Source organism: Polypterus senegalus, chromosome 15, assembly GCF_016835505.1.
Source record: "Polypterus senegalus isolate Bchr_013 chromosome 15, ASM1683550v1, whole genome shotgun sequence".
Classification (NCBI taxonomy): domain Eukaryota; kingdom Metazoa; phylum Chordata; class Cladistia; order Polypteriformes; family Polypteridae; genus Polypterus; species Polypterus senegalus.
Window position 1 is genome coordinate 123,196,367 of NC_053168.1, and position 288,358 is coordinate 123,484,724.

The 288,358-nt window shown below is 40.9% G+C and overlaps 3 protein-coding genes and 1 long non-coding RNA gene across 4 annotated transcripts; 1 reads left to right on the forward strand and 3 right to left on the reverse strand.

Moving 5' to 3' along the window:
* Positions 1-26,323: 26,323 nt before the first annotated feature.
* On the reverse strand, positions 26,324-169,439 carry cap2 (cyclase associated actin cytoskeleton regulatory protein 2). Its single transcript, XM_039736722.1, has 13 exons — positions 169,071-169,439; positions 149,977-150,110; positions 144,975-145,075; positions 100,259-100,336; positions 65,059-65,202; positions 64,894-64,979; positions 54,590-54,695; positions 41,725-41,899; positions 39,131-39,306; positions 36,979-37,102; positions 34,431-34,513; positions 33,307-33,447; positions 26,324-26,560 (listed from the first exon to the last, which is right to left on the reverse strand). The coding sequence occupies exons 2-13, from the start codon at positions 150,098-150,100 to the stop codon at positions 26,477-26,479; spliced, it is 1,422 nt and encodes a 473-aa protein (XP_039592656.1). The 5' UTR covers positions 150,101-150,110; positions 169,071-169,439; the 3' UTR covers positions 26,324-26,476.
* A 31,329-nt stretch (positions 169,440-200,768) lies between these two features.
* Positions 200,769-210,895, reverse strand: rbm24a (RNA binding motif protein 24a). Its single transcript, XM_039736701.1, has 4 exons — positions 210,524-210,895; positions 209,785-209,908; positions 207,740-207,794; positions 200,769-203,173 (listed from the first exon to the last, which is right to left on the reverse strand). The coding sequence occupies exons 1-4, from the start codon at positions 210,689-210,691 to the stop codon at positions 202,825-202,827; spliced, it is 696 nt and encodes a 231-aa protein (XP_039592635.1). The 5' UTR covers positions 210,692-210,895; the 3' UTR covers positions 200,769-202,824.
* Positions 210,041-214,676, forward strand: LOC120515591. The gene is made up of 3 exons (XR_005630670.1): positions 210,041-210,160; positions 211,538-211,588; positions 214,151-214,676. It is a non-coding gene; the product is annotated as an uncharacterized LOC120515591 (long non-coding RNA).
* A 54,037-nt stretch (positions 214,677-268,713) lies between these two features.
* stmnd1 (stathmin domain containing 1) lies at positions 268,714-285,567 on the reverse strand. Its single transcript, XM_039737361.1, has 5 exons — positions 285,449-285,567; positions 276,157-276,295; positions 275,867-276,003; positions 274,305-274,439; positions 268,714-270,259 (listed from the first exon to the last, which is right to left on the reverse strand). The coding sequence occupies exons 1-5, from the start codon at positions 285,530-285,532 to the stop codon at positions 269,969-269,971; spliced, it is 786 nt and encodes a 261-aa protein (XP_039593295.1). The 5' UTR covers positions 285,533-285,567; the 3' UTR covers positions 268,714-269,968.
* Positions 285,568-288,358: the final 2,791 nt, after the last annotated feature.

Consider the following 288,358-nt stretch of genomic DNA (forward strand, 5'->3'; position numbering starts at 1 on the left):
GCGTGAATTGTACTATTTGCCCTGGCATGGGGTGGCGTTCTGTCTAGGATTAGGTGTTACTACTGCTTGAAGTGGATCGTGTGGGCAACACTTCCAGCTTCCAAAGCTTCTACTTAGCAGATATTGTGCCGAATTCATCCCCCATACTAAATCATAAGGGAGATGATTTGATGGGTAGTATGAATTCAGAACAAGGAGGTGTCAAGCAGCAAGAGGCATGCTGAGAGTCACCTTTAAATATGGGAAGTATAGAAGAAAAGCACTCAACAGAGTCAACGGCAATCAAGAGAGGTTCAGACATACGAGGATTCCGAGGAAAGGCACTTAAGGCACATGTCATGCAAGACAGAATATTTTTATATGTATTCTAATACCCATCTTCTGGCAATGTGGCTAACGTTATAATATTTATGACAGCTGTGTGGTTTAGTGGAATATAAAGGAGAGCTATATGTGAGGTCGCTTTTACCCTCAGCCATCAGACTCTATAATGAAGCACCCCTCAGCCGAGGTGGTCTTCTTCCCATTGATGTGAAGTGAGGGTATTGAGCTGGTCTAGCAGGCATCTTAACAGACATAATACTATGTGCAGCATACTCTGCCAATGACTGACATCCTGTACTGTATAATTAAGACTTAGAGGTATGTGCAATTCTAATAACTTTACTCTTAGTAAATACTTACACTTTGTTAATGTACTTACAGAAACTTCTTGTTATGTGTACTTTTATACCTTGTTAACATATTTAAGATTATGATAATTCTTGTGGGTGGTGCAGTGGTAGCACTGCTGCCTCACAGTTAGGAGACCTGGGATCGCTTCCCGGGTCCTCCCAGCATGGAGTTTGTATGTTCTTCCCGGGTACTCTGGTTTCCTCCCACAGTCCCAAGACATGCAGGTTAGGTGCATTGGCACTTCTGAATTGTCCCTGGTGTGTGTGCCCAGTGGTGGGCTGGCGCCCTGCCCAGGGGTTTGTTTCCTGCCTTGTGCCCTGTGTTGGCTGAGATTGGCTCCGGCAGACCCTCGTGATCCTGTAGTTAGGATAGAAGCGGGTCGGATAATGGATGGATAATTCTTGTTATATGTACAGTAAGTATGTGCCTTTCTCTGCTTACCCTGCAATTTAGATTAGATTTTATAAAATGTATTAATCTCATGAGGAAATTCAGATACACAGCAGCAGAACCATCAAAAACAAGGATACATTCTCACAGGACAATTAATACAGCCAATCAATCAATGTATATTGTGCAGATATTTCAAATTTAACTTAAAGACTATTTTGGGAGGAACCATTGAATTGCCTGATGGCAGTGGGCAGAAAAGATCCCCAAAGGCGCTTCCTAGCACACTCTGGTAGAATGAGCCAATGACTGAAGGTGATCCAAGAGAGCCACTTTCTGGAGGGATTGGAGGGGACTTTTCATGATGGCATCCAATTATGCCACCACCTTCTTTTCCAACAGCTTTACGTGTGTCCAGAGTTCAGGCTTTCCTGCTAAGTTTGTTCAGACATTTTACATCTTTTGAGCTCAAGCTGGTTTCCAAGGAGACTCCAGCAAAGAACACCACACTGGTTACTGCAGACTGGTAGAACATTTCCAGCAAAAGACCTGAGTCTTCTTAGCAAGTTCAGTCTGCTCTGGCCCTTCTTGTCCAGCACCACTGTGTTGTCAGACCAGTTCAGTTTGTTGCTTATATGTTATACTTATAGTTCTGCACCACTTCTTCCTTCTCGTCCTGAACGGTGACTGGTCTTAGAGGCTCCTTAGCATGCCGGAAGTCTACCACCAGCTTTTTTTGCCTTGCTGATGCTGAATTGCAGGTTGTTGTCACTGCACCACAACACAAGGTCCTCCACAACCTTCCTGTACTCTGACACCTACTTCTGTAGGTGGTAATCACTGGTATTGTACTGTCACACCCTAAATCCAAAGAGGACTGTTTCATTTATGTGAGGTAGAATGCCCAGAGGGGACTTGTTTTCTTTTCTTACTGTGTCTTTTATTTTTCTATTCTTCATTATGTAAAGCACTTTGAGCTACTGTTTGTATGAAAATGTGCTATATAAATAAATGTTGTTGTTGTCATTTTTCTTCAGGATTAATACAATATCTATCTATCTATCTATCTATCTATCTATCTATCTATCTATCTATCTATCTATCTATCTATCTATCTATCTATCTATCATATAGTGCCTATCTATTCTATCTATCTATCTATCTATCTATCTATCTATCTATCTATCTATCTATCATATAGTGCCTTTCATCTATCTATCTATCTATCTATCTATCTATCTATCTATCTATCTATCATATAGTGCCTTTCATATATCTATCTATCTATCTATCTATCATATAGTGCCTTTATCTATCTATCTATCTATCTATCTATCTATCTATCTATCTATCTATCTAGATTAAATTAGACTAGATTAGATTAGATAAACTTCATTAATCCCAAAGTGAAATGTAGATGCATAAAGCAGCAGAAACCTAAAAAAAGCAAAGAACTTAAGGAGTGTAAGTATTTAGTTTGGCCCATTAGTGTACTTATACAACCGTACATTTTAACTTTATTAGCATACTTAGGATTATGATAATTCTTGTTAATATATATATAATGTCTACAATTTACTGTAGATTAAATTCGATCTTTATTAATCCATTGGGGAAATTCAAATGCATACAGCAGCAGAACCATAAAAAACAAGGATACCGTCTGACAGAACAAATAATACAGCCAATCAATAAATGTCTATTGTGCACATACTTAAAGAATATGTCAAGAGGAAGCATTCAATTGATACTAGCAGTAGGCAAAAAGATTCCCAGGTGTGCCTCTTAGCACTTCATGGTGGAATGTGCCTATGGCTACCAGTGCTTCAAAGAAGTGCCTTCTGGAGGGAATGGAGGGGATTTTTTTCATGATAGCATCCATTTTTCCCACCATTCTCTTTTCCACAACAGCTACCAGTATGTCTAGGGTTAGCCCTGTGATGGAGCAGGCTTTCCTGATGCTGTAGGTTTGTTCAGCCATCCACCTCTCTACATTGACCTAAAGCAGGAGGCTTCTGGTTCAATTTCTTGGCTTCAGCTCACTTTGTGACTTTGAACAAGCCCCATAGCCTACTTGTACATATTTTAACAGTTGCACCAGGTTTTACGCACTTGTAATGTGCCTTCAGGGTGTGCGCTCTATAGAAAGGAGATATAATAGCAGAGAGCACATTTGGTTAAACATTTCACTGTCTTAGTTAGGCGGAAAAGTTGGCAAGTGAAAAATGTTCCTTAGTTCAGAAAAAAAACAACAATTTCATTTAGTAGTTGGTAATTCTCTGTCTACTGAGAGTGTCGACCTTGTCGAGAGGTTTACTTAGCTTGGCAGTGACAGTCATGTCTCTGGTGACTCTTCCTATGAAGTCATTAGATGGATTGGGAGAGCATGGGGGGTAATGAGGTTGCTGGGAAGGGGTATGTGGCGCTCCCGATATCTATGCAAAAGGACGAAGGTCCAAGTCTTTAGAGTCCTGGTGCTTCCTTTCTTGCCATATGGCTGCGTGACATGGACACTATCCAGTGATCTGAGATGAAGATTAGACTCCTTCGGTATTTTTTGTCTCTTTGGTTGCTCATGGAGTCCCGAATGAGGCACATTACCTGGATTGTGAGGGAGTTTGTTATGGCACTACGGCCATGTGCTGTGATTCCCAGATGGTGGTCTGGCTCAGAGGATCCTCATTGTTGACGACCCAAGCAGCTGGTCCAGGCCAAGGGGACACCCATGTAACACCTAGCTGTGGCAGATAGAGGGTCATTTCCAGAGGGTGGGACTGGACCGCGTGTCTGCCTGGGGGGTTACCAACCAGGGTCCAGAGCTGTTTCGCCATGTGGTGGGTGCAGCAACGTGCTGTACCAGTGTAAGCTCCCCAACCTGACATGATCTGACCCGACCTAATTCTAAAAATAACAAAAATAATTAGAATGCATGAAGTTGGACAAATGAAAAAAAGAACATTCTGTCCTTCAATCTAATTTTTGGTTAGCTAGTAAGCTATGTTGTCCCAAAAGCAAAACTAAAAATCCGTAGTGTGAATGGCTTGGATTTTATTCACATGAGATTTACTTGGCTTGAGTTTTTGCATTTGTGTGCTATCTGAAGCTACTTTTTTCGGCATAGGTATATTGCAAACTGTATATGGATTCTTAATGTAGCTGTAAATGATTTCATCTACATCTCCTATAGCCTTTATTAATTCCTAAACCCTGCAATGAATTCTTAAAGTTGATTGTCTAGCTGTATGGCCGTCTAGACCATCGGTTCTCAAGCTGGGGTCTGCGGTCCTGATCGCGAAGCAGTTTCGGTGGGGCCGTGAGAAATGATTGCATATTTATACTACAGTAGAGTCTCGCTTATCCAACATAAACGGGCCGGCAGAACGTCGGATAAGCGAAAATGTTGGATAATGGCAGGTGTTAAGAAAAAGCCTATTAAAAGTCAAACTATGTTATCATTTTACACATTACAAACCTAGTAATCATGTTTTACAACAAAACAACAGAATAAATGAACGGAAAAAATGAACTTGCAGTTATAGAATTGTCTGAAGTTAAATACAGTATGTACTGTACTTAAAAAAATCAGTCCTGTGATGATTTAAAGGCATTTTTGATCGTAGTCTGCTTTCCTGACGAGTGCCGTTTCTTCGCTGTCAAGTCTTGCCATCTTTGCAGCATCATTGTGTCGATTCCTGTAGCTTCTTCTTGTTGCTCAATGTAATTAATTGCAGTTTCTAGAGCCTTAACTCATTCACTCATATAATCAACATCTGTACGAGCGTATACTGTTTACTACAGCATTGTGACTGCATGTGTGTGTTTGTGCTGTGACGTGTGAGTCCCCGTCTTGCACCCGAAAACACGAAGCTGAGTCTCAGTACTTTTAGCAACACCAGCTTTATTAAGCTTGAAACAGCAACAGCGCGGTTATTTAATGTAGCAGGATCTGCCATTCTCCTATACACAGACACAGCAGTCAGGCAGGGTTGGGGTTAGAGTTAGGGTTAGATTATTAACTATTAATTATTATTATTTTTATTAATATATAATTAACAATAATGTAATTATTATTATTATTAATTATTATTAAATTGATTAACCCTAATTCATTCATTCAATTCCCCTTGGGATTAATAAAGTATCTATCTATCTATCTATCTATCTATGCTGTTGGTCTGTGGTTTGATTGCGTAGGTCTTTCGTGGGCGTGTCTGTGGGTTGCTGGCGGGAGGTGGAGGAGGTGGTGGCGTGCCGGGTGGGCTCGTGAGTATTTCTTATTCTTTTTTTCCTAATCTTTATATTTTTGTTTTTGTTTTCTCTAATGTGTAGGGTTATTTTGCTGTCTACATATTGTTTTTCTTATTGACTCCAGTATTGTATTTGCGGCGTGGCCGCAATGGCCGCGCCGAGACAAACACCGCCTGGCTTGATGCCGCGCAATTTTGAAAACTTAACACGCCGGCATGGCGTGAAGTTGTTGGTTGATCCGATGGTCTCTGTTGAGGCGTGTGTAGTGGAAGTCGGCAAGTTAATCGGCTGTAAAAATGTACGTTCAGCGTCTCGGATGAATAAAAGTGTTGTCCTGTTTCTAAATGATGAGAGTTTGGTGCATACTCTTGTTCAGAATGGTGTGATTATTAACGGTACCTTAATTTCAGTTTTACCTCTTTCTACTCCTGCACGGAGAGTGATTATTTCAAATGTTCCTCCGTTTCTAAAGAATGATATTCTCATCAAAGAACTTGAAAGATATGGGCAGATCATATCAAAAGTTTCAATGATTCCCTTGGGCTGTCGATCACCCGACTTAAAACATGTCGTTTCTTTCAGGAGACAAGTTCACATGATTTTAAACGATTTACAAGGTGAACTTGATGTGGCTCTCAAATTCAGAGTAGATGGATTTGATTATGTGGTTTTTATATCATCCGAGTCCATGAAATGTTTTAAGTGCGGTCAAGTGGGGCACAAGGCTAGCCAGTGTAAGCGTTCTGAGGAAACTACAGACTCCGCAGTACCTGGTGTTTCTAAAAGTAGCCGTGAGGACTACTCGATATTATTTGACGATGAAGGCAGTGAGTCTTCCGTCAGTTTTTCTGATGTGGAGGAGGACTTAATGGAGGGCCCTGGTCAGAGTGTGCAGGATCAGGGCAGTTCTTTACCTGCTATGATGGCGCAACTGGCACCTGAACGTGCAGCTGAGCCGGCGGATGCGGCTGAGTCCGCGCCCGCAACTAAAGTCGTGCAGAGTGGTGAGAGCGCCCCAGAGAAGGACGCTGCGGCTGAGGCCGGATCACTGCCTACGGACGGTGTTACTGTTCATTCTGCACATACGAGTGATGGTGCTGAGCAGCCTGTGAGTGTGGCTTCCGTTCATGATGATGGGGCTCTGCCCAGCGCCGAGCTCATTGAAACAGAAGCTGTACAACAGATACGAGAGGTTGAGGAGAATGTTAGGGCTGAGGTGCGATCAATAAGATGAGCACCTCAGCAGACAACAGCGAGCAATGTTCAAGAAATGGAGGATGACACAGAGTGGGTAAAGCCTGTGACAAGAAAAAGGAAAGACGGGTCCGCATGTAGCAGTGTTGCACTTAAACACAATAAAGTTGAGAGCTCAGTCTCCGCAGCTGACGACTCAGAGAATGTTCAAGATGAGCCTGAGGTGCCTGCAGACGTCGGTATTGTGAGTCAGGATGAAGGCGGTGGCTCGGGGACATCAGTGAGGTCCAATCTGTCACCTCAGCTGAGCTTCCGTGGTGGCTACAGTAACGACAACATAATCCGTTTTGTAAAATTTATTGAGGGCAAGAGGGGTGTGAATGTGAGTCACCATTTCCCCGATCTCCAACTGTTTTTGAGCTCAGCTAAGGGGGTCCTACGCCAGGCTACAGCTTTAGGCCTTAAGAGAACTGAAGCTGTGCGGCTGAAAAATGTGATGAGCAGGGTGAAAAGATCCTTAAATCCCAAGCCAGTATGATGTACTGCTGGACACGTCCTTCCATGTCTTTTTAAAGTTGTTTTGGTGACTGCTTTTCTTTTTGCTTTTCATGCCTTTGTGTAATTTTGGCACAATTAACATCAATGGAAGTCGACATGACAACAAGCGGGTCGCGGTGTTTGATTATCTACTTAATAAGGAGCTTAGTGTTATTTTTTTACAAGAAACTCACACAGACCCTGCTAACCAGGCAGACTGGCACAGAGGCTGGCAGGGACAGATGTTTTTGAGCCACGGGTCGAGTGTTAGTGCCGGGGTCGCCATTCTGTTTTCTACTTCTTTCTCACCCGACTCGACTAGCGTGACAGAGGTAGTTAAAGGCAGACTGCTGAAAGTGGAAGCCTGCTTAGGGGGCACAACGTGGGTCTTCATAAATGTTTATGCACCCAATGAAGGAAGGGAGCGTTTGCTGTTTTCTCTTTGCTCCATGACTTACTTGTGCAGTGCAAAGATGAAGATCTTGTTTTTGTGGGGGGAGATTTTAACTGCACAGATGACGCCTCCTTAGATAGAAATGGCCTGGAGCCTCACCCCAGCTCCGCGGCTCACTTAAAGTCAGTCCTCAGCAAGGCCGACCTTTTTGATGTCTGGAGGGCATTACACCCAGGAATTCGCCAGTACACGTGGGTGAAGGGTTCGGGGGGCTCGATCTCCATGGCGAGACTAGATAGAGTGTATTGCTTGAATCACCACAGCAATCTTATAGCGAACTGCTCCATTCATCCTTCTGGCTTTTCTGATCACAGTCTTGTCCTTCTCAAAGTTTCCCCTCCATTTCAATCTTCCTTTCCGTCATACTGGCACTTCAACAACAGCCTACTGAAAGATCTCCGTTTCATTGAAGTTTTTGAATTCTTCTGGAAGAGGTGGAGGTTGACGACAAGTTCCTTTTCATCTCTGCGGCAGTGGTGGGACTGTTCAAAAACTCAGATCAAAGTGCTGTGTCAGCAATACACGCAGAATGCAACTCAGAATATGAGGAAGGCAATGGCAGAGTTGGAGGAGGACATCTTAGAGCTTTCTTCGTCTTTAGACAGCTCTTTTAACGATGGCGTCTTTGAAAATCTAAAAACAAAAAAACAAGATCTCATGGACTTATTGGACAGACGGGTGCATGGTGCTCTTGTGCGCTCAAGAATTCAGGAGTTGGTGAAATGGATTCTCCTTCTCATTTGCAACCTTACTGACTGCTGTCTGCGACCTAATTCTAAAAATAACAAAAATAATTAGAATGCATGAAGTTGGACAAATGAAAAAAAGAACATTCTGTCCTTCAATCTAATTTTTGGTTAGCTAGTAAGCTATGTTGTCCCAAAAGCAAAACTAAAAATCCGTAGTGTGAATGGCTTGGATTTTATTCACATGAGATTTACTTGGCTTGAGTTTTTGCATTTGTGTGCTATCTGAAGCTACTTTTTTCGGCATAGGTATATTGCAAACTGTATATGGATTCTTAATGTAGCTGTAAATGATTTCATCTACATCTCCTATAGCCTTTATTAATTCCTAAACCCTGCAATGAATTCTTAAAGTTGATTGTCTAGCTGTATGGCCGTCTAGACCATCGGTTCTCAAGCTGGGGTCTGCGGTCCTGATCGCGAAGCAGTTTCGTGGGGCCGTGAGAAATGATTGCATATTTATACTACAGTAGAGTCTCGCTTATCCAACATAAACGGGCCGGCAGAACGTCGGATAAGCGAAAATGTTGGATAATGGCAGGTGTTAAGAAAAAGCCTATTAAAAGTCAAACTATGTTATCATTTTACACATTACAAACCTAGTAATCATGTTTTACAACAAAACAACAGAATAAATGAACGGAAAAAATGAACTTGCAGTTATAGAATTGTCTGAAGTTAAATACAGTATGTACTGTACTTAAAAAAATCAGTCCTGTGATGATTTAAAGGCATTTTTGATCGTAGTCTGCTTTCCTGACGAGTGCCGTTTCTTCGCTGTCAAGTCTTGCCATCTTTGCAGCATCATTGTGTCGATTCCTGTAGCTTCTTCTTGTTGCTCAATGTAATTAATTGCAGTTTCTAGAGCCTTAACTCATTCACTCATATAATCAACATCTGTATGCGTATACTGTTTACTACAGCATTGTGACTGCATGTGTGTGTTTGTGCTGTGGCGTGTGAGTCCCGTCTTGCACCGAAAACACGAAGCTGAGTCTCAGTACTTTTAGCAACACCAGCTTTATTAAGCTTGAAACAGCAACAGCGCGGTTATTTAATGTAGCAGGATCTGCCATTCTCCTATACACAGACACAGCAGTCAGGCAGGGTTGGGGTTAGAGTTAGGTTAGATTATTAACTATTAATTATTATTATTTTTATTAATATATAATTAACAATAATGTAATTATTATTATTATTAATTATTATTAAATTGATTAACCCTAATTCATTCATTCAATTCCCCTTGGGATTAATAAAGTATCTATCTATCTATCTATCTATCTATCTATCTATCTATCTATCTATCTATCTATCTATCTATCTATCTATCTTATAGTGCCTTCATTATCTATCTATCTATCTATCTATCTATCTATCTATCTATCTATCTATTATATAGTTCTTTCATTATCTATCTATCTATCTATCTATCTATCTATCTATCTATCTATCTATCTATCTATCTATCTATCTATTATATAGTTCTTTCATTATCTATCTATCTATCTATCTATCTATCTATCTATCTATCTATCTATCTGCTTCCTTCCTGTTTCGCTGTCGCAGTGCTTGTTGGGAGTTTGTGTTGGCGCGGATGGCGGTTGTGGGGTGTGAGAGTGGATCCTGGGGTATGTGTTGTTTTGTTTAAACTTTAAATCAATATTTCTTTTCTTTTCTAATTTTCTTACTTTCTTTATAAGTGTTGGTGGAAAAGTTTTAAAAGTACTTATTGTGTGGCTTTAGGCCACGGCAGCCACTATGGCTGCAGGTTTGGAAATGTTGACTCGCTGGCATGGCGTTAAACTTGTGTCGGAGGATTTTATTCCTCTAGAGAGTGGAGTATTGGCTGTCAGGGCTGCTCTCTTTCTGGAATGCTGTACGCACTGGCATTGGAGCCATTTTTAAAGGAGTTGCGGAGATTGCTGAGTGGATTGTCTATCCTAGAATATACAGTGGAGCCATTTAAAGTTACGGCTTATGCGGATGACATTGTGGTTCTCATCAAGAATCAGGAGGATGTGGATAAGCTGACAGCTTGTCAAAGGATTTATGAGAAAATGTCATCGGCAAAAATAAACTGGGCCAAAAGCAGTGCTCTGCTAGTGGGAGACTGGGCCGGAATAAGTCCACCCCAGCTTGAGGGGCGTCTGCAGTGGACCACTGGAGGATTATTATACCTGGGAGTCTACCTTGGAAATGGACATTTTGTAAGTAAGAACTGGGAAGGATTACTACAAAAGGTTCAAGATCGACTGGCAAAATGGCGCTGGATCCTCACCCAGATGTCCTATAGGGGTAGGATGCTGGTTGTTAATAACTTGGTGACCTCCAGCCTGTGGCACAAGTGCATCTGTTTGGAGCCCCCATCACAGCTGATCAAGCAGGTACAGGAGGCTATTGTGAACTTTTTTTGGGACGGTATGCACTGGCTGAGACATAGTGTGTTGTACTTACCAATGGAGGAAGGCGGTCAAGGACTTATGGATGTTGGGAGTCGAGTGGCTGCTTTCCGTCTACAGACAATACAAAAACTGTTATATTCACAGGAGCAGCACCCATGGACTTTTTTAGCTCGGTTCTTTCTTGACCAGGTTGAACAGATGAGACTGGGGAAGAATATAGTGCTGTGTGAAGTGGACAAGATCAATACCTCACAGTTACCGGCCTTTTATAAAAGTTTATTAAGTGCTTGGTCTCTACTGAAGGTCAAAAGGGATTTTGAAAGGACTTCCTTGTTTTGGGTACTGGAGGAACCGTTGCTATTTAATCCTCATGTCAGCTGCTCTTGGGAATTACGATATTTTGTTCATAAGTTTGTACAGTGCCGTGTTAATAAACTTCGTCACTTAATTGATTGGGACAGATTTGGATGGAAGGACACAACAACAATAGCAGAGGTGACAGGAGTGCACTCTCTGCGATTATTAGGAAAATTCTTGAATAGACTGAGAACATCATTGATCAGGAACTATGTAACACAAATAGAAGACCTGTTTGTTACAAAGATTTGCCCTTCCAGTGACTGTGATTTTCCTGCACTTGTGGTGTCCCCGGCATGTCAGTGGACTGACAGGAAAACTAATGGCTCACTGTCCATAAGTAACCTGCTGGACTTACCACTGCAGTGTGTGACAGGAAAACAACTCTACAGAATGTGTGTGACTGTCAACCATCAAACTCAGCTGAAGACGCATCTTGATACACCATGGAGAGAGAAACTCACTGTTCTAGAGGGAGCAGAGCCGGCCTGGAGGTCGCTGTACAGGCCACCATTGGCTCATCGGGTGGGAGATCTGCAGTGGAGGCTGTTGCATGGCATTTTAGCGGTGAACTCCTTTTTAGCAATAATTAGTCCTGGGGTTACTGATACTTGTCCTTTTTGTGGTGAAAGAGAAACTGTGTTTCATTGTTTTATGTTTTGTATGAGGCTTCAGCCTCTTTTTACTGTCATCAGAAATCTGACCGTTAGATTGGGTATTGATTATAACGAGGTGGGCTTCTTATTTGGGTGGAAGGCAACTAAACAAACAGCGAATAATGTGAACCTGGTGAACTTCATCATAGGGCAAGCAAAACTAACAATATGGAGAACCCGCAAAAATAAGATCAGTGGGGCTGGGCTTCAGGATACCTTTGGGTTCTTCAAACAGTTATGTAAAAGTAGAATCTTAGTTGATTTTAATTTTTATAAATGTACAAAGAATTTGGAAAGGTTTGGAGATATATGGTGTGCAATTAGTGTATGTGAATGTGAAGACGAGTTACACTTGATGTTATAATATTTCCCTGCATATGCTTAATTAGAGTGTGGTAGGACAGCTTGGTTTGGAAATGTTTTCTTCATTTGTTATATTGAATAAGATTATTTTTATTTTTTATGTATTTATGTGTTTTTTTGTCTGTTGGGTGGTGTTATATACTGTTTTTTAACAATTATATCAATAAAAGTTGTTTTTAAAAATAAAAAAAAAATAAATATCTATCTATCTATTTTATAGTGCCTTCATTATCTATCTATCTATCTATCTAACAACTGGATGGACACACAGAAACTTATCCTTTTACTAAGGAGGTTGGTTTCTGTAATGGCAACAAATTACATCTTTGGGACAACACATTTCAACAATATGTCATACTAGAAAACTGTCACCTGTGCCAACATGAACATTTATTGCAGTAGTTTAGTGATGACATAATTATTATTAAATTTATAATTAACACATAGAGTGTTTTTAGTCTTTTTGTGCGCCTCTTTGATTGAAACGCTGTGTTCTGCAAGGGCTTGTTAAGTGCGATTCCTCCACTGGCTGTGTTGAGCTTACGGCGGCTATGACTTCTGTAAACCAGCAGATGTCACTGTTTTTGAAGTGTCTGATCTTCTTCTGGTCCAATCAGGAGGAAGCCTCCAAAGCTTCATGGGACTTTGTCTGTCTGCCCGTCACTAATGGATTTCATTTGACTTCCAGCCACATTTCAACCCATGAATTAAACAAAAAATGGCAACATCCGCCAGAGCCAAAAGGGAGGACAAAGAATACGTAAAAAATATTTAAGGTCCAGAAACAGCACGCAATGCGTAAAAATGATTACGAATTAACACTAAAATACTAAATCACCGAATTATAACACTTTGAACGTGTGTCCCTCTGACTTGTTGACATCCCATACAATAATGGTTCCTGCCTTATGTCTAATATTATTGGGACAGACTCCAACAAGATGGCTCATGCAACACCAAAGCCATAGTCATGTCAGGCACTGAATCACAACAGTGAATTTTGGGTAATATATGAAGTGATGAAAAGAAAAGATGTCTACTCTGGTGGAAAGATGGCAAAAATGACATGGACAAGATGGTGGATGAGTTTAGGATGAGCTGTTTGGGGACCTTAAGCAGTATACCTACTGGACTAGTATCCTTACACCCGACTCCCCATCATTACATGATGTTTGCTGTTGGTCCAGTTTTCCATGGGTAATTTTTTTCCATTATTTTTCTTTTATCCTGACCTTTTAATATTCATAGTAAAGCAACTTTAATGCAAACCTATTGAAAAGAAACAGGCCTATTCCCTTAATAATAAAAGAATTTCAACAATAAACATATAATGGAACTTTATTAAAGCAAAAAACAAGCTTATGAACGCGGTGTGGGTTACATTGTGACACACGAAAACGTGCTTAAACACAGTTTCATACTCAATATAAAATGACATTATTTCATTCAAATTATTGCATCCAATATGGCATCAGATACAATGGTACTGAAACAATGAAACTAACCTAAGCAACGGCGGCATTTGCTCTTCTCATTTGCCCGCGTCCATCAATGATTCACAAATTGGTCATCAAGGAGAAGATTAAGGCTTGGAATTCATTGGACATGAGAGGAAAATTCAGCCAAAAAAAAAAATAATTTTGTTTGGAGATCCTATGATAATTATCTTGTATGAATTAGAACAATCGGCTATTATGGCAGCTAATATTACTTAATAGTATATGGCTTTGAAGCACTGCTTTTTTTTCCATCCATCCATCCATTATCCAACCCGCTATATCCTAACACAGGCTCACAGGGGCCTGCTGGAGCCAATCCCAGCCAGCACAGGGCACAAGGCAGGAAAAAAAAAATCCCGGGCAGGGCACACACCCACACACCAGGCACACACTAAGGACAATTTAGGATCACCAATTCACCTAACCTGCATGTCTTTGGACCATGGTGGGAAACTGACACAGACATGGGGAGAACATGCAAACTTCACGCAGGGAACCCGGGTCTCCTAACTGTGAGGCAGCAGCGCCACCACTGCGCCACCGTGCCGGCCCACATCTTTCTTTGTGCCTTATAACTCAAACAGAATGTTCTGCTTTATTTGTGTTAAATACAACCGATATGTAAAAACTGGAAACATCTCATTAATCTTCCATCCATCCATTTTGTGAATGTGCAGATGGCCGTATCACGATGGTGGTGATCCCAAAGCAGAAACCAGCTCTGGACAAGATGCTAGTGCATTAAATAATTAATTGTTATGTTATTAATTAATTATAAAGTGCAGTATATGTATAATACTGAGATCTATTTACACACAACGGCAAATGCGAAGGAAGTGGGCTGTTACAACACCCAAAGCGTAGGATTGGTAATATCACATACTATGTATGACTATTGAAAATTGAAATAAACTACTTACTGATCTTCTCAGGTCCTTCGTTTACCAGTCAAAAGTCTGGACGCATTCAGAAAGGTATTATTTACAGGACTGCAAGGCCCCATTTTCAGCAGCCGTTCCTTCAGTGTCCTTAGCTTATGCTTAGTTAGTCATTTTAAATGCTAACGGTTATTAGAGAAACCTTTCGTAATTGCATTGGCACCGGTGAAACCTATTATTCTGTGCACTTGACTTGCAGGGAACTGGCATTCCTAAAGTTCAGTTCTGGGTTCAAAAAATGGCCAAAACGAAGCAGCTTTCTCAAGTAACATGTCATCCTGTCGTTTTTTTTTTGCAGAATGAAGGGTCAGATTGCCAAGAAACTGAAGATTTCATACAAAGGTGTCCGTTACTATCTTGAGAGAAGAGGGTGAATTGGAACTAACCAGGTGATGATTGACCTCCAAGGTTATTCCTCTTGGCAGCGGACAGCAGTTCTCATCCCTACCACCTTCGCCGTTCTCATCCCCTACCTCTTCATATCTTAAATCATTCTTGAGGCAGATTGAAGACTTACGTGCCAGCTTAAGTGAAAAATTAAGGGAAACGTACGAAGTAATCGCAACACAAACACGGACTTAATCAGTTATAACGTGAAAAAATGCCAGCGGAAGAAGAGAAGAAGCGGGCCGCTAGGCTGGAGAAAAGAAGATCTGCTCAGGAAGCAGCAAGCGCATCAACCTCTGAGCAAACGACTGGTAAACGTACAGAGAAAGACGATGAAAACTAGGAATGCGCAAGTCAAGTGTATTCACTGCACGTTATCAGGCAGTGCGCCATTACTGGTATTAAACAATTTTCAAATGATTTTACTTTTGTTTTCCTCATAACCCATTAAAATCCTTGCTTTATGTTTTTAACTTATGTCTCTAATTTTATATAATATATTGGTCAGGGTGTGTAGGGGGCATGTACAGTATAAATCTATATATATATAGTAATATAGAGAGAGATTTTAAAAATGTCCCATATTTCTAATTTTCTAATCTTGCAACCCTAGTTGTTTAAGAAATAAGATTATCTAGTCAGGCAGCCATTACTGAACCCGCGTAACTCATGTCAGGGTTCCTGGGACGGGGGGCTATTGCAGCAGAATTGGGTACACAACCGGAAACTGCATAAGCACCAAAATACAGTTATCATAATAAAAATAAAAAAAAAATTGACAATTATAGTACTGAAAATCACAATATCATCAACAATGACTGCCGAGCAAAAACTTTCAGCCATTTCTGCAGAGGCCACTAACAGACCAGCAGATGTCCAAAAGTCATTTCAAGTTAGACCCGACTTTCATTTTATTTATTTGCTTCTTTTCGGTAGTCTCTTTTCTTGTGGTAATGATCAGGACTAACAAGCAAGTGAAAGGTTTTGTAGCTCGATTAAAAAAAATAAATCTTTTTACTTTATCTTAAGGTGGAAATCGTTCCGACAATTTTGTCATACAACGTGACAGAGTCAGTCAGTTCCACATACAGGATTCTCATCTCCTATGTGTGGGACATAATGAAATAATACGACTTATAGTTGTATTTCTGCAACACATAACTAATTAAAAACATGGCATTTCTCTGTCGACAACACTCCCTGTGCTCCTCCATATTGGCTATTCTATGTCTTAAAAGAGAGGTCCTGGAGGGCCGCAGTGACTGCAGATTTTCCTTCCAACTAGTTTCCTAATTAAAAGATGGTCCTTGCTGATAATGAAACTTGGTATTTAACGATTTGGCTTGTTACTGCACTCATTCATACAAAGTAAATGTTAATTGCACTGTAGCGTTTCCTTCTCTGAGGACATTACCCGTGTGTTTTGTGGGCCAGAACAGATTTAAACTTAACGATCCTTCCAACTCCCCCCTCATTTATTTATTACTAGCAAAATACCTGCGCTTTGCAGCGGAGAAGTAGTGTGTTAAAGAAGTTATCTATATTACTAACCGAAGGTTGCATGCACGGATGGCAGACGCCAGATGCAAGCCGTGCCGAAAGCGCACGCGCACAGCGCCTTAGCTGCACGGATGCCAGACGCCAGAAGCAAGCCGTGCCGAAAGCGCACGCGCACAGCGCCTTAGCGCCTCAGACTCAAACCCAGCGGCTTCCCAAAAGTCATTAGGTGGCGCTCAAACAACACAACCTGTAAACTAAACTTGAGGTAAACCGTGCACTCCAACAAGTTGCCATGGTGACATATTTAAACTTGAAGTAGTGGTGACTACTGACAGTGCCAGCAGGCAGTGTGCTCTAATCCACTGTGCCAACAGTCAGTGTGGCTTATTTGAATCACATTAGGGTAATTCAGTGTTAAAAATAAGTTCAATTATGATTCCTAACATGAATTTCTTTATTTCCAAATTACTTCATTTAAACCTTTGCACACCGATTTTTTTTTTTACTTATGAGTGCAGCAACTCAAACACATTTTGGACTTAAATGATATAACAATTAAATGTCAATTTTAGTTTTAATAAATTGGTTAATTTTAGTGCAAATATATTTATTTCATTAAATGAAAACTTTCCCAGGACGCTCCCACCCTCCATTATTTTTCATCCCTCCAAAGATCAGAGGGAATAGAAAGTGATTGCCATTCTTGGATTTCCGATTCTGGGTTTATTGGTGAAAAAGAAAAGGAAACGTTTTAAAAATAACGTAATATGATTGTCAATGTAATCGTTGTTGGCTTATTTTAGTATTGAGAGTGAATTTGATGATTGTAAATGTTGTGTATGAGAAATGCACATTTTTAGGCAGGGAGCCAAGCACGTGGTAGATGCGCGGACAACGGCTGTGCGGAAAAAGGAAGGAGGACCGGGGGAGGCCCTTGTGCGTCTCTGCCGTGAAATAAATCCTCCGTTAACGGAAAAAAGGAATGAAACGGCCAAAAGGACAGGTCAGTTCCGAAAGTTCTTTACGACATAAAAGAAGACGTTATTTTCGAAAGTTCGTTATGGGGCACGGGGCGAAATGAAACATACTGAACACTTGTAAGTACAGTGTAAAGGATGCGCATGGGAAAATTGGGCTTCCTACGTATATTGGAATTCGCAGAAACAAAAGGAGGGGTTTCCCCCATCTATATATATATATATATATATATATATATATATATATATATATATATATATATATATATATATATATATATATATAGTTTAGGGGCTACACTTGTTTCCTCCGTTGGGTGTTGCAATAGGACATGAACCATACCTAACTTTTGTAAGCACACTGCAGGGAATGAGCACACGAAATTTCAGCTTCCCACCTACTGTATATGGAAAGTGTGAGAATTAGTGACGAGCCAGTGAGGGCTTTGCCTTTTATATGTAGAGATGATTGTTTGTTTTTTTAACACAGATACATGCACAGTTTTAAAATGAAGCCCTATATCTGGAGAGTTGCTGGTTTATTGGTTATCTGCGTTTCATTATTAACTAATGTCTGGTTAATTAAACAGGCAACAATTAAAACTTAAATGCAGCTGCGAAAAACTGAAATAGACAATTAAGGGTTCTGAATTGTAACTGGCCAGATAACTAAAATCCCAAGAACTGTATTGCTTTAGTAGTAAATAAATGGGTTCAAATTAAGAAAATGGTTGAAGTGAAAACCTGCAGCCCTCCAGAACTGTAATTGAGAACCTCTGATCAACAATGTAACGGAACTTTGTCTTTGACGAATGAAAGTGCTAATAGGGTCTAGAGTTAAATAGCAAGTTTCATTATCAGCAAGAGCTGAGTTCTAATTGGGGAAACTGGCTGGAAGGAAAACCTGTAGCCACTGCAGCCCTCCAGGACTGTGATTGAGGACCCCTGTCTTAAACCGTTAGTAAAAATGACTGTATGTGACCATTCTCGTTATGTATTTTGCTTCTATAAAAATTTTGGATGGGAGTGCCACCTGCTGGCACATCCATCACATCACCAAGGCTTCAACTGTCATTTTCTGACATATATATACATGATATATATATATATATATACAGTATATATAAAATAAATTTATACATGCCCCCTACACACCCAGACCAATATATTATATAAAAGTAGAGACATAAATTAAAAACATAAAGCAAGGATTTTAATGGGTTATGAGGAAAACAAAAGTAAAATCATTTGAAAATTATTTACTGAAAGTACAATTACATACACTACAGTTTGCTTCAAAAGAGCTTCTGCCTTGTTTGATAAATGTCCATTCGCTGGAATATTCATCACGAAATTTACACTTATGTTTTGGTATCATGGGATGGATGGATTAGTTTTTAAGTTAGAAACAAAGTGGGCCGTGGTGAGTAGTAACAACACACTCTGTCGACAGTCACTGTATGTGGTACTGCTGATCCAGAACTGCACAGCAGCGCGGATGGAGAGCAACACGATAAGAGTGTCGCCGTCCTCAGCCAACCAGAGCAAGTGAACAAGTTACAAACAGGCAGCAAACACGAGTTTCCTCGTTGCATTTATTCATTAAGAGAATCTGAGAAGAGAAGATGTATATATATATATATATATATATATATATATATATATATATATATATATATATATATATATATATATGTTAGGATACAGCGGGTTGGATAATGGATGGATGTGTGTATGTATGTAGGGTGAGATCGGCCCTAACCCACCCCCTATCTATCTATCTATCTATCTATCTATCTATCTATCTATCTATCTATCTATCTATCTATCTATCTATCATATAGTGCCTTTTATCTATCTATCTATCTATCTATCTATCTATCTATCTATCTATCTATCTATCTATCTATCTATCATCCAGTTCTCTTATTTTAGAGCAGCACCACCGCACCCGCCTGTTGCTTTTGAAATTAAATGGTGTTGGCCGGTTCCGAGCGTCAACTAGATGACAACATATACAGCACCGCAAGACAAGCACATTGGTGAGTCTTCACTGTTTGTTAATTAATTTTTTTATTTCTTTAAAGATGTGGGTTTTTAAATTATATTTTTCTTAAACAATTATAAAAAAAAAAAAAAAATTCCTCCTGGGCAACGCCGGGTATTTCAGCTAGTTGCTTATAAAATTACAACTAAGTACCGTAAGAAAATAGTAACAATATATTTTTATTACGAAATTTGAAAATGAACTAAATACGGGACATTTGGGTGTCCCTGAAAGGTCAGTACGGGGACAAAATGATCAAATATGGGACGTGTCTCGTATATAAGGGATGTCTGGCAAGCCTAGTTGTACCGTATTAGCTGTTATGGATGCAATGAGAAGACCATCAAAATGACCCCTTTTACTGGCTAACTGATTACAATATGCAAGCTTTCTCAGGCCATTCTTCTGGCAGGTTTTCAAAAGGGGACTATTGCTTGTTACACATTTCTCCATCACCGGAGTCCCATCCAGCGATCAGAAAAAGCGGTTAAGAAAATGGATGGATGGATGGATGAAAGATATAGAGGAGTAAGAATAACTTGACACTTACACATAAAACAGTCATACAGAACTGTGGACAGTCCCGTCCAAGGCAGCGCTTATACATTGATTTGAGTCCTCAAGTAACCCTAACCAAGCTGCAGGGCCAAATAAGAAAAGGTACCATTGAAAAAAGGAACATCCTGGTGTGCAAAATGAAATAATTTTCTCACAATTAATTAAAAACACAAATGGTGTCAAAAGTACAATCATTTCGATAAAAACAGCATTTTGTACCATTTAAATTATTCAGTAGCTTCCCGTTCTGCAATCCAGCTGCAAAATCTTCAGGAAGAAAACCACGCGTGATGAGCTTTTTTTAGGGACTTTGATTTTTTTTTTCTTACGTGATTCTCCTCAAGTGGGACCACAGCTAGTCTGGAACCTAATGAGGGCAACGACCTGTTAGCGGGGTTAATCCGGAATGCAGGAGACAATGCACGTCACCCTGATTTAATATTAACGGGCAATTCAATTTGATATAACGGAATGGAAGTGCACAGGCGGTCTTTCTGTCCGAAATGAAAGAAAATTATTTGACGGAGCCAGGCGATGGGCTTTTTTACATGTAGCCGCGGAAATGATCATTTTGATTTGCGTCCTATTAATCCGCTTACTCCTCCGTAAAAGCATCTGAGTTGCTCCACTTTCAGTCGCGACGGGCGGAGACTTTCCAGCCCCTTAATAACCCCCACTTTAACCCCCTTTTCTAAACTGGCAAACCGATCAGCTAGCACGACATGTGGATTTTTTTTCTTGTAAGTCCCGATTCTTTTAAGGGCTTTATTTCTGTTTGAGAAACTCCAAAGAAGTTAGCATCCTAAAAAAAACTCTTATTCTTTGTACTGGCAGAGTTTATTAGAGTAAATCAGCCAGCAGGGGGCACCCCAAGTCATCACTCGAGATCAAACCTGCCACAGCCGCAGCAAGCGTCAAACCGGCTATGAAAGTGTCAGGAATTTCAGTTTGTCATATTTTTGCTGCAAGTAGAAATGTAACAAAGCTTTTCCCTGACTGCCTGCTCCCAAATATTTCGTATTTCACCCTTTCAATGACTCTTTGGCGCAATTCTGCTGCTGTCCAATACTCGCCTTCACTCACAACTCCATCTTCAGTTTTGTTTTAGACCCCACTTTGAATGGCAGAGAATTGGCGAGGTGGTGGCTCTGAGGCTAGGGATTTGCACTGGCAATTGGAAGGTTGTTGGTTTGAATCCCGGAAACGGCAAAAGTAACTCCACTTCGTTGGGCCCCCTAATCTGCAATTACTCTATCCTGGGTATGACGTTAACCTGCATAGAAAAACCTGGGGGTTGGTGGCAGAATTGGCACTCCAGCCACCATTAAAAACCTCGCACTAGTTCCATTCCATCTGAACTAGTGTGGTGTTGAGGTGTCACTCGCCACATGGCTGCACTTGGGTCCTAATCTGCCTCACGCCTGGACAAACTGGTGAGAAAGGCAGGCTGTATTGTAGGCACGGAGCTGGACAGTTTATCATCCGTGGCAGAGCGACGGGCGCTGAGCAGGCTCCTGTCAATCATGGAGAATCCACGGCATCCACTGAACAGGATCATCTCCAGACAGAGGAGCAGCTTCAGCGACAGACTGCTGTCACCGTCCTGCTCCACTGACAGACTGAGGTGACCCCACACTATGCGACTCTTCAGTTCCACCGGGGGTGTGTAAACATTAACATTATACAAAGATATTGTCTGTTATACCTGCATTGTTATCACTCTTTAATTTATTGTTTTTTATCAGTGTGCTGCTGCTGGAGAATGTGAATTTCCCCTTGGGATTAAGAAAAGCCAAGCAAAATGACTCCTTTTATTGGCTAACTAAAAAGATTATAATATGCAAGCTTTTGAGGCAACTCGGGCCCCTTCTTCAGGCCAGATGTAGAAATCCCTTGGGTTTAATAAAGTATCTATCTATCTATCTATCTATCTATCTATCTATCTATCTATCTATCTATCTATCTATTATATAGTGCATTTCCTATCTATCTATCTATCTATCTATCTATCTATCTATCTATCTATCTATCTATCTATCTATCTATCTATCTATCTATCTATCTATCTATCTATCTATCTATCTATCTAATCTGGGTTCCCGAATTGGTTTGTCATGTGGTGGATGCACCTGCTCCTAACCTCTCTCTCCAGTTTGAATGGATGCTGCCTACAATTTAACTTTTCTTCAGGCACTCTTAAAACCTGTTATTGTTATAATGGTTTCTGTTTTTCTCCCCTAGAGAAGGATAGGTTGCTTATTTTTGAAACTGGTCACTTTGTTTGGCTCAAGGTGGGTGTTTGAATTGACGTTCTTTATGATGGGATTCATTGAGTCCTACCAGGAAAAGCTTGGGTTGCTACTGGAAGAGCTGTTGATGAGGCCAGCAGGGGCCACCTACCCTGTAGTCTGAATGTGGATATCAATGCCCCAGGGCAGTGACGGGGACCCTGTGCTGTAAAAATGGTGCCATCCTTCTGATGAGACGTAAAATCGAGGTGCTGACTCTCCGTGGTCATTAAATCTCCCTGGGCATCCTTTATAAAGAGTACAGTGTATCCCAAATGTCCTGGCTAAACTGCCCACCATGGGCTAATCATTCTGGCCCCCTAATCATCCCCTGTTTCTGATTTGGCTATCTCTCTTACCCTTCACCACCTAACAGCTCATGTGTGGTGAGCGTACTGGCACAAAATGGCTGCCATTGCATCATCCTGGTGGATGCTGCACATTAGTGATGGCTGAAGTGGCTCCCCACTCCCTGCGTGAAGTGCTTTGAGTAGTGAGAAAAGCTCTATTTAAATGTAAAGAATAATTATTATTACTATTAATTAGTCAAAACAGAAGTCTCAAAATTGTTGATGTCAATTTAGATTGTGATCTAAAATAAATGTTCAGTTCAGATATCAAAGCCGAGATTTCAGCAACTTACTAAACAAAAGAGTCCTTAACTTTCATATTAAATGTTCTCATATTTTCAATCTGAATTGTTTACATTATTTTCATATGTAAATTAATCTGTAAAGTGTACATGATGTTTGCTGATGACATTGTGATCTGTAGCGAGAGCAGGGAGCAGGTCGAGGAGACCCTGGAGAGGTGGAGATATGGTCTAGAGAGGAGAGAAATTAAGGTCAGTAGGAACACCAAGACAGCATACATGTGTGTGAATGAGAGGGAGGTCAGTGCAATGGAGAGGATGAGGGAGTAGAACTGGCGAAGGTGGATGCGTTTAAATACTTGGGATCAACAGTACAGGGTAACGGGGATTGTGGAAAAGAGGTGAAGAAGAGAGTGCAGGAAGAGTGGAATGGGTGGAGAAGAGCATCAGGAGTAATTTGTGACAGACGGGTATCAGCAAGAGTGAAAGAGAAGGTCTATAGGATGGTAGTGAGACCAGCTATGTTATATGGGTTGGAGATGGTGGCACTGACCAGAAAGCAGGAGACAGAGCTGGAGGTGGCAGAGTTAAAGATGCTAAGATTTGCATTGGGTGTGATGAGGATGGACAGGATTAGAAATGAGGACATTAGAGGGTCAGCTCAAGTTGGACAGTTGGGAGACAAAGTCAGGGAGATGAGATTGTGTTGGTTTGGACATGTGCAGAGGAGAGATGCTAGGTATATTGGGAGAAGGATGCAAAGGATAGAGGTACCAGGGAGGAGGAAAAGAGGAAGGACTAAGCGAAGGTTTATGGTTGTGGTTAGAGAGGACATTCAGGTGATGGGTGTAACAGAACAAGATGAGGACAGAAAGATATGGAAGAAGATGATCCGCTGTGGCAACCCCTAACGGGAGCAGCCGGAAGAAGAAGAAGAAGGTCAAAGGTGTGATATTTTAAAACAAAATGTCCATTCAGAAGCATAATTTCTTAATTTTCGCATTGGGGTTATTAATACATTTTTATCCTGTAATAATTCTGTCATTTATATGTAACATACAAGGAGAAATTAATTTCACGTTGTTGGATAAAACCGCATTGCAGAATAAGATGGTGTTTGTCTAATTAGGCGTTTCCCACTGCTGGAATTTTTAGAATCTCAGGAGCTTTTGTAGCATTCCCACCACAGGAACTCGGGCCACTTGTAGTTCCTGGTACTTTTTTAGCTCCTACTCAACTTGGAACGCTTCGTGGGTGGGGTTTGGGTGAGGAATTGTGCTGATTGGTTGACCTCAAGCACTGGTGCCATCTTACAAATCTGCTAGTAGTTTGGACATCGGAGAGTAACCTGTGAAAGTGGAGCGCCACACTTTGCGCCTCATCACTCTTCATAGCCGCCTCCCTGGTGTGACCCCCAACGCACCCCAGAGAAGCATAAACCCCGCCCCCCTGCTTGTGAAGTCGCAGTCTCTTTGATGCACTAAGGTGGGAGGTTCCCCCCGTGAACTCCCTATTGCGCTTCACTTCGCACTGCACCACTCGTCACTGCAATATTTTGCATAAAGGTTACAGTTCCTGTTGCATGATGGGAGCACAACGCACGTAAGTGGCCAGGGAGCACAAGTACCCCAGGGCCTACAGCGTACAGGATCTCATGGGTTCCTGAAAACAAATTTCCTTCTGTGGGAAAATGGCTATTGTGTAAGTCCTTAAAATGCAAGAGAAGTACCACCTAATATGTATGATGTAATAATAATAACAATTCTTTGCATTTATATAGCACTTTTCTCACTACTCAAAGCGCTCAGCAATTGCAGGTTAAGGGCCTTTCTCAAGGGCCCAACAGAGCAGAGTCCCTATTGGCATTTACGGGATTCGAATCTGCCAACCTTCCGATTGCCAGTGCAGATCCCTAGCCTCAGAGCCACCATTTACATTTCCTTATTCTGTCTGGCTGGTAATGATCAATAAGTTCTGTGATTTTACAAGTAAGGAACGTGGAGGTTTTGAGGCACGGTTGTTCTCCTCACTCATCATGGTGCTGCATAGTGGCTTACGTGATGCATGTTGATTAGCACATGCAGATAAGAATTTCATCGTACTCTACACATATGACAGCAATAACTCCATAAGTCCATTTCACTTCTCATTGTCCTCACCTGAAATAACACTACAAAATAAGTTGCTCACCTCTGGTCTTGACTCTAAAGAGCCATCAAACACTTACGTCCCACCTAGTCGTGTGTTTCAGGGCATTAGCTTGACCGACTATCCATTTCTGGCAGAGTCTTAGCTTCTGAGCTGAAGGAAACAGAAGTTTAGCCAAAGTCCCTGCCTTGACTCAAATCACGGCAACAAGATTTAAGAAGTCAAAGCCTGTTTGAAGCAGAACCATCTGCACTTCTGCTTCGATCCTATGAATGAAATGTATGAGCTTTGCACCTTTTTGTCAAAACAAGTATGGCCAATGAGCGCATCTGTAGAGCTCCATTACTAAACCTGAAGTTTGCCCAGCTTATTTGTTGGTTGTGGGCTTCAAAAAGAATTTTTCTTTTCCCTATAACTGATAATCTCTTCAATTGTTGATGTTGTTATTTTTGAATTGTTCTTCTGTAGGTGTGCTTTTCTAGGAGGCTTTGCTTTATTGATGACGGAACCTGACCTAAAATCTAGAGACTGGTAGGTGACTCCTTATTCGGGTAGACGCCTAGGCTCCCTGTGCTTAACTTCTTTTCAAACCTGCTAGTTTAAAATTTTGTCAACCTGTAGACAAACTTAAAATTCGTCTGAGCAAAACTGAAGATCTCTCCTCCAATACTGAAAATGTGATTTAATGGCTTGCTCAAAATAACGCCGTGTCTCAATCAAATATGATCGTTGGATTGCAGTGATAAGAGCGTGACTGGATATTAATACGAGCCTACAGTGAGTAATGAAAAATGAATTTACGCCGAAAGCGGTCATTTGTCTACGGAGCCATTTGCTTCCATATGGTACAAAGCAGTATAAAACAGAGGACTACTTTATTGCTCGTCACCGTTTCTTGATGTGCACTTGCATTCTGCTACACAACCAGCCTTTACTACCAGTTCATCAAGATTGTAATCTGATCACATTTTCCACAAAACTGGCACTAGGTTAAAGATCAATGGACTTAACCCAAAGAAAGAGCTTCACGAACTGTCCTTATCTAGTAACGGGATACGTTTTCTTCATATATCCCATCCAGCTTGTCTTCTATAAAGATTGTCTAACCTGGAGCCATTAAACCCAAGGTCATTCATTACCCATTCACCAATCAAGAGTCGATATACTTTTACACATTTGGTTCCAACAAGAACACGATCTGGTACAGCCTGAGTGTCCCTTTGCTGTCTGTACTGTTGCTGTCATAAGGCTGCATTTCTCTTTAAACAAAAATACTGTAATAATTAAAAAAAAAAAAAAATCCCATGCATCGGGACTGCGTCAAAAGTATCCTGTAAAAAGTAAAAATGCAACAAACCAGAAGCTCACTGTAAAAATGCAATGAAATGCGAAAACATTGATTTTGCAACCAGGCTTGCAATCTTCACAATAACACAGTACTCCTGAACCGGTATTTTAAACCCTGTATGAAGTCGCTAAAAGGCTGGGAGATTGCCATCGCGAGTATTCAAACGATATTAGCCGGCAATCTCCGTTGGTTCTGTGACTAGTCTGGAACCATCCCATACGGTCTTGTACTGCTCAGGAACAGGGAATTCCTTCTGTTGAGAGAGAAGAATAAAGAGCATTAGTAAAGCTGCCTCCTACGACTCGCTTTCTTTAACACGTAAAAGTAAAACACGATTGTCGGACTATGGCTTTCAGGGTAAAGGCATATGAATAAAAAGAAACAACAAATTACAAAAAAAAGCTTAAACACACAACTGATGATAAACACTAAAAAGAATGGATGTGTGAAAGAAGTAAACAAGTACAAATCATAAACATCTAATAATAATAAAAATAATGATATGTCACGTGTGTGTTGTGGTGATGGTAATTGCCTGCCGGATCAGGGGTTGGCGCTGTATCCCAACGCCTTCTCTTATCCTCCCTCTGCAGAACGGAAGACAGACAGCCTACTATGCTAAAATTAAAATCTATCTATCTATCTATCTATCTATCTATCTATCTATCTATCTATCTATCTATCTATCTATCTATCTATCTATCTATCTATCTATCTATCTATTATCTATCTATCTATCTATCTATCTATCTATCTATCTATCTATCTATCTATCTATCTATCTATCTATCTATCTCTATCTATCTATTATCTATCTATCTATCTATCTATCTATCTATCTATCTATCTATCTCCTTCCTGTTCTTGCTGTCGCTGTGCATGCTGGGTGGTTGTCTTGAGTGTGAGCGAGTGGAACTGGTGGTGGACGCTGAGGTGAGTGTGGTGATTCTTTTTTCTTCTAATTTTCTAGTTTCTTATTTCTATCTTTTCTTTGGTGAAAACAGCTACACTTGTTTTTGTACTGAGTGGCTTAGGCCACGGCAGCCGCAATGGCTGCTAATCTTGAGCGTTTGAGCCGCCGCCATGGGATTAAACTTATATCGGAGGAGTTTGTTCCTTTAGAGGCGGGGTTTTGGCGGTAGGCGAAGTGGTCGGATGTGACAATATTAAGTCAGCTTCACGAATGAGCGGGAATATCGTGGTTTTTTTGAGCTCTGTGGATTTAGTTCCGACAGTGGTTGAGAAGGGGGTGGTTATTAATGGCTCCTTTGTACAGGTTTCCCCTTTAGCCGTCCCGTCCCGTAGAGTAACAATTTCAAATGCGCCGCCTTTTCTCAAAAATGAAACTATAGCGAAAGAGTTGGAGCGGCATGGGCGTCTGGTATCGAAAATTCGGCACATTCCTTTAGGGTTGTAAATCGCCTGATTTAAAACATGTCTTGTCATTTAGGAGACAAGTTTTATGGTTTTAAATAGAATGGATGACGAATTAAATGTGGCAATGAAGTTTAGAGTGGACGGTTTCGATTATGTGATTTTCGTCACTTCTAACGAAATGAAATGTTTTGGTGCGGGAGTGAAGCACATTTAATTAAACAGTGTCCTGAGAAACACCAGGGAACAAGAAAACTAGCCGTACAAATACAGAAATAGAGGGGCAGAAAGTGGAAGATCACGAAATTGTGGCTGATGGCGCAGAGGCGCAAGGTGATAAGAATAAAAATGCTACTAGAGCTGAAGGGCAGGAGAATCAAGTGCCGCCCAGAGATGAGCCGAATGAAGGCGGTAGTGAAACGGTAGATCAAACAGCGACTGCAGCAGAAAGTGTGTGGGGAGAATTGATATGGATGAGGGAGGCAGCAACGAGACAGAGGAAAAAGTGAATTTAAACGTCCTGCTCAAAAAGGCAAGGAGAAAGAGAAGATCGGGCACGAAAGAAAATTGTTTTAAGTCAGGGCTCGGGGGTCGTTGGAGAGGATCCCGCCTATGGTCCTTGTCAGGAGGATTTTCCGTCTTCGCGGAGACGGCCGATAACGTCTCAAATGCGGGAGTGTCGGGGAAGAAACGACGACGGTAATATCTCCGATGGGTCTGCTGCCTCGGAGCCCCCAGAGTTAAAAGCCAGGGGGGGTTACAGCGCTCAAAGTGTGAAAGAGTTTTTGGTGAATACCGCCGGAAAAAGGGGGTGGATGTGGCCGAATTTTTCCCTGACATTGACCTCTTTCTATCGTCTGTCCGCGGGTTGCGACGAGACAAAGCAGTCTCCGCAATGTTTGATGTTAAAGAGCTCGTGAGGCTAAAGAATTTAACAAGTAAACTGAGAAAACAGTCCAATCTAAACACCACCTAATGGCTAAGCCCCCTGTTAAATCTACTCCACAGTCTTTGTGGTGGTCCCTGTGTTTCATTGTGTGTTCATCTATCTATTCTGTTACCATGGCAAGTGTACACATAGGAACCCTAAATATTAACGGTGGGAGAAGTCCAGATAAGAGGGTCGCATTGTTTGATTTTATCAGACAAAAGACTTGAATGTCACCTTTCTACAAGAAACCCACATTGATGAGCAAAATCAGTGGGAGTGGAGCAGAGATTGGAAGGGGGACATTTTATTTAGTAATGGGACAAATGTTAGTGCTGGAGTGGCCATTTTATTTCTTGGAGGACTTCAAGTAGAAGTTTGCAGCACTGATGAGCTGGTGAAAGGGACTCCTGAAAGTGACGGTGAAACTTCAAGGCAGTGTCGTCACTTTCATTAATGTGTACGCCCCGAATGAGGGTGAGGAGAGGCTCCACTTCTTTAACAAGTTAGGAGATCTTTTATCCAAGTGTGACCCTGAGGAAGTGGTGGTGTTAGGAGGGGATTTTAATTGTACACTTGATACCAGAATAGACAGAAATAATGGGCTGGAACCGCACCCTGCTCAGCACGAGCTTTAGGTAAAATAATTAAGGACATTGGGCTGGAAGATGTATGGAGGGCTAAAATGGGGCCTGTCGGCAATACACCTGGGGCGGACGAGTGGAAATACGATCTCAATGGCAGACTCGATCATTTTTATAGTTTTAAGCACCTGTTAGGTTTATTTAAGGTGTGCTCTATTGTGCCTACTGGATTCTCTGATCACAGTTTGGTGTGTTGTACACTTATTTGTAACACTTACAGACCCCGTAGTCCATACTGGCATTTTAACACACTCCTCCTTAAAGATCAGAACTTTAAAGAGTTATTTGTTCATTTCTGGGGAGGCTGGAAGGCTATGAAGAAGGAGTTCACCAGCTTACAACAGTGGTGGGAGGTTGGGAAGAGTCACATCCGGCCTTGTGTCAGGAGTATACCAGAAATGTCACCCAAGTATTGCGGTCAGAAATGGCAGCTTTAGAAATTAAAATAGCTGAATTTCAACAGCTTCTAGAGAAGGGTCCAAATGAGCAGCTTCAGGCGAGCCTGACTTCTGCTAAACTGGGGTTGGCTCACCTGCTTGAGACCAGAGCTCAGGGGGCTTTAGTGAGGGCCCGGTTTCAACGACTGACTGAGATGGATGCACCAACTCAATATTTTTTTGGTTTAGAGAAAAAAAACTCGCAGAGTAAAATCTTACATTGCATAAGAACACCCGATGGCAGTGAGACACAAGAGCCCAGTGAAATAAGGCAGGTGGTCCGCGAATTTTATGAACTTCTGTTTGCTGCAGATGGAGATGGTGGCAGTGAAGACCAACAGGCCTTTTTGCAGGACTTACCGCAGCTGCCCAATGCAGATGTGGCACAGCTAAATAGAGAGGTGACCTTTGCAGAACTCACCACAGCCCTGGGACAGCTGAAAACAGGGAAGGTCCCGGAATCGATGGAATACCAGTGGAGTTTTATAAAGAGTTCTGGGATGTCATCGGCCTGGACTTATTGGAAGTGTTCCATGGAGTTTTAAACTGGCTTGTTACCAGAGCTGCCGTGAGCCGTGATCACGCTGCTGCCGAAGAAGGGAGACTTGTGTCTCATTAAGAACTGGCGGCCTGTGTCTCTCTTATGCGCTGATTATAAAGTTCTCTCTAAAGCCTTAGCCAACAGGATGGTCCAAGTTTTAGGGAGAGTGGTGCATCCTGATCAGAATTACTGCGTGGCTGGCAGGTCCATCTTTAATAACATTTTTTTAATTCGGGACATTTTGGCTGCTGCAGAACTGTTTGGTTTTCAGACTGGTCTTATTTTTCTTGACCAGGAAAAGCTTTTGACAGGGTCAGTCACTCATTTTTATGGAATGCCATGAAGGCGTTTGGGTTTGGGGGGTCTTTTATTAAACATATTCGTTTACTTTATAGTGACATTTCTGGTATCATAAAGGTCAATGGTGGCTTGTGTGCACCTTTCAGTGTCAGAAGAGGAGTCAGACAGGGATGTTCTTTGTCCGGCATGTTATATGCTCTGGCGCTGGAGCCTTTCCTGGTGCACCTGAGGAAGGTGCTGACTGGTCTCTCCATCCCCAACTGCAACATGGACCCTGTGAAAGTCACTGCTTATGCAGATGATCTTGCTGTGGTCATCACAAGCCAGAAGGATTTGGACAAATTAACTGATTGTCTGAGGAATTACAGCAAAGCATCTTCGGCTAAAGTGAATTGGAACAAAAGTAGTGCAGTGTTGGTTGGGAACTGGAAGGATGTAGTCCTCCTCGACTGAAGGGGGGTCTGCAGTGGACAACTGGAGGCTTCCTGTACCTGGGAGTCCATCTCGGAGATGACCACTACATCCAAAAGAACTGGGAGGGTCTGTTGGACAAGGTTACAGCTCGGCTTGCCAAGTGGAAGTGGATACTCCCTCAGTTATCCTATAGAGGACGGATGCTGGTCATTAATAACCTGGTGACCTCCAGCCTGTGGCATAAGTGTATTTGTCTACAACCTCCACCTTTGCTTGTTCAGCAGATACAGAAGGCGATCATGGATTTTTTTTGGACTGGTACCCATTGGATACAGAAGGGCGTTCTATTTTTACCATTGGATGAAGGCGGACAAGGACTTATTGACATTACCAGCAGGATTGCTGCTTTCCGCCTTCAGACCATTCAAAAACTGCTGTATCCTGTCGAGCAGAGCCAGTGGATGAACTTAGCCGTACTCTTCTTTAAACAAGCCAGGCATATGGGACTTGGGAAAAGTTTACTGCTGTGCCACTTAGATAAGATCAAGACTTTACAGGTGCCAGGTTTTATAAAAGCCTTCTAGCAGCGTGGCAACTGCTGTTGATAAAAAAGGACTGTGATGACCTCTCCACATTTTGGGTCCTTCATGAACCACTGTTCTACAATCCTGCTGTTGGCACTGCTACAGGACTTTCTGAAAATTGTATTAATCATTTCATAATACATGGAATAACCACAATAAAGGACATAATTGACTGGGAAAATTACACTTGGAAAAGTGCACAAGTGGTAGCAGTGGAGACAGGGGTACACTCAGTCCGCCTAATGGAGAAGTTTCTGTGGCAGGTACAATCATCAATGGACAGGGAATCCATGACACTCCTGCACGGAATTTTCTCATCACAATTGAAGCCAACTGACGAAACACCTTTTCCAACGCTTACTGTGTCTCCGGCTGTTGAACTGAGGGATGGTGAGACTAATGTTTTAGCCTTAAGTTCTCTAGAGGCGTTATCTCTACCTACAGTGCCGGGGAAACAGCTGTACAGGATTTGTGTGAAGGTGAACAACCTGGAGCAGCTGAGGACACGAAGACACGACACACCATGGAGAGACAAGCTTGGAGCCCCTCAAGGACTGAACCCCGCATGGAGGTCGTTGTACAAGCCGCCATTGGCCAGTAGGGTGGGAGACCTGCAGTGGAGGTTGGTACATGGGATACTAGCGGTGAACTCCTTCTTATCGATTATATGTCCGGGGTCTCAGATTGCTGCCCTTTTGTGGTCTGAGGGAAAGTGTCTTTCATGCATTTATGTATTGTGAGAGGCTCCAGACCTTTTTAGTGAAATTGAAAGAATAGTAGAAGGGCTGGGGTCCCGTATAATGGCACGGTGTTTGTGTTTGGGGTTAGAATTACAAAACACACCAGAGAAAATATGAACTTAATTAATTTTATTATCGGGCAAGCAAAACTGTCAATATGGAAGACCCGTAAAACAAGATTACTGGGAGTGGAAATGAAAATGTTGTTGTATTTTTTAGAAAAGTATGTGAAAGTAGGATATTAGTGGATTTTAATTTTTATAAGTCCACAAATAATTTAGCAAAGTTTAAGGAAATGTGGTGCGTGAATAATGTGCTTTGTGTATGTGATGAAGATAATTTGCAATTTGTGCTTTGACTTTGGTGTTTCATTCCTTTATAAATTGGGTGGATAAATTGAGAATAAGTGGGATTGGAGGGTGGAAACAATGGGGGATTAGATAAATATATACTCCAAGAACAATATGAATATGTAATGGTTTAAAATGAATATTCATCATTAGGAAAGTGTGTACGTGTTTTTGTAAGACTTAAGATTTTGAGTTTTACTGTGTTTTTTTGTATTTATTCCTGTGTTTATTTAATAAAGTTTGCTTTTAAAAATAAATATCTATCTATCTATCTATCTATCTATCTATCTATCTATCTATCTATCTGCCTACTATCTATCTATCTATCTATCTATCTATCTATCTATCTATCTATCTATCTATCTATCTATCTATCTATCTATCTATCTATCTATCTATCTATCTATCTATCTATCTATCTATCTATCTAAAATCCTTTGTGCTCAGAAAGAAAAGCATTCAATAATAAACTACGGACTATATCTGTTAACTCTGTACTTGAGTGGTGCACACACTGTTAAAATGCTTCTATGTAGTTTAACATTAGTAACTCATTTTTACAAATGGCCTCATGAGAGAAGTCTTTTTGATGATCTTTCCCACTTCTACTTTATATAGTCATGAGCCACATTAATATTAACATTTTCATTTTTTGCCTTTAAAAAATTAACTGAGAATGAAACTTACATAATCTCCATCTTTTGGGATCAGAATGTTCATTTCTGAAGACTTGGCGCTCACAATCTCACACTTTAGGGACTCTTCACTGAGGTACAGGTGACATCCTTCAGTTTTATTGATGGAAATGGTTGGCACTTTACCCATCACCTATATAAAAAAATAAAAGCACACATTCAAGAAACCCTGTATAGAATGTTATTCAATTTAGAATAAAGTGTCATTTTTATTTATTAGAAATCATAAGGGGAATGTTTCCAAAGATTTGCTCAAAGTAAATGTTCACATTTCAATAAGGAACTGCATTCTTACTACATTCCACTTTCGAGTTCTGAAGAAGTGGCAGTAACGTTCAGGCTGGGGAGCAGGAAAGAAGTTACATCGCCTTCAATCTTTTAAATTTGATAATCTGTTGTCTTTGATATATCTCATATACAGCACTCCCATAATGAAGGCTAATCTTTATTGAAAATTAAGATAAAGGAGAGCTTAGCCACGCTGTGGTCACTACAGTTCATTACAGAATGCGATAAAAAAGAAACCCCGCTTTGCTTTTGCACAAACACCCCGCCGTGTGTTTAGTCCTGTGTTTGAAAATGTGCTCTAGGAATTAATGATGTTTCAACATGAATTCTTCATTTAATATGCTTTTTATGCAACATGTAAATGCTCCTAATAGCTGTGTTTGGTGGACTTCCGATGGGCTTGAAGTGGAGAAGAACAAACAAACTGTAATGGCCTTTACTTCACTATTGGCACATAGGCTTATCTCGCTCAACTGGAAGAATCCTAGCTCTCCTATTCTAAGTCAGTGGGTAACTGATGTTATATACTATTTAAAACTGGAAAAAATCAAATTCTCACTTCGAGGATGTGTAAAAAACGTTTTTTTAAAACCAGGTAGGGCCTAATCAATAATATTTTAGAATAAGCATTTATATTGGGGGTGGGGGGACTCCTTTCTCTCTTTGCTGCTCTCAATAGTTTTACTTGGGTTGTTGGCCTTCCTCTCTTTCTCATGGGTGGGGGTTGACGTGAATTTAGTTTTTTTAAGTTTTGACTTGATTGTATGGAATGTTATGTTTTTAATAAATGAGATAAAATATAAAAAAATGAGTGAACAGGAAAGTTACCTGGATCTGAATGTCTCTGGAGTTAATGATTTCCACAATGCCAACCACATTGTCAAACACCATGGCCAGCTTTTTACAGTTATCTGAAAAGTAAAGTCATTATATTATATCACATTTTTAAGAAAAAAGAGTTGGTAGAGAACAAAAATACAGTACCTGATAAGAGCTATAATATAAGAATCCCCAAACATAACATAACACATTGCAGTTAACAAGCCTTTCCTATGAAAAAAGGTCATGTCTCTTGTGCATGTGAAGATCTGTCATACAAATGAGATCTTTGCAATATTATTTTAATGGGAGTAGCGTTGATTATACAAAAATGCCTTACAGATGCATTCAGGCTAGCGTCATTAAACAAAATGCGTTAAAATAATCAAATCGTGCGTACAGATAAAAAAATCGGGAGTGGTCTCCCCTCGACTTTCTCGTGTACTCGGATATGGGGATGGATATTTGAGGAGTAAACCGTAAGACAATGATTACATTTTTACATTATGTACATTAAGGAACCATCAACAACAACTCAAATTAAATTAATAATATATTCAACAATTATTATAACAGTAAAGTTGAATAAATCAGACTCTACAGCTGCATAAATACAAAAGTACCATCTCTGGTTAGCGGAAATAGCTCAAAAGTTGATAGAAATCCACGTTTTGTACCTAATGCTTATATGCAAAATTTGGTTGACCTAAGTGAAAGCGTACTCAGGTTATCGTGTTTTCATACACACACACACACACACACACATACACACATAATTCCAAAAATGTATTTTTCAGACTCAGGGAGATCTAAAACATTGAGATTCGTCAAAATCTCGACATCAAATTTTTGGACGATTACAATACTTTCCCTAAACTTGTAAACGACATTCAAAGGAGCTTCTAAAATGGCCACCACGTGGTCACTCACCAATGTGAGCGTTTGCCCTGCAATGGCTTTGATGAAGAAGGAAGCTAACAACATGATGAGTGCTCAACATTTTAAACTAACAAGTGAACAATAATAATAGTAAAAAGGTAACTTCCATCCATCCATTATCCAACCCGCTACTTTCTAACTGCAGGGTCACGGGGGTCCGCTGGAGCCAATCCCAGCCAATACCGGGCGCAAGGCAGGAAACAAACCCCGGGGCAGGGCGCCAGCCCACCACAGGGCACACACACACACACACCAAGCACACACTAGGGACAATTTAGAATCGCCAATGCAGCTAACCGGAGTACCCGGAGGAAACCCATGCAGACATGGGGAGAACATGCAAACTCCACACAGGGAGGACCCGGGAAGCAAACCCGGGTCTCCTAACTGCGAGGTGGCAGCGCTACCCACTGCGCCACTGTGCCGCCCAAAAAGTAACTTACAATCTAAAAAAATCACAAAATGATGGTAAGCAACACTTAAAGGCCAAAAAATAAGTTTGGCCTTTGGTTAACTGTTACAGTAAATGGTAGCCACCAAAGACTAAGAAATGATATAAGAGCTCTTGGTAGTCACAGTTATTACACCGTAAGTTTCGCCAGCAACATACACAGCAGTTAGAGCGACATAACCAAATACGTCTCATCTGAGAAATCGTATGCCATGGCCTCCCCAGGGAGTCTTTAGACCAGGGGTGTCCAACTCCGATCCTGGTGGGCCACAGTGGCTACAGGTTTTCATTCTAACCCTTTTCCTAATCAGTTTTTACTGCTAATTAACTCCTTTTCTCTTCATTTTAGTAGCCCTGTTTTCAAGGATTCTGTCCTCTCAATTGATTCTTTTCATCATTAAATGGCAGCAAAACAGAAATAAGATGTGAAGTGAGCCAGCAGATGACCAGCTAAATCGGGGATTTAAACTCCAATCAACTTCACTCCAAACAATGACTTAATGAGAAGCCAATTCTTGCTGTTAATTAAACCCGCTATTGAGTTCCATGGACTGTTGGTGCTTGTTGGTGCCACAGCAGACTTTTCCAAAACTGTTGATTTTCTGTTTTATTCTAAGAACATCCTCAAAATGTTTTGGAGATCAACCTTACTGAGACCTTGAGCTTTCATTATTTTCAGATACTGTGTGATGGTCATGTGGCAGCTCGTTTTGGGTCTCATTATTGTTGACTGCTAATTAAAGGCAAAAAGTGGTCACTAATTAACAACATGGTTAGAATGAAAACCCTCCAGGACTGGAGTTGGACACCCCTGCTTTAGACAATACGAAGAAATGATTGATTGGCAAATGATGACAAATGGCTGTTTTTCTTTCTTAATACCTGATTGGAAATGCAGTTATAATCATTATCATTAAAATCTGCTGAGAAAATATGCACAGTCCAGTAAACAATTTACTGTTAAAATGACTTTTCATCACTCACGGCTGTCTTCACTGCACTAGCCCACCTTGTTTTTCATGCCCGCCTCACTTGCACACCCCATCTTGGTCAGTGCCTTTGTGTTAGCTTTTCTGACTTTCCTTTTCATGAATGATCGCACTGCATGTACCCAAAGGAGTTTTTTCCATATGTTAAGCCGAAGTTTCTTAAAATAAATCAACTCACCCACTATGATGGAATTAACTTTGCCTTTTATCTGCAGTGTGGAGTGGCTGCACTTGAAGACATAAACCACTTGTTTCAGCTCAGCTTCAGAAATTACAAGGTCATTGGCATTATCTTGGTACTCCTAGAAAAGGAAAATGTGGTAACATGACTGATGTATATCTGCAATGTAAAAAACAATTTTGAGAGATCTGCAGCCAGGGAGCTAACTGGTTTTGGATTGTCCTGAAATGTTTTAAATATCTAAGCTTCAAAACAAAAGGATAAAATAGCACATAGAGGTCAATTATCCATTACTAGTTGTCCCCCGTGGCTTCGCCCGCGTAAAAGTGAAACAGGACAGCGAGGAGAGCCCGGTCCAGCTCCCCACTCCTGACGTCACGCTTCCCCCTCCCCTCGGCCTGCAGCCTCTATCTCAGATTAGCGCGAATATATCTCTCCTGCAAGCAAACTATGATTCTTAATGAATGAGAGAAGTCGCAAAATCAACCAGAATGTTCAAGCAAATGCTAGAAAAAACCCAATCTAAATCCGTTAAGTTGTTCTCTCGTTTGCTAGCTAAGCAGTGGTAAGATACACCCCGAGGCTGGTGCATGAGTGAGGAGGGCCCCGCTGCATGTCTATCGGATTCACACAAATACATCGGTACCACAAGTGAATTATGATACTTAACACAATGAGAGAAGTCGCAAAATCAACTGGGATGTTCAAGCAAATTCTAGAAAAAACCCGATCTAAATCCGTTAAGTATTTCTCTCATTTGCTAGCTAAGCAGTGGTAAGATACAAGGCTGGTGCGTGAGTGAGGAGGGCCACACTGCATGTCTCTCGGATTCACGCAAATAAATCAGTACCGCAAGCGAACTATGATATTTAATGCAATGAGAGAAGTTGCAAAATGAACCTGAATGTTCAAGCAAATTCTAGAAAAAACCCAATCTAAATCCGTTAAGTAGTTCTGTCGTTCACTGGCTAAGCGGAGGTAAGATATGCCCTGAGGATGACGCATGAGTGAGGAGGGCCCTGCCCATCTCCCCTCCCCTCCCCTCCCCATGGCCAACTGCATCTCTCTCAGATTTGCGCAAATAAATAGGTACCGCAAGTGAACTCTGATACTTAGCACGATGAGGCCGGTCAAAAAATCAACCGGAATGTTCCAGCAAATTACAGGAAAAAACACGATCTAAATCCGTTAAGTAGAGGTCTAGTTTGCTAACTAAGCGGATGTAAGGTATGCCAAGAGGATGGCGCGTGAGTAAGGAGGGCCCGCACCCCACCCCTCGGCTATCTGCCTGTCTCTCGGATTCGTACAAGTAAATCAGTACCGCAAGCGAACTCTGATACTTAGTATGATGAGAGAGGTCGCAAAATCAACCAGAATGTTCCAGCAAATTACAGGAAAAAACTCAATCTAAATCCGTTAAGTGGTTCTCTCGTGAAAAGCGGACAGGCATACAGACAGACAGATGTTGGATTTTATATATGGAGATGTGATTAAAAGTCAACAGGTTCTGTAAGCTATTGCCTAGAACAGCACAGTCCCCTCAGTAACACTTCAAATTCATACAAGACGATGTGCTGATTAATTTTTGAACAAAATCGTGCAAGAGAAAGGGGCACTCTAGAGGAACCCTCAAATACCGTCATTCTGCAATTAATTATGAATTCTTCTCGTCAGTTGCTATCGTAATGGCCTATGTTATGATCAGAAAGATCAGCATCAGAGCGGTAAATAATTACTGAAATGTTAGAGAATAGTTTGGGTAACTTGGTCCCTAGTATGCAAAGCCTACTAACGTTCATGTCCAAATTTTTTCCAGTTAGGTGTTGGAGAAATTAAGAGAAAGTGCATTTAGAAGGAAATCTGGAAGCACTTCTTCATTCCCAGCATTTGGGGAATCCTGAACAGAATTTACTGTCAGTTGACTAAAGAAAAGACTTCTGACCACTTAAATAAAAGACTTCTGACCACTTAAAGAAAAGACTTCTGACCACTTTTTCTTCTGATTGGATGACACGGGACAACGCTGGTACTAGCTAAACAGAGAAGCTAAAATAATAAAATAGTTTCTTCTCAATTAAAAAAAAAACTGTAAAACCTCAGGACTCCGGTCAGTGACCAAGATGTGGCTCAAGTAGCCATATTCACCTACCACTCTCCACTTCTTGCCTTCGAGCTCTAGCACTGGCAGTTTATTCTGGAGAGCTGCTTTGGGGCCTGACGAGCTGGACGTCTGACTCTTAGTGGGAGATTGCCGGCTGACTCCTCCTTGACTCCGAAGCCCAGGGTTCTTGTGAGTTTTCTTATCATCTGACACATGTCGAAGCCCTAATATACACAGAGAAAATTTGAATTTCTGACATTGGTGGAAGAATTCCAAATATTATTCCATATACAGTATATAAACGTCCATATATTGTACGTTTGTCAAAACTCCGGACTCCTAGATTCAGATTTCCAAGTGGGTAACAATGCTTGTGTGCTTTGGTGCATTATGGGCCCGTGAGGCACAGCCCCACCAGATGTTTTTTTAAATTAAGTAATTTATGATTACAATAGTTATAACAATCCTTGATGTGATAGATTTATAGGTGTTAGAATTATTATTGTCACATGTGCAGAGGACCTTTGTTGTATTAAACATGTGCTCAATGTAATTTCTTACCTAGAAACATCTTGTTCTTTTATAGTACTTTGGGGCTTTGCCCCCTGCTTGTTTCACTTATCAACCCCATGGCCTGCGCTATGCGTTAGCCTCTTTGCAGTTCTTCCACTTGCGTATGGGGATGCGGGTGTACATTTAAAAACTCACTTTAATTAAGGTTTAAATCTATACTGCTATATTATGTCAGATATTTATGATGCTTGACAGGATCACAATAATCTAATGACAATCGACACAGACCAGGCCTCAGCATCTCCTCATTTGACTGATTTTTTTTTTTTTTGTGATGCTAACAATGTATGAACATCTTGAAAGTCGTTAGCAAAAGTGGGACAGATATTATTAGTTAGGCAAGTTAATGTTCACATTAGAGACCTCTACACACAGAAAGGAAAACTGCGGTATGGCCTCACCAGCATTTTCAAAATGCATCAAAAAAATGTCACTTCTTGTGTGGAAGTCACACATTTCACCTTTGTCTTCATGGGTTTACCTCTAGGTACTCAGGTGTTCACCAGACACCTCAAAGATATGCTGGTTAGGATAAAATGTGACACTAAATCAGCTTGATGTGGATGTTTTTGAGTGGGGGGGTCAACCGATACTGCTGGAAAAGGCTTGGGGGGCCTGCAACTGGATACAGCAGGTACTGTAGGTAGATGGATAGATAGATAGAAGAGGCACTATACAGAATAAATATATATAGATAGATAATGTAAGGCACTGTATAATTAATAGATAGATAATGAAATACATTCTATGATAGATAGATAGATAGATAGATAGATAGATAGATAGATAGATAGATAGATAGATAGATAGAAAAGGCACTATACAGAATAAATATATATAGATAGATAATGTAAGGCACTGTATAATTCAAAGATAGATAGATAGATAGATAGAAAAGGCACTATACAGAATAAATAAATAAAAAAAATATATATATACAGTAGATAGATAGAATGAAAGGAACTATATAATATAGATAGATAGATAGATAGAAAAGGCACTATACAGAATAAATATATATAGATAGATAATGTAAGGCACTGTATAATTCAAAGATAGATAGATAGATAGAAAAAGCACTATACAGAATAAATATAGATAGATAGATTATGTAATGCACTGTATAATTAATAGATAGATAATGAAATACATTCTAAGATAGATAGATAGATAGATAGATAGATAGTTTTGGGACAAATAAAGCACTATCTATCTATCTTACAGAAGATCAAGAAATGTCATAACAAACAACAACAGCCCCCTCAAACACACACATCAGAAATAGTAAAAATAAAAAAAATGTCTGACTTGGCTAAAGATAATGGAGCACTCCCAGTAAGTCATTATGGAGGAGTATTGCTGTTGCTATTAATGAGCCCCAGTAGCATTTCTTGACACACATTTGTTAGCCAAAAGGACTCAATGCTAATGTGCTGCCTAGGATGTTCAGCTTTGTTCATAATGGTCATCAGTTTTGTGTCCCTTCTCTCCTCCACTTCTACCTCCAGCAGGTCCAGAGTGTGTCCCGTAACTAAGCCTGCTTTTTTTTAATTAGCTTGTTGATTCAGTGGGCTTCTCTTGAAGTGATGCTACCAGTTCAGAACACCAGACTGGCCATCACAGAGTTGCAGAAGATGTGAAGGATGTCACTGTCCACATTAAAGGAGTGCAGTCTCCTAAGAAAAAAGAGAGTCTGCTCTGCCCTTCCTTATACAGCTCATCTTACTTACCAGTCCATGATAATAATAGTACAAATAAATTTAGGATAACTTTTAACTTTGACAATACTGTATTTTTGATCCTTGCCTGTTTATTTTGACCACATTTCAACTTCAGGTCCCTTTCCATTAAAAATCCTGCCATCTCCATCTATGTCAGTGTACATTGACAAGGCCTGCACTTAACCGTGAGACAGCAGTGCTAACCAATGTGTTACTGTGTTGTCTTATTGGATAGCAATTAAAAAAAAATGTTTGCATCAAGCATGTAAGCTTCTGAAATAAATTCAAATATCAAGAAGCCACTGCAATGTAGGCTTTTGGTTTCTGACAGCTGATAAATGTCCTCACCTTTGGTGATTGCCTCCCCTTGATTGAGCTCTGCAAACAGGGCTGAACGCAGAGCGGTTGAATCCGATTTTGAAACCTCTTGAAATACAGGGGGTGGTCCAGGGGGTGGTGGAGGAGGTGGACAAGGTAATGGTGCTAGAGAAGCAGATAGCGATACTCCTGAAGCAGCAGGACCCTGGAAGACAAAGAAACAGGTCATAAGAGGAGTACTTGCCACTCGGTTCAAATAACTGGATGACAGAGAGAAGAAGCACAGCAAGGAATTCCAGTGTCTGAAATTAGATGGGCGTTACAATTCCAGAACTCGCATCATCACACACTTTTTCAGTTAAGGACTTTATGCAGTGTGACCAAAATGGACAAACCCCACCTTGACCCTCATTGAGTTGTACTCCACACATCCACAGATAGGCAGTTTTGAGGCTCAAGGACTGTGTGTCAGAAATGGTGGTGTGTAATACTGGAGCCCCTTGAAGGAACCATCTCGTCTCTCTTCCTGTTCACCTTGGACATCTGTGGTAAAGGGGAAGATTGGCGGTTTAAATAAATAATTTCCACACTCGCTTATTTTCGGGGAGGGAGTGTGGTAGAGTGATGAGAGCGGTTCCCGTCCTGCAAAGGCGTTGGTTTTAAAAGGGAAGCACCGGGGACTGAGCATTTTAAAGAAGACTCCTACCTGAATTTTAACCTCATTTTTTAACAGATTTTTTTCTTTTTATTGATTTTAACCTCCACCAGCACTTCGATGTTTTTGTGGATTATTTATTTACTAGCCATGTGCGCCCAACTACGTTGCGCGTGTTAAAGTTGTCTGTGAAGGGCTCCCTGTTTAAACGCGGCTGCCAGTCGTGAACTGGGCCCTTCGTTGCACAGCATTAGGATTTTTTATAAGGGAAACAAAATTACAAAAGAAAACCCTTAGACATTGATTTGATAGGAACGGCCTACTCAGAATCACTGTCCGAATCGTAATTATGTGGTGGTGGAGGAGCATTTCTGCATCTGTCCGTTCACAGTCCGTCTCGTTTTCACAACGCTGTCGTTTCCTCTCACGATGTCTTCTCAACCTTTCTCCAATCTCGCAGGTTGCTTTGTGGCAATCCAAAGAGTAAGGCAATATACACGGAGCAATGGTTATAAAATGAAGACACATAGGTATCCAGGCTCTTTAAAGCATAAATAGGGATCACTTCACTGACATGTGAGCAAGCCACGGTACAACTGTGAGACGCGCAGCACTCGCCGGCTACAACGTAACAATAATAATTTCCGGAACGTGCCGTTACGTTGTCATTCATTTTACCCACTGTCTTTTTTTCATTCATATGTTACGTAGGCATGTGCCTTTTATCTTCGGCAATCTTATTCTCTAACCAGGCCTCAGGAGCTAACCAGCGTAACACTGTCCACCACCCCTTTCGTTATTCCGGCACATTGTTGACATCCGTGAGTAACAACAACGTACTAAACTGTAAGGTGGTCTATGCATGCGTGGAATTCGCAGACAAACAAAGATCAAGATCTAAATGAAGATCTCTTTAGTTAATTTAAAGCACAACAATTTGTTTAGTTTGAATGTCTGTGTTTTGAGGTGTGACTGACGTACTGCAGTCTTCAGTAGTATAAGCCTGGAGGAGATTTTTAATGCAATGCCTATGTGTTAGCTGTCTCTCTACTGCCATCTAGTGCTGCTTCTTCTAATTCATTCGCGGACAAACAAAGATCAAGATCCAAATGAAGATTATATATAGAGATTGAACTTTTTTGAGCACTGCACTTTTTGGACACTTTGGATTTTTTTTTTTTTACTTATAAAAGCCCTTGCACTTTTCTTTTCAGCATCCCCTTGCTTAGTGTGTTTTGTCCTTCTCAGCTCAGCTCATCTGGTTACGTTATCAGCTGTGTCGGGTTCAAGAGGCCGCCATTATGGAAGAGGGAGCAAGGAGCTAACCTGCACCTTCATAACATCCAGTATAATACTAGGGTTTACCATGTATACAAATTCTCAGATGACTCCTCCATCATAGTATGGCAGTCAGATCGAACTTTGCTATCTGAATATAATTTGAATTTATTAAAAAAAAGCTCTTATTTGAAGGCAAAAGCTGACATTCAATTGTACAAGAATGCTTGTTTGTTTTACCTGCACTAATTTTGCCATCATGTTACTCCAGACGCACTACGCAGGCTGATTTGTTTTCGCCCTTCACTTTCACGATCAGCCTTTTTGCTTTGTGCCCTCCCCCACCATAACCTATCATCTTTGAGGGAGGAGCAAAAGCTTTCGATTCATCAAAAAATTTCGATCTTTGGTTTTTGATGGATCTCGACATTTTAGAATCTCCTGATACCGAAAAAAAAATTGATATCTCGGCGATGGGTGTGTGTGTATCTGTTTCGAGAGCTAAAATGGCTGCACGGAACCAAACTTGAAACTTAAGCCAGTTATGAGATGACGATGTGCTAAATCGTTTTTGAGCCAAATCATGCAAGAGAAAGAGGCACTCCCTGAAATACCGCAATTCTATAATTAATTATGAATTCTTTTCATCAGTTGCTATCATAATGACCTATTTTATGATTAGAAAGATCAGCATCAGAGCGGTAAGTAATTACTGAAATGTTAGAGAATAGTTCGGGTAACTTGGTTCCTACTGACGCTCACGTCCAAATGTTTTTCATTTTGAATGTTTAGCTTGTTATCATCCTTATTAAAACTTACAGCCAAACCTCTTCACAATGTAGCGTTTAATTCTTCTTATCCCACTCCTCTGCTCTTTGATGTACAAGTGTACTCGGAGCAGTTTTTCTAAATGTTTCTGCTGTGCCCTAAAAGTATTGTTTGGCATCTAATTTTGTCTTATTCACTCCTAAACCTGAGATCCATGATTGCTGTTTAATGCTAAGACCTTCTCATTACAGAAAATGGAAAATGACCGTCATAATTCTGATTTTCCTTCTATCATTATTTACCATATATACTCACGGATACATTCTCCCGCGGATAAGTCGGGACTTGATTTTACTGTATAATTTCTGGTATTTTATAATGTCGGTGATATAAGTCTAATGCAGAAAACTCACGCTATTGGTCCAAGAGATTATGATATGCTAACGCCCACCTAAAGGAGTAACCATAGAGGGAGCACATGGCCTTTTTTTTCTATGTGGGTGCGGCAATGCGCGGAATCCGCGTGTGCTCCTAACCTCTCTCTCTGTGTCTCTCTATTGTGCGTTCGTGACCACATGGTAATTACCAAACAATTCCGAACCGATGTTTGCACTGATTTGTGTTTTTTGTCTCTCACACCCTTCTACACCTTAATCGTAAGAGCATGATGGAGCGTTCGATCAGAATAAAATATGAAGCTGGTTTTAAATTAAACGTCGTTGAAGTGGTGAATGAAATTGGTAACTGCGCTGCTGCAACAAAATTCAATGCATCTGAGAAACTGGTGCGAGATTGGAAAGTTAAAAAAAAAAGTTAAGTATCGCATTTTTGAACGGGCGTATAAGTCGGGGTCTGATTTTCTAATAGATTTTTCGGGTTTCAAGACCCGACTTGTACATGAGCATATACAGTAATGCTATAAAACCTCAGTGTTAAAGAGCCTTGTCAGCCATCATGCCATGTCCCACAATTATTCTGTCTTACGTGGCTGCCAACTTGACACACAGAGGTTCAATATTAATTAAAATACTGTATTGCTACATCTGAGAAGAGAAAGAAAAAATAGATGGACTGTGCGGACCCTAACTTAATACAGGAGCTGCTTTTCCGGGTGAGCTCAGAGCAGCCTGGACTTCCAGAGAAGACTTCTCAAGATGTTTTACCAGTCTGCATTAGCCAATGTATTATTCTCCACGGTGGGCTCCGGGTGAAACAACCTGAATTCAAAATACACACAATGCCTGAACAAATGTATGAGGAAATTCTGCTCCATCACAGGGCGAACCCTGGCCACACCGGAAGCTGCGGTGGAAATGAGAATGGTGGCAAAACTGGATGCTGTCATGAAAAATCCTCTCCATTCCCTTCTTGGAGCTCTTTAAGCTACAGGCTTATTCCTCCATGGAGTGCTAAGAATTGCCTCTAGGGGTCTTTTCTGTCTGCTGCTATCAGGCAATTCAATGCTTCCTCCCGACATCACAGACTACATGCATATACTCTTTAAGCTCAGTCAGTCATTATCCAACCCGCTATATCCTAACACAGGGTCACGGGGGTCTGCTGGAGCCAATCCCACAAGGCAGGAACAAATCCCGGGCAGGGTGCCAGCTCACCACAGGGCACACACACACACCAAGCACACATTAGAGACAATTTAGGATCACCAATGCACCTAACCTGCATGTCTTTGGACTGTGGGAGGAAACTGGAGCACCCGGAGGAAACAGCAGACACGGGGAGAACCCAGGAAGCGAACCCAGGTCTCCTTACTGCAAGGCAGCAGCGCTACCCACTGCGCCACCATGCCTCCCTCCTCTTTAAGTTCATTTTTCTATTTCTGTACTCGATACTGTACATTCATATAGGTATTTATTATTTATTTGCTTTTCATCTATCTATTCATTGATTGTATTATTTGTCCTGTAACTCTGTATCTTTGCTTTTTTATGTTTCTGCTGCTGTATGCATCTAAATGTCTCCATGGGATTAATAAAGTTTATCTGATCGAATTAAATCCACTTTCATAAAAATAAAAGTGTCTGACAAACATTAACACTTCTTATACAAGCCTCATACCAAACAGCATACTGTATACTGTAACATAAACATATGCATTTCTTTTGTCATTCCAACAGACGGTGCATCACAAACATTTGCAGTAATGCATTGTATTATCACAGATGTATGTGATGTGCCATCTGTTGGAATGACAAATGCAATGCATTTTATTACTACATGCATTACAAAATACATTCCAATAGATGGTGCACTGAAAATGTTAATGCTGAGTTCTTTGTTGATTACTTAGATTTCAACCAGTCTTAGGGGGGTAGCCCAGTTAGTCTAATATCTTACTGAACATCCTATTTGCCTTTTTATTTGCTTCTGTCTACTGTCTTGATGCAGATAAAGCCAAGTCCACCTTCTCATGTTAGGAAAGAAAAGGTTTGTTGGCTTCTTGTTTGTACTTCTAGTAAATAATGTAAAGCCTGTAAGGGATTTACTTTGGTTGGTAGCTCTAAAAGTCCAAGGTGTCTTCGAAGGCAAGAAGGTATATTTCCATCCTTTTTCCAATGTCAGCCCAAAAGTATCAAAAAATCCAAATTGAAACCTAACGAGTAGGGCTGCTGTCCTAATTTAGAAATATTTTACTGCACAATTTTCTTCCCTAGTGTTGCAATGAAGGAAATGTCTGGGTTAGAAAATGGATGGATGGCAACTTCTCTATTTCAAACACAGACAAACAGTGGGTTACTTCTCTGTGCTGAGTGCCATATTAGCTCCTCTTGCTGCTGCCGCCACGGTCATCTATCTTGTAAAGACACGGCCAGTGTTTTTGGAGAATTTGAGCGGCTTGGCGGCCCCTAGAGCAGCTGTTACTCATAATTCCCTGGCTTTTGTGTTTTTCTGCATCGCTAAAAGAAGCCCCCCTGTGTTATTTTATCAGCTGCTACAAGTCGTTAAAGCAGACCTTTTCATGAGTCCCCCATCAGTGTCATCTGTTCTTCACATCACATTGTTCTGGTTGCTGCTGAAGCTAGCTTTGATTTTTAGGAATTGTGAGACGTAGATCCTGATTTTTTGGAGAAGTATACACACACAAATGTTTAGAGCACATTTCTCTTCTTGTTCTTACACCCAAAGCAGAATTAACATTTAATGTGAAACAGACACTTGGAAAACTAGGGTGCTTTCACATTTTGACATTATCTTTCAGAAGGAGCACCGTAGGTGAAGACTGAAGATTGTGAACAAGTTTCTCTTTTTAAAGGTCATCTCATCCATTCATTCAGCTTCACAGTGGTGGGCACAAAGCAGTAACCCACTCTAGATGGGCGCCAGTCCATTGCTGGGCACGCACTAAAGTGATCACATTTACTTTCTTAAACGTAACTTAGGGATGCCTGTCAACCTAACAACATTTCTTTATGCTGGTAAAGGAAACCAACATGAACATTTTAGGATGAGCTTACTCTAACACAAGGACACGGTTGGAAACTCGTGAAGGGTTAGGGTTAGGGGTTAGGGAAATCTTTGTGGGGAATTCTCACAAAAGTTAGAAAAACTTTCTTCCTGCAAAGAACCATAGACATCAGGGAGTGTGGTGGAGAGCAGGATGTTAGGGACCTTCATGTCTCAGCTTGATGTCATTTTGGACAAGCTCTCTGAATAGGATGGATGAACTTGCTGGGCTAAATGGTCTGCCCTTGTCACAATTTTCTAATGCAGTGTTTCTTGTAGTATTGATTGCAACACAAATTGGGTCACCACGTGATTTTGTAATAAAATTAGCTGAGCTCATCCAAGTGTGAATTGATGTGTCGAGTGATACACCACCTGAAATTTAGCATACTGCTTACTGTGGTAGTAAGTGAAACAACGTTCTTGAGGCATCACATAGAGCTTTCGCTTCTGAGGCATCAAAGTATGAAAACATATTCCCCATGCCAATGCCCACCCTCTGACAACCAGTGAAATAGTCAGATTGAGATGACTGACAGGCACGCGTAAGAAAGGGAGAGAGGGGAGGAAAGGACAGACGAGCTTGTGAGGTGATGGGACCGTAGTGCTAACTTGAAATTTTAAAAAGAAAAGAAAAGGTGTGGGCAGTGCCAGTGCCAGGTTATTTTGCGCTCTAGGCTAAGCTTATTATTATGCCAACCGACTCTTCAGTAGCTAACTAGTGCGTTTTTTTTTTCCTCTACTTATAATCTACACCCTATTTGAATGCCTAATTTGCCTTAATGGTGGCGCTGGCTCTGGGTTTGGGACAAGAATGTGACGATTTTCAGGGTGTTTTGAAGGGCAAAAAAATTGGATGGCAGAATATATAGTGTATGGTGGAAGTGCTGTATGTTGAATGCGGTTATAATTATAATGTACACTGGTTTGTGTGTTCGTGTTATGGCATACACACTAAATCTGTAAGAGAGGCGTGTGGATTTTGAATTAAGTTTAATGTCTCTCGGTAAAGAAGAATTCCTGCCCGTCACACAGTTTTCAGGTGGTGTGATAAATGTCCATCATGACGTGTTTGTTAGACCACTCACAACTGTAAGAACACCAGAAAATGTGAACAGGTTGGGACAAGCGGGAGGCATCCAGTACAATGTCACTCAACATTTCAAACCGGCCGAATTATTGATTAAGATTTATCCTCTCGTCCATATAAACAAATAGTGCATACATTTTTTGGATTTACTTATTTACCAGTAATGGCGCACTGCCTGATATCGTGCAGTGAATACACTTGACTTGAGCATTCCTAGTTTTCATCCTCTTTCTCTGTACGTTTAGCATTCGTTTGCTCAGAGGTTGATGCGCTTGCTGCTTCTTGAGCAGCTCTTCTTTTCTCCACCCTAGCGGCCCGCTTCTCATCTTCTTTTGTTGGCATCTTTTCACGTTAAAACTGATTAAGTCAGTGTTTGTGTTGCAATTACTTTGTACGTTTTTCTTAATTTTTCACTTGAGCTGGCATTTAAGTCTTCAATCTGCCTCAAGAGTGATTTAAGATATGAAGAGGTGGGGAAGTGACGGCGAAGGTGGTAAGGGTTTAAGAGAATGGCGCCCGTACACATGAACCGCACGGCCGCCCTGCTCCCGAGAGTTGATTCTACAATAAAATAAAAATAAAAAGAGGAATAACCTTGGAGGTCAATCATCACCCCGAATGTGAATAGTAGACGTCACGTAGTATATGCGTACCAAATTTCAGGTCAATCGTTCAAATGGTTTGCGAGCTACAGGTGATTTAAAATCCTGGACAGACAAACAGACAGCCACGGTAGTGTATTATATATAAAGATTTATCTATCTATCTATCTATCTATCTATTATATAGTGCCTTTCACATCTATCTATCTATCTATCTATCTATCTATCTATCTATCTATCTATCTATCTATCTATCTATCTATCTATCTATCTATTTATTTATTTATACTTGGTGAATGAAATTGTTAAGTAAAAACCAGGGCGCATTAAACTATTTGGAAAATCATATCGAAAAATGTATTGTTAATGGTGGAAGTCATTTTAAAAAACGGTATTTAAATGATGCCATTTAAGAACAGGTAAATAAGCTGCATTGATTAATGAATTTTTGAACTACTTCATTCTTTAACTGGCACCATGAATCAAACGACAAAGTAAAGCACACAATTATGCTGTCAAAAATCATCACATCCTCACAGTGTACCCCAAGAACGGATTTCTCGCAGCCATGGAAACCCTATGCTGGGATGGCTACAGATAGAGGCACAGAAGTAGCGATATGGCAAAAGCACATCTCCTAATATTTGCACACATTATCTCTGGAGTCACTTCTACATCCGATATTACGGATTCCACGAAGAAATAACAAAATTTGTTTGTGATTATTAGTATTATGGTTTGTTTGTTTAAGCTTAAACAAGACTTCAAACCCATTTCTGATTTTTCAACGACAAGGTTTCTTCATGGTTAGCTTTTGTTGCTGGATTCCCTTCTTGACGTTCTGGATTTCGTACTTTGGCTTTGGTATTGACCTCCTGGTCCTTTCATTCTTTCTGGCAGGACACAAGAAGTTTGGAAAAGTGTGCATCTTACAAGTAGTTCACTACAGCCTTTGTTAAAAACAAGGACTTCCAAGTCATGGCGATGACATCATGAGAACCCTGACAACAAGCAGTCACTTCATAGCAGCGTACACTCATAATGGTGGTGCCCACTTGAAAAGAAAATGCTAGCTGCAAAATATAACGGTAAAAAGAAAAAATGAAAGTAAAAAATGAAACTGTAAGGTCAGAATAAATAAAAACTCAGAGAAGCTAAGGTCCAAAAGACAAGTTCATTAAGCCCAGTGCAAATGCCACATGGGTTGGATGGGCATCCTGACCAGGAGAGGGGATGGTTCCTTACCCGGGCAGGAGGTTTCTAGCAGGTAGACAAGCATCCTACCCAGGGGAATGAAAGAGATGGCCAGAGTGAATGGATGGACAGTTCATCTGAAATAGACATTAATGGAGACTCTTTATTCCCCCAGGACGCTAGATGGCAGCAGCCCTGTATTTCAGTATGCAGTCGGAAACCAGTAGGGCATGCTGGGAGATGTAGTCCGGCAGAGCAGCCCTGCTGGGGTCCATAGGTGCTGCTAGAGGGCGCTGCAGGGAGATGTGCTCCCTGTTATATTGGATTTCCATATGACCTGGAATATGTGCTTCCAACGGGCAGCAGCCCTGGCACAGGAAGTACTCCCGGGTCTGCAATAAAAGGCTCTGCACTCCCTTGCCCAGGTGAGTCAGAGCTGAGAGAAAGGGAGGCAACACTCAACGGGCTGAGAGTAGTGCGGTGGTGAGAGGACAGGTATTGTGAGGTATCGTAAGCAAAGAGAACCTGTGCTTCGTGTTTAAGTGAGGATTGTGGATAATAAACACTTCTTTATTTGAACGTGGGACTGCATTTGTGTCTTTGTCTGTGGGGCTTACTGGCATCCCAGTTCTATCAAACCATTAAAAATTGACAAAGTTACTGACATTCATAACACACTTTGTCTGAAAAAGCTGACCATCCTGCGCATGGCAGGAAGCGTATGTAATAACCATGAATACCAAATGAACTGTGAAACACTAACCCTCACCCTCACATTCGAGGGCTTTCTGTTTTATGGAGAATGTCAAGCTCTTCTGGCTGAACAGCTGGGTGACTTGAGGAGACATAAGCCTTTTGTCGCGGTATTTCTTCAGCAAAATTATGAGCGGCTGGCATGTTTTCTAACAGCACCTGTCCCTAACCGCACAAGACTAAATGATGCCAAGAAACAGCTGACAGTCAAGTTAAACACATGCCTTATTTCAAGAGAACAGTTCAGGAGCACCCCTCCACTGAAAGAGACGGCAGGCAGCCGCAGGCGCTGTCGTGGCAGCCGCACCACCGTGGAAAACTAATTCAGCCTGTCGGTCAATCAAGGAAGAATTTAACACCACCTGGGTGGCGATTATTTGTCACTCCATGATCCATCGCCATAGTCCAATACCTAGTCTGGGGGAACCAGAGCTCAATGTATAAACCATCAGGCTCAATGTCTAAACCAGCCATCAAGGTGACTGGTCAATGACAGGTGTGAGTGCCACAGGAGGGAGATTCCTTTGACAGAAGGAACACCATGACAAAAGAAAATGGAAGGACAGGCTCTCTAACCGGATTGGAACAGGAATCCTTACACGGCATGGAGGTCAGTATGTTGGAAGGACCAGGGGAGACAACAGCATCTGGGTACTGCAACCCCAATACACTAGAGGGCGATGTCCCTAGGATTTGGAGTTCTGGAATATAGCCGTATGGATTCTATGGGCACCATGGGTGGTTTGAGGGACAGTATCAGGAGTTGGGCTGATCCCTACTTTGTGGGACTCTCATCTGACCCAGAAGTGCTTCCAGAAGACCTTGTCCTAATCCTGGAAGTACTCCCGGGTCAAAGATAAAAGGAGCTGCTTCACTTTGATCAGGTAGTTAGAGTTGGGAGGCGGTGGACGAGGCTTGATGGGAGGAGTGCGAAGGAAGATGATTAGATTTCTTAACCTGTGTGTTAAGGTAATGTTTATTAATAAAGTGGACAATATTTACACCTGCAATTGTGTTGTGGGGGTGATTGCATTTGGGGCTTGGTGACATCCCCTAGTGGTTATACAGGGCACATTCACACACTCTGGGCCAGTGGTGGACTAGTATCCCATCCAGCACTGGTCCCTGAGTGCACTTTTTATCCTGCACATTCCAGGCTCTGCCACCCTTAATTGGATAACTGGGTTCAGAAAACAGATTGACGGAGCTAGCCCAACATGCACTGGGGGCAGGCACAGAATCAACATGGGTCTATGAAGCAATAAAGCTCTAACCAGACAAAATAAGCCTGTAACTCTTCCTGTCAGTCATGGGGAGCCTGGTGTGAGTGACTGAGTGCGAGAGTGAATGTGTCTTGTGATGTCCCGTCCAGGACTGGCTCAAGTCTTGAACCTGATATTGCCAGGTTAGGCATTGGATCAAACTAATTCAAAATTTAAATGTAACACTTTAGGCTCAACAGAAATGCATATATAATGTAATGTAATAAGAAAGTCTTATTTTAATCTTAATAAAACTTACAAAATATCAGTAAAGTGGCTATATGTCTCTGTGAAGTTTGGCATATGAAGTACCTTCCATACGCTGGTAAAATTACTTGTAAGTGTGAAGGATTTACAGTTTTAAACAGAAGAATGCAACACCGAGATCCACATGTCTCACTTAAGCCCACTCTGACCATTCCAAAGAGACGTGATTTTAGTAGACCACTGTTACAGTACGTTTCGGTCAGGGTTCCCCCCAGCCTGGAGTTCAAATGTCACTTTTATGTAGAGCAAGAGCGAGCGAGCACACGAGAGAGAGAGAGAGCGAGAGCGAGCGAGAGAGAGAGACAGAGAGAGAGAGCGAGAGTGAGTGAGAGAGACAGAGAGAGAGAGAGAGAAAGAGAGCGAGCACACGAGAGAGAGAGAGAGAGCGAGAGAGAGAAGAGAGAGCGAGCACACGAGAGAGAGAGCGAGCGAGAGCGAGAGAGACAGGAGAGAGAGAGAGAGCGAGCACATGAGAGAGAGAGAGAGGAGAGCGGAGAGAGAGAGAGAGAGAGAGAGAGAGAAGGAGAGAGAGAGAGAGAGAGAGAGAGAGAGAGAGAGAGAGAGAGAGAGAGAGCGAGCGCAGGCTCATGTGCAGCTGAGAGCGAGAGAGATGCTGAGCAGGGAGCCTGGGAGTTTGTCTCTGTGTTATTCAATGTTTTCACATTTAGTTTACTACTACACTCTGTGTTATATGGTATAATTAACTATTTTTGTGTTTAAAAATCTTTAAAGAAAATATGTTTACATACAGTTTGTACGGTCTGGAACAGATTAATTGTGTTTACATACAATCCTATGGGGGAAATTACTTTGGGTCACGACCAAATGGGGTTACGACCAGAGTTTTGGAACGAATTACGGTCGTGACCCGAGGTTCCACTGTATCAAAGATTTTGCTTCCTTTCCAAGGTTATCATCCAAATGATATAAAACAAGTTAGATGGAGAACTGCTGGCTTCTTTGTCGTTTGCATCTTATTGCTAATAAGGAGCAATTAAAAATAGTGAAGGCAGCTGATTAAAATTAAAATAAGCAATTAAGGGTAGTAAATCTGAACAAGCAAGACAACTAAAAATGAAGCAGAAAAACGTCAATTGAGCAATAAGAGCAGCATTAGCAATAATGATAAGATATTGGATTGGAACAAAAACCTGTAGTCATTACAGCCCTCCAGGACCAACGTTGCTCACCCTGGCTGTAGTTCATAAAAAAACATTTTGCAAAGACGAATACCCACTTTACTGATGCTTTCAAAGTGTTATTAAGAGCTAAAGAAGCCTTTGTTCATGTCTTGTTACAAAACAGGACACGAGTAACCCTGTAGATGCCTTTTCTGAAATGAATGATGTTCAACAGCTTCTCATGTAAGGATTAACATTTATCATTTTTTCAGCAATGCATATTCCTTTGGCAAAGTATAATATGATAGAAAGCACAGTTTGTGAACTATCTGTGTTGTCTGTGTGTCCCATTATCTCACTGGTGCTTGGTCATAAACTATAAGATGCCTGGAGTTTAACTCCTTACAGTACCCCATGGATCAAAATGAGGAAAGGCCACTCACGTTTTTACTCCAGACGAGCCCGGTGGTGTGGTGCTCCTTGATGTAGGCCTGCAGCTCCGTCCAGATCCTTAGGTAAGATCTCACCCACTCAACATGTCGTACATCACTAAGGAAAGGAGGAAAGAGTACAAAAATAGTGACTTCAAAGGCAACTTTCAAAGTTATCAAAACACAATTACCTTTTTAAATCAGAGTTCTAGTCTGGCATCAGATCAAACTCCTCTGAGCCTGTCCATGGTGCTGTATCTACCACACTTCAGCACGAGATCACTACATGTATACAGGTTACTTAAAAGAATAATCCATCCAAACATGATATTTTTATGTAGTTTGTGGTGATGCTCAAGAAAAACTGTTTTCATGGAGAATGGAGATCAACATTCTCATAGAAATCAACGCAGAACCACAGCAAACAATTTCAAAAATGTCCATTAAAAAAACTCAAGTTGTAGCAGTGCTACCACTGGAAGGACTCCAATTCCCAGCAGCCCCAAAGGGTATTGCCCTCATTGGATGTCTGAACTGGGCGCAGAGGCTGCCCAGGAACAAAAAAGGGCCAGCGGGAAACTTGAAAAGGGGCAGGCAAGGCAGCAAGAGAGAAGGTCTGTGTTTCTGTGTACCCCTGTGTCCCGTCCAATAAAACCCCTGTGAAATCATTTATACCCCAGATCGTTTCTGGTAAGGATAAATGGACTGCCTCATGTCATCCTGTCGTGTGAAACCCCTACACTGTTAGCTTTAGGCAGGCAGGTTATCAGTCTACTTGAAAGGGTACTAGGCCATGACCCACATAAACCAGACACATCCGTTCATAATCATCTACAGTCGTTACACCATATTTCTCAAAGGGTGAAAAGGAGAGGATAATGACGTCAACATAGACCAGAGACATAGGCCTGCAATTCTCGGTTGGGGAGAAAGTCTGGATCAAGACTCATCCTCTCTCTAAAGCCACTGACAAATTCACTGCAAAACTGGCTCCGAAGTAGTTTGGCCCTGCAACGATAGTCCAGCAGAAGGGTCCGGTGACCTATTCAGTTGAGTGGGGATTGCCAGGGACCAAGAAAATAGGCACTGTTGGCATCGCCAACCTCAAGCCTTGGTTTGGCCGTACACAATGGCTGGGGTGGGGAATGTAGCAGTGCTGCCATTGGAAGGACTCCATTTCCCAGCAGCTTTGAAGGGTATTACCCTCATTGGATGTCTGAAATGGGCATAGGGACTGCCGGGCACAAGAAGGGCCAGCGGGAAATTTGAAAGGGGGCCGGCGAAACAGCAAGAGAGAATTATTTCTCTCTGTGTACCCCTGTGTCCCATCCAATATAACCCCTGTGAAATCATTTATACCCTGGATCGTTTCTCGTTAGGATGAATGGACTGTCTCATGCCTGCCTGTCATGTGAATAGTGGTGGATTAGTCGTCATGCATCTTCGGCGGGCACGCTCCTGCAAATCTCACCCCTCTCCACTCAGGACTACTGGTAGGACTGTTTAATTAATTAATCGTCATCGTCATCTTTACCATGTCATTCGTTTCTGCTGCATTGGAACTGTGGTAAGAATATCATCGTGAGTGTTTATTGTTTGGAGCTGATTGTGGTGCGTAAGATTTGTGTCGTCGAAGGGGAAGGGGAGGGTTGTCTGATTTGTGTTGTTTATATTTGATTTTCTGCTTAACGTTAACGCTTACAGTGAGATTCACTCGAAAGAGGCCCCCGAATATTCTGTAATAACTCTCGCTAGGATGAAGCAATCTGAACCCAACAATGTGCAATGTGGTCCTCAGTATATGGATTTTCGAACAAGCCGGGATGCCCCTGCATTGGAGTGATGAGGTAGGCAGCGGACAGCCATCGCGATGTTTAACTTCTGTCTGCAACTTCTGGGTGCATACCACCCGTACCCCTTCACTCGATTTCTCATCAGGATGGTGGTGTACAGTATTGAGCAGCGCGTCTTCATGGTGCGGACCTATTGGGTCACCAATTCGTTTAAGCGATGTCAGAATCAACAGGATGATCGTGAGTTAATGGAAGGTTACATCCAGCAAGATGGAGCAACATGTCACACATCGGCAAGGAGCATGGCAGAAATCGAGTCCTTCTTTGGCAACAGGGTAGTTTCAAAGGCGCTTTGGATACCACGGTTGCCGAATCTGACACCACCAAAACTTCTTCCTTTGGGGTCTGCTCAAAGGGAAAGTTTTTCAGAACAAGCCTCGCACTGTGGAAGATCTGAAGGAAAACATCCAACATGAAATTGCTGCTATTACCCCCTGAGACACTTGCTGATACGTTCAAGAACATGGAGCGCCACGTCAAAATGTGTCTGGCAGAAAACGGAAACCACTTCCAGCATCGCATGTAATGCAATCGATTACACATACAGTGGTGTGAAAAACTATTTGCCCCCTTCCTGATTTCTTATTCTTTTGCATGTTTGTCACACAAAATGTTTCTGATCATCAAACACATTTAACCATTAGTCAAATATAACACAAGTAAACACAAAATGCAGTTTTTAAATGATGGTTTTTATTATTTAGGGAGAAAAAAAAATCCAAACCTACATGGCCCTGTGTGAAAAAGTAATTGCCCCCTGAACCTAATAACTGGTTGGGCCACCCTTAGCAGCAATAACTGCAATCAAGCGTTTGCAATAACTTGCAATGAGTCTTTTACAGCGCTCTGGAGGAATTTTGGCCCACTCATCTTTGCAGAATTGTTGTAATTCAGCTTTATTTGAGGGTTTTCTAGCATGAACCGCCTTTTTAAGGTCATGCCATAGCATCTCAATTGGATTCAGGTCAGGACTTTGACTAGGCCACTCCAAAGTCTTCATTTTGTTCTTCTTCAGCCATTCAGAGGTGGATTTGCTGGTGTGTTTTGGGTCATTGTCCTGTTGCAGCACCCAAGATCGCTTCAGCTTGAGTTGAGGAACAGATGGCCGGACATTCTCCTTCAGGATTTTTTGGTAGACAGTAGAATTCATGGTTCCATCTATCACAGCAAGCCTTCCAGGTCCTGAAGCAGCAAAACAACCCCAGACCATCACACCACCACCACCATATTTTACTGTTGGTATGATGTACTTTATCTGAAATGCTGTGTTCCTTTTATGCCAGATGTAATGGGACATTTGCCTTCCAGAAAGTTCAACTTTTGTCTCATCAGTCCACAAGGTATTTTCCCAAAAGTCTTGGCAATCATTGAGATGTTTCTTAGCAAAATTGAGACGAGCCCTAATGTTCTTTTTGCTTAACAGTGGTTTGCGTCTTGGAAATCTGCCATGCAGGCCGTTTTTGCCCAGTCTCTTTCTTATGGTGGAATCGTGAACACTGACCTTAATTGAGGCAAGTGAGGCCTGCAGTTCTTTAGACGTTGTCCTGGGGTCTTTTGTGACCTCTCAGATGAGTCGTCTCTGCGCTCTTGGGGTAATTTTGGTTGGCCGGCCACTCCTGGGAAGGTTCACCACTGTTCCATGTTTTTGCCATTTGTGGATAATGGCTCTCACTGTGGTTCGCTGGAGTCCCAAAGCTTTAGAAATGGCTTTATAACCTTTACCAGACTGATAGCTCTCAATTACTTCTGTTCTCATTTGTTCCTGAATTTCTTTGGATCTTGGCATGATGTCTAGCTTTTGAGGTGCTTTTGGTCTACTTCTCTGTGTCAGGCAGCTCCTATTTAAGTGATTTCTTCATTGAAACAGGTGTGGCAGTAATCGGGCCTGGGGGTGGCTACGGAAATTGAACTCAGGTGTGATACACCACAGTTAGGTTATTTTTGAACAAGGGGGCAATTACTTTTTCACACAGGGCCATGTAGGTTTGGATTTTTTCTCCTAAATAATAAAACCATCATTTAAAAACTGCATTTTGTGTTTACTTGTGTTATATTTGACTAATGGCTAAATGTGTTTGATGATCAGAAACATTTTGTGTGACAAACATGCAAAAGAATAAGAAGTCAGGAAGGGGGCAAATAGTTTTTCACACCACTGTATGTCAAGGTATAGAGCGTATTTTTAGGTTCAGATTGCATAATACTAACGGGAGTTACAACAGAATATTCAGGGCCTCTTTTGAGTGAATCTCCCTGCATTATTCACTCATTTGTTTGATTTGGTCTCTGTCTGTGAGTGTGTGCGTTTCAGGCCAAGGCTGTGTGCGTTTCTGGAATCCCCACCCAAAAAATAAATAAATCACTGTCCTATCGACGGTGTGAATCTGTGCAGCACTGGACTGCTACAACGCAACTTGATGTTCCTAATCCACACGTTAAGTTAGGTTAAGTTAAGTTGTTTGCTCACAACACGCAAAACACATGCATTTTTTGTTAAGTAAATACTTCCCGGAAGCCCTGATCTAGCTCACTTCACTGCCCCAGACCAGCACTGCAGCTCTAGTCAGTTAAAAGCACAGAAAGCAGAAGCAGGTCATTGCGAGGGTAAAGCAGTTCCCCCCTGCAACACAAACACTGTCGCAATTGGCAATCCTCATCATTTTCTGCTCTGCACCGTCACATTCTGCAGCATCGTGGAGACCAAGACAAGCACTTATGGCTGCAGGGTGCACCTATTTACATATTTTCTCTAGACCCCACTGCCCTTGAATCCTCCCAAATCTTATTAAAAGATGCGCCCGCCTTTGCTCAAGCAGTCTGATTCCAACCAGCCATTGAAGAGCTGTCTGCCGGCTGCTACAATACTTTTCACAAACTCAATAAAGGACACTGAGTGATTTATAACACTGTAATCTGTCTCTAAAATTAAATTTCAAGGACATGATCCCCTCCAGTTTTAATTTTCAAATTTTCAAGAGGCCCAAAGGATTAAATAGGGGGTCCCAGACCCCTCATAAGCCACCTGTAATTTGCACCTTGTTTACAAGCTTATATGTATAAACCTGTGGGGATGGGAAAGCTATACGTGAATAAATGTGTTGTAGGAGGAGAACGGGTGTCCTGGCTGGTGGGGAGGATGGTTTCTTACTTAGATGGGAGGACAGATGGAGTGGCCAATGGGACGGGAAAATAACTTTGTGTCCGGCTGGCATGATATAATGGACGGACTTAGAAAAGCCAAGGATTTGGAGTGGCTCCATTCTCCATACACCAGGTGGCAGTGATCCTCATATGGTAACCCAGTCTGGACACCCTGCTTAGGAGGTGGAGTCTGTCAAGGGTCTCAGGGGACCTGGAGACGACATTGTCAGGGAGGACATCCCTACTTTCTCCATGGCCCAGAAGTGCTTCCTGGAAGCTACAGCATGACACTAATGATGAGCGAACACCAAAGTGTTCGGGTGTTAGGTCCGAACACATCGCGATGTCCGTGTGCTCTACCGAGCACCCGAGTATAATGTAAGTCAATGGGAGACAACCAGGCACCCCCTGCTCTGAAGAGGGGAGGGTGCCTGGTCCATTGGAAAAGGTCAGAAAGTGACGGAAACAACACCCAAATGGACCGGGAACAGCATGGGGACGATGTCTGGATGCATCTTGGACTCCCAAGTTGCTGCTGGGAACCAGTTTGTCCGAGTTGTATGACACTTTTACAGACTGACAAAAACACGCCCAAAACCCCCCAAAAAAATAAATTTTACAGGAAAAATGATGCTCTAGAACATTATATGCCAGTGCCTGCAGGTGAGCTGACGCTCTAAAACATGACGTGTTCCGGCCAGCCAATCACTGTAATGCCAGCACCTGACATGGCTACTGGCATTACAGTGAGGGCAGTACTTACCTGCCCCTTGATTGGCTGTCTCTAACCCGTGAAACGTGCGGGGCAGAGACTCAAGCATGGCGCACAAGCACATGTGGTGCTCGTTCGAGTAGCGCCATGCTCCGAGCCTAGCGATGCTCGAGCTGAACACATGTTCGGCTGAGCATGCTCGCTCATCACTACATGACACCCAAAGTATTCTTGGGTCCGGCCTAAAAAGGAGCCTGTTGCCACAACAGCACTCAGCGGAGGAGAGAAGGAGGAAGGATTGGTGATTTATTGTTCATTTATTGTATGATTGTGGCACATTGCTGGAAAGAGGTGTGTAAAAAGTGCTTGGTGTAAATAAATACCTGTTATTTTATTCATGTATAACGTCAAGTCAAGTTGGGGAGCATGCACTGGTACAGTGTGTTGAGGCACCCAGTACACGACGAAACAACTCGAGATCCCAGTTGGCAACCCCCCAGGCAGACACACGGTCCAGTCCCACCCTCCAGAAATTACCCTCTATCTGCCGCAGCCAGATGTTACGTGGGCGACCCCATGGCCTGATCCAGCCACTCGGGTCCCCAACAATGAGGATCTTATGAGCCAGATCACCCTCTGGGAAACGCGCCACACGCCCGTAGTACCGTAATAGACGCTCCCTCACAATGCAGGTAATGTGCCTCATTTGGGACTCCATGAGCAACCATTCATTCGACTCAAAGTCAAACCAGCGGTACCCAAGGATTTTCTGGAGAGACACAGTACCAAAGGAGTCCAGTCTTCGCCTCAGGTCACTGGATAGTGTCCATGTCTCACAACCATATAGCAAGAAAGGGAGCACCAGGACTCTAAAGTCTTGGACCTTCATCCTTTTTCTTAGATATTGGGAGCACCACACACCCCTTTCCAGCGACCCCATGAACCCCCCATGCTCTCCCAATCTATCTACTGACTTCATAGGAAGAGTCACCAGAGACATGAATGTTGTTGAGGAGGTAAGTAAACTTCTCGACGAGGTTGACACTCTCTCAGTAGACAGACGCACAGCTGATGGCCATGACCAAGAGGTCATTAAAGGCCTGGATCCACTGTGCCTACATCTACTGGAAACTGCAAGGGTATGTACTGTACAAGGGGCATTCAATTACAAAGAGGAATTTTCAGACTCTGTTCTTATAAAGAGTGCAAGGTAGACATGACTTATTGGAAATACACGTGCATGTTTGAACCTATCGCTGGTAGTGCTTTTCCCCCTTCCTGTCAATTGTAAACAAGATGTCGGAGCAGGAGGTACACAGTAGTGTTGCGCAGCAAATTATTATTACATTTTTGACAAATGAAGGAGTCATTCCATCTCAGATTTATTCAAGACTTAAAAATCAGTTTGGGGATGAGTGTCTCTCTTATTCTAGAGCAGAGTCTCCAACGCCAGTCCTGGAGAGCTACTGTGGCTGCAAATTTTCATTCTAACTCTTTTCTCAATTAGTGACCAGTGTTTGATGCTAATGATCTATTTCCCTTTATTTGAATTGACTTTTTCTTGAGACTCTGACCGCTGAATTGATTCTTTTTTTTCCTTAAACGGCACCTAAGCATAAATTTGATATGAAGAGAGCCAACAGATGACCCACTAAATTGGGGCCTCAAACTCCAACCAACTTAATTTCATTCAGTTTGTTAATTTGAAGCTAATTCTCGTTGCTAATTACACCTGTTATTTAATTCCATGGCGCTCATTCCGCCGTTGCAGACATTTTCAAAACTGTTGATTTTGTTTCTTAAGAGCGCTGGCTGTCAAAATGTTTTTTGGACCTAAGCAGATCAACATTACTGAGGCCTTCAACAATCTTTATTTTCAGTTGGTGTGTGATGGACGCAGGTTGTCATTTATGTGTTGGTACGTTTTATGTCTTAATATTGTTTGGTTGCTAATTAAGGAATAAAGAAATAATTAAGGGGCCCGAGTGTTAAATTGTGCATCAATTAAAATTAAGGCAAAGAGTTAATTAGCACCAAAATTTGGTCACTAATTAAGAAAAGGGTTAGAATGAAAACCTGCAGGACTGGAGTTGGAGACCCCTGGTCTAGAGGGTATGATTGGTGCAAGTCATTCAGAAAGGGACTATAATCTCTTTGGTCCACTTAAGAAATTTTTAGGAGGGAAGAAATTCACGTCGAACGAGAAAGTTATTGACGCCATGCAAGAATGGGTCAACATGCAGTCAAAAGACTTCTACTCTTCTGGGATTAAGAAGCTTCCTGAGCTGTGGAACAAGTGTGGCAGGAGACTACATAAAAAATAGTGGGTAAGTCGTTTCGTTGTATTCAATAAATAAAATGTGGCTCATAAATTCCTATTTATATCTTAATGTCCCTCGTATGTTTGTCTATGTGTGCTTATAAGAGTACTACTACCAATAATAATAATAAATATAACTGCGTTTATATAGTGTTTTTCTCACTACTCTGAGTGGGGAGCCACTTCAACCACCACTGATGTGTATTATCTGCCTGGATGATGGGATGGCAGCCATTTTGTGCCAGTGCACTCACCACACATTAGATGTTAGGTGGTCAAGTGGTGAGAGATAGTTAGCCAGTCTGAGTCAGGAGATGATTAGGGGGCCAGAATGATTAGGCCATGGTGGACAACTTAGCCAGGACATTGGGATACCCCCTACTCTTCCTACCCCGGGATCTTTTATGACCACAGAGAGTCAGGATCTCGGTTTCAAGTCTCATCTGAAGGATGGCACCATTTTTAGAGCAGTGTTCCCATCACAACACTTTCAGACCACAGGGGCGAACTCCTCTTCTAGCACCAACCCAGACTTTTCCTGGTTGGTCTACCATCCAAGTACTGGCCAGGCCCGAACCCGCTTAGCTTCAGGTGGATGATCTTATAGCGGGGCCACATAGGGGTTTGTGATCTGTATGTAAGTATGTCCTGTTGAGTGATTTTTATATGTGAACTAGCAAAAAAGTAGTGTGTTAAAGAAGTAATGAAAAACAAAAGGAAACATCTTGAAAATAACGTAACATGATCGTCAATGTAATTGTTTTGTCACTGTTATTAATGAACCTGCTTAACTTTTGTAAGTAAGCTGTAAGGAATGAGCCTGCGAAATTTCAGCCTTCTACCTACACGGGAAGTTCGAGACTTAGTGATGTTTGGAAAATTCAATATGGCAACCGACAGTGGCGTCATACCACCGAAATAAGTACGTACATCGGTTTTGGTTAGCGCAGGGAAGCCGCCTACCAAATTTCGTGAAGATGGGGCCATAAATAGGAAAGTTCAACATGGCGGACGTTGTTGACCGTTATCGACTATTATGACCGTTACGTGTAGAATTCTGTAGTCTTCTACCTACAAGGGAAGGTGGAAAATTAGTGACGTTGGAAAGTTCAACATGGCGGCCGACAGTGGCGTCATACCATCGAAATAAGTACGTACATCGGTTTCGGTTAGCGCAGGGAAGCCGCCTACCAAATTTCGTGAAGATGGGGCCATAAATAGGAAAGTTCAACATGGCGGACGTTGTCGACCGTTATCGACTATTAAGACCGTTACGTGTAGAATTTCGAAAATGAAACATGCTTAACTTTTGTAAGTAAGCTGTAAGGAATGAGCCTGGAAATGTCAGCCTTCTACCTACACAGGAAGTTGGAGAATTAGTGATGAGTGAGTGAGTGAGTGAGTGAGTGAGTGAGTGAGGGCTTTGCCTTTTATTAGTATAGATAACACCACTGGTTGCCGATTCCTATTAGTGAATTGGGTTTGGTGCCTTTAAACAGGTATGCATTGATGCCGAGGGGCTTGTGGGATTTGTAGTTGGCGGTTTGTATGCAATGTCCCAATAAAAACCGGAAGGGAAGGATGTGGCGGGACTTTTTCGATTGTGCAATTTTCCAATCAATATCATTTGCAGCAGTTCCTAAACATTTCAGTTACTGAACATTCGTAGCGGAGAAGGATGGTGCTCAGCCACCGGATTTAAGGATGGGGTTCTTTTTCCTCCCAATCCAGAGGCTCGCTCTCCGAAGATTATTCTTCTGGGCTCCGGTGGTAGGACAGTATTTCATTATCTATGGTCCGGGAAGCAGTTTATTGAAAAGGAGCGCTCCGCACTTCTTTCCATCATTTAACCATAGTTTCCATTTCCAGAATCACTTCCACCACTTACAGTAAGGACTTTTATCAGAACTGTAAATATCGTAGTGTGGGGGTTTGTTTAGTACTTTTTGTGTTTGTAAGTAGTTATTCTAGCAAATATGGAACATTTTATAGATTTGTGTGTTTGGTATATTTAATCTTTTTGGGCATTTTCCTGGGTGTTGTTAATATTCGGGTAGCAGGGTGGAAATACGGCAGGGCATAGGCCTGATTCTATCTGTCCCTAATTTTAAAAGCGTAGCGGTGTCCTTGCTGGTGGTGGTAACCACTGCGCTATCTAGAAGTCAAGGGGTGCGCTACAACCTGTTCTGAAGTGCAGGTGGTATGGCTGCTGGCTATGAGTGTCTATATTAACATGAAAACAAAGTCATGCATCCAAAACTCCCACCGCTCTTGTCCCATCTGTACGTACCTGTCTTTGTAATCCTTTAGGACCCTGTTAGTATAGAACATGGCCGCATCATTCATCTCCTTGACGTAGGGGCCTGGCTTTGGCGTCTGAAATCAAACAAAACAACATGAATGGGAGCAGTGCCTGGAAAGTTACGTGTCTGAAAACAGACAAAATCCAACGTACCACTGCGATCCATCCAAGCGCAGGAATGCTCTCACTGACCGCCGACAAGTGATTAAACATTTTACTTCCTCGGTTTCTCTCCCGAAAGTCTTGAATTTCCTGGATCTTCTCAGAAATGGGCTGCAGGAGTGTGGCCATGTCCGCCTGAAAGAGCAGAGCAACAGGATGTGTTAGAGAGACTGTAAAAGGGTGACAGAGACAGCAAGGAGAGAGCACCATGGGGGGCATACTCTCCATTGGTGGGCATCATGCTCAGTTGTTTTGGAGAATAAAGACAATCCAGAGTTGGCCCCTGGCTTTGTGCTAAGATAGGGCTTGGCATCACAACTCGATAAAACAGACCTAATGATGGGTGGATGATAAAGAATTCAAAGCTCATATTTACACCCTGTCCACACTACTATGTTCTTGTTTAAAAATGCAGCTGTTATTCTCCATTTTTACCTTTTGCCCACACTACACCAGCATTTTAACCCCTGAAAGTAGAGACGTATATGTCTGAAAAGACACACACAGCATTGCAACGTGGATGGGTGAAAATGTAGACTTTTGAAAATGCAGACTCTAATCAGACTAAGGTTTGTTCTTGCTTATTACACAGTCCCTTCCCTGATTGGATATTACTCATTACAACTTCTCAGTTTCTGATTGGTCACCCTAAATGGAAGAAAACCCCATTCCAACATAGCAGAAATAGAGGAGTTGCTTTTCAAATTGCTTATTGTGTTGCTTACTTGTATGAATTGTAGAAGGAGAACAGGCATACCAGATGAGATGGGGAAGAAGCCATTACCAGGATGGGATACCAGTGCGATGATGCAAGCAAACTGTCTCGAGGGATAAGGAAATTGATTTGTACCCGGCCAGTATACTATAGCTGGTGGACTGAGAAAAAGCCAGGAATCTGGAGTGGTTCCGTTCCCCATAAGCCAGGTGGCAGTGGTCCTCAGATGAGGATACCTGCAACGGGTGCTTGGGAGCTGTCGGGGTCCCTGAGGATCGTGACAGAGCACTGTCAGGGGAAGTGTTTCCCACAGGATATGACATCACACCAGAAGCACTGGGTCTAGCATAAAAGAGAGCCCGATGCCTGATATCATTGAGTCAGCGGGAGGCAGCGGGCAACACTCGGCGGACGAGAGAAGGAGGAAGAATTGCATGATTTATTGTATTTTGTGGCTTATATAAGAGAGGTGCTGGTATTGAATAAAAACCCTTTATTCACATAACGTGTGGTGTATTGCTGTGTCTGTGGTTTGGGGCTCTCTGGCGCCCCCTTGTGCTTACAGCATCTAAATTGTGTTTTGAACAATTTGAACTCTGCATACAAGCAGAATAGGCAAATAATTTACTGATTGCTACACAACTAGTTTGCGATAAATCCCATGGCCGGTGGCGTCACCACCCCTTCAAGGATATTTCCACCGATGTACGCATATGTGTTTTTGGTCGTTTTAGTATGGATGGGGATACTGCTGTAAATGATGTGGACAGAGATAGTTTTCGTTTATAAACGCTATTTTTGAATGAACACATAGCAGTGTGTGTGTAGGCAGCGGCGGCCTTAGGTATGTGCAAACTGTGCACCTGCACAGGGCCGGCAAATCCCAGGGGCCACGCCAATAAATATTGAATATAAAACAGAAAGAGAAAATAACGACACAGATAAAAACACATATTGGCAAATTTCAGCAAAAGTTAAACGCATGTGTCATGAGCACGAGGCGGCTATGTAGTGTCCGCAACGGACGTGGCCATCCGCTGTGCATAAGATACCATATTGACATTGGCGGGTAAAGGGGCCACCGATTCTTTCTCTGCCCAGGGCCGCTATGAGCCTGGCGTAGGCTTAGGGAGTGATCCTCTAGTGCACCAACACTAAACTCCCCTACAACAGAGGTGGCGGACTTAAGCCAAAAACCAAGATTTGGGAGTGTACTGAAATTCTGAATGCATCTAGAGTATGTGTGTGTGTGTATGTGAGGAGAGCTGGCAACTAGGGGGTCCCCACCTTATTCTAACACAATTGGAGTCCGAACAATCCAGACAATCTTTACTATTCAACATACAGCATACACAGCTGTCAAAGGAGTATTGAAAGACACCAATAGAAGTCAATTTCTGTTGTAACCAGGCCCATTATCTCTCTATTATAATAAAAAAATCTTGGGATGAGACGTGACTTTTGGAAGAGACTTTTTGGAAGGAAGTCCCATGAGACAGAGACTTTTACCATGAGATTCTTTCAAGTCACGCCATATTTACAAACTTTGGAAGCAAGTCACACGAGACGGTGACTTTTGCTTTGAGATTCTTTCAAGTCACGCCCTACTTACAACTATATTCAAACAAGACCATGGTCATCAGGTGCATTCCGGCACTTAACCTGGACAGACAACAAGCTAACTTATGAACACACACACACACTTACGAAGATCCCGATTACAATCACTGATTCATCTAAATATGGCAGCGACAAACAATGAAGTCAAACGAATTAATGTGAAAATTGTCGATTGGTTACACGGCCAATTGGTTAAATGCGTACCAAAAGACTCTGCTGAAACAGTTGGTGGTGATGGTGTGGAACATGAACACATCAAATTACAATATCCTGAAGAATATCTACAACCATTAACACCGTTCGTTCATCCACAGGCCGAATTACTGTTAAAAGAAGGATGTATCGTAATGTTACTGCGTAATTTTTGTATGAGTGATGGACTCTGCAATGGAACAAAATTAGTTGTATTCAAAATTGGTCAAACAATTCTAACATGTAAAATTTTAACAGGCGACATGAAAGGTAATGTAGTACATCCTTAGAGGATAACATTAGACACCAAAGGAGATCTTGATATGCTATTCATATTAAAACGTTTACAGTTTCCCGTTAGAATAGTTTTTTGCTATGACAATTAACAATTCACAGGGACAAACATTCGAAAAAGTCGGTTAATTTATTAGAGAGAAAGAAACGATATTCACTCACAGGCAGTTATACGTACACGGAATCAAAATTAAATGTGATATTAATGAAAAGTTAATTCCAAATATTGTTTTAAATGAAGTTTTAAAGTAAAAGTGAAAATAATGCATATGTAACAATTCCCATGAAAATAGCAATCTCTTAAAAATTGTACATCTGGTTAACCAAACCTGGGGGTTGGCAAGCAAAGGAGCAGGGTGCAGAGCCCCCTAGTCTTAATTAAAAAAGTCAGCCAGATGTTTTTGAATTCAGTTCAACAGGCGGGGTACGTAATGGCAGTCCACCAAGTAGGACAGATATAATCAAAAATAATTAATTTATCAAGAAATATGCACACAGGAGGAATACATAAAAAGCAGAACACAATGTGCAAATAAACTAAACACTGCTGCCTCCTACACAGGCAATGAATTCTTGTCTTATCTGCTTGGGTGGCACTACAATGTGCCCACCTAAGTACAGCATCAAAGCACTCATTCACAACTCTCTCATACACTCTCTTTGGACCTTGGCATCTCTCTTTATTCCCACCAGCAGATGGTTCACCCACTCTAACACCCCTAAATGTGAGGTGATTTTAAATCACAAGTTGGTGTCACGTTCACCCAACAGCTAAATCACTTCTGGGGTCATGGTAGGCATTATACACTATAGGTGAAAGCTTTAGAACACCTCAGTTTTTCCATTTTTTGCTTCAAATTGAATCAGTTGAAATGCAATACATAACCTAAAAATGGCGAAAAGGTAATCAGTAAATTTAAAGTTTAGGTTAGCAAAATGGGGATTAGGTTAGTAATGGGGATTGTGGAAAAAAGGTGAAAAAGAGAGTGCAGGCAAGGTGGAATGGGTGGAGAAGAGCATCAGGAGTAATTTGTGACAGACGGGTATCAGCAATAGTGAAAGGGAAGGTCTACAGGATGGTAGTGAGACCAGCTATGTTATATGGGTTGGAGACGGTGGCACTGACCAGAAAGCTGGAGACAGAGCTGGAGGTGGCAGAGTTAAAGATGCTAAGATTTACATTGGGTGTGACAAGGATGGACAGGATTACAAATGAGGACATTAGAGGGTCAGCTCAAGTTGGACAGTTGGGAAACAAAGTCAGAGAGGCGAGATTGTGTTGGTTTGGACATGTGCAGAGGAGAGATGAGGGGTATATTGGGCAAAGGATGCTAAGGATAGAGCTGTCATGAAAGAGGACAAGAGGAAGGCCTAAGAGGAGGTTTATGGATGTAGTGAGAGAGGACATGCAGGTGATGGGGTTAACAGAGCGAGATGACGAGGACAGGAAGATATGGAAGAAGATGATCCGCTGTGGCAACCCCTAAATGGAGTAGCCAAAAGAAGAAAAAGGTGGTTAGCAAAACCTGAAAACAGGAAATATCAGGTGTCACACACGTGCGCATGGGAAGCAGCTAGAGGGCTTAAATAATAGTAATACCACGCCAGACCAGGGGGTGGCGAGCTGCACTGACTCTCTCTCCGTCCTCTGCAGACTATCCTCAGGAAATCCCACTGATAATGTCACTTCTGGTCCAGAGGACGTCACTTCCGGTTTCGACCTCAATGAGGTCACTTCCTGCCATGGCCTTTAAATCTGCCATCTTGTCAAACCAAAATCAGTTCTCTTTTGGACTTCAACCTAAACACAACTCAACTAAAAATCAACCTTTTGCAGCCAGGGCATAATATATGGGTGGCTGCCCCAAACCTTTTTGAAGTATCTGTATCGTTCTTATCACACAGGATACTACAAATGGGCCTTCTTCAGGGAACAACTAATAGATTACAACCTACAGATGTTCTGCAGCAGTTAAAATAAATGAAGCCTTGGAGGTTGAAGCAAACACTTTGCATGGGCATCCCAACTTCTGTTGATCACTAAAAAACCTCTCTGTGTGTCTTAAAGCAGAGTTGGAACAGACTGTGTTACTGCACCCTCTGAAGTACGACTTGGACAATATTACACTGTAGAAAGGTTTAAATTTCAGTGATAATGGCAAGAAAATGGCAATTAACAAATGAGATGAGACCCAGCATTATTACCCTTAGAAGTGTAGGCCTTTTATTTAGAGAAATTGTGTCGGTGAGTCCAGTGGTGGCAATTGGAAACATGAAGAAGCTCTGATAGGATGAGATGTGGCAGAGCCAAAGTCACCACCCAATCAGAAGATACGTTTGTGAGGGTCTCCAGCTTGTGTAATCACAGGCCCATCACAGCACAACAGCTTCAAACACAGCTCATCAGTGCAGGTGGACAAAAGCAAAGTGTCAGTTTGTATTGTGAAGAGGAGACTTTGTGCTGCAGGTTTGGCAGGGCGAGTGGTAGGAAGAAAGCTATTCCTTAAAGGACAAAACAGTCAGTCAGTCATTATCCAACCCGCTATATCCTAACACAGGGTCACGAGGGTCTGCTGGAGCCAATCCCAGCCAGCAGAGGGCGCAAGGCAGGAAACAAACCCCGGGCAGGGCGCCAGCACACAGCAGGGCTAACTAAATCAAGATGTATTAAACAATATTTATTTTTGTTTTTCAAAGAAAGATTCTTGCCACTATACTGGCTGATCCAGTCCTCTTTAGTCCCTTTACCGTTATCGCAGGGGGCACACACACCCACACAACAAGCAGAAACTAGGGACAATTTAGGATCGCCAAAGCACCTAACCTGCATATCTTTGGACTGTGGGAGGAAATCCACGCAAACATGCGGAGAAACATGCAAACTCTACGCAGGGAGGACCCAGGAACGAACCCAGGTCTCCTTACTGAGAGGCAGCAGTGCTACCACTGCGCCACCATGCCGCCCTAAAGGACAAAACAGGGCCTTGAAATGCCAGCTGTGGACTGCTGCAGACTGGAAGCAAGTCTTATGGACCGAGGAATCAAAATTGGAAATCTTGGGTTCATCACACAGGATGTCTGTCCACCGTCGAGTTGGTGACAGGATGGTCCCTCAATGTGTGACACCAACTATCAAACATGGAGGAGGAAATGTGGTGGTCTGGGGTTCTTTTGCTGGAGGCCGAGTTGGTGACTGGCACAGAGTGACTGGCATTCTGAATCACAAGGGTTTCCACAGTTTGGCTGTTAAATCAGCAAAAGGTGCAGGCTACTTTGATGACTTACAAGTTTTAATTTACTTTAACTGCTGCAGAACATCTGTAGCTTGTAACTTATTAGTTGTTCCCTGAAGAAGGTCCATTTGTAATTTTCTGATATTTTTCTTTTTAATTTTTGCCAACCTAACCTTTCAGTTTAGACCCTTGGCAGTTTACTGCTTACCTTCTCACCATTTTAGGCAACCCATTGCATTTCAACTGATTCAATTCGTAGAAAAACTGGAAAAACTGAGGTGTTCTAAAACTTTTGACCGGTAGTGTATTTTCTTTAGGTGTGAATCTAGAACTCTCTGGCGTCCCTGTATTTTGGTGCCCACTGCTGCCCCTAAACATTTCAGTCTGTAAGTAAGCCCTACAGCTGCCCAGGGAGACTGTGTGCCCCTAGTGGTCAGAAAGTGCTTGCAGCTCTGGAATTTCATTCTCTTTCAGGCCATCATTGTCAGCACCCTTGTTGCCTGCCCCCCTTAGTGTCCTGCGGGGGTACACTGCATGTTTCTAACCAGGGCATACATTTATCACTTTCATGCTGGTCCTGCTGCTGCTTAATGCCCTTCCAGGGCACTTAGAGGATGTGTAGAGTATAATGTCCACTGCTGCCCCCCTCTGCAGAAACTCTACCAGTTTTATTGCCTCCCAGTCCCGGAGGCTTCTTGTGTCATACTGATGGTGCCCTTGAACCCCCTGGCAACCTCATGACAGATGGACATGCCCTCACAATCCAGCACAGGAAAGTCTTCACCTAACATCAAAGAGAGGGCACAGTGGAAAATGAGTGAGAATTCCACGCCCTTCAGGCTGTGGTCCAAATGAAAGGATGACTCAGTGAAACTTCGGAGTTCAAGCCGGTTACACAATAACTTGAGGAACAGAGAGAGCAAAGTGAAGCTGGATGGGCTAACGGGCGGCAGCTGTTGCCATTACGCGTGCACAAACACTAATATCAAATGATGGCTCAGTCATAAATATAGAACATGACCATAAATAGTAAGAAAGCACAGGCCCTGCACTGATGACCAGGATTACAAGGCTTTCCATTGTTGCCGTCCTGTGTGAGAGAACTGCCAGGGCTTCTTCCTCAGTGTCTCCTCTGAATCGGCAAAGACCGCTTGGCATCTCTCATCTTCTCCATTGTATGCATTTAGTCCACTACCTGAAGCCCCGTCTGATGTTTTTAAAAATATTTTAAGGGCACCATATATAACAAAATATGATTATCAATTGCTTTGAAAATGTTATTTCTAACAGTGTTCAGTGTATTGTATTAGGAACTATGCAAAATGAAGACTGACTGCCAGTTGCTCTGTGCAAGACTGTGTGATTGAGAAAGGTGCTATACACGATGGATTCAGACCCCTTCACTTTCTGCACACTTCATCGTGTTGTACATTTCATTTTAAATGAAGACATTTTCCATTTTTGCCTATCCATCTTCACCAGTGGTCTCCAACTCCAGTCCTGGAGGGCTGCAATGGCTGCAGGTTTTCATTCTATGGGAGTAGACTCACGCCTAGCGGCATGGATCGTGGACTATCTTACAGACAGACCTCAATATGTGTGTCTTGGGAACTGCAGGTCTGACATTGTGGTCAGCAACACAGGGGCGCGGCAGGGGACTGTACTTTCTCCGGTCCTGTTCAATCTATATACATCAGACGGCCAATATGACTCGGAGTCCTGCCACATGCAAAAGTTCGCTGGCGACACTGCTATCGTGGGCTGCATCAGGAGTGGGCAGGAGGAGGAGTACAGGAAGCTAATCAAAGACTTTGTTAAATGGTGCGACTCAAATCACTTACATCTTAACACCAGCAAAACCAAGAAGCTGGTGGTGGATTTTAGGAGGCCTAGGCCCCTCATGGACCCTGTGATCATCAGAGGTGACTGTGCAGAGGGTGCAGACCTATAAATATCTGGGAGCGCAGCTGGATGACAAATTGGACTGGACTGCCAATACAGATGCTCTATGTAAGAAAGGTCAGAGCAGACTATACTTTCTTAGAAGGTTGGCGTCCTTCAACATCTGCAATAAGATGCTGCAGATGTTCTACCAGACAGTTGTGGCGAGCGCCCTCTTCTACACGGTGGTGTGCTGGGGTGGCAGCATAAAGATGAAAGACGCCTCACGTCTGGACAAACTGGTGAGGAAGGCAGGCTCTATTGTAGGAGTAAAGTTGGACAGTTTGACATCTGTGGCAGAGCGACGGGCATTAAGCAAACTCCTGTCAATCATGAAGAATCCATTGCATCCACTGAACAGTGTCATCTCCAGGCAGAGGAGTAGCTTCAGTGACAGACTTTTGTCACCGTCCTGCTCCACTGACAGACTGAGCAGATCGTTCCTCCCCCACACTATGCGACTCTTCAACTCCATCCGGGGGAGTAAATGCGAACATTAATTAAAGTTATTGTCTGCTTTTCCATGCATTTTTATTACAATTTAATTTAATATTGTTTTTTGTATCAGTATACTGCTGCTGGATTATGTGAATTTCCCCTTGGGATTAATAAAGTATCTATCTATCTATCTATCTATCTATCTATCTATCTATCTATCTATCTATCTATCTATCTATCTATCTATCTATCTATCTATCTATCTATCTATCTATCTATCTATCTATTATATAGTCCTTTCATTATCTATCTATCTATCTATCTATCTATCTATCTATCTATCTATCTATCTATCTATCTATCTATCTATCTATCTATCTCTTTTCTTATTTGATGTTCAGTTTTGCTGCTAATTAACTCCTTTTCCTTTCATTTTATTTGACTTGTTTTTTAAGATTTCTTCCCCTAAATATTTCTTCATTGTTCCTCTGAATTGCCTCATTTCTTTCCTTAATTGGCACCCAAACAGAAATGAAACGTGAAGCTAACAGAAGACCACTTAAGTCAGGCCCACAAACTCCGAACAATTTCACTCCAACCAGTTGCTCAATTAGGCGCTGATTCTTGTTTTTCATTGAACCCGTTCTTTAATTACATGGCTTGTTGCTGCTCTCACTGTGTAATAGCATACATTTCCGAAATTGTTGATTTTCTCTTTTTTAAGAGCGCTGGTAAAATGTCTTGTGGACCTGAGCAGATCAACATTCATGAGACTGTCATCTTTCTTTATTTTTAGATATTGTATAATGGACACCAGGGGCCTCATGTATAAACGGTGCGTACGCACAGAAATGTTGCGTAAGAACATTTCCACGCTCAGATCGCGATGTATAAAACCTACACTTGGCGTAAAGCCACACACATCTCCACGGTACCTCATACCTTGTTGTACGCAAGTTCTCCGCTTGGTTTTGCAGACTGGCGGCACCCAGCGTCAAAGCAGTGCTGCTGTTCCTGTGTGGTTACCCTTTATTTCTTAGAACTGCATTTCTGATGTGGCTTTATAAATACACTGAAACTAATCGCATATTGTTTATTAGTGTAATGCATCTGATTGTAATTAGCTTGTAACAATATAATGGTCCAGGGAATAGCCATAGTATTCCAAATACCATAACTGCTTTAGCGTTGTTACTGTTATTGCACCTTCTTTTTCTTCTTTCAGCTGCTCCCATTAAGGGTTGCCACAGCGGATCATCTTTTTCCATATTGCTCTCACTGCACCACTCGGAGTATTTATATCACAGTATCTGAGTTTGAATCACAGCAGCAGCTGATCGGTATGAGAATTATCGGTATACAGCATCAAGCACACGCTGCCTCAGCCATGACAAAACGCTTCAGAGACTTTCCCGTACGGACCTCGCGGTTCAGAAACAGTTTCATCCCAAGAACTTTAAACAGTCAATGAGTCCATCAAGTGCTCCTTATAGAACTGTTGGTACTTATAAGTACAATCACCTCACTGTAAACTTGCACTACAGTTATAATATTACACAACCTGCACCACTTTATAAAGCACGTATTTACATATGATGACAATATCATTTTTTAAGATGAAATGCAGCAAAATATGTTGATTATATTATACAGATAAAACTTCATTTAAATAATCTGTATTGTTAACAATTAAACGTGAGGACACAGTGCTGCAGCACTAGCAAGTTCACAGATTGATCCTGATTGATTGCTGTATGCTGAAAAGATAGATGGATAGAATAATTAAACACATACTATGAAGATATTTCAATGTTCCTTAAAAGTTTTGAAGAATCGTCGTTGTAAAGTTATAGATGGCTTAACGTCTATTACAGAGCTGATTGTGTGGCGATTGGGTATTTGGAGAAAGAAAAGGAAGGACAGGAATTAGAGGTTAGTACATTTGAAAGAGACAGTAACGCCACCATGTTCCCATGTTTAATAAAATGCTTTCATTCCTATCATCATGAAAAAGATATCACGTATACATCTCAGTATTTTAATTATTCAGACAGCTGTAATATCACGAATGTAATGGATTCTGTGTCCTTTCAGAGGAAGACAAAGCCCAGAAGCACGTAGTGATTCACACACATAGAGCACAAAGAAAATCGAAATACAAAACAAAGCATTTAACGTGTTACTTTAGTTACGATGGGATTTGAGAAACTAGTAAATTAATCGATTTTAAGATGAAGTTTATGATGTTCTACTTTAATGACAAAATAAACTACGTGATTAAAGTGAAAATTTTGAGATTAAAGTTGACATTTCGTGCCTTTTTCCTACTGTGTCCTATTTTTTTTTTCTGTACCCTAATAAGCTTTCATATGACACTCAGACGGTGGGCTACGACTCGCTATTTCACGGCGACATGGATATGTGACAACTTCTTTCTTATTTCAGGCACTGTGCGACTTTGTGAACTTGAGCTTTCGAGTTTCTCCGACACTCTATGTTACTCAATCAACTTCCTTTTGTTGTTTATACCACTGTTTAAACCAACAAATAGTACGTTTTTCCTTTGATTGAAATTCTTATATTTTCCCCCGTGCTTTTCCCATTGTCTTTTCACAGAAGGCTGAGCTTAAGGGCTATTTATATTGATTTGCACATTCATAGAGGCGTCAACTGGGAGGAGTTGGGCGGGACAGAAGGCGCGTGCACGAGCGTTACTTTTCACGCTGACTGGGATTTATGTAGCGGAAGATCGCGGCAGTTGGAGTACGCACAGATTCCTGCATCTAGATTTTTCTGTGTGTATGCACATTTTGGCTTTTGTGCTTACGTCATTGTCATTACGTTATTTTGCGAATTCTACACACGCCGTTATGCATTAGGCCCCAGTTATTTTGGCTCATTTTGTAAGTCATTATTGTTTGGCTGCTAATTAAGGAAAAAGAAACAATTAAAGGGTTTGAGTCTTCAAGAATAAGTCGATGAAAATGAATTCAAAAGAAGTTAATTAGCAGAAAAAACGGGACACTAATTAAGGAAAGGGTTAGAATGAAAACCTGCAGCCACTGCGGCCCTCCAGGACTGGAGTTTGAGACCACTGATCTACACTCAATAACTCATAATATAAGACAGCATTTTCATAAAGGTTTGAAAATGTATTAAAAATCAAAAACTGAGATCTCTCAATTCTGTACAGTCATGTGAAAAAGAAAGCACATCCATTTGCAGTTATATGGTTTTACGTAGAAGGTCAGGTCAGGTTGGGGAGCCTGCACTGGTACAGTGCATTGCTGAATTCACCACACGACAAAACGCCTTGGGATCCTGATTGGCCACCCCTCAGGCAGACATGCGGTCCAGTCCCACCCTCTAGAAATGATTGTCTATCTGCCGCAGAATTCTCTTTGAGATGTTTCTAGAACTTGATTGGAGTCCATCTTGTGGCACACTGAATTGATTAGACATCATTTGGAAAGGCACACACTTATGTATTTAAATTCCCACAATTCACATTACATGTCAGGAGAAAACTCATGTTATGAAGTCCAAGGAACTCCCATGTAGACCTCCACAATCAAATTGTGGTGAGGTATAGATGCTGCTGATTAACTATACAGACTGCATCTCTGTTGTTAGTCATTAGCACTATAACATAAGTAACATGATAATTATATTTGAATACTAACCCTCACCTATTCTGTTTCTGTTCTCGGTACTCAAATGTGGCAATTGGTGCCACGGCCCACCTGCCAAGTTGTTTGCCTGCCTGTGGTAAAGTCATCCCTGATGGAGGATCACAGGAATCATGGGAAAAAGGGGTCCTTTCATCGGATTGGCTGGCCGAGCAGCGTTTCAGCCGTGGAATGGTCAAATGGGGGAGGCAGCTTGATGGATGAGGTCTCCAGGACTCTAAAAATATCCAAATCGTATTATGTGATATCATCTACTGTTAAATTCTGCTCCGTACTTCTAAAATTTTTAGTATTATGCTGTATTAAGGATTTGTTCTGTTCTGTGTATTGTATCGACCCCCTTCTTTTGACACCCACTGCATGCCCAACCTACCTGGAAAGGGGTCTCTCTTTGAACTGCCTTTCCTAAGGTTTCTTCCATTTTTCCCTACAAGGTTTTTTTTGGGGAGTTTTTCCTTGTCTTCTCAGAGAGTCAAGGCTGGGGGGCTGTCAAGGGGCAGGGTCTGTTAAAGCCCATTGCGGCACTTCCTGTGTGATTTTGGGCTATACAAAAATAAACTGTATTGTATTGTATAGATCAGGGCAAGGGAATTAAAGCATTTCTAAAGTTGTGTGTGCTCTCAGTAGCACAGTTGGCATTAATAATTGTGAAATGGAAGAAGTATGGACCCACCAGGACTCCTTCTAGCCAAACTGAGTAACCAGGAAAGGAGAATCTTGGTCAAGGAGGTGAGCAAGAACACAATCTGCTAATCGTGTCAGCAAACTACTGTATAAAGATTTAAATGTAAATATTAAAATCAATGGGAAGCCTGTGCAAATGAGACAATATCTCTCATAATCATGTGCATATCAATAAGCAAATTGCTGAAGTTTATTAACAAATGTTTGGGAACAACGCTGTGAAGGGCCTTGCAGTATTCCAGGCATGAAAAAAATATATAAAAACAAGAGTAACATCCTCAACAGCAGTATAGTCTTAGGCTACATCCACAATACTAGGTTTTAATTTAAAAACACAAACATTAGTCTCGATTTTCACCTTTCATCCACACTACACTCACACTTTTAACCTCCCAAAAATGAAGACTCTTGAAAATGCTTTTCTTTTTTGTACTCCTGAAAACACCGGCTCAGGGCTGCAGTGTGGGTGGTTGAAGTTGTACAGTTTTGAAAATATGGACTCTAATCGCAGTCTAATTGGTTCATGCTTATTACGTAGCTCTTATCTGATTGGATCCTGCTCCAAAACAACATTCTGATTAGTCACCCTTCACAGATGAAAACAATATTCCAGCATGGCAGACATAGAGGTGTTGCTTACCTGTCTGCACATAAATTGAGTTTTGCACTGTTTAAATGCTGCATATATGCCCAAAACACAAATAATGCCATTACAGTCCTACAATAAACCCCTTCCTTTATTGATTTCTTCTGTCGATACGCACATGTCCAGTGTACACTAACGTCAATGTCGTATGTGTTTTTCGTTGCTTTATTGTCAGTGGAGATACTTTGATAAATAATGTGAAAGTGCCAGTGTGGACGGAGATCATTTTATTTTAAAAACTGTGAAAACATAGTAGAGTAAACGTAGCATACAGGGAATGTTCATTAGAAGAATATAAGCAGATCTGTGAAGAACTTTCATGTGAGTTGGCAATGTCTGTTCAGAATCAAGCACAACAGCCAGCTTTCATACTAAAGGTAATAAAAGTAACAATAATAATAATAATAACCTTATTTATATAGCATCTTATAATACATTTAAATGCAACTCAAAGTGATTTCCGCTGAATCATCAATAAAATCAATAAAGATATACCACATTTACTTGCGTATTATCATTGATTAATAATCTGATCATTTCTAATAAATGTAAGTGTACTAAATAGAAAAAGAACCTGGGCTTTGTTAACAAAATTTAACTAAAGTGCAAATGGGCGGCACGGTGGCACAGTGGTAGCGCTGCTGACTCGCAGTTAGGAGACCCGGGTTCGCTTCCCGGGTCCTCCCTGCGTGGAGTTTGCATGTTCTCCCCGTGTCTGCGTGGGTTTCCTCCCACAATCCAAAGACATGCAGGTTAGGTGGATTGGCGATTCTGAATTGGCCCTAGTGTGTGATTGGTGTGTGGGTGTGTTTGTGTGTGTCCTGCGGTAGGTTGGCACCCTGCCCACGATTGGTTCGTGCCCTGTGTTGGCTGGGATTGGCTCCGGCAGACCCCCGTGACCCTATTCGGATTCAGCGGGTTAGAAAATGGATGGATGGATGGAATTATGTTTTGCTTTGTGTCCTCCGCCACCATAACCTATTAACTATGGGTGAGGAGCGAAAGCTTTAGATTTGTCAACAATTCTGATCTCTGTTTTTCGACAGATCCCCTGATACCGAAAACATTGATATCTCGATTATGGATGTATTGTCTGTGTGTGTGTGCCTGTGTGTCACAGTTTCTTCGGGACGGTCTACAGCTAAAACAGCTGGATGGAAAAATACCAAACTCAGAACTTAAACCTGTTATGAGATGATATGTGCTGATTAGTTTTTGATCCAAATTGTGCAAGAGAATGAGGCACAGTAGAGGAACCCTCAAATACCGTAATTCTGCAATTAATTATGAATTCTTCTCATCAATTGCTATTGTAATGACCTATTTTATGATCAGAAAGATCACAGCGGTAAATAATTACGGAAATGTTATAGAATAGGTCGGGTAACTTGGTTTCCTAGGACGGAAAAATTATTGATGCACATATTGGAATTTTTTTACTTCAGAGAACTTCAGATAAATTATTTCCCACAGTGGAAGCGACGCTGGCACATGCACGTTGCTGCTGCTCTTCTCTGTTCACAACACATTTTGTTGGAATTTGCAATAACTTTGCATTTCTTTCACTTTCTCTTGCTGTGTGTATAGTTCATGGATGCAGTTGACTCAAATTGTATCGAATTTGGATCTGTTTTTGTGGATTTTGACTTGACTGGGTTCACAGCCTTAGGGAAAACTGAATCTTTTTTGTGGTTCACTGGACGAAACTTTCTTTTGATTTCCCACTCCTGCCTGAAGCCTGAATTGTGAACATTTTCTTTGTATAATGGAAATCTGGAAGCTAGAAATGTTGAATATAACGGATTAGCTGCATGTGGTCTTTGGGACAACCCAAACACCCCCTAACGGTTCTACTATATTGGCGAACTTGGAGAGGCGTCGGCTAACTCTTAAGAATGACCCAGTGCAGAGGACGTGGACCCACCTGTGCTTGCTGCCCCACTGGCTTTCGTAAGAAGAAACTGGCGATGCCATATCTTAGCCGTATGACTCCAATTCACTTTTGTCTCGAGAAAATCCCTCCAGATAGACAATGTCTTTAGTGAAAACTTCAAGCCTTGCTGTCCGCTGCTGAGGTGTTTCACTTGCACGTTGTTGAGTTCGATGTTGTGTCTCTGCATCTTTGTCATTAGCACAACATCGTTGTTGCACGGTGGCATTTGGTGCACACAGGTTTTTCATAGTGAGGAATGAAGTGCATGCATGCGCCATCTAGTGGCAGTGTTTGAGCGTGAGCAATGCGGACTGCTCCATACACACACACAGGTCCATCCATCCATTTTCTAACCTGCTGAATTCGAATACAGGGTCACGGGGGTCTGCTGGAGCCAATCCCAGCCAACACAGGGCACAAGGCAGGAACCAATCCTGGGCAGGACACACACAAACACACCAAGCACACACTAGGGCCAATTTTAGAATCGCCAATCCACCTAACCTGCATGTCTTTGGATTGTGGGAGGAAACCCATGCAGACACGGGGAGAACATGCAAACTCCACGCAGGGAGGACCTTGGAAGCGAACCCGGGTCTCCTAACTGCGAGGCAGCAGTGCTACCACTGCGCCACCGTGCCGCCACACACAGGTCTCTCCATTATATATATCTAATGTGCTGGATTGCTGTCGATTCCTTCTGTATATACTTCAACTGGGAATGACTGAGAAGGGATCTGAAATTTGCAGCCACCTGGCTTGTGGCTCTGGGGCGATCATGCCTGTAATCCCCAGCGTTATATGTATTGTATGGTTGTATTATGGAACCTCAGAATTCCTGTAGTTATGTTTGCGTGTGTCTTGTAATAACTCCTGCTGTGCCTCTTCTGGATTTTTGGCTGCTTTGTTATTGTCACTCATCTATGCCACCCTACCCATCTCACCTTTCTCCGTTGTGCTACGCTGCTTCTCTGCTACTGTATTGATCTCAGGGCACCTAGAGCATGGGGAAGGCACTATATTAATAATATATTATAATTATTATTATTATTCATTAGAATTTTCTACCATCCAATTTTTGTTTTTCACCACAATGCCGCTTTGTATTGTTACGGATGTCAATGCCAAAAAAGACAAACAAAAAATGTTGAAACTCAGGAGATAACAAAGGGTACATTTCACAAAAGCACGATCTGCACTCTTGGTGACCTTTTATCCCGTCGCCCAGAGGACGTCACAAACCCACGACGACTCCAGAATGAATAAATAAAAGGTGGCGCCCCTTAAGTGTGTTATATAATGAATGAATGAATGAATGAGTGTAAGAGTGTGAATAAACCTGCCCTGTGGCGGGCTTGTGCCCATTCAGGGTCAGCTCCTGCCTCGCACCCAATTCAGACAGTGTCCCCTGCCTGCTATGCCACGTTAATGCAGTTGCTGATGGACAGAGGTTAACGGCAGCTTGGATTACTTCAGTACTTCAAGGGGTCCACTGCGACAGAAGTTAGCGAGAGAAAGGCTCACAAAAACAAGGGGATGGCTGCAGGCTGCAACACAGTATTAGAAGCCATTTTCAACAAAGCCAGATGAAATCCGCTGGGATGCAATGTTATCTAACAAATAAAATATGAAAACTTTCAAAGGGGCGAACATTTTGTATATACACTGTAAAATACTATTTTATTATTGGATTTAAATATCCACCTTTTTAAAGGTGCAGATTAAATTTCAAGTCCTTTGTCACAGTGGTGACAAGTGTAAAAGGCACTGACTGCTGGCTTTTTCTCTTAGATGCCATTCGTGGTGACAGTCCCCCCCGAAATGTCACCTTCCCCTCTTGCTGAAAGTGCTGCTCAGGATGGAGGGGCAGTGGGAGGACAGGAAGAGGGTAAATCCCGTCTGCCATGGGTAGTTGGCCGCTGGAATCAGCAAAGCAAACAGTCAAGAGGGCGTAAACGAGATTTGCGCTTGTTTTCCCATTCCCCTCTCCTTTCACTCTGAGCTAATCTGCTGCATGCATCTGGATGAGCTAATGGCTGCTTTCCTGTTTAGATTGTACCAGGAGCCCAAAGGCAGACAGGTACATGTGACCCGAGCCAGCCTGTTGGCCTTCAAGCAGATTGTTCCCAGTGAGGAGAACGCAACAATGGGCCAAACGAAGAGAATGAAGCTGATCGGTGGGTCACAAAACTTCATGTGACATGTGTGATAGATAACACTACAGTATAGGAGGCACCAGTTTTTTTGTTCATTTGTGTATGGCCTACACATTGCAAGATGCCCAAAATAATTGCAATGATGAGATCTAAGCTGTACTACCATCTTCGGGCAGCAATAAAAAAAATTCCATGAATATCTGCGGACTGCCCCTTTTTTATTTTCACTTTCCCTTTAATCCTTCCTTTACCTTATTGTCATTTATGTGCATAACTATACCTGTAAAGTCTCTGTACATCACCCACCTCTGCCCTCTCAATCTGCTCCGTGTTGTCCTTTCCCTTTACTCCTCCCTCCTCTTTTTTATTTTCAACTATAGAGTTACAACCATAAGCAAGTCAGTCGTCTCCTCAGTCCTTTCTGCTTTTACTCCCATCTGCCCACGATCTTGCCACATTCATCATTTGTCCTCTCCCTGTACTCCTCCCAGCCTTATCAAGACCTGTTTGCAAACACGGGCCTCGTCCACTCCACTCCACTACGTTTTGTTTAAAAATGTAGATGTTTGTCTCCTTTTTCTCCTTTCATCCACACTACCCCGGCATCTTCAACCCACAAATACAAATAGAGTTCCAGATACTTTAGGAATAGCCGGCATGGCGTTTCAGTCTTGACGAGTGAAAACGAAGATTTCTGAAAAAGCTGACTTTCAACACGCTCTGATTCGTTTGTGCGAATTACATTGTGTCAAGCATGCGCATCTGTGGATCACCTTCAAGGCTCCTCCAAGCTATGTGGTACCACCCCGGGTCGAGAGGTGGCGCTGTTGCTAATCATGTCCTCTCCTATTCCTCCCACACCACTAAGAAGATGCCCCCTGAGGGCACCTGACTCTGCCCCTTCTGGTTTATCACAGGGTCAGTAGAAGGAGACGTCACTCTGCGAGCACAGCACCACACACACAGAGCTCCTATGATATAACCTGATGTTAATATGAGCCCGACTGGGGCTAATTTGTTAGATCTGCCAACCCGCCATTGGGCGTCTGTACTTTTTGTTTAATCACTTTGAAGTAAATGGGGACAACTGGGTTGGCGCTGCAAAAATTACTTGTCCAGGACTAGGAATTCTTCACTCATCCACAATAGCCCTTCCTTGATTGGATGATGCACATCACAACATCTCATTCCCCGATTGGTCATCTTTCACAGAAAAAAAACATATTCCAACACAGTGGACACACAGGAGCTGATTTCCATGGTGCTTCAGGTGTCGCTTACCCCTTATGCATCTAAACTGCATTTTGTACAGTCTGAATACTGCATACGTGTGCAACAGGAAAACAATTTACTGACCAGTTCTGTGATAAATCCAGTGGTCGACGGAGTTAGCATCTCTGCAAAGATGGCCGATTTTGGGTAATGCCGGGCATACATTATGGGATTTTTAGAAACTGGAGTCAAATGACTACTCACACTGCACAATGGAGTCGCCAGTCACATATACTCAGGCTGCCCAAGCATGCCACGATGTGGGTGCTCAGATTCTGTGTGTACAATGCACACTAACTACGGTCATTACACAAAGGATTTTGGGAAATTTGATGATAACGTTAGAAAATCGTATCGTGAGACTGCTCACACTACAAGAGAGCTTGTGGATTGTATGCCAGTCCAAATTTGAAACCCCTCATACACTGCACAAGAAATAACAGCTGATATAGCTGAAATTTGGGCCAACTCAGAATATTAGAAAACTCTGCTACTCTTTGTCCATAACCTCACCTCCCTGTGCTCTGTCCCATCTGTACTTTCCCTTTACTCCTCCATTCCTGTTCTTTACAATCAGCTTTGTTGGTAGCTTTATCTTAGTGGTCACTGAAATTCTTTTTGTTCCCCATACTGTCTTCTCTCCATTTTCTCGCTGTTAATTTCTGTCCATAACCTAACCTCACCTCCCCTTTAGATCTACCACATCTGTACTCCACCTTTACTCCTCTCTCTTATTATTTATATATATATATATATATATATATATATATATATATATATATATATATATATATATATATATATATATATATATATATACTGTGGTGGGTTGGCACCCTGCCCAGGATTGTTTCCTGCCTTGTGCCCTGTGTTGGCTGGGATTGGCTCCAGCAGACCCCCGTGACCCTGTGTTCGGATTCAGCGGGTTAGAAAATGGATGGATATATATATATATATATATATATATACATATATATATATATATATATATATATATATATATATATATATATATATATATATATATCAGTGGACCCTGACATTTTTCCATTAGTTCAGCTAGTCTATCTGTACACCACTTCTGACTCTACTTGTCTCAGATCACATGGATCTATCCCATCTGTACTCTCCCTTTACTCCTCCAACCTCCTTCTTTACAATCATCTTTATTGATAGCTTTATCTTAGTGGTCACTAAAATTCTTTTTGTTCCCCATACTGTGTACTCTCCACTTCCTCTTTGCTAATCTCTGTCCATAACCTCACCTCCCCTTTAGATCTACTATATCTGCACTCTTCCTTTACTCCTCACTCCCGTCATTTTATAGTCACCTGTGAATATATACATCTCAGTGATCTCTGACATTTTTCATTTCATTCAGACTGTTTATCTGAACTCCACTTCTGACTCTACTTTTCTCAACTCACACGGATCTGTCTTATCTGTACTCCCCCTTTACTCCTCCAGCCCCGTTCTTTACAATCAGCTTTATTGGTAGCTTTATCTTAGTGATCACTGAAATTCTTTTTGTTCCCCATACTGTCTTCTCCCCACTTTCTCTCTGCTAATATCTGTCCATAACCTAACCTCACCTCCCCTTCAGATCTACCACATCTGTACTCCTCCTTTACTCCTCACTCTCATCATTTTATAGTCACCGGTGAATGGTCCCTGACATTTTTCCTTTAGTTCAGCTGGTATATCTGTACACCAGTTCTGACTCTACTTGTCTCAGCTCACATGGATCTGTCCCATCTGTACTCTCCCTTTACTCCTCCAACCTCCTTCTTTACAATCAGCTTTGTTGATAGCTTTATCTTAGTGGTCACTGAAATTCTTTTTGTTCCCCATACTGTCTTCTCTCTGCTTTCTCTTTGCTACTCTCTGTCCATAACCTCACGTCCCCTTTAGATCTGTCCCATCTGTACTCTTCCTTTACTTATCCCTCCCGCTTCTTTACAATCTCCTTGATTTATAGCTTTAACATGGTGGTTCCAGACATTCTTTTTTCCACAGACTGTCTATTTTCCACTCCTCTCTACTAATCTATGTTGATAACCTCACCTCCCTTTTAGATCAGCCTCATCTGTACTCTTCCTTTACTCTTCCCTCCCATCTCTTAACAGTCATTTTATGTAGATCTAACTTAATGGGCGATGACAATTTTCTTTTGTGAGCCTCATCTCTACAGGAGCTGCGTGTGCCCCATCAGTGTCTGGCCATATAATTTATAGTGAACATAAGACCAGTCAGTCCATCAAGCCCGCTTGTTTAGCTAATAGCTAAGTTTCTTCCAATATCTCATCCTGATTCTTCTTAAAGGTTTCAAGGTTTCTGCTTCGACTCCATGTCTTGATAGTTTGTTTCAGATTCCCACAACTCTTCCTGTTTCCTGGCTGCAGTCCCTTTTAATTTCCATTGGTGTCCCCGGTACATGATTAACCATTAAGCTGAAATAATAGTCTGATGGATTTACCTTACCAACACCTTTGAGAATTTTGAAGACCTAGATTAGCTCTCCACGCAGTCTCCTCTGATCGACAGTTTCATTCTCTGAGTCGGTCGAAACAAAACTGCACAGTAGAAAGCCAGCTAATGGACCACATGACCTCCATGGCCAGTGCCAATGACTGCTGCAATCTTAGACCTCATAAACAAAGTCAAGAGCTTCATGAGTTTTATTTGCCACTTACAGCCCACTAAAGTTACTGGACGTTCTGTTGGTTCGGGGTTTCCAAGAAAAGGTCAGATCCAGAGATCACACACAGAGGTGACCACTTTGTTCACCGTAAAGTCCTCTGTGGGGAAACCCAGCACCCCCAGAGCAGAGGGCTTCACACGTCAGTCCAAAGTGGCTCATACAAGTAATAGAGCAGATGTTCCCATGAAGGAATCCTGGTTATTTTTGGAAGATTGATGATGATCATAAATGATCTGAATTCATCACTCACTTCCAGGTTTGTTTTTGTTTATTTCTGTTTGCTTTTTCTGAGCTGAAAATAACTTTCTGTACTGACTTAAAAATAAAAGATAAAAAAAGAAGGTTGTTATTAACCCACTGTAACCAGGGTGGAAATCTGCTGAGTTCTGCATACCAACCCTAAACTTGGACAAACAATAGAATGATTAAAACAAAGAATATGTTTTAAATGCATAAAATATACAATGAAAAATAAATAGTGGGAAACACATGCTATGCTAGCTGGATAGGCTCCAACAGACCCCCCGCGACCCTATTCAGGACTAAGCGGGTTAGGAAATGAGTACCACACCACTACATTAGTCTCTGTTTGTGCCTTTCGTTCACACTAACCCAATGTTTTTAACCCCGGAAAACAGAGAGTGGATGGATGAGTGTGCCGACTCTAATTGTATTCTGATTTGTTTGTGCTTATTACATAGCCCTTCACTGATTGGATCCTGTTATTACATCTCATTCCCTGATTGGTCATTCATTATTGACGAAAATCATATTCCGACATAGCAGACACAGAAATTAGGGTTAGAGGTCTATGTTGACCGACTTCATCGAATCCTTTCAGACAAAGCTTGGGAGCAATGAGGAAAGACTTAAGAACATTTATGTTAGGTAGGACGTCAAGTGGGGACTGGGTGGTCTTTAGTCCTTGGAACCCCTGCAGATTTTGTACGTAACTGGACAATTTTTTTCATATCTTTCTGGCCATCTGGCCTTATCATAAGACTCATCTGTATTTACTTACAATATGATATTGTATATAAGGACACTACTCTTTTACCATTTACAGATCTTAGGGATTTATTTTTATATATTTTTTTCTTTATTTTATTTGTTATACACTTTTCAAAAACAGAAAAAGAAAGCTTTTGCTTTGTAAGATTTGAGGAGTGAAGTGACTGAAATACACCACAAGTCATGTTATTGTATCATCACAGGGACAATATTACACTCAACCATCCACTTACTTGAATTCTCTTCTTGAAAGAACAGACCCTGGACGAGACGCCAGTTCATAACATATATTATTATAGCCTGTAACCTTTGTAAGAGCTCAGAGAATTTTACAAAATTAGTCATTCATTATTAGGCCATTACACTCACCGGCCACTTTATTAGGTACACCTGTGCAATTGCTTGTTAATGTAAATGTTTAATTAGCCAATCACATGGCAGCAACTCAGTACATTTCAGTATGTAGACATTGTCAAGATGACCTGCTGAAGTTCAAACCGAGTATCAGAATGAGGATGAAAGTTGATTGAAGTGACTTTGAATGAGGCATTGTTGTTGGTGGCAGACAGGCTGGTGTGAGTATTTCACAAACTGCTGATCTGCTAGCCTCTTCACACACAACCATCTCTAGGGTTTACAAAGAATGGTCTGAAAAAGGGAAAATATCCAGTGAGCAGCAGTTCTCTGGGCGACAATGCCTTGTTGATGCCAGAGGTCAGAGGAGAATGGCCAGACTGGTTTGAGCTGATAGAAAGGTGACAGTAACTCAGATAACCACTCGTTATATCCAAGGTATGCAGAAGAGCATCTCTGAGTGCACAACACGTCACATCTTGAAGCAGGTGGGCTACAGCAGCAGGAGACCACAGCGGGTAACACTCCTGTCAGCTAAGAATAGGCAACTGAGGCTACACTTCACACGGGCTCAACAAAACTGGACAATAGAAGACTGGAAAAATGTTGCTTGGGCTGATGAGTTTTGATTTCTGATGTGCCATTCAGATGGTAGGGTCAGTATGTGGCATCAATAACATGAAAGCACGGATCCATCCGGCCTTGTTTCAACGGTTCAGGCTGGTACTGGTAGTGTAATAGTATGTAGGATATTTTCTCGGCACACTTTGGGCCCCTTAGTACCAAAAAAATATTGTTTACATGCCACAGCCTACCTGAGTATTTGTGCTGACTATGTCCATCTCTTTATGACCGCAGTCTGCCCATCTTCTAATGGCTACTTCCAGCAGGATAACGCACCATGTCACAAAGCTCAGATCATCTCAAACTGGTTTCTAGAACATGACAATGAGTTCTCTGTACTCAAATGGCCTCCACAGTCACCAGATCTCAATCTGATAGAGCACCATTGGGATGTAGTGAAACTGGAGATTCGCATCATGGATGTGCAGTTCAGAAATCTGCTTCAACTGCGTGATGCTATCATGTCAATATGGACCGCAATTCATGAGGAATGTTTCCAGCACCTTGTTGAGTCGATGCCATGAAGAATTATGGCAGTTCTGAAGGCGAAAGGGAGTCCAGCCCGGTACTAGCAAGGCGTACCTAATAAGTGGCCGGTGAATATATATTGTTATAGTCAGTAACCTTTTTAAAATTTGACAGTTTATTATGTGGCAACTACATTGTGAAGGACACTAGACTGAAAAATGAACCTACCAAAGTCTGAGCAACAGAATTAATGTCCATGTCTGCTCCACATCACATGATAAGTTGCTAGACAAATAAACATAAGCATTAAAAATAGTGTAAAGGTTCAGCATGTGGTGCGTCATTATTGCACAATGGTTCCCAATAAGTCAGAAGCAGCTGCTGGTGCAAAGTGATCTCTAAGAGGAATCTCAAATATTCATTTCGAACTTCTGAAAGACTAGATAGCCTGCTTGTAGTTGGGCTAAAACATGCAGAAATCACTTCATGAAAGCATCTCTGTTCACTACTTTTTCTCCTAAAATGGTACTCATCCACCATTCACCATACAAAGTCTAATACTGCATCTTATTTATTCATCCATTTTCTAAGCTCATGTCCTATTAACTAGACAACTATCTAGTTATTGGGTATGTCAGGCCTGCCAGCTCTCAGTTGCTGGTCTTGTCAGCTTACGTGACTGCAAATCGCTGGCCATGTCACATTTTTACCCCAAAGCAAGCCTATTAAATGCACAGCCATCAGTGGCCCTTCCTAGAAAGAACCACCACGAACTGAACTGAGCGTCTGCATCAACCACACATAGTCACACACTTATACAGGACCCACGTGGAGCTTACGCCCATTACATTGACCGTAATCTTCACTGTGACTTCATTGATTATTTATCTGTGTATACTTACATGTCTACCTTTACTTTTACTCTGTGTATATTTGGAACGGTTAATAGTAACTGTGCATCTAAAGCCATTTATACTCACATATAAGCCGGGTCTTGATACCCAAAAAATTGATCATAAAATCAGACCCTGTCTTATATGCCCGTTCTTCTTGCCTCCTCCAATCCCGCATCAGTTTCTCAGACACATCGAATTTTGTTGCAACAGTGCAGTTACCAATTTCTTTCGCTACTTCAATAACGTTTAATTTAAAACCAACTTCATATTTTCTTCTGATCGAACGCTCTGTCGTAGATAAGGGATGCTCTTACGATAAAGATGTATGAGGGTGTGAGATACAAAACACACAAAACAGGGCAAATGTTGCTTTGGAATTATTTGGGTATTACCGTGTGATCACGTCAGGCCCGTCGCGACAAGGCAGGCAAACCAAGCAATTGCTTGGGGCCCCGAGACAACGACTGGTTAAGAATAAAATGCAGCGACAAACTGTGTGAGCGCCCCATTGATAGTGAATGCAGTAAAGTGCAATGACACTGTTATCGGGATCCCCCTCAAGGGGGCCCCCCTCGCTGACAGCAGCCAGCCAACCACGCGATCTCTGCTGCCGGCAAAATACAAAACTTCCTCGGCAGTCATGAAGCGGAATTATGCTTCAGGAAGCCAAAAAAGAAAGAAGAGAAAGGAAGAGGAGGATAAGAAAAAACAAGACAGTGGTAAGTGATAAATTACACACATAAAATAGCTCTACTTGTCTTGTACAAATGGTGCAATTTTGCAGCAGGTAGGCTAGCAGAAATATGTACTGTATGGCTATGCTGTGGTTCCTTTGCGTGCGTGCGTGCTTGCGTGCGTGCGTGCAGGGGGCCTCCATGTCCATTTTGCTTGGGGCCCCCAAATTCCTTCAAACGGCCCTGGGTCACGTAGGCACAATAGAGAGACAGAGAGAGAGGTTAGGAGCACACGCTGATAGATCGCATTGCCGCACCCACATAGAAAAAAAAGGCTGTGTGCTCCGTGGTTACTCGCTCAGGTGGACATTAGCATATCATAATGTCTTGGACCAATAGCGTGTGTTTTTCAGATTCGACTTGTACGACCAACATTAGAAAATACCAGAAATTATACGGTAAAATCAAGTCCTGACTTACCCGCGAGTACTTTATATACGGTAGTTTCATATTTACTTAGTCTATTATCTACTCTGATATACTTTTATCTAAGGCATCTATAGACTTGCTCCAAATGGTATTTCATTGTATTGTACAGTGACAATAAAGGTGTCTTGCATCTTTCATCTTATTATCTTGTATTATCTTATTATCTGTACCGAATGCAGGACAGCTGTGCTCGCCCCCCTGTTTCTGACAGCCAATAGCATGCTGCCTGACAGAGCAGGTGCTGTATGAAGGGTAAGAGTTACGGCAATTTCGGCCCTTTTTTTCTTTGCTTTTTTTCCATTCTGTTGTGGTATGTAAAACATCACGCATCATACAGATGAGCTTCTCTACTGTTTGTGAGGTCCAGAACACCCATTGTGGTATAGAGAGTCTGCGGCTTCAAAAAAAAAGCGTCAAGTTTTAAATCCATAGAGTCGTGTTACACTCCGTGGGCACGATTGCACGACTGTGGGGAGTTAATGAGGTAGTTGGAGTGTTCTCAACGGCTTCATTGGCTTCCTGCGGCGTGTGATTAAGGCGCTGCGCCCACGGAGACGTGAGTGTATATATATATATGGGTCGGCACAAGGTAAGGGGGGAAGAATTCAAAGATGGAGGGAGATCACAAAAAAAGACCAAAATGGAAAGAGGTTAAAAGATGTGAAATGCAGTCTTAGCAAGAGGATCTGGCCACCTGGAAGGAGGAGACAGCACGAGCTTTAGGAGCGTTAGCTATGGTGCTCTAGGGGCTACATTTAGGTGGAGTGTGGCGAGCAAGGCAGGTGCCCTCCCTAGGCTTCCACGGTTCGACCACATTAAATGTGAAGGAAGAAGGGAGGAGAGCCAAAAGGTGCTTGTGGCTGCTGAGTCTCTGGCAGCTACGTGAGCAATGGGTGAGCCAGGGAGCATGAGAAGGAGGTGGACAGAGATCGGAACAAGTTAGACTGCATTTTAATGGATTTATTTATTATTTTTATTCCCACTTTTTATTGGACTTTTATGGATTTGTTTATGAATTTTTAAGCCCTGAACTTTCCTTTTGGACACTGACTTGTCTGAGATTTCTTTTCGATAAAGGGACTCGAGCACATTTTCCACCATCCTCTGGCCTCATCAGTGAATTGTCCTCATATGTCGGCTCATCTCGGTCACAACTATCGGCAGTGTTGGTTCAGCAGACTCACATGTGGGAAGAGGGAGTCTGGAGGGGACTGGCATCGTCACACCAATCACTACATTATACGCATTGTACTACCAGATGAGCTAACGACATTTGGTTATGGACTAATTGGAGTGAGTTGCGAGGTATGTCACAATACATGACAGGCTTCACAGGAGGACGCTGATAAAATACTCCTGAGTTAATAAGACTAAGCAGATGAAAGCTACGACTTGGAAAAGAGTTGAAAGTCATGTAATGTGACATGGCCTACATGGCCTACTTTAGGAAGGACATCTAAGGGAACTGCAGCTGCTAATCGTTTAGGGCTGGAGAGTCCTACCACAACTAGCTAGCTGCCTACAATGTCCACTTCACCCTTTTCAACATTGGCACGTCCTAACAATGACTGGTAAAGTCCAATCTACCTGATAGTTTAAAGTATCCATTTGATTCTGCGTAGCCATTAGTATTCAATGTTTCAAAAAGGCTATCGAGTTGATCAAAATGAACGAGAGCCACTCTTGTTACCTAACAAAATATTTATCCGTACAATACTTTTGAGTGTTTCCTGATTAAACACAACATTGGTTAGTCAGTGGGTTTGACTTTAATGATTATTTTTACTATACATACTCATTTTTCTCAACTTATTCTTCTAATAAAGTTTCAGGAGGGGCAGCACAGTGGCGCAGTGGCCTCGCCATTAGGAGACCCAGGTTCGCTTCCAGGGTCCTCTATGCATGGAGTTTGCATGCTCTTACAGTGTCTGCGTGGGTTTCCTCCAGGTGCTCCGGTTTCCTCCCACAGTCCAAAGACATGCAGGTAAGATGCATTGGCGATTTTAAATTGTCCCAAGTGTGTGCTTAGTGTGTGGGTGTGTGTGTGTGCACCCTGGGGTTTGTTTCCTGCCTTGTGCCCTGTGTTGGCTGGGATTGGCTCCAGCAGACCCCCGTGACCCTGTAGTTAAGATATAGCGGGTTGGATGATGGATGGATGGATGTATGGAAGTCTCAGGAACTGAGAGCTTCATTGATCACATGACAAAGACAAATGGGTAAGGAGTACATTGGGAAAGTTAAATTGTGCTCTATTAATCACAATGCAGTTCTTTATTTGGATACATTCTTGTTTGTCATGGTGACTGAGACGGGCAACGTGTTGCCTGTTGGTTGGACATGTGAGTAAGAATTTCCCTGTAATGTGTTTGGGAGACAGTTTAAGGCAGGGGTCCTCAGTCACGGTCCTGGAGGGCTGCAGTGGCTGCAGGTTTTCATTCCAACTAGTTTCCTAATTAGAAGGCAGTCCATGCTGATAATGAAACTTGGTATTGAACCGTTTTGCTTGTTAATGCACTGTAGAGTTTCCTTCTGTGAGAACATCAACCAAATGTTTTGTGGACCAGAATAGATTTAAACTTAATGGTCCTTCCTGTTTCCCTCTCATTCTTGTCTAAACTCTTTTTATCACAGACACTTCATGGTAAGCATGTTAGCTGGAGAGCTGCTGGTGTATTGGTTATCTGCATCTCATTATTAACTAATGTCTGGTTAAGGAAACAGGCAACAATTAAAACTTAAATGCAGCTACTAAAATCTAAAATAGGCAATTAAGGGTAACAGGAATGGTAACAGGCAAGAGAACTAAAATTAAGCCCAAAAAACGTATTGCTCTAGTAGTAAATTAAAGGGTTCTAATTAAGTAATTGGTTAAAGTGAAAACCTGCAGCCACTGCGGACCTCCAGGATGGTAACTAAAATTTGTATTTGATGAATGAAAGCACTAACAAGGCATAGAGGTAACACCAACTATCATTATCAGTAAGGACTGAGTTCTAATTAGGACACTGGCTGGAATGAAAACCCGTAGCCACTGCGGCCCTCCAGGACCGTGATTGAGGACCACTGCTTTAAGGGCTCCGTTGATGGTAATTACTCACCGAGACCAGGAGTTGGCGCTGTGCACTAATGCCATCTCCATTTTTCCTTCTGCAGACCGGACGATTGATGGCCCAGTCATATCTGACATTACCTCCAGTGTCAGGCCTCCTGGCTACTCCCCTTCTTGTCTGAAGACCGGATGTTTGGCCATCTTATGCAGTTCAGCTTTGAACTCGCATCTGGAAAGGAGTTACTTTGTGCTTTTTGAAATTCTGTCATTTTTTTTCTTGTTTTTTCCAGCAATCTACAGGCAAAGCTTGCCCAGCCCTTTTTATGTGTCCTTTCCTCTTTTTATAGTGGCGTAGTCGGCAGGATGGTTCTATGTGAGAAGGAACAGTAGCACCTTTTGCACCTGATGGGAGTACTGCAATCCTTACAAATCCAGGTAGGAGAACAACGGACTCGACCAGCTGGTCGTGCCCATAAAACCTCCACAGGGAGACACCCAGGAGGTATCTGTACCAGATGCCCGAACCACCTCAGTTGGCTTTTCTGTGGGAATTGGCACCTTATCGTGGTGGAGAGGTTTGAGTGCCTCTGTGACTCTGGGAGCTTTGTTGTCTGGAGCAAAAACTCCTGGTAGGACCAAGACAAGACAAACTGGTCAGACAAAGAGCAATTCACAGGCCCTAATGATGCAGACTTATAAATTTAAAAAGACTACCCAACCTGGTATGGGGTTACCGGGGCCTCCTGCTGCAGCCAGGCCTGGAAGGAATGCCAGCAGGCGAGTGTTTGGCGACCGGGCTTATCAAAGGGCCCGGTTGGGCACCGCCCGAAAAAGCAATGTGGGACTGCCTTCCTGTGGACCACCGACAATACAAGGACTAGGAGCTGGGTGCAATGTGACCTGTGTGGCACTCAAGGGCAGAGGCCTTGGCAGACAACTAGAAGTTGTGTAGTGCAATATCACCTGAACGTGTGCGCATTCCCTCTTCATAAGTCAATGACGGCCAATGTGTACACGTTTGTTAGTTTTAAGGTATTCTGCACCATTACTTAACTGAATTTGTAAGACCTTTCAGTAAGAGTACGAAATATGGAGAAAATTAGTCTTATAACAAATTACTTTGAAAGTAAGGGAATTCATTATAAAGCAACAAATCAATACATTATGTGTGTGTGGCATACAGGAAGAGATCAAACCACCAAATATGAACAAATAACACACTAAGAAGTGAAAAGAAATCATCTTATGGACTGCAGCATAAGAAAACACCAAGGTGAGAGGTGAAAAACAAGACAACATCAGGGCAAAGATAACCACAGTCAGTCATTTTCCAACCTGCTATATACTAACAAAGGGTCACAGGGGTCTGCTGGAGCCAATCCCAGCTAGCACAGGGCGCAAGGCAGGAACAAACCCCTGGGCAGGATGCCAGCCCACCGCAGGGCACACACACACACACACACACACACACGGGACAATTTAGGATCGCCAATGCACATAACCTGCATGTCTTTGGACTGTGGGAGGAAAGAAGATAACAGCATTTAGAGAAAATAATCTAACGTGTAACTTGGTGCCCAAAATTCCAAACGCATTTTGCGGATTTAGAGAGGAGTCAGAGTACAACATAAACTGCTGTTCTTTGGGTTCCATTAACCCCACAGGTACACCACATTTTGCCTATCCATGCATGGTGGTGTGCCTGGATTTCCTCTCGCTAGGACTGACAATGGGCCTTTGTCTTATCCATTGTAATTAGACAATCCATTTGCTCGGCGTGGGATTAGAGGCCCACTCCACTCTATCCACATACTCGGCCTACTCTGAGTGTAAAATCCCATGAAATGATTGGGAATGGTGCCGCTAGGCCCCCCACTGAAGGCGGGAGTAGCGTGACCCGTGCTCTCGAATTGCAGCAATACTTTATTTAAATCGGATGCAATGCCGTTTGAAAAGTCAAGTCTGGAAAAGTTAAAGGGGGTTTATATATAAGGTCTAAAAATAACTCTCATTTCCAGCCTATTTTTCTTAGTCAAAGCACACTGAGAAGTAAAGTCTCGGTCTAGCAACAGGGGAAGACGTGTTGTAACTGATAAAGATCAAAGTTACCAATAGAATATTTTTTTCATTTAATTAAAATCTGACGTCCTGTGATGGATTTGTGGCCCGTCGCATACTGTGATGTCCTAGTTTTTTTTTTTTTTTAATTTTCCTCTGGGTACTTTATGTTTCTTCCCACATTCCAAACATTATGCAGACTAGGCTCACTGTGGGGGCTATAAATAAGTTTGTGTGCATGAGCAGGACCACCAGTGTGCACCCAGCCACTGCTACAGGGGTGGCCCCTGATGACACTGTACTGGACTAGGCAGAGTTTAAAAAAAAGAACAACTTAAATGATTATACAGGCATAGAGACGATTCCAAAACATACTCAGATCCCTTCACTTCCTGCACACTTTTATTGTGTTGCAGATTTCATTTTAAATGGATCCATTTGTCATGCCTGCCCCTCAATCTACACTGAATAATCCATAATGACAATGTGAAAAAACATGTTCTGAGGAGAGTTTGCAAAGTCCACTGTATATCTGTCCCTCCATCTCTCACACCTTCTGATATGGAGCAGAGTCGTGGGGAAGCTGAAGTCTATCCCAGCAAGCATCAGACGCATCCACTTTAGAGGGTGCCAACACATCACAGGGTGAATACACACACACACACATATATATCAGGGGCTAACTTAACATCACCAGTCCAGCTAATTAGAAATAACCTTGATACATTAGGATTAAAAGTCAAGACGGAGGTAAAGAATTTAGGTGTAACTATTGACTCTGACCTGAATTTTAAATCACATATTAATTACATCACTAGGACAGCATTTTTTCATTTAAGAGATATAGCAAAAGTCTGTCCCGCTGAGCTTGCCTTGGGTGAGCTGGAGAGACTGGGAAGTAGCTGTGCTTGGCTGGTGTGATCCTAATATCTGCTATAAGATTTTAGTCTCGTTTTAGCCTTGTGTTAAACATCTGGATTTTACCTTTTTATGGATTATTAACAATTGAAGCACTGCACTTATTTTTGGATTTTTTTGGTTGATTTTAATTTTAGCATAGTAGGCAGGATAGATAGATAGATAGATAGATAGATAGATAGATAGATAGATAGATAGATAGATAGATAGATAGATAGATTTTAATTTTACCATAGTAGGCAGGATAGGATAGATACTGTCACACACATGCGTATGGTAGGCAGCTAGAGGGACCAATCAAAGGCAATTCTATGCCAGGCCAGGGGTGGCAGGGTGCAGTAATCTTTCCTCTGATATTTCAGCAGATCAAACACTGGAAATCCTGCCTGATTCCAAGAACGTCACTTCTGGTTCCTGCCCCCCAATGACGTCACTTCTGCCGACCTATTACAAAAGCCAGACTACCTCCACATGTGTTCAGTTCTGTTTTGGACTCAAAACTGTTCACAACTCTTATATTTGCCTTTTCACAGCCAGGGATTTTGCTGCCCCAAACCTTGTTCTGTGTATTAAGGCTGATTATTTCATAATCGATAGATAGAAGTGAAGTAGTACTTTTGTAATAGCCATACAGTAAAGACGGGCAATTCTCCAAACTGTAACTACTTATTACAGTTCTATACATCACATACAGTGCATCCAGAAAGTATTCACAGCACATCACGTTTTCCACATTTTGTTATGTTACAGCCTTATTCCAAAATGGATTCAATTCATTTTTTTCCTCAGAATTCTACACACAACATCCCATAATGTCAACGTGAAAAACGTTTACTTGAGATTTTTGCAAATTTATTAAAAATAAAAAAATTGACACAGCACATGTACATAAGTATTCACAGCCTTTGCCATGAAGCTCCAAATTGAGCTCAGGTGCATCCTGTTTCCCCTGATCATCCTTGAGATGTTTCTGCAGCTTCATTGGAGTCCACGTGTGGTAAATTCAGTTGATTGGACATGATTTGGAAAGGCACACACCTGTCTATAGAAGGTCCCACAGTTGACAGTTCATGTCAGAACACAAACCAAGCATGAAGTCAAAGGAATTGTCTGTAGACCTCCGAGACAGGATTGTCTCGAGGCACAAATCTGGGGAAGGTTACAGAAAAATTTCTGCTGCTTTGAAGGTCCCATTGAGCACAGTGGCCACCATCATCCGTAAGTGGAAGAAGTTCGAAACCACCAGGACTATTCCTAGAGCTGGCCGACCATCTAAACTGAGTGATCAGGGGAGAAGGGCCTTAGTCAGGGAGGTGACCAAGAACCCAATGGTCACTCTGTCAGAGCTCCAAAGGTCCTCTGTGGAGAGAGGAGAACCTTCCAGAAGGACAACCATCTCTGCAGCAATCCACCAATCAGGCCTGTATGGTAGAGTGGCCAGACGGAAGCCACTCCTTAGTAAAAGGCACATGGCAGCCCGCCTGGAGTTTGCCAAAAGGCACCTGAAGGACACTCAGACCATGAGAAACAAAATTCTCTGGTCTGATGAGACAAAGATTGAACTCTTTGGTGTGAATGCCAGGCGTCATGTTTGGAGGAAACCAGGCACCGCTCATCACCAGGCCAATACCATCCCTACAGTGAAGCATGGTGGTGGCAGCATCATGCTGTGGGATGGAACTGGGAGACTAGTCAGGATAAAGGGAAAGATGACTGCAGCAATGTACAGAGACATCCTGGATGAAAACCTGCTCCAGAGTGCTCTTGACCTCAGACTGGGGCGACGGTTCATCTTTCAGCAGGACAACAACCCTAAGCACACAGCCAAGATATCAAAGGAGTGGCTTCAGGACAACTCTGTGAATGTCCTTGAGTGGCCCAGCCAGAGCCCAGACTTGAATGTGATTGACCATCTCTGGAGAGATCTTAAAATGGCTGTGCACCGACGCTTCCCATCCAACCTGATGGAGCTTGAGTTGTGCTGCAAAGAGGAATGGGCAAAACTGGCCAAGGATAGGTGTGCCAAGCTTATGGCATCATATTCAAAAAGACTTGAGGCTGTAATTGCTCCAAAGGTGCATCGACAAAGTATTGAGCAAAGGCTGTGAATACTTATGGACATGTGATTTCTCAGTTTTTTTATGTTTAATAAATTTGTAAAAGCCTCAAGTAAACTTTTTTCACGTTGTCATTATGGGGTGTTGTGTGTAGAATTCTGAGGAAAAAAATGAATTGAATCCATTTTGGAATAAGGCTGTAACATAACAAAATGTGGAAAAAGTGATGCGCTGTGAATACTTTCCAGATGCACTGTATACTGAAACACTTAATTACACACAGCACTGCTGTGCAAGGATTCAATTCAGTGCAAAGGCAATCAGCATCCCACATCTGCTGCTGTCACTCACATTTCCATGTGGCGCCAACTTGTGAGTCTCCAATACGCTTTTAATGTTTTTTTCATATTTCAGTCATGTTTGGCAATTGCTTATCTAATAATAAAAGTTCTTGTAACTATGGTGCAGGATCGCCTGTGGCTCTAATTGGCGCCAGGAGCTGCTGATTGCTGTAGCTATGCCACATCCCCATTTTAAACTACGACTATGGTTGCTGGTGTCTCCATTAGCTGAGTGAGCTATGGCTGAGCTGGGGAGACAAAGAGGGAGTTCAGGGGAGTCAATGACTCACTGGCTGTGGCATTGATTTTAGTCTTTTATCTATAATTTCATAAAATTTCAAGCAAATTAGTCAAAGCATTTGAGATATTTGGGGGACTTAATTATTCTGTTGTTTGGGTGGGGGGGGGTACACCTAAATATTTAAATATCAAAATGTCCTTTCTAAGCAGTGTGTACCACGCACACATGTCTGGGTTCAAATCCAGTGTTTATATTTAATAACAAAGTGTACCCATGACAGGTTCTCATCTCACAGTGACAGACATAACACACACACTCACACTTCAATCCTCACTTACAGTACACTGAGCTACTTTGGAGATGCCTGTTAACTTAACATGTCAGAGGAAGCTAAATGGTAAATGTATTGATACTAAACTACCAAATTGGTGTTTTTATTTTGCTTTTCCACAGCAACTCCAAACAGAGAAGCTGGCCAGTCAAACGGTGTGGCTTACCTCTGAAGGCTGCTGATGCAAGGATGCCAAGTTCAGAAAGCTCCTTTGTGCCTGGAAAGCTGCATTCACCATTTCAGCCTAACAGTGGGGAAAAAAAGAGAGAAAACCATGTTTTGTTAATAAAACTTTATTGATTAACATGTGCCTCACAGTAAGGAGACCTGGGTTTGTTTCCCTGGACCTCCCTGTGTGGAGTTTGCATGTTCTCCCCGTGTCTGCATGGGTTTCCTCCCACAGTCCAAAGATATGCAGGTTAGGTGCATTGGTGATCCTAAATTGTCCCTTGTGTGTGTGTGTGTGTGTGTGTGTGTGTGTGCTTGGTGTGCATGCCCTGCGGTGGGCTGGCACCCTGCCCGGGGTTTGATCCTGTCTTGCACCCTGTGCTGGCTGGGATTGGCTCCAGCAGACCCCTATGACCCTGTGTTTGGATGTAGCGGGTTGGAAAATGACTGACTGATTAACATGTTGGGTTATCAATGTGTTAAAATACAAATCAAACCATTTAACACTATAATAGCAAAACATGCGTTTTGCACATTGAGCATGAACAACTGGATTGTGCATTATGGGACACAGTAACTGGAGATTTTCTTTTCCCTTTTTTCCATGGATGGTCTTCACATCGTTAGTTGTTGTACAGAATCAGCTGCTATTGCCTTCTATGATGGTCTCATGCAGAATGGAGAGAGACGTTTATCTATCTATTTATCTATCTATCTATCTATTATATAGTGCTTTTCATATCTATCTATCTATCATATAGTGCCTTTCATATCTATCTATCCATCTAAATATTATACAGTGCCTTTCATATCTATCTATCTATCTATCTATCTTATAGTGTCTTTCATATCTATCTATCTATCTATCTATCTATCTATCTATCTATCTATTATATAGTGCCTTTCATATCTATCTATCTATCTATCTATTATACAGTGCCTTTCATATCTATCCATCTATCTATCTATCTATCTATCTATCTATCTATCTTATAGTGTCTTTCATATCTATCTATCTATCTATCTATCTATCTATTATATAGTGCCTTTCATATCTATCCATCCATCTATCTATTTTATAGTGCCTTTCATATCTATCTATCTATCTATCTATCTATCTATCTATCTATCTATCTATCTATCTATCAGGTCATATACGTCTTTCTCTCAATTCTGCATGAGTCCATCAGATTTAAACATTTTTCACAACTGACAGCACCACAAAGTACATGGGGTAAGCAATGTATCACTTTAAAGAGGGGTATTCCTTTAAACATCCGCTAACTGTAAATGTGCAAAGGACTGGCCAATGAAAATGATCTGTGACTGTTTTTGGGTAATATCCAGTCCCTCCTTCAGTATCTTGGTGTGCCCCAAAATGTCCAACACTGCCATGTTTCACAGGCTGCAATGAATAAGGTTGCAAAAACTTCATGTAAAAATAAATAAATAAAAGTAATGGGAAAGTTAAGGAGCAGGAGCAGGTATAGGGAGCACTTTCAACTGAACCAGACTGAAGTTGGGAAAGGGTGAGGTTATGATGTTTATCAGGCTCAGGGGTCCATGGACTTGGGGTCTGTCCCTAGTAATAGCACTCGTTGTAATTTTCTGAGTGCCCAAGTGGGGAATCTAGTAGTCTAGTGAACAGAGGGTGGGCAAGGGCTATTGAGGACAAGAACAACAGATTCTTAGTGCAAAAAAGTGCATGATTTATTTATTTATAAATACATACGGTCCTCAAAATCAAAATCTGTCATATTGTTAGGTCATAATAAATACCTAAAACACCGTTAAAACCCCAAGAATCTCCAGAATCCTTAGTTGTTCCACCAGAGCAATTCGAGTCACAGCACTCATTCCGTTAATCCCGCCATCTTGCTTCTATTGCTGCACTTTGCTTTAATTGCAGCAAAATCACAGCATTTCCTTCATCCTCACACTGGATCGCTATTCTAATCCCTGAACCTGTCGTTCCCATCCCTGTCAATTCTCAGATTCTTGCTGCTCCGAATTAACAGCATTGACATTCACCACGGAATCCGGCCTCATTGATTCTCTCGCTGACTCTTTCATCTGTGCCCCCAGTGAGTCACCAGAGCCCAAAGTCTCTCCGGTTTTTGTGCACCAATCAGCAGGCTTGATGCCTTCTACGGGACCGCGCTCAACACACTAACTGGAGGTTCCTCCGCCTTGGGACATCCATCTGACAAAGCACTCTCTCTAAATGTGCTTCATTCTCCCATCTCCTCTCAACTTCTGTCATCACGTACGACGCACGCGCACACAACAATCCTTCTGCGTTTCTTTCCTCCCAAGTTCTCGCTCCCTTTAATGAATTTATCTATGAATGAAGGTGCTGCCATAACTGCCACCAGGAGTTGATATTGAGGGGTGACAGCACAGATCTAAATTGCATGTGCTGAATTAGCCAACCACCCCATCGACTGCTCCGATTACTGCTCTTACCGCTGCTCTTACCATCACTTGCTGTTCGTCACATGGCCACATGACACAAAGTCACACTCTGTAAGCACCGAATAAAATGACGAGCCCAATTAAAGGCCCTCATGAAATCCTATGTGACTTACGTGTAAGGTGGTTTGTAATAGTACTCCCTAACCATTTGGTTGCAAACTGAAGGTGGCACTACCATCTTTTCTACACAGGGCCATGATAAATAACTTTATTTATGAAATCATAATATCCATTTATTCATCTACTAGCTGTGCTACCCATCTAAGATGGGTTGAAATCCAAGTAATCAATGCAGACCTCAGCATATTCAGTGTTAACATTTGCAATGCACCATCTGTTGGAATGTATTTTGTAATGCATGTAGTGATAAAGTGCAATGCATTATTACAAATGTTTGTGATGCGCCATCTGTTAGAATGACAAATGCAGTGCATATGTCTCTGTTATATGCCATTTGGTATGAAATTCATATAAGCTGTGGTAATGTGTATGATGTGCAATTTGTTTGAATGACAAGTGCAATGAATTTTATCAGCACAAATGTTTGTGATGCGCCATCTGTCGGAATGACAAATGCAATGTATTTTATTAGCACAAATGTTTTTGATGTGCCATCTGTTGGAATAACAAATGCAATGCATATGTCTCTGTTATATGCTATTTAGTATGAGATTTGTATAAGCTGTGGTAATGTGTGTGATGTGCAATCTGTTCGAATGACAAGTGCAATGAATTTTATTAGCACAAATGTTTGTGATGCGCCATCTGTTGGAATAACAAATCCAATCCATTTTATTAGCACAAATGTTTTTGATGTGCCATCTCTTGGCCTAGCCAGGGTATAGTTGCATGATTACGTGTGTGTGTGAGTCTGCATGTAAGTAAGTCTATTCCAGCAGTAACGAGCAAAACACAGGACCCAGGCCTGGATGGGATGCCAACTCAAATAAAGGAGCATTCACTCAGACCCAGGCTAGGTCAGTTCAGAACAGCCAAATAATCTGCTGTAACCCGACGATATAGGAGAGTCTGTGGGAAAGCTGGGGAGAGCGGTGAAGAACACACAAATGTATTGAGACCCCCTTTATGTATTCTGTTAACTGTGCAGCAGAAAAGCACATTAATATTAATCATTTAGCGGGCCTTCAAAGGGAAATAATTTTCAATAGCAATTCCCATCGTATTTCTGAAGTTTCATAGACTCTGTAGCTTTTCTAAATCCTCCAGTGGGATATACCACCCCATACCTCCCTAGGGATTCATGATGGATATACACGTCTGCTTTGGCTCCAGAGTCTCCCAGGGTGTTTAAACATAGATGCCATGGATCCCAAATGAAAGTTAAACTGAAACCATATGAAGTCATAGTGCCTTCAAGTAATTAAATAATCATCAATATTTGATGCCAGATTTTTTTATCTCCTTTTGGCATCTCATCCAAGCGTAGTTCCTGTCTTATATCCATAGTTAATGGACAGATATTGCTGGGCTCCATCGATGTGAATCAGTTTTAAATGGCTTTGTTTTCCTTCCAGTTTAAGTAAATCTGCGTTTTTACTAAGTCTTACGTGTTCAGTAATTTTTGAAGTTTGTATTTGCATCTATCTGTGAACTTGTTACAGTGCCCTGCGTCTGCACCCCGTGAAGGGATAGTCAAGAATTAGACTGCCCAAACAACTGGACCCACTAAAGCTCTCATATCACTCCAGTAGATCCACAGACGGCACCATCACCTTAATCGTGTATACAGTTCTGGCCCACCTGGACAACCGGAGAAGGAATTATGTGCAAATGCCATTTATAGACTTTAGTTCCGCATTTGATACAACATTCCCCCCAACGCTCATCACCAGGTTTAAGTACCTGCATCTGAATACTTGACTATGCAGCTGGGTTTTCAGCTTCTTAACAGGCAGATCTCACGTGGTACAGCTAGGTGGCCACACTTCATCATCCCCTACTCTCAACACAGGGGCTCCACAGGGCTGAGTTCTGAGTCCTCTGCTGTACGCATATAACTGTATGGCTGCACATGACTGACTCTACTAACATTACTGTCAGGTTTGCCGATGACGCAGATGTAGTAGGGTTGATCTCTAACAACAATGATCAGGTTTACCAGGACAATCTGTCACACTGGTGTCAGGAGAGACAGCTTTCTCCTGAATGTCAGCAAGACAAAGGGATGATTGTGGGGAACTTTGGGAGAAAACAGCACAGGCGATACCACCCCCTCAGTATTAACGGCAATCAGGTGGAGAGGGTGGGCAGTTTTAGATACCTCAGTGTCCACATCACAGAGGACCTGACCTGGTAAGGAAGGAACTACAATGTCTTAACCACCTCAGATACCTTGGGGATTTTAGGCTACCCTCCTAGATATGGAGGCTCTGAGGCAAGGGATTTGCACTAGCAATCGGAAAGTTGCCGGTTTGAATCCCCTAAATGCCAAAAGTGACTCTACTTCGTTGGGCCCTTAACCTGCAATTGCTCTGTCCTGGGTATGACGTTAATCTGCATCCAGCCTGCAAGGAAAAAACCTGGGGGTTGGTGGCAGGATTGGCACTGAATCTGCCATAAAAAAAAACTCACACCGGTTCTATTCCAGCTGAACGAGTGTGGTGCTGAGGTGTCACCCGTCACATGACTGCACTCAGGTCCTAATCTGGGATCCCGAGTTGGTTTGTCATGTGGTGGGTGCATCAATGCGTGGTATTAGCGCCTGCTCCTAACCTCTCTCTCTCTCTCTCTTTCTCTCCTAGATACTAAAGAACTTCTACACATCCATCATTGAAAGTATCCTGAGAGGAAGTATTACCGTCTAGTTAGGAAATAGCATGTAGCCGGACCACAAGGTGGTGTGGTCACATTATGTGTGCCCTCTCTGACATCTCTAATAAGCGATGTCGGACCAGGGCAAAAAAAAAAATGATTAGAGATGCCAGGCATCCCAATAATGGCCTCTCCACTGTGCAGCGGTCAGAGAAACACAACCATTGACTGATGACCAGTTCAAAGAGACTAAGGAGGAATCTTTGTCCACAGTCCATCCACATCGGGATCGAGGACACTGCCGAGAGCGACATGATACCCATTGCTGATTCTATTATATTAGTTCTATTTTTGCTGTCATTCATTGATCTTTATTCTTTACTGGGTTTTATATTCTTCTTCTAATGCACAGTCTTTCAGTTTAGCAATTATGTATTTCACTGCATATTGTGCTGTATATATAATTGTATGAGACAGATAAAATTAAATTTGATTTTTACAGAAAAATGAACTGACTTTCATAGTGCTGCTGGGATTGTTTCTAGTACTGGCACCTCTGAATTGAATTAGACAACATTCATAATAGATGGACAGATGACGGCTTTCTCTTACTGTCACCTCATCTGGGGTGGGTACCTAACTTGAACCCAGGGCTCCTATGATAGGCAAAAAGCCCACCAAAAACAGGAACAAAAGCGTCTGATAAAGGAGTTGTTCACCTAGCCGCCCATACAAGGCTGCACCAAATGCTCATGGCATAGAGTTGGCACCTGAAACTCCAAACTGGATTAAGCAAGCTTGAATGATGAATTTGCTCTTGCAAGAACAGAACATATATAAAAAATAAAAAACTTGAAAGTGAAGGAATACTTTATCATGGAACTTAAATATTGAATTGTTCATGGTATTATTACCTAACTAGCCATGGTATCCATCTAAGATGGGTTGAAATCTAAGTAATTAATGTAGAACTCGGCATTAGTGTTTTCAGGGCATTGTCTATTTGAATGTATTTTGTAATGCATATACAATAGTAATACATTTATTACTACACATTTGAGTTGTGCCATCTGTTGGAATGACAATGCAATGCATTTGTCTCTGTTATATGTGATTTAGTATGGGATTCGTAAAAAGACTGGTAATATTTGTGATGCGCCATCTGTTGGAATGGCAAATGTCTCAGTTATATGTGATATAGTATGGGATTCATAAAAGCAGTGGTAATGTTTGTGATGAGCAATATATTAGAATGATAAATACAATGCATTTTATTACTAGAAATATTTCTGATGCAATATTCATTGGAATGACAAATGCAATACATATGTCTCTATTATATGGGATTTACTATAGGATTTGTAAAAGTAGTAGTGATGTTTGTGATGTGCCATCTGTTCGAATGGCAAATGCAATGTCTCCGTTATATGTGATCTAGTATGGGATTCATAAAAGCAGGGGTAATGATTGTGATGAGCCATCTGTTGGAATGACAAATGTGATGCGTATGTCTCTGTCATATGCATTTTGGTATGGGATTCATGAAGGCAGTGTTAATGTTTGCAAGGAGTTAGAATGATAAATGCAATGCATTTTATTAGTAGAAATATTTGTGATGCAATATTCATTGGAATGACAAATGGAATATACATGTCTCTATTATATGGGATTTACTATAGGATTTGTAAAAGTAGTAGTAATGTTTGTGATGTGCCATCTGTTGGAACGACAAATGCAATGCATATTTCTTTGTGCTATGAGATTTAGTATGGGATTCATAAAAGCAGTGTCAATATTTACAATGCACCATCTGTTGTAATGACAAACACAATGCATACTTCTTTGTTACAAGTAATTTAATTTTGGATTCATAAAAGCAGTGGTAATATTTTTGAAGCATCATCTGTTGGAATAACAAATGCAGTGTCTCAGTTATATGTGATTTAGTATGGGATTTGTAAAATCAGTGCTAATGTTTGTGAGGTGTCATCTTTTGGAATGACAGAGACGTAGCAACAGGATGGACACCCAGAAAGACACACAGACAGTTATCCTTTTAAGGTGGACTTACCGGTTAATCACATCTATAAAACACTTTAAAAATTAGCCACAACTTAGTGAATTTCTATGCAAGATAATGGAACCCATGTCCTGTATAACGGCACACTTTTATGTTTAACTTTCTCTAATGTCCTGTTATCTTTATTGGTATTTGGCAGGTGGTGTGCTAAGGGCAGTTTCTCACTCCAAATGGGTTTGAACCCCTGCTGGACTCATTAGGGTGCATGACACATGGAAGATCACTGAACAGATTACAATGAGCAGGCCTTGTACTCAGAGACTAAAATTATCCCAATATGACCCTCCATATAGGATCCATACAATGAGACAAGACTGGAAAACCTCACTCCCTTTCGCTTCTTCTCTGGCAGAAGGGTAAACAGTTTACTGTCTGGCTGCTCCCTTTTATGGGCAAAGTCCCTCATTGAGACAATCAGCCGAGTTTGTTTGTCCATATAAGGAACTGCATTTAACAATCACCATCAAGATTACTTTTGTGCTGAGGCTCCGCTAGCCATAAGCTGGCCAGTTGAGTTTTATTCTGACATACAGACAACTTCTTTTTCATTTTACCATAAAATGTTCCAAGTTCATGTTACATTCTGACAAATTCTTGTTCCTAATTACAAAATTTTCATCATATCTTAAAACATAAGGAAGCTGATCAGCCAGCCTCATTCATTCTGAGTTAGTTCTGATCTGTTAGCCGCGTTTGGTGCATTAACACATTGAGTGGATTCAGAAAGTCTTCAGACCCCACATTTTATGTTGCCACCTGGTGCTACAATCATTTAAATCACTTTTACCCTCATCAAGCAACACTCCATAGTGCGGACAAAGTGAACACAGGATTTTAGGGATTTTTTATTTTTTTAAAAGAGAAAAACTGAAAAATCACATTGATACAAATATACAGAGGCGTCCTATCCAGGATTTAGTTCCCTATGCTTGCACCCTATGCTAGTTGGGATAAGCTCCGGCATCCCCCATGAGCCTGATTTGGATTAAGCGGGTTAGAAAAATTAGTTAACTAACAAATATATAGACTCTTTTCTATGACACCTGAAATTTAGCTATGGTGCATCCCATTCTATTGATCACTATTACTTCTACATTTTGTATGGAGTCCACATGCGGTCAGTTCAACCGATTGACATGAGGATGAAAGGCACACGCCGGTCTCTATTGAAGGTCCCACAGGCAAGAAGTTGAAGGAAATTGACTGCAGAACTTCGAGACACGATTGTGTCGAGGCACAGATACGCAGAGGAGGAGGAGGAGGAGACCATGACATGTCGAACCACCAGGATTGGTACCCGAGTGTGGCGGAAAGCTACAAAAAACTTCTGAAACACTGAAAATTCTCTGGTATGGATGTTATGTTATTATTGTGTTATTTCACAAAAGAATTGTGTTATCTCTCTATTATAAAAAAAATCTTGGGAGGGAGACGAGACGTGATCTTCTCGGAAGACACTTTGACATCACGCACGACAAGGCAGTGAGACAAAAGAACAGCTGCTTTACAGGATTAAAAATGATCAACACGCAGCGTGACAAGCAGAACACGCAGCTCGCCAGCAGCAGCAGCGGCACAAAGCCAGCAGCTGATCAGACTGCATCTCCTTAGCGTGCGTTCACATCCCCCCTTCAGAACGCGAGCAGCGTTATATGTCCCGCGAGAAAGAGATTTAACGACACCCGGGGCCGGAAATAAAGGACAAAGAGTAGATGACAAAGCAGAACGTCGTAAAGAATTCAAAAATGTTGGCATGGTACACATGCAAAGCAGGTTAAAGATAATGGAAGTAAGAACATTCCAAAGTCTCAAAAAAAGGATAGGAAAGACCGCATTAGCACAAACAAACATAAATTATTACAATGGAACCTCGGTTTACGAGTAACTTGGTTTACGAGTGTTTTGCAAGACGAGCAAAAATTTTTAATAAATTTTGACTTGATAAACGAGCGATGTCTTGCAACACGAGCAGTATGGATACACTTTGTCTGCTGAGCGTCATGTGATCACAACTGAGCTGATGGTTCTTCTCTCTCTCTCCTTATCTCGCTTGCTCGCCCAGCGCGTCTCTCTGTTTACAGCGCGTCTCTCTCTCTCCTCCTTATCTCGCTCGCCCAGCGCGTCTCTCTGTTTACAGCGCTTCTCTCTCTCTCTCCTCCTTATCTCGCTCGCCCAGCGCGTCTCTCTGTTTACTACAGCATTGTGACTGTGTGTGTGTGCTGTGAAGTGCGAGTCCCCATCTTGCTCCCCAAAACATGAAGCTGAGTCTCAGTACTTTAACACTAGTTTTATTCAGCTTGAAACAGCAACAGCGCTGGTATTTATTGCAGCGGGATCTTTATAATGTTCCTTGTATGACCCATTGACGACAGGCGCTTATAGCATGTCTGCGATCTTTTTGGATGCGCTTATACGGCGAACTGCTACAGCGCTGGGAGACTGCGATTGCTTTGGGACGCTCTTCCGCATGTCTTCCTGTTGGGTGGAATCCCACATGAGTTTAGAAACTCACACCAGCCATGATTCTTTTTAAAGGTAAAGTGCAGGTTAATTTGTATTATGTATTTTACTTTATATTTTGTCTTAATCATTTTTATATGAATAGTTTTGGGTTGTGGAACGAATCATCTGAGTTTCCATTATTTCTTTTGGGGAAATTTGCTTTGATATACGAGTGTTTTGGATTGCGAGCATGTTTCCGGAACGAATTATGCTCGCAAACCGAGGTTCCACTGTACTTGGTGAAATAATGGAACAGCAAAAAAAGATATATTGTTCGGATTTAAGCTTTAAGTCGGAGACTTGTAGATCGTCTAATTCATGTTGCCAGCGAGAATTAAAAGATTCCAAAAACGTTGTTGCGGTTTGAAGTCCCATGAGATGGAGACTTTTAACATGAGCTTCTTTCTAGTCATGCCCTATTTACCACGGTCATCTAACCTGTCGTGTGAATGCTTTTGTCAGACACACTTCCTGCGCTCTCAGCTCTTATAAATTTTATCAGGATAATAATTTTATACGTTCTAGATGACACATCAATGACAAACCAAAGAAGAAAGAGCAGGGACAAACATTCGAGAAAGTCGTTTTATTTATTAGAGAGAAAGAAACAATATTCACTCACAGGCAGTTATACGTTGCTTTGTCACGATGTAAGTCCAAACACGGAATCAAAATTCAATGAGATCTTGAAGAAAAGATAATTCCGAATATTGTTTTTACAAAAGTTTTAAAGAAAAAGTGAAAATAATGCATAGGTAACAATTCCCATGAAAATATCAATCTCTTTAAATTGTATATCCGGTAAACCAAATCTGGGGTGGGCGAGTGAAGTGAGCAGGGGGGCTGAGCCCCCTAGTTTTGCAAACTTTTTGAGTTATTTTGTAAGGATTATATTGTGTTTTCTCACAAAACATTGTCATACATGTGTGCACGAGAGACCACTTAACTGGGATTACCTGCCAAGCCAGGGGTTGGCACTGGCCTCTAATGCTTTCTCTCTTTATCCCTCTGCAGATGAGCTGACGGACCCTTTTACCGCTGACATCACTTCCTGTTCCCACTCTTCTGGACCCGCCCCTTCCTGACAACCTCCCATGTTAATCCTCCCTTTGTCATTTATACCTCAGCTGTGTTTTACGAGCTCCTGTCTGTAAAGGCTGCCTGTTTACTTGTTAAAACCAAGCAGACTCTCAACTCTTTATCTGTGTTTCTTGTGTTTCATTTGCAACATATTGCTTGGTGGTCAGTATCATCGTGCATGTGTGTGCTCCAGATGTCCTGTGACAGCTAGTAATGGATGTGCATAATGCGCAATTAAGTGCCAAGAACTGAACAAAAGTGACAGGTATACATTTAATCCTGCCTTTGCTGAGGGGTACATTTAATCAGCACAGTTTAGGGTCGCAGTGAGTCAGTGATTATCACAGCAGCAATGTTAGTGAGAGGGAGAGAGAGATGTGAGCTGAGTGGCCATCATTGTATCCTCAGCATATCTGCCCAATCGCACAATTACTTTTTATTACTTAATTCGTTTTTTAATTCATTCTACCCTAACCCTAAACCTAACGCCTAACAAGAGCAAAGATGAGGGATAAGCACATATGAGAGGACAGATGTAGAAAGGGAGTCATCAGGGCTCTGTATCAAAGTGCAATACCTCTCCGATACACGGGGTGGCGCTGTCAGTAATGCCTCCTCCTCTTTTTTTTTATTCTCATGAACAAGAACATCCGGGAGTCTCGTACCCTCGACCCTAATCATACCCTGGGCATCTTGTAGTTCACGAACCAAGCCCCTAAAGAGAGAATGAGCCACACACACACTGACTACAAAATAAATGGTTCATTGTTAAATTAAGTGCTTTCATTCTTAATCATTTTTACATTTCTGTTCATATTCATTTCAATTCACTGAAGGCCAAGAAAGACGAAAAAAGGAAAACAACAAAAATTACGTTAAAAAAATTCCACCAGACGGACATCCTTCAAAGATGAAAAAGAGACGATAAAAATAATTCCTCGCACAGCCTCTGTGCTAACGGTTCAGGAATCAAAATAATGCCGTGCTTCTCCCGTGACTGGATCCTTGCTGCCCTAATTTCTCTATAGTCAAAGGCCCAATTGCAGACCCCATTTCTCTCTCTCTCAGTTCTCCCGTTCCACCGTTCACACTCAGTTCCTCACTTTATTGTAATTTCGGACACCGATTTCTGACCTCTTGTAAGACATTACCACATAAACTACCGAGGGGCTGCTCACCGACCTCTCCCGTATCTTACTCGACTTTACAAACTCTTCAGAGAAACAATTATCACTCTTCTCTGACTCTTGATTGTCCCGGGGATTGCTGCTGGAACAGCTGTTGGTGAGGCCAGCAGGGGGCACTTACCCAGGGTAAGTGATGGGGACATTGTGCTATAAAAATAGTGCCAACCTGCGGACGAGACTTAAAATTGAGGTCCTGACGTTCTGTAGCCATAAAGATCCCTGGGCATCCTTCTTAAACAGTAGGGGGTATCCCAATGTCCTGACTAAATTACCCACCACAGTCTAGTCATTATGGCCCCCTAATCATCCCCCATCTCTGATTGGCTAACTGTCTTTCACCCCTTCACCACCTAACAGCTAATATGTGATGAGCGTACAGTTGCAAAAATGTCTGACGTCGCATCATCCAGTTGGAAGCTGCACATTAGTTGAGGTTGAAGTGACTCCACGCTCACCATGTAACAGAAGGGTGGCAAGAACACAATGTTCAGCCTAGCAGGTCACTGGAAGCTTTGGAAGGTCACTACTGTTTTGCCTTGGCTACTTTCCCCTTTTGTATTATTAATATGTAGCCTTTGTCAGAATTCCTCAAATCTCACAGACTTACCACTGTTTATAAGGTATTATTCCATATAACATCTCCACACCTTCCCTTCTACGTCTATAACCTCAGGCAATTAGATGTAGTAAAATACAAGCAGGAGTTAAGTTACAATTTAAATAATGTATTATTGATAATAAGATAGATAGATAGATAGATAGATAGATAGATAGATAGATAGATAGATAGATAGATAGATAGATAGATAGATAGATAGATAGATAGATAGATAGATACTTTATTAATCCCAATATTCATAAATAATAAAATATGCAAAGTACAAGTGAATATTGACAGCCATACAACCTCATAAATGCTGCTGTATAGTTTCAGGCGGCACACAGACTTGTTAGTTACTTAAAATGTCTTTAATTAAGGCATCATTTGAGGTCAGCTTTCTTTAGAACAGGCTGCATGCCTGTCTCAATATGGCTGCCAAGCTGTGCTCTTCATTGTGTTGTCCTTTTCAGTTCATGGTGTGTGAGATGGTCTTTCATCAGTTTGGTAAGCAAAAGAAAGGGTGAGGTAAAGCAGGCAAATTTATAGGTTTTCTGTCCAACCCCTACAGCCAATAGGGCGTCATGGTACTTAAAGGCTTCTGATACAAGCCAATTCCAAACAGCCATACTTCAGACCAATGGGGGACAGAATACCTTGACACGCCTCCAAACCATTTGTTAAGGTAAAGCTTGGCAGTTAGGCAGTTTCCTGTGGGGGTTGACTGAGAGACTTTTGCAGAAAAATATTAGCCAAACTTGTCTGAGGCACTTCACCCCAACCCTGTCGTAAAATTACAAAGAGACTCAGTCCTAAAGGGGGAAGGGGTTCTGAAGCATTAAACCATTCCTGTTATTATCAATAATGTAACACTAATATTACATTGCTTTGTCTAAGTTACAAATAAAGACATACAAAATATTTATCAACTTGTATGCAAAATTTCACATCACAACAATGTGATGGGAGAACTTCATTTTACATGGAAGCCAACATTGAGTAAAAGGCACATAGACTCTGAGAAAATAAGGAAGAAATATTCTTTAATCTGATGAGACAAAAATTGAACTCTTCAGGCAGAAAACTCAAGCACTATGTCTGGCGAGGACCAGACACTGCTAATCACCTGCCTAATACCATCCCTATGGTGAAACACGGCGGTGGCACCAACTTTTCTGGTAACATGCTTTCACGTTGCGTTTAAGGGTTATTGCATGTAGGTTAATGGGTAAAAATGACAAATGTATCCATTTAAAATGTAAGAAAGTGGACAAAGTTGCTTAATTTATAAGCAGTTTCAAGTTAACTTTTCTGTAACTAAAAAATATTGCATGTTTGACAATAGTGGAAGGAAGCAGTAACATTCAGTTTTTTTCACACCATCAACTGTGCATTTCTTGCTAGCGCTGACACAGAGTGACAGTTTATAGTACACAGTGTACACTTACGTGTTGCATTTGCAATTCAGACTCCCCTTTGTTGACAAGACTCACATTGATATATAATCCTTCCCACCCCATCACTTTTAGAGGCTCTTCTCACAGAGTTTCCAAAAATGGTTTCTTTATGAAAAGACTTGCTCGAAGTAACACACAATGTTCAACTCTTCTTTCAACTCTGTGTGTGAGATACTATCAGCTACAAAGAAACACAACAAAACGCCATAAAATTTATTGAGGGGATTCCTCTGGGGAGTTTGATTTCCTGACTCATGCTGTTCCCTGTGAGCCACACAGGCAGTGAGAAAGCACTTGCCGCATCCCAGTGTGGGACGATTGAAACTGCAAAGGGTTGGTAAACTCACAACTGCTGTTCAGGATCCTACTTGTAGAGGGAAGAATGAACAGCTTGGCAGGGTACCTCCGTGTGCCATTCTGACTGATAGCAAAGACCAAAGTCTTATGAGAAAATGGGATGGATAGATAGATAGATAGATAGATAGATAGATAGATAGATAGATAGATAGATAGATAGATAGATAGATAGATAGATAGATAATTTTAGCATAGTAGGCAGGATAAGACAGACAGACAGACAGACAGACAGACAGACAGACAGATAGATAGATAGATAGATAGATAGATAGATAGATAGATCATACTTTTAGCATAGTAGGCAGGATAAGATAGATAGATCATACTTTTAGCATAGTAGGCAGGATAAGATAGATAGATAGATAGATAGATAGATAGATAGATAGATAGATAGATAGATAGATAGATAGATAGATAGATAGATACTTTATTAATCCCAAGGGGAAATTCACAAATGTGACATTGTAATGAGGAAGATCCAATCAGGGAGGGACCACTTAATAAGTACAAAGAAAGTGCAATTACAAAAATCTGTGTTTTTGTCTGTCCATGATACAAAGCTGAGACTACTTTCTCAGAGGTTTTCAAAAGTCTCCGTTTTCCGAGGTTGAAAACTCTGGGGTAGCGTGGACAAACATCAAAAATGGACACTAATGTGTCTGTGTTTTTCAATAAAAGCATAGTAGTGTGAATGGGGCTGTAAGATGAATTTTTTTTTGTAGCTGAACAGGCTATATGCACTCTCTCTCCTGCGTTCCGCGTCAGCCAGCTTCTTCATTTTCCGGCGCTAATATCAAAACAGATTAGCTATGGCGTTTTTTCACTCTTTCGCTTCAAGATGTGCCTGTTAACGGTAAATGATATAAATTTTATTCAAACACTGTGCCAAATATCAGGAGCTAAAAAGGAGAAGGGCTTCAATCAATAGGTTTCAGGCTACAGCCACAATTACGAAGGTAAAAAAACTTGTGTCTACTATGCACTTAAATGGGACAAATATGTGTTTAAATGAGGCTTCTTTAAAAATAATAGAATTTCAATAATTAGTCGTTAAACTTTATTCAAGGAGAGGTAAATATGTATGTAAGATGTATGATAGATAGATCATACTTTTAGCATAGTAGGCAGGATAAGATAGATAGATCATACTTTTAGCATAGTAGGCAGGATAAGATAGATAGATAGATAGATAGATAGATAGATAGATAGATCTATCTTTATTTGTCCCCAGGGGTAAATTTGCCTTTTTACAGAGAAGGAGGAGGTTGGGAGCATGTGCTGATAAACCACCTCAAGATCCCAAATGAGGACCCAAGTGTAGCCTTTCAATGGGTGACACCTCAGCACCACACTACTTTGAATAGAATGGAACAGTGTGAGTTTTTTTACAGTGGCTGGAGTGCCAGTCCTGCCACCAATCCCTGAGAGTTCCATGCAGGATGGAGGTCCTGCTTCCAGGGCTGGATGCAGGTTAACGTCATACCCAGGATGGAGTAATTGCAGGTTATGGGCTTTGCACAAGGGCACAATGGAGTGGAATCATTTCTGGCATTCATGGGATTAAAACCAGCAACTGGCGCAGATCCCTAGCCTCAGAGGCACCACTCTGCATAACTTTTTACGAAGCTCTTTAAATATATTTATTATAAAAACACAAAAGGGGAGATGAACAAAGAAATAATACAAAGCCATAAAGCAAATAAAAATAAAACAAACGTTAACTGCCCCACTGAGCCTAGGTATACCGCTGCGTCTGTCTTGTCAGATGGCTTGCCTACTTACTCACCACCTAAAATCCAAAGCCAGAATCACCGACCTCTCTTACTCGCATCCCACTCTATTCCATACAGTAGCTGCATTACCTCCCTGCCTGTCTGCAGAGCCTTTGTCCCAGTGTACCCTGGTTGCTATGGCAATGAAATGATCCAGAAGTGTACAATGTGTGACATAACCAGAATGACTGAATACAGGTCATCCAAATTAAGTATACATTTTTGTGTTGATGATGAAATCTTTAGTGCAGTAATAGGCCATATGCACACGGTAGTGCTGATGCACTTAAAGTGAAATCTCAGCCAGCTCAGTCCCTTCTGTTGTCCACATTTACGTTTTACGTTTTAGCGTACAGAGAGCTCCACAGCTGAACATTATTGTGTACCTTTAGGTTCAGCTTCCAGTAAGTACAACAAGGTACTTAGTCTTTTCCCTTCTACACCCGATCTAAATGGACCGTCGCTATCCAGAGTGAGAGCTTTAGTCCCCATACTGTAGCCCTGTAGCCAGCATTTAAAAAAAAATGATTTTCATGAGCCAGGGTCTGAGACAGGGCAACAACTGTTGAAGAAGTGAGCAGTTTCTGCATTCTTTGGGAGAGGAGAAAGTGACTGAAGGAGAATGACACCCCAGATGAGGAGGAGGAGGATGATAATAAAATCCTCGAGGACCACGACTATGCTTTGGCTTAGAATCCAGCAGTTGTCGATTTAGCGTGTGATGAAAACATGTCTCTCAGAGAGGAGATCCTTCAGCTGAGGAAACAATTTGAGACCCTAACAATGAAGCAGCGGTTTGGCATTCACCATTTTGCGGGGCTCAGGCAGAGACATTCGCTTCTTTATAGGGCGTGAGGGACGGTTGGCATCCTTACCCTGCCAGGACGCTCTCAGGATGGAAAGACAATGGAAGACAGATTACTTAACACAGGGCTTTGTCACCCCCAGGACACTAGATGGCAGCAAGCCCAGGCCCAGATTCTCATATGGGTGCCGGCAGGGCATGCTGGGTATTGTAGTCCCTGGGAACCAACAGGGGGGAGCTACAGGATTGGGGGGTGTCCCTATTTTATGAGGTTTCCGCCTCACCCAGAAGTGCTGACAGACCACATGTGCAGAAGATGGGGAGCGGCTAGAATAAAAGGAACTTGTCTACCTTACGTCAGGGAGCCAGAGTCGGGTGGAGGTGGACGAAGCTTGCGAGATAAGTGGAGGAGGCAGTGACCAGTGAAAGAAGGAAGGGAAGAGTTATTCCATTGTGCTTGTGCATATTTGTACTTGTAGCTGTGGTGGGAAACACTTGCTTTAAAGAGTTTCCCACAATAAAAGACTCTTTGTGCCTTTTAACTTGTGTTCTGAGCCTGCTTGTGTTGGAAGTTTGAGGAGCTGGAGTGCCTCTACTGTCCACAAAGGTAAGACATCCAGAAGACTCATGTTATTATGTGTTACGCTTACATACATATTTACCTCTCCTTGAATAAAGTTTAACGACTAATTATTGAAATTCTATTGTTTTTAAAGAAGCCTCATTTAAACACATATTTGTCCCATTTAAGTGCATAGTAGACACAAGTTTTTTTACCTTCGTAATTGTGGCTGTAGCCTGAAACCTATTGATTGAAGCCCTTCTCCTTTTTAGCTCCTGACATTTGGCACAGTGTTTGAATAAAATTTATATCATTTACCGTTAACTGGCACATCTTGAAGCGAAAGAGTGAAAAACGCCATAGCTAATCTGTTTTGATATTAGCACCGGAAAATGAAGAAGCTGGCTGACGCGGAACGCAGGAGAGAGAGTGCATATAGCCTGTTCAGCTACAAAAAAAAATTCATCTTACAGCCCCATTCACACTACTATGCTTTTATTGAAAAACACAGACACATTAGTGTCCATTTTTGATGTTTGTCCATGCTACCCCAGAGTTTTCAACCTCGGAAAACGGAGACTTTTGAAAACCTCTGAGAAAGTAGTCTCAGCTTTGTATCATGGACAGACAAAAACACAGATTTTTGTAATTGCACTTTCTTTGTACTTATTAAGTGGTCCCTCCCTGATTGGATCTTCCTCATTACAATGTCACATTTGTGAATTTCCCCTTGGGATTAATAAAGTATCTATCTATCTATCTATCTATCTATCTATCTATCTATCTAGCTAGCTAGCTAGCTAGCTAGCTAGCTATCTACCTATCTAATCTATCATTTCCTAACTCGTCAGCCTTCATGGAAGAAAGCCATATTCCAACATAGCGAACATAGAAGAATTTCTTTCCATGGCACTTGTTGAGTTGCTTACCTGTATGCATCTAGTAATAGACAGCAAGGAGGTTCAAGGGGTGGCTCGAGGTCCCCTACCTGGCCATGAGGTGAAGCTAATGAATCGGCAAGAAGAGAGGCTGGGCGTTCTCTGTCTCAACCAGAAAATGCCAGCACAGAAGTGGATAGGTTGGCGTCCTGGCGGGCCTGACGGGAGAGCCAGTATAACTGAGGGACAGCAGACACAACCTGCCTGGACTATTTGCTCCACGGGCACACTAGATGGCAGCATCCCTGGGTGACCGTACTTGTAAAGACACCTGCAAGGCATGGTGGGAACTGTAGTCCCATGAAGCAGCCCATTTGAAGTCTGTGAGTACTGCCAGGGAGTGGCACTGGGGCTTCCACCTGACCTGGAGATGCTTCCTACAGGCAGTGCCCTGGCACTGGAAGTACTCCTGGGTCTTATATAAAGAGAATGGTTGAAGAGAATAATGGTCACCTGGGGGGAGTGGAGGAAAAGCAAAGAAAATACCTTATAAGCCATTTGAAGGTATTTGTTATAATAAACCTTTCATTTGAACAGGGACTTGTGTGCATGATGGTTGTGTCTGGGCTTTGGGGCTCTGTGGCGCTCCCTACGGGTCACCATCTAAATTATATTTTGTACAGTTTAAATGCTGCATTCATGTGCAAAACTCAGTTAATTACCTGGTCAATATAAGTTTTTTGCAAGTATGTGTCTCTGCAGCCAAGATGCCAAATGTCAAGCAGGAGGGGACATACTTGACAGTAGGATGAACTTTTAAAAATAAAAGTCTCTTGCACTTGAAGTTGTCAAAATAAAAGTTTGTCATGAATGCTCAAGTTTTCACATTTTATGCTACATCCATCCATTATCCAACCCGCTATATCCTAACTACAGGGTCACAGGGGTCTGCATTGTGAAAATATACAATTTGAACATACTATTTAAATGGAATTGACAGGATACACCGCAAGAAGAGTTAAGCCATGTTCCCAAAACACAAATCTAGACCAAGAACAGCCAGCCTTAGAACATGTTAATTTCAAACTCATTTTTTAAACTTCACTTAATGCTGAGAGTTTTATCAATCTCCATTGCATGCCGTGGTCAACTTTTAATGATGATTTCAAGTGCATGCCCTAGTGTCAAGTTCACACGCTCAGATTTTATTCTTAAATTCATGCAATTAAAAACTATCAAAAGCGGTTTCCTGGTGCACAGAGATTGTCGCAGTTCAAGAACTCTGGGTTCGCTTCCTGGTCACTTTTCAGTTTTCTTTTCACATTCTGGATTCTTTATGTGAATTCTTCACTTCACATTCTAAATTTTCAATGTCACTTTTAGGCCATCACATTTTCCTCATTCCACGCTCTTAAATTTTAGTGTTTATTTCATGCCTTCACTTTCTCTTCATTTTACCTTCTCACTTTCTATTCTTCATTTCGCTCTCATCTTTTTTAATCTTCATTTCAGGCCGTCACCGATCTCGCCTAAAAAGAATGCTGTGACATTCTGCTTCCTATTCTTATTGTTTGCTGTTTGGCTCGCCTCACCTACCCATTATTGGTATCGTTTATGTGTCCAACACGTCAGTCAGGTCATTGGAATATCGTGTAGTCCTGATATGTGTGCACAAGTAACATCCCAGTAAACTACCGCTTTGGTTTTTCGGCTTTATGATGCATTACACTCAGCAGACCGTTCTTCGGATTCATCTGCTGACTGCTGACATTTGGAAAGGGAAATACCGTTTGAATTACTTGTACGATTCGCACCGTCAGCCTTAGCTGCCAGATGGCCAAAACATCTGGGGCCTCATGTATAAACGGTGCGTACGCACAGAAATGTTGCATAAGAAGGTTTCCACATTCAAATCGCGATGTATAAAACCTACACTTGGCATAAAGCCGCGCACATTTCCATGGTAGCTCATACCCTGTCATACACAAGTTCTGCGCTCGGTTTTGCAGACTGGCGGCACCCAACGTCAAAGCAGTGCTACTCTTCCTGTGTGGTTACCCTTTCTTTTTCAGATCCACATTCCTGACGCGGCTTTATAAATACACTGAAACTAACCGCATATTGTTTATTAGTGTAATGCATCTGATTGTAATTAGCTCGTAACAATATAATGGTCCAGGGAATAGCCATACTATTCCAAATACCATAACTGCTTTAGCGTTGTTACTCTCACTGCACCTTCTTCTTCTTCTTCTTCAGCTGTTCCCTTTAAGGGTTGCCACAGCAGATCATCTTTTTCTATATTACTCTCACTGCACCACTCGAAGTATTTATATCGCTGTATCTGAGTGTGAATCACAGCAGCAGCTGATCAGAAAGAGAATTATCAGTATACAGCATCAAGCACACGCTGCCTCAGCCACGACAAAACGCTTCAGAGACTTTCCTGTACGGACCTCGCAGTTCAGAAACAGTTTCATCCCAAGAACTTTAAACAGTCAATCAGTCCATCAATTGCTCCTTATAGAACTATTTGTACTTATAAGTACAATCACCCCACTGTAAACTTGCTCTACAGTTATATTACACAACCTGCACCACTTTATAAAGCGCGTATTTACATATGATGACGATATCATTTTTAAGATGAAATGCAGCAAAATATGTTGATTATATTATACAGATAAAACTTCATTTAAATAATCTGTATTGTTAACAATTAAACATGCGAGGACACGGTGCCGCAGCGCTAGCTAGTTCACGGATTGTTCCTGCCTCGTCTGTATTCTTGCTGGGCTGGGGCGACACTGGAAGGATAGATGGATAGAATAATTAAACATGCACTATGAAGATATTTCAATGTTCCTTAAAAGTTTTGAAGAATCGTCGTTGTAAGCTTACAGATGGCTTAACGTCTATTACACAGCTGATTGTGTGGCGATTGGGTATTTGGAGAAAGAAAACGAAGGACAGGAATTGGAGGTTAGTACATTTAAAAGAGACAGGACTGCTGTAATAATTTCATCGAAGATCACACACAATCACTGTGCCACCGTGTTCCCATGTTTAATAACGTGCTTTCATTCCTATCATCATGAAAAAGATATCACGTATACATCTCAGTATTTTAATTATTCAGAGAGCTGTAATATCACAAATGTAATGGATTCTGTGTGAGAAAGAGAAAGCCCGGAAGCACGTAGTGATTCACACACACAGAGCACATAGAAGATCAAATACAAAACAAAGCATTTAACGTGTTACTTTAGTTACGTTGGGATTTGAGAAACTAATAAATTAAATGATTTTAAGATGAAGTTTATGATGTTCTACTTTAATGATAAAATAAACTACGTGATTAAAGTGGAAATTTTGAGATTAAAGTTGACATTTCGTGCTTTTTTCCTACTGTGTGCCTTTTTTTTTTTTTGTACCCTAATAAGCTTTCATATGACACTCAGACAGTGGGCTTACAACTCGGCTTTTCACGGTGACTTTGATATGTGACAACTTCTTTTTTATTTCGGGCACTGTGTGACTTTGTGAACTTGATTGATTTGTATATTCAAATAGGTGTAATTCTGGGAGGTGTTGGGGCGTTACATAAAGCGCGTGCACGAGCGTTACTTTTCACGCTGATCGGGATTTATGTAGCGGAAGAACGTGGAAGTTTGCATACGCACAGATTCCTGCATCTGGATTTTTCTGTGCGTACGCACATTCCCGCTTTTGTGCTTACGCCATGTTATACTGTGAGTTTTATGCACGGCGTTATACATGAGGCCCCAGGTGTGTCATTCTACTTTTTTACACGTGAATCAACAAATCATACAAGGATAAAGACAAAAAAATACACGATAAATGTATTTATTTATTTTAGCATACTGTTTGCACAGGCGAATCCTGGGCCGCGATTTGAAGCCAGCAATTTGGTCACATTCATCAGGCTATGTGCACAATGACAAGAGATTTCCTATTTGCTTTACGTCATTACCTATCAGACGTTAACAGGCCATAAACCCCACCTGCTCTCTACAGTAGTCTCTCCTACTCAACATTCGGATCCTAGCAGCAGTGATACCTTTCTGAATTTTTGTGATAAATCTTGTGGCTGGCTGGCCATGTTACCACAACTTGAAGGATTTTTCCGCCGATACATGCAGTGTAGAAGAATGATTACGTCATATGTGTTTTTGGTCGTTTTTGTGTGGACGAAGATACTTTCAGAAACGATGTGAAAATGTTAGTATGAACACAGATCATTTTCGTTAAAATATGCCATTTTTAAATGAAAAACATCCTTGTCCTCCTACTTAAAATATTTCACTTAAATATGTCACCTTCAAATAAGTAGAAATTCTGTATAGGCTCCCTAACAAGAGAAAAAGAGACCAGAGTCAAAGAATGAGGCAGAAGGTGAGAAGTGAGAGTAGTCTGGTTCTTGAGCATTGTATTTTGGTGGTGGGCGAATAGTCAAGGCATGTAACTTGTTACGCGGGACAAATCCTGTTTAATAAGACCTGGCTGGTCAACAGTCTTTGTATTTTCTTTGTTACAGTGCATCCCACCTGCAGTGAATCTTCCTTATTTGAGTCTGTGTTTATAATAAAGGCATCATTTTTCAAACAACACCCAGGCTTGGCATCATTCTTGGTGTGGAGTGACACTAGGGGGCTTACCCCCTGCTCACTTCGCTTGCCAACCCCCATGGCCTGTTCTACCCACCAGCTACTTTGCGTCTCTGCCGCTCAGTTTGTGAAGATGGGGGATGAATGCCCCAAAACCCCCTCTTAAATGGTGATACAATGGGAAGCAAATACAGTTTTTTTTTTCTTTGCTCGATCAGCTGCTGGATTGCTGCTGCTGCCATGCCGCGTGATCTGCATCTCGTGCGGTGCTTCGAACATTTAAAAGTCTGTACAGCAGCTGTCTTTGTCATCTACTCTTTGTCTTTTATTTCCGGCCCCGGGAGTGGTTAAATCTCTTGGCATAAAGTCTCGTCTCACGGGACGTGAGTTCTTGATATTTTTTAGTTGATAATATAAAAACAGAATAAGAATCTGAAAATCTAACAAGATCACATTAAAGTTCGATAAATTCTGAAAAGGATATGATACCAAACATATGTATGTATATATGTTTTAAAATAAGCCCATTTTAAAGCATGACATAAAAATGTTGCACAAAATCGTTGCACTTTTAGGCTTAGGATATTATATATAGATTAGATTTCATAATCTCTAACCTACTCTGCATGCGTATCAGGCCAACGTTTTTGAACCTCTTTATGACGTTCTACTTTGTCTTCTACTCTTTGTCTTTTATTTCCAACCTGCTTGGAGCTGAGAGCACAGGAACTGTGTCTGACAATAGCAAACACTTGAATGAGAAGTGAGTGGACCGTGGGCGTGCCAGCCACTTTGCGTCTCTGCCGCTCACGTATGTGGATTTCACTTTCACCAAACAGCAGATCTTTTAATTCTCGCGGATAGGCCTCTTCATTGAGAAGAAACAGTACTTTTTCCCTGATGTCGATCTACAAGTCTCCAACTTAAAGTTTAAAGCCGAACAATATCTACATACTTTAGTCATACCACCTATGTTCATATATTCTAACTCTTTTCGCTGTTTCATTAATTCACAGAGTAATAATTTCCTTTTGTTAGCGCTAATCTTTACTATCAGTTTACTATCACTTTACTATGAGCTTATCGAGCAAACAGGAGGTTTAAACAAGACTGTATTTGTTTCCCATTGTATCACCGTTTAAGAATGGTTTTGGGGAGGGGGGAGGCCGCATCTCCTTGAAGTGCGTTCAGCCCCAATCTTCACAACGGCCCGTGGCGTTGGTGGGGTGGGGGAAGGGGTTGGCGAGTGCAGTGAGCTGGGGGTGAAGACCCCTAGAATATATATATATATATATATCTATCTACTCTCTATATATAAAATCCTAAGCCTAAAAGTGCAACGATGTTGTGCAACAATTTTTTGTGACTTTTTATGTCATGCTTTTTGTCAAGCTTTAAATCGGGCTTATTTTAAAACCTACATATATATATGTTTGGTATCATTCTTTTCAGGTTTTATTGAACTTTAATGTGATCTTGTTAGATTTTCAGATTCGTATTCCGTTTTTAAATTATAAACTAAAAAATATCAAGAACTCACGTCTCATGAGACAAGACTTTGTGCCAAAAGATTTAACCAAGCACGGTGCTGGAACTAAAAGACAAAGAGTAGGACAGCTGCTGTACAGGCTTTTAAATGTTTGAAGCGCCACACGAGATGCAGATCATGCGCACATCAGCAACAGCAGCAGCAAGTCTGCAGCTGATCGAGCAAAGAAGAGGTAAAAAAAAAAAACCCTGCATTTGTTTCCCATTGTATCACTGTTTAAGAGGGGGTTTCAGAGGAGCAACCGCATCTCCTTGAGGTGCGTTCAGCCCCCCTCCTCACAATGCGAGCGATAGAGACGTGAAGTGGCTGGCGCATAGCACAGACCGGTGGGTTGGCGAGCGAAGCAAACAGGGGAGAACCTCCTAGTATACAGTGGTGTGAAAAACTATTTGCCCCCTTCCTGATTTCTTATTCTTTTCCATGTTTGTCACACAAAATGTTTCTGATCATCAAACACATTTAACCATTAGTCAAATATAACGCAAGTAAACACAAAATGCAGTTTTTAAATGATGTTTTTATTATTTAGGGAGAAAAATCCAAACCTACATGGCCCTGTGTGAAAAAGTAATTGCCCCCTGAACCTAATAACTGGTTGGGCCACCCTTAGCAGCAATAACTGCAATCAAGCGTTTGCGATAACTTGCAATGAGTCTTTCACAGCGCTCTGGAGGAATTTTGGCCCACTCATCTTTGCAGAATTGTTGTAATTCAGCTTTATTTGAGGGTTTTCTAGCATGAACCGCCTTTTTAAGGTCATGCCATAGCATCTCAATTGGATTCAGGTCAGGACTTTGACTAGGCCACTCCAAAGTCTTCATTTTGAGGCAAGTGAGGCCTGCAGTTCTTTAGACATTGTCCTGGGGTCTTTTGTGACCTCTCGGATGAGTCGTCTCTGCGCTCTTGGGGTAATTTTGGTCGGCCGGCCACTCCTGGGAAGGTTCACCACTGTTCCATGTTTTTGCCATTTGTGGATAATGGCTCCCACTGTGGTTCGCTGGAGTCCCAAAGCTTTAGAAATGGCTTTATAACCTTTACCAGACTGATAGATCTCAATTACTTCTGTTCTCATTTGTTCCTGAATTTCTTTGGATCTTGGCATGATGTCTAGCTTTTGAGGTGCTTTTGGTCTACTTCTCTGTGTCAGGCAGCTCCTATTTAAGGGATTTCTTGATTGAAACAGGTGTGGCAGTAATCAGGCCTGGGGGTGGCTACGGAAATTGAACTCAGGTGTGATACACCACAGTTAGGTGATTTTTGAACAAGGGGCAATTACTTTTCACACAGGGCCATGTAGGTTTGGATTTTTTCTCCCTAAATAATAAAACCATCATTTAAAAACTGCATTTTGTGTTTACTTGTGTTATATTTGACTAATGGTTAAATGTGTTTGATGATCAGAAACATTTTGTGTGACAAACATGCAAAAGAATAAGAAATCAGGAAGGGGGCAAATAGTTTTCACACCACTGTATATATGTACTATATATATATATATATATATATATATATATATATATATATATATATATATACTAGCCATCCCCTGTGGCTTCGCCCATATAGATGTGAAACAGGACAGCGAGGAGAGCCCTGCCTGGCTCCCTATTTCTGACGTTGCACTTCCCCCTTCCCTCGGCCCACAGCCTCTGTCTTGGATTAGACTAATATATCACTCCTGCAAATGAACTATGATTCTTAGCGCAATCAGAGAAGTCGCAAAATCAACCGGAATGTTCAATCAAATTATAGAAAAAAACCCGATCTAAATCTGTTAAGTAGTTCTCTCGTGATAAGCAACATACTGTAGCTTCTTATGTGTTGCTCTCGAATGCTATGGGGCTGCATTAGGACTTTCAGCTTTATTTGCAATTACTGGACAAAAACAAGATTGCCAGAGGATTACCTGGACTTACATCCACAACAATCAGGGGTGGCAGCTTTGTCTCTGACCAGGGCTGAGCTCTTTCCTGCTTCTTAGCTCATCGCTTTGCTCGGCTTTCACCAAGTTGCCAAGTGAATAGCTCCATTCTGAGTGCATTGTCTGCCAGCTGCCGTCAGCACAAATGCTAAGTGCCAGGCTTAAGAGAAAAAGAGTCACTGCAGAAAATTATGCTGAAGAAGTGCGAAGAGCAGCAGCATGTGGATACCTCGAGTTCATAGTCACTAAAAACAAACGAGCCCAATTCGGAAACACTGCATCCCACACAGCATTTCTTTTGTTACATATTTATTTTTTTATTTTACCAAGGAATGGTTACGTCCTATGATTTTAGAATTTTCACTCTGGCTTTGTATAGTGCCTAAATTACTTCATCTCTGTCATGAAAATTTCACATGGCATAATGGTTATTTTTTGTTTTTTCTGTTTATCTATTGATTCTTATGTTGACAGGAAAGTCAAAATTTTTATGAATAATTTGATTAGCTGAAAGCAATGCTGGGTGTGGAGTGGGGCCAACCAGCAAAATCTCTTTGCTTCAGCAATAAAAAAAGATGGACACATGCAGTATGAAACTGAAAATGTTCACTGCAGACCCTTCCAAGTTTTGTACATGGTTCTGACATTGCAAAGTCGTGTACAATATGGTCTTTTACAACACTGCTTGGGACTGAACTCATTCATATATTCAACTTAATTCAGATGGAGTTCAACAGAGCTGAAGCCTACACCGGCAGAAATGGATTCTGGGAAAGATCAGAGCAATAGGTAAACACAGCCAAAGCTCAAAGATGTACAAGGAGATAGATAGAGGTGCCAGTCAGCTTGATGACATGACAAATTTTGAGAGACAATTCCATCGATCAGGCATGTGTGGATAGCTGAGAGCTGAGTTCATCTAATATTACGACATGCCTGTGTTCAAAACGCATTATCCGGCAGCACTTGAGTGGGACGTCATGCAGAGTTGTTTGGATTTCATTTTGTACTTTATTTCATATTTGTTTTGATATTATTTGTGCTCCTGTGCTTGTTAGCAAGATGCCGTGTCAGTGAAGTTGCAGCCAAATATGTGCAGATACATCCTGATGTGTCATGTTATGTAGGTCGTTTTTGTTTCATTTTGTTATTTGATATACATTATTAATTCCTGAGGAGAAGCTGTCTTGTCACATGACCTTTGGGAGTCTGAGCGCAGGTTCAGCCATTGTACAGTGCCCCCTGGAGACACTACTGATGTGATCTGTTTGTCACCACTTCCCTTTTGGGGTGGCTGTTCTGTGCTTTTTGCCTCTCTGCCTGCCTACTTATCTGTCCTTAGTGTCTGTATTCATAAACAGGCTGGAGTGTTTTTCTTTTTTTCTTAAGTAAATCTTTACATTTAAAATATAGAATGCTGTAATTTCTGTTGATTAATACACAACTTCATTAATTATAGATGATAATGTTACATAATGGCCTCTCTGTCTGTCTATTTTGTGCCTTCTCTATCTATCTGTCTATCTATCTATTACATAGTGCCTTTCATATTTCTTTCTATCTAGCATCTTTCATATGTATCTCTACTCTCACTGCCTACGTGCAGTGTCTGTTGATTGATACACAATTTATAATTTTTTTACATAAATTGCTGAGTTAAAAAATAGATACATATATAGAATTTAAAAAATAAAACTAATATATAGCTAAAACTGTTATCTATCTGTCTAGTGCCTTTCTCTGTGAATTTCCTGTCTATCTCTATGTAGTGCCTTTCCTGTTTTTTTCTGACAGTTTAATATCAACCTATTATAAAGTGTCTTCCATATCTATCTGTCTATTTAGTGCCTTTCACATCTATATGTACTCTCACTGCCTACTTGCCTTGCTGCAGCTTTGCTGATTAATAAACAGACTGTAGCATTTTTCATACATTTTTTGACATAAATCTCTGAGATATATATATATATATATATATATATATAAATATATATATATATATATATATATATATATATATATATATATATATATATATATATATATATATATATACCTGTATATATATATACTGCTCAAAAGAATTAAAGGAACACTTTTTAATCAGAGTATAGCATCAAGTCAATGAAACTTATGGGATATTAATCTGGTCAGTTAAGTAGCAGAGGGGGTTGTTAATCAGTTTCAGCTGCTGTGGTGTTAATGAAATTAACAACAGATGCACTAGAGGGGCAACAATGAGATGGACCCCCAAAACAGGAATGGTTTAACAGGTGGAGGCCACTGACATTTTTCCCTCCTCATCTTTTCTGACTGTTTCTTCACTAGTTTCACATTTGGCTACAGTCAGTGTCACTACTGGTAGCATGAGGCGATACCTGGACCCTACAGAGGTTGCACAGGTAGTCCAACTTCTCCAGGATGGCACATCAATACGTGTCATTGCCAGAAGGTTTGCTGTGTCTCCCTGCAAAGTCTCAAGGGCATGGAGGAGATTCTAGGAGACAAACAGTTACTCTAGGAGAGCTGGAGAGGGCCATAGAAGGTCCATAACTCATCAGCAGGACCAGTATCTGCTCCTTTGGGAAAAGAAGAACAGGATGAGCACTGCCAGAGCCCTACAAAATGACCTCCAGTAGGCCACTGGTGTGAATGTCTCTGACCAAACAACCAGAAAGACTTAATGAGGGTGACCCAAGGGCCCCATGTCCTCTAATGGGCCCTGAGCTCACTGCCCAGCAGCATGCAGCTCGATTGGCATTCGCCATAGAATACCAGAATTGGCAGATGCACCACTGGTGCCCTGTGCTTTCACAGATGAGAGCAGGTTCACCCTGAGCACGTGACAGAAGTGAAAGGGTCTGGAGAAGCCATGGAGAACTTTATGCTGCCTGTAACATCATTCAGCATGAGCAGTTTGGTGGTGGGTTAATGATTGTCTGGGGAGGCATATCCATGGAGGGTCACACAGACCGCTACAGGCTTGACAAATGCGCCTTCGCTGCCATTAGGTATCAGGATGAAATCCTTGGACCCATTGTCAGACCCTATGCTGGTACAGTGGCTCCTGGTGCACGACAATTCCTGGCCTCATGTGGTGAGAGTATGCAGGCAGTTCCTGGAGGATGAAGGAATTGATACCATTGACTGGCCACCACACTTTCCTGACCTAAATCCAATAGAACACCTCTGGGACATTATGTTTTGGTCCATCCAATGCCACCAGGTTGCACCTCAGACTTTCCAGAAGCTCAGTGATGCCCTGGTCCAGATCTGGGAGGAGATCCCCCACAACACCATCTGTCATCTCATTAGAAGTATGCACCGATGTTGTCAGGCATGTATACAAGAACACAGGGGCCATACAAAGTGCTGCGTACAATTTGGAGTTGCTGCAATTAAATTTTGGCAAAATGGACTAGCCTGCCACATAATTTTTCACTTTGATTTTTGGGGTGTCTTTGAATTCAGGGCTCTGTAGGTTGATCATTTTCATTTCCATCAAACGATGTGGCATCCTTTCGTTCCTAACACATTACCCAGTCTATATCAGTATAGATATCCAGGAGGATTTCTTTTTCCCATTGAGATCTGATGTGTTTTCAAAGTGTTCCTTTAATTTTTTTGAGCAGTTTATATATATATATATTGTCACGCACACGCGCATGGGAGGCAGCTAAAGGGCTCGAGTGAAGGCAGTTCTGAGGCATGCCGGGATGTGGCAGAGTGCACTGACTCTCTTTCTCACTTCCCTGTAGACCAAACCCGGGAGGCCCAACCTGGCTCTCTTGACATCACTTCTGGGACCGAACCAATGGAAACAGACCTTACCAGCTCCGGCCCCCCTGATGTCACAACCGGGCCTGATCCAATGAATAATGAACACGTGCCCGATCCTTATGACCTCACTTCCTGTCTTCCCCTTTAAAAGCCTACCCTTTTCCCTTCTCCCGCAGTCTGGTTTTGGACTCCATTGTATGCACTTGAGTGCTAGTTGCTGTGAAAACGACTTTTTGCAGCCAGGATACCAAATTATATGGGTGGCTGCCCCAAACCTTTATCTGCCTTTGTCTCATTTTGTGACAATATATATATATAGATAGATTTTAATTTTAGCGTAGTAGGCAGGATTAGATAGATAGATAGATAGATAGATAGATAGATAGATAGATAGATAGATAGATAGATAGATAGATTTTAATTTTAGCGTAGTAGGCAAGTTAGATAGATAGATAGATTTTAATTTTAGCGTAGTAGGCAGGATTAGATAGATAGATAGATAGATAGATAGATAGATAGATAGATAGATAGATAGATAGATAGATGTACTTTATTTATCCCCAATAGGAAATTAAATCTTTGCAGAAGCTTGAGAGAAACAGAAATATATAAATAGTAAACAAATAATAAAAAATGACAACCCCCTAAACACACATAAGAACTTCTGCACTCAATAACAGGGCTGCAGGTGGCAGTACGATGGTCAGACCAGTGCAGATTTTCTTTTAAAGATGTTAACATTTGAATAAAGCAGGTTCAGTTTCTTGTTTCCAAAAAAGAAAAATGCCATTAGACATTAGTTAAGAATTGCTCATCGTTCTGTTTCTAATTTTAAAAATAAGCATCAACAGCATGCTGCAAGCACTCCTAAGCAATAACGTTCACAAATTTAGTCAATTTAGTAGTTTTTCAAAGTCTGGATCGTACTTATTGGCTTTAATTGTAATGTGCTCACATCTCCTTCATAAGTCATAGAGACGTGGTAAGAAAAGGGCTGCTTTGACTTAATTACAGGAATGGTTACTAAGTAGAATAACATTTTGGGTGCTATGCTGGAGCTAAGTAAATCAGTGTGGAGTGAGAAAAATATTTCGTGGCAAAATTCCTCATAGAACAGATGTGATCATACTTAAAAATCAGAAAATAAATGCCACTCAACTGCAGCCTTACAAAGAATGTGTAATTCTCCAAAACAAACCTCTCATCTGTTAATGGTGGCATTTGATTTGTGACCTTTTTTTTCTAACAAATTCACTTAGCTGCCAATGACTCATTTTTTATTAAGCCTTCCACAAGAACATTTCACATTTTTGCTTTGCTGGCATTCTTGGCGACTTGCTGCTGCCTTTATTCCCACTGAGCTGGTACCTGTCAAGGACATGCTACTGCCACACCCGTCACTGACGGGAGAGGACACATTCCACACCACTGATGGCACGGAGTGTGAGAGGCAGTTTCAGTACACACAAGAAGACCTGACCGCCTGATTAGCCGTGACTTATTAAAGAGTCTTTGGTGAAAGATATATTTATTCAGCATCGTATCAGATGATCTGTCCCAAAGGTGCCTGCTGTCCTCATTACACAGAGATAATGCAGAGTCTGTGGTGGCCCTCATAATGGGTGATATATGAATGCAGACATCCCTCATTACTGTGCTGGAGATCCCCCCGCACCCCCCAACCCCGTATGTCTACATTATGATGCTTTATTGGGGGTCAGATGCTATAAAATGAAGAGAAAGCCTGGGTGTGGTTGTTTGCGTGTGCTCTACAATGGACTGTTCTCCCATTAATGGTTGTACTAAACAGTGCCAGGCTAATCTCTGACACACCACAACCAGAAAATGTTTGCAAGGAAGGACTAAAGGATGCTCTTGAGTTTATCATACTGATGCTATAAAGTGACTTTTCAGACCCCCTTTACTGAAGCTAAATATTGCCATGCTTCCATAAGCAGATACAGTAAAGTATCCTAACTCACCAACCTTAACACAATGGGAAAAGAATGCCCTCTTTAACTTAGGTCAGGTCAGGTTGTGGAGCATACACTGGTATGGCGTGTTGCTTCACCCACCACACAACAAAACAGCTTGGGATCCCGGTTTGGTTAATCCACCAGGTAGACAAGCGGCCCAGTCCCACCCTCCGGAAATGACCATCTATCTACCGCAGCCAGGTGTTACGTGGGTGACCCCTTGGCCTGGTCCAGCCACTTGGGTGATACCTGGGAGTTGGATCACCCTCAGGGTATCACACCACATGGCTATAGTGCCATACCTCACAAAGCAGGTAATACACCTCATTCGAGACTCCGTGAACAATTGACACAAAGTCAAACCAGTGGTACTCAAGGATTCTCTGAAGAGACACAGTATGGAAGGAGTCCAGTCTTCATCTCAGGTCACTGGATAGCGTCCATGTCTCACAACCATATAACAAAACAGGACTCTAAAGACTTGGACCTTTGTCCTTTTGCAAAGATATCAGGAGTGCCACACATCCCTTCCCAGCAACCACATGACCCCCCATGCTCTCCCAATCCATCTTCTGACTTCATAGGAAGAGTCACCAGAGACATGAATGTCAGGTAAGTAAACCTCTCGACGCGGTCGACTCTCTCTCCACAGACAGACACACTGCTGATGGCCGTGCCCAAGAGGTCAGTAAAGGCCTGGCTCTTGGTTTTTATCAGGACACTCGCAAGCCCAGACACTCAGACTCTGAGCCCTGATCAGAGCCTCCATTGACTCCGTGAAGCATCGTCAGCAAAATCAAGTTCAGTGAATCTTTCTTCACCAACAGATGTCCTACATCTTCTCGACCCCATGACCCTCCCCAACACTCATTCCATGTAAGCATTGAAAAGGGTAGGAGCAAAAACACACCCATGATGACTTTCTTTGACTAATTACTGGGAAAAAACGTAGAGTCTCTGCCTTCACTCTGCACAGCACTCACAGTACCAGTGTACAGGCCAGCCATAATATCTAGCAACTTTGGGAAGATCCTGCAAAGTCTCACGATGTCCCACAGGTCAGCATGGTCAAGTGAGTCGAACGGTTTATGAAAATCAACAAAGGCTGCAAAGAAAATCTGCCAATATTTGTCATTTGCATTCCATGAGAACCCTCAGAATTAGAATTAGAATTAGAATTAGAACAATCTAGACGAGAACAGGCCATTCAGCCCAACAAAGCTCGCCAGTCCTATCCACTTGCTTCCTCCAAGAAAACATCAAGTCGAGTTTTGAAAGTCCCTAACGTCTTACTGTCTACCACACTACTTGGTAACTTATTCCAAGTGTCTATCGTTCTTTGTGTAAAGAAAAACTTCCTAATGTTTGTGCGAAATTTACCCTTAACAAGTTTCCAACTGTGTCCCCGTGTTCTTGATGAGCTCATTTTAAAATACAAGTCTCGATCCACTGTACTAATTCCCTTCATAATTTTAAACACTTCAATCATGTCACCTCTTAATCTTCTTTTGCTTAAACTGTAAAGGCTCAGCTCTTTTAATCTTTCCTCATAATTCAACCCCTGTAGACCTGGAATCAGCCTAGTCGCTCTTCTCTGGACCTTTTCTAGTGCTGTTATGTCCTTTTTGTAGCCTGGAGACCAAAACTGCACACAGTACTCAAGATGAGGCCTCACCAGTGCATTATAAAGGTTGAGCATAACCTCCTTGGACTTGTACTCCACAGATCGTGCTATATAACCTAACATTCTGTTAGCCTTCTTAATGGCTTCTGAACACTGTTTGGAAGTTGATAGCTTGGAGTCCACTATGACTCCTAAATCCTTCTCATAAGGTGTACTCTCGATTTTTCGACCGCCCATTGTGTATTCAAACCTAATATTTTTACTTCCTATGTGTAATACTTTACATTTACTGACATTAAATTTCATCTGCCACAAATCTGCCCAAGCCTGTATGCTATCCAAGTCCTTCTGTAATGATATAACGGATTCCAAATTATCTGCTAATCCACCTATCTTGGTATCATCTGCAAACTTAACCAGCTTGTTACTTATATTCCTATCTAAATCATTTATATATATTAAAAATAGCAGCGGCCCTAGCACTGACCCCTGTGGAACACCACTCTTAACATCGCCAGTTCTGATGAGGTTCCTCGCACCATCACCCTCTGCTTCCTGTGTCTGAGCCAATTCTGCACCCATCTAAAAACATCACCCTGAATTCCCACTTCTTTTAACTTGATGCCCAACCTCTCATGTGGCACCTTATCAAATGCTTTCTGAAAGTCCAGATAAATAATATCATAAGCTCCACTTTGATCGTATCCTTTTGTTGCCTCCTCATAGAATTCCAACATGTTAGTAAAACACGACCTCCCCTTCTGAACCCATGCTGACTGTTCAGAATAACTCCTGTCCTTGTCATGTGTTGCTCAATCTTATCCTTAATAATTCCTTCCATTAATTTTCCTGTGATGCTTGTTAAGCTTACTGGCCTATAGTTGCTTGGATCTGCCCTGTCACCCTTTTTATATAATGGGATGATATTTGCCATTTTCCAGTCCTTTGGAATCTCTCCAGTGCACAGTGACTTCCTAAAAATATGTGTCAAGGGTTTATATATGTACTCACTAGCCTCCTTAAGAACACGAGGATAAATATTATCTGGGCCTGGTGATTTGTTTGATTTCATCTTATTTAATCTGAGCAGCACTTCTCCCTCTACAATTTCCAAATCCCTCAGTACCTCCTTAGTAGTTGTGTTTACCTCTGGCAGGTTATCCACTTGCTCACTTGTAAACACCTCAGAAAAATGTAAGTTTAGGGCATCTGCTATTTCATTGTCTGTATCTTTTAATTCCCTTTACTATTCCTGATGAACTTGACCTCCTCCTTAACTGTTCTTTTACTACTAAAATACTGAAAGAATCTCTTGGGGTCTTCTTTCGCCTTATCTGCTATATTCCTCTCCAACTGTCTTTTAGCCTCTCTGATATCCTTCTTAATGGTTGCCCTCATGTTCTCATACACTCTACGGTTCTCTTTGCAGTCATTAGTCTTATATGCCTTATACAGCAGTTTTTCCTTTGCAACTTCTTTTTAAATCTTTATTAATCCATCGTGGAGATTTTTTAGTTTCCTATTACTTCCAAATTTAGGTATGTATCTGTCCTGCATTACATGTAAAACATTTTAAACCTGTTCCACTGCTCCTCGACTGTCTCCACATTTAAAAGCTTATCCCAGTCTATCCTACTTAGACTTTGTCGCATCTGCTCAAAATTAGCCCTACTAAAGTTCAACTTAACAATTTTAGTCTTTGCATCTGTACTCTTACAAAATACTGAGAATTGTATTACATTATGGTCACTTGACCCTAGTGGTTCAATCACCTCTACACCCTCAATTCTATCCTGATTATTACAGAATACTAAATCCAGATAGGCTTCACCCCTTGTTGGTGCTTTAACATGCTGTGTTAAAAAAAGTCGCGATTACTTCTAAAACTCCTGCTCTTGTGCTCCTCCATCTGTAAGGTTATCCCAGTTAATATTTGGATAATTAAAGTCCCCATGACTATAATATCCCCTGTAAACTTGCCTTTTGATATTACTAAAAGATGTGTGTTGAAATTACTGTCTGAATTGGGTGGTCTATAACACACTCCTAAAATGAGACCTTTTCCCTAATATTTTCCAGGCGAAGCCACATGTCCTCACTAAGATGGGGCTCATCATCCAACTGAAGATGACTTACATTTAATTCCTGTTTGGCATAAACAGCAACCCCACCTCCTTTTCTGTTCTGTCTATCCTTCCTAAAAATGTGTATCCCTCTATGTTACACTCATCCCCATCTTTGTTATTTAGCCAGGTTTCCGTTATTGCTATAATATCATAATTGTGCTCTGCTACATACAACTCCAACTCACTTACCTTATTTTTGATACTTCTAGCATTAAGGCAAGCTATTTTTAATGTGTTAATCCTTCTATCTTTACGTGTTTGCTTAAAATTTACATTACTATGCATTTTTATTTCTACACCATTGTTTGTTCTTCCATGTATAGATCTAAATCTGGCCTGTCCTAAACTCCCTGCCCCCCAATTCCCTAGTTTAAAACAACCCTCGACTAGCCTACACATACGCCTCCCCAATACATTGGTGCCCCTCCGGTTCAGATGTAACCCGTCCACGCGGAACAGGTCCCATCTGTTCCAAAAGGAGTCCCAATGCCCCATAAACCTATACCCTTCTACCCTGCACCAAGATTTGAGCCACGCGTTAAGCCTTCTAATCTCCTCAATCTTACCTGGACTGGCGCGTGGCACAGGCAGAACTGGAGAAGACTACCTTGTCAGTTCTGCTCCTCAGCTTGGTACCTAACTCTTTGAATTTGGATCGCAGAACTGACAGACTACCCTTATGTATGTCATTTGTTCCAACGTGGACAATGACAACTGGATCCACCCCCGCTCTGGCCAAGAGCCTATCCACCCTTCCAGGGAGGTCTCCCACCTGTGCTCCCGGAAGGCAACACACCGTACGAGATTCTCTCTCTCTGGAGCACACCTGCGCTTCAATCCCCCTAATGATTGAGTCCCCAACTATCACTACCTCTCTCTTTTTGGGAACTGGTTTTGAGGTGGCCCGTTGGGGCTCCTCAACCCTGCCTACCACCTCAGAATTATCAGAGTCACCGTCCAGCTCCGCCAGGACATGATAACGGTTAGACACTTCTAATTCTGGGGTTGATGCCCCCGGACAGTGTGCACCCTTTACCTTACGCCTTGCGACCGTGACCCACCTATTCCTACCTGTCTGGTCTGGAATCTCCTCCCGCGCCACCTTAGGGGTGCACACTATCTCTCTAAAGGACAGGATCCAGTTGATGACAAACTTCTCAGGCATTAAACCAGACTGCTCCGGTCGCTGGTAGATGAGTAAATGATCACGGATCCTACTGAGGATGACCCTAGCAGGGACCTTACCCGGCACCGAGAGCAGTGTCATCCCCCTGTAGTTGCCACAATCCAGGCGATCACCCTTCCCTTTCCAGATAGGGATGACAAATCCCGTTTTTTAGTCAGTTGGGATGACGTCCGTCTCCCAAATGGATGTAAAGATTGCTTGCAAAGCCAGGAGGACAGCCTTTACTTAAAGTTAGAAAAATGTAATTCACATCATGAAGAGCAGTTTAAAAGTCCTTTGGAGTCAGGCAGACATTGTTCAATGTGGCCCTCAATTCAAGTTCAAGTTTATTTGTCATTCCAGCCATATCTAAAATAGAGTGTGACAAATTTGTGTTTCTCAGAACCAGAGAATGTGAAAAAGGGAAAGGGAAAACCACAAAAAAATAAACCACAAGAAAGTAAATAAGAACAATAGAAAGAAAGTGCTGAATTCACAAGGTGCAACCAATACCCGCGTTAAAAAGTATAAAATAGTCAAAACTATGGTTAATAGTAAATAGTTATAGGTATAAAACTGGCTTGTTATGTGCATGTTACAGTGAGTTTAGCAGTCCTATTGCCTGTGGAAAGAAGCAGCTGCACATTCGGTCTGTTCTTGATTTCATGGTGTGATATCTCCTACCAGATGGCAAGAGATCAAACAGTCCATGAAAGGGGTGTGCGGAGTCTCTCACAATACAGAGGGCTTTCTTCCTGCATCTATCCTTAAAAATGTCCTTAATGGAAAGGAGAGAGACCCCAATAACCCTCTCAGCCATCCCCACCACACGGTGCGGAGTCTTCTTGTCAGACACACTGCATTTTCTGTACCAAGATGCGATGCGGTTTGTCAGGACACTCTCAGTGATGCCCCACTAGAAGGTATGGAGGAAGAGAGGGAGGGATTCTCACTCGCTTCAGCCTCCTAAGGAAGTGTATCCTCTGCTGAGCTTCCTTGGCCTGGCATGTGGTATTGAGAGCTCAGGAGAGATCCTCAGTGACATAGATGTCCAAGGATTTTGTACTGCTGACCCTCTCCACAGGGAAGCCACTGATATGCAGTGGGGTATGTTCAGCCCTTGTTCTGATGTCCACAATCAACTCTTTTGTCTTGTTGACATTAAGGGACAAATTGTTGCCCCCACACCAGCCCACTAACTGTAACCTAGCATACAGAGTCATTGCTAAACTCAGGAAAGTTTATCATTAGAACTTTAGAACAATCTGAACGAGAAGTGGCCATTCAGCTCAACAAGTCCTGTCCACTTAATTCTTCCAAAATAACATCAAGTCAGGTTTTGAAAGTTTCTAAAGTCCTACTGTCTACCACACTACTTGGTCACTTATTCCATGTGTCTATCTGTGTGTAGAAAAACGTCTTCATGTTATTGTGAAATTTCCCTTTAACAAGTTTCCAACTGTGCCCCCGTGTTCTTGATGAACTCATTTTAAAGTCACCATCTCAATCCATTGGACGAATTCCCTTCATAATTTTTATCACTTCAGTCAGGTCTCCTCTTTATCTTCTTTTGCTTAAACTCTAAAGGCTCCGCTCTTTTAATATTTCATCATAATAAATCCCTTGTAGCCCTGGAATCAGCCTAGTTGCTCTTCTCTGGACCTTTTCCACTGCTGTTATGTCCTTTTTGTAGCCTGAAGATCCAAACTGCACACCGAACTCCAGATGAGGCCTCACCAGTGTGTTATAAATCTCGAGCAGAACCTCCTTGGACTTGTACTCCACACATTTCTATATAATTTAACATTCTGTTAGCTTTCTTAATGGCTTCCTGATAGCTGTCTTTGACTAATTACATCATTTTAAATCTTATTCTTTCACTGCTGTCTAGATTGGTAGTGGAAGAGTTTCGGTGGTTTTCTAGGCAAAGTTTGATCAGATAAATGCAGATGGTGAAACAGCAAGAATTCTAAATTGTACTTGTATTGACTAATCTGTGATAAATTGGCAAAATTTACAGTGTTTTCAGAAAGAATTCAGAGCCCTTCACTGTTTTCACAAGTTGCTGTGTCACAGCCTTACGGTAAAATCATTTAAATTCATGTTTTCTCTCATCAAACTCAATTCCCGAGAATGACAAAGTAAAGAAAGAATTTTAATATTTACAAAAGCATTACATATAAACAAATCCCTGAAATGTCCCATTAATGCAAGAATTCATACCCTTTCCTATGACACTTAAAACTCTATTCAATTCTATTGATCATCAATGAGATGTTTCGATGTCTTGTGGTCATTTCAATTGATTGGACGTGATTAGGAAAAACACACGTCTTCTATAGAAGGTCCCACAGTCAAGCAAAAGCCAAGTCACGAGGTCAAAAGAATTGTCTGCAGATCATACAGACAGGATTGTGTCGAAGCAAAGATCTAGTGAAGCCTGGTGCACTGAAGATTCTCAAGGGAACAGTGGTCTTTGTAATTTTTCATTTGAACAAGTTTGGAATAACCGCGACTCTTCCTCGGACAGGTAGTCCAGCCAAATTGAGCAATTGTGGAGAAGGACCTTGGTAAGACAGGTGACTAAGAACCCAATGGTCAGTTTGGCTATGCTCCAGAAAACCTCTGTGGAGATGGAAGAAAATTCCAGAAGGACAACTATTACTGCAACATTCCCCCAATCTGGGCTTAATGGCACAGTGGCTGGACAACAAATGAATGCCTGCTTGGAGGGTTTGTCCGATTAGTAGAAATAAAATACTCTGGTCTGATGAAACTGATACTGAACTGCCTTGCCTCAATTCTAAGCATCGCATCTGGAGAAAGCCAAGCACCACTAATCACAATGTCATTCTAATTGGTGGTGGAAGGAGCATATTGTGGGGTTATTTTACAGTAGCAAGGACTGGGGGACTAGACAAGGTTGAGGAAAGATGAATGGAACCAAGTACAGAGATATCCTTAATGAACATCTGCTCCAGAGTGTTCTGGATCTCAGACTGAGCTGGGAGGTCATATTCCAACAGGACAATGACCCTAAGACCAAAGCAAATGCAACACAGGAGTGGCATTGAGTCAATTCTGGGAATGTCCTTGAGTTGAGCCCGGACTTGAACCCAATCAAACATCTCCTTAGACCACTGAAAATAACTTCCCACTGACAGTCTCCATCCAACCTAAAAGAATTTGAGAGGATCTGCAGAGAAGAATGGCAGAAACTCCCCAAAGCCAGAGGTGTGGAGGTTGTTCCTCAAACCCACGAATAGACTCCGGGCTGGAATCGCTACCAAAGGATTTTAACTAAATATTAAGGAAAGGTTCTGAATACTTGTATTTCAGTTTTTTAGCTTTGATAAATTGGCAAAAATGACTGAAATCCTGCTTTAACTTTATCATTCCAGGGCATTGAGTATTGTTTGATAAGGGAAAAATAAATTTAAATTATTTTAATTAATAATCTATACACCCTGGGGGCTCTGTTATATGGGTTGGAGATGGTGGCACTAAACAGAAAGCAGGAGACCGAGCTGGAGGTGGCAGAGTTAAAGATGCTAAGATTTGCATTGGGTGTGACGAGGATGGACAGGATTAGAAATGAGGACATTAGAGGGTCAACTCAAGATGGAAGGTTGGGAGACAAAGTCAGAGAGGCGAGATTGCGTTGGTTTGGACATGTGCAGAGGAGAGATGCTGGGTATATTGGGAGAAGGATGCTAAGGATAGAGCTGCCAGGGAAGATGAAAAGAGGAAGGCCTAAGAGAAGGTTTATGGATGTGGTGAGAGAGGACATGCAGGTGATGGGGGTAACAGAGCGAGATGACGAGGACAGGAAGATATGGAAGAAGATGATCCGCTGTGGCAACCCCTAACAGGAGCAGCTGAAAGAAGAAGAAGAAGAAGAAGAAGACACCCTGGGGGCAGTTTTCAGCAATCTCCACCTGAGGGTCAGGACAGTCAATTTTTCATTAAAACCTGACACATAACTTCTCACATATGATAGAATCTGTATTTGTGTCAAATGAAAACATTCCTTTACATAGAAACTGGCACTAAACTAGGAAAAAATAGGCATTAACTGTAATATTTTCAAATTTTTGTTTTCTGATACAGTATATCTCATGTACAAACAGCACCGGAGTAGTTTTTTCACCTGTGAGGTCTTCCCAGACATGTCAACTGTACCAGTCTACATTTCCATGATGAGAACATAAAGAAATAAACCAGGGATTCCCAAACTCGATCCTGGAGACTCACTGTGGCTGCAGGCTTTTGTTCCAACCAGATTCACAATCAGCGATAATAATCGATAACAACTGATCTCATTTAATTAGTCAGTCTTTTTTACTCTTCTCTTATTCTGCATTCAGAAAAACGCAATAGTATGGATTTTACATTTATAAGACATTTAGAAATATTTCTATTTTTTTCTAAAGTTATAAAGGCTTAACTCTCATTTGTTGTTTTTCTATTATTTTCCCCTTTTTCTGTGTAGTTTGCTCCCTTCTTTTAACCCTAATAGTGACACCAGCATAGCAGACACCCAGGATGATGAAAGCAGCAATGACTTCAGTGTCAGACCCGCTAATTAGTAAATGATCAATTAAATAACCAGAACACTGGGAAAAGTAGAATGAAAATTAGGTTGAAAATACTATTAATAACTTAAAAAAAGCTGACATATTCCCCATATAACTGCTTATTACATTTTAATAAAAATCTTCCAAACTTAGTTTGTAATTTCTACATTGACTCCAAAACACAGAAACTGGGAAATAATGACTGACTTAATTAGGTTAAGAGTCCAACAAAAAATGGAAGGTGGTTGGAACAAAAAACCTGCAGCCACAGGGGGTCCCCAGGATGGAATTTGGGAATCACTGACATCAACAGTTACAGCATTTGGCACCATTGGCCACCCACCCCTGTCCAAAACCCCTCCAAATGGGGATCCAGGTCCAGATCACTTTTATTTCACATAAAACAGTGAATCATATAAAAACTCTGAACCCCATCCCCTTAATACACCCTTACACCCAAGAACCTCCCTACCCCACCTACACATTTACATGAAGCTGTCTGTATTGTTTGCTCCATCTTCTGACTGTGTATTGTTTCATTCCACACACCCTCAGCTGTGTCTCATTATGCCCATATATGGACATCTCCATATTATTGGCCGACGTCAGTCGCGGCCATCCAATGGTATGAGGTTTTCCGAGTGTGTGACCTCTTGAGTCAGAGCTGATGACCAATGTGAGGTGGTACTTGTCAAAGATGTCCTGTGCCTCCTCTTATTTGGAGGATATCTCATGATTAATGCATCATACAGTAATGTGCTTGGACTCGTTTTGATCAGGAGAATCTACTGTAAGGACTGGTGCATCACTTTTAGATATTTGTTGTTGTTTTGTGAAGTAATATGTGAGAGCGCACGAAAAATCAGAAGAGCGGTGTAATGCTGTTTCCGGTTTTCAGCCTGTAACTTCCGTTTGCTCAGTTGGTTGGAGGGTTAATTGCATTGGATGAATTCGATAGGTCAGGACTTTCTAATTGATGCGTAACACTTGCATATTCCTTATATAGAATAATAACTACAATTTTTTTTTTCAAATATTTTTATGACGGTGGGCGGCACGGTGGTGCAGTGGTAGCGCTGCTGCCTCGCAGTTAGGAGACCGGGTTCGCTTCCCGGGTCCTCCCTGCGTGGAGTTTGCATGTTCTCCCGTGTCTCGTGGGTTTCCTCCGGCGCTCCGGTTTCCTCCCACAATCCAAAGACATGCAGGTTAGGTGGATTGGCGATTCTAAATTGGCCCTAGTGTGTGCTTGGTGTGTGGGTGTGTTTGTGTGTGTCCTGCGGTGGGTTGGCACCCTGCCCAGGATTGGTTCCTGCCTTGTGCCCTGTGTTGGCTGGGATTGGCTCCAGCAGACCCCCGTGACCCTGTATTCGGATTCAGCGGGTTAGAAAATGGATGGATGGATGGATTTTTTATGACGATTTATGAAACACCACACGTATGATTTCATACCAGTCAACTGTAAGTATTGTAACAGTTTGATTACTGTCACTTGCAAACAACGTATTGTTTGTGTCAGTGTGTTGCATAGTTCACCTGTATGATATAAAGAAAGATTTTTAAATGATCGCTCGTCCCGGCACTGCGCCACTCAGGGTGTAAGAGGGTTGATTCCTGTCTTGGACCCAATGCCCCCCACCTTGACTTGTCAGGTTAATTTAAAGATGTAGACAGATGACAAAGTAAATGGATAATTGTCGTTTCCTTTCTTTAATCCAAAATGTATGCTTTTGTTAAATGATGATTAGTGGTGCATTTTTAACAGTAATTAAAGTATAGTATACTGGTCTTGTAAACAGAAGAGTCCTTTATGACAATCATCCATCCATCCATCCATTATCCAACCCACTATATCGTAACTACAGGGCCATGGAGGTCTGCTGGAGCCAATCCCAGCCAACACAGGGCACAAGGAAGGAAACAAACCCCAGGCAGGGTGCCAGCCCACCGCAGGGCACACACACCCACACACACACACCAAACACACACTAGGGACAATTTAGAATCGCCAATGCACCTAAACTGCATGTCTTTGGACTGTGGCACGGGGAGAACATGCAAACTACATGCAGAGAGGACCTTATAACAATCAACTGAACTAAAATAAATTGTAAAGTCACAGCAGTGCAGTGGTTGGCTCTTCTCTCTCACAGAGTCCCAGCTGCGAGTCCCAGGCCTGTGTTGAGTTTGCACATTCTCTCTTTGTCTGGGTGGATTTTCCTCTCATGTCCCAATAACATTTAGGTTAGGGTAACTGGTGATGCTGAACTGGCCCAGTGTGAGTATTCTCTAGGTGTGCAGTGTCCACAGATGAACTAGCGTTGGGCTGGTTTCTGCCTTACTGGGACAGACTAGTGACCCTAAACTAGAAGAAGTGTGTTATAAAATGAAAATTGAAAAACTGACACCAGCTTCAAGTGACTGAACTAGACAACTGCTGTATTAGAAATGTAATAGTTAGAATGAGTTATGGAGGGATGGACTGAACGACAGGCACCAGATGCAAATAACTCTGGACTGAATAAGAACTACGCTAGGAAATGGATGGCTGGATGGTCTGAATTATAGGCTGCAGGTCCTAGAAACTGTGAAATCGGCAACAATTCAAAAAATAGGAAGGATAGATGAACAAAATGAATAAATGAAATGCTACCAGGCCGTCAGTATTGACCTGCTCTCTCCATTTTTCTGATTTTTTTATTCATCATCTATCATTCCTCTTGTTTTCTTACTCTTTCGTGACTTCCTACTGTCCTATCAATTGTATGATGAGACACTACAACATGGTTAACGCATACAAATGGCAATAAGGCAGAAAGGAAAGCTTTAGATAAGCACATACTCACATGTTTGTGTACATCTTCACCGATATCAGTGCTGTTCTTCAGGTATGCAGCTACAGAACTGCTAAGAAGCTGATTAAACGCCTCCACGCTGGGAGCTAGACCTTGTGGAAGAGGGAAAAAAAAGATAAAACACGAATAAATGAGCTTGAAAAGTAATCTTACACTTCATAAAAAAGTTACCTGCTAACTCAGCTTGTGAAATCCAAACCAGGCCCTTGTGTTTGCTGCACTGAGTCACTTGATTGTACCTGAGCAAAATGACATTTATGTTTCTGACTCAATCATGGCTTCATAATCTGACATTGTTTGCAAGTGAAACATGAGAGATTACCACAGTTCACCCCCAGGAGACGCTTATGAAATGTCACATTGACAACAATATTCGAACACTTGAAATATGGCTCTGGTGCATCCCATTCTATTGTTCATCATTGGGATGTTTCTACGACTTGTCTGGAATCCACCCGAGGCCAATTCAGTTGATCAGACATGATTAGGAAAGGCTCACACCCGTCTATAGAAGGTCCCATAGTTGAGTAAAAACCAAACCATGTGGTCAAATGAATTCCCTGCAGAACATAGAGATGGGATTCTGTTGAGGCACAAAAATGTCAGCAGCATTGAAAGCTCCCAAGAGCACAGTTCATTCAGATGGTAGGGTCAGAATTTGGCGTCACAACACGAAAGCATGGATCCATCCTGCTTTGTATCAATGGTGGTGTAATAGTGTGGGGGATATTTCCTTGGCACATTTTGTGACCCTTAGTACCATTGAGCATTTTCCAGTTCACAGCCTACCTGGGTATTGTTGCTGACCATGTCCATCCCTTTATGACCGCAGTGTGCCCATCTTCTGATGGCTACTTCAAGAAGGATATCACAAACTGGATTATGTGAATTTCCCCTTGGGATTAATAAAGTATCTATCTATCTTAAATCTTTACACTGGCTCCCAGTTAAGTTCAGGGCAGATTTCAAAATCCTCCTTTTAACATATAAAGCATTAAATGGCCAAGGTCCAGCTTACTTGTCTGAACTTATCATGACTTACAAACCTGAGCGCACATTAAGATCTCAAGATGCCGGTCTGCTTAGGATTCCAAGGATTAATAAAATAACAGTGGGAGGTCGAGCTTTTAGTTACAGGGCCCCTAAACTGTGGAATGGTCTTCCTGCTTCCATAAGAGATGCCCCTTCAGTCTCAGCCTTTAAATCCCGGCTGAAGACTCACTACTTCAGTTTAGCACACCCTGACTAGAGCTGCTGATTAACTGTACATACTGCATCTCTGTTGTTAGTCATTAGCACTAAAACATAAGTAACATGATAATTATATTTGAATACTAACCCTCACCTATTCTGTTTCTTTTCTCAGTACCCAAATGTGGCAATTGGTGCCACGGCCCACCTGCCAAGTTGTTTGCCTGCCTATGGTAAAGTCATCCCTGATGGAGGATCACAGGAATCATGGGAAAGAGGGGTCCTTTCATCGAACAGCGTTTCAGCCGTGGCATGGCCAAATGGGGAGGCAGCTAGATGAATGAGGTCTCCAGGACTCTAAAAATATCCAAACCTAATTATTTCATATCATCTACTGTTAAACCGTACTTCTAAAATTTTTATTATTATGCTGTCTTAAGGAATTGTTCTGTTCTGTATATTGTATTGTATTGACCCCCTACTTTTGACACCCACTGCACGCCCAACCTACCTGGAAAGGGGTCTCTCTTTGAACTGCCTTTCCAGAGGTTTCTTCCATTTTCCCTACAAGGTTTTATTGGGAGTTTTTCCTTGTCTTCTCAGAGAGTCAAGGCTGGGGGGCTGTCAAAAGGCAGGGCCTGTTAAAGCCCATTGCGGCACTTCCTGTGTGATTTTGGGCTATACAAAAATAAACTGTATTGTATTGTATTGTATTGTATTGTATTGAATCTATCTATCTATCTATCTATCTATCTATCAAAGCTCAGATCATCTCAAAGTGGTTTCTTGAACATGACAATGAGTTCACTGTACTCAAATGGCCTCCATTGTCACTAGATCTCAATCCAACAGAGCAACCATTTTTGGACGTGGTGGAACAGCAGACTCATATCATGGATGTGCAGCTGACAAATCTGCAGCAACTGTGTGACACCATCATGTCAATATGGACCAAAATCCCTGAGGAATGTTTCCAGCACCTTATTGGATCTCTGCTATGAAGAATTACGGCAGTTCTGAAGGCAATAGGGGTGTCCAACCTGATACTAGCAAGGCCAGTGAGTGTATATGTTGTGTCCATGTAAACTGGGCTTAAGATTCATTTCTTTAATAAAGCCAGTTAAATTATTTACCTATAAAGTCTAATGATACCCACCATGCTGTATCTTTATTTAATTGCTTCAGTGAGATTTAACAGCACATGGGTGAAAACGTCTAATCTTTAAAATCTGAGGAAGCAGACGTTCTTTTAGTAGGTGGCAGTTTAGCACATAGCAAGCAATTCTTTCTGTTCTAAATGCAGCCTGTTGCCATTTATGTTGGCCATTTATCACTCTACAGAAACTATGCTGTCAAATAAAGGAAAAAAAGGTAATCAGATCTTTTTAAATAAAATCAGAATTAAAAAAGAGACATCATAGGGATTAGCACTTTGTCTGCGCACAGCAAAATAGGCTCTGGTGTAACCACTGGGCCTCATTATCTAAATGGGTCCACATAAACGCTTGTTAAATCCTCCAGTGTTTGGAGAGACTCCTAAAGCGTATGACCGAAAACTACATCATGAAGACGAAGGAACATCTATCCATCCATCATCCAACCCGCTATATCCTAACTACAGGGTCACGGGGGGTCTGCTGGAGCCAATCCCAGCCAACACAGGGCGCAAGGCAGGAAACAAACCCCGGGTAGGGTGCCAGCCCACCGCAGAGACGAAGGAACATTAAAAGGAAATTAGGGATATGATTATTAAAAAGCCTTAAATAAGTAAAGAGGTAAAAAACACTTCCTTGTGTTAAAAGTCCCCCAAAGCTCGCATGCTATCATATCATACAACAGTAGGTCAGCACTGAACACAAATGGCAGTAACACTTTCTCTTCATGCTCTTGAAATGGCTATACAACCCCTAATGTTCCTGTTTCTAGCCACTCCTGTTGCCTTGAAGATTAAATGAAAAACCAATATAGTTCACACACAGAACTGATGAGAGTCCCCAAAGCCACAACAGGGTGTGTAAGCAAAGCAATTATGTTTCGTACGCGATAAATGGCATGGCACACACATAAAACCAGTACAATGCTCAAACGTAATCGATCTATCCTGTAGTGCACACTTAAAACCAACAGAGTTCATGCGTGAGACCGACATACAGTATTACCCAAATGCAACCAGCATAAGACATGCATGAAACCAATAAAGTGTACACACAAAACCACTGCTAGATCAGCAGACCCGTAACATAAGAACGTGAGCCAGGGCTGGATTAACCATTAAGCAAAATAAGCCTGTGCTCAGGGTATCATAGGAAGGGGGCACCACAGAAATTTTCCATTAACGATTTTTCCATGGATCATATGGTGTAAAACTGCAAATGGTGCAGCTGAACCAGGTTTCACAAAAGAGGGCTCCCACATTAAATGAACAAAACTACATACAAATAAATACAATAATAAAAATAATAATCAAATAGTAACAATAGAGGTTAACAATATATATTAATATTCAGAAAACAATAAAATCAGAATCTGGTAACTGCCACCAAGGCTCACGTGATCATTCTTGGCTTGGTCATGTCAGCCATCCTGTTCAGTTGTCCACTGAGAGGGAGTGCAGCTCATATATATATTGGGGCATCAAAATCTTTTTAGTGCTTAGGGCCTCGAAAGGACTTCTTAATATGCCACTGACACAAACCCAAATAGTTAATACAGAAACCGATTCAATTCACTCACAAACCAATAACAAACGCACTGGAACCAGTGATATAGAAGTGCAAATCAGTAGAATTAATATGCAAACCAGTAGTATACATATAAAAACCAATATATAGCAGTTCATACACAAACCCATAAAATATGAACACAAACCAATACAGTTCATATGAAAGAAACCAGAACTGCCTGCACTGTGAAGTATGCAAGCAAACCGATAGTAAAAACTCATAAACCAACAGTGTTCTCGTGAAAGCCAACAGATTACGCACAAAAATACAAGACTGATTGGCCCCTCAAACTGAACTCTTGAGTCAATGTTATGCTGTATTTCATTTTATTTAAAAAAAAAAAAAGATTGCACAAATCTTAAACCCTATTGTTGCTTTGTCATTACAGGATACTGAGTGTTTGCTTGATTTGGGGAAAACTGAACTGAAATGATTTTAGCTCAAGACTGCAACATAACAAAATGTGGAAGAAGTGAGGGGTCTGATTGCTAAACAGTGTAATTCACATCTGTCTATTTGATGTAAAGTTCCTGTCTATCTATTATATTGTGCCTTTCTATCTATCTATTATATAGTGCCTTTCACTTCTATCTATCTATCTATCTATCTATTATATAGTGCCTTTCATATCTATCTATCTATCTTATAGTGCCTTTCACATCTATCTATCTATCTATTATATAGTGCCTTTCACATCTATCTATCTATCTATTATATAGTGCCTTTCACATCTATCTATCTATCTATCTATCTATTATATAGTGCCTTTCATATCTATCTATCTATCTATCTATCTATTATATCATGCCTTTCCTATCTATCTAGTGCCTTTCACATCTATTTATCTATACCCTATATAGTGCTTTTCAAATCTGTCTGCAATATAGCAGTGCCTTTCAGATTTACTTATCTATTTGTATTGTATAGTGCCTTTCTTATCTATCAATCTAATTTTCAGGTCAGCAGTTCTTCTTACAGACTCTCAGTGTTGCAGTAATCCAGCTATACCTCACACTTTGTCACAGTGCTCAGCCTGCTTTGCTACATGGCTATCTCTGGTCAGACAGTTACATCACTACCTCCATTGACAGCATTCTCCAGATCACCGCCAGCTCCTGAGGGGCCATGAAGTCTAGAAGACAGCGATTCAAGTCGTGTGACGGCATCTTCAAGGCGCTCCACCAACCTCTGGATCTCAGCCATCGTGTTTCGTCTGTGAAAGAAAAGCAGAAGACAGATATCTGCTGAGAAGATGCATCTTGTGTTGACCCTTTGAAATGTTAGTTTCTGGTCAGTGAGAGGTCTCTGTGGTCCAGCAGACAAACTTTTAGTCTGAACATCCTGATGAACAGAAAAGGCTGTTTTTGCTTTGTCATTCCAGGGTATTGAGTGTTGCCTGATGAGGAAAAAAATAAACTGAAATGATTTTAGCATAAGGCTTCAACATCGGGAAATATGAATAAAGTGAACGAATCCACAAAATAGAATCATAATCCATATAGAATCCACTTCTTCACTAGAAAAAAAAATTAAAACCCTTCTTTTATTTATTTTTTCCAAACAACTTCTCAGTGATCTGTTTTAAAATTATAGCACTCAAAATCTTATGAAATGTATGCATTGTATATAAATATAAACCAATCAATCTTTCAGTACTTCTGTCAAAATGAAGAGATATGTGCAGCTGATTCTGTGGTTAATTTAAAATGTCAGCCTGTTACTGCAGCTACTGCTTGCTCAACAATCTGCTGGCTCGCGCTTGCTCATTTATCCTTTAAAATGGTGTTATGCTGTGATGTGTGTTTTAAATAAAAGGCTGTTCTTGAATTTCTTGTGGTGGTAAAACAATCATTAATGAAAATTCACAGGTGGTTAAGCTGTGCACTGAAGATCCCATAAGGTAACTGAAAGAATGGCGGCTCCAAGTGCAGGATTCATAGTGACACAAGAAAGCAATTCATGCAAGACGGTCCATTGAGATTATAGAAAAAAAAACAAGGAGTGCAACAAAAATAGCTAGATACCCCATCTATAATAAATTACTGTTTGTAAAAAACTTTGTGCTGCAAGTCTTTCTGGCAACTTTCTTTTTTGGCTGTTGTGAAGCTTCCCAGCAACTACTGCACATATCAGAAAACAGATGAATACAGATGAAAACAAAAATATAAAGAAAGAATGTTCCAGCAGGATGATGGGATACTGAAGACCACCAGACAGATGTGTAGTTTGCCAAGCTCTAAGTTAAAGAGACAATTTCAGCATTTCCATGTGGGACCCCTACTGAGCTCAGCCATCCGTATCCAGTTAATTCATCATTTGATGAGCCATTAATTACAGCAATTGCCCCCCACCCATACAACATTGCCATGTTATTTAAAATTAAAAATAACAATAATTAAACAATTAACACTAACATAAAAGATTTTCAGCTTACATGGGATCCCTTTGGGGTGATGCAAGTTGTCCCGCATGACTGGGCCTTCAAATGTTTCAAGTGTCGGGGTGTCTCCAAATGAGCTGCAGCCTTTGTAAGCTGCTCTAACAATTATACTCGACGTCGACTAATCATAACTACATTATGACAAATTAGAACTTTAGCTATGTCAAATGTAAAATATACTTTTGATTGATAAGAACATGGAACTTGAGATATCTGCAGTATATTTAGGATTACTCAAAATGAGAAGTTGAAGCTTCTACAATATACGTAAAATTATTACAAGATTTTCCTCTTTTACTTCTACAAAGCTTTTAATCAGAAATATATAAAAATAATACAAAAAATATATCACCAGTTCAGAAAGAAGTATGCAGTTTTAAATGCTGCTTATTGAACATTCGCTCTCTTGGCAGTAAAGCTGTTTTGGTAAATGATATTATATGAAGTACAAAATCTGATCTGTGTCTTCTCGCTGAAACCTGGCTTAGTAAATGCGACACTGTCCCCCTAGCTGAGGCGTCACCAGATGGATACTCGCTCCTTCATAAGTCTAGAGATTCTGGTCGAGGAGGAGGCCTTGGAATAATTCATTGTAACAAAATGCAAATCACGTCTAAAAATTTAGGCAACTTTACATCCTTTGAGGCATTCATTTTAAATATTAAAACAGATTCCAACACAATTATAGTGCTAGTCTACAAACCACCAGGGCCATATTAATTGTTCATGACTGAATTTAGCAAACTTTTATCTGATTTGGCTATAAATTATGATCAGGTAGTACTGACGGGGGATTTTAATGTACACACTGATGTGGAAACTGACACTTTTAGCAAATGTTTTACTTATTTGTTAAATTCAGTAGGATTTTGTCAGAAAGTCAAAGGTCCAACTCATAATCATAACCACACATTAGATTTAATTATAACTAAGTTGAAATTCAAAATTTAAATATTACTCAATTAAATGAAGTTATTTCCCATCACTACTTAATTACATTTGATTTAGTCCTGCCCTTGCCAACGCACTCACAGATTAAAACAAAAGACATTGCGACATCTAGATTGTAATTCTGTTTCATAATGTATAGATACTTTGAGTAAGTCAAGTATAATTGTGGAAAACCATTTAGATCAGTTAACATCAAATGTAAAAGTGGAATACAATTTAGATCAGCTAACATCACATTATAATGTGACTTTGAGAGAAACAAAAATGATCAAAGTACATAGAAACTCTCCCTGGTTTAATAAAAACACTCGTGCTCTTAAATTAGAGTGTCAAAAACTGTAGCACAGAAGGAGAACAACAAAGCTACAGGACATGTCTTTCAAATTGCATGGACAGAGAGTGTTAAAAAATATAAAAAAGCTCTCTTTAAAGCTCGCTCAGAATACTATTCTACAATAATAGATGGCAATAATAAAATTTCCTCAGGTACTGTTTAGAACAGTTGCTAAATTAACAAATTGGAATTCAGATCAACAGTGCAAAATACCATCAGATATTAGCAGTACAGACTTTATGAACTTCTTCAATGAGAAAATTAAAAATATAAGATCCCAGATCTGAGCATCACAATACAAATCACATACTAGCTTAGCAGACCCTGCCTCACATTGCATTCAGCACTTTAGTAATTTGAATCCTGTAACTGAGCAGGAAGTCTTAACTTTAATTTCTAAAATGAAGCCCACTACTTGTTCCCCAGATCCAGTGCCAACAACACTAGTAAAAAGTTCAATGGATGTTCTTGCAGCGCCTGTTCTTAGCATTATCAATAGTTCATTATTGCATGGCACAGTACCTGATGCACTAAAAGTGTCAGGCATTAAACCATTACTTAAAAAGTCAGACCTAGACCCACACATACTAAATAACTATAGGTCTATTTCAAATTTACCCTCTCTCTCTAAAATACTTGAAAAAGTAGTCGCCAATCAGCTTCAGTCACACCTTACGCATTACAATTTATTTGAGAAATTCCAGTTTGGTTTCCGCACTGGTCATAGTACAGAAAAAGCACTAACACGGGTTGTAAACAACATTCTGATATCCTTTCATGAAGGAAACTCTACTGTAATTATGTTGTTAGACTTAAGTGCAGCATTTGACACCACTGACCATTCTATATTACTGCACAGGCTAGAAAATGATGTTGGGCTTACAGACACTGTGCTCGCTTGGTTTAGTTCGATTCCATTATGTTCAGAAATGTGCTGACAGGACTACATTATTATACACAGAAGTGAGAAATGGTGTCCCACAGGGCTCAGCACTGGGACCTTTACTGTTTTCACTTTACATGCTTCCACTGGGATCTCTCATTAGGAAACATCATGTTAATTTTCACTCGTATGCAGATGACACCTAGTTATACTTTTCTTTTAGATCAAATGAAGTTTCTCTGATGTTGTCTTTAATTAGTTGTGTTAATGAATTAAAGGAGTGGATAGATGAGAACTACTTGTCTTTAGACACCGATAAAACAGAGATGTTAATTGTTAGAGGGAATGACACTGATTACAACAATATTCTGTCATCGTTTAAATCACCATTTATTTTACTGAATCAGCCCGCAATCTAGGAGTTATCTTTGACTCTAGCGTGTCATTTAAAGCGCACATTACAAAGTTGTCCAAATCATGTTTCTTCCATCTTAAAAATGTTGGGAAATTAAGGTGCTTTCTAAATAAACAGGATTCTGAGAAATTAATTCATGCATTTATTTCTAGTAGGATTGACTACTGCAATGCGGTGTTCACAGGCTGTTCAAACTGTTCTTTATACAGCCTCCAGTTAATCCAAAATGCTGCTGCAAGAATTATTACAAGATCAAGAACAACATACTGTGCTTATCAAACACTTGAAATACGGCTGTTGTTACCAAAAATGTTCATATATTTTGTTCAAAGCATTATTGCTCTTAAGTAGTTTACAACCTCTACCTCTTAACATGCATCTCTGAGTTAATGTTTGTAGCTACAGTATATACAGTACGCACATACTCATAACATTTATAACACTCACATTTAGATAGATAGATAGATAGATAGATAGATAGATAGATAGATAGATAGATAGATAGATAGATAGATAGACTTTAATCTTAGTATAGTTGGCAGGTAGATATAGTAGATAGATATTTTTAGGTCTCAATCTAACCCACTTAACTCAGAAGAGGGTCATGGGGGAACTGGAGCCAATCACAGCTAGCATACGGTACAAGCAGGAGCTCCCCCTGGGCAGAACACCAGTCCACCACAGGGTGAACACACACACACACTAGGGTCAACTTTGCATCGCCAATTCCCCTAACCTTTGATGACTGTGGCATGAAACTGGAGCACCCAGAGGAAACCCACCCAAACATTGGAGAGAACATGAAAACTACATGTAGGTAGAACGTACAAAGAGATTGGATGGGCCAAATTTTTCCCTCCAGCTATACAAAGAAAACCGGAGGTGTGGGAATATTAATACATAAAACATTTGTAGCATCAGATGTAGAATCTGATGGTGAAGGGTGCTATTGCATGGTGATGGGTACTTTATTGAAATCTAAAGTAATTTTGATAAATATTTTAAAGACATGCTAGCGTCAAAGGTAACACGCTGATTCACTAAAGCTAATGTTGATTCTGACTATGTGATCCAATATTGTTACAGTCTGCATCATTCCCCCTAATATATAATATACTTTTGTTAATTATTTTTCAAATTTATGTGTCATTTCTGTTATGTTTGCTTTTTATGTAATATTCGTGTACTCTTTCCTTAAATACTTGTTCATTTCTTGTACTTTGAAAGTGCAGCCCTGAGGAGGCGGGGCCACCTTGAAATCACTGCCACTGGCTCCTCCTTCTGGCTTTATATTAAAATCAGAGCGAAGGTTCCAGCAGTGGATCATCACACACTAGGGTCAACTTTGCATCGCCAATTCCCCTAACCTTTGATGACTGTGGCATGAAACTGGAGCACCCAGAGGAAACCCACCCAAATATTGGAGAGAACATGAAAACTACATGTACTTAGAACCTGGGATACAAACCTGGGTCAAGTTACTTTAAGGAAGCAATAATACCACTGTGCCACCATGTCGTACCCCTGGTAGCAGAATGACATTACCAAAATAAAGATAAAAAATAAAAACAATGGAAAAAAACAAACATTTTCACAAAATCGGAATAAAATAAAATACTAAGCTTCACAGCATAAAGAAGATATCATTAGCACCTCATTTAGGAGGTACTCTTTACAAATAACTAACATTTGGCTCCTCCATGACCCTGTAATGGAATAAGTGAGTGTAGAAGATGTTTTAATAGATGGAACAAAGGATAAAAATATGAGGTTAGCACCAACTCTTTTAATTTTTAGGTTATACAATATCTCAAAACTCTTTAGTTTAAAGACAGACTGAAACAACTTTATTCACAGCAGCCTAATACTGAAAATTAATCGTAAACCTGAAATCTCCTACTGCTGACAAACAAAATAGGCACAAAGTGTAAATATAGTTTAATCTGAAAACAGAGGTAAAGTCAACAATGAAACTATTTCATATATAATCCTTATATTCATTTCTAATTAATATTGGACTACAAATGTACGGCTTCTGCTTTGCATGTACTTTTCTAAAAATGCACTGCTCTCTCGCTGGCAGCTAGCAACCACACACCTGTTAAATACAAATGACTTGTTCATTACATTTAAATGTGACAAGACTCAAAACGCATTAGAGTTTCGGCAATCAAGACATTTTCTTCATAGTTCAATTAGTCTTGACTGTACAAAATATTAAAAAATGAAACAGAAATGAAATTCAGAAGATGGTAAGTCATAAAGTGAGTCTGTAGCTTTCTTGTGATGCACACTGAAGATGAAAAGAGGAGTTGTGGGCTCAAAGACAGCTGATCAACTGCCAAACTAATATGGGGGTGGAGTGGAATTAAAACATGCATTATTAATGAGACATTTGGACTATTCTGTACTTGATTACATACAAAATAATTTAATATTTCCATCTTATGTCACAGTTTGAAACAAATCTGTAGATTATAAAATTTATCACTATGGTTAGTGGATAATGGTGGGTGAAAACGCACTTCTGCAGCAGGGCTGTCAGCACACTTTATAAAGGGTACTTTTTCAGTGACAACCTGGAATTGATTTATTTTTGGGATTTTTGAACTTCAATATACAAGGAAACATTAATGCTTGAAGCTAGCTGTCAGTCCCTTAAATGTGTCAGAATTATGTCAGAATATTTAATATATTCAAGTGCATATTATAATATGTCTATACAAAAGTGAATGAGTAGCCCATGAAGCTTCATACTGCCTCTGGTCATGTTACAGAAATTTTATTCCTGGTTTATATATCCATCCATCCATCATCCATACCCTAACTACAGGGGCATGGGGGTCTGCTGGAGCCAATCCCAGCCAACACAAGGCAAAGCAGGAAACAACCCCCCGGGCAGTGCGCCAGCCCACCGCAGGGCACACACACCCACACACCAAGCACACACTAGGGACAATTTAGGATCACCAATGCACCTAACCTGCATGTCTTTGGACTGTGGGAGGAAACCCACGCAGACATGGGGAGAACATGCAAACTCCACGCAGGGAGGACCCGGGAAGCAAACCCGGGTCTCCTAACTGCAAGGCAGCAGCGATACCACTGCGCCAAAGTGCCGCCTGGTTATATATTATATATTGTTATTTTTGTTACCTGTTATTCTTCATATTAAAGTGAAGATTTTAAAATCAGCCATAAACTGAACTAGGAGCCAGTGTAAGGACTTGAGAACTGGGCCTATGTGTTCGTACTTTCTGGTTTTTGTAATGATTCTTACAGAGGCATTTTGAGTTAACTGAAAACTGCATAAACACGACTATAAACAGCCTGCAAATGACCTAATACAGTAGTGAATCCAACTAGAAATCAATTAATGAATCAATTTCTCAGTATCTTGAATAGTAAACAACATCTTTGAGATGGAAAAACATGTTTTAGTTTTGTTAGGAGAATCACTTAGCAAGTAAGGACTAGTTTCGATTGCTAAGAGATTGGATGGGTCAAGTTTTTCCCTCCAGCTATACAAAGAAAACCGGAGGTGTGGGAATATTAATACATAAAACATTTGTAGCATCAGATGTAGAATCTGATGGTGAAGGGTGCTATTGCATGGTGATGGGTAATTTATTGAAATCTAAAGTCATTTTGATAAATATTTTAAAGACATGCTAGTGTCAAAGGTAAGACGCTGATTCACTAAAACTAATGTTGATTCTGACTATTTTAGAAAGTGACCCAATATTGTTGCAGTCTGCATCATTCCCCCTAATATATAATATACTTTTGTTAATTATTTTTCAAATTTATGTGTCATTTCTGTTGTGTTTGCTTTTTATGTAATATTAATGTACTCTTTCCTTAAATGCTTGTTCATTTCTTGTACTTTGAAAGTGCAGCCCTGAGGAGGCGGGGCCACCTTGAAATCACTGCCACTGGCTCCTCCTTCTGGCTTTATATTAAAATCAGAGTGAAGGATCATTAAACATTGTAGGAGTATTGTTTGTCTTTAATATACTTCTGGTTGCTGGATTCTTTTGCTTCATTTATTGGATTACTGCCTTTTGATTCTGTACTGAAATTTGTTTACTTTCGATTTTTTTTTTTTTTGGTAAGTTGTTTCGGCCCTTTTTCCTGCTATTTATGTATATCTATATATTTATATATATCCTATTTTAAATTCCTTCAATAAGACTTTTATTTGTAACGATTTTTACTGTGGGTTGTGTCAGCAAGCTAGATGTTTACGTTTATCCTCTCCCTTGTAAGGCTATTCTTGTCTATTTTGGGACTGTTAATAAATATCTTGAACTCTTTAAACCACTTCTCCATTTTTGGGCCTATAAAAGCTGAAACCTGCAGGTAGTAGCTGGGTGCTGGCAGCCTGGTGTAATGCCATTTCTGGGCAAACCCATGAAGGTCTAGGCCTGCTAGTGGCGCTTTATGGAAGACTCGCACCCCTTTTGTTATGGCTAATAAATACAAACCCAGGCTGTAACACAATAACCTTATTATAATACTTCCTGCCTTTGTTCTCTTTAGGCAACCAGCTTGAACCTGATACCACTGTAATTCTCGCAAGTTAATTTCCCAACTAAGACTTTGTCCTGTGAGAGAAAAGGCCAGGAAATTCTCAACCATTCAACCTTTCCTCCCCACACCGCAAAGTATCCCAAACAAATTACTACTTGTTCTGTGATGGGACAGGACGAGGGAATTCTCAACTCTGCAACTCTCCCCTCACATACCACAAAGGTCATAAAAAAGGAGCCTACCTTGATTAAACCAAGAGAGACCCCACCCAGGAACAAATGTCAACTGTGCAGCTTGAGATTATTTGTGGAGAGTCATAGTGGCATCCATGTCATGGCTCCAGACTCTTGTCTAAAAATACAGACTCAATGTTTCAGAATTGATCTGGTAATATTTATATTCCTTATTGCTCCTTATATTAAGCAAAAATCTCAAATAACCCACATAGCACTGTGGAAAAGAAGCAAAGCACACAGCAGGTGACACTTCCTTGTCTTCTGACTTGCAGAACTAGGTTGCTCGTTTCACATTGGCAAGTAAAAAACATGTAAGTGGTTCCATATATGAAGATGGCAGTTCATTCCTTGTTTAAGCCACCAAAAGAATTAGGTGCCATTACAGGGGGAGGCGTCTCATAAGCTTCTAACAAGTGTTTAACTGATGCAAATATAAAAGCAGATCAACTTGTATAAAAGTAGGGTATGATAAAATTCATAATAAACTACAAATATTCTGAGTCTAAGCTGCAGCCCTACCTACTTAAGCATTATCAAATCTGACAATGTAAATTTTCCCTTTACAGAGGCCACTCCAGTCCAGAATATTATGAATTTTGTTTTGCTTGCCATTAGTTTCAACTGTATTCACAAAATACTTTCAAAAAACAGCCTTTTGGATGAATAGATTCTTTATTCATGAACAAAATGGAGAAGTTTCTGTTTGCTTCAGTTTTTCTCTAATAAGATGCAGGATGCTCTACAAAGCTTCATTACTGCCCACTGTCACTCTTCCTTTTTTTAACACGAGTTGGCAGGCTGGCAGAGCACAGGATTTTTTTTGTGTGTGTTTTCCAAATGTGGGCTGTTTTAGAAATCTTTACTTTCAACTGGAGGAGGAACGTGTGTATTTTTTTTTTTTCTTTAAATACAAGCAGCTCTGTGAAGCCCCATTAGCAAAAGAGAAACAAAGGATAGCAAATTTGATATTTTGTTTTTAAAAGAACAGGTAAGACATGAGGAGGTGCACAGGGTTATTACACAGGCTGGAAAATGACAATGAGCTCTCAGGCACTGCGTTTGCCCAGTTAAGCTCAAATATAACAAATTGATTTCAGAACACACAGAAATGTGCTGACAGCACACCATCATTACACTCAGAACTGAAATATGGTGTCCCGCAGGGCTCAGTACTCTGACTTTTACTGTTTTCACTGTACGTGCTTCCATTGGGAACTGTCATTAGAAAACGTAACATTAATTTTCACTGGTATGCAGACGACACTCAACTATACATTAATTCATACCAAAAGATGTTTATCCAATGGCATCCATAACAAATTGTGTCAGCGAATTAACAGAGTAAATAAATGAGAACTACTTATCTCTGAATGCAGAAAAAACAGAAATCTTATTTATTGGGGGAATGATGCAGACTGAAACAATGTTCTATCACTTTTAACTCATTTGAAATCAACATTACTTTCAGTGAATCAGTGTGCAGTTTAGGTGTTACCTCAGATGTTAGAATGTCTGTTAAATTTTTATCAAAATTACTTTAAATTTGAATAGATTACCCATCACCATGACATAGCACCTTTCAGATATTATGTCTGATGCTGCAAATGAGATTTTTTTACTTATTAATATGTTAATATTCATGTACTGTTTCTTTAAATGTCTGTTCATTTGTTGTAATTTGAAACTGGAACCCCAGGAGGCGGGGCCACCCTGACATCACTGCCGCATGTTCCTCCTTCTGGCTTTATATTAAAAAAGAGAGAGGGGTCCAACATTGGATCATTGAGAGTTGTAGGAGTATTGTTTGTCTTTAATATACTTCTGGTTACTGGATTCTTTTGCTTCATTTATTAGATTAGTGCCTTTGGATTCTATACTGGGATTTGTTTGCTTTGGATTGATTTTGCAGGCAAGTTCCTTTTAACCTTTTGTCCTGTTATTCTGTTTTTTTCGTATTTTGCCTTTCTTCGATAAGTACTATAATTTATAAAGATTTTTCCTTTGGGTTGTGTTAACAAGCCATAGATTTATGTTTACCCTCTCCCTTGAAAGGCATTCTTGTCTATTTTGGGACCCTTAAGAAATATTTTCAACTTTTTAAGCCACTTATTACCACGCTTCTTTTAACTTCACCTGCTTGTTGTCTGGTACAAATCTTGTAATCAATATTTAACCCACTTCATATTGTCCAAATGACTTGAAATTTTGCACACTTACTCAATTGTGATGACAATACATGAATCAATAACCAGTTTCACTAATCGATCAATTAATCCATGTAAATTAAAAAATGAAATTTTCATATGAAGAATAGCTAAATATTTCACCAATGGATGGCGCTAGTAGCGGATAGAAATATTAAAGGAAGTGTTAAAATATTGATTACAAAAAAGTTGAAAATAATATATATATATATAAATACTTTTAAAACCATGTTATATTAAGTTAAAAAGTGTACTGAAAAGTAAAAAATAAGTCTCTCATACATCACTCGTAAAATAAAAGCGTGTGCTTTTCATCAATCAATAAAATCTTAGCAAAAGCGGCCATGCTTTTATTTTACGAGTGATGTATGAGAGACTTATTTTTTACTTTTCAGTACACTTTTTAACTTAATATAAGTGTGGTTTTTAAAAAGTATTTTTTATATATATCCATTTTGGGCCTGTAAAGGCGAAACCTGCAGGTAGTAGCTGGGGGCTGGCAGCCTGGAGTAAAGCCATTTCTGGGCAAATCTGTGAGGGTCTAGGCCTGCTTGTGGAGCTTTGCGGAAGACTCAAACCCCTTTTGTCATGTCTGTGACACCCACATACAACAGAAAGATCCACTCAATAAATACAAACTCTGGCTGTAACGTAACAAACTTATTACAGTACGTCCTGCTTTACAACTCATCTTGCTGCCAAGCCTGGTTTGTTCTCTTTAAGCAAACATCTTATTATTATTAATAAACATAACATTAGTTTTCATTGGTAAACAGACAACACCCAACTATACCCTACTTTTATACCAAAAGACCTATCCAATGGTATCTTTAACTAATTGTGTCAGTGAGTTAAAGGAGTGAATATATGAAAACTACTTTCTCTGAACACAGAAAAAAAAGAAATGTTATATATTAGGGGGAATGATGCAGACTGCAAAAATATTGTATCACAGTCAGAATCAACATTAGTTTTAGTGAATCAGCTTGTTACCTTTGTCTTTAAAAAAATGCTTTAGATCTGAATAAATTACCCATCACCATGACATAGCGCTTTTCAGAATCAGATACTACATCCGATGCTACAAGTGTTTTATGTATTAAGATTCCCACACCTCAGGTTTTCTTTGTATAGCGGAGTGAAAAACTTGGCCCATCCAATCGCTTAGCAATCGAAACTAGTCCTTACTGGTTAAGTGATTCTTCTAACAAAACTAAAACATGTTTTTCCATCTTAAAAATGTTGGAAAACTAAGACATTTTCTATGCAAGATATTGAGAAATCAATTCATTAATTGATTTATAGTTTGATTCACTACTGTATTAGGTCATTTACAGGCTGTTTATAGTCGTTTTTATGCAGTTTTCTGGCCATTCTCCTCTGACTTCTGGTATCAACAAGGATTTTTAGACCAGAGAACTGTCACTTACTGGATATTTTCCCTTTTTTGGGCCATTCTCTATGAACACTAGAGATGGTTGTGCATGAAAATCCCAGTAGATCAGCAGTACCCAGAACCAACAACAATGCCACATTCAAAGTCAATTAAATCACCTTTCTTCTCCATTCTGATGCTCAGTTTCAGGTCATCTTGACAATGTCTTACATGCCGAAACCCACTGAATTGCTGCCATGTGATTGGCTGAGTAGATATTTGCATTAACAAGCAGTTGAACAGTGTGACGATGTGGGTTCTGGCTCCACGCTCCCATGGCTGTTTGGGAACCCTTGAACCCAACACCGTTGATAATGAAACCGAGTGAGCTAGTCAATGGAGGCAATAATTGAGCATCTGAGCAAGGGATGGTTGAAAGTGAAACAGTGCTTTTATTAAAAGAAACAATCAAAACAGTGTTCCAATAAATAGTGCAGTTCTTTCTTCAATAAATAATCCAATAAAAGGTGGAGGTTAAAACCAATAGAAAAACACAATCCTTAAAAACCAGAGGTTAAAATCTTCTTTAGGAAGCAGTCTTAAAAACAACAAACAAGCTCGGTGCTTCTTTTCTATTAGCGTCTCACCTGCTTATCCCGTTTGGGCTTAGCAGCAGGCAAGACGCTCTCTGCAGCTGCCCTTCTCTACACACACACACATGAGACTGGAGACCTCCCGATCCCTGGCTTCGGTCTGGCACTCATCCCAGTCCCCGAGACTTGATTACCCCAATGGCCAGGATGCACACATTGGGGACTCCACCACCAAGCCTCCCGACTACCGCTGCCTTTCCACGGCCTTCTGCGGCTCGTCGCTTTCTTCTGGGCACTCCCGCTACATGGTCGCTCAGCGGGAGCAACATCCACTCAAACACCCGGGTGACGGCCTTACAATCAGCTTCCTCACAGCTGCCCACGAGCGCTCAATCGCGCGCTCACCACACGCACGCACCGCCTGCTTCCTCGCTCCCTGTAACCTCCGTCTTCTTTTCCTTATCTCGTACTTTTTTCTTCCTCCCTCTCTCTCTCTCTCTCTCTCTCTCTCTCTCTCTCTCTCTCTCTTTTCTCATCTTTCCATTTTTCCCACCCTCACAACCGACTCGCGCTTCTTTTTAAATGACGAGGGCCACAGCAGCTGCAGCATTAGCCACGGGACAATCACGAATGTGGGCAGTTCCTCAGCTGAGCACTACGTGAGAAACGCCCACATGGCCGACTGCCCGCGGCTCGCTACAACAACGCCCCCCTCACGAAGCCGCCTCGGGTGCGGTGATTATTTATTTAAAATGAATGGCCTTTGCTCAACGAGCTGTGGACCCATAACACCACAAACAGGTGTACCTAATAAAGTGGCTGGTGGGGGTAGAAAGTTATTTAATACCCTTTAACATCGTACAAACTGCAGTGAATCTGATATTTTATGGTTACTAAGTAGGAGTCCAAAATGGTTTTCAACACATCATCATTTTCCCTGTCACTTCAAGCACACCTCTCTGTAAGCTATGTCACCACCATCCAGCTCCTTTCCAAACACAGAACCTCTGCCCATTCCACAGGCACTGTTAAGGCCTTCTCACAGAGTGGAGCTGGATGTTTCAGATGGGGCTGAATGTGAGTGACAGACAATCGTAGTCTAGTCATTCTCACAGGCTATGTGCCATGAACTTGTCATATGTGTTGCTCATGTGTCTTCTTTCTTGCATTATCCTTCATGAACATGGCTCCAAAAGATATTGTGAAAGAACTGAAAAGGTAAAATAAAGCTCACAAGATCACCTTTTTAAATGCGGCATTTGAAATGATAAAGCATTGGTGAACCAGCTAAAGCCGATGTTACGTCACACGACATTTAGTCAGAGGGGATGTCAAAACTGATAACTTTAATTTCTGATTTCATCACCTGAGTATGTCAATTTACATGACAAGAAATCTCAGTGCATGACAAACTATGTGATGTTAAATGTGATGTGATGCCACCTTACATGTCAAAGACAGGTAATAGAATAATGCCCTTCCTTGGTATCCTCATGTGCCTGAACCGCTATCGACTGGCATGCCCTCTTTGAAGTGTGTTCCTATAAAGTAGGGCTTCTCGGACTCTGTCATTTCAAAGTGCTTTGATCCCCTCCTGTCTGCTTTTATACTTTCTGTCTTTGAAGGCCACTCTCAACATGCCTCCTACACCTTTACTCGTCCTTGCACTTCATTTTTTGTTCACATGAACAATACCAAACTGACCAAACACTAAAAATCAAACTGACCAATTGGATTGCGTATAGGGACTAGACACAAAGACAGATCTTAGTGTTTTATTACATAGTAGATATTTTAGTAAAAATACATGCGTTTCAGATATTTTGAGCATACAACAGGATGATTTGAGTTGTGGTTTGTATGACACGAGTAACATGAGACTTTTTTCCATGGATGTCTTTTATGTTGTTTGTCCAGCATTAGTCACCATATTATATCAGATGTGAGGGACGGCCAGAGTCCTTACTCAGCTGGGACACCCCTTGAATGGAACGACAGGGGGAGACAGCTTCCATAGGTCTTTGTCTCCCCCAGGATGCTAGATGGCAGCAAGACCTGTGTCCGTTCCCTGCATGGGTGCCCACAAGGCGTGCCGGGTATTGCAGTCCCATGGGACAGCCTTGTTGGGTTCCAGGGGGAGCTACAGGTTTTGGAAGTCCTTACTCTGTTGCGCTCCAACCTCACCCAAAAGTGCTTCGGAGCTACAGCGTCATATTTCCAGAAGATAAAACAAACCACCTGCCTCGCATCAATATGACGGAGTTGGAAGGAGGAGGACAACACTTGCGAGGGGGAGTGGAGGAGGCAGTGAAAGAAAGAAAGAAAGAAAGAAAGAAAGAAAGAAAGAAAGAAAGAAAGAAAGAAAGAAGAAAAGAGTTGCTGTGTTCTATATTGTGTTTATTGTACTTGTGCTTTTGGTGGGAAATGCTTGCTTTAAAGAGTTTCCTACAATAAAAGACTCCTTAGCCTTTGAACTTGTGTCTGAGCCTGCTTGTTAGGTGTTTGGGGAGCTAATGCGCCCCCTGGTTTCAACGCAGACATTTTATTATCTTTGTTCTGCATGAAAATATGAAATTAAAAACTTTTCTCTGCCACCACTTCAAATTACATGGGGTAAATAACATATAAGAAAATATTTGAATATAAGTATGTGTAGACTAAAGTTTGTATGAATTGTGGCAAGGCCTTGAAATGATCCATGAAGTTGACTAGCCACATGTACCTGTCAATTTCTGAGTAGGGTAAAAGATCTAAGTCCAAAATATAAAAATAATATCTACAATGCCTTCCAGGAGGTTGGCACTCTGATTCCTGGGTTTTTACAAAATTGCTTGATGGATGGTCCTATCACATATCGTACTAGTTTGTCTCTTAGTTTATACTTATTGTGTTTTGAGCTCATTCAACTTCCCCTTTACTAGTCAATGGCCATCAACAAAACGAATGCCTCGACTCTCTTCAGGTCAGGGGTCCGGCAACATTATCCCACGTGGTTAAACATTTTATGAATCTGAGGAACCTTTCTAAGCTCCCACTCTTTCCATTCCGATATCGTGGGGAGTCTGACTAGAGTATCCAGCTGCAGCACACCGGCCATTGTGTCACAATATTATGATATGTACTTAGAAAAAAAGGTATTTTAGAAACCAATTGTAATTACGACAAGTAAAATCTAGTAATGAAATCTCAGAAACTGACTTGTCAGCCAGCCTGGGGGAATACAGATGAAAATGAAAGGGTAATGTGGTCTGGACTAAGATGGACTGGGGCAGAGTCATGATAAAACAAAAACTGGTATGAAGTAGGGAGTCAGCTCATCCCATTGGTCCAGGAGGTACATCAAGGAAGCTGGACGGTGACAAAGACAAACTCTCTCTATCTGCCATTTTCTATTCATGGAGGAGCAAGCCATTGCTAACTCCATTCAAAGGTCATGAGGTATCAAAGATCAAGCCAGACCAGAGATACAGCCACCTGGTAGTAAGCATTTAGATGCAAGATGTTACTTTCACCTAGGTTGTTAACGGTATTGTTGTCACACTCATTGTACTTTCAGCAAATTATCTTCAATACATAACGTTTTCTCTCCTGGCTGTTCTGGTACTCACTCTTGTCGAATGAAGTCATAATATAAAAGGTGGTGTAACATATGAAGGCTACAGCCGGGATTTGAGGACATTCTGTTAAGGTCTACATAATGAAGAGTATTGTAATGACTCAGGGGTCTGAGAGAAGGAGGAATCGAATTAGTCTCTAATGCTGATTGATGGTGAGTGGCTCATAAATGGACATCTTCAACACCATATCTGCCCACTTCTCTGTCTTCAGTGGTGCCACACCAGCTGCTTGTCCCTTTGTCCCTTCATGCACATCACCCAGCTCTGCCTCACCTGTTGTTTAAGGTAAGCCCGTATGCCACACTATTCCCCCAGATCTCTGCAAGACGATCCAAGCTGAGGCTCGTCAGCGCTGACACATCTGAGCTGATGGGTTTCAAAAAGTGCTGTGTCTGCACCCCAGTCCTGCTCAGGGTCAGTTTCTCCAGGTATTCCCGACTCCTTCGACAATCCACCTGAGAACCGTGTCTCTCTGAGATCCGGACCCTGAACTTGCTATACTATAAAAGGGAAAAGGGTGACTGAGGATCCCCTCCACTCTTTTAAAAATATTGGTCCTTAAAGGACACTTTCTGGTTCTTTACTGAGGTTGTGTGCTTCTTCATAGACCCACTGACAAAGCACACTTTTATTCTGGGAAGGTTGCCTTGCATATGAAGTTGATTCTTTCTGATTCAAAAAAACCTCCTAATATGTAGAAAAAAAAGTGAAATCTTTAATGTATGATGGGCTACCTATCAGGACACTACTAGATTAGGAAAAGGTGAACTGAGTCGGTGTTACTGTATGCAGGAAGAGTCCTTTTAAAATCAGGAACCTTTGGCATTTCGTAAATCAGTTACCATCCATTCATGGTTATTTACTGTATGGAGCGAAAGACAGGAGACCAGCTATGTTATATGGGCTGGAGACGGTGGCACTGACCAGAAAGCAGGAGACAGAGCTGGAGGTGGCAGAGTTAAAGATGCTAAAATTTGCATTGGGTGTGACGAGGAGGGACAGGATTAGAAATGAGGACATTAGAGGGTCAGCTTAAGTTGGGAGACAAAGTCAGAGAGGTGAGATTGCGTTGCTTTGGACATGTGCAGAGGAGAGATACTGGGTATATTGGGAGAAGGCTGCTAAAGATAGAGGTGCTGGGCAAGAGGAGAAGAGGAAGGCCTAACGCAAGATTTATGGATGTGGTGAGAGAGGACATGCAGGTGATGGGGGTGACAGAGTAAGATGAAGAGGATGGGGAAAAAAATGATCCATTGTGACGACCCCTAATGGGAACAGGCGAAAGAAGGAGAATAGCCAGTTATGGGTCTACATAAATAAAGGATCTTTCCGGAGCCTTCATGTGGATGGGTCTTTTGGAAAACAAAAATGGTTCCTTATGGCATCGCTCTGAAGAACCAATCTGGCACCTTTACGTTTAAGAACGCAGGGCAAAACAACAATCATTTCACTACATTTGACTCCCTGATTTACAGGATAATAAAATAAAGTGTACAAGAAGCAACAGGCTTGAACTTGGAGCCACAGACCTGATATCGGTGACAACATTATCAATCCATTGTAACAAAGTCTGTCTTATGATTACCTGTTACATGACGACTCTCTCTCATAATCTGGATTTTAAACGATCATTTTTTAAATCCTCAAGATCCAATTTAAAAAATATTTTGTGTTGAACAGAGCAGTATGGGAATAATAATGAAATCATCGAAGGTGGCTCCCGTAATGACAGTTGAAACTGATTTGCAAGTCATTTTTTTAGGGCTTAAAAATATCCACACGGGCAGCTCGCTAATCATTGTGAAATACAAGCAATATCAGCTTTGTGCGCTTTGTAAATGATCACGTTTCAGACGCATATTTTTCTAATGCGATTACATGCACCATGATTTATGGATTAAATGTACAGTACCTTATAGGTCATATGTGGTAAATGGATTAAACGGTACAATCTGTTTCAATTATGTTAACTACATAAAGGAAATTAATTATATGGCAGTTAACGATTAGATTCCATGTAGCACACACTCTTACCAATGACAGATGACATCTTCCAGACAGAACATATCGTCACTGCAAAATGATGCGATTCAGAACACAAAGCCACATTCTCCTTCTTTGACAAGGCCTACATGACAAATTTCGGCTTCGGAAGATTCAGTTTGATTTCGCTAGAATGACACGTCAAAGCAGCCCTTATGCAGGGACAAGCACTGCGCACATGGGTTCAGGTTCATTTCCACACCATTTTATTGAAAGATCGAAGATGCCAGCTCCCGATCACTGCCTTTTAATTAATAGTTCCATTTCGGGATGCGCCACTCTGATTTGCAAATGGCTCTTAATTAAACCACGCATCCCTGTACCCATAATCAAGCCCGTCAGCATTACCATTCTAATGAAGCCTGTGCAAATGTGCGCATCTGGGGAAAAAAAAAGAAAAAAAGAAAGCCGAGCCGCGGCGCTCCTCCTGTCTTGGCTACCCAAAGAGCAAGATGTCCGCTAACAAACAGCGACGCGACACGAAACAAGCTCATCAAAAGAGCTCGGCATCCCCCATTTAAAACCCTTCGGTCGGGATCCGTCAATTACCTGGATCTGCAGCAAGAAAACAAAAAGCCGATCGCTTTCGCTCCTGGTATCCCGGAGCCCGGCGCTGCGTGCTGCTTGGAGCGCTGCTGTTGCTGCCGCTTACTGGAGCTGAGGTTCAGCTGCTTCCGGGATTTCCAAAAAAAGCAACAGCAGCTCGGCGAATGTGCGAGCGGAGACTGGATCAGCGGCTCCTAATAAGGCGAGACAGGCAAGCCGAGTGGCCGCTGAACTTCTGCGTCTTCTTCTTTATTATTTAAACTGTCGAGTCCGCCTTAGGTCACCAGCCGCTGTTCTTTCCTTTCATTCTCGTGTGCAAAATCGAACCGCTTCAGAGTCCTTAAATCTGGAGCAGAGGACACGCTGACAGTGAAGGGACTGAACACTCAAGCATGTATGCCATGTGAGAGGAAGATAAAAGTACGGCATCTGGTGTCTTATCAGCTGGGAGACCAAGCTTAGCTGTCAGAGACACCTTGGCTTGCTTTTAGCACATTCTTAAGAGTCTCCCCAGAAGAAGGGGTCCTGATATCCAGAAGGAGGTTTTCCCTTTGTATCTTTTGTAAGGAGTTAGGGAGCCTGGACTCCGACATGCTTGACGTGCTTGCTTCCCATGCATAGTCTGGAGAGATCAGGTCACATCACTTGCAGAGATGATTCCGTACTAAGGGGGTATATTGACTGGTGGGTGATGAGACAGAGCAGAGGAGTCAGGTGGAGAACTTTGAGAATTCTCAGCAACTTAACATCAGCACAACCGTGGAAATGATTATTGACTTTCGCCTCACCCAAAAGCCTCCATGCCCTGTCATTATTCAGGGAGTGGATGTGGAGGTGGTGCCCTGCTACAGGTCCTTGGGGGTCCACATCAATGATAGACGGGAGTGGACTGGTCTTGTAACACCGAGGGACTGTGTAAGGAAGGGCACATCAGACTCTTTATTTTTTTCCTAAGAAACTGCACTCCTTTAAATTGAGTAGTGACAACAACTCTGTGACAAGAAATAAATTGTTGTGATGGCAGGCCCACCGCCAGAAATATTTGGGCCCCAGACAACTGGGTACTTGTGGGCCCCTCTGCCTTCCCCCGGGTCCCCACATGCCAAAACCTTGAAATACGTGTACAAAATGATCAAAATGTAGTTTATCCGACAGCGACAATGCTGCATTTATGAACACCATACTTGATGAGTTAAGCCTTCTCGCACATCAAAGTTTGACTGCGAGAAGGAAAGCCAGTGCTAATGGAAGCTCGTAGCGGAATTGAAACAATACATTAATGAGATAGGCCTATGTATTATCTAACGTGGAACGGTACAATTATACCAATGCAATGAATAGGAGTAACATCTGAACATTTTAATATATACTAACGGTTAGGGTTATCTACATGGTGTACAATCAGTATGGTAACTTGCTGTATCAAACTTCAAAGTTTTCAAAAAATCTGTGTGGTCCAGAATCATTAGTGATACACACAAAACCAACGCACACTCGTCACTGCTTTAAAAGCAACAATAAACACCCAAGCGAATGAATTATCAAACTACGGAGACGGACTTCTGCTACACCATACACGTCAACATCCACGATAGTGCACAACAATATCGCTGTTGTCTGAGACAGAACAGCGCCTGTGTGTGTGAAACGGAAGTATTCAGCTACAGCGGCGAAGTCAATCCATTATCCACGTACCCTGTACAACAAACATACTACTCAACGTCAAGCTCAAGGACTTCGGCGTCGGCTCTCCTTTGTCTTTGACAAGCGTGCTTCACGTGACACGAGCACGATATCTACTTGCGTGGAGCGTGCGGCTATTAAAACACTTACTTGTATTGTTGTAAGCTAAATGATTTAACTTTTCTATTACATGTAACTTGAATAAAGTGCCGAATATATATCTACGCGCACAACATCAGCATAAAAAAAATCAAGCGTGAAGGGGCCCCCTTCTGTTAGGGCCCTGGACCAGAGTCCCGTTTGTCCCCCCCTGGCAGCGGGCCTGGTGATGGCCAGTGTGATTTTCTATGCTGTGGTGTGCTGGGCTATTAACATTACTAACATCACTTCAGCCCACCAAATTAAACAAGCTAATTAAGAAGGCAGGCTCAGTTACTGGACACACTCTCGACCTGGTGGAGGCAAGTAATGGAGGAGAGAATGAAGACAAAACTGAGTGCCATTATGAACAATGCTGCACAACAGCAGAGGTGAGTCAAGAAATGCCAGAGAGGCTCCTTTATAACCAATGGTAATATGTCTTTACCAAGAACGGTGCACAACACAAATACGCTTGACCTGAGCATTCATAGTTTTCCTACTGTTTCCCTGTACATTTAGCATTTGTTTGCTCAGAGGTTGATTCGCTTCCTGCTTTCTGAGCACCTCTTCTTTTCTCCACCCTAGTGGCCCACTTCTTCTCATTCTTTTGTTGGCATCTTTTCACGTTATAACTGATTAAGTCACTGTTTGTGTTGGAATTACTTAGTACTTTTTTTTTTTAATTTTTCACTGGCACTTAAGTCTTCAATCTGCCTTAAGAGTGATTTAAGATATGAAGAGGTAGGGGAAGTGACTGCGAAAGTGGTAGGGATAAGAACGGCGCCCGTATGCATGTGGTGCACGGCCACCCTGCTGGCCACTGCCTAGAGTTGATTCTACAATAAAATAAAACGAGGAGTAACCTTGGAGGTCAATCATTACACCTCAAAGCGAATAGTAGACGTCACGTAGTATATGTGTACCAAATTTCAGGTCAATCGGTCAAACGGTTTGTGCGCTACAGGTGATTTAAAATCCTGGACAGACAAATGGACAGCCATTGATATAAGAAGATAATGCCTGACTGCGACTGTGACTGTTCTCTTTAACTTTAGCCAAAGTTAGAAGTATTCTTTTTTAATAATAACTTTGGGGCTTTGCCCCCTGCTCGCGTTGCTCGCCAACCCCCGGGACTGCGCTACACACTATCGGGACGTATGGGTATACGGATGTACAATTTAAACAGATTGTTATTTTCATGGGAATTGTTACATATGCATAATAGAACTAACTATTTTACATTACAGCGAGTAATTAACCATAGTAAAAAATAGTAAAACGTAATAAATTGAAAGTAAATTATATTTCATGTTGCGTTAGAGTTATTCATTGCGTAATACGATTTTGTTCTGTTTGGCTTTGAAATTAACACGCAAATACTTTTTAAACTTACACTTTTACTGTAAAACTTCAGCAAAAACAATTTTTTGAATGACCTTTTCGTCAATATCGCATTGAATTTTGATTCTGTGTTTTTGGACTTACATCGTGACAACCCAAAGTATAACTGCCCATGAGTAAATTTCGTGTCTTTCTCTCTCTCTATTAAATAAAATGACTTTTTGTAATGATTGTTCCTGTGATTTGTTAATCGTCATAGCAAAAAAAGCTATTCTAACAGGAAACTGTAAACGTTTTAATACGAATGGCATATCAAGATCTCCTTTGGTGTCTAATGTGATCTACGGCAGATGAACTACATTACCTTTCTTGTCGCTTGTTAAAATTTTACATGTCACAATTTGACCAATTTTTGATTACAACTAATCTTGTCCTATTGCATAGCAATAAAAAATGGTGCAACTCAAACCACTTACACCTAAACGACAGCAAAACCAAGGAGCTGGTGGTGGATTTTAGGAGGCCCAGGCCAGTCATGGACCCCGTGATCATCAGAGGTGACTGTGCAGAGGGTGCAAACCTATAAATACCTTGGAGTGCAGCTGGATGACAAATTGGACTGGACTGCCAATACTGATGTTCTGTGCAAGAGAGGACAGAGCCGACTAAACTTCCTTAGAAGGCTGGCGTCCTTCAACATCTGCAATAAGATGCTGCAGATGTTCTATCAGACGGTTATGGCGAGCGCCCTCTTCTACGCGGTGGTGTGCTGGGGAGGCAGCATAAAGAAGAGGGATGCCTCACTCCTGGACAAACTGGTGAGGAAGACAGGCTCTATTGTAAGAATGAAGCTGGACAGTTTGACATCTGTGGTGGAGCGATGGGCGCTGAGCAGGCTCCTGTCAATCATGGAGAATCCACTGCATCCACTGAACAGGATCATCTCCAGGCAGAGGAGCAGCTTCAGCGACAGACTGAGGAGACCCCACACTATGCAACTCTTCAATTCCACCCGGGGGGGTAAACGTTAACATTAATGAAATTATTACGTTAACATTATACAAAGTTATTGTCTGTTATACCTGCCTCGCACTCTCCACCTTGCTTTTTTTAACTTATACTGCTTTTTTTTATTGCTCTTTAATTAATATTGTTTTTATCAGTATGCTACAGCTGGAGTATGTGAATTTCACCTTAGTGATTAATAGAGTATCTATCTATCTATCTATCTATCTATCTATCTATCTATCTATCTATCTATCTATCTATCTATCTATCTATCTATCTATCTATTATATAGTGCCTTCCCTATCTATCTATCTATCTATCTATCTATCTATCTATCTATCTATCTATCTATCTATCTATCTATCTATCTATCTATTCTTCTGGGTGCTTCAGTTTCATGCCACAGTCATAAAAGGTTAGGGGAATTGGCGATGCAAAGTTGACCCTAGTGTGTGTGTGTGTTCACCCTGTGGTGGACTGGTGCTCTGCCCAGGGGGAGTTCCTGCTTGTACCGTATGCTAGCTGTGATAGGCTCCAGTTCCCACATGACCCTCTTCTGAGTTAACTGGGTTAGATTGAGACCTAAGAATATCTATCTACTATATCTACCTGCCAACTATACTAAGATTAAAGTCTATCTATCTATTATATAGTGCCTTCCCTATCTATCTATCTATCTATCTATCTATCTATCTATCTATCTATCTATCTATCTATCTATCTATCTATCTATCTATCTATTATATAGTGCCTTCCCTATCTATCTATCTATCTATCTATCTATCTATCTATCTATCTATCTATCTATCTATCTATCTATCTATCTATCTATCTATCTATCTATCTATCTATCTATCTATCAGACATAAATTATACAGTACAATAACATTACAATACACCCTTCTTTCAACAGTAATTCGTGTGGTGGAAGGCTGGATGGTGTTAACGGTTGTAGATATTCTTCAGGATATTGTAAGTTGATGTTTTCATCTTTCGCACCATCACTACCATCTGTTTCAGCAGAGTCTATTGATACGCAATTTACCAATTTGCCATGTAACCGTTTGACAATTTTCGCGTTAATTTGGTTTGTCTTCATCTTTTATCAGGGCTAGGATTGCCTGTGTACACATTTCTTCTGTTGATAACCCTTCATGATGAAATTCTTCAATAAGATTTAGACATAATAGGTCTTCTTTTATTGGGAACTTAAAGTGAGGAAAACGTAAAAAAATTTCTAAGAGCCGAGAGCGCAGGGACAGTGTCTGACAAAAGCATTCACATGAATGAGAGATGAGAGGACCGTGGGTGTGGGCCGTTAACCCAATGGTTGAGAGGAGGGCAGGACTTGAAAAAATCTCTTGGCAAAAGTCTTATCTCAAGATTTTCTTTATAATATATATTTATTAATATATATATTTATTTATTATATAGGTGTCATAGAGGAAGGACAGGCATCCTGGCCAGGATGGAGGATGAATTCTTGCCACCCAGGAGGCCATAATGGGTGGAATGGGCAAACAAACATGCATACCAGCAGCAGCTCCTTCTCCCACACAACAGGTGCCACTGTTCCTCAGAGATAAACCTGATTATTTACAAGGTGGCATGGGAATTGCAGTCCAGAAATGCAGCCCTGTCAGGATCTTTGGGTACCACAAGAGGGCGCTCCCAGGGGGAGGACTGTTCTTGTTCCCACACAACCCGGAAGTGCACTGGGTGACTGGGAAGCAGTTCTCAGGTGTAATTCAAAAGGAAGCCTGCAGCATTAATTTAGGGAGTCACGGTCAGGAGGCAGTGGGCAACACTCTACTGAAGGTGGAAGGAGAGGATTTGTACTTGTGTATTGTGGCTGGTGCTTATATAAAAATGTATTGGAGACAAATAAAAATCTTGCGTTGGGTGATATTGTGTCTGTGGTTTGAAGCTCAGTGGGAGCCCCCTTATATATTTTGTGAATGTGTTTTTTTTTATGAAAGGTGCTGTATATAAAAAAGACCAGTTGATTTATGTTAAGCACTGCTTAAGTGCAAAAAAAAAAAGATTGTCCTGTGAAATGATTTGTGAATTTTAGGAATGTATTGAAATATTCTATTTATAAAAAAATGCTTTGTAAAGAAAGCATTTTTTTTCAGTTTCCCCACTATAAGATGCACATAAAACAGAGATAACCTGTTTTGTGAAAATTATTATTTGTAGGGCAATGTATTTAAACGCTGCTGATTGATGTTTGAATCATCTTTCTGATAATATTTGATAAAAAAGCACCAAATAAAAGAAGTTTTGACTGCTATGTAAAGTACTTGATTTCTAAGCAGCGTACTCTGACCACTTTCCTATGATCTGCTCTTCAGCACTGCTTATTATCTTCTTCTTCTTTTTCTTCTTTCGGCTCCTCCTTTTAGCAGATCATCTTCTTCCATATCTTTCTGTTGGTTACTCCTGTTAGGGGTCACCACTGCGGATCATCTTCTTCCACATCTTTCTGTCCGCTTCATCTTGTTCTGTGACACCCATCACCTGAATGTCTTCTCTCACCACATCCATAAACCTCCTCTTAGGCCTTCCTCTTCTCTTCTTCCCTGGCAGCTCTATCCTTAGCATCCTTCCCCCAATATACCCAGCATCTCTCCTCTGCACATGTCCAAACCAACGCAATCTCTCCTTTCTGACTTTGTCTCCCTATCGTCCAACTTGAGCTGACCCTCTAATGTCCTCATTTCTAATCCTGTCCATCCTCATCACACCCAATGCAAATCTTAGCATCTTTAACTCTGCCACCTCCAGCTTTGACTCTGCTCATTATACAATACAATACAATACAATTTATTTTTGTATAGCACAATGGGCTTTAACAGGCCCTGCCTCTTGACAGCCACCCAGCCTTGACTCTCTAAGAAGACAAGGAACAACTCCCAAAAAAACCCCAGTAGGGAAAAAATGGAAGAAACCTCGGGAAAGGCAGTTTTAAAGAGAGACCCCTTTCCGGGTAGGTTGGGCGTGCAATGGGTGTCAAAAAGAAGGGGGTCAATACAATACAATACACAGAACAGAACAAATCCTCAATACAGTATAAAAATAAAAATTTTAGATGTGCGTAGCAGAATTTAACAATGGATGACATCACATAATATGATTTGGATTGGTTTAGAGTCCTGGAGACCTCATCCATCAAGCTGCCTCCCCCATTTGGTCTTTCCACAGCTGAAGCAGTGCTGGGCCAGACAATCCGATGAAAGGACCTCTCTTTCCCATGATTCCTGCGATCCTCCATCAGGGATGACTTTGCCATAAGCATGCACAACAACTTGGCAGGTGAGCCGTGGCACCAAGTGCCCCATTTGAGTACCGAGAAGAGAAACAGAATAGGTGAGGGTTAGTAACAAATTCTAACTATCATGTTACTTATGTTTTAGTGCTAATGACTGACAACAGAGATGCAGTTTGTACAGTTAATCAGCAGCTCTAGTCAGGGTATGCTAAACTACAGTAGTGAGTTTTCAGCCAGGATTTAAAAGCTGAGACTGAAGGGGCATCTCTTGTAAAAGGCATTAAATCAAAATAGATGGGCTTCCCTATGAAGTGATTTAAGGGAGTGATTATACTGTAGTTATCCCCTTACCCCCTTAAATAGAGTAAATGGGTTAAAAAATGGATGGATGGGTGGATATGTGGTTTATGAGGAGGGTTATCACTGCCCCCTTACAGCCCTCAGGACCCTGGTTCAGTTTCAAATGTTGTGAGATTTGTACTCCTCTATTTCATCCCTACAGAGTACACTAAACATCCACGTATCTTTTTCACTTCTGGGACTCAGCAACATGAGAGTCAGGGGTTGTGTACACACGCACAAACTATTTTATTGCACTCTTTCGTATGAGACATGTAAAGTTCAGTAGCAGCAGTGATGGCATTGTGTAATTTCATCTTGCCAGATCCTGGCAGCTCAAATGAAGGGAAAGATAAATGAGACGTCTCTGATGGAGATCACCTTCCGGGGTCTCCTCTAGATACAACATTGTGTGCACTGAAATGCAATGTACGTTGTTTCCCTTGATGATTCAGAGGGCGTTGTTGGCTTTTCTGAAATGTGATGCTAGTATCTAGTCTCTACCCTCTTAGTGGATCCCCAAGTAGAATGCCAACTATGTCAGTGGCAATGTTGTGTCATCATCAATGAATTAATCATAATTTTTATATGGTACAAATTAGCATAAACATACTTTAAAAAAATCAGGCTTCATATACAATAGGTCCCTTTCAAAATCTACAGTATTCTAAGATGCCTTAGAAAGTGATTAGTCTTTTTTTATTATTTTTTATCATTTATTATTATTATTATTATTATAAGTCTTTTTTATTATAGGTCCTAAAACATACTATTGCAAAAAGCTTTGTAAAGCATATAGTTTAAATTGTGGCTTTCGGAGTAAGTTGGGACACAGAGTTCTTGAAAAGCAAATCATACTCCAAAAACTACACAAAAACGAGAGAGCAGCACTAAACAAAGAATTAAAAAAACAAATTATATAATGCACCTTTGATATTGCACTATATTTAAAAATAATGATACAACCATAAACTATACAAGATAATGCACATTTTTAAAATATATTTAGCACTTTTCATGTTGCACAAGATTTCCATCCATTATCCAACCCGCCATATCCTAACTACAGGGTAACAGGGGTCTGCTGGAGCCAATCCCAGCCAACACAGGGCGCAAGGCAGGAAACAAACCCCAGGCAGGGCGCCAGCCCACCGTAGGGCACACACACACACATTCACACACCAAGCACACACTACGGGCAATTTAGGATCGCCAATGCACCTAACCTGTATTAGGACTGTGGGAGGAAACCAGACTACCCGGGGGAAAGCCACGCAGACACGGGGAGAACATGCAAACTCCACGCAGGGAGAACTCGGGAAGCGAACCCAGGTCTCCGAGCTTCAAAAGGGCGACCTCAATTGAGCGCGGCGAATAAATGCGTTCGTAGATAATTTAGGTCAAATGGCTCTGGAATATGTGAAGAGCAACAAAGGTGCAGATCTACTCGTAGTCGAAGGCTACACATTCAGAAAGGAGAAAACTATCAACGGAAAACACATCTGGAAATGCACTGAATATAGGATTGGAAAATGTTCGTCTCGCTGTCATACCAAAAATGGATTATTCGTCAAGAGACCATCTACGCACAACCATGTTCCAGATGTGGCGAAGATCGAAACAAGGAAAGCAATAGTGAACATCAAACAACGAGCAACTTCTTCTACTGAGGGACCGCAGGAACTCGTGGCTACAGCAACCCAAGGTCTGTCATCAGCGGTCGCCAATTGTCATCAATTGAGGTCGCCCTTTTGAAGCTCGCCTTTATTTACGGGCCCCTTTATTCGCTGCGCCCAATTGAGGTCGCCCTTTTGAAGCTCGCCTTTATTTACGGGCCCCTTTATTCGCTGCGCCCAATTGAGGTCGCCCTTTTGAAGCTCGCCTTTATTTACGGGCCCCTTTATTCGCTGCCCAATTGAGGTCGCCCTTTTGAAGCTCGCCTTTATTTACGCCCTTATTGAAGGATACCCTTTCCCACTGCATCACCGTGCCGCCCCTACACAAGATAACGAAGTTGACTGCAGGAGAAATGTTGGACATCCTGGGGGATGAGAAAGAAGTAATAGCAGCTGTAACAGCTATCACGGCAGTTCTTAATCTGTGGGGCGTGAAGATGAGAAAAAAAGAAAACAAAAATCGAAAATATGAAAAATACATCTATTGAAACCAAAACAAATTAACTTAAACTACATTCTGATACTAGATAAAAGTTAAGTAGGTATAATAAAACTTGTAGCGGTGTATCAGCAGCAAAAAATATAGGAATACATTTTATTAGGGCTTCAAAAAAAACGTTAGGGGGGCACGATTAAAACTGTTATGAAAACTCGGGTCGCAAATAAAGGTTGAGAAACGCTGAGCTATCAGAATTATTTCATAATAAATCAAAAGGTCATTATGTTAGTTGGCATAGGTAGGGGAGGTAAGATTAAATGCCAGTAATGAAATGTAAGCAACTTTATCAATTTTAGAATGAGAAGAGGATGATTTTAACCCAGATGTGAATAGCAGAGAGGTGAGGAACCTAATGACAGAGAACACAGAGCACATGTAGGCATTCCCTAAGAAATTCCATTCTGTGATTTTAAACATGCATTTTCTGTGTTTACTGTACTTGAAAATTAAAGAAAAGTTCATAGGTGGGCAAAGTCGATCCTCGGGAACTGCAGTGGCTGCAGGTTTTTGTTTCAACCCAGTTGTTTAATTAGAAACCAATCCTTGCCAGTCTCAGACCTTATTTAATCTTATGGCTTGTCGGTCTGAAATGTTAGGTTCTTATATCATTGATTTTTTTCCTTTCTAAGGATATCATCCAAATGATCTGAAGGCTGAAACAGTCAGTCTGTCACTTTTTTCTCTTAAGTGTTTTATTAAACTTAATAGTGCATGATAAATCCACACAGGTATAAATGGAAACAAGTCAGATGAAGAACTGCTGGCTCCTTTGTCATGTACATCTTAGTGCTAATAAGGAGCCATCAAAAACACTGAATGCAGCTGATTACGACTGAAATGGGCAATTAAAGATGGGGAACCAAACAAGTGAGACCAGCTTTAAAATATCACTTGAGCAATAAGTGCATAAGCAGCAATAATTGTCTTCTCATTAAGAAACAGGGTTGAAATAAAAACCTGTAGCCACTGCGGCCCTCCAGGAACGATGCTGCCCACCCCTGCTTTAGAGCATTGATTCTGTAAAGGTGTTACGCAGTATAAGCTTTACTGTGAGAGCTATCATTTATTTCTTAAAGAGGCATAACAACAACTAGAGAAAAATAATTTACCAAATTATTAAAACTGCTTATTTTTTGTCAATAGCCTAATTTTTCCTATCCATCTACTCATTTATGTATCCACTTCACTTCTTCCATTACATGACTGCAGAGAATGGGAGTTCTTAGGCAAAATACATTACATGGCCAAAAGCTGCCTTGTGATACTCTCATGCAAAAGCTCCCATGTACATGCTATGTTAATTTAAAGATGTCAAATTAACCACATATATATGTCCATGGACCATGAAAGAAATATGAAAACTCTGCAAAGATGGTGACAAGACTGGAAATTAAACCCAAAACCATAGAATTGACATCCATTGATACAAATCACAATGCCGTAGTGCCATCCTTGCATCTCCTTCAACTTTTAACATGGGCATAGACATCCTTCACATCTTCTATAACTCTTGTGATGGCCAATACGATTTTCTACGCTATGGTGTGTTGGGCTGGTAACATCAATTCAGGAGAGGCCCAGCAAATCAAAAAGCTAATTAAAAAGGATGGCTCAGTCATGGGACTGACTCTGGACCCTATGCAGGTCATGGCAAAGGAAAGAATTAAAACTAAACTGAGTGCTATTATGAACAATGCTGCACATCCTTGCTGTGACACATTAGCACTGAGGAGTGTCAGCCGACAAATCATTCAGCAGAAGTGTGACAAAAAACACAATGGGGGCTCCTTTATACTAACAGCAATACGTCTGTGTATTTGGTGTGTGTATATTTATGTGCAGCCAAGCCGAGAATGGAAGGATGGAAGGACTGGGGGAAAGAGCATCTGCAAGACACTCCCTTGTTTGGGACGCCAGAGGGTAGCCCTCCTGGCTGGCTGTGGCACCATGGATTCTCACAGGGCATGCTGGGAGTTGGAGTTTGGCAAAGCTTGGTTGGGTTCCATGGAGGCCACCAGGGGGATCTGCAGAGTCCTACTTTGGGCTTTCAGTACACCTGGGAATGATTCCAGCTCTGATTAATGAGGCACCTGAAATACTCCCAAGGCCTGCTTAAAAGGAGTCACCTCACTCCATTCAGGGAGCCAGAGTCGGGAGGAAGAGGACAAAGCTTTCCAGAGGAGGAGTGGAGGTGGAACGACAAAGGGAGAAGAAAGGAAGAAGACGGGACTGTATATTTGTTGCTTGTTTTACTGCACTGTTGAGGGGACAGACGAAGATGCGTTTCCTGTGTGGAAATAAACACGTGCTGTGTTGAACTTGTGTCTCTGCCTGTCTATATATATATATATATATATATATATATATATATATATATATATATATATATATATATATATATATATATATATATATATATATATATATATATATATATATAAATATATATATATATGATGAATGTATGTATTTATTTAAAGAGCTTCTGGGACAAATAAAGTTCTACTAATCTAATTTAGTTGCTCAGTCTTTAATCACAGACATCTGTTAAATACTAAGAACTCCAATTCATTTTCCATAACTGACTAAACATGTGGTCCTACGTGGTTCACTGAGTCTGCCAGTGTTCATAATGAACATAAATTGAGGGATGTTATGCTTAGGCTCTATAATACTCTAGGAAGACCACAACTGGAGTAGTACCTACTATTCTGGTAACCATGCTACAAGAAAGACATAGCAGCACTTGAAGCTGTGAAGAGAAGAGCAACCAAGGGCATGTCCTACTCTGACAGACTCAGAGTGTGGAGACCTAATCCAGGTCTTTAAGATCCTCAAAGGCACTAATAACGTAGATCTAGAAGAACTCTTTCAGCGGGATCACACACTTGAGGACACCAGGAAGCACTTATTTATGCAAAGAGATGTAGGAATCTGGAACAAACTACCGGGACATGGAGTTGAAGCAGAAACCTTGACAACTTTTAAGGAGTATCTGGATGAGATATTGGCATAACTTAGCTATTGGCTAAACAAACAAGCTTTTTAGACTGATTGATCTCTTCTTGTTTGTTAAATTTATGTTCTAGAATGTTCCTGATCTTAAGGCCTCCTTAAAATTACTAGAATAAACAAAACTAATGCAGGAGGCTGAGCCGTTAGGTTTTGGAAATCCGAACTCTGGAATGATCTACCTACAAATATTATGGAAGTCCTACAGCGATCTCAGCTAAAGCTTTACAACATCCAATTATCCAATTCAGTAAGGATGACTTGATGTGCATTAAATTTATCTTTTGTATGGCTCACTTTACAAACCATATTTTTGTTAAGAAGGATAAAATATGAATAAGATGAAGATATTGGCAAATGTCAAGGAATAGCAATTGAATATGATTATTATATACATAAGAAGAAAATCTGATGGATGCTTTGGACAATATTCTGCTGGGAGACCATGAGTCTAGGCATTCATGTGGATGACAATTTGACACATATCACCTACCTAAACATCAAAACAGACCAAGTACACCCCTTCAAGGCAAAGGTACTCCTTAATGGAAATGGGATCTTTCAGCCAAGCAATGTTTCCTGCCACAGGACACAAAATCTCCAGGAACAGTTTGAGCAACAGGGTGAAGAGATCAAAATGTTGTCCTGGCCCCAAAATTCCCCAGATCCCAATCCAGCTGAGCATCTGTGGGATGAGTTGGAAAAAGTCTGGTTTGCAGCAGCTCCTTATTGCAACTTACAGAAGGAAGAGAACCTATAGCTAACGTCCAGGATCCTCATACAACAGGAGACCAGGACACCTTCAGAGGTCTTGAAGAGTACATACCTTGGCAGGGTGGACCTCTTTTGGTGCTTATCGGTGCCTGTATATACTGTATAGATAGATATAAATAAAGATATATAGACATGGCCAAAAGTTTTGAGAATGACACAAGTATTGGTCTTCACAAAGTTTGCTGCTTCAATGTTTTCAGATGTTTCTGTGGTATATTGAAGTAGAATTAAAAGCATTTCATAAGTTTCAAAGGCTTTTATTGACAATTACATTAAGTTTATGCAAAGAGTCAACATTTGCAGTGTTGGCCCTTCTTTTTCAAGACCTCTGCAATTCGCCCTGGCATGGTGTCAATCAACTTCTGGGCCCATTCTTGCATAATCAATGCCTGGAGTTTGTTAGAATTTGTGGATTTTTGTTTGTCCACCTGCCTCTTGAGGATTGACCACAAGTTCTCAATGGAATTAAGGTCTGGCCATGACCCAATATTTCTATGTTTTGTTCCCCCGAGCCACTTAGTTATCACTTTTGCCTTATGACAAGGTGCTCCATCATGCTGGAAAAGGCATTGTTCATCACTAAACTGTTCTTGGATGGTTGGGAGAAGTTGCTGTCAGAGGATGTTTAGGTCCCATTCTTTATTCTTGGCTGTGTTCTTACGCAAAACTGTGCATGAGCCCACTCCCTTGGCTGAGAAGCAACCCCACACATGAATGGTCTCAGGATGCTTTACTGTTGGCATGGCACAGGACTGATGGCAGCGCTGCTCACCTTTTCTTCTCCGGACAATCTTTTTTCTGGATGCCCAAAATAATCAGAAAAGGGATTCATTAGAGAAAATGACTGTACCCCAGCAGCCCTCAGCAGTCCAATCCCTGTACCTTTTGCAGAATTCAGTCTGCCCCTGATGTTTTTCTTGGCTTCTTTGCTGCTCTTCTTGACATCAGGCCATCCTCCAAAAGTCTTCACCTCACTGTGCATGCAGATGCATTCACACCTGTCTGTTGCCATTCCTGAGCAAGCTCTGCACTGATGGTTCCCTGATCCTGCAGCTGAATCAACTTTAGGAGATAGACCTGGTGCATGCTGGACTTTCTTGGGTTCTCTGAAGCCTCCTTCACAACAATTGAACCTCTCTATTCTAACTCAATCAGCATAACAGACTAATCTCCAGCCTTGTCCTCGTCAACACTGGCAACATTCGAATCGTTACTTTTTTCCATTAGATAAAGTCTGACAGACAATTTTCAATCTGCTCTGTGTAGCGTAAGCTGTCAAATTGCACACACGCCTTCCATTGTGTCTCCAGCTCTGACGCAAGGTTTTGGATGTTCCCCAAATCAAGGTGCTGCAGCTTTGAGGACAGATATTGCATTTTTTGTTTGAAAGCATTAACTGAGCTAATCATATTGACCATGGTTTTTTTTCCTTGCAGTTGTAAATTAAGCTCATTCAACATGTTGGTCAGATTGAAAAAAAAATGCCAAGTCTAGCGGCCATTGATCATTATTAAGTTGCTTGTATTCTGCATGTTTAATGACAAGGAGAAACTCATTTTTCTCCGGCCAGGGGTCTTGAAATCTCAGCAGGAATTTCTCCCTGGCCATCTGCCTCAACGAAGGCATCTTTTATCATCTCTCCATCTTGGTAGGACTTATTATGCTTAATGATCAAGTGATTCACCCGGAACGATGCTTCGGTGTGTCTGCCTTTGCTTTTGAATTCAGCCGAGTGAAAAATGACGGAGCTCTGATTAACTGCAATTTTAGTTCCTTGTCCTTTCTCTTTCGGAAGGAAGTCAGTTTCATAGTTTTTATGAACAGTTCGAAAGTGCCTTTCCACATTTTTCTTCTTTGGAATAGCAATGATAGATTGACAGATCAGACAAACGCACTTCATTTGTGATATTGTGAGAGAAAAAAATCCTCTTCCAATTCCACATCCAGCCCATAACCAACAGATTTTTTTTTACATCCCTTCTTTAGTCGATAGAAATTGGAAGGCTAACTAGATCACAGCCTGAGTTTTGCAGTAGCTCGCGCATTTGATCGTGCGTGCGGGATGACCAGTGTGTTAGAAGAGAATAGATGTCAGACTGGCCGCCCTGTATGTCAATCAAGTGGCAAATTCCATAGGGAGGATATATGATAGACTAACGTTTACAAAAAAAATTTTTTTTAAATGCAACGCGATCTACCTACACTACCTTTCCGATCTACCAGTCGATCGTGATCGACGCACTGGGCACTCCTGATATGAAACAATTTCAATCTGAAAAGAGTATTAGTAGCCATGCAGCACCTGTCTTGATTGTGATATTGTTCTCTGTTTTTAGGGAGTCTCACAGTCAATTGGCTGGGCCTCTTTTACTTCAGTAGGTTTATCCTTTTGATTTTCATTTTATTTTCATTTTTCTTTTTCAATATTTGAAACATAACACCATGAAAAAGAAATAACACTAAAGTCTAAAATTGGGCAGAAATAAAACACAAGTGGTATTGCATTTGTTTGTTTTTTTCTTATTTTACAGTATTAGTCTAAATTTAGTTTTTGGAGGCTCCATGTGATTCCACCATACGCAATTTGCAATTCAGCCATTATTTGCAGAGATTTGTGTATTCTTTGCAAACATTTATGTCAAATTGAATAGACTGCAACATGCTTATTTATTAGTATAGTGATGAAAAAGGTCTTATCACCCATGATGACAACTGTTCTGTTCATTGTGGTGAAAGCCAAAGGATTTATTAGGCACTTTCCCACCACAGAAACTTTTTTCAGGAACCAGGAATGTTTTTAGAAACTTTTGTATTATTCCCACCACAGGAACTCAGGCCATTTGTACCCCCTGGTAGGTAGTTCCAGTATTTTTATTTTTTTTTGGGGTATTTAATTTTTGTTCAACCAGGAACTATCATGGGTGGGGGACTCAGCTGATGAATTGTACCGACTGGTTGACCACAAGAACTGGCGCTATCTTACAAATCTGTACTTGCTTGGACTTTGGAGACTTATCAGTGAAGATGGAGCACCGCACTCTGCACTGCATCACTTTATAGCTGCCTTCCTGGTGCACCATGCCATGCACTGCACAGAAACAATAATACCCACCGTGAAGCAGTGATTGCTTTGAAGCAATACAGGGTCCCCCATAAACTCCTGAACACACCTTACTTCGTACCGCATCATATATTTTTGCATGTCACATATGTTGCATAAAGGTTACAGTTCCTGTTGTGTGGATGGAACACAACAAGCGAAAGTGGCCAGGGACTACAAGTGTCCCAAGGCCTACATCATACAGTAACTCATTGGTTTCAGAAAAACAAAATTCCTGTGGTGGGATATACAAAGTGCATATTGTGAAGAAGGAGAAAGACCATGAGATGACAGATGAAGGATGACACAAAACAATGGTTGAAGAGAACATACACTACCAGGCCATTATCATTGGAATTTCCAACTTTCTAGGATGTAATATTGTCCAAGTAGTACTTTATCTATGGCAGTGTTTCTCAACATTTAAGTATTTGCGACCCGAGTTTTCATAACAGTTTTAATCGCACTCCCCCCTAACGATTTTTTGAAAGGAGCCCAATAATACCAATTTGTTCGTTTTTAATCTATACTAATAAAAGGCACTGACTGACTCACTCACTCACTCACTGACTCACTCATCACTAATTCTCCAACTTCCCGTATAGGTAGAAGGCTGAAATATGGCAGGCTCATTCCTTACAGCTTACTTACTAAAGTTAAGCAGGTTTCATTTCGAAATTCTACGCGTAACGGTCATAACTGAATCCTACTTACGTACATATTTACGGCCATAGCCTGCAGCTCGGTTGCCGTGTGAGGCGGAGTTGCGTCCTCCATCCCCACGCCCCCCACGTAATTGACTGCCTGCCCATATAAGGCCATCCGTCAGCAGTACTCCAAGCTGTGAGGAAACAGTAAAAAGGAGGCGTGTCATACGTTGTGGTACATTTTGTGATGCAGCTAGACGGAAACAACTTCGTCACACTGTCGCTAAATACTCGCAGAAAAATCCACAAGTTAATAGACACGCTGTCACTAAATACTCGCAGGCAAATCCACAACTAGAGAAGACTGTATTTATTCCTCGCATCCCTTTCATACCCTCTGACCTCCCATTCCAATTCAAATGCCTACAATTTCCAGTAAGGGTCAGCTTTGCTATGACAATAAATGAGTCACAGGGTCAGACTCTAAAAAAGGTCGGCATTGACTCGACATAAGATTGCTTTTCATATGGCCAACTGTACATTGCATGCTCAAGAGTAAATTCAGCAGACATTTTACAGCCTGAGGGCAGAACTGCAAGCGTTGTTTACAAAGAGATCCTTACATCCTAAAAATGTGTATTTCTCATACACAACATTTACAATCATACTCATCATTCTCAGAACTAAAATAAGCCTACGACAATTACATTGACAATCACTTTACGTTATTTTTAAAATGTTACCTTTTTTTTATAACTTCTTTAACACACTAATTCTCCGCTGCGAAGCGCGGGTATTTTGTTATTAATGATATATCATAGACTAGCAAAATACCTGCACTTCGCAGCGGTGAAATACTGCCTTAAAATTTTTACTAAGAAGAAAAGTAAACCTTTTTAAACTGAGGGAAAATATACCAATAATTATTTGTTAAGGATCTCTTTGTATACACGTTGTCAGTTCGGCCCTCCGGTTGTAATATGACCAAGCTGTGCGCTGAGCTTACTCTTGAGCATGCAATGTACAGTTGGCCATGTGAACAGTAATCTTGCCTCAAATCAATGCCAACCTTTTGTAGGGTCTGTCCCTGAGACTTATTAATTGTCATTGCGAAGCAGAGCCTTACTGGAAATTGGAGGCGTTTGAATTGAAATGGGAGATCAGAGGGTATAACGGGGATGCGAGGAATAAAAACTCTCTCCCATGAGCCACTGCCAGTAAAAGTAGTTGCCTCAATTAGGTTCTTCTGCAGACACGTGACCTGAAGTCTCCTGCCGTTACAAAGTTTTGGTGGCTGTAAGTTTCTCAGTAACATTATTGGTGCCCCAACCTTCAAAATTAGATTACGCACAGGAGTGCCTGGAGGATTCAGAGTGTGGGGAAACTCTACCGGATAGTGCACCGCGTCTTCCACTTCTAAAACTGAATCCACAGACTGATATGTTTTTGGTTGTAAAGGTATTTCTTGAAGTAAAATGTGGTTTATAGTCGTAGTCATGTCATTTCTTGGTGTCAGGATAGCTCTCTCCCTCAACCATGACACGTCGTTTTTGTTGGAAACTTCAATATGGCAGCCGACAGTGGCGTCATACCACCGAAATAAGTACGTACATTGCTTTCGGTTAGTGCAGGGAAGCCGCCTACCAAATTTCGTGAAGATGGGGCCATAAATAAGAAAGTTTAACATGGCGAACGTTGTCGACCGTTATGACCGTTACGCGTAAAACTTCGAAATGAAACCTGCTTAATTTTTGTAAGTAAGCTGTAAGGAATGAGCCAGCCAAACTTCAGCCTTCTACCTACACGGGAAGTCGGAGAATTAGTGATGAGTGAGTCAGTGAGGGCTTTGCCTTTTATTAATATAGATACATATTTTATTATACCTACTTAACTTTTATCGACATTTATCTAACTCTATATTTATTTTTCTAGTATCAGAATATAGTTAATTTGTTTTGGTTTCAATAGATGTATTTTTCATATTTTAGATTCATGTTTTCTTTTTTTCACATCATCGTGCCCCCCTAGGGGGGCCCGCCCCGCAGTTTGAGACCCACTGGTCTAGGGTGTAGTAACACAGTCTATTTCAAATCTCCTTTAAGACAGACAGACGGGTTTGGAAGTAATCAACAGAGGTTGGGACACCCGTGCAAATTGTTTGCTTCAACTTGCAAAGCTTAATCTACTTCAACTAATGCAGGACATTTGTAGGTTTTAACATATTATTTGTTCCCTGAAGAAGGCACATTTGTATAATTCTGATATTTCCCTTTTTTCATTTTTTTCTAACCTAAACTTTGAAAATTGAAACCTCTGGCAGTTTACTGCTTACCTTTTAACCATTTTAGGTCATTCATTGCATTTCAACTGATCAAATTTGAAGAAAATCTGGAAAAACTGAGGTGTTCTAAAATTTTTGACCGGTACTGTGAGTCAAATACCTGAAAGACAAAAGAGTGAAATAAGGAGTCAAAGCCAAACTAATACTGAACTTGTATAACACTTCTAAGTTACGAACTTTAAGGTTTCTTTAATCTAACAGAGGGACAAACATACCTGGCGAAAATCACTCTTATATACTGTAAACCCCTGACGCCATTATGTCTTGCATAGCTGTAGATTACATGGTAGCAACAAATCATGTGTTTTAGTTGTAAATCCACCAAAATGGAGGCGTTCGTAACTTTTACAGGAAAATTACGCTAACTTAAAGCAAGCCAATGAAAAACAAAATGAATGTTCAAAATGACAGTAAAGCAAATCTGTGAGTTCTAAAACTTTGTTTTGGCCAAAAATGTATAAGATATACCAAAAAAAAATCTAAAACTAGCAAAGTACTCAACTATGACAACAACTGTTTGCATGGCTGTTTTGGTTCATTTGAAAAACACCATTCATACAATGTGGCACTTTGTTTAATTTTTTCATTCTAGTAAATCAGCAGCCCTGCGGCCTTTGCATTAATTTAAGCATTGAAAATATGCCCTTGCCAAAAAAGCAGGAAAATGTGTATGCCAAAAAAAATCAGATTTTTAAAACTTGGCATACACACATTTGTACACAATTTACCTTTAATAAACCACAAACATCTTGTAAAGATACGTATAGAAACACGCATGCTAATCAACCTCATACATACGAAATCACGATGCCACAGAACTTCATTGGCTGGTAGAGCTGCCTCCCTCCTGACGTTTAGAGACCCCGCCTTCTGCAATCAAGAGTATCAGGCACAAGTGGGAGCGCAAGGTCATGTACAGCATTATAGCACCTCTCTTCTGCGTCCTATGGGTCAGGGAAAGGCATGAGGTGGCACTGTCTGAGCGGGCAGCAGATATCATCTGACACACGATTGCTGCTACATTGAATAGTACAGGCCATATGAAAAACAGCCAGTTTCCTTACCAATAAGCCAGCTACCACATACACACCATCATGTCTGCCTCAAAATAAATGAATTACGGGCTGACCCAGGCCACTGAGACACAGCGATTCTCAGCCACCCCATGGCGTCACTTGTGCATTAATAGAATGTAATGGCCTACAGTTAACAAAAGTTGATTCATTTTACTAGGTTCCCTTATTATAATATGAGTGCCGTATAGTGCTCTGATTACATTAGAAGATCCAAACAGTGCTACAGCTTTCTATTTTATATTGACAAAAACATGTTAGGTTGTATGTATATGCACCCACACTGTACGAAAACTTAAGAAAATAGCACCTCACTGGTCGATTATTGGCTTTTAGCATAGCGGGCATGATGGTCTGAAGCTTGGCTGAGATATTCCTGTTCCTCAGTGAAAACTCATAACGTTGGCTCAGTTCAAAAGAAAACTAAAATACAGTCAGTGCATCATATTCATCGTTTTTGAGGTGTAATACTTTTGTTACTTCAACGCACATTCTAATAACGGGTCAGTAATTTGAATTATTATACATGCAAGTCGTCAGTTGGTTTGGCTGCATTTCCGTATTTGATCAAGGGTGTCATCATTTCTCAATTTCTTAGAAATGTGGCATACATGTGGGGCAGAGTTGCCATAAATATAAGCAAGTTTCCCCCATCAATTTTTTGTTTATAAATCCTGGTGCTTGAGTGGAAATTTATGTACACACATTTCAAGCCTCTTCTTGTTCTTATACTAATTAAGAGATATCAAACTCATATCTTGGCAGATCATGGTGGCTCCATGTAGAAAGGTATCAGTTTCACTGGTACACATGGTGTAATAATAACAGTGTGACTAAATGCGACTTATTTAGTTGTCCCAATAAAAAATTTCAACTGGCGACTAGTGCTCATGCCCCCCCATTGAAAACACAATATGAACAGTGTGATGGACAGCCGGCGGTTTAGTCCGGCCAAGACGTCCCTGAAAGAAAAGAATGGAGGAAGGCAGTCTTTTCAGGGCACTGCATCCCCCGGGACACTAGGTGGCAGCTCCCTTGGACAGCAACGGTTCCCCGGATTCCCTCAAAGTATCCCGGGACATGGAGTCAGTTTCCTCAGCCCTGTTGGGTTTCGTGGGTGCCGCCAGGGGGAGCTCACAAAGAACCTGGGGACTACTACTGTTATGACAACCCGGAAGTACTTCGGAGTCATGAGGATGGAAGCCCGCAGTACTTCCGGGCTTCTTGAGAACTAATGATGTGTTGTTTGACCCGGAAGAAGAGGAAGAACACTTCCGGGTAGAAGACTATTTAATGGACTGGTTGAGACCCAGCAAAGAGAGCCGGAGTTGGATGGTAGAGTGACGGAGCTGCTGGGTGGAGTGGAGGATTGTTATTGATTATTTGTATTAATTATTGAGTATTGGAGAATTGTGGCAAGTGTGGTGCTTTGTGCACTGTATTTGAAGAAAAATATTAAAATTCTTCTTGGTGCTTTTTACAAGTGTTTCTTGGACGTCTGTCTGGTGGGTTTCATCGGGTAATAGCGCCCCTAGCGTCCACAACAGTCATACAGTATGTGAATCTCACCATGTGCCAAAACTGGACACAGGACAGTATGAAGGTGAAATTCACCAGGTAGAAGATGCTGCCATTTTCCACATGTTCTCTTAGTGAGGAGAACAACATCTTATATGAAGAGACTGAAATATGAGTATCTAAAATGAGTTAGAAAGTCTGCATTAATCAAACAATATTATCAATAGAATCGATTACATTACAAAGCAGGTCATTTGTAACGCCATAAAATGAGTATTCAGAGCAGATGGAAGTACAGTTGCTATAAAAACGTATTTCACCCGCTTGGAAGTCTATTGTTATACAACATTGAATCACAGTGGATTTAATTTGGCAGAAAAAGAGTCTTTAATGTCAATGTGAAAACAGATCTCTGCAAAGTGCTCTGAATTAGTGATTTTTAATCCTTGATTCACCGTATACAATTTCTTGCATTATTAATTTGTCATTTTCCACATACCCCAACTTACTCCCCAGAGAGTTTTTAGGGTCTGGGTCAGCTCTTTGTACAGCACCCCTGGAACAATTGCAGGTTAAGGGCGTTGCTCAATGGCTCAACAGAGTGGCATTCCTTCTGTCACTGTGGGGATTCAAACCGACAACCTTTGAGTTACCAGCCCAGATTGTTAAGCCAGACAGCCACCACTCCACTTACAAATATAAAATGCAAAATAATTGATTGCACAAGTATTCACCCTCTTGAAGTCATTATTTAGTAGTTGCAGCTTTCACAGCCATAATGGCATTGAGTGCACATTTGCACACTGCCATTTACGCCCATTCTTCTCTGTAAAACTGCTCAAGCTCATGTTGCATGGAGATCTGAGCGAATAGCTGTTTTACAAGTCCAGCCACTTATTGTCAATTGGATTAAGATGAGGACTCTGACATGGCTACTCCAGGAGCCTCATTTATAAAGCTGGGCATGGAAATGAGTGTGAAAATATGTGAACACCTGTGACAGTCTGGGACAGCTCCATGCGCCCGGTTACGTTCAGGAACCCCCTGAACCTGAACCGTCAATGGTCAGGTACCGAGATGAGCCAGGAAAATGAGGACACACACATGCAGCAAGGGGTAGGTACAAAAGGGAGTCTAGTGCTTTTATTAAAATGTTCTTCTTTTGGTTGCTCCTGTTAAGGGTCACCACAGTGGATCATCTTTCTCCATATCTTCCTGTCCTATGCATCTTGCTCTGTTACACTCATCATCTGCATGTCCTCTCTAACCACATCCATAAACCTTCACTTAGGCCTTCCTCTTTTCCTCTTTCATGACAGCTCTATCCTTAGCATCCTTTTCCAAATATACCCAGCATCTCTCCTCTGCACATGTCCAAACCAATGCAATCTCGCCTCTTTGACTTTGTCTCCCAACCGTCCTACCTAAACTGACTCTTTAATGTACTCGTTCCTAATTCTGTCCATCCTCATCACACCCAATGCAAATCTTAGCATCTTTAACTTTGCCACCTCCAGCTCTGTCTCCTGCTTTCTGGTCAGTGGCACCATCTCCAAGCCATATAACATAGCTGGTCTCACTACCATCCTGTAGACCTTCCCTTTCACTCTTGCTGATACCCGTCTGTCACAAATTACTCCTGACACTCTTCTCCACCCTGCCTGCACTCTCTTTCTCACCTCTCTTCCACAATCCCCATTATTCTGTACTGTTGATCCCAAGTATTCAAACTCATCCACCTTCAGCAACTCTACTCTCTGCATCCTCACCATTCCACTGACCTCCCTCTCATTCACACACATGTATTCTGTCTTGTTCCTACTGACCTTCATTTCTCTCCTCTCTACAGCATATCTCCACCTCTCCAGGGTCTCCTCAACCTGCTCCCTACTATTGCTACAGATCACAATGTCATCAGCTAACATCATAGTTCACGGGGACTCCTTTCTAATCTCATCTGTCAACCTGTCCATCACCATTACAAATAAGAAAGGGCTCAGAGCTGATCTCTGCTGTAATCCCATTCTTTTATTGAAATACTGAAAGGAAAACCAAACAATGTTCAAAAAGTACAGCAATTCAAATCTTCAATAAATCAATAATCAACAAAATTAAGTGATAGTTGAGGTTAAAATCATTTCATAAATACTCCATAAAAATCGAGGTTAAAAAGTCCAAATATAGAAACAGTTCTTTAAAATCTCACGAGCCCAAATGCTTACTTTTAAAATCGATGTCTCCTCAGTTCACCTTGCATGGGATCCTGCAGCAGAGGAGACGTCCTTCCGACAGATGCAGTCATCTGTCAATTCCATGGTCCGGGTCCCCATTGCCAGTCCATCGGCATCCCTGGGGAGCCGTGTGAGCCAAGCCGCACGCACATCTTCAGCCTCCAGTGCCTCGATGTCTGTGGGAGACAGCATATATCAGGTCGCTCCTACTCTCTTGTGTTGTTTGGTAGATCCACCCATCTTCAGGCCAGGCTCCTTGCCCTGAGGCTCGCACTCGCCCACCTGACTCCGTTCATCTAGCACAGGGGTCCTCAATCCCAGTCCTGGAGAGCCGCAGTGGCTGCAGGTCTTGTTCTGACCTGGTTGCTTAATTAGAAAGCAATTCTTGCCAATAAAGCACTAACAAGCTATGAAATTAAATTAACTCTGCTATGTCAGGTCATTCTCATATCCTAGATTTTCTTTCCCTTTCTATCATGCAAATGATTTAAAGGCTAAAATGGACGAGTAATTCTCAGTCCTTCACTTTTTTCTCTTCATTTTTCTTCCAAGTATTTAATTAAACCCAATAGTGCAGATAAATACACACAGGTGTAAATGTAAATAAGCTAAATAGAGAAATGCTGCTCTCTCGTCATTTGCATGTTATTGATAATAAGGAGCAATTAAAATAGCTTTTTAAGACAAAATTAAGCAATAAGGGCTCAAAATCACTAAAGTGAAGCAGAAGTGTTACTTTAGCAATAAGTGCTTTTTATTAAGCAACTGGGTTGGAGCAAAAACCTGCAGCCACTGCGGCTCTCCAGGACCGTGACTGAGGACCCCTGATCTAGCACATGCTCTTTAGATCCTGCCTCTCGTTCCTTCTCTCTTTATCCCATTTTAATCTGTCTTTCCGTCTCTTTTCTTTTTTTATCATGTCTCGTCCCCCACAACCCCCCGTGCAGGGTCCTTTATACCTTTATAGGCAGTTGTGACTCTCTGCCCACTCCAACTGATCCGATCACAGTTGCATGTGAGTGTGCACTCAGTCAAGCAGCACAATCAAACCCTGGAGCAGCACCTGATTCTGAGCCTGCAAGCTCTCAAGTCTTGACTATTTATTTAAAATCTGCACAGCGCCACGGACCACTTATCACAACACCAAACAGAGCTGGCAGGACTGTTAGGATTTTAGTTTAGTTTTTTTTTAAATTTCTCCAGTGCCTTCAATCCCATCCAGCCATCCCTGTCAAGGAATAAAAAGATGTGCAGGAGGATGAGCCTGTGTTGTCCTGGATAATGAACTGTCCGTCAGGCAGACCGCAGTTTGTGAGTCTCAAGGGCTGTGTGAGCAACACTGGAGCATCACAGGGAGCAGTTGTGTCACTTTGTCTTTTCACTTGTACACCTCAGACTATAAATGCAACAGCAGGTCATGTCACTTGCAGAAATTCTCAGATGACTCTGCAACTCATGTGGTGTGTTGATAAGGGGGATGAGACAGAGGAGAGGAGTCAAGTGGAGAAGTTTGAGAACTGTCTGAAATTCAACAACATCAAGGAACTGCTTATGGACTTTAACCAGACCAGTGAGCCTCTATGTCAAGGAGTGGAAGATGAGGTGGTCCACTCTTATAAATACTTGAGGGTCCACAGGTTGGATGGGTCAAGAAACACAGAGGAACTACACAAGAAGGGGCACAGCAGACTCTTCCTCTTTAGAAGACTGTACTCCTTTAATATGGTCAGGGGCAGCCATTACATGTTCTATAACTCTGCTTTAATTCTTGCTTTTCAGCCTCAAAATGACTTCCTTGACTTTCATTGGCACAGCTCCTGTCCTCATATGGAACAGTGGCAACTACAGACCCAAAGGGTACAAGCAGGCCGAGGTATCTTATGAAGCAGTGAAACCCACCTGACAAATCACAAACACCTGTGACATCAATTGTTCCAAACATTATGGAGCTCTGTCATTTCAACATGGTGTGACCCAAGTGTATGCAAATCCCCTTAAATTGAAGTCTGCAGTGTGTACTTTAAATTGTTTGACTTGTAATTTTAAACTGTGGAGCAGAGGAGTAAATTAAGGGAAAAAAATGAGTCTTATTTCCAAATATTTTGGAATTCACTGTAGGTGTGTCATAAAGGGGGTGAATACAAATGTAATTATTTTGTGTTTTATAATTGTACCAAATTTACACCACATTGCAAAGAGTTTGTCTTTTTTGATAAATGTTAAAAAAAATTAAACCCACTGTGATTCAACGTTGTATAACAATAAAAAGTGAAAACTTTCAGGGGGTGGAATACTTGCTATAGGCACAGTAAATAGGAACTAAGATTAAAAAAAAATTGAGAATTTGACCTGGTGAAGACCCAAACAAATTAAACATCAATGTACATGAATAGAATAGAGACAAAAGCAATCAGCAATCCCTAACAGACCACCAATGACCAATTTGATAAAAATACACTTTAAAAATATGAATTAGATTCAAGTACTCAGAATGGCAAGTTCATACATCTCACATGCCGAATGTAAGTTGTGTTAGGAAGTCCGATAGTTAATTGACCAGATACATTTACCCCAATGAGTTAACACAGAGGAGGTGCGCACAAAAACAGAGAGATGGATGAAAATGTGAACATTTTTCAATGATTGGAAGATTTATGATAATGATAATTAATGATAATGCTGTAGCACCATCCACGATGTAACCTGACCTTTTTCGACTTTGACATAGCAGAATTTGAATAACAGTCAGAAATATGTATGAACAGTGGGAAAATGAAAAAAAAATTCTAAAATGAATCTTACATTATTTATGAAATATGCAAAGCTTTACCTACTAATAAATGGGATTACCCGTTCATGATGAAAATTAGAAACCAACAAGGATACCTCATCACAAGAGGTGCACTATGATGTGCTTTAGTTGCTGAAAGAGCAACATTAGGACACCATGGATTCAGTTAAGTTCAAAATTAATTAAAAAAAAATCTGCCTATGAAATGTATATAATATGGAAAACATACATTCATTGCTATTGTTTCTGCTTACCCCGTGGTGCCCTTGTGCTTCTACTTGGTCTAAATATATGCCATCACCCCCTTGAGCAAAGCCCCTGACCTGCAATTGCACCATCCTGGGTATGACATTAACACAATTCCACCTTGCCAAGCAGGTCCTCCAACTTGCAAGGGAAAATTTGAGGGTTGGTGGCAGGATTGGCACTCCAGCCACTGTAAAAAAAAAGAAAAAAAAAAAAACTTCACATCCGAATTAGTGTGGAGCAGTGTTTGGGGGTGGCAAGTGGGGTGACCGTCCCAGGCCCCGCTTTTGAGGTCTATGTGTCCCATTCAAGCAGATTTGTCAAGTTATATTCTCCAGTATACTGTATATATATTTGAGATGCTTCTAAGAGGAACCCTTTAAAAATCCCTCTTCAAGGTCAAATTCCATACATGTACATCTTTGAAAACACTCCATAGTCTGAATATTAATGCACAAAAACATGTATCGCTAATGATAACCGGCTGACAAGACATCAACGTGAGTTATGACTATGACATCCTGCATATCGAGACTCAAAGTATACTTGCAATTTGGGCACTTTTCTAGAAGAAGCCCTGCTAATTTCCGCATGACACCACATCGTGATATTTTCATGAATTATGAATGGCACTTTTTTAATAGATTACATCATTATATTTTGATAAAGTCTGCATGTTATCATGCAAAAATGTAGCTGAATACTGTAATGAGAAAATCTGGTGTGCGTTAACATTAATTTTATTAAATTTGCATGCAAGTTTATACAGTCCACACATACCGGTAACAGTGTTTCACGTAACTGGCCCAGAGTGGGGTTGGTTAGCCCTAGGCCCCGCACACCCCTAAGGCTGCCTCTGTCTGGAGATGTCACTTGTTGCTTGGCTGAACTTAATTGGGATGCTATGGTGGTTCGTTGTGTGATGGGTGAGGCAATGCACTGTATCAGTGCATGCTTCCAACCACCACTACCACCATTCCTTGAGAACCAGATGCCTGTAAGCTTCACGACTTCTTGAAAAACCACCTGACATAACTCAGACCCTCCACTTTACTAGCTATACATTCAAAATGTCTGACATCTACAAACACCATTATTGCAGGAAATGTCCACCTCTTCCAGAAAAAAATGGAAAAGCAGAATGAAAATGTTAATACAATTAGAGCCCGGTGGAACCGTAGTTTGTAATGCTGACTCACAAACCACACAGGACTTGGGTTCACATCACAGCTCAGGAAAAGTGTGGAATTTTCATTTTTTTTGTCATCATCCCATATCCATTATTAAACCAGAAATGGCACTCGTATATATGTCCATATTTACTCACACCAGGCTAATTTAAAGGTGCCATTAAACCAAAGATGGGCAGCTTTGGGACGTAGAATCTCCAGAGAAAACCTAAACAGACAAGAGACGAACATGTAAAGTCCACAGTCAGGAAACAGGCCAAGATTAACACACAGGGATTTGCAGCTCTGAGGCAGCAGTGCTAAATACTACATAGTGTTTAAAGCTAACTGGTTAACACTTCATTGGCCTGACGAGGGAAAGTGAAAAGGATTATGTACACATCTAGTATGGTTTCCTGCCTTGCTGTTATCGCATGTGACAAAGATCTTGGTTTGCAAAGGAGAGCTGAAAATGGCAAGCAGAAATTGGCAAAAAGTAGGAACAAAGCCTGGAGAAGGAGCTAAACCATCAGAGAGTAAACACACATTCACACTTTAGTCACCAACCCACCTTCCAGCATACACAATCAGCCATAGCATTAAAACTACTGACAGGTGACGTGAAAAATATAGCTCTCAAAACAATAGCACAGTAAGTTAACAGTCAGTTCTTGAAGGTGCAATGCTTTGTTTTATGGCCTCCCGACTAAATATATCAACAGATTACAATATGTTCAGAATTCTGCTGCTCGTTTACTTGCACACAGTAAAAAATCTGCTCACATCACTCCTGTCCTCTAAAACTTACATTGGTTACTGGTTTCTTCAAGAATCAAGTATAAAATTATCCTTCTCACTTTAAGGCCCTTCATGGTTTAGCCCCTCACTATCTGTCTGAGCTGCTGCTTCCTTACACTCCTGCCTGTGCATTACGTTCATCGGACACTAAGTTACTCACTGTACCTAAATACAGGTTAATAACTATGGGTGGCAGAGCTTTCAGAATGATAGCCCCTAAAACTTGGAATTCTCTCCCTCTCAGCCTCCATCCATCCATCCATTTTCCAACCCGCGGAGACCGAACACAGGGTCACGGGGGTCTGCTGGAGCCAATCCCTGCCAACACAGGGCACAAGGCAGGAACCAATCCTGGGCAGGGTGCCAACCCACCACAGGACACACACAAACACACTAGGGCCAATTTAGAATTGCCAATCACCTAACCCGCATGTCTTTGGATTGTGGGAGGAAACCCACGCAGACACGGGGAGAACATGCAAACTCCACGCAGGGAGGACACGGGAAGCAAACCCGGGACTCCTAACTGCGAGGCAGCAGTGCTACCACTGTGCCGCTCCCCCCTCCCAGCCTTCGCATGGAAAAGCCTATTAATAATTTCAAACATCTGTGAAAAACACATCTCTTCAATGAGGATTATTTCTTCATATATGTAATTTCTACTGTCTTCTATTGAATTGTAAAGTGTCCTCGAGTGTATGAAAGGCGCTACATAAATATTATGTGTTGGAAGCAGGAAAAATGGGCAACCCTAAGAATCAGTGACTTTAACAATGGGCCAAACTGTAAAGGCTAGATGACTGGGACAGAGCATCTGCAAAAAGCAAGTCTTGTGGTGTCTTCCCAGGAGGCAGTGGTTAGTACCTACCAAAAGTGGTCCAAAGCATAGGCACCCAAGGTTCAATAATGTGTGTGGGGAGCCAAGGCTTGCTAGTCTGGTCTGAGCCGACAGAAGGGCTATTGTAACAGATTGCCAAAAAATATAATGCTGGCCATGAAAGAAAGGTGTCAGTACACAGTGTATCGCAGCTTGCCACATATGGGACTGCACTGCTGCATACTGGTTAGTGACTATAATGAATCCTGTCCACCACCCAAATAGGCATGCGTGTCAGAACTGGACCATGGAGCAATAAAAGATGAGAAGTGCAGTGGAAGTTAACCAGCAACCTTGTTCTTCACATTAACATGTCCTATCAATGGTTATAAGGACTGGATACCAACTTCATAGGTTAAGTGTCTTCTTATACTGTATAAACAAACATGGCCATATACAGTACATGGCAGAAAAATGCAACATTGTTTTTATTTATATTTATTAAACTAGAGCAGCATGGCTGTGCAAGGTTTACAAATGCTGCCTCACACACATAAAACTGTGCACTGAAAATCCAGCACGAGTTGCTACCTGCATGGAGTTCACACCCTCTCACCACACTCCTGTGGATTCTCCTCCCATATTTCGAAAATGTACATTTTATGGTAACTGGTGATTGTACATTTGCTCCCTGTGAGAGAGTGTGGCCCCCCGAGATGGCACTGACCAACCCTTGTACTGCTAGTACAGGCTCGGTCCCCCAAAACTAGACTAAGCTGATTTGAGAATTTTAACACACTTGCCTTAACAACCCACCCCCCAAATGCATGGTCAGGGGGTATCGGATTGCTGTCCCACAAATCACCTGAGCCATTTTAGCAACCCAAGTCACCTAAACTGCAGGAGGAAACTCACATGGACACGCAAACTCCAAGCTGTTTAATTTCAACGTATTTTAGGGCAGGAAATAAAAGAACTATAAATGAATCCACACAGATTTATCAACATCGTAACAGGTTTGCTACTTAGAAAAGGATGACAAGTTGCATGTTTTTCTTGTGATAAATTTGGTCTGCTATAGCCATTTACCTTAGAATAGGACAGATGGCAACCGAACATGACTGCTTATTGTTAACACAGAAAGAGGGGACTCTACAATGACAAGAAATGGGGGTAAACAACCATACTGCAAAACAAGAAACATCCAAAATGTAATTGAAATTTAGTAATTTTACATTTATTTCATTGTACTAATTCTTGGGTGCATTATAAGGTTCCAGTGATAAGATTTTACCCCACTACAATATATGTATATTCCAAAATATATAATACAACATATTTAAAATACTACTTTATAACATCCCATATCAGGGTATCAGAAAATATTTGAATGTGTAAAATGTAATGATTCAAACAAGTTATATTAAAACAATTCATTTTCTTTTATTTTCAATAACATAGAGTATAGAGGTTTTGAAGTGAAAAATAAACAGAACTTGAAGAATTTAAAATGCAGAGAGCAGTTGTTTGTCTCCCCCCAAAAGTATTACATCATGGAGTGGCATTGAAAGATAACATTAAAAAGCTTTTTGTTATGTTTCCCTTGTAAGAAATTGTTCAAGTATATAAAAAAAAAAAAAAATCCAAATGGTGTAAAATATTTCATTTGATGAAGACAGACATAAAAAAAGAACAGATTTCAGGCTTTACAAGACAATCATTTCTAATATCTAAAGCAGCAATTGCCTTTTTCTTTCCCAGCCAAAATAGGCATCGCCCAATATTTCTAAACACAAATTAGCAGAGATGCATCTTCTAGATATTTAAAATATTTTCCATAGAAAAAGTTAAACTAGGCAATATCACATTTTTTTCTAAAAATTGAAAGGCAAAAATATTATACAGTGCACATACAGATTTATAACTTAAATAAACAAATTTTCTTGAATAGGTTAATATACTACAACTAAAACCTACCTACTTAATAACTTATCTGCCTTGAGATGAATACATAATATTTATACAGTACCGCATCTAAAGTTCCCTTCTTTAGAGCGAACATAGTTAAATTTTCAAAATAAATATTTTCCTTAAATAGTTATACAAATATTATAAGGCACAGTAAGAACTAGTAATATGTAACCTTTTAAAACAAAATGATTTTGAATAAAGACCAGCATGTACAAAGTGTATAATAAATACTGGTGAATAATCATGTCAATCTTACTGCACCAATTAATACAATCTAAAGAGGAGGACTGTTCACTCTTAACTAAGTTAAGTGTTTCAAAGGGTTAACTTTCACATTTTTTGTCCCCATTCTCCCACTGTGTTTCATTCACAAAGCCAGAGTAGACAGGTGCAATAAATAGAGGGGGAGAGGGATTCTGTTGTCATCAAGGGCTGATCCTGTTTCAGAATTGGAATAGCTGACACCAGCAGTTACATTTTCCCAAATGGACAGGGAGGGGGATTAAAATGTGACAGCTCATCAAACAAGCACAAGTGATGCGTTCTTTCCAGAGCTGTCTGTGTTGTTGATTGTCCGGACAGCTGTTGTACCCATTTATGCCACATCGCTTGCTCCAGAGTCCCATTCAAGCAAACAACCGGGGTTGGGGGGGGGATCGGGGGGGTTAATGGTGTCCATGTTATTTTGCCAAAAGGTCATGTGCCTTAAAAATTGTTCGATGCCCTTCCAAAAGAGGAGGAAAAAAAAAAAATCCCTAACATTCCTAAGTACAGAAAAAAAAAATTATTTTGCATAGGTTAGGCTGCAAGTTTTAAAGGACATTCAGCACTTGGAAGATAAAAAGGTAGTAGTATAATGTTCTTATTTTGTTTACTTACATCATTCCCTGAAATGCATTTCTTGAAAACAAGAGATAATTATTTACTGGAAACAAGTTTTTTTTTTTTTTTTCCCTGATAACCTGGAAAACAATGTGTGAATGCACTATGTAGAACATATTTTATAAGCCCTTACACTATATGCTACCATTCTATTAAAAAATAAAGTAGGGCCTCTAAGTCCTAATAATGAATGCATCATAATGTATACGGACATTTGTAAATAATGCCCTGACCTACACTTTTTTTTTTATTATATATAAGATCGTGGAATTTATTTTTAGTTTTTTTTTTTTTTAAATAATAAATAAAAAAGGAAAAAACATTCAGCTGTTATTTTATACCATCTTGCTTTATCATCACTGCAAGTTGAAAGGCAATGGAATACAACTTCCTTTTTGTCCCATCCTTCTCCCATTTGTAGTCCAGTTGTTATTGCATACGGTCCGTTTGCAGCTGCTGTGGCTGGTACTGACCAAAAGCAGCAGCTGCAGCAGCTGCTGAGCCGGGAGCTGCAGCTGCAAGAGGCTGCTGGACAGTATAACCATAGCCAGCAGTAGTTACATAACCAGCTGCAGCTGGTGATGCGGCGTAAGGGTACTGTTCATAAGCAGCTGCCGCAGCAGCAGCAGTGGCGGCCGCAGAATACTGTGCAAAGGAAGCTCCAGTGTAATCAATGTAGGGAGAGGCGGCTGTCGCTGCAGCTGCCGTAGGTTGAATATGTGGGATCACAAGGCCAGGTTGCACGAAAGCCTGAGGATAGACATAGTGAGCAGGGATCCTGCAGAGCAAAAGAATAAACGTAAGAAGCAGGAATAGATAAACCATGTAAGAAAAAGCTGCGAGTAAAAGTAGAAAACAAGTTAAAGAACTGCATCTTATTAATAGGTGCTTAGGGTTGCCATATCAGATGACATTTATATATATTATATATATATATATATATATATAAAAAAAAAAGATCTAAATTAATTTATTTTCTGCTATAACTGGAAAGTACTGGGTTGCTGTTTGGAATACTTGAGTTCACAATTCAGAAAATAGATCTGTACATAAATATCTTTCTAAAATCATTCAGACAAACATCTACTAAAGAGAAGGATTAAAAGAATTTTATATAAAGGCACTGTCTAAATGTCACTGGCATTCTTTTACAAGCTATTTTAAGACATTAAAAACTGAGAGGCAGAACACTGAAGACCAATCCTAAAAGTAGACTATAAGATTGTGTGCTTTAAAATAATTATATAACTTTTTTGTGTTTATACAACTAATGTAAAACACTCAGAGCAAAGTGTTATTTGATATAAATATCTGAAAATGGAAGTCCTTTTTTGAAACAACTTTTTCCATTGCAGGATGGTAGTAATCAAGAACCTCTTCAGACAACTCTGGGCTTAAGTAAGCAAGGAAACAACCCTGGAAAGGGAAACCAACAGTCAATTAATTCAAGACTGTCCCAGTATGATTATGTATTTCTTTGGGATGCAGGGTAAACCTGGGCAGAAATGGGGTAAAAATCCACACAGGCAGCAGCTGGGAATTGAACCCAGGTCACCAGAACGGTGAGGCAGTAACAGTAAGGTTAAAAATGTCTTCTGTTATGGCAACCCTATTAACCTGCAATACAGACTTAGCAATCAATTATTTAGAAGGAAACAAAAAAAAAAAAAATCACAATTTTGCATCCTCAATCACCTCAATTCAATATAAAAAAATGCAGGCTGCAAAAAATGAAAAATAAACTTCCAAACAAAATCCACAAGTGTCAAACACAGCAAAAGTCACTCTTCAAAAGGAAAAAAAGAGGAACTTTATGCCAGCTCTCACTCAGTTTGCTTAAAGTGGCCCCTGTGGCTACATATAAAACTATTTAAAAAAAAGTGGTGGTAACCTCCCTGAATGAATGTTCAACAGTCATGAGCACCCTCTTGAACATGTTATATATAAATAAAAAAAGTTATGAAAAAAAAGTGAAATTCTCAGCTTAAATAGATATTTATAAATATAATTTACATGGGGTAAATATGAACACAACCAAACACTTAAAACATAAATGAGAGGATCTGCTTGGCAAGAACTATGGAAGGAAACTCGATACTCCGGCAAAGTCACAAGTTAAAACTGGGGTCAGCTGTTGAAGTAAAATTCTCAAAAGTATAATTGGAATGTATACTTTCTTGGATCTTTATTCCACCTACAACAGTTATTAGGACAAAACTTTGTTATATTAAAAAAAGAAAAAAAAAACCCCACACAATCTTACCACCTTGTTAACAATTACAGTGACCCTTGGCGGTTTGTCTTTTGTGCTCAATTAAATGAATGTAAGCATGGAATAATTTCAGATTGATCTACACAATATTCAAATACAGGAGATGGTTCTCAACAAATTGTAGGCAGCAAAACAAATTTTAACAAACTTCATTATATGGAGACTATTAAGATACAAACCATCCAGAAGTGCTGGATACAATATGGTTAATCTTGTGTATGTGAGCCAATGGCACACATATTTCCATCCAGATATTTAGCCAATATGACAATGATCTTTGTCAAGTGCAGATTTATAATACAAAAAGCAGATAACCAGAGAGCCTGTTAGAGCATATAATCAGTCAGGAAGGCAAAATCATTAACTTACTTAAAAAAAAAAAAAAAAAAACAAAAAAAAAAAACCACCACATCCTGATGTATATTAAAAAAAAAAAAAAGTAGGTAATTTTAATAGCATCAACTTTGGTAAAAGCACTAATTGACAATCGTACGAAGATTAAACTTCTTACAGTACTGCCACAAATATATTTTTATACGAACAATGATTCTGAAGCTTATTGATCTGTAGTCCATAATTTAGTCTGAACTTCCAAAAAACAAACAAAAAAAAAAAGCAAAAACAAAAAATCAACAAATAAGACAAAGTGGTGAACACTTTGTAAAATTCTATAAAAATCTGCAAAACAGTGACACTCTCGCTATGCACGGTGTCTACAAAATTTAAAGAATGGGAAGTTACGAAATCCTACTCAAAAACGTAAATGCCACGGTTTACAATTAGTAATTTTGTCTACATTGAGAAGACAGACAGTTGCAGGTGTCCTTATTTAACTTTCTTTCTCTTCACAGTTAGACTAGTATTAAGGAGACAGCAAGAGAGAGAGAGCGCGAGAGAGACAGACGCATACACAAACTGTAGACTGCTAAAGCTCTAGGAGCTCAAACGACAGGTGCGGGTGTGAAACCTTATCCTTCAGCTTAACTCACATGGGAACTTATTGCATGCTCCCTGGCACCCTGCTCCTTCATGCCCTCTGACTGACAGCAAGAGCTGTAACTAAGCTATTTTTATTTCTGTGGCATCTGAAAAAGCAGCTCCAACAGCTGTATAAGGTCACAGTGAACAAGTTCCTTTTCATGAGATAGTGCCTATATGTGTTAAGTTTGATGTCATGTCAGGAGCACCATTTGCCTTCTGCCTTTAGAAATCCACTGAACTGACACTTGCCATCTTTCTTCCCGGTTTTTGAAGATTCTGATTTGCTCAAACAGTTCTGCTCAAGATGCTAAAGGGACTGTCCCTAAAACAATGCAAAGTGTTTATACCTTACGTCACTGTAGATGATCAGGCTTATGGCAATATTCAGTTGTGTGTCAATTTACTGCATACACCTCTCCATATTTAGTTTTACGGTAAAACAGAGCCTACCAAAGCTAGAACAATTATAGTCACTCATGTTAGGCCAAAATGTCCAAAGAGCTGAAACTAAAAAGAATGAGTGATGCATTTAAAATGTTGCCATGTAGCTTTGCAAGTTAAGGTCACTGTAAGAGCTAACATGTTCAACAGAATGGTAAGATGCCTTTAGGCAGCTTAAGTTCCAAATCAGATGTGGCCTCTTGACATTTGGTCACTTATAACAGAACCCATTTTTAAAAGTTTAATTTCACATACCCTTCCTATCTGCATTTTAACATGATGCTACATTGAATGGTAATATTCACAAAGCTAACCATGAATGGGTAGAAATTGTCAGGATATTGGTGTATTTGCAAGTGCCTGCTATTTCAGAGCACCAATGCCATGTAACCCCCAACACCGCCATATAATCAGTTTTGATACGATACAGGAGAGGAAGGGGGGGAGGGGTGGAGAAAAAAAAAAAAAAACCGCATGCAAAGGGCTGCGTGTCTTAGCTGTTACTTTATTCTTTCTAGGAGACCAAATTTAAAAAAGTAGGAAAAATACCTAAAAGGCCACGTGCGACTTCAGAAGAGATTAAAGATAGAAAGTTGGAAATCCTAACTGTCATGTCTTCTTCCTCCTTGTAACTGGTGCCTGACAAACAGCAGAGCTACTTTCAGACTCACAGTATTTTACTCTTTAAAGAAAAGTCTACCATATAGGGATTAGAAGAAATGTACCTAAGTGGATATTTATTCAGAGAACAGAGTAAAGCTTGAGAAGCAAACACTCCCTTCTAAGGAGACAGAGTGGAAGCCATGTACAGTAGTTAATTAAAACAAACCAGGGAAATATGAAAAGAAAAAAGTGTCATGCACAGTTCATTTATTTATCATAAAATTCACACAGAAATTCAGCACTCACTACAAAAAAAAAAAAAAAAAAAGTTGTTAACAAAGAAATCACAGGCTACAGCATGAAAGCATTAAAACAACAAAAAAGACCCTTTTTGCTCCCCATGGCAAAGTCAACACTCCTCAATAAAACGGAAAAACAAGAGAGGCTCCAAACTCGCCACTACAGCGTCCCCCATTAAACAAATCAAAAGGCACACAGTTTAGCTATCAACACCACTTCATTACGATAAAAAGCACACACAGCTCTATCGACTATTAAAAAAATACAAAAAAGGGGGAAGAAAACATACATGCATTGTTAATCACCATTTATGCTTGTTTGTGTATGTTTGAGTCTACTTGGTTACAGTTTAAGATCTACTCATTTCGGAGCAGAACTATTCCACCTCTTATCACATATCCTTCTCAAGACACCAGTTACCTTAACAGTAAACGACCCTGTCAGATCAGAAAGAAATAAATAACATTGAGTCAAGCTAGAAAAATAGGGTACAGTGTTCTTGTAGATCAAAAACAGTATTCTTCAGAACAAGAATTAAGATTACTAAATGGGGACATATTAACTTGACTCAGATCATATTAGTGTGTCTTAACTTAGAATACATGGTTATGAATACAGTTTGGGGCAGGGGGGTTAAGGTGGGGTTTGAAGAGACAGGAACATTTAATCCTATTGCGTTTCCAGACAAAAACAAAATTAATACTATACACATACAAAATAAAACATGTGTTAATAAAAATTACATACCCAAAAGGCCGCTGAATGAAAGCAGGGTGTATCTGCTGAACCCCAAAGGCAAAACCTAAAATGAGGTGGTGTGTTAGTATCCTGTATCAGCGTGTTCTAAAATGCAGAAATTGTACACATAAAACTAATTTTCAAAAATCAAGCATTGTTAAAAAAAAAACAAACAACAACAACAATTGGCACCACAGACCTAAAGGAAAACATATATACATGGTTCCCTCTAACATGTACAGGTTTTAAAAAAAAAAAGGATTCAGAAAACAGAGGGACACTTGCACATACAGATCCATTTTCTGAATCCACTTTTTCCGTAACAGGGTCACAGGACATGGTTATAACAGGCTAGTCCTGTAGTATATGGAGGAATGCAAGCAGAATGGGGTGCACTATGGACAAGCGTACAAAACACACACACGCATTCTTAAAAACCGGCTTTCCTACTGTATTGGAGTGTCACAGTGAACAATAAATCCTACTGTGAATATAGAGCAAGGGTACAAGGCAGGAAAGTCTTGTAAAGTAAGCTAGTCCACTGCAGGGTATCTATGCTGGGTTAAGAGTCACCATCTAACTTAATATGGGCATTTTTGGAATGCGATATGTTGCGATTGTACCTGGAGAAGGTCCACCGAGTCACAGGGATAAAACGCAAAACCCACACAAAACTATGAATGGGCTGGAAATTTAAACTGGGTACCTGCAACTGCGAGGCAGCAGTAGAGATAACAACCATTCCGCCGAGTTCGTATGTATAAAATAAACAGAAACTGATATGTTAATATTTAAAAAGTTCAACCTTTTTTCTGACTTTTTTTTTTGTAAAACCTCTGTTATTTGTATGGAATGTTACTTAATTTTAATAAATTCAATTAAAAAAAAAAAGTTCAACTTTTTAATTTTCTAAACAAAACAATATGAAGTGATGGCACTGTCAAATTACAGTGCTTAGAACCCATTTACAATATCCTGCTTGGCTGCACTCTGTGTCCTGTTTAGCGTTTCGTGTTCTGACCCTGAAATGAGCGAGTGTGTCAGGTACATGTAACTGTAGTCAGACGGCATCCTACCCAGGATGGGCTACTGCTTAGTTCCCAATCCTAGTGAGTTACACTCTGGTATGTTCTGTTCCTACACTAAACAAAAGGATGCTCTGAAAAAAAGATGGACGGTTGTTTGAATATTTTACATTAGCTAGTTAAATAAACACAAATGATAATTTCCAGACTTTCATTTTACAACAAATTACCCAATGACTTGGCACCTCTGTAATAGTGGATAACTCAACAGAACTGAAGATGAAGAAAAGTACTTTACCCTGTACGGGAAATAAGGTCACTACAGTAGAGGTGTGGAAAAAGCAATTGAATTCATTTTTTTAACATTAAGGTATACTGTGGTGTCCACACCACTTGGTTAATAAATTGTAATTATAAGAAAGTGCAGTTTTACTTATAAATTATACAAATTTTCGTGAAAATACTAATCTGGTCTCCACATAAAAATTAACCACAAAGTATTTCAATTTACATAATTTCCAAATGAATCTAAAACCAGTACTGTATATACCAGAAAATGACAGAGGCATGCTGGTCTACTAACAGATTATGCTGGCACCATTACAAATGAGTGCTCTTCTGACTCCCTTAATATATTAAAAATACAGTTGAAGATTCTTGTTTGGTCTATTTCTGTGTAACTGATATTAAGTTTTTGTAACCTAGGAATTGTAATTCGCTTGTATTCTGTTCTGAGTTTTTGCTTTATGATGACTTCTGAAACCTTGCCCTGTAACACTTGACTCTAAAGACCAACCAGACTGATGTTTACTCGAGTGTGTTGACCTCTTTGGTAAGTAGCTTTGGATGAAAGTATCTGCTAAGAAAATAAATGTAAAAGTCTAAGTACTTCATCCGAGGGCACAACAAATGACGGCCATAAACCGGCATCCTCTCGCAACAGGTCAACATTTCAACACACGCCATCAAAATCCTTAAACGGGCTGGATGTGAGGTACCCAGTCTGCCCGGGGCCACGGTTTGTCTCACCTGGTTGCATCACTCTTGGCTTCGCCCCCAGGTATGCCAGGTTTACATTGGCTTTCCTGCCGTCGATGATTGGGTTGGGATCTTTGCAAGCCCTCTCGGCGGCGGCTCGGTCTGCCATGGTGACCTCGAGAAAAAAAGAGAGAGAGAGAGAGAAAAGGCACATTAGAGCAAGAGCTTCCCGCGAGATGCCGCCCACGCGTTACCTACGCACACACCCGCGTGCGCTCCTTCGCTCGTTTGTCCGAGATCACCTAGTCCAGGCCCCCAACCGGCGTGGGGTCCTGGGTCGTGACGACAGCAGAATAATTCGCACCAACTTTTTTGACATGGTGTGGCTCTCGGGTCAGGTGCTCGACGAGCCTCCGTCTTCAGAAAGGTAAAATTAGATTACAACGGTGTGTGCACGCCGCCTGCGCGCTCTTTACTCGCTAAAAGTTAAAATACATTCACGGACAACGCTTCCTACGCACTTGTCACATCGGACTGCGGTCGAACTGTGGTAGTTGTCAAAGCAAGAAGAGCACGTCTATCGCTTGAAAGGCAAGCGGGTAGACTTTTCTCTTCCAACAAGTCAGCTTACTCCGTCTTTCCTCAACCCGTGCGTCAGTTTGCGAGACCCCCTTTTCCGAGCCCTCCTCGTGCTGTGGCCGCTACTTCCTAAAGCAGCGCCGGCAAGCTGTCAGAAAACGCTGCTCGGGGAAGCGAAACCGGGCGCCTTACACTCCTGTGAAATACTTACGAATCCGTAGCCCCGGGATTTTCCAGTCTGCCTGTCCGTAATAACTACAGCTTCTTCTATTTCGCCGAACACCTCAAAATATTTCCTGAGACTCGAGTCTGTGGTATGATAAGGGAGGCCCCCAACAAAAATCTTCGTGTAGGTGGTATCCTTTTGGGTAGTGTGCATCTTCAACAAATAGTTCTATAGTGCAATAAAGTTGACAAAAATAGTGCAATTTTTAATTTAAATTATAAATACACATATATCATACAAAGTAAAAGTTGCTGACAACAACTGGCTTAAAAAAATGAGGTAGATAGTATAATCAACACTAGACGCAAATGGATTGTCCTCGCAAATGTGTTAAGCCCTCCCGCTGCTTGTTTCTGTTGCAACTGAACGCTTTTATCGAAAGCCAATTGAGTAAATGTATCCCCTGAAGCCCCGCCCTTCGCCCAGGCCCCGCCCTCCTCACACGCGCCTAGCAGACAGCTGTTGTGCCCGTGCGGGAGGTGTGCTTGTGTTTCTTTGTTCGCTCAGTCGCTGCTTTTGAAGGGGCGTCCAATTGGGAACGCTGCGCTTTCCTTTTTTTCTTTAATTATAGACAAAACTCCTGTCATCAGGTTTCGAGCTGCTTTGGCCCATTGTTGTGCAATGCCTTTAGCAGCGCATAGAAAAATGAAACCTATTTACACAAAAGACGTACGTAAATGATAATAAACTTTATGTGGATAAGGTTGTATATGGGCGCCTGGACCGTTTCGTTCGCTGTTTTGGACATACATTATATTGCTTTATTTCATATATACATAATTATCGAGATACATTTTAACTGTATTTTACAAATTGTGTTTTGGTCTCGAAAACTATACATACTTTTTAAGGAGAAGACTTTAGTGATATATCCAATATACTCATCCATATTTTTTGTAGACTGTTCTGAGGTACATGCATGTATGAATTTAGTTGTATTATGTACACATGACAATAAAGTTGACATGACATTTCCTAAAGTGACTTTTTTCATTGTAGAGTCTATAGGAGCAGACACAAGACCGGAACCAGAAAAAGGCAGAACCTCAGGTACACTCACCTATGCTGGATCAACTTAGTGCAATTAATTTAAAAGTTGTGAGGAAGCCAGGGTACCAAAGTAAAAGCCATTTGTCAAAAGGGAGAACATGTAAACTCCACACAGCTAGTTACCAGTTGCATTTGGCATTGAACCATAGAATGTGTGGAAGTGTAAAATGGTGGTAATTACCCCTCACTGCCTTGCCATCTTGAATCAGGCAGTTAGCAATCATACAACCCGCACTTCAGAAGAGGTCAGCCATCTGAAACTAAGTGTGTTTGGGCCGGGTCAGCACTTCGATGGGTGACCATTTAGGAAAAAGCTCGAGTTGCTGCTGTAAAAGGTAAGATCATTAGGGGTGTTTACCCTGTGGTCTATGAGTGGATCCCAAAGCCCCAGTGCAGTGATGGTAACACTTTGGATGAGACATTAAAACTGAGGCCTTGACTCTCTGTGATCATTAAACATACTGTACCTGGGCTTCTTTCAAAATAGTAGGGTGTTTCCCAGCGTCATGGGTAAATTTCCCACTATGGCCTGGTCACTCTGGTCCCCATTCCCTGTCCCTTGTTGGCTAAGTACAGCTAATGTGTGGTGAGCATACAGGTGCAAAAATAGCTGCCATCGCATCATCCAGGTGCATGCTACACATTGGCGGTGGTTGAAGTGGTTCCCAGTGTCTATGTACAGCACTTTGTGTAGGTTAGAAAAAGCACTATATAAAAATTTAAGTAATTTATCATTTAATATTATTGGTAGCAAAGAAAGTGTTCCCTGTTGTCTATGTGAAGCAATTTGAGTAGGTTAGAAAAAGCAGTATGTTTACACACATAGAAGTTCGATTGGACACACATTTAAATGGGACTCAGTGCAAGTAAAATTCAAGACTAATACTAAAAGTGCCAGAGAACTGGCTGAATCGTGGCTATCCAATGAAAATGCCATAGCAGACATTTGGACATGAACCTAGCATATGCATGATTAAAAAGATGAACATCCATCCATCCCGCTATATCCTAACTACAGGGTCACAGGGGTCTGCTGGAGCCAATCCCAGCCAACACAGGGCGCAAGGCAGGAAACAAACCCTGGACAGGGTGCCAGCCCACCGCAGGCCACACATACACCAAGTACAATTTAGGTTCACCAATGCACCTAACCTGCATGTGTTTGGACTGTGGTAGGAAACTGGAGCACCCAGAGGAAACCCACGCAGACACAGAGAGAACATGCAAACTCCACGCAGGGAGGACCCAGGAAGCGAACCCAGGTCTCCTAACTGCAAGGCAGTAGCGCTACTCACTACGCCATCGTGCCACCCAAAGATGAACATGCAAATAACAAATAAGACTTTGTGACCAACAAACTCCAAAATCCACCTCATACATCCTCCCCCCACATCCACCAGTCCTCCCCTCCTTATTTGCAAGATATTGCCTTGGGTTCCTGTAAGTCTAATCCTTTTTCTCTGTCTCCTGGTAGGAATCGAAAGCTTAGAAATGAAATACTATTTTAAGATATGTGATTTAATTTCACTCTTTTTGGATTTCCAGCTACAAAAAAGCAGTATATAAAAATGTAACTAATTAATTTATCATTTAATATATTACCTTTTTGTTTGGATGTGGCTAATTCAGGACATGCTAATGCACACACCTGCACTCCCTCAAAGTGGAGAAGGTTCAGGCTGCACACATTCACTGTGGTTTTCATTGTTTGTGGTCATTAGGCCTCATCACCTGTTGTACTAGAAGTCTATTGTAGTGAAGGAACTTATTCCTGCCCATTAAAAAAAAAGAATACAATTTATAAAAATGTTACATTTTCATAGAGGAGCACTGGAATCATCAGGTAGAAGGGTACTTTCATCAAATTGGCTGGCCCACCACTGACTCAGCTATGAAATGGCCAGTAGTCGGGAGGCAGCTTGATCGCCGAGGACTCTGTACAAATTCAAATCCTCTTATGTGATATAATCTACTCTTGCATTTTGATCTGTTCTTGTACTATTGTACTATTCTATTGTATTGAGAGTTACTTATGTTCTGTTCTGTGTATTGTATTTATCCATATTTTGTCACACACTGCACGCCCAACCTACCTGGAAAGGGGTCACGCTCTGAATTGCCTTTGCAGAGATTTCTTCCATTTTTTTCCCCTATAAGGGTGTTTTTGCGGAGTTTTTTCTTGTCTTCTTAGAGAGTCATGGCTGGGAGGCTGTCAAGAAACAGGCCCTGTTAAAACCCATTGCAGCACGACTTGTGTGATTTTGGGCTATAGAAAAATAAATTGTATTGTAATTATACTGTATAGTGGGTCAATTCAGAGTGCCAATTAACCTAGCTACCTTTAAACTTGTCTGCTGTGATTCAGGGTGCCGAAGTGACCTGCATAGCATGTTACACACTGAAGCATAAGTTAAGATTTGTTGCTACAGCCTTAAGACTTCAAATTTAGCTGACACACTTAACATATTTCTTATATGCTTTTGTGACAGAGGAAGAAAGAGACAAAAATTATTTGAAAATAAAAGTTCATTTCAAATTCAGTACCCACTTTTTCTGTTACAGGGTGAGAAAGAGATGGAAGCTGTCTCAGGTGTCTGAAGAGATTGTCAGGCCATCACAAGGCAATTTCATGCAGGCACCCACCATTGGACTAATGTCTAATAAACTGCAGGAGAAAGTCTGAATGCCAAGGGGAAATTAACACTGCTCACCAAAAGTACACCAGCCAGAAATAAAACCAGGATCCAAGAACTGTAAGGTGTCCATGTTGTCCACTATGCCAGTCTTATATGTTGCCTTGTGTGTCAAATTACCACATATCAGTTACAGATTTGGTTGTGTGTGGTGTGCTTATTAATTATTTACCAATAGCAACGAAATACTGCAAACATTTTGTCTCCTTGATATATTGTTTTTGGAAATTATGATCTGTGTATGTCTAAAAGCATTTTATCATCATAGGTATTAATTAAAAAAGGTTATTTTCCAATATTTTGCAAACATTGTTTAAAGCAAATGGAAAATCTTAAAAACAATTTACACAAAATGTAATTGGGAGTCATCAAATTAAAACAATTTCCCATCCTTATAACTATAAATTTCAGTTTATTCTGACAAAATGTATTTTTAATTAGTTTCACAGTTTGTTGTAACTGAGGTCAGTAAGTAGTTTTATACCCGACTCTGAGGCTGCTTCAGTAGTAATCCCTGGCACCATTTGCAGGCTTACTGTGCTCCTAAACTTTGTAACTTACTTCCAGTTGGTGTTTGACAGCTGCAGATAACAGATCTGTTAAAGTCAATACTAACGGCCTTTTTATCTGAGCAAGCTTTTAGTTAGACTTCTTGACAATACTAGAACTCCCACTACTACCTCTCTTTGTAGTGAAGGAGGAACTGTAGACCTGTATGTGAAGTTCAGGACAGGCAGCATTAATGCCCTTGTAGAGGACTCAGAATCAGTGTAGCAGCTCATCAACAATTTAATTAGTATTATTGGACGGTAGACTAATAGAATATGTACAGATACAGTAGATTCAGAAAATATTCAGGTTCCCTCACTTTCTCCATATTTTATTGTGTTGTATATTTAATATTAAATGTAAAAGTGCACCACCAGTCTACACTCACTAACCCATTATAAAACAGAGAAAACATGTTTTCAAAAAGCTTTGCAAGTTTATTAAAATCAGAAGCTCACATCTCTTATTTCTACAAGTATCCAGAACTTTGCTGTGGCAATTCAAATTGTGGTCAGGTGCATCCTGTTTGCTTTATTTCTCCCTGGGACATTTCTAGAACTTGATTAGAGTCTGCCTGTGGCACACTAAATTGATTGGACATCATTTATAAAGGCACACACTTGTGTGTTCAAGGTCCCACAATTCACACTGCATGTCAGAACAAAAACCACCACCATAAAATCTAAGGAACTCTTTGTAGACCTCTGCAATCAAACTGTGGTGAGGTATAAATCAGGACAATGGTATAAAACAATTTCTAAAGCTTTCAGTGTTGCCAGCAACATAGTGGCCTCAGTAATTGCAAAATGGAAAAAGTTTGGAACCACCAGGACTCTTCCAAGAGTTGGCCATCTTGCCAAAATGAGTAACCGGGGAAGAAGGGCCTTTGCCAAGAAGGTGACCAAGAACCAAATTGTCACTCTAACAGAGCTTCAGAAGTTCTCTGCCGAGATGGGAGAACCTGTTGGGAGAGCAACCATCTCAGTAACACTCAATCAGGAGCATATGGTTGTCTGCTCGGAGTTTGCTTAACAGCAAGATGAGACACAAATTGCAGTATTTAAGCAGCAGACCAAGGATTATGTGTAGAGCTACTCATCACCTGCCTAAAACCATCCCTATGGTAAAGCATGGTGGTGGTAGCATCATGCTATGGGAGTGCTTCTCCACATCAGGGACAGGGGGCCTGGTCAGGATTGAGGGAAGGATAAATGCAGCCAGTTACAGATAGGTTAGTGATGAAAATCTGTACCAGAGTGCACATAACCTCAGACTGGAGAAACGGTTCACCTTTCAGTGACTGAAGCATACACCAGAACAATGCTGAAGTGGCTTTGGGACAAGTCTATGACTATCCTTGAGTGGCCCATTCAAAGTATAGACTTAAACCCTCATTGAACTATCTGTGGGGAGACCTGAAGATGGCAGTTTAAAGATGCTTCCCATCCAAAGGAACAGAGCTTGAGAGGATCAGATATGAAAAATGAGACAAGCTGCCCATATCCAGGTGTTCAAAGCTAATGGAGATGCATCAAGAAGCCTCAAAGCTGGAATTTCTGCCAAAGGGGCTTCTACAAAGTACTGAATTAAGGGTCTGAACAATTATAAGAATGAGAGAATTTGTTTTTTAATTTTTAATACATTTGCAAAACTTTCTGAAAACATGTTTTCACTCTGTTATTATGGGTTATTGAGTGTAGCTTGATGGTCAAAAATAGTAAATTTATCAATTAAAAATACATCTACAACACAAAAAAGTGTACAGAAAGAGAAGGGGTCTGAATACTTTCTAAATGCACTGTATGCATATATTTTTAAGTGACTGTGTGGGTCTGTGCTTTCTTGTCATTAAACACTCACACAGTATAAAGACTATCTATATAATAAAAGCCCAGCGCGGTGTCCGTGTCTGGGTGCGCGTTCCTTTTGGCTGTATAGCCGCCCCGTAGAAAAGCCCCAGTCCGTCCCCTCTCAGAATTCCTGCTTACCCCCCTCCGTTCTTTCCCCTTTGCTTTTATTTTTCCTATTCCGAAAATCTTTTCAAAACAAAAGTAAAGAAATAGACAGAGCGTCACATTAACGTCTTCTCCCCTCTGCCTATTAAATAATCAATAAAATGAAATTAAAAAATCACGAAAGAAACAGAAACCACAACCTACGCTTACAGCGTACACCGCACTTCTGGCGTTACAGCCAGACACGTGGTGTATGCAGGTTATGAGGTGTGACACTAATTAACGCCCGTACTACAACAGATTATATTGTTCATATACTATTAACTATTTACAGGGATCAACTCTTTTGGGGAAGTTCATAACAAAAAAAAAATGAAATTATAAATAACATGTGCACTTGAGTATTTCGAGCCCCGTGTCTGAGTCGGATGGTTCCCCTGGTCACCAATTCGTGTGTTTCACTATGCCTTTCCGTCTTCAGCTACCCGTGTGCACTCGTACGGAGGAGACCTTACGGAACAAAGCCGAAACAAAACGCAACTAAACCTGCTGCTGCGAGAGAGGACACATTACAGCGTGATCACGAAGCAAAGAGGCAAAGGCTTGACAGTTGCTCGCAAGAAACGGACACTCAGCATTCACACAAATTAGCTCAACGACGCGTCTCTGCCGCACAACGAAATGCAACTGAAACCCCTGCAGAGAGAGAAGACAGATTACGCCATGATCACGAAAGAAAGAGGCAAAAGCGTGCCAATGAGACACCTGACGAGAGGTCCTTACGATTGAGTCCTTCAACTGTGGTCATCCAACGCGCAGCGTAGCGTGCACCAAGTTGCTAGTTTAAATATAAATTACTAAAGCTCCATGCAGAAATTAGTACACATATCAATCTGTTTCAATTAATGCAACATTCCATAATCCAGTGGGCCCTAGTGCATGCTGTTTGCCTCTGCCTTTCTAACACTATTGTTTAAATGATTTTTGCAACATTACTTTTTAAATCAATTGTATATTGCCTGCTAGATACTTTTTGAATTTAATGTATTTTTATTTATTATTAAGTGTCCTAGACACTAGTGGTGTTAATAGGAACTGAAATTCAGTCCTTGAATATCTAGACTGGTGCAGTGGCATCGGTAGGGAGGGACTTCTGGGGCCCCTGATAGCAAGCATCCAGCCCCTGATTTTTTATAAGCCCCACCACCCCATTTAAATCGATATAGGCTTCCAGCCCCTGATCTTTGTGGGCCCAGACCCCACTCCCTCCCATTCTGCATTGTGACACACATGGATGACTACATGAAAACTCCATGGGCCAATACGTCTCCCACCCCACACTCTTTGACAGTGCAAAATTGCTATTCTACTGTGAGAAAACCCTACCTCACCATCTAGCATATATGTTGGACTAATGGTGTTATTGGAGGGAAGGGGGGGGGGGCTAAGCCCCAAATAAGTACTAGAGGCCAGCAAAACCAATGGACTTGTTCCTGTCTCCTACTCCTTGCAACCCCATTATACAGTAGAACAAGTGGTTGAAAAAATGAAAATGGATGCTGATGCTCTCAGATGATTTAAAATGCAGAGGCTCAGCAATTCATGAGGTCAAATAAAAGATTACATGACTGCACTTAAGAAATTTACCTGGATTCCTGTGAATCTCAAATTTGATTTTAAGCTTTTTTTAAGTTGTGGGAACCCATCTGGTTAGTTCCTGAATATATAAGAGACTGTCTAGCCTTGTATCAGCTCAAATAATGACCTTCATTCTAGTTGTGTTTTAGCAATTCCTTCTGTTCGTTTTAAATATGGGGGAGAGACTGCATTGCTCAAATTATAAAAAATACTTTTCAACAGTAGTGTGGCACTCCACCACTCTTAGTCATTTTGCTTGTATTGTTGAACTATTTCTTGATTTTATTTTGTGTTTAATTTAATTTTATATTTTTAATCTTAATGTACAGTATTACCTTTGAATTCTATAGTGCTTGTATATTTCCTTTTATTGTGCTTGAAGCACCTTGCAATGAAGGTACAAAGATAAAAAAACATTTATTTCCATGACACATTTTCGTATATAGGACTAGCTGACCCCTGTAGCTTCGCTCGCGTAGAAGTGAAACAGGACAGCTAGGAGGGTCCTGCCTGGCTCCCTACTCCTGACGTCACGCTTCCCTCTCCCTTTGGCCTGCAGCCTCTGTCTCGGATTAGTGCGAGTATATTGCTCCTGCTAGCGAGCTATGATTCTTTGCGCAATGAGAGAAGTTGCAAAATCAACCAGAATATTCATGCAAATTTTAGAGAAAAGCCTGATTAAATTAAGTAGGTCTCTCGTTTGCTAGCTAAGCAGATGTAAAATACTGTTCGAGGCTAGCGCATGAGTGAGGAGGGCCCCACCGCCCTCCCCTCGGCCCGCTGCGTGTCTCTCAGACTTGCGCAAATAAATCGGCACTGCAAGCACACTGTGATATTTAGCACAATGAGAGAAGTTACAAAATCAACCGGAATGTTCAAGCAAATTATAGAAAAAAATGATCTGAATCCGTTAAGTAGTTCTCTCGTGAAAAGTGGACAGACAGACAGACGTTGGATTTTATATCTAGAGAGATGTCGCTCAAAGTGCTTTACAAGATGTCAAAGAAAAACTTGCAAGAGAAGAAAAACAAATCAGAAATAGATAAAAATACAAATGAATAAATACTAAAAATATAAAAAAAAAATAAATCAATATGCACTTACATATGTATAAATATGTAAGCAACAGAAATTATAGAATTCTTATGTATAGATTTATTTTAAAGTCTCAAACGATAAGTTTAATAGTATAGTCACATGGCTGGGGAGGACAGAAACATTTTTTAAAACGTCCAGGGGTAAGATGCTAAAGAAATAACAAAATCTGCTGGGGTTCCAAAAGACCACTCAGTCCCCACCATGTATTGTACCAAACATAACTTAAGTATTATTATTATTATTATTATTATTATTATTATATAATTTTCTGTACCTGATCAGTGTCTCTCCTGGCTTAAATGTGCACAGGTTGGGTAACAGCTCTGAATAGCCCATCAGTTCATGGCAGGGCACACACTGGACTCATTTATATTTGTCAATCAGCCCAATAGCAAGACAGACTCATTCGTTACATACTTTTGCCAGTTTATTTGGTATACCCCCTCATTTTCACAAACATCTTACATTCCAATACATCATGTATGGCCAAAAAAGTATGTGGGCACCCCTCCTTATTGAGTTTAGCTGGCTCATTGTTAAAATCAAGCACATAGCCATACAGTCTCCACTGACAAACACCGGTAGTGAAATGGGTTATACTGAAGAGCTCAGTGAGTTTAAATGTGGCATTGACATAGGATGCTACCTTTGCTACAAGTCAGTACATGAAATTTCTGCTCTGCTAGATTTATAAGAAATATTACTCACCTTGAAGTCTGTTAAATGCATTTTATGATACCTCAAATGTATTTTGAGAATCTAGGCTGTCAAGAAGCTCAATCAATATCCAGCATGTCACTGTGGTCTGTTTAATTTACTCTGCTTTGCACACAAACACATAACCTGCTTATGAAGTATGATACTATCATGTAAAATATATTTCATTTCATTGTACACTATATGGCCAAACATATGTTGACACCACTCCAAAATGTGGAGTTCAGGTGTTTTAGTCGTACACATTGTTTACAGGTGCATCAAATCCAACACACATTCATACAGTCTCCATTGGCAAACAATGGTTGTAGAATGCGTCATACTAAATAACTTAAATGTGGCATCTAATTGCCATAAATCAGCATGTGAAATTTCTGCTCTGCGGTTACTGTGTTATTATTTCTGAAGTGGAAGCATTGAGGAGCCACAACAGCACAGCCACAAAGTGGTAGACCATGCAGATTCACAGGTCGGTGAGTGCTGAAACTCATAGCACGTAAATGTCTCCTATCCTAAGCTACACTACTCACTACAGAGTTCCAAACTTCCTTTGGAAGCAATATCAGCTCATGACCTGTGCATAAGTAACTTAAGGAAAAGGGTTTCCATGGCCAGTCTATCACACGTCACTATCTGACAGTCTGATGAATGAGTCTAGCGGATATTCTTTGGTGAATTTCCAGGTTTCAATTCCTCTGCCCAAAGAAATCTCACAACAATGGTGCAATACCATAGCGGAGTGTCCGTGTTCATTTGACATTGGCTTTAACTAGACTAACGATAGAGCACCGTGCTGTGCGTGTCTGAACTTCCCATAATACATCGCAAATGTGTTGTATTGTGCCAGCTTCTGTCCATTGTGGTTACCATGTCATATTCAAATTGCCTTTACTTTCTGATTTCCCCTTGTACTTTAGTAGCCCACTAAAGCTGGACGATTAGCTGGTATCACGGTCCTTCATCTGGAATGGATAAACCCAGGCTGTGAAGGTAAAACAGATATGTGACTTTTGGTTGCACCTCAAATACTGTCCCCCTGCATCCCCATTTAGACTGGACCCTGTAAAAGCAGACAATCAATCACATGTTGGAGAACATATTTGTACGATATATACAGCAAATGTAAATCTCCGTCTGACCAGTTCAGGGTCATGGGGGACATAACCAGTATTAGCAATAGCAGAGAGAAGCCAGAAACCAAACCCAGACTGGATGCCAGTCTGTTGCAAGATACTAAATTTAGGTTTGTATATAATGTACATTCTCCATACCATTCTATAAATAAGAAAATGTCACTTTCTTTATCTGTATTATTTACTACTGAATAGTTAATGTGATTAGACAAGAAAGAAAAGCTAACAAGTTGGGTGCAGATCACTTAATCCCTAAGATCATTGATCATTCAACATTGGCAAGTTTGTGAATAATCTGAAGAGTCTAGCGCTTTTGCCTTAGTGACAATGACCTTCAGAGGACAGCCTTGTGTTATTAGTGAAGAGATTTAAAAAAAAAAGGTAGCATATGGCATTTGTAATTGCAGTGAGATCTGAAAACAAACAAACAGCCCTAAGACAAGCAGATCTATAGACGTTTCAAAGCATGTCATAATAAGACGTCTTGACGGCAGTTTACCAGCTGATTGGTGGCCATGTGCATAATGTATGACGGATTTCTAGAGAGGACGCTCGGTCTGTGTGCAGTCATCTAAAGAAACTAGAAACATAAGCCCCTGGGGACAGTTCCAGACAACAAGCCCATTTTTAGGCCCTTGAAAATGAGCACAGAGAAGACAAGCTGCCAAATGCTATGGGCTTTTTTTTTCCTCTTCAGCTAGGCAATTTGATCAGCTCTCTATCGTGAGCCTCTTTATTTATTTACGATGAGGTAGCATATGCCTGTCGGTGGCATTCTGTACCGTCATGTCACTGCCTGTGCTTCCTGAGTCAGCAGAGGGCGACCGGAGGGTTTGTCTGTTGTGAATGGAAGAGAAGAGAAACTTTGTGTGAAAACTTGGTGGAACTGAGCAAAGTTTTGAAAAGCCACACTTGCAGGACTCTCATTTGGTAAAAGGACTCCATAGCCTGCCCACGTTTACAGTAATCCTCCATTGATTACAGAGCCCAAGGTAAATCAGTAAAGCAACTGAGGTAATAATGTACAGCAGAAAATGAAAGATGGCCTGCTTCTATGCATTATCGTGTATCTGTTATGTACCAGTCTCAGACTTGGTTGTGGTAGAAATTAACATCTTAATTAAAGAAAGACATTTATTCTCTTCCAGGACAAGTTTGATAAAATATTTTTGAGTCAGTAATCAGGCAGGAGAAAGCTCGTCCATCTGCGTCATTTATTACTCTTGCAGCACCAGGCTGAAGAGGAAGCATCCATCATAGCAATCTGTTACAGCATATTCAGAATGATAAAAAAAAAACAAATGGTAGAAGTCCATTTTATAAACAGTTGAATTTACATACATTGTCATCAATGCATATGTGACAATTGTCCAATCTTCTTATTTACAGGATATCTGCTGAGCTCTGAGTACATTTTGTATATGACAGGGGTGGCCAACTCTGATCCTGGAGAGCCACAGTGGCTGCAGGTTTTCTTGACCATTTTGTTAATTATTGGCTAGTTTTTGCTACTAATTAACCAGGGCTGTGGAGTCGGAGATAATTTTGGGTACCTGGAGTCAGGGTCGGCAAATATGCACCGACTCCGACTCCTAATAAGTTTAAATTATAATGAAGAAAAAAAAAAATACAGCAAGTTCAAATGTCCTATTTCACAAACAATAGTCATAATTAAGTACTTATCTGATGTAAGAATAAAGCCCAGTGCATAGTTGTGTTACTACTAGTGTGAAGTTCAGCAGAGTTATTATACAACCTGACATTCACATATTGTAATCTGGATTATGGTGCATAACAAAACGTCTTTTTATTTTATTTCACAAATAATGTGTTTAACAAGTTCATTTGAGTGTAAACAAGTGTAATGATGTAGGTGGAGGTGTGTGCTATGGCCTGATGTTGTGTTCAGGGGTCCTTGTCTTTTGTTTAAACTGGCCAATACGGTAGAGAGTCAGTTTCCTAGCCAGTAGTTCTGTGGTTAAATGATGTATACGTTGCCTTTCTTTAACCAACACGGAAAATACATTAGCATATTAAATGCAGAGGCGTCAGAGTTGGGGAGTCGGAGTCGAAGTCAGAAGTACCAGAAACTAAGGAGTAAGAGTCGAAGGATTTATCTACCGATTCCACAGCCCTGTAATTAACTTCATTTCATTGATTTGCCATTAAAGACTCAGACCCTTTAAATCAGGGCTGAGCAACGTTGGTCTTGGACGGCTGCAGTGGCTTCAGGTTTTTATTCTAACCCAATTTCTTCATGTGAAATCATTCATTGCCGATGAAGCACTTATTGCTCCAGTGACATTTTTCTGCTTCATTTTAGTTGTCTCGCTTGTTAAGATTTTGAACCCTTGATTGTTTCTTTTAGTGTTAAAACAGCTGTATTCATTGTTTTCACTGCTCCTTATTAGCAATAAGATGCAGATGACAAAGTGGTTCTCCATCTAGCTCACAGGTGTCGAACTCCAGGCCTGGAGGGCCACAGCGACTACAGGTTTTCATTCTAACCTTTTTCCTAATCAGTGACTTGTTTTCACTGCTAATTCACATTTTAATAGCCCTGTTAGAGGGATTCAGTCCTCTGAATTGATTCGTTTCCTTATTAAAATGCAGCCAAACAGAAATGAGATGTGAAACGAGGCAACAGATGACCAGCTAAACTGAGACTTCAAACTCCAACCATTTTCTTAATGAGAAGCCAATTCTTGCTGTTAATTATCTCTTTATTTAATTCCACGGCTTATTGTTGCTTTCGTTCTGCCACAGCAGACATTTCCAAAACTGTTGATTTTCTGTTTTTCATAAGAACATCGTCAAAGTGTTTTGGTGAGTTGAGAGATCAACCTTACTGATACCTTCACCTTTCTTTATTTTCAGATACTGTATGATGTGGAAGCTTGTTTTGTGTCTCATTATTGTTTGGCTGCTAATTAAGGAAAAAGAAACAACTAAAGGGCCTGAGTCAAGTTAATTAAAAGAAGTAATTAGCAGCAAAAACCGGTCACTAATTAAGAAGATGGTTAGAATGAAAACCTGCAGCCACTGCGGCCCTTCAGGACTGGAGTTTGACACCCCTAGCTTTTCTCCATTTCCGCCCATGTGTTTTCACCATGGTTTCCTCCGGGCGCTCCGGTTTCCTCCCACAATCCAAAGACATGCAGGTTAAGTGGATTGGCGATTCTAAATTGGCCCTAGTGTGTGCTTGGTGTGTGAGTGTGTTTGTGTGTGTCCTGCGGTGGGTTGGCGCCCTGCCCAGGATTGGTTCCTGCCTTGTGCCCTGTGTTGGCTGGGATTGGCTCCAGCAGACCCCCGTGACCCTGTATTCGGATTCAGCGGGTTAGAAAATGGATGGATGGATGTTTTCACCATTCACTATTTGATTTAATTAAATACTCAGAAGGAAACAGAAGAGAAAGTGAAAAACTGGACTTGACTCATCCGTTTTAGGCTTCAAGTCATTTGGAAGATACATGTATCATTAGAAAGGAAAAACAAAAATTAGAAAGAACTGACATGGTAGAGTTAGAACACTAACAAGCCATGAAATTAAGTAAGCTCTGTTATTGGTGAGGACTGGCTTCTAATTAAGAAACTGGGTTGGAATAAAAACCTGCAGCCACTGCAGCTCTCCAGGATTGGAGCTGGCCACCCCTAGATATCATCCTTCCTTTGGTACCTACTTATCTTTTGTGCATTTAGCCATTTCAGTAGTTCTTCTTCATGACATGTCTTAAACCAAATGCTTATATGTTTCAATGTGCAGTGCAAGCCGAAATACCCAACTGTTTTTACTTCTAAATTATACAGTGTACAGTGCCTATAAAACATATTCACCACCTTTGAAGTTTTTTCATTTTATTTTCATATAACATTGAATCTCATTGGATTTAATTTGTCTTTTTTAACATTGATTAACAGAAAAAGACTCTTTAATGTCAGCATGAAAACAGATAATTCCAAAACAAAATAGGCATGATATTAAATAGACATTTAATATGACACACCTAAATCACTTTTGAAGCAATTAAGAAGTCACATAATTAGTTCAATGGTGATGACCTGTCTGGAGTTTCAATTGGCTGAAGTATAAATGCACCTTATCTAAAAGGACTAGCTTGTGGTGAGTCAGTATGGTGGCCTAACCTACACAATCAAGACAAGACAAGACAAGACAAGACAAGACAAGACAAGACAAGACAAGACAAGACAAGACAAGACAACACCACACCACACTCATGAAAAGCACAGGTCAGCTGATGGAGAGAAAAAAATATCCAAGTGACTGAATATCCCATACAGTTCAGTTAAATCAATTGTTAAGAAATGGAATGAGTATGACACAGCTGTAAATATACCAGTGAGGGAGGCCAGCGAGAAACCTCTGATAACCCTGAAGGAGTTAAAGTTACAGTGGTTTAGACTGAAAAGACTGTGCAGACTGTTACTTGGGCAAAACAAAAGCACATATAGAGTTTGCTAGGAGGCACTTAGGAGACTGAAGTCAGCTGGAAAAAAGTTGTGTGGGGTGAAGAGACCATAACTGAGCTGTTTGGCCATCAGACTAAGTACATTGTGTGCACTACACATTATCAAAAACGCAACATGCCTACTGTGATGCATGGTGATCGCAACATTGTCCTGCAGAGATGCTTCTCTACAGCAGGCTATGGAACAACAACAACAACAACATTTATTTATATAGCACATTTTCATACAAAAAAATGTAGCTCAAAGTGCTTTACAAAATGAAGAATAGAAAAATAGAAGACACAATAAAAAATAAAAATAAGTCAACATTAATTAACATAGAATAAGTAAGGTCCGATGGCCAGGGTGGACAGAAAAAACAAAAAAAACTCCAGAGGCTGGAGAAAAAAATAAAATCTGTAGGGATTCCAGACCAAGAGACCGCCCAGTCCCCTCTGGGCAATCTACCTAACATAAATCAAACAGTCCTCTTTGGATTTAGGGTTCTCATGGAAGGACCTGATGATGATGGTCACGTAGACTTCTGGCTTTCAGTCCATCAATGTTGGTGCCTCATGATGCTTTGAGTAGGTGGTGGTGGCACAGGCCGCCACCACAAAGAAACCGGAAAAAGAAACAGAAGAGAGAGTTGGGGTCAGTACGGATTTTGGAGCCACTATGAACAGTTATTATGATGAATTGAACATACAGAGTTTCAGGATTAAGTTAAAGTGAAGTTATGAGAAGGCCATGTTAAAGTAATGTGTTTTCAGCAGTGTTTTAAAGTGCTCTACTGTATCAGCCTGGCGAATTCCTATTGGATTCCAGATTTTAGGTGCATAACAGCAGAAGGCCGCCTCACCACTTCTTTTAAGTTTTGTTCTTGGAATTCTAAGGAGACACTCATTTGAGGATCTAAGGTTACGATTTGGAATATAAGGTGTCAGACATTCCGATATATACGATAAAATGAGATTATTTAAGGCTTTATAAACCATAAGCAGACATGTGGGGGTTAAAGTGAATAGAGTAAAAAGTAAAATTCCAGGAAATCCAGGGAAAAAACCTAACACAGTCTGCAAGAAGGCTGCACTTTGGGAGAAAATTTGTTTTTCAGCAAGACAATGACCCCAAGCATAAAGCTAAAGCTGCACAGGAATGGCTTAAAAACTATAGGTATTGAGCTTGGAGTGGCCGAGTCAGAGTTGATCTCAGTCTGTGGCTGGACTTTACAATGGCTGTTCACTCATGATCACCATGACATCTGATAGTGCTTGAACAGAGTTACAAAGAAGAATAGGGGGAAATGGCAGTCCAGATATGCAAAGCTGGTAGAAAGAGATAGACCAGTGCAAAAAGAATGAAGGCTGCCATGGCTAATTAATACTGATTTGAAAAAGTTAGTTTGTTTGATTCATGTAGCAGTCAGTATCTAAGAATTCATTTTAACAATTCACGTTCTTTTGATTCGTGAACAAATCATTACGAGATAAATCATTTTAATTCACTTATGATTATGTAATGTAACGTCCTGTTTTAAATTTCCGAGAAGCAGATCATTGACATGTTATGTATTACCTGCCAAATAATACAAAGAGTACACATCACATGTTTCGGGCTCATCAGGTACATGCACTTTTGTTTCACTGAGAGGATTATGGCAGATGTCTGCCAGCTGGCCGACCAAACGCATGCGTTACCTGGTAGGTATACACCCAAATATCAGATTGTGATCAGACCTATGCATATTATACACCGATCTAAATAGGTGAACCATCAGCCATGGTGCAACGTCTGAGGCTCTGCCTCTAGTACTGATGTCCCGGGTTTGATCCCCACAAGGGGAAGCAAAAGTGCATACACCTGATGAGCCCCAAATAGGGCGAAACATGTGTCGTATACTCTTTGTATTATTTGGCAAGTACTCTCTAACAAATCTCTCTATGTATAAAATCCAATGTCTGTATGTCTGTCTGTTTTTCACAAGAGAACTACTTAACGGATTTAGATGGGTGTTTTTCTATAATTTGCTTGAACATTCTGGTTGATTTTGCAACTTCACGCAAATCCGAGACATGGGCTACGGGCCGAGGGGAGGGGGATGGCTAGTATATATTGTGAACTTGGACCCGGACACAGACAGACGGACATCATATTGTCACCACACACTGTTTATTTACAACTATTATGTACAAGATTTACGTGCACTACAAACCCCAGTGCCTCTTGCACCGATTCCCCCAATGTCCAGGCCACATAGTCCTTTGTGCCTTCCTTTCCTCCTGGCCGCCTCCAGTCCTCACTCCAGCTCCGTCCTCTTCCACCCGACTTCCACTAATGACTGGAGGGAGAAGGCCCCTTTTATAGGAACCTGGATGGGCTCCAGCTGCTTCCCGGCAATCTCCCGCGGACACACCCCCGTGTGGCGGAAGTGCCAGCTGCACACCCGGAAGCCGTCCGGGTGTCCCCTGTCGCCTTCCCCCCGGCACTTCCTGGTGTGGCGGAAGTGACGGGCTCCCGGGATAATAAGGCACTGGGGCGCTGCCTGGCAGTGGCCATGGGTCCCTACAGGGCTGTGCTTCCAAGCCCTTTACCCGAGGCCCCCAACATAACCAGGCCGGATGCCCCCTCGCGGTCTGGAGGAGGCACAAGCCCTGGAGCCCGGCCGGGGACCACAATATATATAATTCCAAATTATTGTATTAATTATTTAATTGAATATTTGTGAGTTAATTGTAGGGGGACTGAAAGTACAGTATAAGCCATCTCCAAAAGTGGATTAAAACAGTCTATTCACTTAAATGGGTTGTTTGAAAGAATCAATTCATCACCATGCTTGAATGCTTACAGCACAGGCATATATGGATCCCTGAACAGGCCTGAAGGGAATAGGCCCAGGGGTCCAAAAGTCAGGGTGGGGGTGGGGGCTCATGAAAATGAAACTTGGACTGAGCACAGGTGTTGTGGTTAAGATATTTAGACTCCCTGACAAAAATGGGTAGTATTGCCATTAAAGGGGCCTTTCAGGGCTCTTGGGAAACTCTGGGCACCCAAAGTCATACAGCCATGAGGATGCCCAGAATAATATTATTGTTTGTAGTACACTTCTCTGCTGGTTTCAGCACGGGATATTTAGAGTCCTGCTTGTGAGCGTCAGCAGCTGCGGTGCGGTACGTTGTGTGTCAGGAATTCCAGAGCTGCACAGCTCATTCTACTTTAGGCAAACCTCAGTGATGGTGATTCTTGTAATCACTTGTGGGGAAGGAAGGCAGCCAAATCTTTTCCGAGTTTTGTTACTGTGTAGCATGTTATCGCAAGACTTTATTGTATTTGTATTTTATTATTGAATGTAAACCATCTATCGGCTGTTGGTGTTTTTCCTCAGTTGCCAGCTCTTCATGTAAGTCCCACTAATCCTAACACAAAGTACGGTATTTTTGGGTAAATTGTGTAGTACTAGTGAAGCACATGGACCCATAATCCTAAAATCAAATACAAATTAAAACTATGTTAAAGATAAGGAGCTGCTGGTACTTGTGATGTTTTCTAAGTGATTATTATTTCAGCTCCTCCCAAAGTCAAAATTTATTCTGTTACTTGTGTTGCATCCTCCTCTATTTTGGGAACACATTCTTTTGTTTTCAACATGACAAAATAGAGCTTGGCATTGATTGCATCACTGATGTAATTTTGGTAAGTAGTGATCTTCAAAGAAACATTGATGTAAGGATGTAAAAACAATGCCTTCATATTCATATTATTTGACAGTCTTCTCAATTGTTACCATGCATTTCTGACTCTGGGGTGTTCTTGCATTGTGTATTGTGGACTTTGTCTTGCATGCCTATGAGCCATTGTGAATGGCTGGTTCTCGGTTGCTCTATATCTAAGATTATTTCTTGCTTGTCAGTATCTTGTTTTCTTATAGGAGGGGGATTATGTGACCCAACAAAAGGTTAGATATAAACAACAGTAAACTTTCTGCACAATTGTTGGGATGCATTTCTTCATCCTTGTCATTCTTGAATTCTGTATCCTACACTTGACGCTCAGCAGATGGCGCTGCCCTTATTCTTCTTCCTCCTATTATGGTATTCTACATCATGTAATTGGCCTCTGCAATTTGCTTCACGTTCAGCAGATTTTGTTGCTCTTCTTTTTCTTTCTGCTGTGCGACTTGGTTTTGAGATTACTTTGCCGTTATAAACCCATGACTACAGGTCTTAGCCACCTGGTTGCTGCGACCTAAATGTTTTGGAATTTCCAGAAAAGTATATGGTGATAATCAATTTGTCATGACCAAGATCAATGTTCTAGCCCCAGTAGTTCACGAGTACTCGTGTGACAGACGGACAGACCTTACCATTTTATATACATAGACTAGCTGTGCTACCCATCTAAGACTGGTTGAAATCTAAATAATCAACATAGACCTCAGCGTTAATGTTTTGCATTATACCGTCTATTGGAATGCATTTTGCAATGCATGTTGTAATAAAATGCACTGCATTTATCATTCCAACAGATGGTGCATCATAAATATTAATGATGGTTTTACAAATTCCATAAAAATGGCATATAAGAGAGACATTTGCATTGTAGATATCATTTCAACAGATGGTACATCACAAACATTTGTGGTAATAAAATGCATTGCATTGTCATTCAAACAGATGGTGCATCAAAAACATTAATGCTGCTTTTACAAATCTCATATCAAATGGCATATAACAGAGACAAATGCATTGCAGTTGTCATTCCAACAAATGGCACATTATAAACATTTGTGTGATGCATTTTATTAATGCAAATGTTGGTGAGGCACCAACTGTTGAAATGACAACTGTAATGCATATGTCTCTATTATATGCCTCTTTTTATGGGTTTTTAAAAAGCAGCATTAATGTTTATTATGCGCCATCTGTTGGAATGACAAGTGCAATGCATTTTAACACTGCAAATATTTGTGAGGCACCATGTGTTGGAATGACAACTGCAATGCATATGTCTCTGTTATATGCCATTTTTATGCAATTTGTAAAAGCAACATTAAGGTTTATGATGTGCCATCTGTTGGAATGACAAATGCAATGCACGTCATTACTGCAAATGTTTGTAATGAATTATCTGTTGGAAAATCAACTGCAATGCATATGTCACTGTTATATGGCATTTTTATATGATTTGTAAAAGCAACATTAATATTTATGATACACCATCTGTTGAAATGAAAATGCATTTTAGTACTGATCAGAGACAGAGAAAACAATTTAACAGACACACAGACAGTTATCCCTTTTAAGATTGTTAGATGTGCTGTCTACTCAGCTAGTTAAACAAAGTTATTACATCATTGTATTACATTAATACAAATAAACATTTGGGTAAATAACGCACATTCATTGTGTCTGTAGGTTTCTTTCGGCTGGCGGTAGGGATTTAGTGAGGGGTGCCCTGATGTCTTTTCAGACTTAGGGGTTGGTAGACTTGGGATCCTCCCTTGATCATAGACTTTTGCAGTTTTAGTTTATTTTAATCACCACTACATCTAACCCATTCTGGAGGAATAAATTAATTCATTCAATTAAAACATTTCTCACTCAGGTTTTACCTAACCTATACTTATACCTTTAATATAAATTAAATCACTAATTTTGGTGCACCTAAATTTATTGTTGCAGCATTTTTGAAAGGTAGTCATTCGCTTCAATGCACTGGCTATCTACATCATTAAAAAAAATGTAAAAAAGAAAATGGATTATATATAGTCGAAGGTCTGCAACCATTTATGTTTACTTGGGGCAACCAGAAAATCTCCAATGAGGAAACCCTAGTGATACCATCTTACCAATGTTGGCTTTAGGATGACCCCCTTCAGTGACCAGGGTGGGTTCTTTTCATACTGTAGATAACGCCTGATGAGCCTCTCTCTTGTCTTATGTGTTGCCCTGTTGGTGCCAATTTGTCTCCTAGCAACTCTTTTTCCAGTCAGGCAATCTGTCACAATATTTAAAGGGAAGCATCACACATGAGTAGTAAGACCAGCAGCACGCAGAACACTTTTTTTTTTTCAAGTTTTTTGAATCTGCTCCAAATTTTATTTAACAAATAATATAAAAGATTGTCACCTGAAGGACCTGTCAGCTGTAAAAAATAGTTTTGGCATTGCTCCATGTGTTGCCTTTCTAGGCCTCAATTATTTTAATTAGCGTAGTCATACATGAATCTAGTCCTGCATGCATAGCTTCATTACATCTTGCCAGTGGCCCCTTCTTAGGTTACCTTTGAAACGTCCACAATCAAGTGTTGTTAAATGAAAGAGTTGCCTTTGCTTATATAAAAAAAAAAAATACCAGTCACTTGAGTGTAACAGGTGACTATTATTCCTCGGCTACAGATGCAGAGCTGCCACCACATAGACCCTTAGGGCAGGGAAAATGGAGCTGATCAACTCGGCATCTGTGCAGTGCATCACAGGGGCTTGGGTGGGGCCGCAGCAGATGTATGGCAAGGCAAATTAGCATTTGCGGATGTCTTGAAATTATTTAGAAATGCATTATATGTCTAATTCAAAAGGTCATAAATGCAGTTGAAAATACCTCACTTAAATTTCAGGGTATTTTCCAAAGCATTATCTCAAATGTATTTTCAGAATGCAGGCTGCCATGAAGTTCAATCAGTATTCAGTATAACACTGTGGTCTGTGTAAATCTGCTATGCTTTGCACACAAACACATAACCTGCTTATGAAATATTGTACCATCATATAAAACATACACTCACTGGCCAGTTTATAGCTTGTTAACGTAAATATCTAGTCAGCCAATCACATGGCAGCAATGCAATGCATTTAGGCATGTTAAAGTTGTCAAGACGACCTGTTGAAGTTCAAACCAAGCATCAGAATGGGGAAGAAAGGTGATTGAAGTGACTTTGAACGAGGCGTGGTGCCAGAAGGGCTGGTCTGAGTATTTCTGAAACTGCTGATCAACTGGGATTTTTACACACAAACATCTCTAGGGTTTACAAAAAATGGTCTGAAAAAGGGAAAATATCCAGTGAGCGGCAGTTCTCTGGGCGGCAATGCTTTGTTGATGCCAGAGGTCAGAGGAGAATGGCCAGACTGGTTTGAGCTGATAGAAAGGCAACTTTAACTTAAATAACCACTCGTTATAACTGAGGTATGCAGAAGAGCATCTCTGAATGCAGAACACAACAAACCTTGAAGCAAATGGGCTACAGCAGCAGGAGACCACACCTGGTGCCACTCCTGTCAGCTATTGAGGCTACAATTCACACGGCCTCAACACAATTGGACAACAGAAGATCGGCAAAACGTTGCCTGGTCTGATGAGTCTCAATTTCTGCTGCGACATTCGAATGGTAAGGTCAGAAGTTGGCGACAACAACATGAAAGCATGGATCCATCCTGCCTTGTGTGGACAGTTCAGGCTTGTGGTGGTGGTGTAATGGTGTGGAGGATATTTTCTAGGCACACTCTGGGCCCCTTAGTACCATCTGAGCATTGTTTAAATGCCACAGCCTACCTGAGTATTCTTGCTGACCATGTCCATCCCTTTATGACCAAAGTTTGTGCCCATCCTCAGATGGCTACTTCCAGCAGGTTAACGCACCATGTGAAAAAGCACAGATCGTCTCAAACTGGTTTCTTGAACATGAAAATGAATTCTCTCTACTCCAGTGGCCTCCACATCTCAATCCAATAGAGCACCTTTGGGATGTGGTGGAACAGGAGATTTGCATCATGGATGTGCAGCTAACAAATCTGTTTCAACTTCGTGATGCTAACATATCAATATGGACCAAAATCCATGAGGAATGTTTCCAACACCTTGTTGAATCTTTGCCACGAAGAATTATGGCAGTTCTGAAGGCAAAAGGGGGTCCAAACCAATACTAGCAAGGTGTACCTAATATAGTCGCTGGCGGGTGTATATTTCATTTACAATGTACACTATATGGTGAAAAGTATAGTGACACCTCTCCACATTGAGTTCAAGTGTTTCAGACTGACCCATTATTAACAGGAGCATTAAATCAAAGACATAGCCGTGCTATCTCCATTGACAAACATTGGCAGTAGAATGGCTCATGCTGTAAAGCTCAGAGACTATGTTGTAGGGTGCCGCCTTTGTCAGTACGTGAAAATTCTGCTCTGCTAGATCTGCCCTGTTCAGCTGTAAGTGCTATTATTATGAAGTGGAAGTGTTGAGGAGCAACATCAGCTCAGCCACAGAGGCCTCCTGAATGCTGAGCGCTCAATATCACCGATCCACTACTGCATCACTCACATTAGTGTTCCAAACTGCATCTGAAAGCAACATTAACACGAGAGTTTACATGAAAAGGGTTTCCATGGCCAAGATGCTGCACACAAGCCTAAGTATAATGCCAAGCATCGGCTGGAGGGGTGTAAAGCAGGCTGCCATTGGTCTTTGGAGCAGTGGAAACCTTTATAAATCACTTTGTCATTACAGGTTATTAAGTGTAGATTGATGGGCAAAAATGGCAAATGTATCTATTTAAAATTAAATCTATCCATCCATCCATCTACAAGACAATAAATTGTGAAGTGAATGGGTCTGAATACTTTCTGAATTCACTGTAGATGTTTCAGATACAACAATAACAGCAATAAACATAAAGGCTGACACATAACACTCCCAAGATACCAGGGATGACCAAGAACCACTAGCTTGTGTAAAGGACGGCTAGTATCACGACCGGGATAGTGCATGATTCATTACCTGGCTGGGATGTCGCCATACTAAATGGCCAAGAAGAACGGCAGGTTATTTTCCCTGCCCTTACAGGAGATTGGTAGGAGGTGGCAGGCTTTGAGTAAGTATGCTGATGTCCTGGCAGAAATGGATTAAATCTCCCTACCTTGCCAGGAGGCCAATATAATTGAGGAACAGGGGTAGGCGATGTATTCAGATTAGTGGCTCCCTCTATATGCTAGAAGACAGCATGCCCAGGCTAGGATTCCCACACAGGGCATGCTGGGAGCTGTAGTCCCATGGGCCTGTTGGGTTCCGTGGGGTCCACCAGGGTGAGCTGCTTAGATTAGTAATCCCTACCTTGAGGGGCTTCCATTTGACACAGAAGTGTTTCCTACAGGCTGTGCCCTGGCACAGGAAGTACTTCCAGATCTAAGGTAAATGGAGCCACTCGAAGTTGGAGTTGGGTGCAGAGGATGGAGAAAACTCACCTGGGAGGAGTGGAGGAGAAGCAACAGAGGAAGAGAGAGAAAAGAGTTTGGATTTGTGTTGGTGTTTATTAAAAGAAGCCTTTTGTAAGGTAAATTGTAATAATAAACCTTACATTTGCACCTGGGACTTGTGTCTGTGTGGTTGTGTCTGGGGTGCTGCAACCCTGTCTACTAGTCACATTGGCCACTTGGTCATGAGTTGGAAGTGGTCTTGCACTGCTCTTAAAAAAAGACCCCATACCCTGAGTTTGGAGTCAGGAGTGGAGCATTGACATGGGTTCACCAGGTGGGGGGGGTGACGTCCCGAACAAGGCAAGATTCAAGATTCTAGGTGAGATGATAAAGGAGCAAGTTTGCAAGGCAGGGATAGGCCTGAGTCATGCTAATTTTGTTATGTATTCTGTTTATCCTAACCTCAGTAAATCCTCTTTTTGTTTGTAATTTGTTGATGTCTGTTGAGCTTGGGGCCTACTTGCAAGAGCCCCCAGCAGTTCACAAGACTTTGATTTATCGCTGATGATTTGGTTTTGGCATCTCTTTTGGTTACAGACCCTTACTAGACTGACTGCTTTCCTGGAAATCCCATTACAGTAAATGTGTTTGGCTTTCTGTCACTCCCACTTAAAGTCCAATCAACACCACATTGCTGGAAAAGGACAAAGACAAAACAAAACAAATAACACACTTAATAAAAAAAATAAAGATCTCAGAAAATAAGCAGAGCCTAAATGGCCAAAGCCAAAATGCACAAATGAAGCCTAAAGCTAACAGTCGGTTGGACTGCTGACAGCTCATCAGGGCTCCTTAACTGGCTTTAAAGGAAAACAATTCCCCTTTTGTAACGCCATACGCCAGTGCGCAAATGCCTGCACACCTGACCTGTTAACCACAACGAGCATCATTATCGCCATGGTGACGTTACAATGGCATGACTATATATGAAGCCCTGGAAGATGAGTAGCTTCCCTCAAAAAGAGATGATAGTAAATGAATAATACAGATGTGCGTGCCATACAGGGCCTTAACTAGCTGTGATACCTGACATACCAAGACTTTATAAGACGAAGTCGACAAAGCCGTCTCTACCAAGAGCTGCCTGATGTTTGTAACTCACTTCCTAAAGTGCACACTGCAATAATATAGAAAGTGCAGAGTCGCAGCACCAAATGTCACCTCAGGCCTAGGCCAGCAGTTCTACACCAGCAGTTTCATGGTGGACGTTCAGGTTAGGGTTAGTGGGTTTACCAGGTAGTGTACATGGTTATGATTAGGGGAAACATAAGGTTAGGGGTGTAAAATAAAGAGACTACAAATTGTGAAGAATTAGGGTTTCCACCCTGTATACCTGGAAAAATCTTCTTATATAATACAATACTGTGACTGTCCGTTTGCCTGTCCAGGATTTTAAATCACCTTCAGTTCGCAAACCGTTTGACCTATTGACCTGAAATTTGGTACACATATACTCCACTTTCGGGGTGATGATTGACCTCCAAGGTTATTCCTCTTTTTATTTTTATTTTATTTTATTGTAGAATAAACTCTCCACAGTGGCCAGCAGGGCGGTCGTGCAGTGCATATGTACGGGCACTGTTCTGATCCCTACCACCTTCGCCGTCACTTCCCCTACCCCTTCATATTTAAATCATTCTTGAGGCACATTGAAGACTTAACTGCAAGCTTAAGTGAAAAATTAAGGAAAACGTACTACGTAATTGCAACACAAACACTGACTTAATCAGTTTTAACTCAAAAAGATGCCGACGAAAGAAGGAAAGAAGTGGGCCGCTAGGGTGGAGAAAAGAAGAGCTGCTCAGGAAGCAGCAAGCGCATCAACCTCTGAGAAAATGAATGCTAAACTTACAGAGAAAGAGTAGGAAAACTGTAAGTCAAGTGTATTCTGCGCCATTACTGGTGAAGAAATAAATCAGCAATATGTCTTTACAGACATGAGTCCAAAACAAAACTGAGGTATAACACAAAAAATGGCCGTTATATAGTTGGCGGGCAGGAAGAGAAGAGTTCTAAGGGACCAGAAGTGGATGTGATATTTCTAGGAGGTGGGCTTTTCTAATGGTCTGCAGAAGAAAAGAGGAGATAGTCTTAGAGAACACCTCTACTCCCTGGACCAGCAGAGAAATGCATTTATTTGAGCCTTCCATGCACTCTCAACAAGATCTACTATTTCAAAAAGAAATGCCCAGCCACACAGGAGAATTCTAAACAAATCCAAATTGTATTACAGTATGTGATATTATCTACTGTTGAGTTCTGCTCTGTACTTGTAATATTTTTATTTTACTATTATATTGTATTGAGGATTACTTGTGTTTTGTTCTGTGTATTGTATTGTATTGTATTGACTCCCTTTTTTTGACACCCACTGCATGCCCAACCTTTCCTGGAAAGGGGTCTCTCTCTGAATTGCCTTTGCCAAGGTTTCTTCCATTTTTTTTCCGTACATGGGTTTTTTTTTGGAGTTTTTCCTTGTCCTCTTAGAGAGTCAAGGCAGGGCCAGTTAAAGCCCAATGCGGCAGTTCTTGTGTGATTTTGGGCTACACAAAAATAAATTGTATTGTATTGTATAATGTATACCTTCTTGAAAATTCTACACTTTTACACATTCAGTGCAGTTTCCAGACGCACACAAAAAACAGAATAAGATGAGTAACCCAGGTAGAGCAGAAACATAGTTTCTTAAAAACCTGTGTTTACGTACATGAGTCCACTTATGGATTTCTCCTTTGGCAAAGCTCTACGATGTCAATAAACTGCGCAAAAAAGAGTTTAATGTCATTATCAGCCACAATGAATCCGAAAGCCACTATAGGGCCTTCGTCTCTGGAGATTGTGCTGCTGAAATTAGCAATACACGTTCAGCTCATTAACATAAATGTGTTGATTTCTGAAATATTGAAACTGTTTACGGTATTTCAGCCAGGAGAAGGAAAAATGCAATCACCCAATCATTCAAAACACACAAGCTAACAGAATGCAACCAACATGTGCAGATTACAAAATCCTTCAGTGTAACCCAGTTAAGGGTTTAGATGGCCACATAACCATTGAGTAATCTCCGTATTTTATCTTGATTACTCTAAATAGAATAAGGGTTTACATGGCATTTTAGAAACTGAGTTTCTTTGAAAAAATGGGTTATTATACCACATGTATATGTGTAAGGGCAGATGATGTAAAATCAGCTAAGTTGTTACAGAGGTACTTGGACAGCATACAGGCTTAGACATATTTTGAGGCAAATGAAATTTAATGTACATAAATCAGTGTGTTTATATGTGCATTAATAGCCCAGTTATTCACAGAAACCTGGTTTCTTGAATGCTTTGTAAACACTTATTCCAGTTAAAATAACTGGGATAGTGGTTTCTGAGAGACCAAGTTAAGAGACATAGATCTCTCAGTGGGGTAACTCTGTTATTCAGCCATGTAAACCCTTAACTAGGTTACACTTAAGGATTTTGTAGTCTGCACATGTCAGCTGCACTCTGTTCGCCAATGCATGTCTTTCAGCAGCCACGGGAAGAAAACAGGGAACGCGTCTGCAAGATAAATTTCCTGAGGCAAATGTTTGAGCAATCGCATTATTCCTTCTCAGCATTTCAGTAATTGCTAAATTTATCTTGATGAGGCGAACATACATTGCTAAACTCAGTAGCACAATCTTGAAAGCAATTTTGGGGGAAACGTTAAAAGTAAAGTGTGTTAAGTAGTCTAGTAACAAGTAACGGAAGTAAAAATACAGCACTCTGAGTAAGGCAAGAGGCACACGTACTGGTATGCCACTCCTTTGCAGGGCTCAATTACACAGTAGAAAAGAGTATGCTGCCTACAAGTAACAGAAACATATTAATAAAGTGTCAGTTTAGTTTTAATCTAGCTGTTTGCTATAGATACATTAAAATCGTGTGATCAGGTGATGCAGTGGCCAGTGTCCATTTGTCGAATCATCGCAGGCTTAGGTTGGGGATGTTTGCTATTTACTTTACAGCACATGAACGACTAAACATATCACAGGTTCCATGCTTGTTTTCAGGTTTACCATGGCTGATGATAAGGTTTAACTCTTTTTTGCGTAGTTAAGTGATGTTTTAGTGTTTTGCCAAAGGAGAAGTGGACTTGCACATGTGAACAAAGGTTTCTGCCTTAACTGAGTTACAAACTTTATCCCCGTTTCATATGTGCATGTAAACACCCTTAATGTAAGGTATTACACGAAGTATAAATGTTAGATTTGGATACAAAAATTGAACGTGGTCTCCCCACGAGTTTCTCATATACTCGGATATGGGGATGGATATTTGAGGAGTAAACCGCAAGACAATGATTATATTTTTAAATTATGTACATTAAAGAACCATCAACAACAAATCAAATGAAATTAATAATATATCAAACAATTATTATAAAAGTAAAGTTGAATAAATTGGACTCTGCAGCTGCAGCTGTAAAGTATCACTTCCGGTTAACGGAAATAGCCCAAAAGCTGATAGAAATCTACGTTTTGTACCTAATATTTGTATGCAAAATTTGGTTGATCTAAGTAATGGTGTACTCAAGTTATCATGTTTATATACACATGCACACAGACACAGAAAGACACACAGAAATCATTCCAAAAATGGCATTTTCAGACTCAGGGAGGTCTAAAACATCAAGATTCATCAAAATCTTGAAGTGGAATTTTTGGAGGATTCCAATACTTTCCCTACACTTCATGTAACAGAAAGTCAGGGAGGTCTAAAATGTCGAGATTGATCAAAATCTCCACATCAAATCTTTGGACGATTACAATACTTTCCCTGTACTTCGAATACAAGAAAGTACAAAGGGAGGTCTGAAACTGAAGATATTAAGAAGACTAATATTTAACATGATGTGTGAAGTACAAGTCGAGGGAGGTTATGCTTAAGCCTTATAACACACTCGTGAGGCCTCATCTAGAGTCTCATTTATAAACTTTTGAGTGGATTTGAGCATGAAAGCATGCATAATGACAGAAAACAAAAAAAATCCGTACACTGAAAAAAAATCTGATTTATAAAACCTACCGTACACACATTTGTATGCAATTTTCCCTTTATAAATCACAATCATCTTGTAAATGTGCATACGTGAACGCACCTCAAACCCCGCCCAGTTACCAGCACAAATCAACCATATATGGTCGATGCTAATCACCTTCATACATATGTAGTTACGGTGCTGCATATCTTAATAGAGCAGCCTCCCTACAGCAGTGGTTCCCAATCTTTTTGACACCAGGGACCGCTTTACTAAAAGCAAATTTTTCCAGGGACCAGTGAGGGGGAGGGGGGTATATTATGGGCGGATTCATAGGGCAGTTTTATACACAATTTACAATACATTTCTATTATTAAGTTATAATATCGTAATAGAAATTATACAGCTTACCATAATGCAGAATCAGTGGGAGCCCTGAGCTTGTTTTCCTGCAACCAGACGATCCCATCTGGGGATGATGGAAGACAGTGACACACGAAGTATGTTGCTTATGTTCAGTCTACTCCGTAATCTCGTTTTGGTTGCTGTCACTGCAGAAAGCGTTGCCTCACAAAGATAGGATGCTGGAAATGGAAGCAGCTTCAATAGCTTCTTTCCCATTATTTTAATCTTCTCCTGTCTACAAGTTATGCTGGCAAGAAATTTTTTCAGCATTTCCTTGCGATGATACACTTTCAGGGTGCGAATAATGCCCAAATCCAAAGGCTGAAGCACTGCCGTACAATTGGGTGGGAGGAATTCAACGCGAACATTATCTAAATGCGGAAGCATGTTGTGGGCAGCACAGTTATCAATCATCCTTTTCTTCTTCATATTGTGAGGTTTCTGAACACTTTTTGGATAAAATCCCCCACCCACCCAACGGGAACGTCACGCTGAAGTGCAGCCCAAAGCGCGATTGCCGCATTTGTGTAAGATTTTCCGTTGCCTGGGCAGGGCAACAGCAGGCTCACAGCATGTTGTCCCGTTGACAGAGATCCCAAGAGAGCTTAAAAACCTCACATTTTCTTGAATGAGTGCCGCATTAATAGGAATGTTTCTTGAACGAGCATCACTGAACCACATAAAAGCTGCTTTTTTGGCATCTTCAAATGCAGCAGTTCGCATACGTTTGCAACCCGAGATTTTTCTTCTTTTTTTGCATATAACAAAGACATATGAATTGCATTTGTCATTCCAACAGATTGCACATCACAAACATTAACACTGTTAATGTTTTTTCGAGACCCGGGTTCGCTTCCCGGGTCCTCCCTGCGTGGAGTTTGTATGTTCTCCCTGTGTCTACGTGGGTTTCCTCTGGGTACTCTGGTTTCCTCCCACAGTCCAAAGACATGCAGGTTAGGTGCATTGGCGATTCTAAATTGTCCCTAGTGTGTGCTTGGTGAGTGTCTGTGTGTGCGCCCTGCCCAGGGTTTGTTTCCTGCCTTCCTGCTCCAGCAGACCCCCGTGACCCTGTAGTTAGAATAAAGCGGGTTGAATAATGGATGGATGGATGGATGTTTTTTCGTGTCTACCTTTTCTATAGAAGGTTGACAATGAGTTAAATTCCAATGGATGATTTTCAAATGTTGACGAGCAATAAGCAAAAGGTATCACTGAAAACCACAGAAAACAAAAACAGCAAAAAAACAGTACAAGGAAAGTTCAAAGAAAGAATATTTTTTTTTACAATGTTTCTGTTTGGGGATTGTTGTGCAAATGTGCACAACTGAGCTGCGACCATAGAACTAACTGCTCTGTGGATGATTCATTCAAGCATTTCAAGGTCACTTCGTTGTAATGAAAGCATCTGCTGAATATACTTCATAGTAACGAGATTTCTATAGACTCGCGTCATATGGGGAACTGTCGGGACCATAAAAATACTTAGTTGTAATACTCTCTCACCTCGGCCTCTCTCCTCTCTCCTCTCTCCTCTCTCTGCGCCGCTGCAAAGCCCTGCCTGCCTAGCATTCTGAAAAGTGTCCTCAGTGAAGGGGGCAACCTTTTTGCTGTAGCCCTTCACTGAGTGAGTCTCTGTTGCCGGCAGTTCTCTCCCCTGACATACAGTATCATCAGCAAGTCGACTGTCCATGCTACTTTACCCCAAAAGAAATAAATCAGGGGTTGACCCAACATGACATTTGTCCGTCTCATCTTGTCATCATGGACAACTTGTGTGTTAATGGAATGTCAATGCTTATGGTTAATGAAAGCAGCATCACTTGCCCCCTTTATGTTGGGAAAACCAGATGCATGCAGCAAAATTGCCTTTATATGTTGGTCTGTACACCCACACCAAACGGAGACTGATTGTAGCGCCTTGTCAGTTGGTTTATGGTTTACAGCACAGTGGGAATGTTGGAGTGGAAGCTTGGCTGTGATATTCCTGACCTGGTGGCCATTCCCCTCTGGTAGGTGTCTGTTGCCAAAAAGCCAACCATTGTTGAAGCCTGGATATGAACAACTGTATCCAAATTTTGGACAGTCTATCTTTCTCATGCCAGAGTCTGCTCGGTACATAGTTCCAAAAGAATGCCTTTTGGGAGCCTAAATTAGGTCATAAGTCATTTTTCTTCATGGACAAAAAATCCAGGCTGTTGGTAAAAGCTCTTTCTCTTCGTATATGACCATTCGTAATGTCTTCAAGCAGAACCAAACAGAGAGTATGCGGGGAATAAATTATACCTATGTTTTTACTTTATGCAATTACTGACAAAAAGTGATAACACTGATCCTCCTAATCCTGAGAAGTGACAACAGGTAGGTGATATAAACTGAGGAAAACCCAAGTAAGTCCTTCGGTACAAATACGCAGCATTTGCCCTCTGAAAAGCAACTAAAACAGAGTCTCTCTGTCATATTCTTCAGTTTTGATCATTAATATGTTTGTCACGTCACAGCACAGTATAATAGCGACTCCGCAAGAGCTGCGTTTGGGGGTTGCAAGTGGGGCGACTGCCCCAGGCCCTGCGCCTAAGGGGACCCCGCTTTTGAGGTCTGTGTGTCCAGTTCAAGTGGGTTTGTCATGTTATATTCTCCAGTATATGTATATTTGAGATGCTTCTAAGAGCAACCCTTTTAAAATCCCTTTTCAATGTCAAATTCCATACAGGTATGTCTTTGAAAACATTCCATAGGTCACCTTTATCGCCCGAAAAGGGTCGCCAGTATAATCCCTTCCTAAAATAGATATAGCCCATTAGTCGCAAGGTTGGCTTCTCCTATCTATAGAAAAAGACATTGCATCCAGATTAGACTATGAAGATGTCATCAATGACTTTTCCAATGGGAAGACAAGAATAGTGGAGTTTCATCTCTGAACCTGGAAACCAGTAAGAGATTTCATGATGATACCTCTGAGTTAATTTCACAATTCCTGTTGAAACACTGAAACTCACATTTTATTTGTAGGCCATAAACATGTCTGAATATTAATGCACAAAAACATGTATCACTAATGATAACCGGCTGACATGACATCAACGTGAGTTATGATGATGACATCCTGCATATCGAGACTCAGAGTATACTTGCAATTTGGGTACTTTTCTAGAAGAGGCCCTGCTAATTTCTGCATGATACTGCATCGCATTTCGCACTGTCGTGGTATTGTCATGAATTATGAATTGCACTTTTTTAATAGATTATATTGTTATATTTTGATAAAGTCCGCCTGTTAATCTTGCAAAAATTTAGCTGAATACTGTAATGAGAAAATCCGGTGTATGTTAATATTATTTTTATGAAATTCGTTGTGCAAGGTTATGCAGTCCACAAATACCGGTAACAGCGTTTGATGTAACCGGCCCCGTGTGGGGTTTGGTCAGCCCTAGGCCCCGCACACCCCTAAGGCAGCCTCTGCGACTCTGTGATATGAATTATTATGACTGTGAGTCACCATTCAGCTAGTTTTGCTGCATTTCCCCCTTTATCAAGGGTGTCATCATTTCTCGCTTTCTTTGAAATGTTCTGTACTGATGGGCCAGACGTTGCAGTAAATATAGTATATATAGTTTTCCTGTCAAGCTTTCTTTTATAAATCACACTTTTACATTGAAAGTTGCATATGCACATTTCAAGTCTCTTTTTGTGCATATGCAACTTTCATAAATCTCACTCATGGAGAATTGTGTGCAATTTTGGTCCCCATACGGCAAAAAAAGACATAAAAATGCTAATGAAAGTTCAAAGGAGTGTGGATCAGGCTGTTCCAGGTCTGAGGAAAGATTACAGGAGTTGAACCCTTTTCGTTTTAGCAAACATGTTACTTCTGTGCCAGATGCCGACACTTACGGTTCTGGGACCAATGACATCACTTCCGGTTCCAGGTCTAATGACATCACTTCCCATGACCGACCTTAAAAACCCGCCATCGTCTTTCTGTTAGTCAGTTCTGTTCTGGACTCGAATCTGTAAACAACCTTTCCTCTAATTACCTGTTTTTGCAGCCTTATTGCAACTATACAAGTGGATGCCCCAAACCTTTTTCTTGTGTCAAGGCGTATTCTTGCACAAAGTACAAAGCACGGAATGCAGCGACAAAAATAAGGAACGCAGCGGTTTTGGACCTCACAAACAGAAGAGATGCTCATCAGTCAGATGTCTTCTGTTTTACCTACCATGACAGAATGGAAAGAAAGAAAAGAGCAGAGGGTCATACCTGTTAACCCTTTGTACAGCACCAGCTCCATCAGTCAGCATATCATTGGCTGTCAGAAAAAGGAGCGAGCTCATCATCACACAGTCACTAAATTTGACATGCCCAGCGATTTTCATTCGTGTATACTGACATGGTCTGCAACGAGATTAACAACTGAAGTTGGCTAGAAGTCGTGTGACATAGGCTTATGCGACAGAATTTGGGTTTGTATGCAACTCAGTACTTTAGTTGGTAAAAAATGTATCTGGAAAGCCACCTTCAGCACAGCAGTGAGCCTATGGAATGATACTGCGAGCTGTTGTTACCCATCAGTCTGGCCATCACTTGCTTCGATATTGCAAACAGAGTTAACCCTCAATGGCTCCACAACATGCTTCATGAAGTTATGGGAAAGAGTAGTGGAAGCTCGGTTAAGAAGTGAGGTGATGATTAGTGAGCAGCAGTATGGCTTCATGCCAAAAAAAAGCACCACAGATGTGATGTTTGCTCTGAGGGTGTTGATGGAGAAGTATAGAGAAGGCCAGAAGGAGTTGCATTGCGTCTTTGTGGACCTGGAGGAAGCATATGACAGGGTGAGGAGAGAGGAGTTGTGGTGTTGTATGAGGAAGTCGGGAGTGACAGAGAAGTATGTAAGAGTAGTACAGGATATGTACAAGGGAAGTGTGACCGTGGTGAGGTCTGCAGTGGGAGTGACGGATGCCTTCAAGGTGGAGGTGGGATTACATCAGGGATCGGCTCTGAGCCCTTTCTTATTTGCAGTGGTGATAGACGGGTTGAGAGACGAGATTAGACAGGAGTCCCCGTGGACTATGATGTTTGCTGATGACATTGTGATCTGTAGCGAGAGTAGGGAGCAGGTTAAGGAGACCCTGGAGAGGTGGAGATATGCTCTAGAGAGGAGAGGAATGAAGGTCAGTAGGAACAAGACAGAATACATGTGTGTGAATGAGAGGGAGGTCAGTGGAATGGTGAGGATGCAGGGAGTAGAGTTGGTGAAGGTGGATGAGTTTGAATACTTGGGATCAACAGTACAGAATAATGGGGATTGTGGAAGAGAGGTGAAAAAGAGAGTGCAGGCAGGGTGGAAAGGGTGGAGAAGAGCGTCAGGAGTAATTTGTGACAGACAGGTATCAGCAAGAGTGAAGGGAATGTCTACAGGACAGTAGTGAGACCAGCTATGTTATATGGGTTGGAGACGGTGGCACTGACCAGAAAGCAGGAGACAGAGCTGGAGGTGGCAGAGTTAAAGATGCTAAGATTTGCATTGGGTGTGACGAGGATGGACAGGATTAGAAATGAGGACATTAGAGGGTCAGCTCAAGTTGGACGGTTGGGAGACAAAGTCAGAGATGTGAGATTGTGTTGGTTTGGACATGTGCAGAGGAGAGATGAGGGGTATATTGGGAGAAGGATGCTAAGGATAGAGCTGCCAGGGAAGGGGAAGGCCTAAGAAAAGGTTTATGGACATAGTGAGAGAGGACATGCAGGTGATGGGTGTAACAGAACAACATGCAGAGGACAGAGATATGGAGGATGATCCGCTGTGGTGACCCCTAACAGGAGCAGCCGAAAGAAGAAGAAGGCTCAACAACATGCTACAAATGGATAAACAAGTGAGCATTATGAATTGCTTATGTTGTTACTTTTTTGTGCGGTGTTCAGTATGATTAGCTATAATATTTTGTACCCATTTTGGGTTTTGACACATGTAGAATAATAAAAATTAGTAAAAAAATGTACTTTGTGTTGTTTTCAATGTCATGTTTGCTTTCCTCAGGATTTTCAATTTTTCAGCTTTTTTTTTGTTTGTTGTCAGAGTAGCGAGTCAGAGGAACACAGTGCATGATGTCAGCAAAGTGACGGGTTAAAAAGTCACCTGCTTAGCCTGCTTTCCACTTAAATGTTTCTCTTTGAAAGAAGCGAGCCGTGCGTTGGTGTGATTCTCACGCGGAGCGTTCACTGCTGCCTTATATGAAGATCAACTTAGGGGGGCTTGCTTCTAAACTGGGGGATGGCCAAATGCATTCCGCTTTAAACATGGCAAAAACATTCCTGGAAAATATTCAGAACTTTTATTGAAACAAAATTCTTTTTGGCCCATCCTGATAAACGCATAAAGTTTTGCTTTCTTTAGATCTCTAGATTACGTAGCACTTAGCTGTGAAGCCGCCACGTTCCACTAAACTCAGCGAAGCAAAACAAACCCCTTTTTGGGAACGCCATGTCTGCCAAACCAAGAAGTAACATAGTAAATTAAAAAAATAAATAAATAAATAAGTTCATTAACTGTCTGTGAAATTTGTTTAATTAAAGAAAAAAGTCAGGATAGTTATACTAACCATCTGGAGTGAATTTTTAAGTTGAAAATTTTGTATAATCCTAAGCATCGGAGAGCTAAATCTTTTAACATCAAGCATTTTTGGGGGTTTCAAAAAGAAAAAAAAAAAAGACGTATTTCACGTAATTGTCTAAAGAATATCGACTGGTGCCCTGTGCAGGGTTGTTGCTGGGTGGGATAAGCTCCAGCCCCCTGCGCACCCTGATCTGGATTAAGCAGGTTAGAAAATGACATGACATATCAGGAACTCATTATTTTTATTAATTAGTTGACGTCTTTATCCAAGGCAGCTTCTAACATTTGCGATATAGTTGGTTAAATTGCTTTTATTTTTCCAGTTGGAGCACAGGCAAGTGAAGTGATTTGCTCAAGGTCTAACAGAGTCAGTAATGCGGCACTATAAAGTCATCATATTTCTTGATTCTTCTAATGCTTTCTAAAGTTCTGTGATTTAGATTATTTGGAAAATTGTGATCTGCTCTTGTAATGTACTTGTATAGCTTAGTGGTTAAGATTTTGGACTTCAACCCTTGAGGCTGTGGGTTCAAATCCCATCACTGCAGGGATCCCCAACTCTGGTCCAGGAGGGCTGCAGGTTTTCATTCTTAATTAGTTACCTGTTTTTGCTGCTAATTAACTTCTTTTGAATGAATTTGAATTGACTTGTTTTTTAAGATTCGTTCCCCTGAATTTCTTCAACGTTCCTCTGAATTCCTTCATTTCTTTTTTTAAATGGCACCCAAACAGAAATGAAATGTGAAGTGAGTGAGCCAACAAAAGACCACCTAAGTCAGGTCCTCAAACTCCAACCAGTTGCTTAATGAGGCGCAGATTCTTGTTGTTCATTAAACTCGTTCCTTAATTCCGTGGCTTGTCGCTGCCCTCATTGTGCAATAGCAGACATTTCTGAAATTGCTGATTTTCTCTTTTCTAAGTTCGCTGTGAAAATGTTTTGTGGACTTGAGCAGATCACAATTCCTGAGACCTTCACCTGCCTTTATTTTCAGATATTGTATGATGGACACAGTTTGCTGGTCCTGTTTTGGTTCATTTTGTATCTCATTATTGTTTGGCAGCTAATTAAGGAAAAAGAAACAATTAACGGGTCTGAGCAAGTCAAATAAAATGAATTCCAAAGAAGATAATTTGCAGCAAAAACAGGTCACTAATTAAGAGAAAGGTTAGAATAAAAACCTGCAGCCACTGCAGCCCTCCAGGACCGGAGTTGGGGATCCCTGCATTTGTGGGATTTGAACCCACAGCCTCAAAGTTTGAAGTCCAAAAACTTAACCACTAAGCTATACAAGTACATTACAAGAGCAGATCATCCATCCATCCATTATCCAACCCGCTATATCCTAACTACAGGGTCACGAGGGTCTGCTGGAGCCAACACAGGGTGCAAGGCAGGAAACAAACCCTGGGCAGGGCGCCGGCCCACTGCAGAAGAGCAGATCACAATTTTCCAAATAATCTAAATTGCAGAACTTTAGAAAGCGTTAGAAGAATCAAGAAATATGATGACTTTATAAAGCCACAACTGTGCTGTTCAGAGATGGATGTATTAATAGACCATGGATTTTTGCATTATGCATTCTTCTTCTTCTTCTTTCAGTTGCTCCCGTTAGGGATCATCTTCTTTCATATCTTCTTGTCTACTGCATCTTGTTCTGTTAAACCCATCACCTGCATGTCCTCTCTCACCACATCCATAAACCTTCTCTTAGATCTCCTCTTTTCCTCTTCGCTGACAGCTCTGTCCTTAACATCCTTCTCCCAATATACTCAGCATCTCTCCTCTGCACGTGTCCAAACCAGGCATCACACATTCTTCTACACTCTTAAAAAGAACGGTTCTTTAAGGGCATGTCATTAAGAGTGACACGAAGAAGACTGAGCTGTTCCCTCAATAACCTGCTATATCTTCAGGCCAGAGAAGATCTCAAATGTTGAGTTACACTGTGTGCACAATTATTAGGCAAGTTGTATATTTGAGGATTAATTTTAATATGGAACAAACACAGTGCTATCAGTCAATCCAAAATGTTAATAAACCTGAAACCTGAATGTTTCACAACGGAAATGTGAGTGTGAACATCATCAGGGGAATACATATGTGCGCACAATTATTAGGCAACTATTAGTGTGCAGATTTATTATGCAACTAAAGGAAAAATGAAAATTTTCCCATCTCACTTGTTTATTTTCATCTGTTATAGTGAGAATAATAAACAAACACCTCAAAATTTACAAATAAACATCTCTGACATTTAAAAAAAAAATAAATCAGTCAATCAATGACCAATATAGCCACCCTTCTTTCCAATAACAGTGATAAGCCTTTCCATTCATGGAGTCTGTCAGTTTCTTGATCTGTTGACGATCAGCTTTTTGTGGAGCAGTGACTACAGCCTCCCAGACACTCTTCAGAGAGGTGTATTGTTTTTCTCCCCGTAAATCTAGCGTTTAAGAAGTGCCCACAAGTTCTCGATAGGGTTTAGGTCAGATGAGGAAGGGGGGCCATGTCATTATTCCTTCATCTTTAAGGCCTTTACTGGCTGGCCACGCAGTGGAGAACTTCGATGCAAGTGATGGAGCATTGGCCTGCATAAAAATCATGGTCTTTTTCCTGTATCACTGTTTGAAGAAAGTGTCTTCGAAAAACTGGCAGTAGGTTTGGGAGTTGATTTTGAGTTCATCTTCAATGCAAAAGGTCCAACTAGCTCATCTTTAAAAATACCAGCTCATACCAGTACCCCACCTCCACGTTGGAGTGGAGCTCTGTGCCCATTACTGATCCACAGGTCCATCCATCTGGTCCATCAAGAGTCACTCTCATCTCATCGGTCCATAAAACCTTTGAAAAAATCTGTCTTCAGATATTTCTTGGCCCAGTTTTGACGTTTCAACTTATGTTTCTTGTTCAGTGGTGGTTGGGTTTCAGCCCTCCTTACCTTGGCCATGTCTTTGAGCACTGAACACCTTGTACTTCTGGGCACTCCAGGTAGGTTGCAGCTCTGGAATATGAAAGTACTGGAGGATAATGGGTTCCTGGTAGCTTCACGTTTGATTCTTCTCAAATCTTTGGCAGCTAATTTGCGTCTTTTGTTCTCAACATTTCTTGCGACCCTGTTGACTATTTGCAACAAAATGTTTGATGGTTCTGTGATCACACACCAATATCTTAGCAATTCCAAAAGTGCTGCATCCCTCTGAAAGACTTTTTACAATTTTTGACTTTTCAGAGTCAGTTAAATCTCTTTTTTGGCCCATTTTGCCTGAGGAAAACTAGCTGCCTAATAATTCTGCACACCTTGATATAGGGTGTTGATCTCCTTAGGCCACACCCTCCCTCATTACACAAATACACATCACCTGACGTGCTTAAATCCAATAAGCATTCAAGTTAATACAGCTTGGAGTTGGAATATACGCATTAAAAATGATGATATGGTCAAAATACTCACTTGCCTAATAATTGTGCACACAGTGTATATAAGAAGACCAACTCGCATAGTGTGGTGATGGAGATCAAGCACTGTAGAATGAAATAGCTTGGGCAAAACCACATCCCAAAGTACAGTAGCTATGAGTTGGATACCACCTGGGAAAAGGAAGCAAAGTAGGCTGAAAACAACCAGCAGGAGGTGTGTAGAAGCAGAACTAAACGAATTACACCTCTCGTGGGGCGAAGCACAACATGCAGCCAGTGATAGAACAAGATGGAAGCAGACTGTCTCGGCCTTGTGTTCTGTAGGGAACAAGGAGACATAAGAAGAATGGCATTTGATGGTTCTTTACAGGGTTGTGTGGTTACTCGTAGATCCATTTCCTGACAAAACACCATTTCACTCTGGGAAAGGTTCTTTGCATATGATTTTGGTTCTTTGTGGTTTGAGAAACATCCTAATATGTAGACAAAAAACAACATTTTTAATGTATGGTAGGTTGTCTAGAAGGACATTAACAGATTAAGAAAACCTGAACTTCGCTGGTGTAATTGTATTCAGTATGAGTCCTTTTAAAATCAGGAGCCATTAGTGTTTCACAAATCTGTTACCATCTAGTCATAGTTATTTACTGTATGGAGCCTGTTATGGATCTAAATATATAAAGATTCTTTGTGGAACCTTCATGTAGATGGGACTTTTGGGAAGCAAAAATATTTCCCCTATGGCATTGTTCTGAAGAACTCTTCTTGCACTTTTATTTTTAAGAGTGTATTATCAGCTAATTAATTCTGTGTTTTGTACAGAATCTGAACATACTTAGCGCTCCCGGTAGCAGGGTTATTGAAAAGTCAGATAAATGAAATACTAACCAGGTACCAAAATGAATGGAGCAGTCAAAAGAAATATGAATAAAACAGAAGAACTTTTAGTCAAGCGAGACAGAATTAAACTTCCAAGTTCTCATTCAAACATCAGCAAAATGTGTGGTCCTTCATTTTTCAGCAGTGATGTCTTCAGCAAGCTCACTCTGTACGCTCGCACGTGGCGCCCCTCTCTGGTAGCTTCGGGTAACACAAGTGACGGCCGCGCTCCTTTCATCGTCCCCGCGTGCGAAGCTTTTATTTCGAGATTTCCATCAAGTTTTGTGGAGCTTTCCTGCTTTAGCCTTTTAAGGCAAAGAAAACTTAGCTGTCCCTTTTTTTAGGCTTATCGGATTTCTGAAATACCAGTAAATAAACCATGAGTAGCAGCAGTCTTTACATTAGATGATCATAAAAATAATAAATAAAAATGCCAGCTCTGCTCCCCTGCCTTTCGACCAGGACATGTGCAAAGCTTCAGCTACACATCTTAATTCAATGCGAGCCACGTTAGCCGGCCTAATACTCATACATCCTAATAAAGGCGCTATATCAAACAGGATTATCTAGTGCTGTATAATTACCAGTGCCGGATTTAGGTATGGGTAACATGGGTAGCATCTTGCCGAGGGTGGCATGGGGCACCCGCACCAAAAAATTCGGAATGGTGATTACAGCCTGAAGGGCGCGCGCCGTTTATGAAAGTTTATGCACTCTTAACTTCGACGAGGACAGTTTTCAAAGCAGAGCTTTTTTTTATTGTTGCTTAAATAAATGAAAAAATAAATTCATAAAGAAATCAGCAACGCACAAATATTTTGTCACACATTTCTTTTCGCATGTTCCATGGTGTCACTATTTATTTCTTGTCTCATTTCCTAGTACTCGTATATATTTGTGTGTGTTTGTTCAATTTTGTTCACTTTGAGACCCTCGTCAAGTCACATGACCTGCCTGGGCTCCCATTGGAAGACTGAAAGTAATGTAACCAATTGTGTCATACATGTTTTAAGTCGCATTGGATAGCGGCGTTAGCCAAATGAATGAATGGATAAATGTATAACAATTTTGCTGGAAAGGCGCAACACGTGCATGCAGCGAATCTGGATAAATTGTGTCGAAAATATTTGGGGGGTCTGTTTAAACGTTCGGTAGAAAAATGTTTCGTAATTTCGTTCTCATTTTACCTGAAGCTCGGTTTCATATCGTTGGGAGTCCAAGTTTACCATCACGATTGCACGTTCTCGCAGGTCTGTCCTAGAAAATCAAGCGGCTAACGCAAATGAGTGAAATAAACGGAGCAGTGCGGATGCGATGTATTAATTACCCCATTAACAAAACATGTTAAAGAGATGACGCAAACTGGTGTCAAGCCATTAAGTAAGTGCAATTACCTCGCCAAATACGTCCATCCCGTGCGTGCATCCTGAGTTTGGAAGTGTGTCACGTGATCTAGTAAAAACGAACGATCCAGTCAGTCGTTATACATGACATCATATAGCACCTTTCTTTACTCGCACCGCAGGTACAGCACTTATCCACACTGTTATACTCTGAAATGCGCGTTGGGATCATAAACACCTTACAGCCTATAAGGAAAAACTCTGTATGATTTCTACGAAGGGTTTTTTTACGCCTTGAAGGAAGCGACTCTTCCTTGCATTATGAGATCTGACGACAGAATGAAACCTGGCTCCGAGTTTTGTTTCTTTCCACCGACAATTTCCAGTTATTTATTGTTTTTAATCCTCCTTTTCATACATTAGTAAATTGGTTAGCGGCATAATGACTTGGAAACTCGAGGACTTGTATCTTATTACTAAACCCACAATAGTCCCGGATGACAATGCACACCTTATAAATTTTTCAGACGGACACGGGCGGCTCGCTTTCACACCACACGTACACCCAATCGCTTTTTTTCCACCCCCGTGTTTTAAAAACATATTAGCTCTTTAAAATTCATCTTTATAAACCATTCTCTTCTGTCGCTACAAGCTTATACTGATTCTTTACTGGTGGTGTATGGTACTTTATTGGGTGGAGTGGTTCCTCGTTGCTCCATAGCTTGACCCTGCAGCACCATTTAATTGTGGGAAGGGTTCTTCTCATATGATGTTGATTCTTTGTGATCTGAACACGATTTTTTATGTATGGTGGGCTGCAGGACATTAACACATTAAGAAATCCTGGCTTTATCCTCTGTTACTGTACATATGCAGTATCAGTCCTTTTCAAATCATTGGCATTTCCCAAATTTGCTACCATCTATTCATCTTTCTTTAGTGTATGGAGCCTGTCACAGATCTAAGTAAATAAAAGTTCTTTCTGAAACCTTCATGTGGATGGGCCTTTTTGAACCAAAAATGGTTCCCCTTTGGCTTCACTCTGAAGAACCACTCTTGATTTTTAAGAAGGTATATAAGGCCTAGAAATAAATAGCATGCCTTTTATTTATAGAGTGCAGCTTTTGAAGCTGTCTTTAAATAAATTATTTTGATCCCTAGATATTACATTTATATCTGTTTTCATAGCGTCTTCTTGTACTGCACTCTTAAAAATAAAAGTGCAAGAGTGTTTGTTAAGAGTGGTGCCACAGGGAAGCCATTATTTGATCCCAAAAGAATCTCCCATATTATAATTACAACTTACTTTTTGCTGCAGTGGATTGGCGCCCTGCCAGGGATTTGTTCCTGCCTTGCGCCCCGTGTTGCCTGGGATTGGCCCCAGCAGACCCCTGTGTTAGGATATAGCGCGTTGGAAAATGACTGACTGACTGATTTTCTTTTTGTATAGCCCTTCTCACTGGGTGCAGGCGCAGAGCGCTGTACACAATTCTCTGTTAAAATACAAATATAGTGTCACACAACTCAAGGACTTGGATAATTACATTACTCCCCCAGAACACACGAGGACGCTAAGCAGTAACGATTTCTCTCCTCCTTTCCCATCTGCAAACAGGAAAATTGATGTGCCTCCAGCTGTAACGTCACTTCCGGGGTCGCTCCACCTGGACCCACCTCTTCCTCCCAGAAACCATTAAAAACATACAGATTCTGTTAGAATAACAAGAAGTCTCAACAGTTTGTACTTAACATGTGTTTCTCTTTTTTTGTGCCTTTTGCACTTTTCAATATATGAGATTTGCCTTCGAGGCACCCCAGACCCTTTATGACTCTCTGTCTTGTTTTACAATATTATACTAATTACGAAATACAGTACATGATCTGGTACATATGAAAATACAAATTTGTTAAAACATGCAGAGGATAAGGTAGGACCTGACTAAACATAAGTGGAAACCAACAATATCTGTCCATTAATGAATTGATGAACTATGGACAGGTGACAATGGAGGAGATTAGAATTGTAAAAGAGGAAGTCAAAAACCAAGTGACAGTCCTGGGGACCTCAGCCAACTAGCTGCCTAACCCAACCCGGGTTATCTATAGTGATAGACCATCCAGTCTGATGAGAGAAACTTTCCATCCGATGATTCCAACTGTCCTTTATCCAGGATTACCTTTCCACATGCTGGAGAGTAACCTGGCAGCCAAGTGCCACATCCAGATACTGAGAAGTAAAACAGAATAGAGGGGAGTTAGTAATGGCTTGCAAATATCATCTTACTTAGATTTCTGTACATAAGAGTGACAAACAGAAATGCCGTATGCTCAGTTAAGCAGTTCTAGTCAGGGTATGCCAGACAAACATTGTGAGTCTTCAGCTAGGATTTAAAAGCTGAGACTGAAGGAGCACCTCTTATATTAGCAGACAGATTATTCCACAGCTTCGGGGCTCTGTAACAAAAGAAGTAAAAGAGCCTCCATCTATAAGAAGGTTCTAGTAAGAACCTTTATATATATATATATATATATATATATATATATATATATATATATATATATATATATATATATATATAAGCAATATTAGCAAAAAAAGAAACGTCCCTTTTTCAGGACTGTGTATTTCAACAATAATGTTTTAAAAATCCAAAAAACTTGACAGATCTTCATTGTAAAGGGTTTAAACAATGTTTTCCATGCATGTTCAATTAACCATAATCAATTAATTAACATGCACCTGTGGAATGGTCGTTAAGATCTTAACAGCTTACAGAAAGTAGGCATTTAAGGTCACAGTTCTAAAAACGCAGGACACTAAAGAGACTTGTCTACCGACTGTGAAAGATGCCCAGGGTCCCTGCTCATCTGCGTGAACGTGCATTAGGCATGCTGCAGGGAGCCATGAGGACTGCTGATGTGGCTAGGGCAATAAATTGCCATGTCCACACTGTGAGACGCCTAAGACAGCGCTACAGGGAGACAGGAAGGACAGCTGATCATCCTCGCAGTGGAAGAGCCCGGATCTCAATCCCATTGAGCACGTCTGGGACCTGTTGGATCGCAGGGTGAGGGCTAGGGCCATTCCCCCCAGAAATGTCCAGGAACTTGCAGGTGCCTTGGTGGAAGAGTGGGGTAACATCTCACAGCAAGAACTGACAAATCTGGTCCAGTCCATGAAGCGGAGATGCACTGCAGTACTTCAAGCAGCTGGTGGCCACACCAGATACTGACTGGTACTTTTGATTTTGAGCCTCCCTTCATTCAGGGACACATTGTGAAACATTTTTAGTTTATGTCTTATGGTGTTGACTCTTTTAGTGTTCATACAAATATTTACACATTAAGTTTACTGAAAGTAAAAACAGTTGAAAGTCAGAGGACGTTTCTTTTTTTGCTGAGTATATATATATATATATATATATATATATATATATATATATATATATATATATATATATTGTAATAAATAAAGAGTCTTTCAAAATAGAAAAAGATTTGGGGATCGTCCCATATATTGTCGTCCAGACAAAATGAAATAAAGATTGATTCAAAGTGACTTTCCAGTACAGAATGAATGAATTACTGCAACAAAATGGCATTTAAATAACAGATTGTATGATGGGAGAGGAAATGGTTGGCAGGAAGTGACGATTGGAGGCGGGACCATGGAACCAACATCATCGTGAGTAGACTGAAGTAGTTGAGTGTGGAACCGGAAGTGACGTCATTGCGGCCATTTTGGAACTGAAAATGGATGGATTTATTTTTCTTCCAGTTTTCTGTAGGTAGAAAGAGATTCAGTTAAGTACCATGTGATAAACCCTTGTCTCGCGAGATTTCACTCACCTTTAGGCTCTTTGACTGCCTCCAACTCGCACGTGTGTGACAATATATATATCTATATATATATACATATATATATATATATATATATATATATATATACAGAACAGATAGCATAACTGACAATGAATAGATGATAGTGAAATACAGTGGTACCTTGAGATACGAGTTTAATTCGTTCTGTGACTGGGCTCGTAAGTCAAAATGCTCGTATCTCAAATCAATTTTCCCCATTGAAATTAATTGAAATGAGATGAATTCGTGCCAGCCCCCAAAAAACCACCCACATTTTTTGTTAAATGTTTTCAACATAAGAAAAATGTATTTATAATGAACAAACATTGTATACAAACAAAATAAAACCTAATACATAAAAGAGAATCTCAAGAAATAAACAGATGTTGGCGAAGCCGATTAGCATATTGTAATGCTGTTTTTCTTTCACGTTTGCTTCACTTAATTTTCTTCTTCACTAGTTTTTTTCTTTTTTGCCACGCTTTCCTCACTTTCATTCTCAAGGCGTTTCAATAGAAACCTGTCCAAGGAGCTTTGTTTAGTCCTCCACTTTATAATGTTTCTGAAATGAGTTAGGCAAGTGTCATTAAATAGCGCCGCTGCACTATCAGTTGCAACTTTTTTCAGGGTTTCTTTTCAATAAAGTCAAGGGTTAGGCAAGTGTCATTAAATAGCACTGCTGCGTGACCAGTTGTAACTTTTTCAGGGTGTTTCTTTTCTTTAAAGTTTGAAATTTTTTCCCACAATTCAAACACTTCCTTTATCTCACTTTATGAGGTAACCTCCTCCACCTCTACCTCCTCCGCGATACCGATCTCCTATAGAACCTCCATATGTTGCCGCGTCTGTAGTTCCGTCAACTCCTCCGTCATCAGTTCCTCGGAATGTGTGGCGACAAGCTCTTTGATGGCTCGTATTTCGAATTTTGGCTCGTCACTCAAGGCAAAAAATCGACCTAGCGACAGCTCGTATCTCAAAAAACTTGTACTTTGGGGCACTCATATGTCAAGGTACTACTGTACTGGGTTCCTTATTTTTAAAGGACTCCTGTTGTATGTAATAACACAAACTAACTTCAGGTTTGGTAAATCGGTTCGTATCCTGCTAGGTGGCCCTACTATCTATTAAATATTTCATTTTTGACCACTGCAACAGAGTGACACCCCAGCGAGGGGTTAATCCTGCCTTGCTGGGGTAGGCTCCATCCCCCCGTGACCCTGCATAGGATCAAGCAGATATAGAAAATGATATGGTATGGCCTTGTCTACATTTTAGAAACCTTTTCAGAGCTCAAAGCCACAATTTAATATGCAAAGACCCCTTTCTAGAATGAAATGGTTATTTGTGAAGTAAGAGTTCTACGAAGAACAGCACCACCCAGTAAAGTGCCTATAAGGAACTGTAATTTTCGGTGTGCTCTCACATAATCCACGAGGCTCCTTTGTCATTTGCATCTTATCCATTAAAAACACTGAATGCAGCTGATTTAAACTGAAATAAGCAATTAAAGGTGGGGAAACTTAACAAGCGAGACCACTAAAACAAAGTATCAAAATGTCACTTGAGCAATAAGTGCTTCATCAGCAATAACTAAGAGAAAACCTGCCAATGTTATCCATCCATCCATCCATTAAACAACCCGCTATATCCTAACTACAGGGTCACGGGGGTCTGCTGGAGCCAATCCCAGCCAACACGGGGCACAAGGCAGGAAACAAACCCATCGCAGGGCAGGCGCGCACACACAAACTAGGGACAATTTAGGATTGCCAATGCACCTAACCTGCATGTCTTTGGAGAGTGGGAGCACCCAGACAGGGGAGAACTTGTGAATGTATGCTAGTAATGGGTTTAAATTACTGGTAAATGGACAATTCAGACTTGTCATTGTCAAATACATCCATCCAATATCTAACCTGCTATATCCTAACTACAGGGTCACAGCCAATCCCAGCCAATGTAGGGCACAAGGCAGGAAATAAACCCAGGGCACACACACACACACACACACACAGAACAATTTAGAATCACCAATGCACCTAAACCTGTGTCTTTGGACTGTGGGAGGGATACCGGAACACCCTGAGGAAACCCACGGGGAGGACCTGGGAAGCGAACCCGGGTCTCCTATCTGCAAGGCAGCAGCGCTACCACTGCGCCACCCTAGGACCAATGTTATCTACCTCAGAATTAAAGGATCTTTCTGGAAACTTCATGTGGGTGGGTTTTTTGGAAACCAAAATTGGTTCCCCTATGACATTGCTATGAAGAACCTGTCTGGCACCTTCATTTATAAGAGCGTATGTATGCAAAACCACATAGAGCATTTGTCACTATGACGGGCTGTTTAATACTCATATTCTTACAACCTATGGATAGAAACCCTCTGGGAACTGGTGCGAGTGCCAATGGTCCTCAACTACTTGCCAGAATAGAGGAGTGCCAAAGCTACCACGTGGCATTTTTCTAACAAATCAGTCAACCTTTATATTGTATCTTTTCTAATGGGGGATTCGATGGGAGCCAATCATTCTCTAATTTATGGAGTCTTCACAATGAACAGTTCATTAGGTTTGCATTCCCTGTGGTCCCTTTGTAATCAGTTCCATCACAAACCACTTCATCAAAAACTTGGCACTGTACACTTTTAACAAGATGGACAATATCAGCATGGCGTTACTTTCAGGTACATTTGACGACTAAGTTAACTGATATCAAAGTTGGAACATTTTACATTTTTTATATACTTCAGCCAAGAGACAATGATTACATTTTAGTTTGTTAAATGGTTTTGTAACAATGAGTTATATTCCAAAGTAAAAGTGATAAAAGAATGAAATTCCATCGGTTAGCAGACAACATTACATTTGTGCTTTTTAATGGCACTTTATTAATGGAGTGTAGTGCATGACAGGAATGGGCTGGTGTCCCGACTGGGATGGGGTATGATTTATTACCCAGCCTGTAGGCCAATGTAATTAAGGAACAAGCGAAGACATTGTATTTAGAGCAGTGGCTTCACCGATATGCTAGAAGGCAACACACCCAGACCACGATTCCCACATGGATATCCATAGGGCATGATGGGAATTGTAGTCCCACGGGACAGCCTGGTTGGGTTCCATGGGAGCCATCAGAGGAAGCTGTCAGAATTGGTAATCCCTACTTCTAAAGACTTCCAATTGACCCAGAAGTACTTCCATCGGGCCTTGCCCAGATAAACGGAGCTGCTCTGCCACATCCAGGTGAGTTAGAGCCGGGATTGGAGTCAAGCAACACTCGCCAGGGAGAATTGGAAAAAAGACTTCAGGGTGGAAGAGAGTGAGAATTGTATTGTGGGGTGAGAAACACTTTATGTGTAAGAGTTTCACACAATAAAATCCTTTGTCATTTGGAAAACTTGAGTCTGTGTGGTTGTGTCGGGTGTTTGGGGAGCTGCAGCGCCCCCTGGTGACCACAGGTGTTAGAAACGAGCACAAAGTGATTTGTGGTGGCTCAATGGCTTTCATACACAGCAGATTGCTATAGAAGTGATGGGAAAATGACATCGACTGACGTGTGTTAGTGACTGAGGGCCTGTGACTAACGAATTTTCTTAAATGTAACATTTTTGAGAGTATACCCAAGTACTCAATAATTAGTATTTGAAAAATATCTACTAATACAAAATGACTTGTACAGCATAAAATCAGTATAAACATTACCCTATGAAAGGAAAAAAGGAACTGAAACAAGTTCCCCATCTAGCTTTTAATATTAGTTAAAATACAATTATTTGTTAAAAGTATATAAATAAGGATTTGGAAAGGAACTGATTTATTGTATGATGGGAATATGAATGGTACACTCTTCAACATAACATGCCAAAGCGATTCTTGAGAGTGATGCCATAGGGGAACCATCCACAAGAAGGTAGGGAGCATGCGCTGATAGCACACTGCCTCACCCACCACAAGACAAACCACCTGGATTGGGACTCGAGTGCAGTGGCTAGAAAAGTGTGAAGTTTTATATGGTGTCTGGAGTGCCAGTCCTGCCGCCAACCCCCAGTTGGAGGACCCTTACAGGGCTGGATGCAGATTAACATCATACCCAGGACAGAGCAATTGCAGGCTAAGGGCCTTGCACAAGGGCCTAACAGGCTAGAATCACATCTGGCGTTTACGGGATTTGAACCAGCAACCGTCTGATTGCCACTGCAGATCCCTAGCCTCAGGGCCACCACTCCAGCCAGACCTGACACAGACAGATGCAAACACAAGTTCCAGCACAAAACAGGCTTTTATTTTGTCGTGGGAAGCACTTCCCAGGTTTCACATACAGTAAGCACAGTCCAGTAGTATTTTAAAGTCAATTTTAAATGACACGGGTGATGCTAAGACTGGTGAAAAGTGCTCAGATATTGCTGCTGCATTCTGCGCTAACTGCAACCGATTCATGTCTTTCTTAGGCAGTCCTGTAAGAAGTACATTACAGTAATCTAGTCGACTTAAAACAGAAGGTGGAACTCATTTTTCATTGTCTTACAAAGTTGTGAGGTTTGCTAATTTCCTTTAAGTGAAAAATGCAAAGTCCTAGTAATCTGATTAACATGTGATTTAAAATTTAGCTCAGAGTCAATAGTTACCCCTAAACTCTTTACCTCCGACTTGACTCTTAAGCCTAAAGGATCAAGTTTATTTCTAGACGCGAGACTGAGGGCATAACAGACGAAATTAATCCTAAACCGAATTTTATTAAAACATTAAAATGTTTAAAAGAAACTGACGTTAAAGCCACCGCTTAAATTTATAGTCTTAATGTTCTTCAATAAGAATTAGAATCTCAGTCGTGTGTTTCGTCCACTAAAGAAAAATCCAAACTGAACTCTAAAAACAGCATCAAGGACGGGACATCGGCGCCCCCTTGTGGCCAGCTTGTCAGAAGCTTTCAAGGAAACGGTCAACCGCGTGTCCCGGGCAGAGTTGCCAGATTGGGCGGTTTCACGTCCATTTGGGCTATTTTTAAATCCGTTGTGAGTGAAAAAAAATTACCTGGTCGTGACTCCTCATGTTGGGCTATTTTCTTGAAATTGGGCGTGATTTTATAAAGACTAAAAAATCTCCATTAAGCTCCTGTAACCTATGAAAACGGCTCTTTTCTTTCCAACCTAATGAGATTGAAATGTCACACAACCGCCTTCATTTAAACTGTATAACGGGGCATTTTCACAAATAATTACTGTTCACTCAACCACGGCCGGCCAGTCTCAGCTACAGCTACTCCGTTTATTGATAAAATTGGCCAATGCCGTGAGAATCGACCGATTAAGGTTAATCTGAAAAGGAAAAGCACCAACGGGTGTAGAAAACATGGATGCAAAGGTGGGATATCAGTAATACAGAGGTAATCCAACTAGTTTAGAACCACGTATCGTACACATAGGCCTATACAGGGAAAATATAAACAGTCAGTCATTTTTTAACCCGCAGCCGATACACTCGGGTCCCAATCCAGGTGATTCGTCGTGTGGTGGGTGCAGCTATCAGCGCAGTTACTCCTGAATATAGTCGCGGGGGTCGGCGGGAGTTTATGCCTGCTAGCATTGGGTGCAAGGCAAAAACAAACCCTGGACAGGGCGCCAGTCCATCAAAGGACGCACCCACCCATATCCACATCCGCAATGTATTAGAAGGTATGGAAGATACACCGATATAAAACAACCGATCGCTTCCGTTCTTTGAGACAATACGAGGGTTACAGGCTACGGAATTGCTGGTGAGTAACTTTTTTATTTGTTGACTGCAACATTTATAGTAAACATTTAAACTATTTGAAATATTTATGTATTTGGTATATTGTTTGTAAAAGGATGGGCCCATTTTGAACAATTTGTAATTGTATCGCTTGGATTTAGCACTGTCATATCTTTCGGAGAAGGGGAAAAAAAGTTAAAAGTTATGTTCATGCCGATCAAGAAAGAAGCAGACCCGACGTTTCGGTGGCACGCTTGGTAAAGTCTCAATAGCCCAAAGCTGGAGTCTCTTTAATTGTTAATTATTGAAATAACCTTTCAGCTGTTTTTTTTCCTTGGCACATCCACACGGACACAGACTTTCACTGCCTGCAAATGCCATTTCACCTGAAAAGAAAAAAAAAAAGGCACACGCATAGACAAATAGGCTCTCGTCAAATTTGTTCTACCTTTCATCATCTGTATTTAAATGAATCAATTTAAACTCTTCGCTCAATTAGTTATACCCTCGGACGTTAGCGATTCGGGAAAAAATACTCTCAAGATGTAATTATCTGGCTCCGCCCATTAACGCAAATTGAGGAGCAATTGGCCAATCCGAGGAGTGGCGTTAGTGGACATTTTCCCGTTAGGGGGTAGGAAAGTGTGTTTCGTTGGAGGACCATTTGTTTGCTTAAAATGGACTAATACTGGGCAAATTTCTTGTAGGATTAGGTGGGATTTTGACTGTGATTGGGCTGTAAAGTGCCTGTCAAATCTGACAACCCTGCTCTCAGAACAGAGAAGAGTCCAACTGCAGTCTGCAATAGCTATGACGTACGTCAGGTAATGCCCACAACGTCCGTCACCACAGTGTAACGGGGCCTTAATATTAACCATAGTCTAATATGATGAGTGTTTAGTGATGTGGGGGCATTACATGACCGACCACATAGGCGCTGCAGTCTGCAATTATACTGTTGTTGCCAGAACACACTCCAGAGACAGCTCAAAGAGTCCAGATAGCAAACCGGACACCAAATACAGCGAAATTTACAACGCACACGGAATAAAGCAAAAGATCATCCAAATCATATACAGCACATCATTAGATGTCAGGGAAGCATACAGTCCGTATTCTGTTCCACTTGTCTGGCAAAGTCTCTTTATTTTCCTCGTCGACGTCACCGTTTAGTCTGATCTTCACCCACAATTAAACAGTGCAACCAATTAAAATCTCAAGTGCAATCAATTTGGTAAAATAAACGAGAAGAAGTGAAATCTCACATCAAAACATAAAAAGCTCGGATTTAAACAATTCGCACAAATGAACACACAGACCACAAAAACACAACCAAAAAAATCTTACCTGATTTTGCACTTGCACTAATTCAACCGCGGCACAAAGTTCCAACAGTCGACTAAGGTTCTCGGAATCAATCTATGTTATAAAGTGCTCTATCTATCTATCTATCTATCTATCTATCTATCTATCTATCTATCTATCTATCTATCTATCTATCTATCTTTTCGTTATTTTATAGTGCTTAATTTTTAAGTGCTCAAATTACCGGCCTTGCATACTCACAACTGTCAATTACTTTTGTGCACCCCTGTATTTATATTGCTCATTTCTCAGAGAAACTATATAAAACTAAATTGTCATGGAATATCACAAACATCTGTAGAACTACAATGCATTGTACAGTAGTGGCTCTGTGGCTAGGGATCTGCCTCGGTAATCGGAAGGTTGCCAGTTTGAATCCCATAAACTTCAGAAGTGACTCTACTCAATTGGGCCCTTAAGCAAGGCCCCTAACCTGCAATTGCTCCGTCCTGGGTGTTTCGTTATCCTGCAAGCCGGTCCTCCAACTTGCAAGGGAAAATCTGGTGGAGGGGTGGCAGGATTGGCACTCCAGCCAAAATAAAAAACTGCACACTATTCCATTTGAACTTGTGTGGTGCTGAAGTGTCATCCATTGTACGGCTGTGCTCAGGTCCTAATTTGGGATCCTGAGGTGGTTCAATGTCCGATGGGGGTGTTAACATGCTGTATTGGCATGTCCTCCCAACCTCCTCAATGCATTGTATTTATCATTCCAACAGATGGCACATCAGAAACATAATAATAAAATACATTGCATTTGTCATTCCAACAGATGGCACATCACAAACACAATAATAAAATGCATTGCATTTGTCATTCCAACAGATGGCACCTCACAGATATAATAATAAAATGCATTGCATTTCACATTCCAACAGATGGTGAATCACAAACATTACTACTGCTTTTATAAATCCCATACCAAATGTCACATAACAGACACAGTAAAAGGATGGGCACACAAAAAGATGGACACACAAACACCTACCTATTTATTAAGGTGAATAATATTTTTTAAATATACAAAAAAAAGCTTATCTTATAAATTTAGAAGTATTTCTCATTGGCTCTCTCTCATTTTTAGGAGCTGAATGTTCTTGTATTTGGTATATTCTTTAGCAAACAATTAAAAAATAAAACCCGACATCAAATTTCTCCCATGCTTTTATTGTGGTTTGAAATTTAATACAGAATATATTTTTCTGGATGGCAGATTATTACACACATTAGACCTCCTAATTGTCTTTCATGTTCAAAATTAACACTCTGTTCATTGGGACAAGTTTGTAAAATAATGAATGGTATAAAATATCTATCTATCTATCTATCTATCTATCTATCTATCTATCTATCTATCTATCTATCTATCTATCTATCTATCTATCTATCTATCTATCTATCTATCTATCTATCTATCTATCATTTTACATACAATATTTTACTTAATTGAAACAATAACGTAAAAGTTACAACTGATTCAAATTGTAGAAGTTGTTAGCAAATGCACCAATGCCCTTTATATATCTGTGTTTGTGTGTGTGTGTGTGTGTGGTACAATCTAACTTGGTAGTGTCTTGGTAGATTTTGTGTTTGGTGTGGTAGAGCTTAGCTTGGTATAATTGGCAGGCACCAGCCCATCACCAGTCTCATTCGTGCACACACCCCACTCACTCACAGGGTCCAGTCAAGTGTCATTGATGACCTAAAATACATGACTGTGTGATGTAGAAGGAAAAGCCCACACGGGACTGCAAGAACATGCAGACTTTACACAAGGTATTTGTTAAGCACTATAAGTTAAACTTGGCTAAAAACCCAAAGATTTGTTTTTATATTATCCGCTCCCCTTGGATGCAGCTCTTATATTAGACTAATACTGGAGAGAACAGGCCATTTAACCCAACTAACCTTGCCAATTCTCTTGACCTGGTTGATTTATGAAGGTTTCTGAAGACATTCCCGTCACCACAATACCTGGCAATTTATTCCCCGTGTCTATGTGAAGAAACACTTTATATTCATCATTCCAACAGATGGCACATCACAAACATTTGTAATAATAAAATGTATTGTGTTTGTCATTCCAACAGATGGTGCATCATTTTACCTAAAGGCCTACAAGCTACACCTCAGTCAGACCAGGGAATCAAATACGACAGTGAATGATGATTAAATAAAAATCGTAAATGAATGCAATGCGTTTACTTTGAAAGCACCTTTCATTATGGCCTGTGATTAGATGAAGATCCTGCCATTAATGTAGGACTTCTATGTGTCCCTGGAGAATGGAGTAGTAATGACCATGGATGAGGAAGGCAATGAATTGGTTTTGAGATGTTTCAGTAAAAAGGTGTAACTGAATATTGAAAATATTCCTTAGTGTTCACCTTTATGGTGGACAGGTCTAATTTTACACTAAGAATTTGGTGGCACTGAGCCATTTCGGTCGTCTCAGTTCTGCAAATACAGCCTACCCACCACTAGGTTTATCAGTCATGGTGAGCAATGAGGTCTATACAGTGGGTCTAGCAAAATGTGGAGGGCAAACTGTAGCAAGAGGGAACTTCTAATATCAAATATTCAGTAAACAATCCATCCATCCATTTTCTAACCCGCTGAATCCAAACACAGGGTCATGGGATCTGCTGGAGCCAATCCCAGGCACAAGGCAGGAAACAATCCCAGGCAGGGCACCAACCCACCACAGGACACACACACACTCGAGGGCCAATTTAGAATCGCCAATCCACCTAACCTGCATGTGTTTGGACTGTGGGAGGAAATCGGAGCACCCAGAAGAAACCCACGCAGACACGGGGAGAAACTTCACGCAGGGATGACCCGGGAAGTGAACCCAGGTCTCCTAACTGCGAGGCAGCAGCACTACCACTGCACCACCGTGCCGCCCCAGTAAACAATCTCTTGTAATAAATGTCATATATTTCCTTACAAATCTTCATATTCATTTTTGTGTTTAAATTTGTGAAGAACACCATTGTCCAGAACATGAATGAAGTCCCTAGATCTGGGAGTTAGCAATGCCAGCTACTATACCATCCTGCTAAATGAAGAATCCAATCCTGAACAGGGTGCCAGTAGGGGGCATTTATAAGGTATCACAGTCAGGGGACAGGTGGGGTCCTTCTTGAAGGGTCAACACTGTGATGGGTCAGTCCACCAACTGTCTGTAGCACGTTCCCATTGAATAGAACTCTGAATCATGACTCTGTGTGGCCCAAAATGGGTTGCAACCCATAGTTTAAGAAACTATGATATATACTGTACATGTATGTAATTTTTCCTACAAATTCAACATCCTGTGTTCAAATCCGAATTCGTAATTTTCTCCATAGACTTTGCACTTTCTCCTTGTGTCTATGTGCATGTTACATTAGCTGGCTCTTCCAAATTGACCCGTTATGACTGATAATGAGAAGTATCCAGCTGCAGAGACACAACACCACAACAAAGGCCTATCGCAGCAATTCTACACCAGCATTTTCATGGTGGAATTGTTATCACCACATATCTCTATTACATGCCAACCACACTAACCCCTAATGTTAACTTCTATCATTAAAACTGCTGGTGTAAGACCTGGTGCTGCAGCTCTGCAGTTGGATTATCATTGCCAATACTGGGCCCTAGGAAGGACTGCAAACAGTGGAGTCAGGACGGGGCGTTTTACAGTTGGGGGCTTCAGAGGCTTAAGTTCCTGATCTTTTTCTCAATCATATGTTAGTTTAATAGTGGTAATTCACTGATCTTTTTGTCCATTGTTGTTTCAATATGGAGGATATGCGACAATATAAAAAGAAAGTGAAAATGGTCATTAGTTGACATGCGTTATTATTGCACCTCAAGTCAGGCTGGGTGATTACAAAACTCACCCCTCTTTCTGCTAAGTATTATATTCTATCTATCTATCTATCTATCTATCTATCTATCTATCTATCTATCTATCTATCTATCTATCTATCTTGCCCACTTTATTAAAATTAAAATCTATGTATCTATCCTGCCTACTATACTAAAATTAAATCTATTAAAATCTATGTATCTATCCTGCCTACTATACTAAAATTTAAATATATGATCAATCCTGCCTACTATACTAAAATTAAATCTTTTAAAATCTATGTATCTATCCTGCCTACTATACTAAAATTAAAATCTATGTATCTATCCTGCCTACTATACTAAAATTAAATTTATTAAAATCTATGTATCCTGTCTACTATACTAAAATTAAAATCTATGTATCTATCCTGCCTACTATACTAAAATTAAATTTATTATAATCTATGTACAGTATCCTGTCTTCTATACTAAAATGTAAATCTATGATCTATCTTGCCTACTATACTAAAATTAAATATATTAAAATCTATGTATCTATCCTGCAAACTATACTAAAATTAAATCTATCTATCTATCAGTCAGTCTGTCTGTCTGTCTAAGTTGTCTGATACCTCTAATGCACATATTGAAGTCGCTTTTAATTCAAAACCAGGATTGAAAAGCATAAGCTTTTCCAGTTTTATTAATAATAAGGGTTAGTCATAATTCTGTAAAATTTCTTGATGTCATCTTCTAGCTTTATGTGATCTTTTCCCAGCTTCTTTAGGGAGAAATATCCAGTAGTGGCGCATTAAAGTGGGTGGCATGGTGGTGCAGAGGTCCTCATTACTACTGACTCAGATTTGAATTTCAGTTCTTATTCATGGGGGAGTCTCCACGTTTTCCCCATTTGAGTTGGTTTCCTTCCGCTTACCCAAAGATGTGTGCATTACTGGTAGTTCTAAAATGGGCCCCGTGATGTTCAAAATTGGGTCCTGCCATCTGCCCAATGCTACAGCTCTGAGGCCATGAACTGAATTATGCAAGTTTGAGAATGTTAAATATTTTATCAATCAGAGTGTTTTTGACTAGTCAGTGAGCGAGCTCTCATACAACAGTTTAATTTTATATTCACATCATTTCTTTTTGTAAAGCAGCCACTTGATGTCAATACAAGTGCATCCACTTGTACATTTTATTCTTCTGGAAGCAAGAGCTTAAAAATCTACAAGATGTCCCAAAAAACAATTTAAACACATTCCCTACAGGGGTTAGTTTGTGATGATGCCTCATAGTTTCACAAAACAAGAGTGTGACATCCTAGCCAGGTCGATGATTTGTCAGTATGCGGTTTGCATTCATTCCACCACCCAAAGATGACGAGTCTGGTTCGTTAGTACATGTAAAAATGTCAGAGAAGAGGTTGAATGTGGCAATACTGTATGCTTGCATGTGCCCTGGGAAGGACTGGCACCTCATTTGTAGGTTCCGTCTTATAGAAAGTGGATGGGGACATGAATGAATGGTGTTGAGTGTCAGTGAAAGGAACAATTGGACAACATTCTCTGATAATATATACCATCTAGTCCACAGTGTGTCTTGTGGGTGCCTTCTGTCAATTAGATGTGGTATCCCATGTGCCTGTCAACTTGTCAGAGCCTATCATATCCCATGGCAGTGTTGAGTAACTCCCATGTTCAACTAGAACTGTAGAAAACCAGCTGTACGTCAGCAGCAAAGGAATAAAACAGAAATGGCTTGTGAAGCTATCGAGGAACGTGTTTGGCATTACATTTCTTTAACATTTCCAGTACCTAGAAGTAAATGGTGGACAACTAGTCTGAGGTCCTTTTTTAATTATTGAAAAGAGGCTGCATTGTGAGAAAAATCAGCAATCAAAATTAAGAAGAAGCCGATTAAAAAATATGAGAAATATACACCACATTTCCTAATGTCTAAAACACACGCTATTATGTATTCCTAACCTCACTGATGATAACTGAAAATACGGTCTATAACGAAGGAATTAGCCTCTAGTTAATTGTTTGCAACTAAAGCCAACAGCCATAAGCTCCCTGGGACCGAGAATGAAAACCCCTGGTAAAGAACCAAAGCTCATCTCCCATGTTACCATTCAGCACGTATCAATTTCACAGTGTAAATCAGAATTGGAGTGACGGTGGGTTTGGAGGAAGAACACGTACATTTTACAATGGACAATGCTCGGTGGCATCATTTTCACGTTCAGTAATGAAACTTCATATGCTAATCATCCCTAAATTTAGGAAGAATTTTGGCACTTTAGCGTTATTGATAGCTTACATATTATATCAATATAAAATCAAGTCAGACGTATTAAAAATGGAAATGTCCGAACTCTCACACTAAGCAGACAAGAAATAACACTTAGTGCTCATCAAAACACATCTTCCTTATCATCAGGGGTCTGGCTTGAAAAACGAAATCCTGGGTCTAATTCCAAGGCCCCAAAGTCATTGGATTTTTCTGAGACTCCATCACTCTCTGGGCTCTTCCTTGAAGAAGCAAGACGTTCTCCCTCCAGTGATGTTTTCGGTCGAATCCTCCCTTCCTCTTCATTCTCCAAAGACATGTCTGTTTGTGAGAAGGGACGAAACTCCATGCTAGTTATACTTCTGCTGATCCCCTTTTCAGTTCGAAGTTTTTTCTTCAGCTCTTCTTCCCTAGTCTGGACAAGATAAAGTGAAACAAGGAGATAAATCAATGCATATGAATTGTCTTGCTTTATGCGTGTCCCTGATAAGTGTGAAATCATTCAGTTATGGCACCTCAATAGATGTGTCAGCTCTTGGTTGTCAAAGACCAACTTTTGTTGCACGCATCGTAGGGCATGCCATTGTGGGACGTACCACTAACTGGACGAGTCGCCCTAGAGGAACAATGGATGGATTGGCCTGCAGGGAGGAAAGATAACTCTGTTCCCAGTCGGTATAAAATAATGGATCGATCAGTAGAAGCTGGAACATAGGAGTGGTTCCATCCCCATGTATTAGGTGGCAGTGGCCCTTGTATGAGAACCCAGTTGGGATGCCTACAGGGGTGCTTGGGAAATGGAGTCCGGAAGTGCAGCTCTGTATGGGTTCCATGGGATCGGTAGAGGGCACTGTTGGGGCAGAACCACCCTACTTTGTCTATGGCCCGGAAGTGCTTTCTAGAGGAGACAGAATGGCACCGAAAGCATTCTCGGGTCAAGCATAAAAGAAAGCCTGCTGCCACACAAAGACGTGTCAGAGTCGGAAGTCAGTAGAGGCAACAAAGGTAGAGGAGGAGGAAGAATTGGGGATTATTGAATATTTATCACATACTTGTGGCTTGTTGTTGAGTGAGGATTGGGGAAACGTGCCTGGAAGGAGAATAAAAACCATCCATCCATCCATTTTCTAACCCGCTGAATCGAATAGGGTCACGGGGTCTGCGGAGCAAATCCCAGCCAACACAGGGCACAAGGCAGGAACCAATCCTGGGCAGGGTGCCAACCTACCGCAGGACACACACAAACACACCCACACACCAAGCACACACTAGGGCCAATTCAGAATCGCCAATCCACCTAACCTGCATGTCTTTGGATTGTGGGAGGAAACCGAGTGCCCGGAGGAAACCCACGCAGACACGGGAGAACATGCAAACTCCACGCAGGGAGGACCCGGAAGCGAACCCGGTCTCCTAACTGCGAGGCAGCAGTGCTACCACTGCGCCACCGTGCCGCCGAGAATAAAAATCCACTATTTTATTCTATTAATGTGTGCTGTATTACTGGTTCTGTAGTTTGGGGTTCTCTGGCGCCCTCATGTGGTCACAGCATTTACATTTCAATCTTTATCTTATCTCTATACTAGGGGGCTTCGCTCGCCAACCCCCGTTTTTGATTTTCCGGATTGTGAGATGTGGCCGGCTTGTCATCCCAGCCAATACCCCCAGGCTGCCAGATGGAGCCCTCCCTGCAGTATGGAGGTGCCCCGAAGACCAGCAGGGAGTCATGGGACATGTAGTTTTTTGATACTGCAGGGAGGACCGAAGACTTCTCCGTGCCCTATAACCCGGAAGTGAATCAGAGGAAGAGTGACGAGCTTCCAGGGTGAAAAGAAAGGACTTGTACCTGACCCGGAAGTGATTGAGAGTCACATGGACTGGGGATTGGAACGCTTCCGGGTCAGGGTATTTAAAAGGACGGCGAGCTGAGCTGGGTGGAAGGGTGGCAACGCGTCTGGGAGTTGGAGGATTGATTTATTGTGTTTATTTGTGATTTGTATGAGTATAGTGGAGGAGAGGGTGCTTTGTGCACTGTGGCATTGGACTTTTACCTGGTGTCTGGAGTCGTGGACAGGGGTTCAAGGGAGCGAGAGCGCCCCCTATCTGTCACACTTTTACACACAGATTTTTTTTTCTTTGAATTGTTGCTATTTCATTAGTTTCACTTTTATTTCAGAACTTCTGTAAAAACAATATTTGGAATCTTTCGAGTCTCAACATGCTGAATCTTTTAAATGAGGTCCGTGAGACATGTGTTTAATGACTTTGTACCATAATTCAGGGCAGGATTCTCTGTCTGGAATTTCAGCACAGACAAAACAATCGACTTCATCAGCAGTTAAGAATTTTTTTTGCAAAGTAACCAATAAATGCATGTGAGCTAAACTCCATTTTTGAAATTCTCTTGACTTAAACTTCAAAGCCTCACAATATTTACATACTTCTGCCATATCATCTATATCCATATATTCGATCTCTATTCACCTTTTCGTTGTTTCTCCGAGTAATAATTTCTCTTTCTTTGCGCTAATGCGATCTTTACTTTCTTTGTTTTGACACTGTCGTTTTTTTCTTCTTTCATATTCTGTATCTTGCTCTGCATGTGTTTCTACGAGTCTTTCGAATTCCAGTTTTCATTTTCTCTAACCTGCTCTGCATGTGTTTGGCCCCCTTGTTTTTTATGACATTTTACTTTGTTTTCCACTCTGTCTTTTATTGCTGACCCCGCTTTATCCTGCTTTTGTTTCAATGACACCTGGTCCGTGGTGATTATTTCTCCTTTTTCGAGTAATAATTTCCGTTTGTTTTGCGCTACTGCGATCTTTATTTTCTTTTTTTTTTCTACTTTCTAATTTTCCTATTTTCATATTCTTTAACTTTCTCCACATGTGTATCGTGTCATTTTTTTTTTTTTAGCCTTTCAAACTCCACTGCTTTCATAATCTCTAACCTGCTCTGCATGTGTATAGCGCCAATGTCCAGATTGGACGTGTTTTTTTTTCAATTCCACTTGTTCCGGGCTGATAATTACTTTCCTTATTTTCTGAATTTGCACTTAAGATTATTCTTTTTCTTTTTTTTTGTCTCTCCAACGCTTTTGAATCTGTTTTTTCTGCTCTGCTTACTTCTTCTTTAACTTCATTCATTACGTATTGTCCTTATACGCTTTATATGCGCTGAGAGCCCTGGATCTGTGTGTACTCAAAGCCGAAACATGACCGAGTGTGTTTCTGCCCTGTGCTCCTATTTGGTTGTAAGTAAGCCGTGTCTTGCAAGAATCTCATGTTCTACGTCATCGCGAGACGGTCCTGGGTCAATCTCTCGGAACAAAGTCTCATGTTTAAGGTCCCCGCGAGACGCTCCGTGGCCAATCTCTTTAGTCTTGTGGATCTTTTAAGTGTCTTCCGTGATCTTAATGTGAAGATCACGTCTTGTCGCCCTACTGTTTCTCTCCAGGATTTTTTTATAATAGAGAGAATATATAATCCATTGTCTTTCTGTCTGTCCGATTTTCACGAGAGAACTACAACATTCCAGTTGATGCAATAGGTCATAGTTGACTTGCGGTGCTGATTTATCTGTGTGAATAAGAGAGACACGCAGTGGGCCGAGGAGAAGGCGGGCGAGGCCCTCCTCACTCACGTACCAGCCAAGGGGCGTGTACCTTACATCCGCTTAGCTAGCGAACGAGAGATCTACTTAACAAAGGGGTTTTTTCTGGAATTTGCTTGAACATTCCGGTTGATTTTGCAACTACTCTCATCAAGCTAAGAATCTTAGCTCGCTTGCAGGAGTGAAATATTCACGCTAACCCAAGACAGAGGCTGCGGGCCGAGGGAAGGGGGAAGCGCGACGTCAGGAGCGGGAAGTTGGTCTACCTCTGCGTTTTGGAGTGTACTATGCCACCAAATAGCTAGCGATACCTTTTTGTTTATTGATTTTTAAAGTTTGTCCTGTTTGATTACCACGCGGGCAGAGCCATGGGGGATGGCTAGTACTGTATATATGAATTTGGACAAATACAATACAACGGAGTACAATTATACTAATAAGAGAGTTAAAGGTAAAACATTATTTTGATGTCACTGTTAGCCAAATTCCTTTGTCTTTGTGTTTGTACATCCTCTCCCCTGTAATCAAACAGCCAGATTTTAGCATAAAATAACACTGCAGAACCGGGGAACCAACGCCTGTCCCAGCAGCACTGGGCGAGACGTACAAAGCAAATCTGGATGGGATACTAAATGACTGCATGGCACATTAGGAAAATACTTCACCGCACCTCACTGGGTAAAAAGCAACCAAAAGTTTTCAGTCCTGTCATATATTATTTAAATGTATAATAATATTAAACCAATTGCGGTGAATGTCAGGGAACCTTGCCAAGGGTTTCACATAGAGATGCATCCTATCACAGCATTTTAATTTAATTGGAAGGAACACAATGACATGAATTTTACCTTTCGTCGTTCCTCTACTGCCCGCATTTTGTTTTCAATCTCTTCCTTGGTTACAGGTTTTTGTTTCTTCTGTTTGGTCTTCAGTTTCTCCAGGTGCAGAGGAGGTTTCTTCAGCTGTTTTTCTGTGGTCTCCACCTACAGATAAACGTGACCAGTGAAATGGGGAACTATAATTTATGTGAATGTTTACCCTCTGTCCTTCCAGCTCTTCATAACAAATACTAATGAGCATGTTCCTCTTTATTTATAGACAAACATATAAATATCAGATGGAGTTTGCATGTTCTCCCCGTGTCTGTGTGGGTTTCCTCCCACAGTCCAAAGACATGCAGGTTAGGTGGATTGGCAATCCTAAATTGTCCCTAGTGTGTGCTTGATGTGTGCGTGTGTGTGCGCCCTGGGGTGGGCTGGCGCCCTGCCCGAGGTTTGTTTCCTGCCTTGCACCCTGTGTTGGTTAAAATTGGCTCCAGCAGACACCCGTAACCCTGTAGTTAGGATATAGCGGGTTGGATAATGGATGGATGGATGGATGGATGAATGGAGTTTTCATGTTCTCCCCGTGTCTGTGTGGGTTTCCTCCTGGTGCTCCGGTTTCCTCCCACAGTCCAAAGACATGCAGGTTAGGTGGACTGGCAATTCTAAATTGTCCCTAGTGTGTGCTTGGTGTGTGTGTGTGTGTGTGTGTGTGCCCTGCGGTGGGTTGGCGTCCTGCCCAGGGTTTGTTTCCTGCTTTGCACCCTATTTTGGCTGGGATTGGCTCCATCAGACCCCCATGGCCCTGTAGTTAGGATATAGCAGGTTGGAAAATGGATGGATGGATGGATGGATGAAGGTCTGAGCCTCCAGCTTCCATCAAGGTAAGATCTCCTGACCAGCAGAAGCACTAAGGTGTAATTGACACATCATGCTGATTGTCTCTTATTTCTATATTATATCTTCCGAATAATGGGGGAAATAAATGTTGCTTCACAAGGATCCCCAACACTTTTGTTTGCTTGTTTTTATTTATTTTACAAGATCATTGTCTTATTTCTTTTCTATTATTCTACAAGAACAAAATCTTTCTTATGCAAAATTATCAGATTGCAAAAACACCTTTGGAACTGAAGAGTTTCCAAGAGAAAGCTTGGTTTTGAAGGAAATTTGAGTTTTAGAACTTGAGGGATTCCTCCATGACTATTATCACTTTTTTAAGACTTTCTTGTCAATAAACATCTCATAGTCTAGGTATCTTGACACCCTTCAACAAAACGCCTTACCATAACATCGTATGCTTCCCCATTTTTCACCAGACCCCCATGGCCCTGTAGTTAGGATATAGCAGGTTTGAAAATGGATGGATGGATGGATGAAGGACTGAGCCTCCAGCTTCCATCAAGGTCAGATCTCCTGACCAGCAGAAGCACTAAGGTGTAATTGACACATCATGCTGATTGTCTCTTATTTCTATATTATATCTTCCGAATAATGGGGGAAATAAATGTTGCTTCACAAGGATCCCCAACACTTTGTTTGCTTGTTTAAATTTATTTTACAAAATCATTGTCAACAAAACGCCTTACCATAACATCGTATGCTTCCCCATTTTTCACAACAGTGTGCGACTTTTGGATAATTCCTTGCATTTGGAGTTCTTCAAGGATGTCTGATGACTTTTGTCTTTCTTTTGGTTCCTGAAGGAAAGTGGGACCATTTACAGCTGGGTGAAATGAAAAACAAAAGACATTTTCAGTATTATTCACCACAACACCACACCGTGGGGCTCATGAAAGTATATTACAAAGTTACAGCATTTATACAATTAGAAAACTTTGGCGATCAAAAGGAAGAAAATACCATTAGTCTTTCTTACGTCTGATTGGTGTTACTTTTTCCTGTATGGCACCTGGCAATTCATTTTCTAGCCCCAAGCCACTGTCTGTTGTTTGCTTTGATATAGCGGATCCTTCCCGGGTGCCAAGAGTTAGTTCATGGTGTGAAGAACGCTTCCTCTGAAATGTAAACACATTTAATTACTTTTTGTTATTTTCTTTTAATATCATGTATTAAAATTTCAACCTTTGGTTTCTTTTGTTATGAGAAGCCAAGCAAATTGACTCCTTTTATTGGCTAACTAAAAGATTACAATATACAAGATTTCGAGGCAAGTCAGGCCCCTTCTTCAGGCAAGATGGCCGGAATTGCCTCGAAAGCTTGCATATTGTAATCTTTTTAGTTAGCCAATAAAAGGAGTCAATTTGCTTGGCTTCTCATTACATCCATAGTGGCTAACAAGGTACAACACCCTAGTTTCTTTTGTTATTAATAACTCATCTCCATGGTAGGCAACATAGATTAATAGAATTTAAAATGGCTGTGTTCAAATTTTACTGCTTCATTACTTGATTTTGTTAATATTTGTAGAATATTAGGGGGCTTCGCCCCCTGCTCGCTTTACTTACTCACTTCACTCTGCATCTCGCGCGGCGCATTTTTGTCATATCACCTGCAGTATGTCCATATATTCGATCTCTTTTCACTTTTCCTTTTTCATCAATATTGTTTGGAATTACATCGTGACAACGCAACGTATAACTGCCCGTGAGTGAATATCGTTTCTCTCTCTCTCTACCAGAAGTGTGTCTGACAATAGCATTCACACAAATGAGAAATGCTTTCTCTCGCAGGATTTCACTTTCAGCAAACAACAAATCTTTTAATTCTCGCGGATACGCCTCTTCATTGGGAAGAAACACTACTTTTTTTATCCCTGATGGCAACACAAATTAGACGATCTACAAATCTCCAACTTAAAGTTTAAATCCAAGCAATATATTCGATCTCTTTTCACTGTTCCGTTATTTCACCAAGTAATAATTTCTCTTTGCTAGCGCTAATGTGATCTTTACTATCATTTTTTTTTGAGACTTTCAAATTTTCGTACTTTCATTATCTCTAACCTGCTCTTCATGGGTACTGCACCAACGTTTTTGAATTCTTTACGATGTTCTACTCTGTTTTATTTCCGGCCCCGGGCGTCGTTAAATCTCTTAGCAAAAAACTTACGTTTCATCTCCTTCCAACCTTCCAAGATTTTTTTTTTTATAGTAAAAAAAGAGATGTCGGAGTGAGGCGCACCATATATAAAGCACATTGAGATGCCCCTTACAATGGATAGCATTATATAAAAATAAGATACTACTGCTACTCAAGTTTCCTTGCTTATCTCAAAAGACGTGTATACCAGCCTTCGACTATGTAGAAATATTGATAGTGTCTATGGTATTATGTACAATAATCGTCAATAAATAACTGAATTTGTTTACTTGGAGATCTAATACGTATAATGGGGTGTTTCTAGGTTTACAAGTAAGTAAAGTTGAGTGCTGTACTAACCCAGCCATACAAGTTATATAGGGTGGTCCAGATCTAATTATGCAATTTTCAGTACGCTATAACTTATTAACTTTATTATATAGAAAATCGCCCGAAAAATCCTGGACCATCGAGAAGTGTGCAAACTGACGACATTAAGACTTGTCTTCGCGCCGAACTGGAATCGTCGCTGCATAAATCAAAGTCATCCAGACGATCTGGATCTGCATAATTAGATATGGACCACCCTGTATATGTTACAGGCCAAACTCGAGTTTAGGACAAACTACTTTAGACTCGGCCAAACCAGTTTGCTGAAGAGGATAGGATGAACCTGGTCCTAACTAGACTATCCTGAAATCAATGTGGAGCTCCCAAGACAAACTGATTTGCCCGAGTCTAAACTACCGTATATACTCACGTTTAAGTTCTACCGCGGATAAGTCAAGACTTGATTTTACCGTATAATTTCTGGTATTTTATAATGTCAGTCGTATAAGTCAAATGCGGAAAACTCACGGTATTGGTCCAAGAGATTATGATATGCTAACGCCTACCAGAGAGAGTAACCACAGAGTACACTGCCTTCTATGTATTGTGCCCATGTGACCACGCGGTAATACCCGAACTATTCCAAAGTGACGTTTGCACTGTTTTGTGTTTTTTGTATCTCACACCCTCATACACCTTTATCGTAAGAGCATCCCTTATCTATGATGGAGCGTTCGTTTAAGAGTAAATATGAAGCTTGTTTTAAATAAAAAGTTGTTGAAGTGGTGAAAGAAATTGGTAACTGCGCTGCTGCAATGAAATTCGCTGAGTCTGAGAAACTGATGTGAGATTGGAGGAAGCAAGAAGATGAAAACAAAAATTTAAGTGTCATATTTTTGAACGGGTGTATAAGTCGGGTCTGATTTAAAGATCGATTTTTCGGGTTTCAAGACCCGACTTACACGAGAGTATATACGGTAGTTTGGCCTGCAATCGTACTTTCGTCATCCTATTGCACTTCTTACAAACTGATGCCCCTTACAATGGATGACATTATATAAAAATAAGATATATTTGTTTCCTCTTGTGTAATGACATTTTTCTTACATTTCTTTTAAGTTCTTGTAGGTCCAAACTGAATAAACTGTCATGTGTATTGTTTCTTAAAAGCTCTACATAAATCTAACCATCATGGTGTGACTTGGGCATCCAGAAATGCTATTAAAGTCATTGGATTTCATTCAAGCCGCACGTCAGCAGGTAAAAATCTCATGATTGTCTTTATCCATGGTGAGAGTAGTCACCAAGATGACTGAAACACCTGTACAGGATCGTGGAAATGTGTCATCTTTAAGCAGATTGAGCAACATGGAAACTAATCCTCAAACAATAAACTTTTCCAAGAGCATTCATTGTATAGCAGATTAAAAGCATCATTAACGGCATTTTAAATATCAAATATTATTTGGATTAAAGATTAAAAATCTTCATTGACTCAATGTAAACTTCATTTTCTTTTGTTTTAACTGTGGTTTTACCTGCTGGTTTTATCCATTTTGACTAACAAATCACACTGGTAAGATTTTTGTCCACAGCATGTGCACCGAGATGTGAAGTGAGACCAACGGAGTGACTATGTATTGGAGATTAAATACTTTACAGTCAATTACGTTAGCTACTAGATAGATCATGTTGTCTTAACACAACATTCTGAAACTCAAGTAGGCCAGTTCTGGGTTGTGGGGTTTGTGCTCAGCCTGGCATCAGGTGCAGGGCAAGAACCAGATTTGGACAGGGTACCAGTCCAGCACAGTGTCAACTCAAGTGCTCGTCCACATTCACACTATGGTGGGACCAGGTTTAGAGTGGACAATTAGCCTAAATGTTAGAAGTGTAGGAGAAGACATGACAAACAGAACCTACAAGGACTACAATCCAGCATGGGATTCAAACCCAGGATGCTGAATCTATTAAGCAGCATTACTAACCAGTGCATTATGGGGCTCATTTTACATCATTTACTATAATTTAGGGTTTGGCTAGTGGTACCGTGCTAATTGTTGAAGTTAAATACTGAAGAAAGGAAGCACATGACAACATCCTGAGCTGGGTTGCAGGAGGCTGGAGCCTATCCCAGCAAGCCAGGGTACCAGGGTGAGCACACTCACAAACAACACGATCTGCAAGGCCGACTTAGCATCGCCAAATCAATAAAACATGCATGTCTTTGGACTGCAGAAGGAAACCCACACAGACACAGGGAGAACTTGCAGACTCTACATAGGGAGGACTCAGAATGTGAATCCTGATCTCCATATTTCCTGTACTGTGCCACATAACAACTTGTAAGTTTCAAATACAAATATACGTAAATTCAAAACATAATATTTAATGGTTTATGCTGTTCTTGTTATACCACATCCATAAAGCCAGATTCAAATCCCAGCCAGCTCAGTGTCTGTGTAGAATTTTCACATTCTTTGCAAGTCTATGTTGATTTCTTCTTATCTGCCATAAATGTGCATGTTAGGCTGATTGTGAACATTATAATAACCTTCTGAACATGGCTGCCCGCTCCATGGACTAGAATCCCAACCCAGGGCTGGTTACTACACATGTGGTTGCAAAAGGCTCTGATCGCCTTGTAACAGAAAAGCAAACATTCCAACTCAAACCAGTGCCATAAAAGAGTCAACTAAATGATTCATCTATTTTCAAACTCATTTCCTCAATTTCTGTGTATGTTTTCTTTTAGATTCCCAAAAGGACACTCTAAACTGATCCAGTCTGAGTAACATCTCATGTGCAGGTCAGCATGCGGCGCGATGGCCTCTTAGTTAAGAGTTGATTCCTACCTTGGCACCTGCTCATTGTGACAGCAAACAGGACAAGTAAGAAAAGAGCATGGATTGTAAAAACTACAACACTGACAATTAAAAATCTTTTTTTTTTTTTAAATTAATTTGCTAACAGGGTTCAAAAGTACACTGATGAAGATGGACTTGCTAAACCAGAAGACAATGATGCCCTGGAAACAAAGGTAAACACAATGCAGCTCAAAACAATTGGAATGCTAATCATATTGAGTTACAATTTGTTTGTAGCAGCAAACTCATTTAGGTTATCTACAATACACTCTTCAAGGACAATGTCAGGGAATGTCAAAGCCTGTGACACAAAGACAGGCTCTACCAAGGTATTATTAACAGTAATGAAATGAATTAACTGCCCTCATCGCTAAGAGAACAATTACTAAAGTCACTCTACACATCTTATAAGGCTTCTGAATTTCTCTGAACTGGGGTCACCATTTAGTAACCTAGCTTGGTATTGCTCTCTGTCTGCAGAGTTAAGAAACAGTCCTCAATATGTGATGATTTAAGTATAAAAAATTTAATCTGTCTATCTATTATGTAGTGCCACTCACAGAGATAGATAGATTTTAATTTTAGCATAGTAGGCAGGATAGATAGATAGATATTTTAATTTTAGCATAGTAGGCAGGATAGATAGATTTTAATTTTAGCATAGTAGGCAGGATAGATAGATAGATAGATAGAAAAGACATTAGATAAATAGATAGATTTTAATTTTAGCATAGTAGGCAGGATAGATAGATAGAAAAGACATTAGATAGATAGATAGATCGATAGTTTTTAATTTTAGCATAGTAGGCAAGATAGATAGATAGATGGTGCCCTACTTTCAGCCAAGAGAAATAAATCAGAAATTTTCATTTTTTGGCTTGACTGTATTAACAAGCATGAGTCACCAGACAGTTTGTTTCCTGCCTTGTGCCCTGTGTTGGCTGGGATTGGCTCCAGCAGACCCTCATGACCCTGTAGTTAGGAAATAGTGGGTTGGATAATGGATGGATGAATGGAGTCACTAGAACAACTTATTTCACACCTTTGTGCTGGTTATCACATAAATGCTTTAATAATAAAATAATTCTAAATAAAATTTAACAAATTCTGGAAAGCATGTTTGTTCCAAAGAACTGAAATACAACTTTTACTAAATCCCATAGCCATTTAATATAGCTCTCTCCGACTCCGACTGGTTAAAAAGCTATATCTATCTATCTATCTATCTATCTATCTATCTATCTATCTATCTATCTATCTATCTATCTATCTATCTATCTATCTATCTATCTAATCATATGGTGCCATCTATCGTAATGACTATTTCTCTTTTAAATCTTATCCTTTAAAACTACAATTAATAATCATGAGACACCAGGATACATGACAATTGTTCCCTAAAGAGGGCCAGTTATTTTATCTTATGTCACACATTTGTGCTGGTTATCATGTAGATGCTTTACTAATAAAACAATTCTAAATATGTAAAGGGTAAAAGTTAACAAGCTGTGGAAAGCACGTTTGTTCCTGAGAACTGAAATACAACTTTCATTAAATCCTTTAGCCATATAATATAGCTCTCTCCGACTGGTTAAAAAGCAAAGCAGGAGCTGCAGAGGGTAGGCGGACTACGTTTGATAATCCCTGACCTACGTGAAGCCATAAGCACCACTGACACTCTAAGGACAATCAGGGAGTATGGCAGCAACTTTGGTGCTTAGAAATATGAATACTGAAATCAGTCGGGAAAAAAGCAAAATGGCTTGGTGATATTCAAAATGTCTGTCTCATGAAAAATATTGGTATTAATTTACATCTAGGCTTTTTTTTTTTGCTTTTCATAAGTAATGATGTTTCTTACCTTACAGGCACTTTTTAATCTGAGGAATAGTTTTTCAAATTGCAAAAATCAACGTGAAATATTCCTATTTAATATTTTATATATGGCAGCACAAATGTTAACTTTTCAAGTTGCAAAAATGTAACATTCCTATTTATAATTTTAATAAACTGTAGGAAGCACTTCCTTATGCAAAGAGTTGTGGGAAACTGGAATAAACTACCGAGACATGTAGCTGAAGCAGAAACCTTGACAGCCCTTCAGAAGTATTCGTATGAGATACTGGGACAGCTTAGCTATCAGCTAAACAGACGGGCCGGATGGACTGAGTGGTCTCCTCTTGTTTGTCAAACTTCTTATGTTTCGTACATTAAATTGTCATGTTATGGGACTAGCAGCTCTCCTATAAAGACGGCTCTTTCCCCGTGTTTGGTATTGTCTGGATAATATCTGGCTTCTTAAACCTTGAATTGGATAAGCAGAATAGCAGATGGAAGGTTATGTTATATTGTCCATTCATTTAACCAACCATCTATTTATTAGGAAAACCAGCTTATTCCAGTGTTAGGGTCACAAGGATGCTGGAGTAAGCACAGCTCACAAAGCAGTAACCAGTTGTTAAAATGGCAACAACCTACAGTGGGGCACGTGCCGCATAGAGAGCCAATTTAAGAACTAATAAATACGGATACAGAGGTCTCAAGATTTTAACATTAGAAAAATACACATTTTACTCAAATATATAGCACAATAAAATAAGATTCCAAATGTTTAATTTCAGGCCTTGGGAAAAATAGTTTATATTAAAGCTTCTGCTGTAAACAGACATTTCAATACCTGCCAAAATATGTTTTTTGGTTATAGCTTAAGGTCCATGTACATCTTTTATTTAGTTATTTATTTAGCTTTTTCCTTTTTTAACTTTTTATTACAGGCCTACTATATTTGACTTTTGTGCTTCTGAAGTGTTATGTGCTACTCAAGCAGAATTGCCATTTGTATCATGAATTGTGCTGTGTTTTAATAAATGTCAGAGACCTATTGAATTTAACATAATGCATATAACAAATTTCTGCAACCACATTTTCCAAATAAATATCATGTTATGGAAAGATGAAGAGATGAGATCTTCTGGCATTAGGTGTAGGTCAAAAATATGTTCAATAAGTGGACAGAATAGTAATTAAAGCTAGCCATAAATACACTAGTTATCATTTTCAAAATAAAGATATAAACTAGAAAAAAAAAATTGATGAGGAACTTCCCTTATCTCTAGCATGAGGTAGGTATGGTTAATGAACATTTTAACAAAACCCTTGCAGAAAATAGGTAAAGGACATCAGTTAATGAAATGACAAGATATTTTAAACCTTACATTCATAATAAGTCGTGTCATATTAGTTTCTTGGCTGTAACTATTTAGTGACATCAACAGCATGTGTGTTATTGCATGCACAGTACATGTTAGAAGTCACAATTGCTTTTAATGAAGAACGACAGTTCTTGATTATCTGCATCCACAAAAATACACAAATAGATAAACACATAAATCTGGCTTCCTACTAACAAAATTTTATCTTTTATCAATGCAGGATTTTTAGAGCAATGACTAGGAAAAGTAAAGTTAAAAATGTAAATAAGCAATGTATCTTCATACAGTATTTTTGTTCAAGTAAGACAAATATAATTTAACATAATGTAATAATTGTTCAATACTCCAACCAAAATTAAAATTATTTTCAATTAGATTTTCCCTAATCATATTTGCTCTTCCATGCTGAAGGTATGTTTTATTTATGTAACATTAATGCTCACTCATTTTTCAAAACCGATTATGATAGTACAGAGTTGTGGGTGTTTGGAGTCTATAACTAAACCAGAATAGAATGCAAGAAGAAATGCCAGTCCATTTCAAGACACATTCCCATATACACACACTTGTACTCCTAGTGCGCCATTTAAAGTACGAAAGTCATCTTAACCTGCACGTGTATGAATGTGGTTAGAGTAATAAATTCTATCCTTACACAGGCTCACATATGTTAAAATATATTGCATACTGTCATGTTTCCTGCCTATCTGTATTTTTCCACATCTCAAAGCTATTATTTGGTTAGCTGGAAACTCTAAATTGGTCGGGTGTGAGTTGCCCTATAATGGGCACTAGTATCCTGTCCAGGGTTGTTTCCTGGTTTACATCTAATGCTGTTGGGGAAAAGGAAATGGCACAATGCAGCCTTGGCCAGGGCTTATGGAACTGAAAAAGAATGGGTAATTATATAGTAGTTCTGTACATACAGTAATTAAACATTACATTTGGACTGGAGTCCCGTCCAGGGATTGTTCCTGCATTGCGCCAGATTATTGCTGGACAGGCTGCAGCTTTCCCGCTAACCTGCCAACGAATAGCGAGTTTGGAAATGGAAGGATGGGAATGTAAACCTTTAAACCTGTGAGGCAATGAAAACGGGACGATTTCATTCCTCTTTTTTGGGATGATTGGTGCTATTGGCCATCACGTTTGTCCAAATATTCTGGTAAAGAGTCAAATGTTATTTTTAAATGAATCTAACTTGCAGTTCGTTTCAGCATCACTTAGACAAGCAAGTATGTTAATTCCATTAACTTCAACACTACATATAAATTACAGATGAGAAAGAACAGAAAGTGTTATCGTAGGTGTCTGCTTCGCATCTTACACCTGCCTGCAAAGAACGATGATCCGAAGGTTCCACCTGCTCAAGCGCCACCAGAGGACACCCGACGAAAGTCGCACACTTGTAAGTTCGTGTCGTAAGAGCTGAAGACACCTTTTTATTTAAATAAAGTGATGGAATAACTATAATAACACACGACAGCTCGCGACCTTTACGTTAACAATGCTTCTTTGAGGCAGCGGAGAAGAACTAGCAAGCTGCGACAAGTTTCTTTACTGATGAGAGCACAGAACAGCTCGACCTGTAAATGCTCCCTACAGAGCGCTCGGCCATTTAAACAGTACCGAGCTCTCGTTCTCTCGTGAGAGTTTCCAAAAAGTTCTCTACTCTCGCGTGCGATTCTCTCCCCCATTGCTCCGGCCGTGTCATCTCTACCTTTGGGGTCTTGTCCGCCCAGCCATTTCGGTTTTCCGACGCTGGCTGAATCACCGCAGCGCTCCTCGAATTCCCGCAGCCCATGATGGCTGCTGAAGTGTCACGGGTCGTGCTTCGCGCCCGGGCCACACACTGCATTCTTATACAGCGTCTCCCGTTGCTACGGGCGCCCGAAGGTTGTCATGGGTTGTTGCTACAATAAATGTGACTTGACACTTGCCCTCGCCTTTGCTACTGTACTGCCCATTGTTTAGAAGTGACAAGGTGAAATATTTACGATGTTACACAACGGGATTGGTCGAGGTTGCTACTGGCGAATTCCAGGACACAAGAAAAGGTTTGGGTGACTGGCGGCCGTTCAATGCTCAACAAAAAAATCACGAAGTGGAAACTACAAGAACCTGAGGAGTGACCGTCACAAAAGCTACAAAAACTGTGGAGAAATAGCACTTTCTGATGATTGTGTCAAAGTATGATGCTGCATTGGGTACATGCTTTATATATATCCAGCCATCCATTATCTATTCCGCTATATCATAACTACAGGGTCACGGGGGTCTGGAGCCAATCCCAGCCAGCACAGGGCGCAAGGCAGGAAACAAACCCCGGGCAGGGCGCTAGCCCACCGCAGGGCACACGCACATACCAAGCGCACACTATATACATATATATATAATTTATGGGTGGCACAGTGGTAGCAATGCTGCTTCTCAGTAAGGAGACCTGAGTTCACTTACCGGGTCCTTCCTGCGCGGAGTTTGCATGTTCTCCTCGTGTCTGCGTGGGTTTCTTCCGGGTACTCCAGGTTTCTCCCACAGTCCAAAGACATGTAGGTTAGGTGCATTGGTGATTCTAAATTGTCCCTGGTGTGTGTGTGTGCCCTGGGGTGGGCTGGCATTGGCTCCAGCAGACCTGTGTTAGGATACAGACTGATGACTGTCTGAAATATATATATATATATATATATATATATATATATATATATATATATATAGTGCAAAATCTGAGGTTTGATCTCAGTAAGGAGAAGAAAAGGTGCGTACACCTGATGAGCCCCATGTGTCTTGTACTCTTTGTGTTATTTGGCAGGTACTGTATCATGTAGTATATATTTTAACGCTACCAGTCAAAAGATTGAGAAAACCTTAGTTTTTCCAGTTTTTCTACAAATCGTGTCAGTTCAAATGCAATGAATGACCTAAAAGTAAGCAGTAAACTGCAAGAGGTTTAAATTTAAAGTTTAGGTTAGTTGTATGTCTGTAGTACTAGGGTGTTGTGCCGTGTTGGCCATTATGAATATAGAGAAAAGCCTGTCCATGTGTGCCAGTTTCTTCCACCAGGTCTTCAGTTCCATGTAGTAGCGATACATGTCCATGTATGCCAGTTTTAGGTTAGCAAAAACTGAAAAAAAGAATTTTCAGAATATTACAAATGGGCTTTCTTCAGGAAACAACTAATATGTTAAAACCTACTGGTCTTCTGCAGTAATTAAAGTAAATTAAACCTCTCCAGTTGAAGCAAACAATTTGCACAGGTGTCCCAGCTTCTGTTGATTACTTAAAAACTCTGTGTGTCTTAAAGCAGAGTTGGAACGGACTGTGTTACTACACCCTCTGAAGTACAACTTGGACAATATTCCAGTGACTATGACAAGAAAACAGCAAATAACAATTGAAATGAGACAGAGCATTATTACCCTTCGAAGTGTAGGCCTTTCATTTAGAGAAATTGCAAAAAAAAAAAAAAAACAAATCAAAGTGTCAGTGAGTCCAGTGGTGTCCTGCACAGTCCAAAGATACTTTGAAACTGGAAGAAGCTCTGATAGGAAGAGATGTGGCAGAGCCAAAGTTACCAGCCAATCAGAAGACAAGCTTGTGTGATCACAGGTGCCTCACAGCACAACAGCTTAACAGCGCAGGTCGACAAAAGCAAATGTCCCTTTGTACTGTGAAGAGCAGACTTTGTGCTGCAGGTCTATCAGGGCGAGTAGCAGGAAGAAAGCTATTCCTTAAAGGACAAAACAGGACCTTGAAATGCCGGCTGTGGACTACTGCAGAATGGAAGAAAGTCTTATGGGCTGAGGAATCCAATTTGAAATCTTCTGTTCATCATGCAGGGTGTTTGTACGCCATTGAGTTGGTGACTGGATTGTCCCTCAGTGTATTGCTGTGATTGATGGAAACAAAACCAGTGAACCTTGAGGTTTATGCCCCAGTGCCTTAATGGCCAGGAGATCACATTTCCTATGCACAAGTTTTTAATGGCCAACTTTACCTCATGGCACCATACACGCATGCATAGTTCGTGTTCATATTACTATAAGTGGAGCTCTGGCATGGGTGGAGTTTGACGTTTAGACCTTGGGCTGAAAAAAAAAACATTAAATATTATTGCATTTTCTTTTAGCCTCAACTGTGCTGCTATATATTTACATCATATTTACATTTGCATTCCTTGGCCATTGCACATCAGTCTTCACTGATTGCTGTTTGTCAACATGATGTCATTTGTGTTCCCTGTTTGGCCTTCCCTTATGTAAAACTAGCTGTAATGGGCTTTAATCTAAGTAATCAACATAGACCTCAGCATTAACAACTGCAGTTCACAAAGTATTGAAATATATTTTGCAATGCATGTAAGTAATAAAATTCATGCATTTGTCTTTCCAACAGGTGACGCATCACAATAAAATGCATTACTACAAATGTTTGTGAGATGCCGTCTGCTAGAATGACAGAGACATAGCAACTGGACGGACACACAGATACTTATGCTTTTATTAAGGTGCATTATCCACCCTTCTGTATTGTTATATTTTCAAATTGTTGTCTAAGTATTGCACTCTTCCAAAGACAAATTCAATTCCCTACCACAATTTAATAACCCAAGGTAAGGGTCTAGATCAGGGGT

What these genes read in the sequence shown, in the direction of transcription:
- stmnd1 (XM_039737361.1), bottom strand. Translation starts at nt 285,532, where the DNA reads ATGGGCTGCGGGAATTCGAGGAGCGCTGCGGTGATTCAGCCAGCGTCG. An exon ending in GGGAAGCATACGATGTTATG is followed by an intron (nt 274,440 to 275,866) that starts GTAAGGCGTTTT and finishes GTTTATCTGTAG; the next exon opens with GTGGAGACCACAGAAAAACA. An exon ending in CAGTAGAGGAACGACGAAAG is followed by an intron (nt 270,260 to 274,304) that starts GTAAAATTCATG and finishes TATCTTGTCCAG; the next exon opens with ACTAGGGAAGAAGAGCTGAA.
- rbm24a (XM_039736701.1), bottom strand. Translation starts at nt 210,691, where the DNA reads ATGCACACTACCCAAAAGGATACCACCTACACGAAGATTTTTGTTGGG. An exon ending in AATCCCGGGGCTACGGATTC is followed by an intron (nt 209,909 to 210,523) that starts GTAAGTATTTCA and finishes TTTTTTCTCGAG; the next exon opens with GTCACCATGGCAGACCGAGC. An exon ending in TTCATTCAGCGGCCTTTTGG is followed by an intron (nt 203,174 to 207,739) that starts GTATGTAATTTT and finishes TTTGCTCTGCAG; the next exon opens with GATCCCTGCTCACTATGTCT.
- cap2 (XM_039736722.1), bottom strand. Translation starts at nt 150,100, where the DNA reads ATGGCTGAGATCCAGAGGTTGGTGGAGCGCCTTGAAGATGCCGTCACA. An exon ending in AGGGGAGGCAATCACCAAAG is followed by an intron (nt 39,307 to 41,724) that starts GTGAGGACATTT and finishes TGTGTATATTAG; the next exon opens with GGCTTCGACATGTGTCAGAT. An exon ending in TCCCAAAAGATGGAGATTAT is followed by an intron (nt 26,561 to 33,306) that starts GTAAGTTTCATT and finishes CTCTCTCAACAG; the next exon opens with AAGGAATTCCCTGTTCCTGA.